The 288358-nt window shown below is 37.3% G+C and overlaps 3 protein-coding genes across 3 annotated transcripts; 2 read left to right on the top strand and 1 right to left on the bottom strand.

Moving 5' to 3' along the window:
* The first annotated feature begins 62612 nt into the window (after positions 1–62612).
* On the top strand, positions 62613–277268 carry olf413 (DBH like monooxygenase olf413). Its single transcript, XM_085484762.1, has 9 exons — positions 62613–63231; positions 170638–170920; positions 217033–217182; positions 258595–258789; positions 263211–263297; positions 265742–265924; positions 267473–267925; positions 268798–268991; positions 269791–277268. The coding sequence occupies exons 2-9, from the start codon at positions 170666–170668 to the stop codon at positions 270263–270265; spliced, it is 1992 nt and encodes a 663-aa protein (XP_085340888.1). The 5' UTR covers positions 62613–63231; positions 170638–170665; the 3' UTR covers positions 270266–277268.
* On the top strand, positions 193488–195347 carry LOC146722485 (uncharacterized). Its single transcript, XM_085484763.1, is given in 2 exon segments — positions 193488–195230; positions 195232–195347. Coding segments are annotated over 2 exon segments (1785 nt in total). The 5' UTR covers positions 193488–193493; the 3' UTR covers positions 195280–195347.
* On the bottom strand, positions 234814–236254 carry LOC146722484 (uncharacterized). Its single transcript, XM_085484764.1, has one exon. The coding sequence runs from the start codon at positions 236072–236074 to the stop codon at positions 235046–235048; it is 1029 nt and encodes a 342-aa protein (XP_085340890.1). The 5' UTR covers positions 236075–236254; the 3' UTR covers positions 234814–235045.
* Positions 277269–288358: the final 11090 nt, after the last annotated feature.

Below are 288358 nucleotides of genomic sequence, written 5' to 3'. Positions count from 1 at the left end.
AAACGCGCAATTTTATACAAGACATTCGCTGCACAGTAAGAAATAACACAGCGTTCTTTTGATCGCATTTCTTTTACTTATAGTGCCTTTCTGTATACGGTGGTTTAAATGACGCAGTTCTTGACTGATGTATAATGCAAGAGACAATCTCTCAGAGACGAGAGATGAATTCAGTGGCGTAGCTAGAATTTTTAGACTTCTATACACAAAATTTATTGATGGACTTTTTTATATATCTTTATCTTTATTTATATCTTTATATTACATATATGTAAGTACATATTGCATATTTTTACATAGAGTTTAATTTTTAGAGATATATCATTGAAAGATTTATCTTACATTATTCTAAATATAAATTTAAATATAATAATTTTTTATGCGATTGAAATAATTATGTATATAATTATATGCATTTATATGTCCATACATATATGCATATATTTACTTCAGTCATATAAAAGAATTATAAAAATAAATGAATATTTTCAGGATACTATATGATAAATAATTATCATATATGATAAAAAATTATCAATATATAATATTATATAAATATATGAATATTTTCAGGATACTATATGATAAATAATTATCATATATGTATGATAAAAAATTATCAGGCACAAATTATTCTCGATCAGAAAGGAAGGAAGATTGACAGTACAGTCGTGCACAGAGATTAGATTTAAAAAAGCCAGAATAGCTGCGAATGAAGCGCGATGATTGAGGGACAATAATGATGGGACTGCCCTGACACGTGGTGGTTAATTTCCTCTATTGTTAGAGATCTCTTTCTTTGCTGTTTCCGTACTCACGAGACTAAGAGAAACCATATTCTTAAATCTTATCGAAAAAGAGAATTATAAAACGGATGAAGGAGACAATTTAATATACGTAAATAAGTTAGCATTTAACAGTCGAAAGAATTAAATTTTAATATTTAATTGCACATTGTTTGCATATGTTTACCGTTTTTGAATTTTTATTTGCACGTAGCTAGAAAAATAATTATTTAAAAATTTAAAGAGAGGCGCTTATTTTCCTCATACTGTAAGGACTTTTTTTTAGACGAACAGTATCAACTTATTTTTATATTAGTACGGTATCAATGACAGTATCAAATGACGGTATCAAATGAAAATTTTTCAAGTCTTTATAAAATAAAGATATATTCAATAGAAATTACAAGAGAACTCGGTAATTATTCGGTGATGTTCACGGTAACGAAATCGAGCGAGGACTGTCTAACTTCTTTTTCTTCTCGACAGCCCATTGCCTGTATTTATATCCCTTCTTGTCGGTTTCTAGACTGTTCTTCAATTTTCAGTTAGTTCCCTAACTGCTGCCCTCGTCAAGGTAATCCTAACTTATTTATAAACAAAGTCATGCGAGCTGACTCACTTTGCCTTGTTCGTGTCCTTATTATTGTAAAGAGTTTGTCTCTCGCAAATAACAAGTGAGACAAATATTATCGTTCGCTTATACACAAAAATCATTCGCTCGATATAATTATATTCTAAAATAATCCCAATCCTACAATACTAGCTTGCCAACTCTTTAAAATTTAATTAAATTAATCGGTAATTTTTATTTGCACATTTAACTAAATTTTTGTCGACACATCTTTAATAATAGGTTAATTACAAGTTAATTAAAAGTGTAAAAAAATATAATATATAATTGTTTACTTGTTCTGCTGTCTTTCATTTTCTTTATTTATTTAAAAAATATAGAAATAACTTGAGATGTGTATTTTGTATGTCATAAATAAATAAATCAGTTACAGCATTTTAGGGACACTAATTTAAAATAAAATTGTATAATAATAGCTTTCTCTATAGCTATATAAAAATATAGCTTTCTCTTAGCTCTCTTTATATCGAGTTTTTATTTTATTTTGTTATTTCCGTCCAATCGTAAACAGTTGCGTCATATATTATATATCTGTAAGAAACAATCTATTAGATATGGATACTTTTTTAGCTGACGCTTTCCTTTCCGTCTACCATATGAGCCACCGAGAAAAAGTTTGTGAAGTTCGACCGTGACCGAAACTGAGTATCCAACACCTACTAATGACGCGTTTCAATGTCGTCTCATATACAGATGTGTGTGCATTAGAGTGTCGTGTTTATTACTACGGTGGTATTTCAGTTAGTCTCTCACGGCAGGACAGAGATAATATAATTCCGAGTTCCGACGGTGCTACGTATCTGCTTTATTGGTGCCGCGGCATAAATAAGTATATCCGTTCCTAATGTTCAAAGCCACTCTCGTCCGTGTCGGTCAATGAGCCTTTGTTTCAAATCTCGCATCAGGTTTGCTGTTATTCATGTAAATAAACATGTGCATCTATAAATTAATACAATTGTCGCTCGTATATTGAAAACAAAGTGATAAATATAAGGCCAACTTATCGAGCTGAATATTCGAGATGTTCAGTCAACTACCATTTATTACATGTATAAATTATAAAACTACAGTCATTATATTAAAACTAACGCAAATTACAATCATTCTATAAACGTTTCGACCGCACGCGGTCTTCTTCAGTATAATTATTGAAATATAAATTCTTACAATTCACATAATATCGAAATTTAATTATAGTTATTCAGAATCAAGAGTTTTTGAGCAATTAACGCGTGTTTCAATCCGTCCTGTCCAACAATGTTCGCCTCGATATGATCCCTGATTTTGTTCAGATCTCGGATAGTTTCATCGTTAATATGCGAGAAATTAACCCGTTCCGTAGGCGCTATCATCGTTCTTCTTGACAATTTTGCTACTTATTAACAGTTATTAAGGATGACACATAACAAACCAACAATACAGAAAGACAGCTCATTTTAAACTCTACTTGATCGGAGAGCGTGCGTGTTTATATATGATCTAATATCTATGTTTTACTCGTTAATGTCCTATTTGTCCTATTATTATTTCTTGTTCGCTAATATATCCAAAATATCAAAATACGACTCGCTAAGTAACTCAGTATCTTTGTTTAAATTTAGTCCATTTTTTTGTTCCTTGATATGTAGCATCTCAGAAATGAGTCTTTTATAATAATTATTTTTGTTGTCCATGATCTTAACATTGTCCCAATTAAAAGTATGATGTTCATTTATTATGTGTTCAGAAATTACTGAATGTTTCGTTGAGTCCAACCTAATATTATTTTTATGTTCTTTTATTCGCGTCTGCAATTGCCTCTTTGTTTGGCCTACATAAGATGCATTACAATTATTGCAACTGATCTTATAAACCACATTCGAATTGCATGGATGTTTAGTTTTATCTTTCTGCGCTTTAATAATATTATCCAGTTTGTTGAGACATCTATACCCTACCATACAATTTTTATTTTTTACCGAGGAAACAATCATTTCTGAGATCCCATCTATATACGGAATGACAAAGAATTTTTTATTGACCGAGTCATTTCTTATACTTTTTGTTCTTTCTATGTTGGCCTGTCTCTCTATAATGCTCCCCTTAGATATGATGTGTTCTATCCGATGATTAATTTTGTTAAAAATCAGATCAAGAGGGTAACCATTGCTTCTGAGTATATTAATAATTAACTCCAAATTTTTATTAAAAAATAGTGGATGTGATAGCAATAGACATCTGTCTACAAGGTTATATATTATTCCAATTTTGTGGCATAATGGGTGGTTTGAATAAAAAGATAACGTCCTTCCTGAGAAGGTTTCTTTTTGATACCAGTCTATATATATTTTGTTATTAATAATTTTAAGTGATAAATCTAAGAAATTCAAGCTATGGTTAACCTCTTGTTCGACCGTGAATTTAAGTCTTTCATGATAGTTGTTAAAATTATTCACAATCTGAGTCATATTGGTCATAGAGGTGGCCACTATTATGTCATCCACATAACGAAAATAAAACAAACATTCCAAATTCAACGTTTTGAGAACTGTATCCTCAAGATCTTGCATAACCAGGTCTGCAATAATTGGTGATAACGGTGACCCCATAGGGGTCCCAAACGTCTGTTTATAAATTATGTCATCAAATGTAAAATATGTAGAAGTCAATATGAATTTTATACCCCCCAAAAATTCGTTTTTCGGTATTTTAGTATTTATTCCAATGTGATCCCATCTATCGTTAATACCGTCAATCGCAAGATCCAGAGGAACGTTCGTAAACAAAGACACCACATCCAAGGAAAACATCCTATCATTCTCATCAATCTTTTTACCAGACAATATGCTGTACAAATCAAAACTATTATTAATATGACTTTTCGCTTTGGGTAGGCTAGTTCGTAAGGTGTTTTGTAAAAACGAAGCCAGCGAGTATAGAGCTGTATCCACCGATGAAACTATGATTCTAACTGGATAGTTTTCCTTATGGATTTTAGGTAATCCATACGCTTTTGGAAGGAGAAAATCACTACAACGTAATTTATAATATTCGTTTTTTGAAATATAATCTTCCTTAAGCCATCTCTTCAACAAATCATTCAAATCGTTCTCTATTTTTTTGCACGGATTTTTTTTAACAATAGTGTAAGTGTTGACATCTTTTAAAACGTTTTCCATTTTGTTAATATAATGAGATCTTTCCATTGCCACCGTAGCATTACCCTTGTCCGCGCGTGTGAATAGAACATTCGGATTGTCTTTACAAAATTTTATTAAATCTCTGTGCATCTATGTATGGTCGCGCAGCCAAGCTCATTTAGGCCACGAATTATTCACGTGGTAATGCGCGAGAAATTTTTCCACGTTGGAGATAATATGAAAACTGAAAACGTTGTTGGACGTACGAAGAGAGATAAGGGAATCTTAATGTGCGTATTCGATCGGGCTTGAAGTAGAAAACGAGCAGAGAGAATGCGTTTTTTTTCCAACATCATAAATAGCTCATATGTAGAGCATCCTGTGGAAGATAATGACCTATTTTGCTCATGCGATATTGAATTTTTTTTAGTTAGTAAAAAATAGATTAATCCAATTTTCAAATATTTAATTGTTATAATGTAACATAGGATGCCAATTAAAAAATTTTTAATTATTCTACATTATATGGCAATATCATTACATCAGCGTAACGTCAAATATTCTTATATGGATTTTAGATGAAGTAATACGCGCTTGACCATCATAGAAACGGACCACTGCTGACATTAAACGTCAAATATTTTGACATTCAATTTCGTTTCATTTGTGGCGTTATTCTGTATATAGTCAATCGTTATTATGCAAATTCATCATCGAGTTTCTTGTTAAAAATTATATAATTCAATTTATACAATATTATATTGAAATCGATTAATTAATCAACGCATCTTGTGAATGCATAATGAAAGTCTTTGAAAAATCTTGCAATATTTATTTTTTTATATTTATATTTATTTTCTATTCTATTCCTAACAATTCTTTTCATATCTTTCTTTCTTTTCATCCAGGATCTGCAGTTATTTTTTTGAGTATGACCCTGGCGTCTGATTTCGTGGAAACTCAAATAATTAAGAGTTTTGGATTTTCAATAATTCTAGAGTTTTTAATAGTTTAAACAATTAAAGCAACGAAAATACTTTGGGACAAATTAAGATGCCAATTTCCCGCAGCGTTTCACTTTCTCCTACGGCATTTTTTATCAGTAATTATCAAGATAAAAGCATTTATAGTATATAAGTTTTAAAAAGAGTTCTTCCTCTTTAAAAGCAAAAAAATATTAATTAAGCTAAAAGAAAGACAATCGGATATCTATATCTATAGATACTGAGATGAGATTTTCGAGAATTATACTTATTCTAAGGCTATATCTTTTCGAACAAATCCTCGATTTTTAATTAGTTTTATAATATACATATATAATAAGTCATGTATGATATTGCACGCGCTATTAGAATAAAATTGCCGATGTACAATAAAATAGCTACGGCCATTACCGAAATAGCACCCTGCTATGATTAATGTAAGCATAATTGTTTCTAATCTTTGTATTATAATATATATCAATTACATATCATAATTTCAACGTTCATATGTAGTCGTAATTGTTTGAAATGTTATTTCGCAAGAAATTCGATGCAAAATGTATACCAATAATTAATGTAACCCAACCTAACTTAGTCTATTCTTGCGCGCGAATGTGCAACTCGTGAATATCCATCGCGTTAATGCTAGCTTACATATTTATCGTGTATTTTCTAAATAATAAAATTATTCTAATATATGTATGTGTATTTTATATGTTACAGGTAGCATTGCGATTCACGCGCCTTGTCGGGAATGTCATGTAAAGTGTCGGGCGATCGTAATTATTCGTGTTTTCAGCGACAGCGGGATAACTGCGGAAGGTATGCAAAATAATAATATTTTTTTTCTAAACTGCATTGTTTATGAGATATTCAACCATTTCCAGCTTTTCAAAACATCCTATATAAACACACACACATATGTGTGTATACATAATTTTAATATTTTGTTTTTGGCTCAATGTGCTGTGTACTACAACTCCGTTATTGCAGGTATCGGTGAGTGAAAAATTATTTATTTTATAACATTTCTATAGTTATTTTTTGCCAATATATTTTAATTCCAATTTTTTAATATTTTAATGTTAAAGGAAAAAATAGAATTTTATTCGGATTAAATTAAAAATTCTAAATAGCGAGAATATGAATTATTAGTATGTATGGGAAATAGTTTGGCAGTACGTTGAACAATAGTGATGACGTGATGCGTTTCATAGTGTGCACTGCCTTTGTATAAAATTTTATACGAGATTTAAACATCGGTGATCCAATTCTGTAACAGTCAATATTTTACTCCATTTGAGACTCTTTGAATATATTATGTTGATGTTACGGTGACGTTTACATATAATGCGAACTTTTATATATAAATTTTTATTATATTAAACTTTTCTCACATTTAATATTTTGTGTTACTTTTTATATGCTTTCTAGCATCGCGCGGGTTTCTCAAATCAAAATTGATTCTATCAACACACTAAATCGAGACCGGTACATATCGATGCGGTTATTTCAGCATGATGAAAAGCACTTTCCGGCACTCGCAAGTGCTTTGTCTCAAATGCGAAGTCAGGAAGTAGCAGCTTCCTACACGTTAATCGTTCTTGCGCGATTCCGCCGCGCGAATTGTGAAACAATGCCGCCGAAGTTGGAGATCTTCGACTAATCGCTAACGTTCAACTCTCGCCCCACGCAGCGCAATTTCGCGAAGATTAGCGAGCAATCAGCTCCTTTCACGACGGATCCCTCGCCTCGACCGTTCGATTCAGCCATTCCTGAAACGGCGCACTTTCTTCCCGGGAACATTCGATTTAATTACCGCGAGAAATGGTGTAAAGCTACGTTCTATCTATCTATCTATATCTATCTCTCTCTCTTTCTCTGTCTCTCTTCTTCCGTTGGTGGGCATAGTCCAACCAGTTCCGGGACAAAAACGGCTTATTTCTGGCCTCCCGCCGCTGCGTCACTTCCTACCAGGGGTTAAAACGATTTTCGAGGACATGGACGGGCCACGATAAGAGCAGAGATTACCGTAATTCCCGTGAAAAAAAAACCCCACGCGTCCCGTTATCAGAGAAGAAAAATTTAGCAACGACCTGGACGTTATTTTCGTTCTCACACAAACGAAGTTAATGCGTTAAATAACATTTTATACAAAGATTTCTTGAACGTAATAAGTGTCATACGATGACAGATATTAAATAATTAGATTCTTATCTTTTTTTATTTAATTTTATTATATTTCGCTCTTTTTCATCATTCTCTCGTTTATTTTAATATTCTGCGAAAATATAACTTTTAATTTTATTATTAATATTTATTTGGAGAAATTTATTTAAATAAACTCTAAAATTATATTTTATTGTGTCTATAATATTAAAACAATCTCTTCATAAATAAAAAAAATATTATTCGATTATTTTGAAAAAGAGGACAAAATAAAAATAACAGAGTTAATTTTTTAATGGTGCACTGTGTTTTTAGCATCAGATAATAACAGGAAAAATAATTATGATGAATATGAAGAGACAATAAAAACTTTTGCAATTTAGATTATAAAATCTAGAATGAGGAAGCATTAAAACAACATGTACGAAAAACATTCTGTGCAAAAATATTATTTGTCATCCTTAATAAAGGAACACTTCAACATCTCGATTCGTTTATTAAAGTTTGATTACACTTAAAGTTTCATTCCTATCGCGAATCGTTTAATGAAACCCATCTTTTCCTTCATCCCAACGCGATTTCTCGCGAGTGCGCCGCAAGGAAAGTAAATGGACCAACCGCGTCCCATATGTCGGATTGAATCCAATTTTACTCGTTACGCGGTCGACGACTAACAGTCAGTCTCGTGGCTTTTCAAAGAGCGTTTCTTCAAAGAAGCTAACGACTCCTCGCGCAATAATAATATCAATGGAAAGTGGGCCGTACGTGCTCGCTTATTCTCGTTCCTCTGCTTTTTATAAAAAGCGCGGTTATGTTATTGATAAATGAAGCAATACATCATTGGAGAAAACGTTAAGCGCTAGTTCAGTTCTTTGTCCCGTTCATTTACCTGTCGGCAGCTGCACTAGTTAGATCGTTTTTCGAACTTTTACACTTGAATATGGTGATTATATAATTCGACAAAATTTTTTCTCAACTTTTATATCGATATTTATTTATGTTTATTGATATAAGAGCATTTGCCGCATCGTAACTTTTCATTTATATAGGTATTATTTTGAAAGGTATTTACTATTTATAATTACATTATTTATATACATGATTATTTCCTCATACGATATATAATATAAAAAATAAAAGAAATATTATATCATTAAGAGAGAATGATGTACAATTAAATTTCGAAAATAATCATCATTTTTTAAATATTGCTTTTGATATAAAAAACAGTGAACACAAGTACTTAATGTTTATTCCAAACAAAAGTTTTGTGATAATTATTAATAGTTGTAACAGTAAATATATACGTTGTATTTGCTAAAGTATCATGTTTACATAGCGTGTCAGAAATTATTTGACTATCGTACAATTTTGCACGGGACGAGGTAATATACGCCGTGGATAAAAGACGGATAAGCGAAATGTTCGTGCCATTTTGATCGGTGGTGATACTTTTATGTGTTCTGTATGCAAAAGGCGTGAGTAATCAAAAGCTCGTTAAGACGATTTATAATTTGCGACTACATTAATCCCTCACCTTGCACGTAGGCGCATTGATATATGCAGTCAATTTTCTTCTCGTTATATGTTCAACTTGAGATTATTTTTATACAGGATGTTCCAGAAGAAAACCATTAAATTTTTTTTCGTAAATACTTAATTAATACCGTAAACAAATTTTCAATATAAGATATAGATATTACTAGGAATTACTTAAATATTAGTGTATTATCAAAGTAAAAGCAATCTTTTTGATCACTAGTTAATAATAACAAAAATTTTTTATTTAAAAAATATTCAAAATTACTTGTATTTATATATACAGCAGAATTTCCTTAAAATTGCTATGGGTATTTTCTTGAATTTATAACCACACTTTATAATAATTAAAATTATTATTATAGAATCAAATATTTGATATTAAATCGAATGTAAAAATTTTTAATCAGAGGTTTTTCCCTCGCTGATAATCCTAGTCGCAGTATTCCGAAACAGACCTTTACACGACCTTTCCCCGGTGAAAATCGCTGACATAATACACTACCAAGGTCTGGCATATTCCTCTTGGGACATCCTGTATCCTTCGCGAACGGCATATAGGGGTGCTCTGCGAATGTTTGTGCCAAGTATAAGAGCGAAATACGGCATAGGCGCCGCTGTGGAGGATCGTTGAGGTAATAAGAACGATATATTGCTCGCCACACGTGCGCGTGCTACATGCAGGAGTTGAATTATAATAATTGAGAATGTGCGAGCATATATAGAACGTTGGCGCCTCTTGCGCGAATTAAGGAGCAAAATGTCGTTTCGCACCGCCTCGCATTAATCTCGCTGAAAACCCGATAATGAAGGTAAGAATTAGGCGCAGATTAAACGGGACTCGGGAGCTTCCGCCGATAATTAGGCGGGTCTCGTTTCGATTAATCGGATCACAACGATATTCGATAACTAACCGCGCCGACGACGGGGACACAAAATTCAGTAAATACGACGGAAACGAGCAAAAACGGAAGAGCGAGCGCGTGTCCGTTTCCAGAGCACGAGGATTTCCAATCAAATGAAGAGCCATTGAAGGCTTTGTATTTTTTTTCTCCCCGAAGTACTCGTAAATTCCGCTGAAATGTCTATCGAAATTATTACACTTCCGTGGCAGAAACGCCATCGCGTTGGCGAAACGAAATCAATAACCGCACGCTCGGTTTCCGCTTTTGCCGAACGTTTGTACGAGGAGAGGGTTAAATGCGTTCTCGACGAACGCTTCAATGATTATGCCCGAGTAAATTTGCAGCGCGAATCGAAATGTTAATTGTACCTTAACGACCAGCAGCGAATACAAGGAGTAATATTCGTCTGCTGGAGTTTGCATTTCGATAGTTTATTACATATCGCATCGCGATATTAAAAGCATAAGAGAAATAATATATAATTTGTATATAATAATTAAACATGTGTTTAGATTACGTGATAGACGATTACACAGACTCTTTGCTGCATTTAATTAATTAAATTAATATGAAGGCAAAAAAGAATGGTATTTGACGCATGGGAAAATATTTTTTTCTTCGAATCGGTATGCAGGAAATTCACGTGTTCCGGCAAAAAAAAGGATCGACACGATACGTGCATTAAAAGTCGATGGCTTTTTTTCGCGCGGCCCCTCTGACCCCAATATCGCGATAGATATATGAAATATGACCGGCTGGCGCGTCTACGGCGAACACGTCAAGCGAGAAGTTGTTCGAAAAGTGCACTTCCTGCGAGAATTCCCAAGCACTTTATCGGGATTTGCCGAGCCCCACGGGAGGGTATATCTTCGATCGAATGCTTGTTAGACTAAGACTACGATTCTCTCTCTCTCTCTGTGCGTATACCGTAAAAAAATGGCTTCCCTTAAATTCGTCGGCGCCTCTTGGGCGAGACTCCGCGTCCGCGAAATTTAACCGCAATAAACATTGTCGCGGGAATGAGATCCATGAAGCGTGACTGACCTCTGAAGGGTCATGTGAAAAAAAATGAGAAAATTGCAACACTATCATACGAATGTAGAGAGCCGCACTAGATCAGAATTGCGCACGCATTTCGACAGATTTCAATATCGTTGACATATCACATTGCTTTATAGCACCAGTTTAATTAAAAGAAATTTATATAAAAAAAATTCCTAAAAAAAAATTAATATAGTGATATAAAAGATATAATATAGAAAATTCTCTTCCTCTTCTTTCTTATTTACCGAATGTAATTGCGACCTCGAATAAACTCGTTAATCTTTACCTTTCGTTCCCACGTCAATTTCTGAAAGATCTTCTTTTGACTTCGAAAAGAAGACTTCCAGAGTAAAGAAATGTCCAGCGATACATTAACACGAAGTGATACACTTGTCAATGCAAAGTGACAGGACAAACATAGGGTTATTTTTTTTTCTCGAAGGCAGAAGGGAACCCCAAACCGCTCTCTTGTCCGTCTTTATTCTCGCGCGAGAGGAAGTCGTCACCGAGTCTGCGGACTCAACAGACCAAGAGAGAATTTCTCTTGTATGCGCGAGCAATAAAAAATGAGCTTGCTTAAATTCAGCGTCAACCCCTCAGCAACCCCTTTCCATCTTTCTCCCTTGCTAGAAGGAGCTTGGCCAACCACCATTGCGGTGATAAATAATGGCGATGGCCAGCCCGGGCGCACCCCACGCGCGGACCAGGAAAGTAATGAGAACTTTGCACCTCCGCCCCGCTGCGTATAATGTCGAATGGTACACGTATCGTCGATTTAATGTACACTCGGGGGAGCGCCAGCGCGCCGGTTTATTATTTATTGCGAGTACATAAATTTAATGAGGATCGTTATCGGAGCGAGCGCGCCTTTAGAGCGCGCTCCGAATGTGTACCGCAGATGGGCTTCGCAAAAGTGAATACTCGTGAGAAAAGCTTGTCTCTACTATATGCGCATACGTATACATATATGCGATATACTTGTGCGTGTGTGAAAACGACGTGACAACCACGCGAGTGCGGAGAAAAAACAGCCCGATTGTCGCGAATTCATTACGTCGAACACGAGAATCGCAATGAATATAACTCGTGAATGCAGTGCAGTACAAAAAGTAATGATCTTTCATTTCACGTTTTTTTTACAGTATATACGATTAGATTGTAATTTATTGTCGTATTGTTTTATGAATATTCTATACATATTTTTATGTTCTACTTCAAAATTGTGAGTTTAACTTTCTCGTCTAACTGTTATATAATATACACATTGTTTTATTTTATATTATTCTCTTTTATATTTAAATATTTAAATCTCGTATTTTTATTTTATCTTACTCGAATCTAAAAAGGAAACATTTTATTTCTAATGTAATATTTCTCTCTCTTTCTCTCTCTCTCTCTCTTACTAAATTACTAGAATATATTAATATTCTCATAATGGTGTCCAGCTATAATAGATATACATATGCACATATGTATATATATAATTTTAATAGCAATTATTATAGGAAGGATATTGTCGTATTTATCTTGAGCTTTGTAAGATAAATGATAGAAAAAATAATTTTCATCAATAAAATTGCTAAATGAAATTAAATTGAAAGCACATGTGCCTCCACGCGCTTGCTAGTTCGTGCGAAGAATATGAATCTGCATGCAATCACATTTGACTGTGTAGTTACAAAACTTTACAATAGCTGCATATTACCATTAGTCATCGCGGTACAGCCATTCATTTGAATTTTAAGTTTCAATAACACCGGGCGAGATTATTTCACCGTTCGTATCATAGGTATTAATACCTCTGATGTTCTTTGCCTGATTATTTCTGTGCAAAAGAGAAATTTCGTAATGAAAATGAAAGCTTTAATAATATCAAACACAAATATATCTATTCTTTTACCATTAATATTTTTATATTATTATCTTCTTAAATTTATAAAAAAAATTTTGAAGAATTAAAAATTACAACAAATTAAAAACGAGTTATTATTTAATAACAACATATCGAATTTCCACAAAATCTTCTATCAATAATTTTAAATGTTAGTTTTACAAAAAATATGTTTTTTCTTCTTTTAGAATACCTATAAATGCGTGGAAATTAATGCGTTAGGGTAATTTCTATTTTATTCGCATAATAATATTTTTTGTCAAAAATGAAAGGAAAATAATGTTCAATCACATATTCATTGTCAGTTTCAAGTCGAGAGCAACTGGTTGCAAGCACCGTATGATGTATTCAACCCTTGCAAAATTGACAGTGGTTCAAGTACCTTCGTCCCTTTTTTACAATTCGATCGAAAATCCTTATTTATTCTCGAACCATCCTCACCCGCTATCCAAACTTCTTTCCAGGAACATTTTCCCTTTGCGCGACTTGCGACGCGCCATCCATCGACGTCTTTTAACGCGTTTTTCCGAAGAAGTCGCAGTCTATCGAGGCGAAAGTTTTTCCGCGCGTCCTTTTATATATATTAGAACCAGCAAAAACACACCCCTCTTAACCGGATCCATAATTCATATATCTTCCAGCGTCCTTAAATGCCATTCGCTCGGTCGTGATTTCCAATGGTATGGCTTTATTATGCCTGCATGTGTGAAACCGACGTCGACAAGTAATGATTGTGATGGTGGTTTCGATACCACTGACGCGGCAACAGTAATTGTGTGTGTCGGTGTGATAGTGCTGGTAGTTTAATATTTCGATACTACTCCAATGCGCGCGCAATGTTTTATCAACCCTCCCAAAATAGGCGGCGAATTAAACTTCGTGCGTCAGCAATTTTCCGCTGACAGTTGTAATAAGTTGTTGGGGCGGACCAATATGATTTCCGCGAGATTATATCAAGAACAATGATGAAGGATGTGCTCCTCCCGGAAAATTTCTTTGCGTGTTTATGCTGTCGGCTCGTAAGCAAGCGTGACTAGTCTCTTTTTTCGAGAGAAAAGTGCCGGCATTCCATCTGTGGCGAAGCAAACCGTCAGTCTGTTCTGTCCTCTAAAATTTTTGGTAACTACAGTGTCATCTGCTTGATTATACGGAAAGATAATAAAATTATTTGTTTCAAATATGAGCTATTAGTATTTTAAGTATTTACTTTAATTAATTTAATCTTTATTTTATGAAATTACTAATATTAATACACGATATAGTATAGTTCATTTTTTCATTGCAAAATCCTTTTAACATTTTTTTACTTATAGAAAGCTAATTACATTATTTCTGATTCTTTTAATAATTTTATGATAAAATATATTATTCATTTTTTTTTTGGAAATCGCAAAATGTATTAAATATATTGTACAAATCAGAGCTTTAAATATGCGCGTAATTTAGTTAAAAACAATTTCAATTTTAAATGTTATTTAATGACGCTCGCGTCATTGCACAACGCATAAAAATTTAGTCAGCTATTCGCTAGACTTGGTTCCCAAATAATGTTCTGAAATTCACGTATGGCTTCTAACCAACGTCATCATTCCATTGAAACGACTTATTTTCCCGAAGAAAGGGCTAAACGAGTCTTTGCAAGTTTATTTTACCAGGCTATTCTATTCCGGAGGTATATAGCATGGACGAATTTCCAAGAGTTTCCTCGGACTTTCAAGTAGCTTTTCTCGTTCCTGCATCTTAGATGCGTCACTCCGCTATTTCAGATGCAGGCGATATTTGGCTTTGCATAAAACCGTACGGACGTTCGTCGGAAAAAAAAATCTACGATCCGAGAAATCCGCGACGTCTGAATTTTTTCGCGAGCAAACGGTCTCCTTACGAGCTGCAGGTCGAAATTTCGCGACTCTCGCGAGATTATATCGCGCATAAAACTCGTCGGAGGGAGATTGCTTCACGTAGCCGTGTCAGCTCGTAACTGTTGCTTTCCCGCGCGAGAACCGGCACTTCTTCGTGTATCTTGCAATTCATGCTCCGAGATTTTCCCCGAGTACTGTCAATATTTTCGGCGGGTTTGGTATTCAAACGGTATAGAAAAAGAAGGGAAGATTTCTCCCCGCCTTTTTTCTCCTTTGGCCCTTCGACGCAGGTAGAAAATCGGGAGGGCAGTGGAGAATGCTCGATCGTACCCAGGAGACCGGAATAGGATCCGAGGAGATCCCGCGCATGTATTTTTCCTCGCGCCTTTGTAATCGCGACGATTGTATTTGTCCACTGAGACCGATGCTGAATATCATTTCTACACGGAAGATATCTTATTTCTGTGTGATGTCTCATTGAAAACGCATCTCGCCTTGCGTTTCAATGATAATATCTTCCGGGACTCTCTCTCTCTTTCCTTATCTCTCTCTCTCTCTCTCTTCCTCTTTTTCCTCTGCTAGTTCACTCCCGACGCTTTCCGGATTTACAAGTTAAATTCGGCACTAGCAGGTAGACGATTTGGGTGGCACGATGATTATCACCCTTGACGTCACACTTGGAGACATTCTCGAGATCGATAAAACTAACGTTCGTGACGTTCAGAGCTGCTACTTGGAAAGGCAATTCATGCCTCAGGCTTTAATAGTAACTTTATTTACTCAACGTCAAAAAAATGTAAAACTAACAAAAGAGACAAAGTATTATTTATATTCCAACTTTATACACAATAAAGAAATTAAATTTTTTTATTTAATAAATGTAGCAATAATTATTCAGTATAATTCATATATTTTTTATACATACGTTTTTCTTTAAAAAGATGATAAAAATTTAACAGAAAATGATGATAAAAATTTAACTTATTACAGGTACAGTGTAATCGTTTGTTGTTTCTTTTACTGATAGTTATCAATCACATCAAACTGTTCACATCTACAGGCTTAAGTTAACAGCAGAATGGCGCACGGAAAACAAACGGTTTGGTGTACCGATCAAAAAACTCTTCGTTATCCTACATTGTGTTTCATCCTCTAAACACGGGCAAACACCAAACGATACTCTTCAAAATAATCCGCGCCCGCAGCATCCACTCTCGATGGATACGAGTGACGAAGAGACATCGAATCAACGCGAGCGCAATCCGGGTGCAATTCGAGATTTGGATTCAGGCTTGTCAGGCTCACATGTCGTTTATATATATTTTTCTTTTATTTAAAACTATCTAAAGAAAAAGTAATAGAGAAATTGAAAAGGTATTATCAGAAATGAAACGGAAAATTAAACCATAAAGAAACGGGAGATTAATTTCAAAGCAGATACCAAGTATGTTAGATACAGCATTCTCATAAAAGTTTTGTTTTCATCTTAAATTAAAGATAATTTGCATCGCCGTTGCACGTATTGCTTTCATATTTTATATGTACATCAAGACATGAAAAGATAAAGGAAATTATACTTATATCAAATTGAAATACGATGGAAGACTGTTTTACACATGTTGTGATAAAACATGAAAGCAATTAATACATGAGAGGCAAAAAACGTATCTTTAATTTAAGATAAAAACCAAACTTTTTTTATGAAAAAATGACATATACATATCTTTCTACTTGCAGTTAATATCTGCTTGTAACATTTATTGCCATTTTTATACAAACTCATCAATAATTACTGTTTAATATCATAATTAAATAAATAAATAAAACTATTAGATGTATATAATTTTCTTGAATGTTGAAAAAAAAAAAATTAATGGAATGTGAAACAACGCGATAAGCTGTTGGACGCTAGAATAGATTAGTCTATCGCTGATAAAGACTGAGAGGGAAGAAGATAAGCGTGATTGTGTTGTATTGTGTGTATACTCCCATTTGGATAATACACACAGATAGTCAGATAATTCACTTGTCTCGCCGAAAACGAAATTACGACGGCCGTGTTGCGGCGACGCTAAAATCCGCTAGTCGGCGAAACGTCGAGGCAGAGACCGCGACGCATCGCATAAAGGAAATACGGCGCGTGTATTATTTTACATCTCCCGGAGGGGTCCATGCTCTTCGTCTCTACCTCGTTCCGGACGCGCGTCCACGGTGCCTTCTGTATAATTTATTGCAGCAATACCCCTCGCGTCTGCTTTAATAATTCCATCGTTCGCGCGCGTTCATTCCGTGCTTAATCCACTATCGCTTTTCTTTTCCCGAGCGTCTCTTTAACTCGCTCGCGATCGTGTGCAGCTTTTTCCTTAAATGAAATAAATTTCCTTCTGTTCTATTGAATGTAGTGCTTTATGAATATCGCATATATGACATCGCTCCCTTCTCCAACAGAGATGTGCGAAAATTTTGTAATGTGCTCTCTCGAGCACAATTAGCGGTTTTCTGTTACTTTGTTCACTTTTCATTCTGTAAACTTTAGTATTTCAACCTTTCTGTACATAATATGTTTGAAATAAATGAAATATATATCTCGATCTAAAGTAGTAATAATGATAGAATATATTAATATAAAATTCATATTTTAATAACCGTATGTGTACAACTGATTGTGAATGTTGCTAATAATCTATTTATATATAAAAAATTTCAAATAAATTGTCATACAAATTTTTCTTCTATCTATAACATGATAATAATAAATCATTCATCTCTGTGAATGTCTTTTATAAAACTATTTCTTTCATTCGAGTCTCTTAAACTTATTATTATTGATTGTCACCTTATGACTTGCACATTCAGCTAATAAAAGCGATTCGGTACTTTGTGTGATGTGCGAAAAAGAAGTCCTTTAGATCTTCCGACTTTTCCCGGTGTGGAGGCGGTTACTGGAATAAATTAGGATATTCCTCGGAGAGAGAGAGAGAGAGCGGACGGGCTCGTTTGCCGTCTGGAGTCTGTGGAGAGACGGGATAGCTTTAAGGAAGGAGTCCGAAGAGGACGAGTTTCTCTACCCCCTGGGGATGCTCAGAGAACAAAGGTCCTCGCGACGTTGCCGAACTCGTTCTTTCGAGGAGTGAAAAAAGAGAAATAAACACGCGAGACAATAAATCACCGACTGCATCGGATCTTGAGGGAAATTCGTGAAGCGGAATGTCATCCATTAGGATTATGGACCGCGTTCGACGGTATTCCGATATTTAAAGAGTATGCACGGCACGTTCTGTAAACAAACGCGTCGCGATGTTTGTTGCTGGGAACATTTTCGAGGCAAATGTCCAAAAGATTTAAGCATTCACGTATACGTTACGAAAATAATACGAGAATGTGTGTGTGTGTGTGTGTGAAAGTGGGAGAGAGAGAGAGAAGGATAGAACCTCTCATCGCAGTCGAAGGGATTTCTCTACAAACGAATGGCCGAATATTTATTTACCCCGGTCGCCGTCACACCTCGCTCCTGTCAGTCTTTTATCGCCGTTCGGACAATCCCGAATAGTAATATGAGTAGTTTTATCTCGCTGTCGAGCCGGATAAATTGAGATTTCCATCGCGCCCGATTAAATGAGGGGAAGCTTGATAAGTCGAGTGCGTCACGTTGCAAAATACACGATTATCTCTCAGTTTTCGAGCTTGAAAATTTGATACAAACCACTTGTTATTAACCATCAATATTCGACAGATTCTAGGATTTTTTAAGTTAACAATGGCTTCAGTGCATTCACTGTTGAAATTAATACTTTTTACATATCTCTTTTTCGATCTTTATCTTTCACATTTACATTTAATCGTTTTAGAATATCTTTCCAAATACGTATCAAGAAACCTGAAATTCTTCATCAAACTTAATTCTATCAATTATATCAAAGTTTTAGTAATGACATGTTAGTTTCACAGAGGTATAATTAAATTCTCCTTAATTTGAGAAGATCGCAAAACGGACTCTCTTCGATTTAATTTGTACTATCTGCACATGAAAGGTACAATTATCGTTGTGTATATACGCGAAATATAACATTTTTTTATACAAATATTTTGAAGTATAAATTAATTACTTATTAGACGATTAATGTATTACGGAATTATTTACTCGATCTAATCTCGTATGTAAATAAAGTGAATTATTGACAATGAGTACGAAAATCCGTTTCGCGATCTTTGCAATAATTAAGGAGAATATATACTTATTTATATCTTATTTTGTGCGTATATATATATATATATATATATATATATATATATACATATATATACGCACAAAATAAGATATGCTGACAAAAAAATCAGAATCAACATAACGTTAATAATATAGCTGGTTGAACAAGAGGAGAGTTGCCTAATGTGTACTGGTCATGGTATCTCATAAATTTCTTGATTAGTATTGAATATAAATGATATTTAATATGGTAAAAATAAGATATAATCTGGAAATATTTTATTTATTTCTTATTAGTCATTTAAATAATAATTAGAAATAATTATTTCATATTTTTACCATATTAAATATCATTTATATTCAATACTAATCAAGAAATTTATGAGATACCATGACACATTAGGCAACTCTCCTCTTGTTCAACCAGCTATATTATTAACGTTATGTTGATTCAGATTTTTTTTGTCAGCAAAAGAAAACATTATCTTTTAAATATGGATAAGGGTAATGTTTTGATTTTTCTATCGAAAACAGATGTAATAATAACATTTTCCTATTTATATTTGCAAATACGAGTGCAGTTATATAAAACTTTCATAATTGAAGAGTGGAAATGCAAGATTTGTACTCCTCAACGTTCTCTTAGACGTGGAGAATACTCAAAGGTAAGTCACGCATGTAGGTATGCCCTCGTTCTTTTTAAAGCAATTGCTTTTATATTAGCGAAAACGTAAACAGGCTTTTACGCGTGTTTGTGTTGCGGTACACTTAATAGCATACATATAATGCGCATATTTGCAAATGTCGGGCTGGATTAATATCATTCAAAGCTCGTAGTGATATTTCGGGATTACGAATACATATTCGCATTTATGAAGAGAAATATTTAATATGCAATGCTTTGCCAACGATGTTACGTTTGCCAATAGCTAAATAAAGATTTTCCTTGTCCTATCGCAAGGTTCACGTTTATTTTTTATATAAATATTCAAATCATATTTACATGTATTGTTATTATATTTTATTATAGTCTAGAAACAGTTATACTTTCAAATATATTTTATTATATGCTTTCTTTAAAAAAACAACATTTAGCAAATCTGGAATATTTTTATCAATTTATGTAAATTTTATTTCTATACATATTTTTTTTCAAAAATAATTAAGATTTATTATATTGCTCTCAAAGTTAAGATATTTTTAACATTCTGCAAATGTGCGTTCTCTCTTTACGTATAGAAATTCCTTTGATAAATTATAAAATTTATATTATACAAAGAGAGAGAGAGAGAGAGAAAAGTTCTTATGAGGCATTTAGAAGGATACTACAGCATATATTAATTTTGACAGTAAAAACACGATTGAAACTTTTCTTCGTCGATTGAATAGCGTAATACTGAAAGAGAATAGCTCTCAAAAAGTGAAAGAATAAGAGATAACACACACACAAGCCTGGACAGTTGAGAGTGCCTTCTCGTCACATTCGCGGAAAGTGTCCAAGCTTTTGTGTCCTGTTGGATGCCTCTTCTGCATAACACAATTCAATTAGCAGTGTAGAACGTTCTGTCCTCCCATTACATTTGTTTCAAGCGCGAGCTAGCGACGGATTAATCTCTCGCACGGCGAAAAAAACTCTCTCGCTGGTGTCCAATCGAAGGCGACGGACACCAGAAAGTGTTTGCCCGTGTCGCGTTGCGTTTCAACAAAGATCCAAATACACAACTCTTTGCTATCCGTACACCCCATCCTCTCGCGATTACCGCCGTCGAGTCGTGGCGCTTATACAACGAGAGCCCGGATGTACCATCGTGTTAACGCGATGCTTCGTCACCCATGGCGCCGAGTTTCGAGTCGAGCCGGTGTTGAAATTTTGTTCGATGAGCGAAGTACACGCCGGTTTAATTTGTAGTACAGTCGAGTGCACGACGCGCGGATATGTAGAAGGCTATAGAAGCCGGGGTGAGTAGGGGGTGTAGAGGATGAAGGGTTGAAAGGATGGGGGTAGGGTAGTGAAATTTATTGAAACGCATGCTGCATCCCGCGGGACCGACCGGATCCTGCACCGCATAACAGTTTGCCTAATACAGTCGAATTGAGCGCGATGGCGAGCGTCGAAGGAACGGTTGCCTTGGTCGCAGTTCCGTATAACTGCGTTTACTCATGTCTGCTCTTGAAATTCTGGCTTAGTTAATTGACCGAGTTTTACATTGAAGGGACCGGGCATTTCCGTGTTAAACTCCGTACGCGCGAGTAACGGTTCGAAATAGATGAATGATAACGTGTCGTTTATAATTTAATTTTTATTAAGCAATCGCAGAATTCTCGATTAATTAATATATATATATATATATATATATTTTTTTTTTGGACGGTAAAATGTATATAATACATTTTTTATTATAAATCAAAGTTCAAAGAAGTAGTAGATGGTTTTTAATGTCGTTTAAATAATACAAGTTGAGTGGATTGGATCAAGCAAATTGGACCAATAAACGGATTTTCCATTAAAGCATGTTTTTCGGCAGCGACGAAACATACAGTATACAGTACACAGCGAGAGGAGATGAAACCCGGGCCGCAATGCACGAATGGATTCCTTTAAAATATGGAAATGGAAAACATCGATGCCGACGAAGGCAAGAATAAACTAATATCGCGGCGCAATTTCGCATATTTTACAGAGGTGGATCACCACCGAAATCGCGTTACGTTGATTCGAGTGATTCGTTTTTAATGGATTTCCCGGGGTTGCAGGTGGTGGCTTGTGGGTGGCTCGCCGGGTGAAATTTATTGAAACGTATGCTATTCTTCACTCGTCCCCGTAGACCGCTACGCTGCGCGTATGGCAGAGCGGTTTATCCGATGAAGTTGAATTGCGCGGATGGTAGACACAAAAGTTTACAACGGAGATAAAAAGAGTTCCCGGATATCGCTCGGACGTGCGCCGTATAGCACGCGCATATGGTTTCGAATCTGTACTTTTCTGCTCCTCCCTCGCGTTCCCTGTATCCTCTTTCCCTTGCCTCTTTTTTCTCTTTCTGTCTCTCGTTGTACTATCGAGATCCGCTTTATATCCAGCACAAGCACTCAATTCTATCTCAATGTGAATTAAAAATATCTATATCGAGACATTCTGAAATTAGATTAGAAATCTTATTCAACATTATCGATATGTCAAGAATAGCAATAGTTATAATATTTTTCATTATTAGTATGATGATAATAAAAATAAGAGACAGTTGATTGAAAATTAACTATATTACTATTAACTATATTATTTAAATATTAAATGCGTTATTATTTTTCGATGGAGGTTAGATCAATCGATATCAACATGCTTTGCCACGCAAACATTTTTAAACAATTGCGTTAAATTTTTATTTGATGAAAGCCGATGAAAGTCACGTTTCTGTGGTTACAGCGGCAGCGGGACGACGAATAGGGAATTGTTAAATTTATGGAAACGCCGCGCTATATATATATAACATTCGCGTACCCCCAAAGGAGTACCGTGGAATTGTTCGCGGTAGCGAAGAGGCACTATATTCAACATAGACTAGTCAGATTCCGCATAAAGGATGACTCTATTGTATACAAATAGCGGGTTGTATCGCATGAACTGTTGCTTAATTAATCGTGTTCTTTTTTTTGGTGCTTGTTTAACGCGGCGCGCGCGTATTTGTTAGGAACAACAATGGCATTACTAATTTTCATTCGTGGATCCACGTTCGTTAAATAGGTTTTCAGGCAATGATATATATGTATATACTGCGCTCGGTATCGCATTCAATTGATTGAAACGTTATTTCCGTATCCCAAGAGATTCCAGTTTGTGTCGCGCAACAATTTATAAGCAAACTGAATTGTACGCAACAACAGAAAGAGAGTTGGAAAACTACGAAAGAATATACTGAGACGATGTTGATTATCATCAATATTTTTCACCCTTATCGCGCTGTTCTGCTTTATTTCGTTCACCATCGCTCTATATTCATCGCAAAATTATTTACGAATTGGATTTATTATCAGATTTCTCCCGCAGGAAACAGATAATTTTATTGCGTAGAACTGTTCATAAATTGCGATAAGAAGCTCTTTTATAAGCATAATAATTTATTTGAATTTTTAGCGAATCAGAGGAATTAATTACGCGACTATTCTAAAATATATAATAAGTATAATTTTTTGATTATTTGCATTATAGTGTATTATCGCTATTTGTTAATAATCTGTGCACATATTAATCTGTGTGTAATTACAACGTTCAAATCTGACGAAATAAATATTAAACTGCTCATATGGCTACAATAAAACTTTATATGGCCAAATAACTAATGTAATTGTATTATACTCAGCTGATATAGCTCTTTCTTGATGGATATTATGCTGTATATTTATGGTGTTATTAAAATTGTAATTTGATATTATATTTAAATCTAAATTTTATTATTATTTATTACTTTGCATAATTATTTTTGACACACGCGTGCGTGCGCGCGAGTAAACATATTGTTTTAATAGAAAAACGAAAACAATTTGATTTAAAGCACAACTCATTAAGAACCACATAAAGTTAGCTTCTCACATTCAAAGAAAATAAATTTTTATGTCATTTGATTGCATATGTTTGTCTTTTTTAAATTTTTATTTGCATATTTCTAAAAAAATAGTTAATCAAAAAATTCACCTCAACTTTATAAAATTATTAATTATCCAATTTTTAATTAACTGATAAATTTTCGTTTACACATTAACGTCCAAGTTGAATTTTCGTTTGTATATCTTTGATAAAAAATTTTATGAAATTAGCTTTTCTCAAATATTTCGAATTATTATTTTTTTTAGTTAAGTATATGCAAATCTAAAATTAAAAGCGGCAAAAATTGTACAATTAAATGATGTATTAAAATTTAATTTTTTTTCGAATTTTGGGGAATAATTACATCTCATATTATTAAAATTAATAACAAATTATTTTAAAATGAAATTGTTGCCGCGATAATAATTAATAATCAATTTGATAAATTAATAAACATAGTGAGTGAATGAGCATACGTGCATATGTGCATACGTGTTAATCAAAATAACATATTAAAATATTTAATATTCAATAAACAAAATTATATTTAATAAAACGATGAAGCTCTTTTTTACATTCTCAAATTAACTACCAAGTTTTCTGCTATTTGCATTAATGTATACGTATATAATATAATAGATTATATTTTTTGCATGAATTCGGTCGCGAATTTATCTTATCATGGTATATAATTTTAATGAAAGCTAAATTCAAAGACAATGGGCGTGGCATTGAATGATAAAGGCTAAATCAATGTCTTTTATCGAGACCGTTATTTCTGCTTGACCCAGATGTCAAGGCATAACTGTGCGTCAGGTTCGATTTAAGAAGGTTGTTAAAGATCTCGTTCTAAATCATAACTAATTGTTTATGAGAAATTACACGTTTTATTTTATTTCTCTTTTTTTATTCAATATTGTACGGTGTAAAATACTTGTACGTGCGAATCAATTTAAATTGCCGGCACGTTGCATCGTTGTAACACTTGGCGAGATCGCAATGCCAGAGAAATAGTGGGCGCATTAAAAAATTACGAAAAATATATTTTTGCTCGTTACATATTGCCGTGCACTTCTGTAATTGATTTTCGAATCTGAAACGGATAAATGATACTCGAATTCATTAAAACGCACAACATTTCCATCGCGGTCTCGACTGGTGCCGATGGCAGAAATTGTTATGAATTGTTTGTTGACGCATACATCGCTGTTTGACGCTTATTTTAAGGATCAAAAAATATTGCGGGTATTATATAAAGTATATCTCTCTAACCATAAACGTTATGTATTGAAGCTATTGTGTGCTCTTGAAAACGTTGGAAGCAATTATTTATTATTATTTGAATCGCAGCCATTTTTAATTTTTGTTTAAAGAGCAAAAATACAGGCAAACGAATAGCGCCCATAAAATTGGTGTTATTGATTGATTATGACAAAGGAATAAAGAAGAAAAATCAATTAACAAAAAATAGTTTTAATCAAGATATTTACGAAATTGTGTAATGCATGATTTTCAAATATATATATATATATATATATATATATATATATATATATATATATATATATATATATTAATTGGAAAATTTATAACGGGATTTAATTCTGTTATTTATTTGTTACTTTACAATTATAAAACAGTATAAACATCATTTTTGTTGTCAACATAGTTACATGCAACTCGAAAAAAGGCATATATTTTGAAACATAGGTTTTGTATTTTCACTTTTTCATAATTTCAATGAATATAACACATTCTGTCCAACCATCAAATGTTTGCAATGATACTTCGCATTTCGCACACGCGTTACCAATTCAGCCGACAGAAATTCCGCGTACGTGTAGATATTTAATTCACCGGGTAGCATGGGAAAATTTATTTTTATTAATTTCCGTCCATTTACATTTTCGAAGTCGTACGCGAGTGTGGTGGCTGTCCGCGATAATCGAATTCGTCGAGCCGCATACTATTAGCCCCGGGAATTTTTATCGAATTACATACAGTGCGTGAATTAACTTGATCGCTAATGGGTGCTAGAAAAGCGATAATGCAGCGGCGAATTAAGGTTAATTAAAGTTTTTTATGTTCACTCTGTTGTAATGGAGGACATCGGTTCATGCGCGAAAAGTTGCATCAGATATATCGAGAAATACTTATTAAAAGCGATTTTTTAGAAGATTTTTTCAGAAAGATATAAAAGCGAATTTTCGACACTACGACTCAATTTTATTATATATATCTCTCCGATTTTTGTGCATGATTTTTACATCGATTTTATTTTACATCGATTTAATTTTAATGAATAATAATAATATAGATATATGTGTATAAAACGTACAAATAAATTAATCAGATAAAATATTAAGTTCGGACGTTTCTGCTTCTAATTTTTGCTGAAAATTGACATTTTGAGAAATGTGTAAAATTGCTCTTATGTTTATATTATCTAATTTGACAAAAATAAAAATATGAAACCGCAAATCTAACCGATCGGTGCATTTTGATCGACATCACTTGCAAATGGCTGACGTTTCGCTTACCGCCCATGTAGAATGAAAAACGACGCGGGCTCTGATCGACTCTACAGCTCGCTGCATCACGAACATATTTCACGAGGGTGACTTTATAAGGCCGCTTTTCCATTCTTCACGATATTTCTTTCCGCTTAATGTTCTTTCCTCACTCGAAGGCTTCGAAGGTCGTTTAACTCGGGGGGAAAAACTCGTACCATCGTCAGAATTGCGGTTTTGAACGAAGGGTTGAATGTACATGTATATATCGTCATTACCAATCATAATTATGGCACTTGCATACCAGAAATTTCATGCATTATATATTTATAATTTCATGAAATTAGAATATACATATTTAAAATTTTAATTTAATCGTGATTTTTTTAAAATTTCTCTTTCCTGAAATATTTTCGTAATTTGTCGTTGCTGTTATATTTTCAATTATTTAAGTATTGTTTCAAGTAATTTATACTGTATTGTCTTTTAATAAAAAGTCTTGCCACAACTTACGCAGTAATTTTTTTCTATATTTGTATATAATTCTGGTATACTTTTATGTAATCAAATCCTGAAATTTTACAATTCTATATTTATTGCAATCAAAATTCAGCTGGTAAAAGTTGGTAAGGCTGATTCTCTACGTGAGACAATCATAACAAGCGGCTCGTCGGGGCGAGAAAGAAAAGAGGGAAGGCGTCGCGTCGTAGGGTTGTATGTTGAATGTAATACCGACGGGTTTAAGTCCAACCGCTTCCCCTAAACTACCCCCTCGGTTTGTACCTCGCTCCTGGCGTCAATGAAAGAAGGCTACACAGGGGATGAATCCACGTGGATACACCGCGACGATGATTACGGAAGGCAGGGCGGAATTCGCTACGGAGCGAGTCGCTTCAGCGAGCGACGCAAATCGCTCCAATAAATTATCGTCGCTAAAACGGTGCTCCGGATTTGCAATTATTTAAATGTACCGGATAACTACGACGAGGCTGTGTCGCGCGGCAAAGGTTTGGGGAAAGACGGAGGGTGGTCGGACGTGGTTGACGAGCCACTATAGTCGGATTGTACAGGCGAAAAGATTTCGAAAATGAGTTCGAGAGAAAATTGCATTTTCACGGGATGATTGTGTCAGCATCGGTTAACGATTATTGATGATTAAATGAATACCTTTTTTCCTCATTTGTATTATGGTTACAATTGTGACAGAAAGAAAGATGAGAGCAGATTCGTATGAATATCGAAAAAGGTTAACGCGAATAAACTGCTCTTTGGATTTTATGGGCACATTAATGTTTAAATTATTCGAGGAATGTTCTATTTTAATGTTAATTTTTTGACGATAATAATGAATTACATATTCATCTTTTTTTTAATTTTTATTTTAAAAATTCCCTATTACTGAGTTATTTTTAAATTGAGAAATTATTATTAAATTATGCAACAAAAATATTATTAAAAGTGTATTTTTAGTTTTGACATGTATGTATAGGTATCTACATATAACTTGATTTTGTATATAATTTAATCATGTTGCAAAATCGCATGTTGCATCTTACGAGTATTATATATAAATCTTATTATTTTATTTTTTTAAATTTAAATATCGCGTTTAACATTGCTGCAACTTTCATTATCGTATTTGAGCATAAAGCCGCAGTGAAAGCATAAAGCCGAATATTAAGCGACTTGACGTGTTCGATCAGTGAATCGCAATGCAAGACGCCCTTCGACGTTCCCAAGCAGGAGTTAAAGTTACTTAAATGTACCGGATAACGGCGGTGGATCTGCAACGGGCAAGGGACGGGATTGAGGGCGAGTCGAGAGACCGGAGGGTTCAACAAAGCACTAAAAGGTTTCGAACTTTGTCGAAGAGGAGAACGCCGAATCTCGCTCGCAGTTTTGGGCGCGAGCGTTGTGTGAAGGCTTTTACTTCGTCGAGTACTATTAAATTACTCTAGCGAAGATCGGTACTTTAGACAGCTGTCGCGAAAGGAATCGGAAGCCCGTTGTTCGCCGTTGAAATGTAAGATGCGATTTTACAAAGACTTGCTAAAAGCTACCTCTTCATTTTCGAATTGTTAGTCGTAATTTAAGTATACAAAGCAAAAAAAAAACGAATATTCCCGTTTTAAATAACTTTTATATAATTATTTTAGGAGCTAACGTGGTTAAAGATCTTTTAAAATTAAAATTTGTATTTTTTTTTTTAAATATCTTAGTCAGGCTGAGTGACTAAAAGTAATCTAAAAAGGTTTTTAAATTATCAGATGTCTTGCAAATTTTTTGTGATGTTACTTTGAATCATTTTCAATTGTTATTAATGCAATATACACCTCAGGGATAAAATACAATTTTATAAAACATTGATGTATCTTATATGTATTATTTTTTAAAATGTTTTAATTGCAGTTTATTTTATGAGACACTGCATTGCAATTAGAAGAGATATAAATGGATTTTATTACATCTGTATCATTACTGTATTGGCATGCAATTTTGTAAGGACTCTAATAAAATTGAAATTAAAAAGTTTGTTATTATTATTGATTTTTCATAAAAAAATTTAAGTGATGGCGCGCGAACGTATGCACACAAAAACAATGTAATCGGGATATATTATTTCTGTTATGTAAAACGGAAGGATTATTGGAATTGGATTAAAATAATGATAGACGTCAGAATTCGAGATATTGCAAATTTAATCGAACTTCGATATGCAATACGGAAACGGTTTTGTGATTAGACGAGCAATTTGTGCAAACTAGTTAAAGTAAAATAGGTTAATGTGAATAATTTATATTTTTCATTAAAGAAAAAAGTGATAGAAATATGAGATGCATCATGTGTTTAATGTCTAGATTTTAATGGAATATTTAATAGAATATTTTTTCTTTTGTTGTAATGGTTTTGCAAATTATAATTCAATAGATATTATCATAAAAAATGCTTTAGAAGAATAATATTAATCTATTTATCGTAAATATTTTTTAAGACATTACGAAAAATTTCTTTAATTTGTTAACTTTCTTGCGTAAAGTTTTTATTTATTCTAAAGAAAATTGTTATATATGTATATGTGTTATTCTTGTATATTAGTAAATGGTTGGGCAACTCTAGAGACCGTCATAAAAAAAATGATTTATCGTTATTAGATTGAGAGATTGAATTTGTGCTGAATACACTCATATATATGCATATCTATTTATGTTTGCATGTCCCCTACTTCTCTTTTTGGCAGCATTTCAATTTCAAATCAGTTTTCGCTCGAGGAACTTCTGACGAAAATTAGTTTGCAAACGTTGTACTACCATAATAGACTTCTAAATAACAGCCTTCCTCGACTGTCAATCTAATTACGACTCTTGATCCGACCATGTTGAATTATGACATCAGACGCAATCAATTATATGTAATATCTTCTTTTCTTCTTAGTATTACATAGGTTGAAATAAATGAACTGTTTTTTGCACGCCATTATTTGCATTGATAGAGACCAGGAAAATGAAGATTCCATTGTATTAATAAATAGCATTAGAATTTCAAGGATCGTTTCTCAAGACGAACATTAATAATTAAAAATTACGACAGTTCATATTTCAAGGATTAATTATATTATATTAGAGATTTCTCTCAATTTATAAATTCTCTCGCTGAAAAATGTCTCTGAATTTCTTAAAGTGAAACACGGCTATTTCTGACTGCCTTGCGTTCCCGAGACGCCTTGTACATAGATTCGCATCTCGGTGTGTTACATAAAAGGGAGAACGGATATAAGATTACGTAACTCGTGTCGCGAGGGAAATAAACGTCTCCGTGGAACCGCTATTCGCCGCTCCGGAAGAGGAGCGATAATTTGAAACGCAGTTTATCCGAATCGCCTTTAACTTGCTTTCGGGCTACTAACTAGTGGCAATAAGCTCTTCCTCTCTCGCTTGTATATACAACATAATTCACCCCCCGTGCACATTGTACATTTACGTCTTTTATATGTCTTTTATAAGAGTTTTCCTCTCTTTACTTGTTCGTATGCGTTTTTTCAAGGTGAGAAGCGGCCGTAAAATCGGTATACGAGCGATGCTCACTGGCCGGAATTATACGTCCTTCTCGCTTTGGTTTTCAAACTTGACTGCAGTATGCCATGTTTTCGATCGTAAATGGTCGCGTGCCGAAGTTGCCATAAAGTTCGTAACGTGAGAAAAAAACAAACAGCAAAGTAATCGCGATATCGTATTCGCAAATGTACTTTAGTTATTTTTTTATAAAGATGTTATTGTATATAGAAATATAAAAAAGAGTGATAACTAAAAAATTATTAAAAATATATGAGATACTTTGAGATAACTTCTATATAAATATGTTCGCATGATTTTCTGTATGCAAAACTTGTACAATGTTTTATAGACAATTTGATACACTATAATATTGCGTTTGGTCGCATACCATACGTAAAAAAATATACAATCTCGATTGCACTTTGGTGCGCTGTTGTAAATTACGGCTTTACAATAAAGCTTGCGCCATTTCTGACACTTGAACATACGCGACATATCGACTGCGCGTCGAGGAACCGCGTTCATTGTAAAAGCCATGGGCGAGAGCTCGGGGCGGCTCATGGATTGATTTCCATTTGGTTTCATAGTGTGTGACGAGGTAACCCCAAAGTACCCCAGGGTGCCCTTCCCTCGCGAGCTCGAAGAACCGGGCTTGAACCAATCCGGACGCTACTCGTCCTGTTAAAACTACCGGAATGGCTTGAACGGTGCTTGGAAATCAGGACTACGGAGAAAGGCAAGAGCACTGCGCTGCTGGTTTGCTACGTAACGTAGGGTTACTCGAGGTAAACTCCGCCCGTGTTACATGAATGCATTACAACACGCTCGCGAAGATGTTGGTTTGGTACGCAGGATAGTAGTAGATACAGTAAGTAGTGTACACAGCAAAGTGTTTGTCTTTCAGGATTTATCGATCCGCGTGCTCCTTCGCTTGCCTGCCGTTTTAATTAAATATCTTTGTCAAGGTGTTATGAGAACTGCTTATTCTAAAAATAAATTCAATAAGAACTCGGCGATTGAAAAGAAAAAGTCAAATAATAGCTAACAATAAGTGCGCTCAGTTATATAACAAAATATTTAATTATAACTTGTATGTTTATATTTTTCTAAGATGTTATTTCAATATAGATAGATTTCAGGCATTAAGTTATATATTTTAACTTCGTAAAATTATATTTAACTGATAAAAAAAAAAAATTTTTACAAAGCAGATTTGTATATAAAAAGAGAAATAAATAATCATCTTCGCTGTTCCATTCAATTTTATAACTCAAAATTTACAATTCGAATATTACGGAGAAAACTCTAAATATAATAAAAATTAATTCTTTATGATTAATTGTAATCTAAAAATGTATAAATTGCAGAAAAATATAACACGAAGTCACTCGAGTGCTTATATATCAGAGAGCCTGAGAGAAGTGAGATCACGCACTATCAGTTTATTTTCACAATTCGAGTATTCAAGTTTCTCGAAATACAATATGATACATCAGTGTTAAATGGCAAAAAGGGAATTATTGCGCGAATGTAAAGAAAAAATAGCTACGCCGATCGAAGGGGGTCAGCTTTCCGACAACTGTAGCGTGAAAACGGACGAGGCCGTGGCGAATCGTCGGCGGGCAGTCACGCCCAGACACTATATTCGCTTTTGTATTCAATCCCTCCGTCGCCCCTCGGCAATTTCGTTTACGTGGCCCAGTGGCTCACAATGGCCGACTCACAAAGGGATGATCGGGTCGCCGCCAATAAACCGGGGGTTACAGGGGAAATCGGACTCGTGCGCCGGATTCTATCGCGAGGATGAGTGGGTCAACCGATAAATGGCACGCCGTCGGCGACGACGTCGTCGTCGTGTCGTCGTCGTCGTCCTGGTCTGTGACGACGACAGTGACGATGACGTGGGTAAAGTCGAATCGAAGTCGATGACACTAAATGTGTTGTTTTCAAGTCAAATGTGATAATTGATGTTTTAGATGTAACGACTTATTTCAAAATTCTGGTAATTTGAATAAGTTTTTTTTTGCACGAACTTAAAACTATTATATACGTTTTTAATCAAGATAAGAAAAAATGTTTTTTATAACTAAATCAATAAAATCAATACTTATACCTATTTTTCTTATATATAACAGTATGCATAAATGTGGCAGCATTCATGAAAATGTTTCTTATAAATGAAATTGCATAAAAAATATGTGTACAAAGAAAGATTAATTCATTTTAATCTCTTAATAATTAGGAGAGTGCCGGCGTCGTGCACATAAAAAGATTTTGCTCTATAGTTAGACTAGCAGCAGCGACCAAATCATGTACGCGTAATCTCATTTTTGCATGGAAAATAGTAAGCGCAAAGGGTTAATCCATCTGAAAATTCGCGGCTTTACGCAGTCGCGTCATACTTAATGTAATAACAAATTAACAGAGCGAAGAACTTCGCATATCCAACGAGACGCATAATACACAGAGCAAATTAACGCGATTCGCGGAATAGCAATACGGTGGAATTAATCTCTCTTAAGAGTCACTGAGTCGTACATAGGTGAATTACTCTTGGGAAGATCTGAAATTTTTATCGGAAAGCGGCCGGAAATCTGAATTTACAAGCGAATTAACTTCGTCAGAAGTGCTTTTAGATGATAACGTATGATAACGCTGAATGATGAGTGAACTGTAAATTTAAAACCGGCTAATCCAACAGGCATATTATAAAGAGCGGTCGGCGAAGTCAAAGAGCGCTAAGCTTATCTTAAATTAATCGTGATTCATAACAACGCGCTGAATACAAAGCTTTTAACTTTGAACTTACTTTTGAAATGTTTGGAATTATATGCACGTGGACTCGGATTTATAGGTGTTTGCATATTTTGACAATTATTGTTCAAAACTGTATATTTGTGACTCGCCTTTTAAATTCTTAAGATATTTATAGATGAACAAATTTAGGAGAAACTAATTTTAAGTAAAGCTCTAATTTATTAAACTTTAAATCATCACTGAATTATAGAAAAGCCTTTTGGGTTTTTTAATTAATTTTAAACTATAAAACAAAATAAAATGATATAAATATGATATAATTTTGTAAAAATTACAAAATATTCGTGATTAGAATCATAGTGAAAATCTATAAATATTTGTTACTCAAAATATTACTGCTTTCAATATCTTAATTACAAACATTTAATCTTGCTTTAATAGTTTCTTTAATATATGTACACTGTTAAACTGTTATTATTTATGTTTACAGTAAATTTCTTTGCATTTATAAAAGCGATTAAAACTTGCAACAAAAAAGCAATATTCTCTCTCTAACAATTTTTCCGGTGTCTGCATCTCGAGTACGTCATCTCTGACATGTACGAAAGGAAAATTATTTCCGTCACCCGAGGGGTTAATCAGCATGACGCACTTCAGACGTCCGTTGCCATAGGGGTGTTCTTAACGATTCCTTATTGTCAAGAGTAATCACGACACGGTATATGGAAGGATCAAGTCTACGACTAAGCTCTCGATCCCAATGAATCAAATTATCCTCGGAATTAATGCACCGAGTCCGGTGTATGTACGTGCCCATGAAATATTATAGTGGTATCTATCGGAAAAGCTCTAAGGGAGCCACAAATCAATGTGGATCAAATATATATACAGTTAATCCTCTATTCGATTTCGTCTGAGAAAGCGTGTAAAATTCGATGTGAGATAACGTCGGAAAAATCAGTTCACGCTTGTAAGAAAAAGAAAATATAAAAATAGAGCAAAATAGTGATTCGACTATTAAAAACCTTTATTTAAATAGAAATTTAGTTAGACAAGACCACAAGAAATTTAAAAAAAAAACGTGATAAATGAATGGGAAGATTAAGCTAAATCTTCGGAATCCTTTCATAACTCGATGGAAATAAGTTGACCGGTACCGCAAACGTATTAACAATTATTTATGTTTACAAATATATATATATATATATATATATATAATATATATCGTTATAAGACGGCGAAGAGGTCTTTACACAGACAGCTTTATAAATACGCCCGCATAAAACTTCCAGCTTCAGCTGCAGCGACGCGAAACTTCCCGAGAAGCATCTCTGACAAACGCAAATTCGCCCGCGGTTCTATCGTGAACGCAAAACTTATTCCTAACCAACAATGAATTACACAGAGCTTTGCTGGCCGTCTTGACACGATCAATAAAAAACTTTCACAACGATTGCGCAACGCTTTCGTTAATAACCCATGATAATTATAACACGCGTATATTACGTGTGTGTGTGTGTGTGTGTGTCTGTGTGTGTGTGTGTGTGTGTGTGTGTAACTGTGCATGTAGTGATGCATAGGAAAAAGTAAACTCATTACATTTTGTGTTATCCCGGAATAAACATTCATTAAAAAACGTAAATTATCGCGGCGGAATATGCATATATTTACGCAACGTATAGTATGTGCGATTTTGCGAGCACTATTTAAATCGTAATTGATGTGCAGAGAAATGCGTCCCGGTTGTATTTAGAGCCGCAGCAGAGCAAGTCTCCAATTAAAACATCGTTCGCGAAATTTTCGACATTTAGGTAGAGTCAGGAAATTTTGCGGCGCCGGCAATGGCAGACGCTTTCATCAGCAAATCCATCGAATTATTTACATTTAAAGATATTTACCGCGTATTGAACGTTTCGTCAACAATATGCCTCTCATTATGTATTTTAAATTTGCCAACAAAAAAGGTCAAAATTTATATAAATTTATATAATTAAAACTTTATTTGTGTATACATGTACAACACACCCACACCCATTTTTCAGCATATGTTTGATATTTGTATATTAATCAATGTATATCAATTTTTTAAAAATGAGCAATAAAAAATGGATTCTAATATTAATTCAAGAATTAGTATTTATTATTCTTTTATTTTTAGAAAATTATTGTTATACAATGATTTATAAAAAAGAAAAAAATATGTATATATTTCCTTATTTCGAGAGAGATATTGTATTCTCATCACATAAATACTTCAGTATAACATAAGTAGTAGTAGTAGTAGTAGTAGTAGTAAATTTTATTGGTCCCCTTGGGGTTTCAATTCCCTTACAATTTAACAATACAGCAGCCGCATATACAAAGGTGCTAATTCAAACAAAAACAAAAAAAAAACAAAAAATATAAAACGCACGCTACCATGACCTCTTCGCTATTAACCTCTTAACCTATCTTATTGCTAACTTAACCTATCTGTCCTAAGGGGTTGGACTTCCGCTTTGGGTCGCCCGTTGTCCAGGCCATCTCCCCTTGGCTTCTGCCCAACCCCATGTACACACACACACGCTTCTTGGACTTCCGTTTCCTCTTGCTCTCTTTTCTTAAACATTCTTCCCCTTTGCCCCCCTCACGTCATTCTCTCCTCCATCATCCTCTTTCCCTCCTATTCTCTCCACACTTCTCTCTCCTCTCCCCTTTCTTATCTCCCTTTCTCTCTCTATCTCTCTCATCCATCCTTCCCCTTCTCCCTTTTCTCCTAGTATCTCCCTCACTACTTCCTGCCAACTCTCTTTCCTCTCCCCCCTCACTTCACACCTTTCCCATACATGCTCCCACGATTCTACCTCCTCTCCACATATCCTGCATTTCCTCTTTTCTGCTTCCTCACAATACCTGCTTTCTAAAATCTCACTTCCTAATCTGAATCTTGCTATCCTCCTCCATCTACTCTCTCCCCAATCCTTTCTTAAGTATTCTGGCACTCCTTCTCCTCTAACCTCCTTGTACCATCTGTTAAATTCCGATCCCTTTATTCTCTCCTCCCTCTCCCTCCTCTGCTCCTCCAGATCCCTCCTTATTAACTCCCCAAACCATCCCTCCTCCATACTTCTTCTCTCCTCCACCTCCTCTATCCTCCTACCTCTTTTCCTGAAATATTCTTCCCTTTCCCTTTCCCACTCCGATCCCACTCTTCCTATTTTCGCCCTTTCTCTCATTTCCTCCCAGCATTTCCTCGCTAGCTCGCTTCCTCTTCCTTCCTCCATTCTCTTCTCGAAATTCCATGCCCTTTTTCCGGCTCTTATCCTCAGCTTCTCTCTTCTCAGTTCCTCCCTCACCATATAACCTGGCGTTCCCCTCTCTACTCCTAATATCCATCTCAGGTATCTTTCTTCCATCCTTTCCATTCCCTCTCTCTCCTTCCACCCCCATATTTCCACCCCGTAGCTCATCACTGTCCACACCAATTTGTCGAAAAGCCATAATCTTCTCCCCCAATCTTTTCCAAACTTTCTCTTTCCTATTCCCCATACTTGCCCCATAATAGCCGCCGCTCTCCTCATCCTATCTTTCACTTGTCCTTCTTGTCCTCCATTCCTCTGTAGTCTATATCCCAGATACGTAAACTCCTTTACTTCCTCCATTTTCTCTCCTTTCTATCTCCACTCCCTCTTCTTCCATCTTCCTCCCTTTCTCCTAAACCTCATTATCTTCGTCTTCTTTGCGTTCAGCTCCAATCTCTTGTTGTCTAGATATTCTTCTAACCTTTCTACCATACTTCTCAGTTCCTCTTCCTCCTCTACCAACAACACCATATCATCCGCGTATGCCAATGTATAAATCCTTTTTTCTCCTATTCTTACTCCTCCTCTTTTCACCTTCCCCATTTTTTCCTCTAAGTCCGCTATTAGGATGTTGAATAGTATTGGACTCAATGGGCACCCCTGTCTTACTCCTTTCTCAATCCAAAAACTCTCTCCAACTTCTTCCCCTATCTTTATCCTGCATGTTGTCTCTCTCATCACCATCTCTACCCTTCTCCTCAATCCTTTCCTTACTCCTCTCTCCTCCATTGCCTCCATTAATTTCTCCCTGTCTACCGAGTCAAATGCTGCTCTCAGATCTATAAACAATGCCGTTAGCCTTCCCTCTTTTTTTTCCAGTTGTCTATTGATTAGATAATTCATCACGTATATGTTGTCTATTGTTCCCATTCCTCTCCTAAACCCCATCTGATTTTCTGGCACTATCCCTTTTTCCTCCACATCCTTCCTCAATCTTTCTGTCAGTATCATCGTGTAAACCTTATACATTGATGGCATCATGGTTACTCCCCTGTAGTCTTCCACCTCCTTTCCATCCCCTTTTTTCTTTATCGGTGTAATCACTCCCTCTATCCATCTCTTCGGCCATCCTTCTCCTCTCCATATTCTATTACAAAAATCCAGCATCCAATCCTCCACGTTCCCTCCTCCATACTTCCATACCTCATTCGGAATCTCATCTATCCCTGTCGCTTTTCCTGCTTTCAGCTTCTTTATTGCCTCTCTCATTTCCTCTCTACTTATTTCCTCCTCCTCCTCCTCCCCCCTCCTCCTCCTCCTCTGTCCTGTTCCCCTCCTCTCTTCTTTCCTTTCTTACCTTTCTCTCCTCTGTTCCTCCTAACAACTTCATAAAATATTCTCTCCACTTTCTCATCTCAATTTCTTCGTTTATTCCTTTCCATCTTCTTCTCTCTCTGTTTATTATCTCCCATACCTCCGATTCTCTTTTCACCTCTGCTGCCTTCTTTTCCCATTTCTCATTTTCTTCCTTTTTCTTCCTCTCACACAATCTCTTGTAATCCCCTCTTCTCTTCCTATATTCCTCCACCTCACCTCCTTCCCTCCACCATCTCCTCAGCTCCCTCCTTACCTTTCTTTTCTCCTCTCTGCACTCCCCATCCCACCATCCTCTTTTCTCCTTCTTTCCTTTCCTCCAGTCCTCCTCTGTTGCTCTTAATACTTCCTTCATCCTCTCCTCTATTCTTTCCCATTCTCCATCTATCTCTTCCTCTCCTCCTCCTATTTCTCCTATCTCCTCCACTTTTCCCTCAAAAATCCTCCGGCCCTCCTCATTCCATACTCCTCTCCTCCCTCCTCACGACTTTCTTCTCTCTCTTCTCTGCCATCCTTCTATCTCCACTTCTATTGGGTGATGATCTGAGTCCACCTTGTCTCTTATTCTTAACCTTCTCACCTTCTCTCCGCTATCCTCATTCCCAATTACGTAATCTATAACCGTGTTCCCTCTTCCTCCTGTAAAAGTCCATTCTCCCTCCTCATCTCCCTTTGTGTTACCGTTCATTATGCTCCAACCTCTTTCTCCCATGAATTCCAGTAGTTTTCTTCCCTCTGCATTGATTAATTTGTCTTTCGACTTTCTTTTCTTTTCCTCTTTCCTCTCCTCTTCCGCATTCTCCTTATCTCTGATTCTACCCCCCTCTTGTCCTGTCCTCGCATTAAAATCTCCTCCTATTATCGTGTAAACCTCCTCCTCTTTCTCCTCCGTCCACTTCTCCATCTCCCTGCACGCCTTCTCTATTCCTTCTCCTACGTATACTCCTATCATCCTCCATTTTTCCTTCCCTATCTTTACTCTTCCTACCACAAAGCCCTCCTTACTCAGCTCCATCATTCCTCCCTTCTCTGCAATCTCCTTTTTTATCCCCATAATCATGCCTCCTTTCGCTCTTCCTCTCTTCTTCTTTCTACTTGCTCCTTGCACTCCCCATACGTATCCTTTCGGTAGGTACCTTCTCATCTTCTTCCATCCTTCCTCTTCCATCCATGTTTCTGATAACACTATTACATCACATTCCTCTAATCCTTTCCAAAAATCTATGTCCTTATTCCCTACTCCCGCTACGTTTCAGAAAACTACCTTCCATCCTTTTCCTCTCTTCTCCTTTTCCCTCTCTCTCTCTATCTCTACTTTAGCCCATCTTCCTTTCTCCTCTCCTCTTCCCCCATTATCATATTCTTTACATTTCCCTTCTCATCTCTCAGCACTTCCTTCTCCTCATCCCATCTCCACCATTTTTCTCCTATTTTTAACTTGCCATTACTTACCCATGTCCTTTCTCCTCTTTTCTCTTCTCTCCTTGCTATCTTTCCCAACTTTCGTCTTATCTCCCTTTCTTTCCATGTTAAATCCGTGTCTATCCTTTCTTTTCTGCCTTTCAGCCTCTTTTTCTTCTCCATCACTTCCCATTTCTGTTCTTCCTTCTCCAATTCCACCACCACCATTTCTCTCCCCATTTCTCTATCCTCCCCTATTTTCCTTATTTTCATTATCCTCGCTCTTGCCTCTATCTCCTCTAACAATTTTTCGGCTCCCTCTCTTCTTTTCCCCTCTTTGACTAATAAGCCTTTTATTACTATATTCTTTCTTTTTTCCTCTTTTTCTAATATCTCCCATTTCCTTTCCATTTCCCCTACTCTCTTCTGTAAACCATTCCCTGTGTGCTCTCTTCTTTCTCTCTCTCCCTCCTCCTTTTCTTCCATCTTCCTCTCCAGTCCCTCTATCCTCCTCTTCATACCTTCCATGTTCTCTATCATTTCTTTCTTCTCTCTTTTCCACCTTTCCATCTGTATCTTGTAATCTCTCCTTATCTCCTCCATCTCTCCTCTTATCCTCTCTCCCTGTTCCTTTATTTCCTCCCTGATCTCCCTCATTTCTTGCCACATATCTTGCAACAATCTTTTGATCTCTTCCTTCTCTCCATCCTCTTCACCACCTTTTTCCGGTGATCTCGTTGTCTTGTTGCTTCTCTTAAAGATCTCACCGCTCCCTTCTCCCGTTTTTTCCTCTAACTCCCTTTTTTTCCTCTTCAGTAGATCTTCTATATTCCCTAGACTTCCACTTCTTTCTTTTCCCTTTTTACCTACCGATCCTATTATTCCTCCTCCCTCTGCTCCCTTGCCTCCCTCTTTCTTCCCGCTCCACATGCTTTCAGATCCTTTTAATCCAAATCCTCTCCGCTTTCCTCTCTATACTCTTCCTTTCCCCTGTCCCTCTCTTTTCCTACTTCTCGCCACTCTACGTTCTTCCTAATCCTTGCTTCTTCTTTCCTAAATTCCCTAGCTATTCCCTAGCACCTTTACTCTATTTTTCTGCACCCCGCTTTCTTTCTTTATACCCTATACTCCCTGCCCACTCTCAGCTGTCACCAGCCTCCTATTTCTCTCTTTCCTACTTTCTCTGTCTAACTATCCTCTCTCACACTACTCTCTCACCCTCTCACTCTTCTCCCTCTTCCTTTTCAAACTATCCTCTCCACTATCTCTGTGCTCTAACCCCTTTAATCGCCCTCAACTCTTCACTATCACACACCACGTGTACTCTAATTCTGCACCGGAAACGGAAGTCCTCAGTATAACATAATATGTCGTATTATCTGTTGACTATCATCGCTATAGAAATGTAAAATAAACAATTTCTCACTCACCGATACGTACAATTGCAGCAAACGATGAGCGGAGTTGTAGCACACAATACATTGATCTGAAAACAAAATATTCAAATTATGTATATATATATATAGGTGTTTTGAAAGTTTGGAAACGACCGAATATCTCATAAATAAGGTAGTTTAGAAAAAATACATTTATTAGAGTAATGTTTCCATGACATCAGACGCTTTAGACACACTTTGTAAGTTAAAAAAATTAATCAAACATATTGCATAAATTTCTCTAGCAATATAATGGAACTTGTATCAAGTAGTATTGTCCAAGATAACTTTTTCATACTATATCAATACTAAACTAGTTCAATGCCACAATCAGACTCAAGTGTTGCGAAAACATTAATAAACCTATCGTTCGATAAAATAAAATCATATTGATAAAATTTCGTCACCTCGAAATTTCTTCTCTCATTGGATAAAAACGAATCGGACGAGCGCGCGAATAAGACAACCCGATGAAGAATGTCATGCTAGAAGAAATTAAAACGATAAGGTCGTCAAGCGAGTCGAGCTTTTGTTCATACGACGGTCGCTTCCTCCACGTGAGTAATACGAAACGGCGGGAGGCATGAATCAGAATCAGGGGAAGCCAGCGAAAATGAATGACAACCCATTTGTATGACGTGCTCTCTCTCTCCCTCTGTTTCTCCCTGCCGTTCGTGTAACCGTCGCGTCTTCTTCCTCGGCCATGTCATAGGCAGGTAAAATATCGCGCGCGCACAAAACACGGTTCTGGTTACCACCCGGTGTTACAGCGATGCGCGCGCGTGGGATAAGAAACCGGAAATCTCCGTTGCGGTGCGACCTATACGGACAGTAAAGCTCGCGGTATGATTGCCGCGGGTTCCAGTTTATGCACTGACAGTGAATTATGAGGCGGACACGAGCCACACGAAGGAAAGCGCGGGCGCCACGTCGACGAGGCGTTAGACTCGTGCCAGGTTACGATCGTAAGGGATTCCCGGGGCTCTATAAACTTGGAACGAGAACAGCCAATGTCGTTCCGCGACTTGGAGACGGAATGAAGTGAATGTTGTCTACATATATATAGCATTCGCCCCTTCAGCCTCCCGCGGCCTTTACAGCAGAATGATACTTGATGATCTCGTTTGATGGGTGCATTAATGTTACTTATGTTATGAATGTTACGACTCACGGTCAATGTGCCTGGAGGTTTAATGATTGCTCTCGAAATATTTAAGATATATTTAAAGTATTATTAAAAATAAATTTACTAATTTGTTTAAAGGTGTATTAAATCGTATTCATTTGAATTTGTATTCAAATTTATCTTATCTCTCTCTCTAGAAATAAAAAATAATTTATATTTTAGAATATTTTTAAATATCTTGATGAACAAGTTGTTTAAAAATATTAAATGCTGTTCTTTTTTCTCTTCCTTACGTTAATGAACAATTAAATAATTAACTTAAAATTTCTTCTTCTGCTACTTTCTAGATTTCAATGTTCTATTTTTGATCAAATCAATGGAAAAGAAAGAATATTGCATTATATTAAATATAAAACAGAACTGAAAGGTTGCTAAAGTGCTTGCTCATGGAAAATGCGGCAAATAAGACACCGCATGACTTGTCACGGTATTGGCTTCGCATAAACCAGGTATTATTGCCAATGCACAATCTGCCCCCTTTCTCACACACACACATACACACATATACACATACATACTCTCTTTCCTTATCTTTCTTTCTAGGGGCGCTTTGTTTTTCCGGCATTAAACTAGAAGCCTCAATTTACGATGCAATATAGATATAATTTTTATCCCAAAGGAAATTGCATGGAATGTCGCAGCACAACGATGACAGCATGTCGGTTCAAGGAGAACACGGCCAGTTAGGAGACCGAAAGCATCCCCAGAAGGAACTGCTTGAAACGTCCCCTTGGGATGGTTGAAATGCACTTTCCCGAGAACTGCACTATATTTCGTTCCTAATTTCAAATATACTATCGCAATTGACTCCCTTGCTCCTATTCCGCGCATTTCTATCAACCTGTACGAGGGACGACTAATTTATAAACTGTCCGCAGATTCATTAATTCTCGTGACGATTTACTGCGCGGCGTGTATCTTGACGAAAATCTTAGCACTTGCCTCAAAAATGGAGCAACAGTAATTTATTAAATAAAGTAACTAGCGTTTTGATGTTTAAATATTGCGTTTGCTTGAAATTTTATAATACAATATTATATACATATATGTACATATATGCGTATGTGATTTCATACCTCATCTAATTTGAAACACTATAATTATGTTATAAAGCTAAACCGTAATAAGAAAAATTCAGAAATATTAAAAAATGAATTTACACATTTCTAATTAAACTAAATAATTTATCGTGCTGAATTGTCGTGGGAACTGTTAGAGTTATTAAAAGATGCATTTTATTTTTTTAATTTATTTGCTATAATCCAATCCAGAGATCAAAACAAACATTATAGAGTTAATAAATTAGAAGAATCTGAATTTACATTAATCGCGCTTGGTTTTTAATAGTTCATTTTCTTGTTAATTAAATAAAAATAATTTATATATATATATATTAAAGAATTTTCTGAATCGATTATTGCATTGAGCATTCAAGAAAAAATATAGATGACAATTATTTATATTATAATATCAAATTAATTTAGAAAAAAATACTGATTTAAAGGTATATTAAAAAAATCGAGAATTTGCTAATACAGATAAAAATGTACATAAGAAACAAAGGCGACTGATAAAGTGCGTATAGAAAAACATCTCTGATTGATTTAATGTTGTACATTTGGTTAGATTTATAGATTCACGTATATAAATACCCGAGTCAGTTTATATGCTCTAAATACTCGACTGTGAATACATATACTCGGAACATATATAAATCTATCTGATCCGCACATTAAATTAATGGATGTTCTCTCATGAAGCATACAAGATAAAATGCGTTCACTGATTTGTGACATATATAGTAAACATTTATATACGGAAAACTTTATGTTCTTCACATGATTAATATTTTCCCGATCGAACACGCACTCTTGGCAATTTATACCTTTTAAATAATGATATTCGATATAAAATCATAGTAATCAAGATAAAGCTTTAATTTTAATGAGGAAGGAAAACAAAATATTTGTTGAGATATTCATTAAATCCATTATCCTACATCATATTTTCACTATATAAACTGAAAATATTGTTAATTTATATATTTAGATAATAAAACTAAAATTAAATAATAAACAAAGCTTATTTACGCTAATTGCATTTGTAACGATAACCGAGAAGCTTTTCTAATTAACATAACGGAATACTGCTAATTAGCAGACGCTTTCATGCGTTTAGATAATATCTACTTACATATACTTCATACAATTTTGTAATTATACTGAAATATATAAAAAAATTATATCCGCTATTATAATTGTATGTGTCTTGTCATCTACGAATACAAAATATGTACAAAAGTTTTTTTTATAAACATAAAATTAGAAAGTGTAGAAATGTGAATACTTTTTTTATTTAATTATAATAATTTCTATTTATTTATAATTTATTTATTTTCCTATTTTTTCTAAAAAATATATATAAATGCAGTACATATATAATATTAATGAATTATGAATCTATGTGCAATATATTTAATTCTTTTTTAAATAATAATTTAAATCATTGATTAAAATTGTCGCTATTAAAATATTGTACGGGGATAATGAGACATCCTGTATACACATACACATCAAACATTATATTATGTTTATTTTGCAAAGCATAAAAATATAAATTTCTTTTTAAAAGAAATACAATTAAATTTGAAAATTGAGATTTTGTGGCATTTGATCAGTTAAAAATACTTTTTTTAATTTATTCATATTTTCTCAAATTTATTATTAACGAAATAATTTCAATTCTAGTATTAAGTCAAATTAAAACACTTATTTCCATTCGCTCGAGCCTCGCGATTGGCTATTGGGATCAGTCTCCCGCTAGATGCGTAGCGTGCGCCGGCGTGCGGGTCACCTTGGAGTTAGTCTCGCGTTGGACGCGCAGTGTGTAGGTTGTTGTTTGTCGAGTTCTCGCTTTCCGCGTACGTCGCAAACGCCGTGTAATGCCCAATTCTGGAATATCGGCGACTTCTGAGTGCGTCGCGGGGAAGTCGCCATTATCGTTTGATGAGGCCCGCAAATAATTGGCCTTGAAAAAAGCGGCGACGCTGAAAACTGAGCGTCGGTTTTATTCGCGTACGAATAAGCATTCGCGATTTTCGTGCGCGAGTAAACGGGAGTGCAATCCGGGAGTGTCGTGTTTCAACGCGATAGTTCGAATAATCTTTTCGAAGAGCATCTGGGTGTCGACGAGCACCCGGGTGTCTCGGAGGATCGTGAATTGACGGGCGGCTTGAAGAAGTAAAGGACGTTCCGCCGTGATTTTCGCGTGTATTTCGGCGCTATTTGCTCGCCAAAGAGCCTCGCAAAAATTCCTTAAAGGGTATCCTGGCGTCGACGGTGTCCAGGAGTTTCGGAACATTGCGAACTCACGGAATTAGCAAGCTTTGGGAGAGGTAAGAGGAGAGGTCGTTGCTTGACATTGTAATACCGAGTGTCGCCGAATGATGCTGCGCAAGTGTCTTCGCCATGACATTTTCCGTTCACTTCGCGATGTCACGAAATGCATTCGCGAGTGATATTATTTTTTTCGTATCGTCCGTTCATTTCGAAGTGCATCTGTGTGTAATGAAGTGCGATAAATAATTATTGCAAATATAAAATGATAAAAGAAACAGTGCAGTGATCAGTGCCAATGCATATGGGATTATAGCAGAGCAGCAGTGGAACATTAAAGGGGATATATTAAAGCAGAGAGGTTTAGTTAATCGACTCAACGCAATGTGAGTTTATTTTTTGTTTATGTTACATTGTTCGGAAAATGATTGACTGTTATTTTTAGGAAAATAATAAAAAATTATATTGCGTTTATACATTTGCAATTTAGAAATATAAAAAAATTGTTTATATATAAACATAAAATTATAAAATATATATTTACTATTAATAACTATTAATATTAATATTAATACTAGAATTGAAATTATTTTGTTATATAGTAATGAATTTAAGAAAATATTGATAAATATTAATAAAGTAAAAAACGTAATTTTAATTGAATGTAGAAAATAAATTAAGTTTGTTCATTATTTTCCGAGCAATGAAGTTCACGTATCACTTTTAATTAAGTTTTGTCTATGTATAAAATTTGATTAATTTGTCTTTTTTTACGTCTCTATCGAATTTATACAGCTATTTATTAAAGAGCGAATGAAAATAAGTGTTTTAATTTGACTCATGTACTTAACAATATTTATGCTACCGGTGCACTTGATGTGGCTATTAAAATGTTCTGTGTCTCTCTCTATAATTATACATCATATATCTCTGATTGAGCTTCCTAAAATAATTTATTGATGCAGATTACACGTAATCAAATAATATTTGAAATATAAAATGTACAGCATTATTGCTATAAGAATATTTTAATTAGAAAATACTATTTATTATTTTATCCGAATTAAATTTTCAAAATTATTTATACATTATAAAATAGAAAAATGATTTATTCTATCTGTTTAAAAAATATGAAATTAAAAAAATAAAAAAAAATTTAGAGAAAATTTTATATTTCAAATATATTGTTCATACTCTGAAAAAAATAGAGAGAGAGAGAGGGGGGGGGAGGCATTTATACAGTTTTGTTGGACTAATTAGCTACGTAATGTAACATTTCTGCCATTCTCATTCGCAACATTTAATTCTTATTTGTTCGATGCACTGTGTATATAGGCATTGAGAAAGAAGATGTTCGTTCTCAAAATAGTAAATGAAAAAAATTGACGTCGCTTGAATTTTTTGATACTCTTTAGTGTCGTTGTTCGAATGCTGCGTTATTAAAAATTAAAAAATTTAATCTATATTTACAGAATAAATACTTAATATATCACAAATTCGAGAGAAATTGAAAAAAGGCAAATTAAAAAAGTTTTGAATTTGATCCTATTCTAATTTTTTGAAATCGCGATTGTTTTGCAATCGCAAACTATATTACATAAATGCAGAGCACTAAAATTTTTTTATTTTCTGGGAGGGAATTACTGTAGTGACTTCCTTTTTTTCAATTAATTAATATTAAAAACTAATAGGAAAAATAAAACTAACCTAAGTAAAAGTAATACTAATATTAGGAAAAATGAGACTAATATTAGGAAAAACAGATTCTAGTTATACAAATTCGCGAATATATGATACAAGTATAATAACGTGAAACTAGTTTTTATAATTTTTTTGTTTTTTTTAAACATTATTAATATATGATTAAGATTAAAAGATTTTCGCGCGATGAATAAAAAGACTGTCGACTTATTTTATAGTGCAATAATTTTGATAAACGTATATTGAATTGCGGTTTTTCAGAGCAAGATTCTTTAATGTTAATGTGTTGCGAGATGTTAAAACTCATTTAATAAACAGAAATCGAAAAAGCAAATAAATCGACTTGCAGCAGGAATCAGTATATTGAAACCATCGCAGAATACAAATGAAAGTGGGCATGCAAATGAAACCCAAATATCTCGTTTGGTTCTAAAATAATAACAGAAGATCGTCTCGCAGTTTGCAAGAAATAAAAGCACATGGAGCGTATTAAGCATGGATGTAGTAATGGAATTGGATAGTCTAACTCTCTCGAGAAAAACTTGTCTAAAGAAAAATATTTGAGATGTTCATCGCTTTCACAATTTTCATCAATTTACGTATATAATTTGAACTTTATTATAAAATAGGTCTATATATTATGGAATAATTAGAATAAAAATATGATCTATAAAATAATTTACAAAAATATGCTGATGCTATTATATCTATTAAAAATATTATATATTATTGCCTACATTCAACATCGATATTAAGTCACCCGTGGTTCTACATTTGTTCCGCTCCGTTTTTTTTACTTTTTATTCGCGAAGAGGGAAACAGGGGGAGAGAAATTCGGGATATCATTGGGGTTATCACGCGATTCATACAAGGGCGAACGAAAAGTAACCCCTACTACTTCTCCCCCAAACGAGCAACAGCGGGACCCTCTCTCGCTATTAGACGTTTTTACAATGAATCCCTATTTACGGGCCTGTCAATGCGATATTTATGTTGGCCGATATTGCGTCGCCGAGCGAGTAATTGGAATTTTCCTAAGCGCGCGATTCAGCGCCGAGTCAGCCGCTCGCTTCAGCTCGACTCTTTGCTCACGATCCGAGACTCCTCAGCCTCTCTTTTCTGCTCTCTCTCTCCTCTTACCGCTTCTGAAATCTGACAAGGGTGACTCGCCTCATTCTAGCGGAGCAGCTTCGCGGTCTGACAAAATTTATACGCGCGCGCCTGTGCATACGTATGTATCTACCTATATCTATGTGTATGTAGATTTGACTCCCGGAAGTTTTGACCTTTTTATCCAGCAGAGCGAAGTCAGGAATATCGATGAAGAGTCACGGGATAAGTACGAGTAACCTTTCGCCGAGTACTTACCTGTACGCATCGAGTAGATTTGCGTGCGAATTTTGTATCAGCTGTCTCATATTTTCATTGTTAGCTCGTGGAAAATCGAAATCTTCTGGGAATTTACGATATAGCGGTTGTATAAGGAATGCTTAAAATATTCGATTGTATTTTTATCAAAATTTTCAATTAACAAATTGGATTAGTTCTCGTAAAATATAGATCTACTAAAAATTTGTTAACAAAAATTTCACGTATTTTAAAATGATAAAAAATATCCTGTCGAAAAAAGTCAACATTAATTTAGTCAGTTGAAGATTGAAGTTTATTTATGTGCGCACAATTTTACATTTGCAAAACATTCTTTTTTCAGTAATTTTATATTTTTTTGAAATATTTTGATGATAATATTTTTAAAATATTTTTATTTCTAATAAATGGAGAGGATTTATGTGTATGATAACTTCCATTAAAAAGGATTTAAATGCTTTTAGAGAGAAAACGACTGAAAAAGAATAATATATTGCATTTTTATTTAAACTTGTTTTTATTATTTTAATTTTGTTATGCTGTTATAAATATAATTTGTTAGCTATTGAATTATATTACGATTTATACGAGCAATTAACAATCATTAGATCGATTTAAAAATAAATATTATAGTCGATTTGCGAAGTAATGAAACCTATTGTCATAAAATGTTAATGAATATAGCGCAATACGTAATCGCAATAATCGTAAACGTTCTTATATTCACTCCCCATAAATTTGTGGTGATAACGTCGCTGCGTCATTTGAAACGGCGATTTTTAGATAAAGATGGCGCCGTTAATATTGCATATTGCCTCGATCATTAAATCACTTATACGACATTTTAAGACAGGATTATATACGAATGTAAATAGGGACTACCGCTATCGCGCGTCATGTAACGCGAGCTATAAATCTGACTTTATACCTGCCTTAATAAAAAAGGAGATATAGCATACTTAAAGAAAGGATTATACGTCGTCTGCCCACACTCGACGTTTACGTCCTCCTTACTGTAGGAATAATTTCGTCCCTACAAACCGTGACACATGACAAATACCGAATTTATTCGCGCATCGTTCGCGTCACAGGAGATTATTAGAAATTCTATCCTAAAATCCTACAGAGCTATCTTCAAAAATTACGAATTCAATTGTCTTCCATCAATATAATTTTGCAGCTACTGTAGAACGTTGAATTAAACTATACATATATTTTTTAGAGTTTATTTAATTTTGTGCGGTATTATTTCTATATACAAAAATTTGTGTTATGACAAATAAATAATATACATATCGCGTATATTTGCAGAACAATCGAAATACGATGATTTATACGTGTGATTTTTTTAATTGGGATTTTTTTACATTAAATTATATGTATTAATTTAATATAAATCCACATATCTGCAGTATAATCTATGCGTTTTTACTTGATTAAGAGAAATTTTCTCTCGAGAATATTATAACTTTGATCGAATTAAATATCAAACGGGTTATATGGGAATGGATGATATTTTTAGCACGACATCAGTTTATTACTCGTATCAGACTATCTATTTAATCACGCGGTGCATTACAGCATAGTAACGATGTATTCTATCGCTGCGTAACGAGCGATTCCATTAATTAAGAGTACGGATCGTCTTTTTGTTTTCGACGCGCTGCGACGCGCTGATCTAAACGGCAACTATTAATCAACGTAAAGACAATTTTTTTTTATTTTTAATTGGTTCTTATATATAAAAATTTAATATTTGTAAAGATGCTTGTCAGTCATAATTTAAATTTGTAAATATAAGATGCGATTGCGAAAGTTATTTTCGCGAGGTTCCACATGAAAAATTTTGCAATTACCATGGCTATTGATGGTTGATCGATAAAAATTAAAATTCATCCATTTTTTTATATCAAATTGATTGCGTGAATTTGTTTGAATTGTTTATGTATTCCTTGAAATATTTTAGATCACTATTGGATTATTTATTTACATTATCGATAAAACGACATTCTATGCGTTGAGTAATCGGGAGAAATAATGTTTAATAATATCTTTATTTAAAATATTTTTATCGGTTTTGCTTTTATGTGGATTATACGTTATCGAATATACCGAAGAATGTGGTTGGTCGATTACTTGAAAAATCAATTATTGGTCGTGCACCGCGGCTTCTGCATTAATATGGATGAAGTTGCCCGTTGCCTCGTTGCAATCAATTGCACGGGGAACCATATGAAGTAATTGTTAAAGAATCGATATGTGACTATCGTGATAAAAGCAAGATTGCAGGTGATCTTGTTACGTCGCGTCGCAGTATTGAGGCTAAACATAACGCAATTAAGCTTTTAGAGATAAACAAGTTTCGGTACTGCTTGGGAGAGTTTATTCTTTCCAACCCTTTCGAATCATAAATCCAATTATATTTATTACTATAATAAAATTTGCAATATGAAAAAAAAATCACAAATAAAAATTGTTGATAAAAATATCGTAATATTGTTAGATATTTACATAAATTACAGAAAATATATATGTATAGATATATTCTTGAATAAAGGCAGGACAATCGTTACAATTAATAATAAATATTGTATCCGTTAAAATTCATTTTTTATTGGCAAATTGAATTTATTCAATCTCGCTTTCATATAAATTTTATGAGTACAATACTTACTTAAATATTTATAATAAATAATTAATCGAAAAAGCTAAGATAAATAAACAATTTCAAATTTAATTATTTTAGACAATATTGTAAATGAAAATACAATGTTTTAGAATTCTAGACAATATTGCGATTTATATCATTGTGATATTGAATAGTAATTTATGAATATCGAAATATATTGAATTTAAGATTAGTTCAATAATAATTTAAAATACACTTTTCTACCTCTCTTTCTCTTTCTTTTCCAAATAAGTCAGCATTATTATTAATTTAATAAATTTTTACATTATCTTTATTCAGTTTCATGAATAAATAAAATAATTGATAGAAATATAAAACTTATTTGAATAAATTACGATATGTTTCAGCTCATATTACAATATTTATGTACAGAATTTATATACGTTGTAAATTAATTTATATCTTTTTTAATTTTTATATTTTGCATTTTAAATTAGAAATTAATTCTTTTATTATTTATATCAATTACCTTTATTTTTGTTAGTTATTCTTAAGGCATAACATGTTATCGCATTTATTTTTTTGTTGCTCGAAAAAACTGTGAAAATCTATTTCCAGTGCACTTTGATATAGAGGTGTTTGAAAACCGGCCAATTGCCACACTGCGTTTCGCGATTTTGCTGAATCTCTCATTCGATTGCCGACCGCGAAAACTGTGGCGGAAAATAGCCGCGATACCGCGGAAAACAATATCGCAGTGTTGTGTTATAAAGTGTAAAACGACGTCGCATATCGCGGATAATACACTGATATATAGCTAGAAGTGAAGGGGACTCTGCGATTTTTATATTAATCTCTTCCCATTCATAAGCTCTTACTGTAGCTCACGATAGGTATACTAGTGGTACTGGGAAATTAGAAATTTATTGACTTCGCTTGTATATCCGGGACGTTGCTTCGAGGTTACGCCTTTAATCCCTTCGTTTACGAGCATCGCCATTTCATAAAGCACGATAGACATATCGATCCCTTCGTAAAGTACGACGTATCGCTCCTGGCAGCTGATCGTAATAGACACGATCGATTATGTCAATTCACAGTTTGGAAATATTAAATTTTCATGTAAATCGGTATACAAATTACTATTGAATTCTTTAAAATATTTGATTATCTGTAAAATTATTATCATCATCATCATCATCATATTATCATTATTATCATTATTATTATTATTATTATTGTTATTATTGTTGTTATTATTATTATTATTATTGTTGTTATTATTATTATTATTATTATTATTATTATTATCTATTTATTATTATTATTATCATCATCTTTGTTCTACATAATAACTTACTTTTGGCATTATGACTGAAAATTTGAATGATTAGATATAATACGTAATTGAAATATATAACGGTCATCGTATGTGCAATATTAAATGACTGAATTTGTATAGACTACATTTAACGATTTTAATTGCGGTAAATAATCTACAACGCAAGCATTAAATTAAACGGTTTCGTATCGTTTGAAATTTAATATGGTCTGCTTGATACGTATATTCGATAACAACGCAATCATGCAATTACGAAGTATTTCGATTTGTTTATGTTTTCGAGCAGATTAAATGTTAACACATAACATGTATAATTAAAAAAATTAAATGATTATTTATATAATATAAAAAATAATCAATATCAGATCATAAAGATATCTAATTGTAAAAATAAAAAAAAAATAAAAAGTCGAATTGTAAAAATAATATTATCTCCTCTTCAAAAGAGAGTAAATGGCATTTTGACTAAAAAAAAAAAAAATACATAAATCTTTTTACGATATATGCGTGCAGTGGGTCCATGATATAATGGACATATAATGAATATAATCTTTAAAAGTGATTATTAATTTTATGGAACAGAAATGCAATTAATATAATTATATATTGAATGAGAGATAAAATGCATTCTTTCTACTGTGCATCAAAAGTTAGGTAATTTAATATATATTGCTTTAATAGTTACGCGATGTGATTAACTTTGACTCGATTTTTTAGTTAATCAAAAAAACATATTTGATAGAGAGAGCTGCGCGATAAACGGGACGATTGAATTGCGCTTTTAATAATTCCAAGCATCGACGCCGATGCATCCGAAAACACAAATATTGGACTTGCCGTTTTATTTTTTCTATCGCATAGCCTGTTTTACGACTGACAGGCCTCTCGTTACCGTCTCCCGCATCACGCGACGAAATTGTTCGGGGTACTCGGTAAACGTGGCTCTTTATTGGAAATTTTCTACCTCCGATTAACGCTCGCTAGCTACGAGTTTCGATGAAACGGGGGTAAAAAGAGGAGGATGGTATATCGCGCGTCGGTTCTCGTTTTATCTCGAAATCGAAACGAACGCTGGAAATTAAAGTAAACGCTCCAAGTATTCGTCCTGTATACTCAAATCATTTCTAGGATAAACACACTGTATCTTGTAACCGCGAAAAAACTACTTGTACGAGAATCCAACATCGGATTGTAGGCCAGTGTACTTATGATACTATATCGCAAAGTATCAATATACCGCGCTATCGCTTATTTTTTTATATTATATTTTCGATATTAGTTACCTACCTATCGAATAAATAAAACATCGATAATTTATTTTTAATTCTGATTAATATACTTGACTTTATTCTCGATATGTTTCGGAAATTCTAAGTTATAATCTATCGTATAAATAGTAACGCTACTTTTTTTTATACGAGTCATCTATGTAAGGTGGTACCTGTTTTCCAAGAATATAACTATATCTGTTACATGTTTCTTCAATTATTACTTTATGAATTATAATTTAAAGAGTTTCAAAGAAAGTTGACATTACTTTTGTGCCTATATGTACTATATATGTATAAAGTCTCTGTATACCACGGTGACATAACTGCAGTTCTTAAAAGGAGGACAAATTAATAATTGCGCAATATTAATAATTCTGCTCTTGCTCCATCTACACTTTTATCTGCGCATTCTTAAGATAAAGATGAAAAGAAATTTGCTTCACGTGCTTTGCGCCTCTGTGTACATTCGCTTATATAAAATCTCTGTGCGCACTTTTATTTAAATTAATATTATACATTTATAAAAGCAAAAGTAAGCAAAACTACTACAATATGCATATTATATATGATTTTCGCCTGATTAAACATTCCATCATATAAACGATAATTTAATTTTTCTCTGTTTTACATTAAATAATTACATCAAAAATTATCTATTAATTGTAAGCAATTTTATTTTTATTTACGTGCTCTTTATTACCATTTCTTTGTACGCGTTTACTCTTTTCCACGATATAGTAGCTCAGATTTACGTATCCATTGAAGTATTGATACGAATTTTCCAACACATGGTACCACCTTATTCTTACGTTTCGTTGCCCTTTAAGAGTTGCTGGAGCGAGAAGACATGGCAGCATAAAATACAATATTCGGGCTTGTTCGAGATTGTGTAATGTAATCTGGGTGTAGATCGCCACGACGTAAGCGGAGCTTGGTGCCGTTTGTTGCTTGCTTGGCGTTGCAGTTCACGTATGTAGAGCAAGTGGCAGCGTTCCAAATCTCGCGAGTACGTGGGATAAACATTTCCGCCACAGGACAACCGTTTTCAGCGACTTCGCGAGAGGGAGAGAAAAGGGAGGGATATATTGGGGGTGTCCCATAAAAGTATCAATCCACTTGCAGGTGTTTCGCGACAGATTTTTGCACGAACATTTAACAGACACATTTCAACTGAACGGAATTTTCATCGGGAGAATTTTTCTTTCCTTAGAGAAATGAAAGAAATTTAACGGGTTTCAATCAAGAGAATATTTTCTCCGATTTTAAATTATTAGAAGTAAAGTGGAACTCTTTTCTTTCTTTGTCGTTTTCCTGTGACTTTTCAAACTTGCAAATAAGTTTGCTGTTAATGCTCTCGTTATTAAATATCGGGAATGTAAGTAAAAAAAAAAAAAATACCAGAGAAAGTCAGCTATCGATAATTTTAGTGACAAAAATTAAGATTTTTTAAATAAAGAAATTTTTGAAATTACATTTAAAAAGAATTTGCGATGAATTCGTTTATGCAATGTTTAATATAATATTGCAATTAATATCGCAATTTAATATAAATCTTTTGTTTTTAATGATTTTACACATTTTAGCATTATAATCAATGAAAGAAACAATTCTCTTCGCGCTGTGAACAAAAATTTCTGATATTCCTTTAAAAGTAATAAATTTTAAGTTTCGTCCGCGTTTATATTCAAGTAGGTTTTCTCATTTTTTCTGGAAAACTTAGTGAAGCTGCAAAATGTTTCTGTAAAGATAACGATATGCGCCGAAAGTTTACAATTTCATTTTTATTTGAGATTTATAATGGCGAAATAGTAATACAGAGAGAGAGAAAAGAAGGAGAAGACGAGCAGAGTAATGTAAATTTCATTGAATAGAATTAGAATGAATCAAATAGCGATGTATTTTCTTTCCTTTTTATTACATTGAGGATATAAAAAATATGCGTATGCGTAAAACATAAAACAATTCTAAAATCTTTTATTCAATTTAATAATTATCTCTCTTTATGCTGGGTAGGTAATTGAGTTCTTGGGTGACATTGACATTTGGAAATTACATCGATTCGACGTTTATCGAGTTAAATGTTACTGAATCGATATCTGAGATTGAAATGTAGAATAGGCTGGATTAATAATCAATGGAGATTTGACACTCGACATCTATTAATTGGTTCTCGTACAAATATGACACATGGTACGATTGTGTGAAAATAAAATTTACATAAATAATTTATCTGATGAATTATTATTATTGTTTGTGAAAACATGAATATCATTATGAATTATCGCTATGGCTTTTCGTATAATTGTCAAAACAAAGTAATCAGAAATCTGTAGATAAACAATTTGAATGATATACAATATTATAATGATATAATTAATAGGCACGGCGTAAAATATGAAGAATAAGATTTTTGGGCATTTTTATATTTTGTTTTTTTAATGGGATCAAGATTTGTTTTTAAAACATTTTATATAAATTAATTGCAATTTTTAAAAATTTTAATATTATATATAATGAAATAGTTTTCCGCTAAATAAAAAAAAGATATATTTTTGATATTTGAATAATTAAATTCGTAATGTATTATATCATTATTTGATTCTACTAGACGAAGAGAGATGCCAAAAAATCGAATAATATTTTTGAAAGATTTTCGAAATTTTTTTCGACGAGACATTGATTGCGGACTCGTGTGAGAATTCACGAGACAAATACACCGAACTACAAGCGAGCTTGAGTACTTCGTGGACGCTAATCGCACAAAGTGGCCGTAATCGGCAAACTTTTTGAACGATTCTCATCCCTTGCCGACCGACCGGCAGATTCGATGAACGTGGGAACGACCGGCTCGCGCGACTAATGGAATTATAGGACGATGGTCCTCTACCGATCTCGTAGCGGGACTTAGGAGCTTACGAAGCGCGCGTCCTACGAATACTATCGGACGAAAACTTTTCGGATCCTCTCCGCCAGTTTTGACATTCCCGATAATGTTGCAACTTTGCGCATCAAGATCGCTACAACTAGAACGAGATTAAAAATTGAACGCTCTCTATCTGAGTGAAGTTGAACAGAGACTTTCGATAATCCAAACTTTTTAATACATTTAAATATTTCGATATACCCAGTATACATCGTATACAAAGAATTTTGAAGTCTTCTTACATTACTTTTGAATGAAAGTAAGAAAACGTTTCTTATCCTATATATAATTGTTTTACTGATTAAAAAAAGATAATTTCTCGGAAGAAAATACGCTTTTAAGAGAACGAAATAAAACTTAATCTGTGTGAAATTTAGACATATGGACATCTTTTGAAATGTATATTTAATAGAACGTCAGATGGGGTCATAGATATCGGAATATCGCTTTCATTCCTAATCAAGGCGTAACGTCCAAGAGGATGCTCAGGTATAACATTTGGTTCTAAAATTCACACCTTTTGTAAGAACCGGGGATCGTTACCGGTTCCACCGGCGTTATCTGGAGCACGCATCTTCCGTGCTAATGCAATACAACGCGCCGGTAGGGCGATATATCGGTCGAGTAAAAATATACGAGCGTTCTAATGGGCGCCACACTGACGTATGGCGGGATTCAGCCATGGGGTGAGAAACCGGAAGGTGTCCACGTGCAGTGTTGAGCAGCCCAACGTCCGGTACTGGCCTGCATTTCTGATCTTTCTCGAAGGGGACGATGATGAGAGGACCAAATGAAAGTCTGGCGAAGTGAAAAGAGGGACAAGGTCTTTTCGAACCCGTACGATGCAATGAAAGAACGTCGTTGTTAAATTATCGTAGCAATTATATGCTTTTCTTATATCGTAAGCGGATCTTTAAAGTATATTAATTTTAAATAAATTTTGTGAATATTTTTGATTTTTTTTAAACAATATTGTTTTATTTTAGGGTCTTAATTTGTATCTTTATTAATTTTTAATGTCAGATAGATGTGCAATTATCTTTATTATTTCAAAAAAATATTGACTTCAAATTTATTAGAAAATATTATTAAAGTTTATTATAATGATTTGGAAACATACTATAAAATAATTCTCAAACATTATACTCTAAGTTAAACATTGCATTTGCGATAAACTTGACTAAATCAAATTGAAACTTCAACCTCCTTTTCCTAGACTGTCTAATGTTAATTAACAATTTAGCAGATTATATATTATATAATTATTTAATTTCTTATATTTTTCATTGAATACAAATTTTAGACTCAATTGAAATCTTAAATTTAAATTCTGTTAAAGTAAGATTTGTACCCATAAATTGAATGAAGATTATCTATTTGCATTTTTGGAGTTTCTGTTTATAACTTGTGTTTCAAATTACTTATAAAATTTCAAAACTATGTATCTATATTTCAAAAATCAACATACACACATGTTTTTGTCGAGGAAAAATTGATTGCATAAAGAATTTACCAATTTGTCGATTATATCGTCGTAACACGTTTACGCAGGGTGGTCTCATTATATATTGTCGTGCTACAGAATTACTATGAACTACAATAAAAAGTAAGTTTTCGTTCCGGGTCGTAACAATCATCCCATTCAACCTCCTCCGCTAATGCAGATGAAAAACACACTGACCTTTCAACAGCCATCCAAAAATTATTGACGCAACTAGAGATTAATGGCTCTCAAACTTTCGAAGCCGAAGTCTCTTTATTCTTACCTGCTGAGTAATGGGGGTCTAACTGGGTTTGTCTCGTGTCATCACGGCAAGAAAAAAAACTAGATGAAACGACTGTTGCAAGGTCAACCGAAAATAGTTGAAAGAGTATGACAAAAAAGTGTATCCTCTCAAGTGCGGAACCCGTGAACATGCTGTCGCTTTCGAAACTCAGTTGTTAAACGCGACATTATGTCTCTATAATTAGTGTATAAGTCGTTAACGTTCTCAACTTTTTTTTTCGAGGCCAGACATGCTGGTTGGTGCGCAAATATGATCGATGGCAGTATGACAGCCCTCTCGGGATTTGCAAAATTTGTTTGTTCCGGGATATAGTATAATGAATTGATAGAGTGCTCACGACGATGCGTATCTATTCAGACTGTGTGGGATATTTGTAAATTAATACACTGCCGCGTGTGAAAATAAACAATCGATATTTTTACGAAGTGCGAATTTTATTAGCGAGAATAAAATGTATTATACCTGTACATATATTAAAGAGATAAAAAAACATATTTTAGAGGCAATATTGACCCGCCAATTAATTTTTAGGGATATTAATTTACGGAGAAGATAATAAATAAAAAAGCGCACACAAATTTAATGTTTTTTTTGATAACGTCATGTATCATAACTTTAGAATTTCTATAATTACCGAATTTTTTATTCTTCTAAATACGATTAAGGCGCGTTACATTGAAAGCTACAATATTAAATATAATTTTGCATTTCTTAAATTAGAGTGGGAACATTCCACGACGTAGAATGCTGCATTAAATTGCTATTTTTACGATGTATATAATCATGGCTCGCGCGGAGAAAGACGATAAAATCTTTAGAATCCTGCAAACACATGTTCGTTTTGTATTGCCGCATTTAAAGCGCGCGCGAGTGCGACCAGTCGTTCCTTAGGTATTTGCACTAATACTTATTTGCGACTTATGAAAATTTTAAGCCTCATAAATTATGAATTATGGAACAGATATAAATTACGATTATTACAGAACGCGTTTATATATGCTCAAGGGTAGCACTTTGGTAATCCTGTGCTGTAAAAGCGAAAGTAGAAAGTTGCAATAAGCTCAAGTTTTATAAACTTTTATGAAAAATATTGAATTTATGTATGTTTTTTTATTTATTATTTTCTTTCTGTAAGTTAATATTATTCAAAATTAATTCGCAATATTAACTCTAATTCTCTAATTTATAAAATGCATTTTATTGTCACTTCAGAATGCCAAGATTAGTACTTTTGTCACCATTTTATTTTATGCATATTTGAAATGTCATTCTCTATTAGACTAATGTAAGACTTGTTAAAGTGACATATTTGTAGCTATATATATATATTTCCGAGAATATGTGTCGTCGCGGTCTGAAAATTTTAGTTATCTGTTAAAAAAAGATGTCTGTATTAAACAACTTTGACACTTTGATGTGTATTCAATTATGCGCGCTTAAAAATTGTATGGTGTCCAATATATCATCATAAATAATTCAACCGTGTTATGGCTATATTAGTATGACAAGTTAAATAATATTTGCAATATTATATTATTAATAATCGCAATGATATATGAGATTAGAATCGGCGATGGCATTATCGTGAAACTTTAAACATAGTCAAGTATGTATAATCGGAATTTATTATATATTTATTATTATATATATAAACGATATTATTGATATTCTATGTTCCATATATTGTATATTACAAATGTCAAAATACTGAGGTTAAATAATTTCTCGCGCGTATATGAAGCATAATTGCAATACGTTTCTAGGAGCCGTTAAAGGCAAGTACCGTTATTGTCTACCGGGAAACTTAATCTTCGGCTGCTGCTGCTTCCAGGCGAATAAGGTTTCATTAAAAAAATCCAATTTTCAAGAGCGAGTGTACTCAAGCCAAGGGGGCAAGAATTAAATTCTGCATGCTTTTTTTTGCTTGCGGCAGCGCGAAATTTGATGGGCTTAGGAGGAGACTTTTCCAATACACGGAAAATCTCTTATAAAATGATATAAGATCTCTTATAAAATTCTTCTTAATATCATATTCGACAATTATCATGATTTTCATAGGATAAATTCTAAGAGAAAATTCTCTCTGTGTAGACGTACAGGTATGATTTCTCTATTTTGCAATAGTTAATATTTTATGTTTTTTTATCGTATTGTTCATTATATTACCGTTGAAAAAAAAAATAAAACGAATTGTTATTGTAAAATAAAAATTACAATTCTGTTCGAACCGAGAGAAATTTTCGCATCATGGAAAATTGATTTAAGCTCAATATATGAAAATTTCAATAAAACTAGATTAATTTGCGAAGCTGCTTATAAATCCCTTTCATTATGATGAAAACTGCAGAGTCCTCCCGGGGATTACTGCATATTTGCGGTGTGAATTTTGGTACGATTTCGTAATTACATCACCACTATTTGCAAGACACTTTTCACATAGCTCTCCCATTCGCTGAATGGCGTCGATGCGAGTGACATTTCCATTTCCACTGCGGGCAACACGCATAAATTCGATACGCGCGACGAGTTCTCATGCTTCACGAGGTTACGCTAATTTCCACCATGGCGATACCATAGTGATACCCGCATTGCGCCGACCACAATTAACCGATAATTAATTGAATATGTAGATCCTTTTACTTTGAGATGCCGCGCGCATGTCATAAGAGTGAGCTGTCATATGAGCAAAAGTATCGCGAAATAGGCGTCATTAGTCATCGCCGGTGCTATCTCATGCTTTCAGTATACATTCTCAGTACCTGTCATATATATTTCAAGCATCTAAAGCATATTCATCTATCTATCTGCATAATTACATTAGCAGCGACATCAGCAAAATTGAAATATCTCGTGTATCGTGCGTTAGTAAATTTATGTCCGGTAAATAGAATCGACTATATTTCATATATGTACATTGATTTAAGTCACGTACTTGAAGGAGAAATCAATATGCATATTTAAAATTCAATGATATTTAAATTTTCAATACATTGTAATCTATTTCTATGAAATAACTCATGAAAAATATATTCGCATGAAGAAAATTCTATTTTGTTTATATTTATAGTTTTTTAAAAACGAAATAAATAGCATATATAAAATTGTTATATGAGATGGTCATCTGTACTATACGATAGTCTATTCGTAAGCAATAACATATTGAATTGTAATTTAGTATATTAATAATTAAAACGTTTCTCATCAATTCGATCACCGTTTCTCTACTACTCGTGCATCTCTTGCCCTTTAATATCAAGGTCTCTTTACGTACTCTAGAATATTTCATATAAGAGATAATTTTATAAGAGATCATTTGTCCGATTAATATTTATCACAAAAAATATTAATATCTATATACAATAAGATATAAGATATGTTTGATTAATTGGAAAATTTATACATATTACTTTATATTTTTTATTATGGTGTAAATATTAACCAAAGAAACTCTTATAAAACGTTTCCAAACCATATTGTCCTACAATGACCATATGATTAGTAAAATTAACATTAGTATTACGAACAAACGCAATATAATAAAGAACAGAAAAATTAGTCATTATAACGTCATTAAATTAATAATTACCTGAGGTCAGAATATTTCTTTTGACACACTTGATTATTTTTAAATAATCCCAGCTTCGCCTGAAAATGTTCATCATTTATTATCGCGCAATCTATGATCGGGCTTTCATTATTCAACCGCGTTTTGCATCGATAAACCGTGAAAATGACTGGGCTTATAGCTTCGTTCGGTGGAAATTTCGATTCTGAGCGTCATACGTTTGAAATCTAATAGTCAAAGGAAAAAGAAAAAAAAAAAAAGAGAGTAACATCATTCTCTTTGAGGACGTAGAGCCCGCTTGCTCGCGAGTATGATAAAGAGATTTCCCCCTTTCTGATCCGAGAAGAATGGCACGAGTGGAAGTGTCGAACATGTGCCCGGGATTGGCCGGCGCGCTTCCTCGGGCCGAGGAAAACTCGACGGAGAGGAGTCAGGTGCAAGGATGTACATGCGCGCGGACGTCGAAATATTTCTGAAAGGAACGGCTGGTTAGGACGCGAACGAGGGATGGGAAAGGAGAGAGAATGTGTGGGAGATCCGGAAAGTCCTTGGCGAAGGGTGCACCTCGCGGCTTCTCGGAGAAGAATGAGAGAGACGGAAAGATGAAAGAGGTTGATCGTGTGCCCTCTGTGTCGGAGAAGAGTCTGGGGGTGGTCGTTCGTACGTGAAGGGTCGGTGTTAGGCAGTCGGAACATGGAATAGGGAAGGACAGGGCAGTCATAGGGAGAGAAACTGACCACGGTTGGAATGCGAGTGGAATAAGGACAAAAATGAGAAAGAGAGGGCGATAAAAAAAAGTTCGTGAAGAAAGAGAGAAAAAGGAGACAGATTCGCGAAGGGGGTAAGAACGAGAAGGATGGGGAAAACATTCTCTCTCTCCCTCTCGAACGGAGTCGCGCGCGCTCGGTGATCTGGTGGGGACGAGAAAGTGGGGAGGCTGAAGGAACCAGTCGGAACCTAGCTGCAGGTCGCGCTGGCGCTTCAGTTCACAGGCTGGTACCGTGGCGCGCGGTTGGCTGGCGTTCGTGCGCGTCTCCTTGTCGAGCGAAAAGCCGGTTGAAATTTCGATCGTTTAGAAAAGTGACGAGAGAAAAGAGGTTCTCGCGAATTAGAATACGATCGTTCTCATTGAGTGGTACTTTCGACGTCTTTGATCATCCGCGCAATCTCTTTCGTCGCGCGGGAGAAACCAAGTTTTTTTTTTTTTCGACATCGACGAAATTTTTTTCATCGATGAATAGTGTGACGTTTGCTTCAAATCGTGACGCAACTTTTGGAGTGTCGTGAACGACGAACAGACTGAAGCGCGGATAAACAGATTGAAAAGAAGCGAGGCGCGAATGCTTGTCAATCATCGACTCGTCGCGGAGAGAGAGTTATCGGCTCCGGTTATATAGAAGGGCGTAATCGAGGAGGTCGTAAAGTGAGTGAGTGACAGTGGCGGAAGTGTGTGATCGCCAGGACGGTGGATAGGAGGGAAGTTCTTAACGACGCGAGTGTATATAACGAGAGAAAGAGAAGGATTGTCGTTTCTCGAGACGACGCGTCGCGACGCTCATCAAAATCGTCGAGGCATCTCGCCGTCGTCTATACTTCCAAGTGGTGAGTCTTTCCTCTCTTCACGGAAATGACAAATCTTTTATCTTGTAGATATCGACGAGACAAGGGTAAACAAAATTCCGAATAATACGTCTGAAAAGGGAAATTAGATAGTCTCGGAGCATTGTTGAAATAGAATGGTGTGATTAGTAATTTTCCGTGACATATTTATCGGAAAATTTGGAATTTTTTTTAATTCATCGCGATTACGAAAATTTAGATTGATATAGGAGTTTAGTTTGATAAATTGATTATTTTGATCGAACAAGAATTGTTTGCCATTTTGCTCGTCTGCTAAAGATTGGTACAATTTTTCGATTCGTCGACACAATAGACCAACTTTTGTCTGACATAAATCGTTGGGATTCTCTGACATTTGTTACATTGTCAATCTGAGTTTCGTAAAACGAGTCACTAGTCTGACACATGATAGCGATAAATAGAGTTTCCAGATAAGTCACCGAAACGACGAAAATTCTAGAAATCGAACGATGTAAATCTGTCGATGTTATTTCACGGTAACTCGAGATAAGACTTTTCTGAAAGAAAAGGAATTCTTAAGAATAATTTAAAGAAATATTTTTTAAGCGTTTCTCTCTATGGATGTTTTTTAACGCAGCGTTGAAAAATTTTTGCTTTGAATAATGTTTTGCTTCTTTATTAAAGTACATCATTAAAAGTTGTTCAAAAATATAGAATTTTATGCGATAATAATTACTTGCGTGATATATATACATATTTAAAGGAATATTTTATACGTAATAAATTATACTATATTTATACATATATTTATATAAAAATACATATCTTTTTTCTTTACATTTTTATTTCGTTTTGTCTAAATGAAACAAATAATTTTTTCATCGTTATAATTTAAATTTTTGAAACGAGATGTTCTTGTCGCAAAATTGATATATTTATTGATTACATTTATAGTTACGGGGTGACCTTTTAGAAACAGAGTTCGAGTTATGTTTATACAAATAATCGAGAACTGTGTTTACACAAACAGAGCGAATTGGTAGCGAAACATTAATGCTTATTAAGAAAATAACACAAAAGTCAAACTGTAAATCTGTTGAATAACATATTGATATATCTTCTTTTTATCAAAAGAATATCAACATTCTTTTTATCAAAAGAGGATATATCAATATTCTTTTTATCAAAAGAAGATATATCGATATATATTATTCCTTTTATTAAAAGAAGATATATCAATACATGTTATTCAACGGAAAATTTTATCTGCTCATATAATACAACTTAAATTTTAGTTATCATGCTTTTTAGCTATATGGTAACTAATATTTTTTAGCTATAGTTTAACGCGAAGAATGCTACAGCTAAAAAATATTAGCTAAAATTTAGGCATGATAACTAAATTTTATGTGTATTAGAGGGACAGCTAAAAAGCTATAGTAGCTAATTTTTTTCCGTGGACAATTCTCCAAAAATCTATACATTTTTATATTCGAAATCTTTTCTATTTTATCGGACAAAATATTGTGCGCAATCGTATCGCGAGGAACGCAAACAGCATGTTAACAGTCCGCCGCCGCTTGCCGATTTGATAGGTAAACGGTTAAAGTTTCTGATTTACCTGGCAACCAAATAGTTTGCCAGACTCGCGAGAGTCATTTCGCGAGTAATGCTTCACCTTCACGGTAATATTCGCAGATCGATGTTTATGCCGTGGCGCCTGTCACGCGCAGTCTGTCGTTCCGCGAGCTCGCTCAACAATACATAGCGAAATACGAAAACGATCTCGCCACGCGCGACAGAAAAAAAATAAAATCGCGCGATCGTAAAACACGAAGGCTCTCGATCATGCGAAACATCCCGGCGCGTATGTCACTGCGCGTATATATATATATAAAATGGTAGAACCGACCTCGGATCCCATTTAAAGTTTGTGCTAAATCGCGGAAATTTAGTGTCATGTGGCACATACTATAGTGTCACACATATACAAGCTGTCACTATCGCTATTTCTGTTCACGACAGGTTCTTTGACGAATACGAAGTCGATTTCTCCATAACAATAATTCAGTATGTGCTTCTCATAATTGCTGCACTGAAAAAAAAATTTGTTAATTTTGACGAAATCTTTTAACTAACAATACTATTTTATTAATTGAACATATGTATATTAGTATTTAAGTCAAATTTATATGATATGATTTAATATTTTATATTTAATTAAAATTTTTTTATATATTCAATTAACAAAATAAGATTTAGTTAAGTTAACAAATTTTATTTCAGTGTGTGTTATTTAAATCTCCAATTTATTTTACTTAATTTAAGTTCAAACAGAACTCTCTAAATGAATGACATTTATTTTTTGGTTAATTTCTTCTAGATTAAAATATAATTATTCGATACAGTGATAAATTTAGATACTGAACAGATTTAGAATCGGGGCATTGTTATGTCGTGCATGTACCTTAAATTTTTATATGCATATGTGAAAAACTTTTTGAATTTTCGATTCGGCGTTACACTGAATTTTTCTGCTTTAATCTCGCAGTGAATGATATTGCGAGAGTTTTTCCGTCAATGCGAGAGACCGCACGAATCTCGGCCAAATGTAACATCCCGATTCGATTTCCGTGAATTTTCAATGAACCGACAATGACCGGCCTAATTTCTACGGGCACGTTCGTAGAATTTTTTCGTGAAAGTTTCTCTGGGTATAATGGCGTTGTCCGCAGTTCAAGACGGTGAATTTAAGAGCATTGTCGTGTCGTGCGACCAAGTCGAAAATAAGAGAAATCCGAACGAAACTCTTTGCGTCGTGCCCACCGCAGAGAATTTTTCTTCCTCTTTTAGAATCTTTTTGTTCTAGGCGTCCGTAAATCTTAATTCATCCAAGTCAACGTTTTCCATTGTTTAAGATTTATAGAAAGTCATATATATAATTTGTTTCTTATATTATTCTTATATAACTTTCTTATATAAATCAGTAATAAATTGTTATAATAAAACAAGAAAGATTATCCAATTTATTTGATCGATTTAATGTCTTTGATAAATATATGTCACTTTCAAAATATGACAGAATTCTACATATTCTATATTTTAATTCTATAGTTTTCTAGCTTTCTACAGTCAAGCGTTTTAACACGGGACTTTTTAACATCGTGAGAATTTTACGAGTAATTTTTCTTATACCTATCTGCTAGGAAAATCGGAAACAGATAGAAAGCATTGTATTTGAAACGGATAATCGCTAAGTAGAATGTTAAACATTCCTTAGGGCAAGCATTAGGATTATGACAAGATTCTTGAAAGGGTTAAGTCGTGGGCATTTCCTAATGCGTAAACAAACTTGACAGTTCTTGACGAGGCTTCTTCTTAAACTGTTGCATGCTTTAGAGGTTTTAGGAGCTAACATATTTCACGACTGTCGATTTTTATTAGTATAAGTTTTATAATATGATGGGTGTCTTTCTTTCTTAGGTGGTTTTATAAATATATATAGTCGAAAAATATGAAGGTAGCAAGAGAATCTGTGATGAGTGCGTAGTAGAAGCTTATGGTAAATTATTATTATATTCTTTACGCTATATGGATAATATTGGGTGAGAAATAAAATATTTCTCGTCTATTGAAACGAAATATCATTTTCTGAATGTCTATGATGAGAAATTGGAATGTAAAAAATGCATAATTAATCTTTGAATTCTCTATATTTTATATCTTTGTATATTTTTCAGTCTTAATATTGTCAGCTACTTACATTGAAAAAAATGTTAACTTGACTAAATCTTTTAATTAAATTATTATTTTATTAATTGAACATACATTAGTATTTGAGTCCAATATACATACGTTTAAATTTTTTTAAATGTATTAATTGTTCGAGTAATCTTTTCTTATTGTTAGAATGAAAAGATTTTAAAAAATTAATGGGGATATTGCATATCGTTCAAATAGTTTAACAATTTCTTACATATAATTCAGGAAAATAATTAATAGCAATAATTAATGTAAACCTACTAAATATATCTAACTGATATTGATCTTGAGTATAAAAGTTTTCAATATTTTATTTCGTGTCTTAAAATTATTCTGTGTCTCATTCATGCTTTATAATCTAATAAAAAAAGGCAATGATTACGAAAAACATTAATGTAACACTCTTGTTTCGAGTAGATTTATATTAGTGTATATCTCTTAGATATTTAATACTCGATTATTTACCATCGTCTTCGATTTCTAGAAAGCAATCTAGTAAAAGATACAAAAAGCAATTGAGTCGTTCTTCCATCGAAGAAAAAGAGAACAAAAGGAATTCGATTCATCCGTTTGGTATCGCGAAAAAACGCTGCACGTGCGCATTTCTGGGAATGGGAGCTCTCTTGGCCAGGTGCGATGTGACAAGATTGCCGCGGACGCGAGACAGCGCGACGGCCGTCGAGCGATGTATCACGCGACGTCCTATGCCGTGAGGATCTTTACCGGCTATCTCCTTTAAGCTCTCTCGCTCGGCTCTCGCTCTCGTAGACGGTCCTCCGCCTCCGCGTTGAGGCCGCGTGTGCGTTTCCACGAACTTCCTGCTCCCTTTCTCCTTCGTCGCTCTCGCATGAAAATTATTCTCCCGTTTAGCGTCCAGCCGTCGGGCGGAAAAAGCAATCTGTTAACGGATCTTGTTCTTTACTGTAATACTATATATTCGTATGACGAAAGTGGATTTTTTTAAATTTGCTTCCTGAAGGATTAGCCAATCTAAGTATCTGCGAAATTGAATGCTCGTAATAATCTCTCTTTTGCTCTGCGAAACTCGTTACTGTTTTACTTACTTACAAGAGAAATTTAATATAGCTCACCGAAATTATCGTGGCTTAAATTGATATCGATATGTCGACATCTATTTTTATCGCACACGATAAACCGATATAGCTTCTTGTATTTTTCAATATATTCCATATAGGTATTTCAACTATATTATATTTATTATTTTTATTAATATTTTGTAAACTAAATATAAATATTATAATATAATATTTTTTTCTGTATGTTCTGTACACTTTTCATGTAAAAAATATAATGGAATATAATGTCTGGCTGTTGATGTAATGCAACAGTATTAAATATTGACTAGAATTTAAAAGCGCGATATGCGCTTTAGGCGATAAATAAGGCTATTATTTCATAAAATTATAGTACATTACACAGTCGATCGTGTATTTTGACAATTTGCGATGAACACGGCGTTTCTAGTACAAAAATTTCTGAAGCTTTTTATTCTGTTACGTGTGATAATAAGGTAGCGTGGCATATTAAATTAGTCACGCAGACTGTAGCGTGCAATTTGCATTGAAATTGTAAAGATATCGGCAAGTAAACGTGTGACGTTTTCAGTTTATACAAGAGTACTAGTGCTTGGAAAATTTGTGTATATAATATTTCGCTTAAAAATTATCTTATTTAAATAGTCATTGTACAATATTATTTTGTTAACGTTCAAAGTTTTTATCGAAACATTATGACATCAGATTTAGCGACGATTAATATTATATTTTTATATTGTATCTATGCGAAATGTTTTATATGATATGCGTCAAATTTTGTTTGAGCTATAAATTATTAGGTCGAATTATAAATGGAAAAACTTTTCAGAACGTTAACTATTTTCAAGTAATTAAGTCTAGAATCTACAAAAAAATGCTGTAACCATTATTTTTAAATAACTTCTAGATTACTTTTTAGAAGGCAGTTATATTAAATTTGTCGCGAAAAATAACTTGGATTAATCCGACGTCAACATACATTTGTGTGATAATAATATTTCTTATTCAATTTCCAAGTATAAATTTGACGAATTTGCTATAGTATAACGTTTCAAAATGGTCTTTTCCTACGAACGAAATAAACACAAGATCTAGCACGATCGATAGACGAACAGACGTGGAAGACTCCCTTAGCATGCATCATTTATCTAATCCCCGGGCGAATCAATGAGAGCATGGAAATCACGGATATTTCCGTTTGCTTAAATTTACGATACATATCCGTCGCAAGTTTATCCGCGTATATGATTTCGCGGATATCTCCCTCGATGGGAATCGTGGGCGACGTCTTAAATAGCCCCGGCAGATAAGACGCGAATACCTTTAAAGGTCGGCATTTGAGTCGGGGTTGTAAGAGATGGGGATGGACGGACGGATTCGCTCACGCGAATTCTCGTTTCGCGAGTCAACGCGATTAGGATCTCACTTACTCTCTCTCTCTTTCTCTCTGGGTTTATGTGTGTGTACTACAATAGTGGATTTCGCGTCTGTACGCGAGTCATATCGATCCCCGGGTTTATTTTATGCCTCTATAAATTAAGCGGCGTTGAAGTACGCCGATAAGTACGACGAGGACTTCCAAGAATACACCATGCTACTTAGCATTTCGCAATTTCATTTCCGCGTATGTGCGCGACTATACGTGCCCGCGCGTCATATCCGGCTTCATAGAGGGGGTTCATTAAAGGGCGAGTGTATACGCTTTATTATATATTCACCCGCGGCTGACGCAAACGAATCGGTAGTCTCCTCCAATGTAATCTCCAACGTAAACTCGTTCTCGAGCCGGTAATTTGTTACATCTAATTTAAATTCAGCGGTTTTCGAGGTTAATTATTTTTACGACGACGAATTCTTTTTTTCTTTTTTTCTGTTTGTTTCATGTGTGTTATACACTGAAAAAATTTAACTTGACTAAAACTTTCAACTAAATATTATTTTGTTAAAATTAAACATAAAAAATATTTAAATTAAATATATTATATAAATCCAACAAAACGTATATTTGACTTAAATACTAATATACGTTCAATTATCAAAATAGTAATTTATTAGTGTATACAAAACTTATTTTTCTACATTAGTCCACTTCGTTTTATGTCGCCCTTTCTGTCGCAACACACGCACGATATCATTCATAAATAATTTATTCGCGTATCGTATATTTACGATTATATAGATGTTTTACACGATTCACGTGTCACTCCTTCAAAACGAACCGCTCATACGTTTTATTCCATTCTGTACTATTTCACTCAAGCGGCACCCACGTGAGCCCCTGACACCCTTTCACTTTACAGTCAAATCACACGTTTGTCACGTATTTCCGCTTGCGCTTATATGCATGCATCGAGTTTTTCTTAACATCCTGTCGTCTTATGCAACGCCTGCCAAGCGTCGGAGATTTGAGAACATGAGATATCGCGTATTGTTCTCCACTTGATCTGATTTTTCGGCGTGCTTTTCTCCGAGAAATCCGACTTTCTCACAAAGTTTTAAAATACCTGAGAACTTTAGAGTTTGTTTTCCAAGAAAACTTCTTTGCGCATTTATAACTATGAAGTAACGATTTAGTTATTTGTAAATGTGCGCAATACTATGAATATTAAACAATTTTACGCAATCTAACAAATATAATATATAAGCGCTTTAATAATAATCCAGTTTCAGCCATTTTATCGAACAACTTGTTTAAAGATTAAACATACAAGGGTGCAAACATTTCTCAATTATTTATCACGTGCAAAGGAACAAATGTAGGCTTTTTCTTCCGGTTAATAAAACCCCCGGTACCTCGGAAAGAGTTGATTCTCGTGACGCGATGACGAGCATCAATTAATATCATTAGTCGCTAAAGCTTGATAATACCAATTAGCGAAATCCGGGCGAGCACGGCGACCCCTGGTGTTTGACACCCTCTGCAAGCCCAATTATCCTAATCCAAAATGAACAACTACGTGCCGTCGTGCTGCCAAACATTCGTTCGCGCTGTAACAATTAACGATCGTCATTCCGACATTACTGCACAGGCCCTCGTTAATTCCGCGCGCGCAACTCTTTATTTAAATTATCTGTCAGCGTCGGGTACAGCATAATAATTATGGGACGGGATAAATCCGACATTGATCAAAGGTCGAATAACTCGCTACGAGAAATCATTGTTCGCTCTTAACGTATGCGCATCTATCGATTAAATGTCAAACTAATCAAAGAGACAAGTGGGCGAGGATGATTATGCCACGTCTTTAGGAGGATTGATTTATACATATATGCTTGAGATAAATTAGGTATTACTTTTCATTATATCATATGCGTTATCGATCTTCGCGAGTAAATATTTAATAAAGCTGGCCTCAGAGAGGCAAATATATTCCTTATAAACTATTATTATCGTCATCTAAATTTTAAAAGTTTCCGGTAATCATATAGAATATTCAATGTAATTAAATTCGATATGTTTCTCTTATCCGCTTGCTCCTTCAATTAATTATATATTCAAGAATGTAGCATTTGTATTCCTCTGTTTTCTATGGCGCCTTCGCCAAGACCATAGCGAAGCTCGTGAATTCCGATTGAATTTGGATTGTTATGGAGTAGTTGGTAATTTGATTTGGCAAAGTTGCTTATCCTCGTCTCTTGCATTTGCACTATCACTTCTGAGAATCCATCCAATTAATAATCCAGCCTCGAATTTCTCAAAACAGCATTGTTCGAGGAATCTGAGCACAGTACACATTGGGTTGACTTAACCGAAGAGATTTTACGCGTAAATGATATTTTATTCTTAAAATATATATAATATAAAATATAATATAAAATACAATATATAATTTTATAAACAAATTTGTATTATAAAATTTATTACAAAAATTATGTCTAAATAATTTATGTAATTTCGAATGTTTTTAAATTAAATTTTTACTATAACAATTTTTTTTTATAATTTTATAAGTATTTGTATTTAAATTTTCTTCTTGTTTTTTTAATTAACTCACGCTTTAATCTTCGGTATTTTTCTATTTTTATTCTCATTTTAAAACACTGCAGAATAGATTTAGTTAGGTAATTCCTTAACAATGTTTCACAATCCAATTACGTTATACTCCCGGTAGTCGCACCGTCGACGATCATCTTCCGTGATCATCGACTCGTGTTCGCGCCTTGCCCGCGTCGTGTCATTGAAACATCGAATTAATCGACCGATCAGAGATCCCGTCCGGCCCGGAATGATCGTTAAAGATAATGATAGCCGCGAGGAATGCTATAACGTGTAAGGGGCATGAGAAGGGTGTGGGAGCTAGAGAGAAAACGAAGCCTGAACTCTCTCGCGTTTTGTCGCTCGATCTGTAATTTCGCCGTGGAAAGTTCAATGAAAGATGACGAAGGAAAGAACGGGAGGGGAGATATGGGGAGGCTGGTGTGTGGGACCAGGCCGAGGCGCATTTACAAATTATGGAGAGAGCGGAGTCGCCACCAGCCGCTATGGGACGACCCGGCAATTTGGGAAGGGTGACGAGATTAAGCTGCTTCACGAAAACCATCATTTCGTCGCGACAAAGGTACGCATTATCCGCGGTAGGACGGCGGGACGATGACAGGCACGTTCGCACACTTTGACTTGCTAATGTCGAATTAGCTTCGCGCGCACGACGATCGCTCGAGCTTCTTTCAGCTGTTTTATTTTTATTTTTTCTATTTTTTTTAGGAGAAGAGAGGATGAATATATGTCGATATCGATTGCGTTACGACTCTAGAAAACGTTTTTTCCAGCTCCGAATTTGGGATGTCGATATCGATTGCGTTACGACTCTAGAAAACGTTTTTTTCAGCTCCGAATTTGGGATATTGAACTGCGCGGCTTTAAATGATACGCTATTATAAGAGGGTTGTGAAATAACAATAAATCTTCAAAATGCGACGTTGTTGAATCTTTTAAGGGGTTCCATACACCTAGAGGACCGAAAAGTTAACCCAACTTTGACATTTTATTCCGGCTAAATGAATAGTGGGAATCAAATAAGACTTTTTATGATTATAAGTTTATTTTTTGACAATATAAAAAAAAAAAATAAATATAATTAAAAAATTGCAACAGAAACAAAATATGGTTGCTGGCGTTGGAAAAAACGTGTTTTGCGGTGGACACTCTCTCGTCTAAACGATCCGTCTGAAACAAAAAAACCATATGGTGTTTTTAAGTTAACAGTAGTATGGTTGGTCGTTGACGTTCGGCGAATTTCGATTTTGTCGTTTGTTAAAAAATGGCGACGTGTTGAAATAAAATTGTCAAAAATTGCGAAAAATTTTCGTCTTTCCCACTATTCATTTAGTCGGAATAAAATGTCAAAGTTGGGTTAATTTTTCGGTCCTCTAGGTGTATGTAACCCCTTAAGCTTTGGATTTAGAGAACGGCGCGAGATTATATTTATTAAACTTCATTAACCTATTCTTTACTGCTGTTATACGTACAAAGATGATAACGAATATTGGAATTATATTAGCTTCGATAATATTAGTTTTATGGTTTGTTTTCTATCAAAACCACTTTTCTTTCTTCAGAGATCGATCTCACTGATCGATGCTGACACAGTTTTCCCTGGAATATCAGAGAAAATGAGCCCTTTGTCTGTCAGGCAGACAAAGGTAGCAGATGTGATCGATATTGCAGTCTGCCCTTTCGACGTTTCGAGACCTACTAAGGCAAGAGTCGTCATTTCGCCACAAGGAAAGTGTATTAGCGGTTCCCTTTGATTTGCTAATTCCCAACTGCCCGCGAGCGGAATGATTCGCCCTTTGATCTTTTGCGCGTATTAATGACGCAACGTGGGCGTTAAGCCGGCGTCGCGACGTTCTTGATTTTCGTCGCTTTGAAGCGAGGTGAAAAAGTGCACGCCGTTTTCTGTCATCGGAAAAGCAGTTCGCTCGAATTAAACAACGATGCTTGAATTTAATTAATATATTTAAATTCGTAGCATACTTATCAAGTATGCAATTTTTCGTCACTATTCATTTTTTTCTACAATATTGATAATGTTTATATAATTCTCGAAAAGAATACGTTAGGAATTTGATATTAAAAATTAATTTTTTTATTATAATTAATTATTAAATTTATTAAATCATTTATATTAAAAAATAATATGAAATGTAGGAATTTATTTAAATTGCTTATACCAGTACCAAAAATATTTTGTCACAATAACTTTATACCATTGACAAATTTTTATTTTATTAATCGTTTTATTCGAAAAATTTTATATAAACGAGATTATCTCGTGCAGATTTTAAAATTGCATCGTGCAAACTTTAGCTATTTCTAGAGCAGGAAGATGAACGACGAGATGCCTGTTAGTTTGCTTTTTAGTTCTGAGATGATCGCATTCGCTTCCTCCGTGATTTTATTCCGAGAGAAGCTGCAAGAATGACTTGCTCTTTACTCGTGATACTGAGTATAAATTTAGGATTTCAGAGCGAAGGGCTTGAGAAAGATGGGAGAGACGGAAAGATGATATAATTAATCGAACTACGATTCCCATCGCCGTTTTGACTTGCTAATTCGCGAATTTGGCGGCGTCGAGGTCGCGGAAAAGCGCGCGTCCCGCTTTTGTCCCGAGAAATTTTCATCGACGCCGTTATATTTCATACGTATTGTCCGTTTCGCGTTCCGTCACGCTTCGCCGGAATCCGGCCATTCAAGCTTTTGTCGCGCGCTAAAACCCCGAGGTATGAACCGAAATGATTAATCGAGTATCGGTATATATCGTTCCACGCCGCGCATCGATCGATGTCGATATTGATGTAGATTTTTTTTCGCTTGGCATTCGCTCTGGTAAGCGGGAAATCAAATAAACGACGCTATTACCGCGCCTATCACGGCCCTCGTGGATAACGAAGTTTGTTTTTTCCGGAAAACTTGGGTTCATCGTGTCGATCGTGCTCTGTTCCATGCACATTTTGGATAAACTAATTTGAACGCCATTACACGAAAAATTATTGACTTACTACAGTTTATTGCGTGCAAAAAAAATAATCTAATGTATTTCGCTTTTATTGATGCGCGCATTTACGTAACACGTATCTAAATGGTTTTGAAAAAAAAAAAAACGTCACTTTATATTCTATCGTAACCTTCCCACTATCATTTCAAGCATAGAATCTCCTCACAAGTGGCAATAAATAATCGACAAAATGAAAAAAAAAACCAATAAAATATAAAGAGCCACGAGATTATCATCATTTCGTTTTTGAAATAATTTTTTTTTATTAAGCTTCAATGAGAAATTTTAATACCTCGTGCTGCGAGTGAAGAAACGATGGGGGAGCCGAAGGGATACAACAGATAGCCCGCGTCATCTGCAACGAATGACAAATGTCGGTCGTTTAGAAATGAACGGGCAACTCTATACATCACGGAGATAATTATATTATATAGCGTTTCTGGCGAGAGTATTTTTAGGCGTCTACATTTCGGTATCACGCGGAACACCGGTTGTCCTCCCCTAGCAGTCGCATCCGCAACTGCACTTTTGTATCACGTGCGAAGATAACAGAAACAGATCCTGTTACGAAGGGGTGAAACATTAAATTGTTCGTCATTTGTCCCCTCTCGACCATATCCGAGAAATGTGCAGCTGCACCTACAGCAAATCTCTCTTGTTTACGCGCAAACGACATTAATCTGCTCGTAAAATACTATTTGAATTGTGTGTCATTTTATGCTGAGATTATTTTATACCGAGATGCCCCGGGATGCCTTTGTAAAAACAGATGAAGAGTGGGAGTTATATAAACTGGAGAAAGAAATATGTTAATATTATTTTAGAGTAATAAAAAGTAGCTATATTTTTACAAGATAATTAGAAACATATTTTTATTAATGGGAAATAATTTTTATTCTTATAGGTGCAAAATATTTTTATTATAAATATATACTATATATGTATATGTACACAATTTCTAATTTTATCAAAATTATCTATCTTGGATGGTCTTTGAGTCTCGTCTGCAACATCGAATTATATGCAACATGGTCCTAATTCGTATATACGTATACTCAGTGAATATGATTAGTACGTTGAACGGACTTCTCTCAAGATAATTAGTTTGCAGAGATGCTATTTTCGAGAGACGAGTATGTACTACATATTCGCTATGCACTACCGTATATACACGTTTGGGAACGCTACACAGTGCGATTTCAAACAAGCTTGCAAAAAGCGAGAATTAGTATCAAACGTCTCTTAACGTGAACAATCTGCGTGCTACGCAGCGAAAAAGAGAGAGAGAGAGAGGCAAAAGGGAGGGAGGTAGGGGGACAGACACATGAAGAGAGAGCTATTATGCAATTTTGTGCCCGCCGGTGCATTCGCATGGTCGCAAGTATAAACGATGTTCCCGCGAGCTCGAATTAATCCGCGGTTTGTGTTATGGCCATCAAAAGAACTCTTTTAACGAAACCGTCAGGAGCACACACAAATCGTTGCTAGCATGACTTTAAGCACCCTCGATGATGGGGCCCCTCGAGCACGTTCGAGCCTTTCCTTTTCGCCAAATGCCCTCCGAGACACATAAGGATCCCGTTGTTGCTCAACGTTAAATATTATTGCTCTGGTACGGCGTGAGAAAGATACTGAATTTTTAATGACGCAAACTCGCGATGTGTATTCAAGTGGAAAAAAGCAATTTGTCCGAAGAATCGCACATTAATAATTCTTCGTATCTTTCTGATACATATATGAGAACAATATTCATTAGAATTATACAAAAATTTAGTAATTATTTCTGAAATTTTTCATGGACAATTTTTAAGTCTCATTTAAATATAAAACATTTTCTAATATTGTAGTATCATAATGTCGCAAGATTAGACATTTAAATTATATATAATTTCTTAGAATATTATAATTATAAATTAATTTTAATCACACCGCGAGATTGTTTAATTTTCTTCATATAGCGAATCATATTTTATTTTACGATATTGGTGGTGCGATATAAACTGCGAGTTGAAAATTATCTTTGACTATTACTTACGAATCGTTATTTAGGATATGATCATTGATCGCGATTTTGGGCTCTCTCATTCTTCGTTGAAAACTTTCCTCTTTCCTCTCGCGAACCTTAATGAGGAAACTTCGAGGTAAAGTTATCGGCGTTTTAGGTGCACGTTCGAGAATAAGCTGATCTTTGGCAACGCTTGTACTTTTCGTAAGAATATATAGTCTTCTTATCGTTCATTTACCGTCACGTCATCGACACAATGCCTCTCAATCTATACAGATATATATATGATAACAATAAAACACATTGTATCGTTTAATTGATCGCAGTGAAAGGAGGGCAAATAATAAAGAATTTGGAAAATTACACGATGCATTTTGCCGCTCTAGTTTTAACGCGTTATTAACTCAATTATTATGCTTGAAATAGTAATGCAGTTTTTTTCCTATAGAGAGAGAGAGAAAAGAGAGAGGGACAGAAAGAGAGAATACAGTTTCTGTATACATTTCTATCTCTCCGTTAATAATGAAAATGCTATCGGTATCGCGCTTCAAAAAGCAACGGCGATAACGCATCTCAAATCGAGTTTCCTTTCATTTTTGTGCTTCAGCCGTGGCTTTTTAATTATCTCGCGCGGCGCGAATGACATCGGTGTACAAATTGAGAGGGAATGGACGACGAGCCGAAAGGGAGAGAGAGGACTCGAGGGGCGTTCGTAGTCAGGTAAATAAATTTGTCGAAGTCCTCGTGTCGCGTCGGCCCGGTTATTTGAAGGCATTCGAAGTATGCGGCGCAAACAAACGAAGGGTGAGCGCTTAAACGTGCAACGTTCCAACAATCGTAATCGTGATTGAGTGGAAGTCCGATCCCAAGCGCAGTTAATTGCCTCTTATTCAAGCTCGTTTTTTTTTAAGGCTGAATTTTGTCAGCATCGAGAATCCTACAAGCAGACATTTGTAAATATACCTGGTTACATAAGCTTGCAATGTGTCAGTGTAAACGGATGAAAATTTTTTTGACTTTTTTTATGATTTTGAATAATAAGTGCAAAAAGTGTTTGTAAAATGATACAGTTCGCATCCGACTCCGTTTCTATCCCAATTAATCTGAACAAGATAATTAAGAGAATGTAACGCGTATTGCAGCAAAACTGTATACTCTCAACTTTCTGTCCTTCATTTTCATTAACATTTAACTCTCCGATCCAAACTCTCGAACTGTCATTTTGTAACTTTGCAACGCTCAGCTTTCAGTTCTCAAATCACAGTTTGCAATTTCTCACTATTACATCTATACTTATTACATATACATGTAATTCATGTTATATATTACATGATACAAATAATTTAAAAAAAAATTAATCTAGACGCAACAACGACTAATTCACTTTTAATATTAGCTACAGCATTGCACGCTATCAAAAAGTTAAATCTAAAAGTTGAGATTATACTCGAGTGTTTACATCAGTTACTTCGAGCAGGTTCCGATTCGAGAGAGTTACGAGAGAATTAATCGACGAGCTAAACCAGCTCGATAATTAGACCGCTTTAATCCACTCTTGCGCGGAAAATACTTAAAATCCAATGGCATGAAAAGAGACGTCGCGCCGGCGAAAAGGGCTTCTCCTTATTCCTTCAGACCGATGGAAGACATTTCTCCTTGAGAGGCGAGCATTACATCTCACCGTAACGCTACCGCGGTCGACGTCTAATGATAGCGTGTGTCCCGGGTTTCTCTCTCGAAGTACGTATGTATGTAACCGACCGACGAGTCGCACATTCGAGCAACCGCGCATAGAGTTTCCGCCTGTTAGTCTCCACGTCGACGATCATCTCCGCGAAAGTCGAGGCAAGCTCGAGCGAACACGTTCGGATTGCGATGTAACGTTCCTCCGCGAAAGGATTTCCGACGCTTTAACGCGTCTGTTAATTCAAAGTTGAAGTTGGCGCGCGAAACGGAATTGTGCTGCAAATTTGCCGAATTGATTCCTTTATTGAACAGAGGAAGAGAATGGCGAATTTACGAAATTGATTTAAACAAAATTACTTTTTTTTATTTTAATTAAGATTATATTGGAATTAAATTTGTTTAATGACATAATAAGAAATCACATCGTCTACATAATATGAATTTATCTCTCGGAAATAGTTAAATAATTTGATCATTTTTTAAAGAAAATTTAATACAGTCTTGGGGAGCTGTATATCTGTGATCGTATTTTTTCTGCCTTTTTGTTTATCGTTTCTCTGTACACAGAGTAATGAGAATTAGTATGAAAAGCAGTTTCAAGCACAAGCGTTTCAATGGAACCGTACTCTCTCTGCAAGTCAAGTATGGGATTTCGCTTAGGTTTCATGATCTTCGTAGGAAGTAATTAGATGTAAGGATCACGACCACGCGCTTGTCTCTTATACGCTACCGTTCTGATCTCTAGTTCTATTGGACGCCAAGTAAATTACAACAAAGCCACGCGAATGTCATTGATCCATTACGTACGCGAGAAGCAATTCGTCTTATTTTGTCGTTCACCCGATCGTGATCTTGCGTAGACTGGTTGCATTGAGATCCTTAGAGAGAGTTTATTTAAAGAACATAGCATCAATATTTGAACAATGAATACTAAGAAGTTTGTATTTAATCGCTTTACTCTGTTTTCGCACAATATTGGTGTCGACGAGCAAATTGTTAGTCAAATTATGTATAGCCATTAAGTAATATCCGGTTGAAGTAATACCTGTTAATCGATCTTATGTATTACATATCCCAACGGTTTATATACCTGGTGTTATGTAAATAACTGTTCACACAGGTAGAATTACATAAGCATTTGTAATTTAAATTTTAAATAACTTTAAATTTAAATGAAGCGACTAAAGAGAGATTTCTTATGATGAGATTTTAATGCGCGAAAAAAATATTAATTTTACTATTTTTCATAAGATATTCGTGTAAAATATAAGAATAAAAATGTCACAAATAAAAAAAAGAGCAACAAAGACAACATGAGAGTGGATTATGAACGTGGCTTGTGCATAATTGTACAAAAAAAGTCTTTAGAGCACGCATTTAGTTTGCAGTTTCAGCTTCCGTAAAATAACTAATGTTGACATTTTTAAAGTAGCCTGGAGACTCGGGTATAATTAACCTTAACTTACAAAATCTCGCTGCACCGGGTGAGCTTTTAAGGCGTAACCGACGCTAAAGGGTTTAAAAGTTTCGCGGACATTTTCGAAGCTCTTATTCCAGCCGTAAAGCGAAAACATAATTTGTATCGAATTTTAGAAGCGATTTAAAATAATTATTCTTCATATATTGATTCGCAGTGTCTATTTAACACGAATTTTAATAAAAATTCGCCTTTTCTTCTTCCAGTTTTATTTTCTGTATCATATATTTTATTATTTATTAGCTAACTAAAGCCACAAATATTAACACATGCAACACTATATAAAATTATATTAAATAGTTAATTGCTTTAAAAAAAAATGGAAAATTATACAAGTAGTAGGTCTATATCACGAGATACGTATCTATAATATTCTGTCATTTTTCAAGAACAAATTGTAAGAAAAAAAAATGTAATATTAGTAGACGATTATTAATAATTCATTCGCGTTCTATCGCGATGTTATTTCGGTGCCTCGCCTAACGAAGGTATTCCCGACGCGAACCTAATCTCTCCACCTCGTCGGCCGCTACGCCATTGACTCGACCGGAAGAGACTGCTATATAGATCGCTTTCATCGTTCCCTTTCGCTTTCCGCTCGCGTGCGCGCACTCGCCATTTCGCCTGCGCCTTCGCTCTCGCGCGCTAAATCCATCTGCACCTCTATCTCACTCTCTGTCTTTCAATCTCTCCCTCTCTCCAATCCGTAATCGTCGCTCGTCTCTTCTCTTTGCTTCCGATCATTCTCATTGTGAAGCACTTCACGCGATAATGCAGTTAAGCGTACCGATTCGCGCGGTTCGTTGCTCCTTCTTCGATTGCATTATATTTAATATGCCGAGGTGCTCTCTCGCTGAACAACGATATCCGCAGAGTTACAAGGATACAAAAGGCATTGCGGAAAGAAATATTATTAGAAACACGAAAATATCGATTTAGATTCACGTTTATGGTCAACTTTTCCATAGTATTTTATTCATACAAAAATGAAGAGAGATGTTTCTTCCACTTTTATTTTAGCCTCTATTTTTCGTATCGATATCGTATATATGGAATATGCGCGAAAGACGGTTCTCTTCCTAAAATATTTCTTCTTCGAGAAGAGAAGAGCGATATTTCCGTTTCCGCTTCGTTCGACTCCGGTCTCTCAGGGATTCCCCTGCGTCTATTGCGAGGTACTCCAATTTTAGGGCTGCGAGAGCGTGCGAATCTCGCGGTCTTGTCTGGCGATTCGTTTCCGGCGGTAACGCGATTTTCTCGTCGTGAAACGCGAGAGCGGCGGTCCCGTTCGCACCGAGTTCGGATGCCATAAATACGCGAACGTGCGCGGGGAACCAACGGGGATGTGTGCCAGGAGATGCCCCGGCCGTTTAACCCCGAGATCGATGCGCTCCGAGCGAAACGCTATGCTAGTCTGCGCGACGCCTCGGCGAGAGAGAACTGACTGATTTTCGCAGCTGTTGTGTGAATTACGAGTAGATGAAGATGTCGCGTGAAATCACCGACTTTATAACGACAAATTCTTTCGTCAATTTCGAGTCGATTTTTTTTAAGGTAAAATATGAATGAAAGTGTCCTCCCAACAATTTTTTTTATCAATCACCGCTTTTATATATGTGATATTTTAATTCGACGTTTAATTGTATATTTAACGAGGAGTTTTGAATAATAAATAATGGATACTGGCTAATGGTCCTCGTAATTGTAAAATTAAGATTGAAATAATTCGGAAATATTTTTCGTTATTAATTTTGATATTAATAAAAAACCGATTTTGTGGAAAATAACTTATTATTAATAATTTACGCGCGATAAAGGCGGGCGATATATAGAAGCGCATGCTAATTATTCCATAATTTTCTTGCTGCACGTTTATACGCAGGATGTTTGGTAATATCCGGTAATAATCGCGTATCATCTTTCGTGTTCAGGTAGATTATTATTACTTGACATCCTGTATAAATTTTATAATAATTTGTGTAAACTTGATCAGTTCACATGCGTAGAAAATAGAACTCGAAATAGTAATTCGATGTGTTAAATCTCTCAAACGGCGTTTCGAGATATTTAGTGCTTGCAGCTTGAAAGTAACTTGGTTTCAGAGGACCTAATAAATCTCTTTCTCTTCTTTCTTTTTTCTTCTCTTTTGCGTGGAGAAATATACCACCGGATGCAACGTGATACGTTTACAAGCTTGCAAAGTATTCGGGATACCGGACACCTATCGTCTATCGGATTCCCGTTCATAAGACATCGCGCGGAGTAAAATCGCGCTTGTTAATTTCACGACGACGTCACCGGCTAAATAATCGGATAGAGGATTCTCTGCGACAGTAGCAACGGTGGATCCCGGAATATCCAGATGATATTCTGCCGTATGATTTTAGTGCGCGAGAGACCACGCGTGGAATAGAGGATCATCCGAAATTAACGGTTCGTTTTACGTGCGCACTCGGATACCCTATCTGGAAATATCTATGTACTTAAGCTACAGCGCTGACATTGGTAGATAGTCCTATCAAAAAGTCACTTTCAACAATAATAGTCGCTTATGACATTTGACAAGAAATAAAAAGGAGCTATTATGCCAAAAGATTAAATGTGTTCGGTGAAATGATGCCGAGAATCTGTATTAAGTGTCTCTAAATTGATAGGTAAAGTTTGCTTCGCGGATTTTTTTCTGGAAGATTAATTTTAAAGCTGATCGAGGAACTTTTTATTAATATTAACCTTTTGCGGTACAGAAATATATTGAGCATTTTGACTGTTGCAAATTCTGAGAACTTTAAAGTCATGCATCAGAAAGAATTTAAATAACGGATGTGAAATGCTAAAAACAAGAATATAATGCTCTCGTATTACATGATGTCGAAACGCGCTCAGTATAAGCGAAAATAGTCTATTGTTAAAAGAATGTTGATGTTTTCGATTTTTTATTTCCACTCAAAAAAAGAGATTGTTTCTTACATAGAGATATCTACGAGTCGCGTTTCGCCAACATTTTTGCATAAACATATATACTGTCCTACTTCGCGAACTTCGCAGTGCCCTAAATTGCTTCGTATTTATTCAGTCTGCAGTAGCATAAGTATATAGATATCTCCCGGTACATCGTGGTTAAAAGGAGGAGAGGGAGGAAAAAGAAGAAGACAGTATCATCCATGCGAGACGACGTAAACCGCTGGCAGGAAAAGTGCCTCCGTTCGCGCCGGGATACCATAAATACGGTGGAAACGATCGACGTGGTATCGGGGTTGAACACCAAGAGCTCTCTTCCACGTGCTATTGCCGGCACGATGGTCTTGGTGGACGCGTGGGCGGATGCCAGCTTGCGCGACACGGCGTAGAACGCGCGGGGGTAGGGGGAGAGGCGAAGGGGATGAAAAGAAGAAGAGTACGGTAAGGAACGCGAGATACAAGACTTGCTCGATGAGCGTGTCTACATGCCTGCCTCGTCTTGTTTCGCCTCGCCTCGTTTCTGGACCCCTCTTGCTTCAAGCGTCGTCCCCGATTTCCTTCGGATATAGCTTCTGTACCCGTTCTTGAAATCTTCCCCCTCGACTTGAAAGATATTTCTCGCTGGGTAATTTCGTGCAAAATTATGGGACCATTTCTGAAATAAAAAATAGATAAATGATGAAGATAAGAAAAATTATTATGTGTGATTGAATTAGATAAGGTGCATCTAAATACAATTGTCAAAAAAAATTTAGGAGATAATTCTTTGTTATTTTTTTAAATATTAATAAATTCTTTCTTTTTAATAGTGAAAAATATCCATCAAGTTTTATTTTTTCAATTTGTCTGAAATTGAAGAAAATTATATGTTTATATAAGAAATCCCCCTTTATTTTTGACAAAGAAGCATCTCCTAGAATTTTTCGCATTTATTTAGATACACCCTGTATACATATCATATTAAAATTTAATATACAATATATGTATATTAAAATAATAATTATTTTCTTTATAATACTATATTTTTAAAAATTGAAATTGAGATTTTTTATTTTAAGCAGTCGTACTGCATCATCGTTTTTCTTCGAATCATTTTTGCGCAATTTTCATAAAAATATCACATAGTAATTAAATACAAGTAAAATCACGAGTTAAATATTTGTTCCAAGTACTATGTAGATATAATCGGAGTGCCCTAAGGACACATTCGTGTTCGTTGTACTTCTCGCACGCCACTAACCCTCAACTTTAATCGCCTCGAAGGGCACACGTGACCGCGTTGCGTGCGGGCTTAATTAATAACGCCAGCTGCGACAGGGCTTGTTTATTTGCGTCTTATCGACGCCGATGACAGAGATACGAGCGCGTCATCGATCACTGTCTGCCGGCGTGAGCGAAACATAATCGGTCCCACTGTGAAAGATATCCGCTCCGCGTGTGTCATTCGCCGGGCTTAGCTTCGCACACCATGCATGTCCAGAATTTCCATCGATGCGCGCGCAACGAAGAAGGATCACCGGACAGTCAGTCGGACGCATTCGTATATTTCGACCGCGACAGACGACCGAGTCTAGATTTCCACTACGTGTCATCTCTACGAATGATCTCCGGAAGGACGGGTTTGCCGCCGGCAGCGACGTGCATGACTTCCACTATCATTAAAGTAATCAATTTCTCCTTATAGCACGAATCGATATATCATTCTCACGTGAGGAAAATAAAAGTATTATTCAATTAACATTATTCTTCGCGTCAACGATCAAACATTTAATTACGAGGAAAACATATTTTTTAACATACATTAATTAGAACAAAATTCTCCTTTTTAAATAGATACTTATATTTGTTAATGATGATAATAAAAAAAAATTTTTTTTTGATTCGTATCATTACGTCTTGTCGTTTTATCAATGAATATCGCTCCTTCTGCCCCTCTGTTCGCGCTTGCATTATCTCCCGACACATAGAGGGTGATGAGCGTATTTCCGAAAGCTCGGCACGGAAATCCGCACGCGGCCGTCCGGTTATCGTTCCTTGCGGCGAAACGCGGAAATTCGAGCTTGCGTCGAAGGGTGAGAGAGAGAATCCGGTTCTATGCGCATGCTTTCCGTTGGCGTGAGAGTACCCGACGGCTATGTGCCAGCTATGTTTATTACTCGTTGTGGGCGCTTTCGATCGCGAGACCCCATTCTTTCCCTGTAATCGCGATGCGCCTTAACTCGACACCTTGGACTGCGCGCATCTTTATCTCTGCGCACTTAGTTAGCTTTGCAAACTCGGCAAAGCGCTGATTAAGATATGTATTATGACATCTTTGCTGAATACAAATGTTCCATTCGATGCGTATGTATTTTTTTAAGCACGAATCAAAATGGATATCCTTAATAAATATTATGGCTTTGTTATCTCGGGCGAAAAATACATTTTTCAAGATAGCTAATTCGAGAGAAAAATGTATTACGCGAGATTAAATTATATCACTGCATAATGTATCATGACATAATATCAGGATATATTGAATTACGAAATTTTATTGTTTCTCAGTCAGAATTTTACCTGTCTTAAATACGAAAATAGTTTTGTCTAATTTTTGTTTTTCCCTGGAAAAATAATTTTTGATTCTGAATATCTCGTATTATATTTTAACTTTATTATACGTTCTACATAGTTCAAAACATGTTATTCCTTAATTATTATTTTTCGATTATGTATTATAAATTGACCGAGAAATAGAAGTGGAAATCAACTTCAAAAATCAAAATTCATATCCGCATATTAATTATAAGTTAATACACTCTCTCGAGCTAAGAAAAATATCAACAACAATAATTGATAAACTTTGGAAGCACAATCCGTATAGCATTCTCATCGTGTTCCATTCATCTGTCCCATGTCGGTTGATACGTGTTTCGTTGCCGAACCGACTTGTTCATATTTGCTTTCGTATATATATGTATATCGTATATATACGTCGCTGCATATCGTCGATTACGTAGAGTATCTATCGGAATATTGCCTGAAGCACTTACGTAAATTGAGTGGTCGCGTGGACAAATAGCGGCGTCGCCATCGTCGCTCGCCAACGGCGTGTGTGAAAGTAACACAACAGCAGATTTTGCACGCTTTCGAAATACCGTCGGGAACACGTTCACCGTGAAAGGTACCTTCCTCCTGCCGTTCCCTCCTTCCCTCGGGCGTGATACGAGGCATAATTGTAAGATTTGCAACTCTAATAGCCTCGTACTCGCCGCCCACCGGACTCGATATTAATTTTAATCACCTTGTACGTAACGCTTACGTGCCCCGGATCGGCATAAACGTTCTCTTCCTGAATACTATTATACCCTCACGTTGCCTCCCTCTGCATGATGCATTGCATCCTCAGATATCTGTCGTATAATTATGATCCTGTAATTATCATGCGGTTTGCCGCGACATTTGTGTTAGGCGAAATGCGGTAATTGAATAAGGGAAGTTTCGCGCAAACGTGTAACCTAGAGCAGGATTTGCCTTTACTTTTTTCACACATATATTTAATATATTTTTCCTTGAACGCGCGCAGGTGAGATTAAAGATACGAAATATATTTGTCATAAAAAAATGTAGTCTTAATTATGTGTGTTCTTAGATATTTATATTTTTAAACGCATAACATAAAATACAAAATACAACATAAATTATTTATCATTTATCTTACAATTAGCTATTTGTCTTTACAAGTAATTATATTAAATATTAACTTGAAAGTAAATAATTAATTTAAAAACGCGAACTGCACCTTTGCCAAGTTAATTTAATAATTTCTTCTTATATTTTTAATTTTCATAAGTGTATATACAATTATTTTATGCTATCTATATAATATCTTCTTGTAATACATATTTCTTTATGATTTTATTCACTTTAATTAATAATATAAATAGTTATATATAACAGTTTCAGTAATCTCATTTCAAACGTTTTGTATTATTTATAGCTTATCAAATATAAAAATACAAAAGTTATCACTTCTTATATATTGAAGAACAAAGATATCGATTTTTCAACAAGAACTCTCTTATCACACAATTCATGTATAATACATATTTCATGCATGTTATGTTAATATATGAATGCCGCATTGCATTTGATATTTTTCCGCACATGAGACATATAAACTACGTTATTATTATCTTCGAGTTTTCGCGCAGAACTGACCCAGTTGCGTCAGAGACACATGAGCGAGCACAAAGATCACATACCATCGAATTATAATAGTAAATCAGACAAAGGATGAATACCGATATCACTGTTGGTAAACTTGACAATATATGGCAAAGGGTATAGAGAAGAATGGAATACGGTAAATTGATGGTTGTGTCACGCTATTAATAAGCTTGAATAGCTCGCTCGGTGCGTGCAATTTCCCATGGCGGAGGTCGTCCGATCTCGTCCCGATCGAGTGCATTATAAGATGGAAAAGGTTTTATGCAAATATATATATTGTATATATCTGCGACGACGTTGGTCGTCCCGCAACATTGTATTGTTTGCTTATAATCGCATCCTGCCACGAGGTCGATCTCTACCACCGATCTTCGGGATGCGATCCTTCTTAGAATAGTAATTATTCGATGAGGACGCACCTTAGAAAATTACCGAGCGGCGAATATTCTGTGTGTTCAACAAAGCGCCGGACCGACACGGTGCATTTTTTTATTCTTCTTTTAATCCCTTAAAAAACCTCATTTAAGATACTCTGCAGATTTTTTGTTGCTTGATGATTTTTTTGAGAATATACATTATTTTTGAAGTTTGGGGATTTTATTAATGAATTAGTGTTTCTTATTTTTGCGCGCATAATGTTTATATATAATATTAATTAATATTACAAATGATAACGATGAAAAAATAGCAAGAAAGAGAGAAAAAAAGACATTGGCAATTAAAATAAAATCTTTTAATCATTGCAAATTAAAAAAAGGAGACATTTCAAATATTTTTTATCGCATATTTTGTCGTGTCTATCTCAAGTTAATTAACGATTTATCATGTATTGCTATTTAAAAAAGAGATAATGAAAAAGTTCAGCCTGTATGAAGTTAGCCCCCCATTTTTCGAATTTAAAAATTTTAAAGGTTGTTCCAGGTTGTTCTAGACTTGTTCTAAATTGTTCCAAAAGATCAAATTTAAAAAATAAAAATTTTCGCGAAAAATGAAAAAAAACGATTTTTTGACCTGGCCCCCCATTTTTCGAAAATCGAACTTTTAAAGGTTGTTCCAGATTGTTCTAGTTGTTCTAAACATTGTTCCAAAGTGATAATTCCCTAAACAAAATATTTCACGAGATATAATAAAAAAATAGTTTCGTGCGCTAAAACAGTATTTTTACGTTTTCGGCTATAGTTATTATCTCTTAAACACCAAACTGTATATTTTAGCTAAAAACGAACAGAACAACCTGGAACAACTCTCAATTTTGCTAGAACATAATTTTAAAGAGTACTTTACTCTTGGAAATAAACATATTTTTGTTGTTTTTTTGTGTTTTTCGACCGATAACGACGTGACAGCGATCCCAAACTATAGAACAATTACGTACTGGCATAGAACAACTTGGAACAACTCTCAGTTTTGCTAGAACATTATTTTAAAGGGTACTTTACTCTTGGAAATAAACACATTTTTTTTGTTTTTTCATCTTTTTTGCCCGCTAAAGTCGCGATAGCGGTCCCAAACTATAGAACAATTACGTACTGGCATAGAACAACTTGGAACAACTCTCAGTTTTGCTGGAACATTATTTTAAAGAGTACTTTACTCTTGGAAATAAACACATTTTTTTTGTTTTTTCATCTTTTTTGCTCGCTAAAGTCGCGATAGCGGTCCCAAACTATAGAACAATTACGTACTGGCATAGAACAACTTGGAACAACTCTCAATTTTGCTAGAACATAATTTTAAAGAGTACTTTACTCTTGGAAATAAACACATTTTTCTTGTTTTTTTGTGTTTTTCGACCGATAACGTCGCGACAGCGGTCCCAAACTATAGAACAATTACGTACTGGCATAGAACAACTTGGAACAACTCTCAGTTTTGCTGGAACATTATTTTGAAGAGTACTTTACTCTTGGAAATAAACACATTTTTTTTGTTTTTTCATCTTTTTTGCCCGCTAAAGTCGCGATAGCGGTCCCAAACTATAGAACAATTACGTACTGGCATAGAACAACTTGGAACAACTCTCAATTTTGCTAGAACATAATTTTAAAGAGTACTTTACTCTTGGAAATAAACACATTTTTCTTGTTTTTTTGTGTTTTTCGACCGATAACGACGTGACAGCGGTCCCAAACTATAGAACAATTACGTACTGGCATAGAACAACTTGGAACAACTCTCAGTTTTGCTAGAACATTATTTTAAAGGGTACTTTACTCTTAGAAATAAACACATTTTTTTTGTTTTTTTATCTTTTTTGCCCGCTAAAGTCGCGATAGCGGTCCCAAACTATAGAACAATTACGTACTGGCATAGAACAACTTGGAACAACTCTCAATTTTGCTAGAACATAATTTTAAAGAGTACTTTACTCTTGGAAATAAACACATTTTTCTTGTTTTTTTTGTGTTTTTCGACCGATAACGACGTGACAGCGATCCCAAACTATAGAACAATTACGTACTGGCATAGAACAACTTGGAACAACTCTCAGTTTTGCTAGAACATTATTTTAAAGAGTACTTTACTCTTGGAAATAAACACATTTTTCTTGTTTTTTTGTGTTTTTCGACCGATAACGACGTGACAGCGATCTCAAACTATAGAACAATTACGTACTGGCATAGAACAACTTGGAACAACTCTCAGTTTTGCTAGAACATAATTTTAAAGGGTACTTTACTCTTGGAAATAAACACATTTTTTTTGTTTTTTCATCTTTTTTGCTCGCTAAAGTCGCGATAGCGGTCCCAAACTATAGAACAATTACGTACTGGCATAGAACAACTTGGAACAACTCTCAATTTTGCTAGAACATAATTTTAAAGAGTACTTTACTCTTGGAAATAAACATGTTCTAGTAAAATTGAGAGTTGTTCCAAGTTGTTCTATGCCAGTACGTAACTGTTCTATAGTTTGGGACCGCTATCGCGACTTTAGCGGGCAAAAAAGATGAAAAAACAAAAAAAAATGTGTTTATTTCCAAGAGTAAAGTACCCTTTAAAATAATGTTCTAGCAAAACTGAGAGTTGTTCCAAGTTGTTCTATGCCAGTACGTAATTGTTCTATAGTTTGGGATCGCTGTCACGTCGTTATCGGTCGAAAAACACGAAAAAACAACAAAAATATGTTTATTTCCAAGAGTAAAGTACTCTTTAAAATTATGTTCTAGCAAAATTGAGAGTTGTTCCAGGTTGTTCTGTTCGTTTTTAGCTAAAATATACAGTTTGGTGTTTAAGAGATAATAACTATAGCCGAAAACGTAAAAATACTGTTTTAGCGCACGAAACTATTTTTTTATTATATCTCGTGAAATATTTTGTTTAGGGAATTATCACTTTGGAACAATGTTTAGAACAACTAGAACAATCTGGAACAACCTTTAAAAGTTCGATTTTCGAAAAATGGGGGGCCAGGTCAAAAAATCGTTTTTTTCCATTTTTCGCGAAAATTTTTATTTTTTAAATTTGATCTTTTGGAACAATTTAGAACAAGTCTAGAACAACCTGGAACAACTTTTAAAATTTTAAAATTCGAAAAATGGGGGGCTAACTTCATACAGGCGAGTTGTTCCAGGTTGTTCTGTTCGTTTTTAGCTAAAATATACAGTTTGGTGTTTAAGAGATAATAACTATAGCCGAAAACGTAAAAATACTGTTTTAGCGCACGAAACTATTTTTTTATTATATCTCGTGAAATATTTTGTTTAGGGAATTATCACTTTGGAACAATGTTTAGAACAACTAGAACAATCTGGAACATCCTTTAAAAGTTCGATTTTCGAAAAATGGGGGGCCAGGTCAAAAAATCGTTTTTTTCCATTTTTCGCGAAAATTTTTATTTTTTAAATTTGATCTTTTGGAACAATTTAGAACAAGTCTAGAACAACCTGGAACAACCTTTAAAATTTTAAAATTCGAAAAATGGGGGGCTAACTTCATACAGGCAAAAGTTCAATGATTTTTCTGTCGCAGTCGGCGATTGCAAAAAACTACCTTGTTTCGAGAATCTTTTTTTATGCTCTCTCGAGTACAGTGATTATTCCGTCAATTCTTGGTCTGGAAATTTCCGAGTAAGAAAAAAGATAACGATATGCTCACGTGCAATTACGGTAGAGAGCAATAGTGCCAGTTGCACGACATTTATTGAAATACTGCCGCGAGGCTAAGAGAGCGAAATCTTACTTTCCGTTTACTTCTGAGCATTCGCAGTCTTTTGCAAGTCTTCTTTGTGGACAGCTTAGTTTATAAATCCTCTTTCCTTCGAATCGGAAATGCGCTGATGGTTTTAACCGCAGTCACCTTTTTCTCTTTTCTTTCTATCGTATGTTTTTTTTTATCTGATATTTGTTGTGTAATTCCAACTTTATAATTACTGCCGCTTTTTGTTAAAGTAAAGCTTTTTTATTTTTGTTTGCGAAGTACTATACTCAACAATTTTAAGACCACGCGTTTTTATATGAATATATAATTAAAATTTTATATACATATAAACATGTCAATAATCTTGAAGTCTATTTAGAATAGTTACTTATTGCGATGTCTAGAATAAAAAATTTAATTTATCATTAAATACATTTTTAATAGCCGGATATTTATATATTTTAGTTTTTGCATTTAATGTAAAAAATTATTCTTGCAATATAAATGATGAAGCAAAAAATTTTATATAAATTTTCATTATACCCGCGAAGCATTCAAGGCAGTTGAGAAAGCGAGACGCGCGGAAGTACACGAAATTCCTGCAAGACATTAGTCAAAAAAGTCGTTGCCGTCACAGTTGTAGCATTCATTCCGCGTATATATAGGGTGCCTCTGATTAATCATACTTGTTTTTTGCAATCGATACTTATTATGAACAATTCGAAAGTGTTGTATTCAAAAAATTGGGGCTTTGCTTTCATGATAGATCATGAATGATAAATTAATGAATGGTGATGAGCCTGATGAGGCTCTATTTTCTTCTGCTCAACAATGTAAAATGTACTGTATAACGCCGTCAATCGGTCATCATTTGTCGCGTATAGTAAGAATATCGTTCCTAGATAGATGGAAACTTTATTCCTAGATAGATGGAAAGTTTATTATTTAACGTTTAATCCAATTGGCTCTATTTCTGAAAAATAATAAATTTTTTAAACAAAAATAAATTTTTATTACGTAAAAGATTTTAAAAAATATCGCATAAGTATAAAAAAGTACACTGTAATAAAACGCATCTTGACATTTTTCTATTGTATTTTTTCAAAGAAACAAAGAATGAAAGAGATAAGATATATTGAATTTAGCGTCTTTTCTCGGCCATTGAAAGAAAGCGTAGTTAGAGACACCCTATACATGAGCGAACATTATATTGTTTTGATTCGCCACCCTCTCTCCGTCGTCTTTTTATTTATCTCTATTCTCTTTTCAAGGAGAAACTCCTTTCTCTTCTTTATTTTTCCTTTCGGTGGTCCATCCGTCGCTTCGGGACGAACTTAATTATGCTTTATCGCAGCCTCGTCACAGTTATTTAAATTTAACTCGTGCGTCTTGTACATCTACCTCTTCCTGATGTGACTGTTTTAACGATTACTCGACTGTGGTCCATGATGATTAACCTTAGTACGCTTTTTTTTTTAAATTTTGCAGCGTGGGATCTTTGTCCTCGCCCAAGTTTTAAAGTCTTTCTAGAACTTATATTTATATATGAAATTTATATTTTTGAGTATATTCACAAGCAAAATGTTTTTGTTTAATTTTCTTTACAGAAAAAATATATTAAGAGTGTATTAATAATTATATATTTCTCTTTATAAAAGAAATAATAATTCTATTTTCTCCTTAATTATTTTTATGATTATAAAGAATTTTACAATTGCATGAAAAAATTAATGAGAATTATTTTTCCGAATTATAAAAAGTGATAATTCTAACAATATTTCAACGTCGGTAATTTCAATCGAATTTTTTCCCGTCGAAATGAAACGCAACGCTGATGAATGATGTACGAATTAACTGTTGCTCCGTCTTAATTAATCGTTGCGTTTTGTCGTTTGCATTATGTCGTGTTAGTGTATGTACGAGAGAGGAAAGAGATAGCCGAGAGGAAGAACCACGGGATATGCTTGGCGAAACGTAGAGACGAAATGATAATAAACGTAGGGTGAGAGAGAGAGAAGGGGAGAAATATCGAGTTACTCGCGTTGCAATGTGAGTCCCTTTAGTGGCCAACAAATGGAAGTGTAATAATATTAGCAACTCGCGAGTAAGAAATGAAAACTGAGAGGGGTTAGAGTCGGCTGACATTGCGAGCGACATTGTTATAACAACGGGACAAATGGACGATACGAAGTGCACTAGGTGAAATTCATTCGCCAATGGTCGGATAGCTCGCAGCAAATGCAGCAAATGAGTACGTAACGAGGTGACTCGGGAATAAACGGCGAAAATAATGTACTGTTTTACTCTGTGACGTGAATATCCGGGTTTGCATAACTCGTTGACAAAGACGGTCTTCGTAGATGGTTCAAGTATTATATCGAGTTATGCATATGCAATGTTGGAAATAATATACGTAGAGATGGTTGAAACTGAATTAATATTCAACGAGTGCATTCTACTTTTGAAGTTATAATCCAAATATCATTGCAATAATTAGTTTTAGATTAATTTTAAATTAAAACCGTCTGTTTCTGTTCGCAACTTTTACAGAGTCAACGTGTCGGAAATATAAGAATACAGTATATAAATTATAAAGTATGTACAAGATTATTTAAATCAAATGCAGAATTGTGAGTAAAATGGAAATTGTCGCAAATATGGGTTCAATGGATTGTAAAAGTTTGACGATAAGTAATTATTTTTGAAAGAAATGTGCAAGCTGTCAGAGAGAATAGAGGACAAGTTTTTTACGGTAAAAAAGTCTCGATTTTAGGTGCCTTCCATGGTATTTTCCAGATAGGGAGAGGTATTGTGCGGATAGAAGCAAAAGAAAGCTAAATGGAAAGAAAGAAACCGAAAGAATAGCGAAAAGGTGCGCATGTGTATTTGTGTGTATATATATATATATATATATATATATATATATATATATATATATATATAAAATGCGTATATTACAACAAGGAAGGGGGGCAGAGAGTATCACGTCGCTACTTAACTTGACGGACTTAATGGCCGGACGTAATGGCGCAGCCGCCAGGAAAAAAAAAGCGTAATTAAGAGCAGCAAGGATGCCGGTTCCCCGGTTGCTGAGTCAGGATTTATGTTACGCTGTAATTTCCACGAAATCCTGGCGATCTGACGAGAGAAATTCACCCTGATACGCTACACATGCGCTTGCAAGAGATCGAGATCGTGTTGAAACTCTTGTCGGCTTTAATAGCGCCCACACGCGGAGAGTATCTTGCAAATTATCTCGCCTTAAACTTCATCTAATTTATGTTTTTTTTTGATCTCATACTGTTCGAAACAATAAAAGTCTCTCTCTGTGCGCAATTTTATTGAGAAAAATAAATGTGTAATTTTAAAATACATATTTTATTCTCAAACATTGAAATTGAAAGGGATACAAGTTTTAATTATGGGTGTTTCTAAAACTTTATGTCGAGGCCGTGAATATGTCCATTGAATACGGCGCGATTTATCACGTTTACAGAAATATCTGTTTTCAGCAACAATAACGGTCCCCCGATATATGTTGGAGTCATACCGTGATTTCCCAGTGTGCATTTCCTTGTTCGAATTGCACTTTACCCCGTTGCAATGTGTCCTCGTGTCGATGCATCTTTTGTCGCAACTTTTCTTTGTGACGTTTGACGTTTGGCATTCTTGAGCTTTTTATTTTTACGTGAATTTAAGGGATGGCTTTACAGTTTTACGATACGTGCCTAAGATTTATCCACCCTTTGTTACGGACGTTCGTATTTCGATGGCAGATAGGCCTTCGGTTATGGCATCTCGTTGCTTTACAACGACGTATTGGATTCGTCCTTCCAACCGCACCAGGACTCAAAGACGAAAGTTTGCGCTGACAGATGTTAAACTCGCGATTTTGACAGACATATATTACTTTATCTTGTCACGATAAACTGGAAAAAGTTGTATGCTCGTAGAATTTATGCGCTCGTAAAAACATAATTTATGTCACTTTTATATATAGAGAGATATGTATAAGTGCAGAGTTACATATGTGTATATCTATGCTTTTTTAAACAGTTAGATGTTTCTTTATCTATCGCACGACACTGACCAATTTAAATGTGATATTAGTATACACGGAAAAAAAAAACGAAAAATAAATCATCAAAATATATATTTATCATACTACTATTTTACATGTTATGAATTTATGATGAAATTTTTGCAAGACGCGCTTGCGTGCGCTCTTCAATAATATTCTGGGAATTCCGACTGGAAAATGCCATGCTAGTACATCGTGTTCGCGCGTACATCGCATCTACATATATCGTTGACATTCTCTTTTGATATTTTAACACCGATACGCGACACGCGCGGATATCCGACGATCGAGGCCGACATTGCGGATGGAAAACGGTATTTCCCATCGTTACTTGATTTATGGAACATTTTTAACTCCCTCGAGGTGACGGCGGATCGAAGCCTGATCCGTTTCAACCGCAGGGTGGTCGATGATGGCATCGCGCCGCACTCTTCCACGCGTGTACGTGCTGGCGTGTATCACGCATCACGTCCCGGGCGACCGATAACTCACCGATACTTCACGCGAGCGGCAAAATTAACCACGCAAAAAAATTTTTTTCAACGCTATTTATTGCACGTAACCGCCTGTCTTTCACCTTGTCGAGAGTGTTACGTTATAATATCATATTTGCCATGCAAGACGCTTGTCGGATGTGTTAATTGGTTAGCGCGTAGGGAACTTCTGGTGTCCCCAGGGAGTTTCTTGACCCCGTAAGTTATCCATCTAAACTGGAATAAATTAACACGACATTATTAATATTTACTTCGAGTCGATAACTTTAATTATCTTTAGACATTGTTAATTTTTTATATTAATTACAAATAATAATAATAGTGAAGAAGAAAGTTTTGAACGATACACTCAGGCGTTACGATTAACCGTTATATGTATTTTAACATTGTGGCACAATTATTTTATCGATATAGTTAGATAAACCTTAGATTAGATGTTTATTCGACGTTGTAACAGGGTTATTATACTTAATCGCTTCGAGTTTGCTCTTTGGCTATTCCGCGCGCATATCGTGACGTGTCCTTAGCAAGTAACGGTTTGTTGTAGCAAGACGCTCTGCGCGGATAAGAAAGGACTAGACACGCAGGGATAGGGATAATTATGCCTGCCGCTATTTCTCATGCGACTAACGACAGTCGACATTAATATCGCCTTAATTCAACTTCTTATATGCATCACAGACACGAAGGAATTGGTTTGTAGCAGAGATTAGTCTAACAATATTCTTCTTTTACTATACACGGAGAGAATTTTCTCTTAGAACTTACCCTGAAAAACATGGTAATCATCATCAACAAATATGATATTGGAAGAATTTTATAAGAATTTCTCTGATTAATATTTATCACAATAAAAAATATTAATATGTACCTACATAAATTTTACATAGTATTAAAATTCATCAAACATATGTTATTGTGGTAGATATTACAATTTTTATCGTTGTAAATATTAATCAGAAATTCTTATAAAAAATTCTTCCAATACCATATTGTCCATGATTACCATGATTTTCAGGGTAAATTCTAAGAGAAAATTCTCTCTGTGCATAAATAGTCACTTATTCTTGCCATTAGATCGAAGATATATTTGCATTGAAAAAGAAAATAGACCAGTGAATTTTTCATACTTGATCAAAATATTTAGTATCAACCGAATGCGGTATTATTTTTATCTGAAATCTGTAATCGTGAAATGTGTGTCAAAAATACGCAAATGTCAGGATACATTCTCAACGCACTAAATATATACCGCGAAACGTCCACTATACTGCGGATTCGCAGGCAGATCGATAAATACCAGGGTACTAAATAGCCGGGTGAGGATCTCGAGACCGGCGGCGGAGAAACACACTGGTGGGATTAATAGAAAAAGTCGCAATAACTCCGTTTCGCTCCGTTAAATAGCCGGGTCGGCGCCTTAATTCATCGATCCCCGCGTACTTATATACGTGGAATAGCAACTATACAATGGTACATGTAGCGGGCGCATAATGCACGTATACCAGACCGTATCTACGCGTTAATTTCGACAACGGGCCGTTCTCTTCTCGTCGTCGCGTTACGGAGGAGCTCATTAGTAATCCGGCGTATTCCCATTACGACGGCGTCTCGTAAAGAACGACCGCGCGTTATTATTCATCTTCTTCGGATGTGCGCAGCTTTATATGCGCGGCCGCGACGCGCGCTTCGACGCCAGAAGGGCCGCGCCGATGAGCAACACCGTGGCTCTCGCAGTTGGCTCGTAAAACATAATCGTAAAAGGGTTGCCCGGAGGGTTCAGGGGTCACCGACGAGCCCGCGAAATTGCGCTTGGCCTTATGCGCGCGTTTTCGGTGAGCGGCGCAAATGGACCGTCTCGTACCGCGAAACCCTCATGTTAAACCTTCTCCTACGTCGTGTATGCACTCGGCCATGCACGAACTTCGATCGTTTTTGCTCTCTCTGTTTTACTTTTTATTTTATTCTATTTTATTTAAAATACATGGGAACAATTGGTTACTATAACTAAATTTTAGTTGCCATAGAATTCTAGTTTAACTATGGCTAAAAAAGTATTAGTTATAGCTAAAATTTAGGCATAATAATTAAATTTCCGGTGTAATATAAGGACAGCTAAAATTTAGCCATATGGTGGTTTTGTTTCTTTTGTGTAGGAGTTGCATCTAGGCCACGGAGAAAAATTTTGTATATTTTGATCTGATCTTTTCTATCGTATGCCATATCGGGAATTGAAATTGATAAGTTTTTCTTCTGTTCCAAAGTGGAAACATTTTGAAAGATTTAAAGAATTGCTCTTTGTATCGGAAGGTCATAAAATCTTCTGGTTATTAATATAAAATGGTTGGAATATGTAAATATTGACCCGATTACGTAGCATTAAGTTTAGCACTAGATTAAAATAAGCGAAACGTTCAATGCAATGCTAAATAAATTCAAGTAAATTATTAACCCAGATTAAAATATCAGAACAAATCTATTTCGTGCGTCACTCATCGACATCAATTATATCTCAAAGTATAAATGCGAAATTCGCGTTGGCTGGGTGGAACATGTGTTTTAATTTTGAATGTCGTATTTTAAATGATTGCTCGGCGAGCGAATAACTGCTACTAGGTACTTAGGATGTAAATGTAGGTCATCGATATGGAACATGGATGTGCCTTTTGCTTTGAGTATGTCTTTTGCAATATTAATTTGCTTCCCGGAAACATATTTTCGCGTTATATTAAAATAAATTTTCTGTAGAAAATTAATTACTCATGACTTGATATATGATTTATTATTATATATGTCACTTTGTCACATTCGGATTGATTAAACTGCTACTTTGATTTCGTTATTATGAATATTAGTGCTTATATTCGCGCATTTTTGTTGTATTTTAATTTTAACTCATTGTCAGCTGATTAGAAGTTTTTTTTTAATGTGAAGATGAAATTCTTGATTTATTATCTTAAGCATAAGCTTAAAATGAATGGAAAAATTAATTATAATTAGCGATTTTTTTGTTGCTTTATGGGTTATAAGTCTCTTCAATCATAATATATAAAAAGAAAATATGAATATAACCGCGACGAAACGATATGAGCGTAGTTGAATCTTTGCAGAATATAAATTACTACATGCATATAGATTGCTGAATAAAAAATATAAAATGACAAAGAACTAAAAATGAAAAGAAATGATTAAATTTTAAGCACATTTTTCTTGTCGAAAATTTTCTTTTTAATTACAACATTTTTTTATTTATTATTACATCAATTTGTCGAATTATCAAGTATATTGTCGTAGTCTCAATCCCTTAATTTAGCCGTATTGAATGTAAATCCTCGATCATCTTTCAAGTTACCGATGTGCAACTTTGTTATCGAAGTTTCGTATCATCGTCGCTCGTTCTTCGCGCTTAAAAATTCTCAGGCACGCTGCGTGGGCGTATTTATAATAAGCGATAAATCGCGCGTTGTACAATAATTCTCTCTCTCTCTCTTTCTCTTTTTCGTACGAGGCGGTTTCTCACCGACGGGCGTAAAATTTCTACCCTGTTGCGAGACGCGCTCGTATATATACATGCGTGTGTGCGTGAGCGCGCATGTGCATATAAAACACATGCAGATGACGCGAGTATCCCGTGCGTAGGCGGTCGCATCTGTAGATGCGTACGCATATCTGCAGATGCGAGCGATAGGTGCAAGCATCCTGTACCGACGATTCTGCGGACTCGGGTCGAAGAAAAGCACGGACGGAAGAATATATCGCTGATGCAACATTTCTCAATTTTTTCGAATAGCTGCGCTTATATTTTATATGTATATATATGTATATGCACAAAGAAAGATAATAGATATATATTTTAATGTGTAAAATTTCTTTTTTTTATTTTAATTTCTAGATATAAAAGATATTAACTTATTTCGATAGATGTAGATTATTTTTCTCAATTATCTTGTAATTAAAAGAAAATGATTAATGTTATTGAGATTTATGTATTTTTGAAAAATATCTAAACGTAATTTTTTATTTACAATTAATTATACAGTAGAATATTTATATACACGATTTATGTCTGTTCTACCAATAATTATTGACGTTATTTGATTGTTACTCAATTATCTAAATATATATATTAAAACTCAATTACTTGATTTTAAATAGCATTAGTAAGTGTTGTTGCACGCTATTATTTTCATATCAATATGAGAATTTCTCTCGGCCCTTATACGAGTCTGCACGAGCACGTGTGGGACGCGTATCTCTCGAGACTGGCTTAATATCCTCCCGCGATTTTCTTCATCGACGCTTCGCGCGAGCAGAATATCTACCGAGATAGTGTGGGCGAGATAGCATAGGCGGTGTTTAGGCGCATCACTGGTAATTACTCTCGAAGTCGCGGAAGACTCTATCGGTCGCGGTGTAGAATTACCGAGCGAGGGTGTCGAGAGGGAAAAGAAGGAGGAGGGCATAGATGGAATTTATAATGACGCATTTGTATGTAGTCGGGACGCCTCATCGTCATCGTTGTCGTCGTGCGATCTCGTCGCCGAGAAAGCTGGGCTGAAATCCATCACGTTTCTCGCGAAGAGAACGTTTTTCTTCCATTTTGCATCTTAAAAAAATTGAACTTTACGGTCGATGTAAGTTTTTACGTACCCGGCGCATTTTTGACGATAAACGCGGTTTTCTCACTTTATACTTGCCTATATTTCATCGGGTATATTCTCTCGCTTTTGAACAGCTGCGTGAAATTTTTTTTAAGTTGGTGTTAGACCTGTCAAGTTTTCATGATTCTTCATTTATTTATCGGTACATTTTTCTGCCATTAAATATTCGTGTAATAAACTTTTTCCTTTCTTCCATATTTTGTCTCTGCTTGATAATTTATTATCCTAGAAATAAACGATAATTTTATATATGTATCTTGTAATTTTGAGAAGCGAGTACACGGAGAGAATTTCCTCTTAGAATTTTCCATGAAAATTATGGTAATCGTGGAACAATATATGGTATTGGAAGAATTTTTTCTCTGATTAATATTTATCACAATAAAAAATATTAAAATATGTGTACATAGTGAAATTAATCAAACATATATTTTATTGTGATAGATATTAATATTTTTTTATTGTGGTAAATATTAATCAGAGAATCTCTTATAAAATTCTTGGATATTGTCCGACGATTACCATGATTTTTTCAGGGTAAATTCTAACAGAAAATTCTCTCTGTATTATCTAAAAATATAAAATTTAAAATCTGATTAAAAAAATTGTCCCGAGGTATCAGAGGACGTTATATTCGAGACGGTTGAGTGTTTTTTTTATCGTTGTTAAGTAATGATATGCAATCGCGTGTCAGCGTTTAATAACTTCCCTCCTTTTTCCTTCTCTCTCTCTCTCTCTCTCTCTCGCTCTTTCTTACTCTGTCTTGTCGAACATGTGAAAATATAATGCAACGCATCGCGAGAACGTCGCGACGACAACGTCCCATCAGATTATCGAGTCGATAGAGAGAGAGAGAGAGAGAGACACTGACTGGGGATGAACTCGATGACGATGAAAGGTATATCTCTCTCTACCGTGCAACCACTTCGAAAGTCGCTGAAGAGCCCCTGAAACTGGGGATCTCTGAAGCGCGGAAAGTGTTCTTGATACCTTCTCTATTCTCTCTTGTTATGCAGGTAGACTCATTATACTCTCGACTGTAGTTCATTAACCTCGAGCGACATTTTGCGCTTTAATTAAATCCACGGGAATCGAAAGCGCGTGCGCAAAAGATATCACGTGTCTCGTAACCCAGTTTTCGAAGATCATTTCCCCGCGCTTTTTGTAACGGTACTATTGGCCGTGGAAAGGTTTAAAACGAAAGAGTATATTTCTCGTTCGCTTTTTCGCGGAGTGTAGAAACGATTTATTTCGTTTTCATTCGTTTCGTGTCCGAATGAGGTATTCCGTTTTCGTTCCCGCTAAATCGCAATGAAAAAAGCGGTTGAAACCGGTTTTCCTTTGAACGAAACAGCCGGGTTATTACGTGCGAGTAAAGTCGCAAAAATGGCATGGAGTATTTCTCTGCATATGTATAAAGAATTCGAAAAGTTATCACTTGCAAGATAAATGTGTGAACTGTAACTTTAAAATTAAATGTCTTCTATATATCTGCTATGTAGATATCTAAATATTGCCTTGTAACAGATACTATATTCGGCGACTATTTTTATATATATAAATATTAAACGCATTTAAAGATTGATATTTGTTGCAGTCACTGCGGTGTGAATTTTATAAATTCAACAAATTTTTTGCACTACATCTTGTTTTTATAACAAACTCCTTTTAAACTCTCGGTATAACAAAATTCCTCGATACACGGTTTCTGCTGGACTTACGACGATGAAGCTCAATCCGGCGCAGCGTGGTAAAACTCATGAACGTAGTGCCTTGGATTAGGTTCTGAGAAGCATCACACCGTAAAAGCTTCCTTTTCACGTAAATTCGCGTTTATAGGATCTCTCCCGTCCTCGTTTCGCTCGAATTATGCAGAATATACTCAACGTTTTTTTTATTTTCATTATAGATATAAGTCAATTAGAGAGAAATGGCAGCTGTTTCGAACGGTATCGATTTTTCTGAATGGCTAATCGCTCAGAATATGAAAGAATTTCACGAGGATTCTCTGAGAGGTGCGTTTACACTTCGGTTAATCTTCCACTGACTTCGCATGCTTAAATAGAGTAGAATTCTAATTTGCTTGGTTAGCAATGTGGGGTAAGGGCAAAGAGAGAAAAAGAGCGCTTTATTGGATACCTTATGTTCTCGCAAAAGCGAAGGACGTTGGTCTGTCGTTGGTTCGTTAACCGTCGCCGAGCGTAACTCGTAATTATAGTACGGTGGACACGCTCGACGACCTACGTTCGCGGTCAATATATGCTAATGCCTGGTATTAATAGGCGCGCGCGAGGGAAGCTTGCAAGATTTACCTAAAGTGGAAAATGGAGAGCAAAGCGTTTGCGAGCTTGACCGTATAGAAAGTTTTAAACGCGCGCAAACATTGACCGCGCCTTATTTTCACAAAATACTTTTCCAATTTTTAACTCTTGATTATGAAAATTTATTTTCATACATTTTTTGGGAAGTTAATGTTTATTTTACAGGAAATTTTAATTCGCAGCAAGTTTTAAACACGCACAAAGGGACGCTTAAAAAATAGGGAAGTTTAAAAAAGTTATTAAAATAAATTTTTATAATCGCGAAAGCTAAACAAATTTTGGAAGAGTATCTTGTGAAAGATTAATTTTAATAAATTTTTTAGACATAATTTTAAAACTTAATTTTTTTTTTGAGAGATAAATTTTTTAATTTAAGATACGAAAATTAAGAAATTGTGCGAAGAGTCTATTTTGCAATAAATTGAAGTGTGTATAATGCAATATCTGCGATACTGTTAATCATCTTATAGGTGCTTGGTTGACACAGTTTTGTGGTGGAGAAGTTAAGAATATTCAATTTGTTGTTAATACGGGATAATGTGGGCGCGTGTCTTTGCATATCTTTACTGGTCGCGCTTACGGGGGATAAACTTGAAATCCATTGTGGATACTTATGCGCATAACTAGATAAGCTGAGGCGTGTTTATCGTTTATCAGTATTAAATTTGTCGATTCTTCAAAATCGCTAAATGAAAATCGATATCAGCTTCTCGATACGGAATCTTGTATGCGGCACAATTTTATAGACCCATCTCTATTTTCCGAATTATTGGAGCATCGTCTCCGTTTTCCGATTTGTATGCCGTCCGAATTATATTCCGCCTATATTGCGACAAAGCGTAATACCTCGAATGGAAATTTTAATCGTCTTATATCCTCTAGCAATTCTGAATATTTGCGATCATCATTGAAGTTTGGCGGAAATTCTTTAAATCCCTTTCGTGTCATTTATATAACGATGTAATTCTTATTATATATCAGTCTGCACACATGATGTCATTTACATTGACAGTTTAATCAACCTCGTAATACGATATGGTTGTTCTCTTATCTTATTTGAATTTAATTGCGACATGATACTAAATACTCTGGGAACATATTGTTATCAGTATCTCGGGTTCCGACGCGACATTTTCTCTTCGGTTCTGCTCCTTCTCGCAAGGATGACCTCGTGCGCATCGTTCAATCCCCTTATTGGACCCATAAGTAATTTGCCGGAGGCCCTATTTATTCGTGGTTTCGTTCCTTACGATTATAGGCGAGCAATAATAATGACAATTATGTCATTTCCGCGGAATTCGACCGCCTGCAGCGATTCAGGACAATGACTTCGTCGTCCGAGCAGGTTTATCGATGAAAACGCGATCGAATTTTCAGCAATTTGTTACATCTATCTTGTTATATTATTAAATTTTTTAATTTAGAACAGTGAAATATGTATATGTATGTATATGTGCAAGTAGAACAATATATTCTATAACAGCATGAATATGGCTATATATAATAAACAATCATTTTTTAATTACAAAAAACTGTACTACTGTTACAAAATATATGCATGTGTATAACTTCAAAGAATTATATAACCATTTTTAATTTAAAAATTAAATTAAAATTTCAAAGTTCAAAAATGTAATCATTCTATGTTTATTCTTTATACATATTGTTTACTATATTTTCTACAGAAAAGAGGCAGGTTAAAATGCAAAAATATAAGTACATATTTTTTTTTCTCGAAACTTTGAAAAACGATAAAAGAATGCTCGGAAAAGGATTAGCACATATGGTTCTTTCGGTGACCCATTTTCAGTTCCATAACAAGCACTCGTGAGACTGTTCGGCCGCGCCCTAAGTGCAACTCGAAATAAAACTCCCTTTTTATCCTGAATCACGTGGCGAACATCGAGAGAATCGCGTACGTTTTTCTCGCGCGTTTTATTTAGGACGCTCACGTCCGTCCCACCTCGACTTTCTTCGATTTTTTTTTCTTTTTTTCATTTCTTTTTTTACCATCTTTCCTCTCGTGATGGCAGTTGTCGAGGGACGACCATGCACGCGGCTAGCCACATCAAACGCACGAGCGTGCCCTTTGAAGATGAAAAGCTCACCGTCGCGCAATTTAATCTTGACGGTAATATCGTGCACACGCGCGCGCGCGCGCGCGCAGTTTACGAAAGCATCCAGAGATTCCACCGTCGTGTAGGATTCTCCGACACGGGGGTAAGCGAGGTGGTGCTGTATATAGTTGTGGAAGACGGAACGCGAACAGATCCGGAGCGAGAGAAAGGGGTAGAGAGAGAGAGAGAGAGAGAGCTTCGAGACCTTCGAAGAGAATACCGTGACCAACGAGCCGGAGGACAAACGAGCAAACGAACACGGCGTATCACGTAATTAGGTACGCTTGCTGCCGCAATAACGAAGTTCGACGAACGGCCGCAAACTTCCCGACCGTGTGTCTCTCCCACCCCGTCTTCTGGCTTCTTGTTCCGGATGCTGCGGCATCGGCTTTCCGTGTTAACGGTTTTCGACGAAATAAATAATCGAGCCTCACGAGCGAGGAATACTTGCTGGCGGGCCGCGAATTGTCACGAAATATACTCGAGGGAGATGCAAAGCTATGCACAGTAGCCCCGAAGCACGCGATACGGTTTCAGGCAAAAACTCGTTACGTGGTTTGTGTGGCTAATTGATTTAATAGACTTTTAAATGGAAAAAAATATGAACGAAGTACTTATTATATAAATACGTTGACCCAGATCTTTTTTTGAGCATGCTGGAACTACTTTGAATTCTAACTGTAACCTTTATATTCTATATACCATAACAGAGAAAATATTTTGCTTACAAGTCAAAAAATGATGGATATAGACCGAAGATGAACTTTAAATAATATAAAAATTTATAAGTATTATTATATCCCAAAAATATGGCAAAAGTCTGCTCTAAAGAATGTTAAATATAATTATAATAAACGAATATAATTGCATTTATTTATTATGATTATAATAAAGTAAACTATAATTGTAATATTTTGAGATAACAAGTTGTAAAATTATTAATCAATAATTATACGTCTGTTGAATTTTCTGACAAGGCAAGAGTTTATTTTAAGTTGTTCTACTTAAGAAATCGGCTTAAATAGCGGCTTTTGTGTCATGCACGAGCGAGTTTGGTCCGTTAACCGAATAAAAAGTCATTTTATTGAGCGATAGCGTCAATTCACAGTGGGTCTTTTGTGCGTCGCACGTTGATTACTTTTATCGAGCCGTGTCAAAAAACAATTTTTTGACCGCTGAAATTACAATCGACGTTTGCGCATAATATGCGCAAACGTCGATTGTAACCAGTACATTAATTTAAGCGCGATTTCTACTGATAATTCGCGAAAAATATCCCAAGCGAATTAACATTTTAGGGAATATTTGGAGTAAATGCATTGAAAAAAAAACGACGCGCATTTTATTGCGAATAAAAATCTTTATCGGGTCGGGATTTAATTATCACACGAGTTTGGTTTAACAATTTTAATATCGAGCGCTCTTATACAGAGATCAAATTAAATCTTGCCCTAAACCGGTTATAATAATTCCGCAAACCGGTCAAACGTAAATTATATACCGAGTGTTATTTTAAGCATTTTCTCGTTTACTGCATCGATATAATTCGATATCATTTTTTTTCGACGCGTAACTAAAGAAGCTAATTCCCTCCTTTACTCACGACCGCGTCGATCTCGATAATATATATTTCCTTAACAGGATCGCGATCTCGTCCTGTTCGTCATTTCGCGATCGTCGTTAACTGTATCGCTCCTTTCCTCCATCGACAAACTGGATAATCCCCGGGGCTGACATCGAGATGGCGGTCAATTTGCGTCCGCGCGAACCGATGATACCGATAAGGCGGTTTTCAGCGCAAGGATATACGGCCTGACCATAATTCAGAGCGGTCGAGGAAGAAGCGTTCAAGCCAAGCCAGGTCGGTGAACGTTCATCGATCAAGCGCGTCCCGAAAAGAGAGAGAGAGAGGAAAGAAAAAAATACTACGTACTTCTAATTCGTCCACTGCCTTTTGGTCCAGCATTTCCCGATATATACAGGGTGTCTGACATAAAGTGTCATACCGAAAATATACAAGTATAGATCTCGATATTTTTGATCTCAGCAAAAATGTCGACCATCATTTTTTTTTGCATGTTCCCAATTTTTGCCATCATGTATCTATAACTGAACCTTAAATTAAAATTGTATTAAAGTAAACTCTACTTGAAATTAATCGGAGAATGTGGTTTTGTTAATATTTTACTTCCACGAGGCTTAGTTTGCGAAAAACTGATCTTTTTGCTAAGGAAAAGTTGTCTCCAAATAACAAGATCTATTTTATATATTTTCGGTGTGACACTTTATGTCAGACACCCTCTATATATACATATGTCTATACAGGTGATATACACAGGCGACTGACATCCTTTCGCGTTCTGTTTTCGCTCGCTCGACGAGAGCGGTCGATTAATTATCGGTCGGTCTTAATTGGTCGTTTAATTAAGAGCGTTACACCGCGCGAATCGGATCTCGCGCGTCACGCGAGATCCGTCGAATATTCGTTAGATCGGCTCGTCCCGATTTCCGCGAGTCGCGCGCGCGACGATAACCCGGGACAAATGTTCGCTCGACACGACGGGGCCTTTATGCGTGGGTCGGTGATCGATTTGAGCTCTCTCCGGTTTCCTTCTCTCGCTCGCGTGAAACTCGGGGAGGGAATTTATCGCACGGATTTATGCTGATTAATACGCTTTTCGCGTATACATTTGAGATCAGAACGAGCGGCGTAACTTGGAAACAAGAGCACGCACCATCTGCGTTCCCTGTTTCCCTCGTAGATTCTCGCACATCTCGTTGTAATACCATGATTATAAATATGTTTTAAATATATTAATATAATTAAAGCAATGATTAAAGGGAATATAAGGTTGGACATTGTGTAAAAGATTCTTTGAATCGATTAATTACAAATTATAGAGGAAGAATGTATATGTTAATGTTTTGTCACAGCTAAATTAATAATTTTCTAATTATACGATATTGTTATAATCATGATTTTGTCAGATTATACAAACTATAATCCAATTAATATAAATAAAATTATAATTACTTGAATATAGAAATTAATTGTTAGAATTAAACAATTATTTTTGGAAACATCACAGTTATTAAATTGTGGTTATACATGATTTAATTAAATTTTATCTTTCATATATTAATATGATCTTTCATATATATATATATATATATATATATATATATATTAAATTCTAAATTTTTATTTAGTTTTTGTTATTAATAATAGAAAAAACATACATGATACATATATTCTATATAAAATATATTTCTGACTATAATATATTTTGAATATATAAAATATACTATACATATATACGATGTGTATGTCACTATTTTGCCAGTGTGTATGTAAATACGTATAATGCAATACGTATAACACAATACATTAGCTGTGCAAACAGTCCGAACTCATTGGCTAATTAAGCTTCTCAATACTCTAATTAGCAGGGCGTTATTCCCGATGGTGGCAGAATTCTGCCCGTTCTAATCGAACGCGGAATGGTTTCTCGTCACCGCTGCATCCATTCGACGATCGATGATCGGGATTAATCCGTCGAAATGTATTTTTGCCGCATCTCTTCTTTCGCGCGCGAGCTTTCATATAGAAACATTGCATCGGTCCGTTTCATCGAGAATAGGCACTCACTTTGTCGAATATCTCATATCGAAGGTTTATCGATTTTCTCTACTGACAGCGCGACATTGTCCTTTTTATACCGTCACGAAAATTGCAACATAGTCCTTTCCATTCGATATTGTGTTCTCGGCCAAGTATTGTCAACCGCTCCCGAAGCATCGCTTTTCTTGATCCTCTCGGTTTATGTAAGGTCCATATTTCTGAGAGATTCGGGAAAACTTAAAAATTTGTAAGATATAGAAGTGACATCTCGAGAATAATATAATATAAAGAATTCAATGTATGAAATGTAATAGCAATAAAAATATTATTATTAAAGCGCGATACAAATTTAATTTAACAATTAATTTTGCATTTAAAATAAACAAAATCGATTGTGTGAGATAAATATAGGTATATCTTTATAAGTATAGCGTGAAAAATATTTATTTTACAAAGGACCAAATTGTGTATTTGTGCGATTTTGTTAATGATTTTTAACTTATTGCTTTATGTTTTCATATTATTAAATTCTACATAGGTATGTAAAAATAAAATAAAATAAAATAAAAGTAAATAAACGTAAATCTTTTAGTAAATTATTAATTTCTTGAATTCCATGCAAAATTTACATTTAATGATTAAGCTTTTTCAAATTTGCATCAAGCAGACTTTTCCATAAGACGAAAGTTTACATGATACACAGCCCAAGCAAATATTCGATCGCTATGAAATGCATTGCGATCGTTCATCTGGATAAGCGTCTTAAGAGAAGAACGATAGGCATCAGGAATGATAAATATGAGAGGGAAATTAAAGCCGGCTTGCCTATATAGAGGCTGCTTCGAATGATTTACATCAGGACGTATTCTCCTACAGGAGAAAATCATTTTTAAATATTTCTTTAAATAATAATCTCTTATTTCACACAGCTCGCATTTTTCAGAGATTTTAACATTAAATGTATATATAATATTAAAATATTTAATGCATTAAATGTGTATAGAATATTAATATATGTTTAATGTTAAAATAGCGAGAATAATGGTTTAAGTTATCGTTTCGTCGTCGAAAAGTTTCCTCCAATTTGATCGAAGGATAAGATTTTGTTGTCTATATATAGTACTTTTGAAAGACTTGACTTCTCGAAAGCTCATTTTAACTTTACGTTGACATACCTATCTATATATACTGTGTATACATTAACATAGACTATCTCGAGGATTACTGTGAAAACTTTGTACCAAACTTTTGCCGGAAGAATCGTCGATCTTCCGATTATTGACGGAGCCTCGAGCTTGCGGAAGGCAACCCAAATCCGGGCGCGAACAAGACAGACTTTTCTCCGAGAGAGACACCGAGCATTCTGTAACTCGCATTCCCTTGACTTAATGACAGCCTGCCATTTACGGGCGCGTCGCTTGTCAAGCTTGTCTCGCTGGTTTTCAGGAACGAACTAAGTTGAGTGTTGCTAAAGGGCTTTTCTTCGCGCGATCTATTTTTCGTAACATCACAATAGGGAAGCACTCTTCTAGTGAAAGACGTCAATCTTTCTACATATTTTAAGAAATGTTCCATTTCCTAGAAATGTACAACATCGCGATTATCCTCCTAAATGAAATGCTTGATAAATCGTAATTTTTTTCTAGAGAAAATAAGAGGAATTTAAAATATTCATATTAATTAATTTTTTGAAAAACTGACATTATTTTTCTGTAGCGCCTCAGTGTCAAAATTTCAAGAATATTTATTTTAACGCGCATTCACGAAAGTTTATAATTTTTTAATATGGGCGGGTGCTCAGATATCAGGATCCAACTCTGATCACCGCGATGCTTCTTTCGTAGTTGCCTCGTGTACTTACTAGTAATTCACCTTGACAGAGATGCTCTTTCGCGCTTTCACCTCGTTTCCACCGTGTGTTCCTTCAGCTCGTTCTCTCTCTCTCTCTCTCTCTCTCTCTCTCTCTCTCTCTCTTCGTCCTCGCTGTCGCTTCCGTTTGCGTGTCCTTATAAAGCCGTCTTTACGACTCCTCCTCCTCGCTCTGCTCGCCGCTGTTAGTCCGCCCCGTTTTTTCTTCGCTTTTCTTCTGCCGGTCTTTATGAGCGTGTGAAGTATCGCGTACATATCGCATACATATAATTACGAGGAGACGCATGTCGAATTACCGAGCGGTCAGCCGTAGCGTTGTGAACAACGCAATGCAAGAAAATACGTCCGTCGTGTTTTGTATCATCGACGAGATGATATTATACTGCAAATAAAAAAATCAGCAACGTAAATCGCGGAAAACATTCGCGTATCAATTATAATTTTTGATTCGCTGTATTTTATTTTCGTTTACGAAGTTCTGCTTTTCCCCGATATATTTTATAAAATATGTATAACTACAGTGGAGTTCATTATCTTTTATATTTTAAAATGTGACAGTGGATCGTGGACGATTCCTCATTTATTTTGACGTAAAGCTATAAAAAAAGAAGACCAGAATTTGTTGCTGTTAAATCACAAATAGCTTTTAAATTTATTATAGAATTTATAATTTTGACAGAAAAAAAGATCGACCTTTCATTTATTATTTTTATTCGTATACAAAAAAAAATGATTAATTAGAAAGCGCGAAATAAAAAGCTCGCGAGCGGATGCAAATAACATTCTGATGACGAGTTTAGAATCTCACGTTTAAAATCGCAGCCTCTTAAATCAATGGCCGCATGCAGGTTTCAAGGATATCGTCGTTGCGAATCGGATATCGCGTCCGATTCCCTCGTAAAGATGGAACATCGACAAAAGCGCGAGCTGCGCTCATAAATTGATGCCTCGTGATCGCGCAACGCGTGCGTACATATTATGTATACAATATATACATACTATATATCCGTACGTGTGTGCATCGCGTTGCGTGTTTCGCCGTATACGGTACCTATATGCGCGGGTCACGTGCGCCGACCTCGCAGGTCAGGAATACTGGTCCCGGTTCCCGTCCTCGTCGGGGCTACACGTTCGCGAATGCCCGTAGCTTTTCCAGGCGACGCGGTCGCTCGCTAAAATAAATTTCACAGCCGTATACGCGGGATCGAGTGGGGTCAAGTAAGGTACGAGAGACCCTCGGGTAAATGGAACACACGATAATTTTCTACGATCAAATTTTAATAAGCGTTATTTTTTTTTTTTATAGCCACAGTCTCTGATTTATCTCGTTCTATTAACTGCGTGAATAGCAAGTTTTTTAAAAATACATTTTTAACGTACGTTGATTTTTAATTTTTTATATTTTACCAGCGATTTACAGTGTGTTGGCCAAGTTGATACTATCTCGAGTAGCTTATATTTGAGCTTAATTAGTTTACAAGAAGGAATCTGACTCTTCTTGTTTTATATTAAAATTAAGCTGTGAAGCTAATTAACGTATATAACGTTATATTAAAATTATTATAAGTAATGTTTCATAAAGATGGTTTAAATTTTGCTTTTCTCTCTACTTGATCAAAAATATAATTATTTGACACGATATAAAAATATCGAGAGGAATCTTTTTAGTATTATACATATAATAACTGATCAAATGTGTTGTGAATACAAATTACGTATTATCAATAATTATACTAATATCAATGTTTAATTAAAACGAAATATGGATATTTACAATATCTCTCTCTATCTCTCTATCTTTCTCTTTTTATTATTGGCGTATGTTACATTACCGTCGAACAATAATGCAAATATATTAATAACAATCATTGTAATAATAATCAGTATTGGGGCATCTAGCTAAGACAATGCTGCAGCACCTGATAACACGCTTTCATTAATTGTTAATTACGTATCATCGATTGTGTATTATGTATATGTTTATGCATCTGATTAATAATTTATTAATGAACATATTACGTTACAAAATGATATTATTAAAAACTAATTAACTGAAATAACTCATCTTCAATAAAAGAAACATTATTTTTATTATTGATTAAAACATTCTACATTGATTCCGCGTCACAAACCTTTATATAAAATGCAACAAGTGTGTACAGCACAAGCACGAATTGCAAAACAAAAAAGAAAAATATTACACGTAGAGAAAGAGTTATACATTTAAAGCATCATTTGGACTTAAATTTTATATACATTACCTTTATCAATATTATACGTCGACATACATATATGCGCGTACATGCGACGCGTGAAAATGAAATAATTTTAGTAAATTTTATTTAGAATGCATCGATATTTCTCTTTAACATTTTACGGAATATGATTAAAAAAATATTGTGTATAATTAGCTCTTTAGAATTAAATATTTTAATTGAATATTTTAATTAAGGTATTTTGAAATTCCTCGTTATTTTTCGTGTTTAATGCAATACTGATAACGTGGACGCGTCCGATGTCGAACGCATTTATCATATCGCCGTTTATATGTCAATTACATTCGTTATATCGCCGTTTATATATATCCGTAACATTTATGAGCCGTTCGGTACTCGATACTGCGTGTGTCGACATTTAATAACCGGCCCTCGCGTCGTTGAATCCGCGGGATCGCGAGCTCATCGAATTCCAATCTCGTCGCGTACACGTCGTCCGAATAAACATTAATCAAGCGCCAACTGTTAGGCGAGATATCGCGGAGCCTTTCCATGCCATATGCGTCCGGGATGCGATTGACAAGTTGCGCGTTCGCGTATATACGGTAACCGCGATTGAAGGCTCGTTCGCGATGGTCACGGATGATTAAACCGCAGATGGAATAAGGTACATACACCAGTATTAATGATTACGGATTATATATTATTAAATATGTAATAACCATAGTTATTAAGCGAATAATTTTTCAATCTATATCTCTCGATAATCACATATAGAATTATAATATCTTCATTATATATTATTTTATTTAAAATCCGTATGTCGGTCGCGACTCTCGAAACATACGGGGTATATAAAGTTTTCACCCGGAGAAAATTAATACCAAAAATTCATCCATTTATATAGTAGTCAGAGTACGCTTGTACATTTCGGAATCAATAATTTCCGCGAATGTGTTGCATATAATAATTACAAATGAACAATGCAGCACATTTGATAAGTGCATGCAATTTATATTTTTCTGCAATTTGTTATTTTGGAAAAGAGATCCTAATCCATTATTCATTCTGCAATGATTGTAATTACAAATTGTTGTAAATATATTCTTTTTCACCGCGATCATCGATTGCGCATTCTTGTTGGGATGTGATACGACTCTCTTATACGGCAAATCGCAATTGCGAAGATGCTGCTCTCAGGCAGGCATGGCAGAGAAGGGCAAAGCTGGTCCTCGTCGAGGTCGTGCATTTACACAGGCGGGGTCATCTACGGTCTCCACGCGGTACCGTTATACCATATATACACATTCCCGAAGCGGTCATCCCGCGCCATCCGGTTCCCTTCGTTTGCCTCTCTCGGTCCTACATCGCCTCTATTTTCTCACTAGTCTCTCTGACGTACACACACATATCCTAAATTGCATATTTTCGTGTGCATCGCGCGGCGGAAGGATACATAAGTCATAGTGTCGCGTGAATGTTACCCAATGTTCCGCTACTTCCTGTTAACTCCATTCGTGTATACACGCGAGCTGTTATATCATTAAGTTACTGTTATGATGCGCTTTCTGCGGATTTCCAACCTTCTAATTTCTATAACAGATATTTGTGCAAACGCAGTTAAGTAGATTTGAAAATCGGAACGATCGAACGCACGCGAATTCGAGTTTGCAACCGCGATGGTCAGCTGGAGTTACGTACTGTTTAAAATTGAATGTGAGGATTAACGCGGATTAAGGGATAAAAATAAATTTCAACTATAGTTTATATATGCACGCGTAACTTATCAAAAACAGGTTCTCTCGCGAGCGCAATAATGGAGCACAAACGGTTATCGCGATTAATAATAATCCTATTAGTTGGAACTCTACCGGGGACAATTAATTGCCGCCATTGTGTCGCGGTACAGATAATGCTTCCCTCCCTGCTGGCAAAATTAATACATATACCGATATAATTGTTCCACGTCTCGTTTCTTGCGATTCATTGCCGCTAGGCAATGATTATTTTGCATCGCGCAGTCAACGAGATGTTAACCCTCAATATGCACAGATGTTTGTATAACCAAACTAAATTTACAACTGTAACGTAATATAGCAATACAAGAAAGTAGAAATTATTTTTTTTTATTTATTTATCGAGAAAAATTTTGGAGAAATTTACTTCATATATACGATATTCAAGAACTGATTAAAAATTCTTTTATTCACTTTTGTAAATGATTTCTTATTTATGATTTTTCTTGCTAATCCTGATAATTTTTATCATATATATTTATTTGTAATATATTATTTTTGTAAGAGTTTGTAGGTATTTTTTTATTTAATATATTTGTAATCTCTGGATTAATTAAATTCGTTCTTAATTACTCCAGTTAAATTACTCGTTCTTACCAAATGGCATTGCAACAATGCATTACCACTTTCATCTCTTTGCTTTGCGTCGATGCACTGACGTTGATTAAACGGTAGGCTAGTACGCAAACCGGAAGCTTATTATCGCGGTACCGACAGTCGGCTTAAAGCCTAATCGGCCGTTACGATCGCGTGCTTCTAATTTCACGCCCGCTATATGCCCATCCAACGTATCCGGGTAATCGAATCTTCGACGTAATCGGCGTTTAAAGACCGAAGACCCCTCCTCGCGCAGGCCGATACCGTCGACCTATATTCCTCGACTCTCGCTTTTTATCGTCACTCGTGATTGGGCATCTTTGAACAAGTGGCGAACATAAATCGACCGCGATAAAAATATGTACATTATCATTTTTTTTTTTTACAATATTTTTTCTGAATATTATTTCGCATATTTGTTTTCAATTTTAAACGTTATTTCTATATTTCATTTTTGACAGCGATAAAATGTGTTAAATTTATTTTCTGATATAATCGGCTTGTTTTTTTTTTTTTTTTTTTTTTTTAACACTTTAAATGTCAGTATTTTTTCTCTCCTCTCTTTCTTTTCGCAATTTAAAATCATAAAGACATATTTATATTAATGTCGGTACTTGATATCGATCCGGGAGATGTGAATTTTCATATCTCATCGTCGCGAATGGCGCCAGATTTGGCAGACTTGCCAAACTATTCATTCTTGCATGAGCTATGCTTAGGAAATTAGACACCGTCTCGCGAGTTGTTCCAACGAGATGTATGTCGCGACGTCTCCCATTCCTCTTGGAGTACGCGCGTGTTCTACTCGGGAATTACCGTCGGAGACGGATGCAGTTCTTGGTCGCGAGTTTTACGACAGTTGCGCAGTAATAACGGTATTATTCAAGTCACCTTCGCGACCGCGGCGCTATCATGGCCCACATTGCTCTTGAAGAAATCACGACAGCGGAAAATAGGAGAAAAACGTAGAAACGTAAAAAAAATGTGTACACTTTAAGTAATATTTTCTGACCCAGTTATTTTACAACGCAGTAGCAAGCTATATAACATACGTCGTTTTTTATAACCAATTAAAAAATGTACACTGTGTCTCTCATGATTGAGTATTGATAATTATTTTAGAAGATAAAAAAGTAAAAAAAAAATATAGAAATAAAATGGAGATAACAATGCCTATATTATTAGTTTCAATTAAAAATTCGAAGTTTGACAAAACAATTTTTAAATTTTCGAGAGATTACCGTTTCAATCAATAATATTGCAAAGCTATTGCTTATAGCCATGATAAAGCTATTGCAATGTTATTGATTGAGCGGTAATTCTTTCGAAAAGTATAAAATTTTTTTTGTCAAACTTTGGATTTTATTAATTGCAGATTAGCAATTAATAATAGGTTACCTCTATTTTTTAATATATATATTACGACATATATAAAGCTGGCTAGCCATTATAAAATTTACTGCAATATTATTCACGCGTGTAAACAGTAAAAAACTTTCGCTCTCCTTGTGAATAAACACTGGAATTTATTTACAATTTTATTTAATGTAAAAATAATAAAATAATAAAAAATCAAATTTCCAAATTAAGAAAAAATAATAAAATAAGAAACAAAAATATTTTAACATACTTCCCTGAAAAAAATTCTGCGGACGCCCACGTGTATAATATATATATATGTACAGTATTTTAATCATTGAGAGCGTGCGGAAGAATATCAGAGTGCGCTCACGCAGCGTTTTACACATAGGGCAACGTCTTGATATCACCGTAAGAGAACCGGGAGCCGGTTGCGGTATATATAAGATCGATAGCAGGAAACGAGATGAGTGGCGCGCCGACCTGTTGTGGTCGATCCGACGTGTTCCGAGACAGTGGACCCGCATGTCGAACATGGTGTTTGCGCGCGTTATTCCGTCGTGAATGCCACTCTACGTGCGAGAAGTGTCCTATCATCTTACACGACGGAAACTTTCCGCGCCGGGGCGGACTCTCGAGAGTTTTAATGCAATTCAACGACTTCTGCAAGCGAGGCACGAACGAAGAAGGGGCGAGCGCACGATTCACAAGCACGCCGATCCCCAAGCTTTCTTATATCGCGATGCTGGGGTATCTCGGAACACGTGAGTGCCGGAGGCGTGGCTGCGACTCGATTAGCGAGTGTGAACATCGCGGGTTTTCTTATCGCCGCGAGCCGGCTATGCTCTTGATGAATTTCCTCCTCTATCCGTATTTTCCGCCGCTATATAATTTTATCGCGAACGTTCGAAATTTCCTTCGCGGGCGGACCTCTAATTTTATTTCAGCCCCGGGAATTAATCCACAGCGCGTTCTCAATTTGTCGGCGACAAATGGTTGCGTTTTTTTTTTTTTTTTTCAAGAAGTTTCTCGTTTTAAAATTACTGTAATACGATTTTTCATCTCTCGCTGTTGTACAAAAATTCATTAGACATTTCACGGAATGCTTAAGCGCTAATGTTTATAATATTGTACGAAAAGGACCGGTTGGGACTACTGGTTTAGCATTATGAACCTCGTAGCTTTATGGGACGAGGGTCAGAAAGAAAGAGATAATAATTTACGCAGGTCGTACAGCGTGGCATGGCATCTTGAAGAAACCGCGCTCCCACGAGGCCCGCGATATGCTGATTGCGTTAAGGACGTCACGCGAAGCTCGCACTTGCAACCGACTCCTTTTGTACTGTGTGTCGGAATTGTACAGCACGCACGAAATCCGGTTGTGCGTGCGTCGAAATTCTCATGTGTGCAGTCGTTGTCTCGGTTATAACATCCGGCGTACACACGCGAGAATGATGATTGGTTGGACGGGTTTGGACGACACGACGATGCAGTGACATTAACACAACACCACGTTGGCCACGTCTGATTGCAGACCTGCTGATCAAATTACACGGACCATCGCTGTTCAAAGCGGGATTATAAAACGAAGCGACCCAGAAGCGCGTTACGTCTTCGCGAAACTCTCTGGAAACTCTGGCGCGAAACTTGGCGGATTTTATTCGAGAGAGATGTAGCGAGCGGAATTGCTCTCGGTTATGTGTATTTTCGTCTTCCTCTGCAGCAGTATTATTAAAATTTTAGATTAATCTTGAGTAAAAACTAAACAATGTGTTTTAAAATTAAATATATAATATCGTATACAATTTAATAAAATACACGTCGAAAAAATTTGTGCGACAGTATTTATAATACGAGAATCTTTATCCTCTCCTGAATCAACAGTCGTGGTTTCGATGCAATCTAGGGATTTAAACCTTCTCCAGGTTTCTCTTGTTGACTTAGATAGAAGTTGTCATGCAGGAATTCCTCTCTTTCTCTCTGCCTTTTACCGCAAGATTTCTGTACAAGATGGTGCTTTCGCAATATATGTAGTGGCAAACATACGGCCGACATTGTCCGCTTCGGGGAACAAGTTTTCGTGACTCACGCGGTGCGACCGCCGTACTTATGACGTTGGCAGCACGCTGAGAATTCTCTTTTAGGCAGGGCGGCCATGGCCGCGCTTTTGTTCGACCACCGGGGCTCGATAGCCCCGACCAATTATGGAAAGTCTTTGGTCCATATTGCCCTATTATGCCCCGTTTCTTCGGCCCTCGCGGAACCACCTGGCTCCCGTCGAGCGAGGATAATTTCGCAAGACGCCATTCGCCACATATCTCCTCTTCTTTGTCTTTTCTTGTTCTATCTCTCAAATAAACGCCGAAGAACGTTATAGTATTATACGAGGTGGTCTCTGTTATATGATTACGAATTAAATCAATTTTATATTTTGATTAATAACATTATTAAAGAAATTTATATATATATATATACTGATAGGTATTCAATTATTTATGCTGCTAATGAAATTGTTATCAGCGGAGCGATATGAGCAATTTCAATTGTATTATATACAATGTATAATATCGTTATTTCACCGAAAGTGATTTATTGCTAACGTAATTCTTCTATTTCTGTTTCAGGTAAGTGGCCCTTTGTCTTGATTGGTTTCTACGTCACGAAAAAAGTCTATCAAGAAGTCTCGTAAGTACTCTCTGAGCTACCATAAGTCCCTGGGTTACTTAATCGATATTGGCGGATATTACGAGCGCGGAGAAATTTTATTGCACGCCGGCATTTCGCTATTGTCGATATATATGCGCCATTATTCAAATCCGGTTTGTATCCGTTCGTGGTATGCGGCTTGCGCAATTAATATTTGAATTTTCACGGGGAATCCCGACGGGATTTTTCGCGTGTTTCGCGCGGATGTTTGGAGTGTTCACGGAAATTACGGCGGATGGCGTGTATTAATGACGTTCCTTGTCGACGTCGTCGCTCAATCTTCCCTCCGTTATACCTCACGATTTTCCAGGGATATTTATTTTACGCAAAAGATATTTACTTGACGATTATTATGCGTATCATCGAACAACCGGCTTATTGACGAACTTGCAAGAATTGCAAATATTATTTCGAATTTTTGAATATTTATAGCACGTAACTATCTGAAATTCTATCGAGTATTAAACCCTATGAAGATGTCTACCAACACCACCTTGTTTTTATTAAATAATATCGACATATTTTGATTGATACAATATAAAATACAACATGGTATATAAAAAAAATCCTTATATTCTATTTTAAAATTATATCGATTTAAATATATTATACGAAAACAAAGTGATAAATATAAGGCCAACTATTATACGAATATACGCACACATATATTTTTCATAAAAAGATTTTACGAAAATATAATGGAACGTATAATGGAATATCCCAAGTGTAACAACTCTTTTCCTTGATATTCCCCCGAGCGATTTCCATGACGCTTTACTCCAAACGGGGGAATTTTTTTTTCTTTATTAATCTAAGCTGGCACAATCTCGCGAAACATATGAGCGCCATCCGAGAGCGAGGTATACACGCTCGGGTTAACCAATTTTATCCGCGGAGATCTAATTTCCCGCCGTCAAGACGCGTTACGCCGAGGACATCCGTCGCGTTCCTCTTTATAATACGGCTCGTTTCTCCGTTGTAAACGCGCCAGCCAGAATTGCGTCGCCATTGTAAATCTCAGTATGCATTCTTACCCGGGATGTCTCCCTCTCGCCGGAACTATCTTCGGTCTTACGGCTTTTCGCTCGCACACCTCGCGCAATTAAATAGCACGCTCCCAAAACTCACTCCATTGGACCGAGATTGGATTCCCCGCGGAAGTTCCATCCCGAAATATGAACGTTTAGCTCGTGGAATATAAAACGAAATTACTCGCTGGGAACTTTAATGCTAATATATATATACTGTAGAAGCGTATTTTAAAATTTCATTTAAGAGTAGAGCGCATAATGCGAACATAATGAAAATTTAGTTAGATCTATTACATTTCAAACTTAATTTTTCTTTCAATATTTCAATCACATTTATTGATTTACAAAAAATCATTTTACTTGATCTTGTAATTTTATATCACATCACATATCAGTAATCATGGGCCAATATTGGAAGAATTTTATAACAATTTCTCTTGATTAATATTTACCACAACAAAAAATATTTAATATCTACCACAATAAGATATAAAATATGTTTGATTAATTTTATTATGTACGTATTAATATTTTTTTTTGTGGTAAATATTTAATCCGAGAAACTCATAAAATTTTTGCAATACCATATACTGTCATGATTTTCAAAATAAATTCTCTGCGTACGTATTGCGCTTACGTATCATTTTTCTTCATATATGTACACATCTATTGAAATATATCCGCGCGATTAGGATAAATTTGGGAGCGAGCGTCCTGTATGTATAACTGTCGTTGCTGGCGCGTTCAGGTCACGTTAATATGTATATGTATTACCACGTCGTATATAATCAATGAAGATACTCTCATAAATGCACAGCTTATTCACCGGCGAATGTAAATCGGCATCATTATGCGAGCCAGCTTGGCGAATACGCGCGACGATAGGAGACACTCGCGCGCGGCTCGAATCGACGCATTCCTGGAGGGTATATATGCTATATACCGCGCATTTACGCGCGCACGGTCATCATTAATGGTAATCGGCGTCGTTTCCTTTGAGAGGTCCCGATGGCGCGTCCGAGGCTTTACTTTGGCGCGAGAGAAGCATCAGGATATAATCGTCGCGCGTCTGTCGGCCGCATGATTAGCATACGCGCGAGAAAGGATACAATTTACATCCTCTCGTTCCCTCGCCTATAACTTTTCTCACGTTGGACGGAGAATTCATTTAAGAAATACTGTCTCCTCGAGAGAAGCGAAAATTTATGCATCGAGCTGTCAGTGTATACGCGCAACGTCAAATTAACATTGAATTTCAATTTGACACAAATTCGATAATAATTTTTGGAAAATATCGAGTTCGATCGATAAGCGATAAAGATTTTGAGTATTTTTTTTTTCTCTTGAGAGTTTTAATATTCTTTACATTCGAGAAATATATACATATGTATGTATATGGGGGGATGAGATATGGACAGTATAAGATTTTATAGTTCCGCGAAAAGTGCAAGAAACAGAAAGTGTGGCTGTCGATGGCCGGACGATATAGTCATTTTGAATTTTACGACGGGGATGACGCTTATGCTCGCGAAATATGCAGATGCACGCATAATGGTCGTTGGTCTGCGTCGTAAAAAGTATTCGCCACGCCCAGTTGCACCTTGCGATAATACGCTGTTATCCCGTCGCCCGTCTCGCTAATGAGCTTAAATTAACATTCGACTCTGGGACTCAGTTTTGCCCAGGATCAGTTAACGCGAGTCATATGCATATGATAAAATCTTGTGTCTTTGTTTGCTGAAAAAATATAAACTCCCGCGAGTTACACACGCGAGTTTGTCAAGGGAGCGTATCTATATTTACTCTTCAAAATATTTAACATATTAATATTAATTTAAATAAAATAATGTTCTTGGTGTTATTCCAAGTGAGTATACGTGAACGGAGAATCGATGTAAGGTCACATCGATAAAACTGGTCTTAAGATTCCGACTAGTTCAGAGATGACAGAGCGGGTTTTTATACACGAGAACATTCAATCGGTGGTTCTTGCTGCACAACGACACGACGCGATAAGAAACGCCATAATTGTAGAGAGAGAGACGCATATATATATATATATAGTTTTAGTATAGTATACCTACATTCAGTATCAACGGTGCGGTTTGCGTTAGCATTTTAATCGCGATCTGTAAATAAAATTCGAAATCAGGATATAGCTGTGTTCAGCTTGAAACGTGACGTTAAACAGAGAACGCTGTGAATAATCGATGGTGCGAAATGCAATGATTAATTAGTGTGAAATGTGACGTAAATGCTCGACGTTAATTTTGCGCGATCTCTTTGAATACAATATTTGAATTGAATTTCGTATGACACTTATATACCGTTGCATATCGCGGTGCAATGGCAATTCCAATTACGCGAATTCCACTTTATGCAGCACCTTGGGTCTTGTGCCCCGCGCGCGCACGCGCGTGTGTGTGTGTGTGTGTGCGCGCACGCCATTAATATCGTGCACTTTCTGTCTACGGGTTATGGACTCTCCGCGTATATTAGGTCGCGATTTCACGCGTCCCTTTGATCATCAACGTCGAAACGCTCGCGCAAAAGTGCGCGTTGAAATGCCGCTGACACTCAAATGTGCCATATTATACGACGCTTTGCTTTGCCGAGGGCCTTCAATTGAGTCCGTAGCTTCTGTTTGCACGGATAAAAGTACGCATTCGAATGTTCACAAGAACGTGGAATATATGCGGTAATAATGCAAAGGACAGATTTAAGCGTAAATGTAAATCAGTTATTTGTGATAAAGCTAATGTCTTTTTTCTGTACGATTGAACGTGTGTAGTAAAATGTTTTTTTTTTTTGCTCGAAAATCGTTTTACGTGAATTTCAATTGCATAATTTATATAATTATACGATTAATTGTATTTTTGGATTAAAATATGCAAATTAGATAATGAAATTAGATAAATATAGCTTCTGTACATTTTTAATGATACAGTTTCAAATTTTAATTGGAAAATTTGATTATAAGAAAATTTCTCAAGATTGAAATATTGTTTGATAAATATTTCATGAAAGATATTGAGAAAGCGGTACAAAATTAAGACTGAATTAGAGTTTGAAACATTGTATCTTAAATATTTAATTAATAGATATCTCTAAATATTAATTATAATTCAATGTTTTTAATAGCATATCTTTTTCACGTTTATTATGTATGCATAATATATATTTAAAAGAGGATTTAGAAACTAACGAAGCTATTTGAAGAATATCACGGTATCATATTGATCATTAAAATTATAAGATTATATCTTGAGATAAGAGCTGACACATTTCACTTTTAAGAAATTTAATAATTTATTACACGAAACAAAAGCCCAAAAAATCAATTATGCGATTCTTCAGTTTTTTTTACATTATTATTTCCGAAATTGATGATAACTTATTTTTCGACAACACTATTCAATTGCTAACGAGATAAAGGTGACAGAGAGGATCGTGTCACGCGGTATTCGAAAGGGACGATTTTCCGTGGCTCATCAGGCTTAATCAGGCATCAGTCTCTTAGTGGCCTTTTTAATTACGACGTTCGCGCCATCGCATCGTCGTGGAATTCGCCGGAATAACAACTCCGGAGCGTTGGTATCCGGAATTCTGTACGGCGAGGTAAATTTTCCGTGCTCGGGCTGTATACACTCTCGCGTTCCGAGACCGACACGTAACACGCTTACTCGCGCGTAATGGCTGCTCCAATTACGCGAATTCCGCGTTATACTTTACGCCGTTGCGACGACGCCCCGGCGTTAACGCGCCGTTAATACATAGCTAGACGTTAGGTAAGAGTTTCCCGCGCAGAGCTGTGTTAATACGCGCGTGTCTGTGTGTCGGGGGCGCGTTTACTATACCGCTTCGAGAGAGCGGCCTTCGTTGCATCGTCATGGTCGAGACGGAGGCCATCGTACCTCGGTGAACGAAGAAAACTGCGCTCTCTCTTCTCGTCTAATTGTTTTAATGACTCGCCTCTCTCGGAGTTCTTCCCCTCTTTTTCCTTTGGCTTTTCTTCCCGAGAGTCGATGGGTACTCTTGTCCATACACAGCCACGTGTAGAGAGAAAAAGATCCGATTGTAGAGTGCGGCTGAGATCGATCGAAGATATAGTTGTATTGTTGATATGGGGTTAGAGCTGAAAAGTATTACTATCTGGATATCTTTATCTCCTATTGTTATTTATTTATACTGTTTGGGTTAATTTGCAAATTTAAACACGAGATTTTAGATCGCGATTACTTCTTATACTTGATCTTATTAAGTTCCGTTATTTGTTTAACAGATTTGATTATTTATCCGATAATGGTAGAAATATCCTGTGTAATTGAATTATCTCGTATTTTGATCTTCGTATATTGCTCTCGTAGAGGTTCCTTGCAAGATCCTCTCCTCGTATTCGTTTAATCGATGAATCGACGTGTCTATTGGCAAGATACCTCTCGATGCGCCACTTTCCACGGCGTTAATTAAAATTGCATCGTACGATGCGCCGCTCAGGGTGCAAAGTGCACATCGTGCCAGGCCACTGATGGCACTTGACATCGGGTTCGTCATGCGTGGGAAGTAAATTAACTGAACCGAGCGGTTTGCCGCGTTCAAGATGTCTTTTTCGCTATTTAAGGTTGAAAAAAGTCATAGAAAAAAGGTAAAGATAGAAATTTATCATTTATAAATTTATAGATTTTTTTATTCTTTTGTTCCGTGTAATAAATTGTTAAATTTCTTAACGAAAAGTGAAATGTGTCCGCTCTTATTTCAAGATATAATTTTATAATTTTAATCATCAATATGATACCATGATAAATATATAAATATTTTAAAGTAGGATAAAACACTTTTTAGAATACGAGAAATAATTTAGTGTAAAATAAATTTTTCTTTACATTACAAAATTTTTTAATGAATCCATTTTTTCAAAATGGATCAAAAATTTACAATACCTACATAAATACACAGCATAAATGTATATATTTATTAAAATCGTATAACTTTCCCACATGCTGAGTGATGTAAAGATCCCATGTGGAATATCTTGTATTTTATTTAATTTTTAATTCTCGTTATTTTTATAAATTTTTTATTTATAATAATTTATTTTATACGTATAAAATAGATCATATACACATTTAGCAAAAGCTTATAGACGAAAAATCTAATAAGAAATTACATACGTGTCTTGCTATTAAAATTCTTTAATCTCCCGCGTTTCTCGTTCCCATGTCTAAGCTTAATAAGAAAATAAAAAGCTATAGCCGGTGAAAAGAGAGAAGACGCGCTCGCGCGGATTCAATATCTACTCCTGAAATATATCCCATGCCCTTCACGAAGGTACAGTATATGTATCCGCCGTAGAAAGAGAGAGAATCTCGATGACATTCCGCGCGATAATCTCGCCGCGTATCCGCAAGACTGACACGACGAACGAGCGATTCTCCGTGCGGATAAATCGAGAGCGGTTTCCATCGCGCGCTTCCTCCGACCGTGTTGCTATCCTCTCTTTCTCTTCCTGACGCACAAAAAGCGGAGCCATCGACGCGAGGTTACCTATGGGATCGCCTATTATACCATACCGGCATAATCCCCGCGGGGCCTATCCGGGATTTCTCTCTGCCTCTGTATATGATCGCTTCTCTCCTCTTCTCGCTGATCTTTCTCTCCCGTACGTCAGTCGAGACTCACGCGCGTATACATGTACACATACGCACTCACACGCGCGCTTATGAGAAATTCGACCGAAATCTTTTTCTCCACGGCGCGTTCCCGCTTTTGGTCCCGAGGGCCCGACGCGACGTGGCGGAGGAAGGCGAGGATTAGAGCCACGATGTCCGCGGTGTCGGGCTTAAGCCCCCATTCACGATACGGGATTATATGCACGGGTGAAATATCGCGCGTAAGCTATCCATTTCAGACTTCTCCTCGTTGCCGCGCTCCACGTTTCGCCTTTAAATTTATCGAACGCGATGATAGTTTTCGTGATATATATTTATGATAATGACGTTAAGATCTGTAATAACATTATCTATGAAATGGCTGGATATGTTGATGGTAATCCAAGAATATCTGAAATTCTATCTTCTCCCAGAGCAGATAAATTTGAAGAATTATAAGGAAAATAATCTTCGGGGTTTTTTTAGTTTAAGAATATTAATGGTTTATCCCAGAATGTATAATAATATTCAATGTTTTATTTTTATAATTATTTTTAATAATGTAATGTACACGGAGAAAACTTTTTTTTTTTTTTTTTTTTTAGAATTTACTCTTCGAAATTATTTAGGTAAGAATTTTATAAAAGTTTCTCTGATTAAATATTTACCACGATAAAAAATATGAATCTGTAAAATTATAATCGAACTTATTTTATATCTTATTGTGATAGATATTCATATTCTTCCAACATCATATTATTTCATGATTATCATGATTTTCAGGGTAAACTTTAAGAGAAAATTCTCTCTATGTATACCATTAAATATATTAATAAATTAAAATATAAAATATAAATATATAACAAACTAACATGAATAAAAAATATAAAAATAATGTAAAATAATACATTGAATAACATAATATATATATATTATATATGTGCATCTATGTATACCTATAGCCTAGTTTGTAAAGGTATATGACCTGAAAGGAAAAAAATTCCCTTAGAAACACACAGACTACTTAATAAGGTGTAATATCGATCCCCTTCGAAAACAGAAATTATGCATCCGTCAGCTATCGTTACACTTCTCAGGTATATCGAGGTTGTCGGGATCAAAGGCTGCGGCCGTCAGTTATGCTCTCCGGTGTGCATTTCGCAGCTTGGCGTTCGAGTCGCGTGTGTTCAATATCAACGTTGCATTGTGCGGACGCAACGGGATTTTCCTCGCTCTCTATTTTTCTCACTCCCAGTGTGTGTACACAGAATGGTCCTGCATCTCCCATTCCTATATAATAGACGTATAAGGATGTTTCTCATATCTTTGTTAAGAAAAGAAAATTAAAATTATCGCAAAATAAGTTTCAAAACAAATAACTGATAACTTTCGATAAATATTGAGCGGGAATTACTTAACGCGCATTTTATTTTTTCAAATTAAATATTAGAAAATTATAAGAATCGTGTTGAATAAAATTTCCTTGAAGGAAAAATTAATAAAAAAATTCAGTTTTACTGTACGTGGGATATAAATATGAATTTGAGAGACACCTTGTATAACACGTCTGCGAGCATCCGAGGCGAGATGTGTTTACACAAGAACGACGTCTTCTGGACAACGTCGGTATTGTGTCGGTGACTGGCGGCTTATACTTATGTAATGTGAGCTCTATACCGACAGCAATGGCCCCGTCGCTATTCTGTGATTCGCTTCTATCGGGGGATACCAGCTGCCATTGAATAACGCGATTCGACATCATCACGGAGAGAGAAACCTCGGACGTATTACACATCCGAGGGTTCTCGGTTGACGTAATCCAGTTGCCGAAGACGAGCGAGAAGCGATGCGCGATGCGATCCAATCTCTCTTTCTCTCTCCCTCTAACCGATTTGTAAACCTTACTCTGATCTATGATATCCGGTATGATGTGATATGTGCTTGGCCACATTGTAATAACACGTACAAAATCGAAAGGCAAGCAGAAGAGTCACGTCGGCGAGCAGATATAAATGACTGCCGGTCGAGATAGAGCTCCCCCGAAGTCAATATTCGTATTCCACAAGATTACTCTACGACTCATACGATTCTTCTCAATCACAGATACGATCAAATTGAGGAGTTGGATAATTGTCTCATTGTAATAATATTTGCCGATGAATTATCACGAATGACAAATTAATAAAAATGTAATTTTTTATTTGTAATAACATATTAAAAAAAATAATAGATTTAATTTTAAATAAAAAGGCTAGATTTAATATCATGCATAAAAACTAATTCTTGATGTCTAAGAGACTTTGATTTTATTTATCAGCTTTGATAACTCTCATTAATTAGATTTAGCTATAATTTTTTTACAAAGAAAACTATGGCGAGAGAGAAATGAGCAGAGTTTCAATAGTAGCTGCTTGATTAGAGACGGCAGCTCTAATCTAAAGTGCAATTGGTATCAGAAATAAAAAAAAAATCTCGTGCAACGCGTAATAGAATTTTTACGTACTCTAACAGAAATTACGCTTCGAGTATATTAGCGACTATTCAAGCGCGGGTCATTTCGCGTCTCATCTCTCCGGAGAGTCGCCTCGCGTCCATTAGAAACCCGACAGGAGTCGCTAATACCCTGTAAAATTCTGATATTATACGATCCTTGAGTGCTCTCTTTCCCGGGCGCAACGAGTTTACGTTATTACCCGGCGAAAGTTTTCACGACGCGTAAAAACTCGGCACTTTTAGGATTTGCAAACGAATTTAAGTATATATGAGCGCGCTCGATCGACTCGACTAATGCGACTCGAAATTAAAAATGTTAATGAGTTCTTACAATAGATAGACTTCTTTTCGTAGGAACATAAAAAAAGTAACTAGTCGTGAATAGCTCCCCTAGATTGCAAATGGCGGTGCTGTTGCTTCCTCGTCTTTTCTTCTTCTTTCGTCACAGCTCCGGTTTTTTTTACTGACCCGTATACCTACTTTTTTCGGTCGCTCTTTTATACGATCCCGTAAAATCGCAAGACGGAACTCGTCCACCCGTGAATATCGGTTCGTATTCTCACCTCCATTTATAGCGTTACATTTTACGCAGAATGTGATCTCGATTTAGAATTTTATTAATTTAATATTTAATATTTCCGTATTTAACTTTTACACGGGATAAAAATTGATACGTCGCATCGCGTTTAATGTTAAAGATGTATGCGGTGGGAAAAGTAGGTCGTTTGATCGAAAATTGAAGATTGACGGAGAGACGAGCAAATTTATATTGCAGAGAAATGAATTCAAAGATAAAATAAAATGTATAAGCGCGCGTCGAGAATGATTGCTAGGCGCAACACTCCTAATTAAATTTCATTAATCAACGTTCCATTGCCTAGCAATTGCATAACATTGGGCTGTTTTTTCTTTTGTAATTTATTTCTCATTAATTATTATCAACACTTTTATTCTGTACACGTATCAACTGCACTTTGAATCCAGAAATTACATTGTATTTGCACCCTACACATTCTAACCGTCGAACAAATAAATTCTGCCGCATTTTTTTCCGAATCTCCGATCGAAAACGCGATGTTGCCTTGAGATGCATTTTGAAGCGAGACAACAGTGGGCGGAAGTCGCATATCGCATGGATGTCTAATGTGAGAACTTTCGCATCTTATTTTGAATCGGGAATGCAGATCCAGCTTTTAATTAGTTCCGTCATTTTGACGTTGGTAATTATAGCGGGAGGCGCGCAATTAAAAAAAGTATCAAATGCGATTTCGTATCACGATAAGTCCGATACATTTCTCCTTCGTCACTTCTCTCTATTATTCCTCTATTATAAATCACTGCTGTCAGCGGAGGATTTCAGTTTTAAAGAATATATTAATAGCATATGACGAAAAGAGATATATATTACAGTATTTCTTTGTGCATAATTGTTTAATAATCATTATAAAATCGCTTAGAATATATAACATTAATTCCATTAATAAACAATATTCGCGATTGGAATTATTCCGATATTATCGATATTATATTCCCTCTTCAATCGTCGAAATTTCATCATTGTTACGGGATTATGCGGAAATAGCTTTTGCAGCAAAAACTTACTTTGCAAGACCCTATTAGTGGTCGAAATTCGATTCTTCATATTCCACAATCAATTAAAGCCATTAAATTAAGCCTTTTGTAATAGGGGGTGAGAGAGAGAAAGAAGGTGCGGAAAGAATTATGTTTCTTTCAATCTCTAATTATTATCGTGCATTACGAGAAGATGTGCACGCGCGATTCGGGCGCCATTAATTGGCTGCAGTAGACTCATTCACGGCGAGCTAATTCGAAATAATAATTTGCCCATTGTACAAACGGGCCGCAGCAGCGGTTTCTGGCTTGCATTATGCAGTTGTGCATTTCTTTTTATTTTCTCCCTCTCTCTCTATATCTAAACATTCGCGCTCGCGTCGCGCGCAACCGGTAATTCGGTTTTTATCGTGAGTCTACCATCGGAAAAAGTTTTCGTCGCCGGCGGACCGTGTTCATGAATTTTATTAAGATTATCGCCGATAAGAACACCGTATCCGCTTCAGCTGCGCGGACACGTTAGGGATGCAACATCCGGGGGATAGATATAGACGTAGGCGGAATCTACTTTATTGCATATATTTTGGGATATTAGGATAAAATTAGAATAAGTAGATGAGGAGAGAGAGAGAGAGAGAGAGAGAGAGAGAGAGAGAGAGAGAGAGAGAGAGAGAGAGAGAGAGAGTTCATATGAGACGTGTGAAACGCGTGGCGATACTTGAGGAAACAACGAAGAAATTTAAATTTATATGAGAGATGGGGGAATACAAATAAGATGAGGTACTTAGGGGAAAAAATGGAAGATGAAACTAGTTGAATTTATAATAAGTAATAATATATCATATTATATTATTTTTATATATATATTTAATCGATTATATTACTGTAAGAAAAATAATTAATTTCGTATCGTGCACTTGTAGTGATTTATTAATATTTTTAACGTCACAAAGCATATACAACAATTTTAAATATTTAGATATAATTGATAGTTAATTATTACGTAACGTAATCATTGTGAATAATTTTAGTACAAAATTTCTGCTTCGAATTTTCTTCGGCTCATCGTTAGAAACAATGATACTCCTATGCTAAATTAATAATACCTAATCAAAACATCACATACCAATGCTCAAGCTCGTATGACAATAAAAACAATGATAAATTATTAAATTAAGGCCATGTGTAACGAGCAATACGATATTATTTTATTATTGAGAAGAAAATTCTTAATTTGAAATAATAATTATACAAACGTTTCGAGCTCTACTTGCTCCTCTTCAGTGCGCAAAAAAATAGTGATAATAAATAACGATAATAAATAAATACATAAAATTCTAATAAAAAATCCGCAATACATAGTCAATATAAGTTATATAGTTGAGTCATAGTTAAAACGCAAAATATATTTACAATGAATTGAGACCATTAAAATAGTTCAACAAAGTAAGAACCCAATTAGAAGCAGAATGATTCGTCCGGTTATTCATAAAATATATTAGAATTATTAATAAAAACTTGGAGTGACACTTATACATTACTCCAAATGAACCACTTATCGTTATTTGACGAAAGTCCCTCGATCTGGCAATGATTATGTTCATCTTCTCCAAATTATTTGATATTTGTTAACTGAATTTAAAGAATTTATTCAATTGTAAAATAGGATTCCACTAATGTGTATGTGAAAAAAAGATTAAAAATTATCAATTAAACTAACTACTAAAATATTGAACCTTTATGCTTACAAATTGTTCCGAATAACTTGAGATGACGATGCTTCTAATTGTTGTTGGTCTTATTGTTAGTACTTGACTGTTGTCTAGTCTTTTAAAAAGTCGAATAAATAGGTGTCAGATCTCACAAAATAAACATTTACATAAGTCTAAAAATTCGATATTTCTTCTAAAATGTCGAAATACGCGTTGTTAAGCAATTCGGTGTCTGTGTTATTATTTATACCATGCCTTTGTTCCTTGATGTGTATCATTTCCGAGATAAGTCTTTTATAATAATTAGATTCAATATCAAGTATTTTAACGTTATCCCAATCAAAAGCATGTTTTTTATCCATAATATGTTCAGAGACCACAGAATGCTTGGAGGAATCAAATTTAATATTATTCATATGCTCTTTTAGTCTAGTGCGTAATTTTCTTTTGGTTTGCCCAATGAGATAATAACACAATAGGGCATTGTTATTATCTCATCCCATATATCATAAGAAAAATTTAGAATTGTGTATTAAAATATTATTGGACAACGGTTACCCTATTCATTTAATCTTTAAAGAAATAAATAAGAGAATAAGAGTTTTAAACAATGGTCAGTTTAACAACAATAGAAAAAAAGAAATTGCAGAAGATAATAGCAAGAAAAAATTTTTCGTTATTCCATACATTAATAACATTTCTGAGACAATAGCATCGACAATAAAAAAATCAGATTTCAGAGTAGGATACCGTTGTCTAAATAATCTTAACAAATTAATTAAAGTCCACAAGGACAAAAACGTGCATAACAATAATAATAATGTTGTCTACAAAATTAATTGTAAGAATTGTGAAGCTTCGTATGTTGGGCAAACCAAAAGAAAATTACGCACTAGACTAAAAGAGCATATGAATAATATTAAATTTGATTCCTCCAAGCATTCTGTGGTCTCTGAACATATTATGGATAAAAAACATGCTTTTGATTGGGATAACGTTAAAATACTTGATATTGAATCTAATTATTATAAAAGACTTATCTCGGAAATGATACACATCAAGGAACAAAGGCATGGTATAAATAATAACACAGACACCGAATTGCTTAACAACGCGTATTTCGACATTCTAGAAGAAATATCGAATTTTTAGACTTATGTAAATGTTTATTTTGTGAGATCTGACACTTATTTATTCGACTTTTTAAAAGACTAGACAACAGTCAAGTACTAACAATAAGACCAACAACAATTAGAAGCATCGTCATCTCAAGTTATTCGGAACAATTTGTAAGCATAAAGGTTCAATATTTTAGTAGTTAGTTTAATTTATAATTTTTAATCTTTTTTTCACATACACATTAGTGGAATCCTATTTTACAATTGAATAAATTCTTTAAATTCAGTTAACAAATATCAAATAATTTGGAGAAGATGAACATAATCATTGCCAGATCGAGGGACTTTCGTCAAATAACGATAAGTGGTGTTCATTTGGAGTAATGTATAAGTGTCACTCCAAGTTTTTATTAATAATTCTAATATATTTTATGAATAACCGGACGAATCATTCTGCTTCTAATTGGGTTCTTACTTTGTTGAACTATTTTAATGGTCTCAATTCATTGTAAATATATTTTGCGTTTTAACTATGACTCAACTATATAACTTATATTGACTATGTATTGCGGATTTTTTATTAGAATTTTATGTATTTATTTATTATCGTTATTTATTATCACTATTTTTTTGCGCACTGAAGAGGAGCAAGTAGAGCTCGAAACGTCTGTATAATTATTATTTCAAATTAAGAATTTTCTTCTCAATAATAAAATAATATCGTATTGCTCGTTACACATGGCCTTAATTTAATAATTTATCATTGTTTTTAATGATACTCCTAGTTTCTAAAGAGATTCCCACGCCATGGAAGAGTGTAGCAACATTCTTCAACGCTCTCCTCAAGCATTTTTTCGAGCTGTATCACGTCGAAAACGAAATAACGTTCAGTTTCGCACGCGGTGACCGCGCTGCTGCGTCGCTGCGCTTTTTAATCGAATTCGATCTCGGTTACATGCTTTTTCCGCATCAAACGTATCGCCTTCGGCGTTTTCCCAGAATGAAAGCCACATTCCTACGCGCCGGGATCCATTCCTTTGGAGCGGCCGCACACATTTTTGCAATTATTCCTCGCGGCCCGTTCGTTCCGCTGAAACGAGTTTTTCCGGGACAGAAATAGGAAGGTAAGAGAGAGAGAGAAAGAGCATTTTTCTCGCTCGATCTCTCATCGGGCTGCGATAATTAATAATTCGTGTTCGGCGTTCGAGTGAACGTCGCTTCGCGAGAGAACGATGCCTTCGGACGGGGATAACGCGAGATAGGCCAGAATCATTTATTAACTTCGGAGCACGAATATATATAGCCTCGAGGCGCGAGGGAATATATATGCGGCATGTCTCGGAGAAGACGTTACACTTTTCCTCATCAATATTTCCTGATTAATTTAAAGACGATAATATCTTAACAAGAACACCGAGACAAGTAATTTGATATTTCCGAATTAGCTCTTTCGATTAATCTTCAAGTGAAGAAGAATTTGTCTGAGGTATAATAAAGTTGCAAAAGGTAGACACAATAACATTTCGAGAAATCCGTTTATCTCATTGCTATTATCGTAAATAAAGTGTATAATATTTGCCGAGCTTTTTAACTTTGCCTTTTAGCGAGTTTGCAGAAAGCTTGAAAAGGTGCTTGAGAATTCCTGAAGCATCGCGAGAATTCTCTCTCTCCCGAATACGTTTAATGCAAATACCGCGAGAGATTTGAAGGAAATGTCGGATACGAATATATCGATGCCCCCTGCTCGCGCGACACTTGCATTCCTCCCGCGATGCACATGCGCCCGCGTATGCATGTATAGGGACGAGAAAGGACAGCAGGCGGAGCAGTCGCGTATTCGCGCAGATTTATAACCCGCCGAGCGAGAGCGAGCGAGCAGAGAAGGTGTCGTCTGGGAATGAGTAATGATACATTCGCCCGCATATACGAGGCGTTTCGAGATCGCCGGATATGCCGCGATCCCGAAACCGCAGAGAGAGAGAGAGAGCCGGTAGTTCTGAACGGTAACACAACGTCCCAACGTCGCGCGTATCTTCCATCGAGTCCTTCTCCTCGAGTTCTTAGCGAGTTGATGCAGATGCGGGTCGTCGTGTGCACTTTGTCTCGTCCCTCGTTGTTTCATTGAATTATCTATGACTCTTTGCGGCTATCCGACTGCTTGATTTAACGAACGGCCGATCGTATCCTTTTAATAAAGAGCGCTCGACCGACTTGTCCGGAATAAATTAAAAATAAAAGTTTCTTCTCTTTCTTTTCTTTTTTCTCTTCGTCGAATAATATTTTAATGGCATATCGAGGAAATTCAGAATATCGCTTCTACCTCGATGATTCTGGAAAATGTATAAATTTGTTCAAGGAGTCTTTATTATAAGCTTTATGAATTATTTGTCGCTTTAAAGTCGTGGAATATTTTTTGCTTCTCGAGGCGTTAATAGAATTTATAGCAACTTTGGAGATGTCGGCAGATAGACTTTGCGAGAGTCTTTTCATAGTAGCCGACAGTCGACTTGAATGTTGATGCGCGAGTCACGATCGGAACGAGATTCGTGCAAGCGGAGAACTACTCTGAAAGAGGAATGGTGCCGATGAAAGGGTGGCAAAGGCCGTGGAGGTGAAACTGCGCGCGAACCGGCGTTACTACGAGAGTAGCGTTAGCAAGACGCGGAAGGAAGCGCTTTATTTCACTAACAAAAACTTCAAATGCGCTCGAGGAACGAAACTTTTTCTCTTTGGGACTACTTTGTATTGTCCACCGGACGCGCAAAAGACGTTTCCAGCAGCGATGCGAATTCCTTTACGGCGAATTCACAGTTTGACAAAAGAATTATTTGTTACAAGCGTCAAACTGGAGAACATTGCTTTAATTGACACGCCAGAGAGAGAACAGTTTCCTGCCCTTTCTCAAAATAACCTGCTTTTATTGGTAAAGAGTTCATAATCTGTATCATCTTTGATTTATTAGTAATTTTATTTTCACTGCTCTGCCAATAATGGTACTTACAACATTTTATTTTAATATTTTATTCATTATATACAGGGTGTATCTAAATAAGTACGAAAAATTTTAGATGATTTTTTGTCGAAAATTAAGGGGGTTTCTTCTCCCTGATAAGAAGTTACATTTTTCTAAAAAGGAAGGTAAAAATTAAGTTTTTATTTTTTTTACAAAAATATTAATAAATATTCTCTTTCTTGGTGGAAAATATCCACCAAGTTTCAATTTTTTTCAATTTGTCTGAAACTTGAGAAAAAAAATAAAACTCCTTAGATACACCTTGTATATATAATACATAATAATTTTGTAATAAAAAAAAAATAAATTCTATATGATAAGTACCATTATTGGCAAAGCAATGAAAATAAAATGAATAATCAATAAACGAGGAGATAATGAAATTTATTCATCCGAGACATGCATATCTATTCTATTCTACGTTGCCGTATATTTACCCACGTTCGACTAAGAGCTCTAGCTTGTAACAACAATATCGTTAGCAGTCTCCCGAGAATCGCAGCAACAATGCGCTCAATTTTTCGGACGCCTCTTCGAGGGTGCGATTCGATTTCGGGCAAACTCAGAACTCATAGCTACGCGCGCCCTTCGTGCAAAGACTCAGGACGAGCGCCTAAGGGCTCCCTCGCCAGATGTCTGGGTGTACGCTTCGGCGAATTTTCCGGCGAAACCCCGTGGAAACGAAGTTGCACCGAGGTAAATACACACATATATATATATACATATGTATACGCGCGCGCGCGCGCGCATCGACGTGTGGCGGACAAAAGCGAGACAATTTCGAGCGACTGCGAGCGTGAAAAGGTTCGGGTAAATACCGAGGATTGTTCCCTCGTCAAACCGCATGAATAAATAATAATGCGCCCGCGCGCGGAGGGATGATGCGCCCTCCGTCGTCGGTCTCTCTATATATCGTCTCCTGCGGCGGAAGAGAAAATATAAATATTTCTATTAAATCCTCCTTAAAACGATCCGTGGTCCCATTCAGGCCGTACGTGAATAGTCCTCGAGAAGCGCACCTATTCTCCTCCCTCAACCCGTTAGCGCTTACAATGCTGGTGTGTCATACACGATGTTCCAGGTTTCATGTACATTTCCATTTATTCGCGAATCCTTTGATGAATGTGGACTATATTTCCTTTAACAACAATATTGAAGCACACCAGTAATCTTTCAGTTAAATGCCATTAAATATTTTATTTGCAGAAATTAAAACTTTTCGGAGAATAAAAGTTTTAATAGAAAGCTTAAGCTTAAGCTTTGCTTTAATAAAATTTATTTCAAAAGGGTAAAGAAAGAGAAAGAGGTTGGAAAGGAGAGAAAAAGAAATATGAGTTTATTAAAATGTATATACACATATATATTATATCTTAACGTACATTTTAATTTAAAGATTACTCATAAAGATTTATTTTAAAATTATATGAAAGAGACGGTGTTTAATCGAATTTTGAATGAAAACATGTTTCTTTTAAAAAAATAATGAATCACATATCGCCTTACTATCTCTCTATAAATTTTTTTAAGAATTCCGTGGTCTAAGATATACCGACGGAATGAATGTTTCCCTTTTTTAAATCGCGCTAACATTAGCATATAATGCCACGGCGAGACGCATAATAAACGTATCAGATGAGTAATTAAAAGAATTTCGAACAATGTCCGTAAAAATTTTCGCACACGCCGGGTCGGCTTCAACTCATGCAAATTTAAGTCGCGTTTAAATTTTAAATCAAGTCATTAATAAATTATCCGCGCCGTACGCGTCGGTGTTCGCGTAATTGTGTGGACAAATTGCACCATGGAAAAAAAAAGATCTTAACAGCACTCCCAACAGTCTGTTATATTTGCAGGAGATAAAACCTACAATACACACAAAGTCGTAAAGGTCTGCGTGTGAGCAAACTCATCCACGCTGACGTTAATTCTTTAGAACGGGATATTTTTCGACGATCAATCTCACGCCTTAAGAATAATTTCTAAAAATACAATAATTTTTTTTATATATTTATATATCTAATTTTTTTTTATTACACATATATTTTATATAATTTTATATTTTTTTATACGATAAATATTTTTATATATCGAGTTATATTATAACTATGGTTTCTAGGAAAATTAATCTTCGTATAACTGTAATCTTTTTTCGATTGTAAGAAATATTCTTCACATGATTGTGGTTCATTGAAAATTTATCTTGTACCTAAGAAGTCAAAATCGTTGCTCTTTTACCTTGCGGTATCAGAGGCGATGCATAGAACGGTAGCAAGGATATCAAGGTCGTCATGGCGGTTAAATGGCTTGTGTCCGTGTCAGCGTTGAAAGGGTTGAGCCTCAACCTGTCCGAAGAATAGAGAGAGAAGGAGAGAGAGATAGGAGAGACATAGAGAGGAGCTAGCCGAGACGTGCCGGGCACAATAAACGACTCGTCGAGCAGGTTCACCTATTACGCCAGATAGCTAACCTTCGTTTAATGCACTTCCGCCGAGCGCGAAGTTCTCCGGCTGGTTATTTGTATGCACCATGCAGTCGTTCCCTCTGATCCTCTGATCCTGCTCTCTTCGCCGCGTCTTCTTTGACGGAAGAGGTCCGTCTCTTCGAATTGCGCCGTTGACTTCCTCGCTCAAACGTTTTCAAGATGCCCCTTTGAGCGTCGTAAGCCGTCTTCCGATTCGCCAATATAATCGTGTCGAGTCGCAGAATGCGGTGAAACGTCGGTTGAGTAATTTTCGCGATATGAGATCCACTAACACGTTCGCGCTGACAAGCTATTTTTAATATTAAGTACCTACTGCGTTCCGCACTTTTATATATTATATCTTTGATGATTATACATCTTCACTGAAATGATCATACAATTTTCTATGTTTAAGTCTAAAAACTCGATTAAAAAAATAGACTATAAATTATATTAAAATATTATTTCTCTCGTGATTTTGTCCGCAAAATAAATACCAATAATTGAATGATTGAGAAAATACTTCTCTTATTTAAACCAGATAAATAGATAAAATCTTTATCTTCTTTTATCAATCTTTCGTGTTATAGACGAATTAATATCACGCAATTCGCACTTATTGAACGACTAGCAGCCACGATAAGGTTTCAAACTGAGGGGACGAATCGCGCGAATAAATGCAGTCTAACGTCATATATAGGAGGAAGCAGTTCTCGTTCGTAGCCATTTTAACATTCTTTCGCCAACAGCGATAGCATTTCCTTCCCTTGTTGTTCGCTCGATTTCATCATCTAACCGGGCGTCCAGGTCCTTTGACAGAGAATTTCTCTGCCAGTAGCTCTGCTCTCGTCCTCTCTTTCTCTTGTGCAAGCTTCCGCTATCTACCTTCTTCTCCTTCTCTAGCTCTACGTTTGCGCGCGCGTCCGAGGATCGCCGTTTTCTTTAAGAGTTCCTTCGCTACTCTCCGCTGTTCCGTAAGAAGATTTATATTTCAAGGACTCTCCTTACGCTCTGAGGAATCGCTTTTTAACAGATTGTCCAACGGGCCAGATCGTATTTCGAAGGAGAGCGAAGCTTCTGGGACGTTGCTCGTCTCGCTGCGATTAGCGATACGCTATCGAATCCTTCTTCGTTATATTCTGAAATGCATTGTTAAAGGGCGCTTTTCACCCTTCGCGATCCAACCCTCTCGTTATGTCTCTTTTGAAACGATGCCTTTGCTTTCTTTCGTTATTTTCTTTTTCACGTTTGTAGAGAAGTCTAGTGCACTTTGAGCGGAGATGACGATGTAACTTTTGATTGAAATCACGAACCGCAGTTGTGATATTGCATGCTATTATTGCGCTATTGCATAAAATAATAAGGTAGTCATACATGTTCAATTAAAAGCACAGCGTTTATATATAATATATTTTAATGCACGAGGGATCATATGTGAAAAGGGTCATTCCCTGAGGAAATTGACCTTTATATTATCATATTTATAAGAAAATGACTGAGTATTTTTCGCTACATTACAACCGATATGGTGCATTTTCCATCGAGGTAATATCGTAATCTTACACAGATACGCGATCATGTAAAAATATTTGACCGCGTGTAGCATAGAAATTACCCGCCCGAGAAAATAGCTCGACTTCGATTTTTATATACTTGCTTGCTAGCAATATATAACTTTAAAACGGAAATCGGCTATATACGCGAAAGATTTTATATAGTTTCCTCTATATATATATATGTATATAAAGTATGATCGCTCTTGTAACGTAAATTACAAATTCTCTAGCGGACACGATTTCCCATAAAATTTCTTTTGTTCCTTTTCTTTTTTCATATATAAAAGTTATCACGTATTCTGTTAAATTAAAATATAGTGAATTCTCTTAAATTAAAATAGAGTTCTATCTATTAAATAATTAGGAAAATCATATTTTGTTTTCTATATAGCAGCTTAAAATTTAATTTTTAAGTCGAAATCTTTTTATTTTCCAAATTTAGTTGTAATTTTATATTTCAATATTTTCTTTACAAAGATATACGCATTCAGTTTTTGTTTGAGGATGATTCGTTTAGAAGTTCAAGGATTAATTCAACGGTGCATACTCAGCGATTGTCTCAGCAATCGCAATTATTTACGTCGTGCCTAAAACCCGGGAGTTTGCTTTTCATAAAATTTATACACACAGAAGTCGGAAGTTTGTCGCCTCGGGTTCGTAAACGCGGCCCAGTTTAAACACTTCTTCGGAGAGAGCCTGCCATTGACTGTCAAAGCGCCGCGAGGAAACTTACGAAGATTTCACGAGGATAAATTAGTTAATTTAAAAGTTATCGTCACTTTCACGCCACGTGTAACATCGAGGAGAGATTCGCATCTTATACCGATGAAATCATTATTTATGTAAAATGTCTAACGGTAGAGAAGATGGGCTGTATAATTTTTTACTTGCATGCTGCTACGTGTGCAACATATATTTTTAAATCTCAGTCGTTTTTGTAAGAAAGAAAGAAGTTACATTGTACATAAAGTGCGCGAAGAAGAATTACGGAAATCCTCGGAGAAGTATCCCGTCTTTTTTATTACGTGTATTTTTCACGTAATTTTTAAAAAGATATTAGAGAGAAATCATGCATCTCTACACTCGCAAATTAGAAAAATGCGAAGTTTCCATTTGTGAGATATTTTTTTTCTTCTTTCGAATGTGATATTTTAATTTTCTGGTAGTGAAGAAAAATATATATTTGTATTTTATTAAAATAATAATTTTTATAAATAAAAATATGCAGCGGCAATGTTTTTCTTATGCGTGCAGGTTTTTTATAAATATCGGAGATTTAATATCGTTTACAAACCGATTAAATTATATTGAAAATTTACTGTTTTACAATAATGTTGCGTTTTAATGCATTTAAAAATATATTTTTATACTATATACACATTTCCATGATTTTGATATCGATTTTGTATAACAACGTTTATTTGTCATCGATTCGGTGATTTTAATGTCTGATCCATCCGTGGCGACATTTCTTTAAAAGAGCTTTTGTGTCAGCAGCTTCAATTTCTAGAATCTTGTTAAATCTCTTTTGGTTCTTTATGGGGACCTTTCATATGTCATGGGTCAGCCTTTTTATTCCTTGTCTGTCCGTTGGTTCGTGCTCCTAATTTAACTTCACTTCTATATAACGATCTCCCTTTCTCGCGTCGTTTGCAGAAACAATGGCTGTCAAGTTAATACTATTGTTATTATTAATATTATAACATGAATATTAATATGAATATTAACGTTACAATATCACTATCGTTAGTCTATTATCATTTTGTTACATTAATATTATAACTTTGAGCACAATTCGTGTTATTTTCTCATTATTTTCACAATGCAATATTTTTAAGCCATTTTTAAGTCATTTTCGAACTGAAAGTAATGTTCCAAAAAAATTAATTCATCAATAAGTACTAAAAATAATTTACTTTTTCTTTTCTAAAATTATTTTTTAAGTCTATAAAATAGTCACCTTTAATAATTAATTTTTAATATTTCTCAAAATATGAAAACAATTGAAATAGGAACGTAACAAATCGAATTTCTGAGCCGAGAGTTTAATATTTAAATTTTCTTTTTTTCTCGTTCTTTCTCTCTGCACCTATCAATTCCTGTTAGCATCGTAAGTCGATTATTTTTCGTACCGCAGCTTGTTGCACGATCATGATTCGATCACCGATCGCGATATCTCGCCCGCTACTTCGGCGATCCTGGAATTATGGGCCGAAGATTAACGCGAATGATGTTAGCGCACCTGCTCTCCCCCAATCCTGGTACATTGGTTGATGTTTGCGGAACCCGTATGTACGTATGTATACATACCTACATGCGCGCAAGTACTTATTGTACATCACGGAAGTACGCACCTATACGGAATTGTATCTGATATCGAAAGATTCGCAACAGATCTTATCATTCAAGTATGTACTCGTGTTTTATTGTTCTAAGGCAAGTGCTACATTTTTTTGTGCACATAAAATTTTTTTCATAGAAATATATTAAACTAAATAATTACAAAATATGTATGTTAATGAATGAATGATATATTTTTTTATGAATGTTTTTTTAATTACTTATTCACGAGTATAATATTTATGATTTCCATTTATTTTTTATTTTTAATGAATGACGATGTTCGCGGGTTTTGCGAATGTTTAAAACACACAATAGATGGAAGGAAACTAGAAAAGCAGTTAAATATCGAGGTCGTGCGACTTTAGTCTCGAATTTCGTGCCATTTTAACGTCGCGATAATAGGGAATATACAAAGAGAAAGGAAGAGAGAGAGAGAGGAAAAGCTTCGATTAAAATTTCCGCGCTAGCTGCTGCATAATTCGCGGAGAAGCGACGGCGCGTTCCAAAGTGCATACTCCGTACGTACACGCTGCAACGACTTACATCGTCAATTTACACGAGCCCGGGTTCCTGCGCGCAAGCGCGCTGCGCCTTTAAAATAATATTTTACCGGGATTATTGTCGATGGGGGAAATGGTAAAACAGCTTACGTCTCGCACTTGAGCGGGCAGAGGCATTATGCAAACCGAGTTCACCCCTTGTCTTCCATCAGCCTCCTTCCATCCGTCGTGCGTATCACCAGGAGGCGATTCTAGTCATTCTCGCTTGCGCGTTTCACCCTTCATCCTCTCTCTCTCTCTCTCTTCCTACGTGCTCCACTTTCCCCGTTTGTGTTCTAGACCCTTCGCACTCCCGTAAATCCTACCGCTCATGTCTTTTGCCCGATGAGGTTCCTCGTTAGCCGAGGGAATTCACCCCAGGAGTAAAACTCCACGAAAACAGTACGCTTGCGATTTTGTATGGGCGCTTTCCTGTACACCGTGACAAGTCGGTGTTAAGGTTCTTATGGAGCAACCATATTGGGTCGCTACGGGGTGGGAACGTAAAAGAAATATATACGATATTTTTCTTGCTTCGAAGAAAATGGATTTTTTGTTGTATGAAACCTGAGACTCGATTTAACTTTATACAATTTACGAATCTCTCTTCGAGAGATGATATTGATCATTTTGCGAAGCATCGCACGGTGATTTACAAAGAAAGCTTTAGTCTCGACGCGTCTAACAAATAGCTGTCTAGAGATTTTTCAAGAGCGCATAAAATCCGTTCTTCATTGAGCTCTCGCGAGCTCTCGATTCGCAGAATCACTCATGCCAATCTCAGGATTTCGCTCGTATTCCCGCGACAGCTAGAGGTAACGGTGTGCTCGTTAGAAAAGAAGTTAACCGTCATGGCGTTCGCTGAGAACGAGGTGCCGTCGTCATGGTTACCGGAAGCCCTTGACGTAGGGAGCAGGTGCTTCCAAGTTATATGATTCGACGTGTCGACGACGCGAAACATATAGGCCAGGACAAGATTCTTCGACTCGACTTTTGGGACAACTTTTCCGGACGGATATTTCATTGCGAAGGCGCTATATAAATAAATATTAAAACCTGGGGATTTTAAACTTGACGTAAATAGCGAATTTTACATTTTAATTAGTCCGCAGCTTTAGTTTTCCTTAGAGCTTCTTTTTCGATAGAAATTTTATTTTGAAGCCTACAGTCGAATGAAAAACGCTTTTCAGCCCTTTCTTATATGCTTAGAATAAAGTTTAAAGTAAAAGTAGAGCTTAAAAATTAGTCTAACATTAACCTTTGCCTTAAACTTCATGCTCAACCTAAGGAAAGAAGTTAAAAGTTGAGAGGTAGAAGAAGGTACTTAAATTCTCTCTTAAGACTGCTCAGTTTTCTTCTGGTTTTCTCACTGGGGGTAAAGAGTAGGATATCATTAAAGGTAATCGATTTATCTGTTTAAGCATGAATTTTGAACTTGATTCCGGCGAATAAGATATACCGGAGAATGAAATAGTTGCGGAGAAGGGGATGAAAACTTTTTATTTAAGTAGAGAGAAGGATGGACGATCCGTTTAAGTTTATCTTGATAAAAAATACATAATCAAGATCAGGATATATTAAAGCGCATTATAGAATCATTGATTGAATTTTCTCAAACGCAATTATGTGATATTTAAACAATTTAGATCTTAATTTTTTATCAGTTGTATCTTATTAAAAACACGTTTATCATTAATATCTGCGAATGATTGCACTCACCATCAGATAAAATATTTCCTTTCTATATATTTCTATATAAAATTATTTAAATAATTTTATTATATTATTTCTCGTTGTATCTATAAATAATTATTTGAAGGAACAAATATATTAAATTAAATAATTCAATTTTGACGAAAAATTTAAACATGCTATACGAAAATAAGAGGTTACATCTCATATATTGATATACAGCTTTGCCATGTCCTTGAAGTATGTATTTATCCTGGCGGTGACAATCCATCGACGAACCCGCCGCAGGTGTCAGTCGTAAAAGTGAATTCGCAAGCGCGGATCAAAACGGACGACTTTTCGATTCGTTCGGAGGGGGATCGAGAATAGCGACGGTTTTTCTGCAAACAAGTTTTCCCGTTTTCTTCGCGTCCGTTCCTTTACGACATTGTCACGTATATTTTTGTGATATTGACGTCCCGCACAATTTACGCGGATTTCATGCCGCTCTGAAGAGTTTTCGAGATCGAGGTTTGTTCTTCTGCCTTGATCTCGCGATTGGTTTCGTACGATTTACGCATTTTTTTTTTACGGTGAAATGAGATTGCATGGAAATACTAAATTTATTGTTAGAACGTAGAAAGGATTTGGACATGTGGAGATCTAAAGCGTTTGAGAAAAACAAAGCTTTTAACATAAGAAGCGGTTTTAAAATAATGCTTTCGAATCTTTTATCGCAATCTGAGATTGTCTTCTAAACTATTATGTAAATGTTTGTTGAACAGTATATATAAGATCGATTCGATTTAATTCTCGGAATTTATATAGATAGAAATTTTCTTCCGCACTCATTGTCAGTAGAAGAGCTTTCGTAGAGTTGAGGTATCTAATCCCTCTTTACACTCGCACAATTCTAGTTCAAACATTAGATACGAGTATATACAGTGTGAGAGGTAATAGAATTTACAAAACTTTCTCTCACCTGGAGATTTACAGGGTATACTTTTGCGATCTTTTATTCACGCGACGGAGAGAGGTGCGTAACAGAACTAGAATCGGCAAGTCCAGACGCTACACTATTCTATCGCTTATTTCACGGTTCCATTTGCACTCGCGCGAGACTCTTCGTGTCGAGCGGGGAACACCCGTGGGAACACGCGTATGAACTCGTCGTAAGCCGCGGGAATTAAGCTCGACGGGATCGCTCGTCCCTATGTACATACCATCAGTCGACGGCAAATATTGATTTTACTTCGCGGATATGACAACGATTTGTCACCAAGCGCCGTTTCCCTTTGTATGCACACACACACACATATATATGAACACACGTATACGCGAGGTGAGTCCGGGGCCTCACGTGAGGTTGAGTGAAACGCATATTTTATGGTCAACCCCGAAGAGAGGCTCAGTCAGTCTCGCGTGAGGTCGTGTGGGTTCGCTCGTGTTTGCACGACGGTACCGGCTGTCTATCGCCAAGTGTTTTATTAAGAAACACCGCGCGGAACGAAAGCAAAGAGATACCGTTCCTCTCGCGTGCAGGTAAAAATCTCGGTGTTTAAAATATCTGGTAATATTATTTTATCGCTATTTTTTAATCATTATTATTATATTTCGTTTCTAACGCAAGTGCGCCCGTTCTGATTAATTTTGTTATTAATTACGTAGAGTGTATATATTATACTTTATTAATCGCTTTTTCGACTCGACGAATTTTTCAGACAAAGATTTGCAACGTAATATTTTTTTACATTACATATTATTCACGCAATGTTTTCATTTAACCCGTCCTGGTCGCCTTTTATTATTTCGTTTTATCCTCGTGCGCGCCGCGGTTTCCTGAATTTTTGATTTAGCGCAACTAATAACAGGACACGCCACACTGTGGCGATGTCTTAATGTCCAATCACGAAAAGGTTCGTGCATCGCGGCGACTGATCTCTGGTAGCCATGAGCCACTTTCGTGAGAGCAACGCGCGCATTACAAAGCGAATCGCCATTCATCACTGTCCACGTTCCGGAGATACGTGTAGTTTGCACCATGGAAACCATTTTCTAAAGTGCGTCGGCGGTGAAGCGTTAAACCGTTCGTGTAAAACATTTCGGCGAGCTATCCGTAGTGGATTTTGCATGTCTTCTCTCGAAAAGCTTTTGCGCTGCGGGTGTGCATCGAAAAGCCTCTTAAAGGTATTGGGGCGATTAAGATTTATTCTGATGACAACAGTATTTGAATCCGTTTACAGAAATACGAGCGCGTATTTTAAGGAAAGATATTTTTACGTACAAATTAAAAATAAAATGCGAAAAAGATTTTTCGATAATGAATTGCGGTGAATTTTTAGCTTAGGAAATATATTAATCTCGTCGGTGATGAATTATACGAAATTACTTTATCGAAACTTCATTTGGACGAGACCGTCAGCTCTTGGAATAATTTCTAGGATAGTATCAATTGTATAGTATAGCTCGCTGATACTGTGGTTAATTAGATAGGACTATACAAAAGAGAAGAGAGAGAGAGAGAGAGAGAGAGAGGTTGTACTGGGAATGACGTGTCGTGATACTAAAGCGAAATTCTAAGGAGTTGCATGCTATTCCGCGTATGAGCACTATAGTGCTTTTAGAGCATAATGGCATACTCTCTAATAACCTTGCAGTTGAGGAAATATTTCATTATCCATATTTCTAGCTAAAAATATTTTTTAATTTTATAATAAAGTAAGCGTGGAAAAAGAAAGAAATTAGATTTAAAAAGCGAGACTCTTTGAAAAGAAAGTTTACTATATGTCTTAACAAAGTTACCTTTCTAGAAAAGTATGCAAAAGCAAATATTTTATTTTAAATAACTAATAATTACGCAAAAAGTGACGGATGTATGTGTTGTAACACACATCGATTAAATATTTATATAAATATTAAAATATTCCCGAATACATTTTCTGCAGCTAGTCTCCGAGAAATAAAACATTCGGTCGCGGAAGGCGACAAGAGTGCGGAAACGAAGCGTTACTGCGGGATTTTGGCTCTTTGGGGGGATCACATTAACTTGGACCTGCGACCAAAACGCGATCAATTAGCCCGCTTTGATCGAGCTAAGCGGATAATCTTGGTCGACGATTCCGTCGTCGACAATTCCTTTCCGCCGTTCATGTAACGCGATTTCGCTCGGGATTGGCTCGGAGATACCGAGGGACGAAAATGAATTAGGAAGGTTCTTCGGGGTTGCTGGGCACTTTGCCGCAGTTGAAGGGCTCGTTCGAGGAATCTCTTTTTGGTGAAATAAAAGGTACTTTAATGTGGGCAACGAATTAAAGAGTTATCTTGGAAAGAATAAGGGACATCCTCTTTACTTGACTTGAGAAAAGAAGGCGGAGAGAGAAGTAATATATCGAATTATGATGCGTTTAATTATCTAAGGTCGTCGAAAATTGTCCAAGTCGACAATTTAATTTTACGATATTTTAATTAAGTAATGAATCGCAGAGAATTAAATTTCTTACAATAATTATTTTCTCTATCAAGAATGTTTGTAACAAAATAATGTCGCTTTAATAAGAAAGAGTAGAGAAAATATTAATTTCAAACTTATGAAATATCGAAGGAATATAAGCGAATGTAAATATCGATCGCGAGAATATAGGCGCGATCCTTCACAAACATTTTTTTTCGCAAATATTTGCTAAAAAAGAAGCACTTTTTTCTTTTTATCGCAACGAAACGCGGAACTTTATCGTTATAGCTGGATTATCGACTAGCTGTGATTGCATACAGGCATTAGCTATCGGTTTTTAATCCAGGTACCTGAACATTTTCCTAAATACCATGCAACCATATACAAAAAATATCGAACAAATTTTTTTTGAAGATAAATTTTTAAATTATTTAGTTCGGTAGCATTTTTACTATTTTACTGAATATCATTGTAAATAATTCTTATTGTTAATTAATTTGTATGATCAAGAATTTTCGTAAAATTGAAATAAAATAGCATGTCAATGATTTATATAATTATACTTTAATTATACATGGAATAGTAATAATGATAATTAATATTGCGTCATTGTTAACTGTCCAAGAATAACAAATACAAGTGAATTTATAGATATAAAAAAGAGCACGCGTACACACAATATTCTGAAACTGAAATACGATACACGTCATAATATAACTTAATTACAAATTTAATAATGTTAACATCGCTTCTTATACTTTATAAAGAAATCATACTTTTCTCAGTTTTAATCCGAGCAAATTGGCGTTGTGTATATTTCAACTCTGCTTGCACATTTATTTGCAGAAGAACCGGGCGTTTTTAAATATTCCATCTCGCGAGAGAAAATGAGTTTCAATTCTTATGTGTGTAAACATGAGGATATTTTAACTTTTCTCGGGATACGATTACAATCCGCTTGCGGTATTTTCACGTAATCATAGTCGTTACATATAATAATATGAAAAAACGTCACATTATACAATAGCTGATCGAGATGTAAAGCTTGTGCTACAAGTTGATTTATTCTTTTCATATTGAAAAAATCGAGGAAAAAGAGAAGACTTTGAATAACTAAATATAAATGTAATACGAAAATGCGAGTATAAAATTATACATATTTTCTATCGCGAATTTTAAATACGATTAAACGCAGTGTCGGCGAATGGATGGAAGAGAGATGCCTCGACAAAATTGCATTATCAAAATCCCGAAAGAGAGAGGAAATGTTTTCAGTCACGGAGCAGAGAGTCACTCGGCCAAACTCATCTACCTCGTTATTTTCGGTGTCGTCATGAAAAGCTGCCTCTCTTTGTAATACAATTTTTGCAACGCGCGGAGGCCGAACGAAATTGTCGCTGCGGGTTATAGCATCTCGATGCTCCTCCTCTCTCTCTCTTTTTTTCTTTCTTCTTTTATCTTTGGAATACTCCACGAACGCGAGATATCGCGGGCGGTAGCTCGCAATTTTCGTAGCAACCATCGCCCGAGGGGGTCGCGATCAGGATAGTCTCTTCGCGATCGACACCCTGTCGATGATAGCCAGACTGATTTCGAATGTAAATCGTGCGTTCATGCGACCGGGAGAATATTCTCGCCGAAGGGACGGGCGTCAAAATTACGGAGAACCGCGATTCGCGATATTCGATAGGCGATACCGACAACTTTATTGCAGCTTCTCTCGAAATAGGAAGGCACGAATATACAATATAAGAATGGCGGTTCCCGCATGAGACGTATTTATTTCATTTCCTTTCTTTTTGATCATCGAATTTTGCGAAAGAGTATTTTTAAGTCAAAAATTTACAATTAAATTCGATTGAACAAAGATCTTGCATTATTTCGAATTTTTTTGAGAAAAGTAACTATTACAAAGATATTGATAACAAAAGAAATAAAATGTGAAGAAAAATTGTACAACTCTCTAAGAGCCGATTATGTTAATAGCCTGTTAAAAGCTTACTGAAGTTGAAACACATTGTGCCAAATAACATCTGCATCTCATTGAAATTCGGTATGTTTTCGTAAAATTCTGCTTAAGCATTCAAAATAAGTAGTTTTTGCAGTCATGTACGAAGTAGTTAGAGAATGCGAGGGTATAGCTACTATATACGAAGAAGGCTACGATGGGATCGCGGGGAAAGCTGCCTTTGACCTCCACTTGTTGTTAAGTAGATCCTCCTCGGCTTTGCATGAATTTTTCATCGGGTGACTCTTTAGCGCGGCAAATTGCTCTTTGCAGATTCGCAGGAAGACGCATCGATGACCGGCACGCAAGAAATTTTGCAATTATGAACTGCCTCTTCCGGCAGCGAAACAAGATCGTAAACAAAAAGAAATAAAAAAAAAAAAAATGCGTTCATGAATTTTCATTGTACTCCCGTGTCGAGGCATCTTGGCGTGCACCTTATTTATCATACATCGCTGTCCCGGGACTGCATTATATTATACGATGTCGTTATCAGTTTCGAACGCAAAAAAGGCGGGATATTCTTTATTAATTTGACAATGTGAGAAAAACCATCTTCGCAATCTTTCTTGGATACAAGAATGATATGTCTTGTAACAAGTATGAAAGATAAGAATATCATTAAATTAAAATATCAAATTAAATCATAGTATAAATATGATATATTTCTTCTGTGCTATTTGTGCTTTATTAAAACTCGTTTATTTTTTCTCTTTGCCCGAAACTTAGAACGAATTATTTAATTTGAGCCATTTTAAATTTTTACATGTCTTTTGTATTATTTTGTCTCCGATGAATAAAAAAAAATTGAGTGTAAAAAATTAATCGAGTGGAATCTAACATCGATTAAGTCGTCGAGATGTCTTATAATAACGCGCAGCAATAAGGAAGCATTTCGATACCTTGTTTGTATATAGAGAGGCGTTTGTAGAGATTCCATAAAAAAAAAAAAATTGAAATCTTCACGCAAGATAGAAACCAGATGTGTAACGGGTTCGCATACTGTTTATTTCTTTTTTTCGTTATCGTCTTTAAATGACACGCGTCGCGTAAACTCCAAGTTTTCATATGGTACATTTAACATAAAATTGCTTGTTCGCCGGGTATATATTTTCTAATGCGACGATAGCATGCGATAAGATGGCGGACAATCAAGGACGATCATCGCGGATGCAGAAGTGCGTAAAGATCCGTGCTCGAACCACTCAGACATTTAACGATAGATCGTCCCGGATCGTCTGATTTCCAAGTTTTATCTATTTAATGCGAAGATAGCATGCGATGCGAATTGAGAGAATACGCGTTTTATACAGAGCGCGAAGATCCGCGTGTCATATTTAACGCTGAACGCGTTCAAACTTGGAGCTTTTATTCGCTTCTATGCGAATAAAATATCGCGAGAACGAGGGACGAGGGAGATTTATATTCGCGTTTTACATTCAACGTTAATCACTCTTGTCCCGCATTATGTCCTGCATGCAATATTAACTATTATCACACGCGCCTGATTCTCGAGTTTTACCTACTAAAGCTTTAGTGCAGTTTCACTCTCGACTACAAATGTTTGATAAAACCGAACGTGTCGCATTTAGATGACGAATTTCATATGCACTGTCATATACAATCGCGTGCATTTTACTGCATGCAACCGCGTCGATTCGAATTACATACCTCGCCTGTATATGCTGAAGGCTGAACGTTGTGTATCGGCTTGGCATCGTTTTAAACCGGCCTAATATGAAAATCGCATGCATCGACTTGAGAATTATGCGGTCGCATAATATTCATCGCGTATAAAAATTATGCGGCGTATCTTGTAATGTGTTTAACGTCGAATATACATATATGCCGAAATATTGTATTATAGTATCTGAAGAAAATTTCGAAGAGGAGAGTCGGGGCATAAAATTGTGCGACAGCAACGAAATAAATTAAATCGATATATATATAACTTTTTCTATTAGAGTCTAAACCTGCACCAAGGCGTTTTGCTTGCCGACCGGAAATTGATTTCCCATGCACGTCGCGAGAGTTGACAGGTCTCTTTCTTTCTTTTTTCTCTGTAGAAAAAAAACCTCTATCGATTAAATTTCTCCGATTTCGCGTTACAGCTTTATCTAATTTATCAGGAATCTAATATCAAATTTTGAATTTTGAGCGAGCTCGATCTTAGTACAAACATTTTAAAATAAAATGCAATTATAAAATTTCCCCACCGTCGATTGTAAATAAAATAATGTATCTGGAAACTCGGATATCGGGCTTTTTTCGTATTACTCACTCTAATAAGATCCACCGTGCGAATGTAAAAAAAAAAATAAATAAAGCCTCATAAACATACATCCCGAGACGGTTTATTTAATACCTGCGGATAAAACGAGTCCTCTCCTCTCCGAAAGAGGATTAAAGCGCAACAGCGAGCGCGCGGGATACGGCGATCTTTTCGCTCATAAAAGCGACTGTTTGAGCGGGGGCTGTCCGAGCACACCAGTGTCGCGTGCGCTTGGTCGTTTGTCACGCTCGCGGTGATTTATACAATTACCCAGCGCGAGTACTGTTTGCTAACAGCATGTAGAACCGCGAGCCTCGACGTCGTCGTCGTCGTCTTCGCTGTCCCCGAGAATCGTATATATATGTATATATAGATCCACCTACATATCGTGCTCGCCGTTGCGTTTTGTCAGCCGACCAAATTCGCATTTAGCGGACACGTCGTAAGCAAGAGACGTGGTTGCTCTCGGTTCTCCAACGTAGCGGCAATTAAGCTAATGTCGCCTTCGGCGAGCAAGCGAGCGATTCGCCTCTCTCTCTCTTTGAGATTGGGCTATCTCCACCGAGTGCGTGTATTACGCAATGTGTTTACCCGCAAATAGCGACCGGTGTGTGGTACCGGAGTTGGCCCCGCGGCTGAATTTCGATACTAATTGAAATAATTGCGCGAATCATCCTTTTATGTGTATCGACGAAGAGAGCAGAAAGGGGAACGATAATCGTAGCCCGTGCTGCTCTCGTTCGAATTCTTAATTGCGGCGCGCATTGAGCGCGATGCAGATAAATCAAAGAGGAACTCGTTTTAAGTATAGAGAGAAAATATTGTTTTTTTATTTTATATATTTTATATTTTTTTTTATTGTGAAAAAATATTTTAGGAATTGTATAAACTAAAAAAAGATCTTTAAATCTATGTAGGATCTCCTTTTTTCTCTGTTTTTTTTTCTCAGCGAACGATAATATAGATAATCCATTTCTGTGAAGATGAAGATGTCCCTCATAAAGTTGATGACATATCTTTAAAGGGGTGATACTCAAGCGAAAGCTATCTTGAAAGTTTCTTATAAAATTTCCCACACCACAGCTTTAACACAAAATAAAAGTTTCGTATGCCAGAGACGTGCTTAATAAATATTTTATTAGTATACAAATATATATGTATATATATGTATGAATATACATATATATATATACACATATATTGTATATATTTAATATATAATATATGAATATATATGTATATATTTGTATACTTTCGCTATTTTTGTAATTCTAAATTTCGTACACAAATTTATTGCGTTACGAATATGTATCAGTACAACATGAGTAGAAAAAGAGTGACGGCGAAAGAGCTTTGTCGATGAAAAAGTCTTGCACTTGTCATAATCAAGTTACACATTTCATTCACGTGCGCGAATTAAATTGCAATTAGCGAGCGTTCAGTCCTCCATTCTTTCGTCATTTTCCATTCGGCTTTTTTTACGCAGTAAGTACATAAGTGTCGGAAATATTTCTTTTTAAAGGAGCGCAATATTTTCCGCACTTTTGCACATTGTAAAAGTTTCTATTAATGCAAAACGCATTTATCATACAAAATATTAAAATTAAGCAGCGTGTTTTTTTTTTTTACAAATGGGCAAAGTTTAGTTCATATTATCTAAATAATATTGTATTATTTAGAATCATCAGGATTTTTTGGTCGTAGCACTCAAATTAATTAAACGATGGAAATTTGCGGAAGTCTGATCATTGTTTGGAAATAATCTCTTTGAAGATACCGCCTGTATGTGTATATTCTGGCGTTCGTTCAGGTGTTGTTGAACGGTTCGGAACACGGAAGCGCACAGTATAGCTCTATGGGATCATAAGCCGCTTGAATTCAATTAGGGCTCCATAAGATAGATTACTCCGTAGCTCTGGGAAGTTCAGTGAAAGTGTGTTACGCGCCCGTACTCTAATACATTATATATATATATAAAATTATCCGAAATTATTCGATTAAAATATAAAATCAATAACTTAAATATACTCAAGATGGTGTAATTAATTTATATGGATCCATCGTGCTTTATTATTTATTTAATCTAATCTTGTTTTAAACAATTGCTTGCAATTGTTTTATATTTAATTATTTAATACATTAAATTATTCTTTCAATACACTTATATAATTATTTACTATTCTTTTACTTATATTGTTTTGCACATGTGTTTAGAACAAATAATACATCACATTAAAGGGGTAATAATTAATAAATTAAAATTATATTGAAATTATATATAACAGATAGAGTAAAGATTTTATATTTTCAATTGCTGTCATACTTACAAATAAACTTTTTTAGATAGTTTTTTTTATACAGTTACCATTTTCTGCGCGCGCATTTATATATATTATACTCTTTCACAAGTACGTGTCTCTTTAAGTATGAAAATTGTGTACTGGAATAACGCAACTCCCGCGCGAACATTTTGTAACATATGTTATTACATTGCCACGCACTTCCGCATATGCTGCCGCGTTCAGCATCGGTAATCGGATGTATCTCGCCGCAACGATTCGATCATCGATCGCGAAACACCGTGTTCATATATGTTCCTCGAAGTGCCTCGAGAATCTCAGATAGATTCACGTTGCACGAATCTTGTACATAACGAACCACCTCCGGCCTTGATACATCTATTCAGGACCGATGTAATGATAATGCAGTTGCGGAGGCTGCGTTGCTCTCGGGGATTCGAACTTTTCTCACGAAGAAAGTATGTTTGGAACGAAATATCTTTTAAAATTTTATTTTCCAAATTTATATAATTTTAGTTTAATTTTTACATACGTAATTAAATATTTTACATCTTGTATTTACTTGCAAAATCTTGAATATGCATTAAGAATTATCACATTTTATCCAGAGTTTTTATTAATTTCACAATCACATTTCAGGATCTCAATGTTTCATTCTATCTCTTATATCTTCTTTCTTTAATTGTAATTTTTTTTTAGAGATATAATGAGTGAACATCGTTATTTCTTTTTGCTTAAGGATTAAAATTTCCGAATCTCCACCGAGAGCTTTAAACTATCCCGAACCGGTCTATCCATATCTGCGAGAGAGAGAGAGAAAGAGCGGTCTGCGGTTTTATCCCTCATTATGCGGTAGAAACGCGTTCACATAGCGCGATTTTCTGCCAGCTGATTTCGCGGGCCCCTTCACGGCTTCTTCATCGCGGTCCATCGTCGCAGTTATTTGTCGATTTGCAACTCGCCCCGAAGCACGTGATAACGAGGCTCGCGGTGAGCGAAGAGAAAATCGTCGGCAAACCCAGCCTTAGCCGGCTCTGCTGCTGATCGCCTCGGGGCCTTGCACTTTGCATGAATCTTTACCGGCGCGATGCAGTTCTCGTATATATGGGAGTGGCGTAAAAATAGATCATCGGTTCGATTATGGATCTAACTTGGTTCTTACAATTTTTTCATATGGCGGGTCAGAAGAGAATAACGAGACTTTCAAACACAAATATACATTTTTAACTATATTACTTTGAAATATATATTTCGATGAAAAAAAACATTCGTTTTATATAATGGATGAAAAATTAATTTATTTGTGGAATTTCAACAAAATTAAATTTTTACACTGCGGTATTATTTTATCGCGATTTAATTCGATCGTTCAAGTTACTTTACCCGCAAAAATCACTATATACGCGCGCGTTTATCTCTCCTGCCATTTTACATCGTTAAGGAAATCGACAGTCGGAGATAATCTCGGAGACAACCGCAGATGTAGAGTCGCTTTAATGATTCCGCGACTGCGCAATTGAAGGCCGATGATGGGGATTGAATGGACCTCGGTGAGGACGAATGGGTAGGAAGGAGTCGTCCTTCGAAACGAATCGCCACAATTAAGCGCGCAATTATTCGCCCCCGAAGACGCCCTGAAGGCCGCCGTTAATTTAATTTGCCTCGCGGGGGACGTTGCCGGGAGAAAAACGATCGGGCGAGATTGCAAGTCGCGGGAAAGCAGGGAGGGAAAATCGCTTTTAGCTGTATTTTTCGAATGCGAATCGAAAGTTACGCGCCGTTCACAATTCCGATAATGAAACCGCGCGCTCGAATCTCCCGTTTTCCGTGCTGTTTATTTTTCCATAGTAATTGCGGCTGCCCGGCCAGACTTTTTAGATCAGGCCAAGTCGCTTTGGGTCTTGTATGAATTACCTCGACCGTTCGAAAGAAAAGGTTTTCGTGAATTGATGGGCAAAGTCGATCCACTTAAATTAAGTGGATTTGAACGTATTTATATAGAATAGGACCGGAAAGGCAACTGTATAAAATGTCGGCGAAAAATCTTTCTAGCTGCAAATCGGAATTATATTAAATATATTAGATATAAATCTATATAATATGTAATATATGTATAATACATTATAATAATATATATATATATAATATAATTATTAATAATGTAATAATTATGTAATATATGTACAATAATTTTTTTCGGCGTGATAAATTGATCCATATTTTACGTAGGTCGAAAAATAAATTCTCCACGTTTTGCGTGAATTTCCGAAAGCTATTCGCTTCTGCTCGACAGCATGTATCAAAATTTAAGCAAACAAATATTTGCAATGGATGTGTATACCTTCGAAACGAAAACTGGGAACGTAAAAAGAAAAAGTAAAGTAAGATTTTTCTTCGGATGTGTGTGCGTGTACAACGTCGTACAGATTGGAAATGTCTGATACATAACCGCGATATTCCTGGCGAAATGTTGATTGAAGATACAACAGTTTTCGCTCTGTACCGCACGCTATCGTATAACGCCGCGAGAGAATATCAATGTCATGTTATGTGAAAGCAATTGAATAAAAGTCGGGAGTAAACGAGAAAAATTTTAAACCGAACACACAAAAGCCGCATAAAAAGACGAAATTAACGCAAGCACGAACGAGTTAACTCCATAGCCTTCCTATGTGTATGCCTTTTGTTCTCTCGCACATTCTGGCACAATGCGACCGTAATTAGACGTCGGTCTAGCACGGTAAACGCAAACGCTTTGCGCATTGTGCGACGGGCACAACATTTAATGCCTTGCATTCAGAGACAAACTCTTTGCCGCGCGCTTAGATGTAAAAGAAAAAAAAAGAATAGAATTCCTGTGTTCCTCGCAACAAGTGCCGCGGACGGAACCGTTCCGAGACTATATCTCAATCAGCGGAACCTATTTGTGCCTCGCGCACAATGATGATGAATGCGATCATAAGTAGAAGGATTGTCCCGCAGTTTCTCGTTACCGATATCCCATGTCGACCGCGAAGGATAGGATCGGCCCTTTTTGCTCTTTGTCTCGCAACCGCTCGCGTATCTACGTGTCTATCGTCGAGAGGTATCGATAAATCGTCCGCGGTCTCGTTACATCGTCGCGATGAGGGAGAGAGAGCGAGAGATAAAGCGTGACTTTGCGCTCCGTTCCCGCAGGTGCGTACCGTATACGTCTTGCAGCAGCCATCATTGCGGCATAGCTTGGACAAAGGTGCCTGAAATGTGTATCTGAGACGTCACGCACCGGGCCGCTTCGTCCAATCGCGGTCCCTTCGTTCGTGCGACGCCATTTTTTCGCCGGACGTTGCAGCCGGCGATCTGAATTAATTGAAATCTTTGCGATTATATCTCGATATTTTGAGATTCATGCAATTAATTTGCTTGAAATATTGACTAATTTTTCTTTCCAGAGTATCATAGGAATTTATGTGTCATAGATACTTTTAAGAAAATTTATTTCCTTCTAATGTAGACTGTTTAATCTCTGATGCAATCGTATGTTGACGTACGATTTGATGATTTTACATTGTAAAAACGAAAGATTTATTTGACAAAATTATTTGAGCTACATTGAATCAGATGTAGGATTAAAATGCATTTAGAATGTGAATATCTGAGGCAAGGATATTGCACTGTTCTATTCTGTTCTTGATGAGATCCATTACACGTATTGATTGTGCATAATCGAAATGCAGGCTTTCAGAGACATCGTCAACTACTATAAATATTATAGATATATGACGTCACACAGACCGCTTACCATAGTGACGTCATATATCTATAATATTTAACCCATAAAACCCATTAAAACACATTGAAACCCATTCGCATAGCATAATGATAATTTAAGCGATTGAATAAATTTTTGTATGAACATAAAAAATTCTTAAGAAAAATTAATAAAATGTTACAATTTATCTCTTGTCAAATCTTGCTATTTGCACGGAAAAAAAGAATTAGTTATCCTAGCTAAATTTTAGCTGTTCATATATTACAACCTGAAATTTTGTTACCGTGCCTAAATTTTAGCTATGGTAACTAATATTTTTTAGCCATAGTTTAACAGAGAATGTTATAGCTAAAAAATATTAGTTGTCATAGCTAAAATTCAAGCATGAACTAAATTTTATGTGTAATATATGGACAGCTAAAATTTAGCTATGGTAGCTAATTTTTTTTCCGTGTACAAATCTGTTAAAAAAAAATATGATATTACTTTGCAAAATCGTCTCGAAAAAGTAGCATTTTGTGATTTCACTATATCGCATAAAGCACGAATGGATCGAATCATCGTGCAAAGTTCAACTCGTAAGATGTTTCACCAGAGAGAAAGGGGAGAAATATTTGTTGAAGTTCCATCCACATCAGCATCAGCCGGTAGTATCGTCATCATCGACTATTCCATTGGTCCTAGGTGTAGTGCTTTCGCGACCTCACTTTAAAGGGCTAACGTGTTTGGAGACTTATCTCATAATATATTTATAGCGAAAGACGTTACGATGGCTATATATTATCCTTCCATTGCCGCCACGCTGTGTCCCTCCTTCGATGTATTATGCATTCCAAAGATGACGCCATTCTCGCATGCGCGAGCGCGCACGTTATCCTCCGCCTTATACATTTTTGACCTGGATCTATCAGCTTCATTCTACGGCTCTGCGTATTGTTAAATCCGCTTTCAGCAACGAATCTCTATTTATTGATTGGAAAAACCAAATCCATCGGGGATTGTTGTTTTTCGACGTGACTGCGAATGCTTTCGGGAATTCTCGAAGAACATTTGAATAATCATTCGACGCGTAACGGCCGCTTAATAACTCGTTAGTTTACAGCAACGAACGTGAGTCTTTAGTTATACTAGAAGAATTACAATAGATATTTATGTTTTCCTAGCTGTCGACTGATTCATAAATATAGATAATTATGACCGGTAGTGTAAAGGCGGCTTGTCCGGAGCGCTAATATATAAATGGAAATCTGTCTTCGTCTCTCCTTCCTTTCATCTTCTTTTCTTCTCTTTACGTGGGTTAAAAGAAGTTAGATTACCTTTACGGTCTTCTGCGAGCTAAATAACCAATTATGAATACCAAGCGTGTCTGCAAGACCCGAGTCGAGGCTTCTCGAGGCCTGAAGACTCCTCGCTCATTATTCCCTCATTTGCCCTGGGTCCATAGAAATGTAATTAAATCCTCCGAGCGGACGCGAAGCGAATTGTGGGAAAGTCGAGAACGCGCGAGGAAGAAGGAAGTGAATCACGAAGGTCTTCTCTCTCTCTCGCCATACTTTTGACAAGCTCGCGTTAATCGGCATCACCGAGATCGAGATTCTCTCGTCATTTTTCTGGGAGCTAATTGGCTAAGTGTCATAATTAACGTCTTTATCGCGAATAAGCGTGACAAAGGGCACTTGAACGATCGTGCATTTTTCTTAGTAATTTCGATTTGCTTTTTAATATAGTGACAAGCGATTTATGGAATGACAAGTAGAATGTGTGATGCCTTATTATATTGATTGGATAAGTGAAAAAATGACAAGAGTTCTTGTAATATTTTTTAAAGCACACTTGTATAAATTGCGATAATCGCTAAAGATAGTTAATATAATTGCAATTGAATTACTTATATAGAAACTAAATATTCTAACACATGATATTAAAAAATTATATGATTATATTTTATTAATTTTTGTCTTTTATTTAAAGTAAATTTAAAGCTTCACAGTAAATTTACATTAATATTGCAAATCACTAATCATGAACAAGAAATTATAGTATAGTTATATATTATTTAGTTAATGTACTCATGAATTTTTCTGATAATCTGTTTAATAATCATGTTTCTTTCTATATCTAATTTCTTCATTATATTTTTATTCATTCTAAATGAGTCTCCATCCAGATACGATAAATTTCTCTCTTCCTCCTGTAAGCGGTATATTCCTTTTTTTGTTCCCAGTTTTCCTTCCACGTTCCATCTCCCTTTCTTTCTCAAAGTTACTTTTAACTTTTGGAAGTTTATCTTTCCGCGCACTGCTCTCACGGAGTCGTTCGCCTCGCGCGGCTTCGATACAAACTTTACACTTACAATTAGTGCATTATGAATATCACGATTTCGCCAACTTGTTCGGTATGGACATTTTTAAAATGTGAAACCGCAAATAGCACGAACCATATGAGAAAGGTCTTGGTCGTTTATTATTTCTGTGTTTTCGCCAAAACAAACATCCATTGAATTGGCGGATATATAAGTGGTCAAGAAAAGAGAAAAATTTATACGAAAAAAGATTACAAAATTTATTAGAAATAAATATTACAAATGAACCAAGAGAATAAGTATATTTTTTTCTCAAAAGATTTCTATTAATATTTTTTTTTTTTTTTAATATTGAATGTGATTTTTTTAATATTGAATGTAACGATATGAAAAATATACAAAGACATATTAAAATTTTACGGAATGATCACTGATAAATTAAATATGATTTTGTATCCTAATATAAGTTAACGAAGGTTCCTAATTGCAAACGAGAAAATAGACTCACAATAATAGAAAAATTACTTGATCAAATATACATCAAGTATACATTGAATAAAATCGATATTTTAACACATTAAGCGAGAATTAAATCAGAAAGGCGGTGATTAAATCTCGGTTAATGAATACAAACGCGCGACATTTTTAACATTTTTATTTGATATACCGTCGATGTGTTTATATATATCTCAATGCGACTAAAATATTTCACGATGATATAATCGTCTGCCAGCTGCTTTTTTCATCACACTTTTCGCTCGATAACGTTACGTGTTTGGTCACCATTAGCGACACAATGTTTTGCAACGACAGCACACTAACTTGTCACAATAATCGTAAAATGATACATATTTTCTTCGCAGATACAGTCAAATTATTTCGTTCTTAAATCTTACAACATTTCGTGTTAACGATATTTTAATCGTAAGCTATCGTAATTTTATTATAACGTAATAAATTATATTAGCATAGAAATTTAATTTTCTCTTATCGAAAATTTTGATATTATATCCAAAAAAATTTTAATTTATCTCAGAATTATAAGTTACAATTTTCTTACACATTATCAAATTAAATAAATAAAAGATTTTGTCTTAATGCATTTTTAAATTTTATAATAAAATTTATTGTAATAATTTTTCTTCATTTATTGTTATATAGCTTTAGTTAGAAAAATATTTTCTTACTTATTATACCGAACTTTGACTTTTATAACAGAGTATTATTTTAAAAAATAATGCAGCACAATTTATGTTATGTACTCTATACAAAGATCAACAAAAAATCAATTACTGCTGGATATTAAAGGAAAAAATTACGATTTGCAACATATTAGATTTTATATTAATCGATGGATATAAAAACCTTAGAATGTTAAGCTTCTGATATTGTTTACGTTGTTTGCCATGCCTCGTTGGTTATATGTATAATAATATAATTGTGTTCAATGGCAATTAACAAATCATTATATCAACCAAGCCACTAAATTACTGCGACGATTATACATGGAATACATTCTCATTTGCAATTAGTATAAGCTAGGTAGATTATTTCATTGTATGCAAGGACGATCGACATCGTATTAATATCGATTAATGTAGAATCATTAATGTATTTGCTTTAGCTTCATTAGTCTCTTAAACAATTATAGCGATTAACTGGATATTACCATACCGTAATGATTTATGATTAATTAGAAAATTGACATGATTATTTCTTGTGTATTATAGATGATGTAGTATTTGACCACGAAACTTTTGTTTTCTTATCAGCTTATTTTCTTTAAAAACATAAAAGATTTAAGTATGCAATTTGAAATACTATTTTTGGACATTATGTTATATTTTATGTAGAATAACATAGGGCACATATTACGAAAACTTGTTCAATTTTATAAATTTATTTTATAAATGTAGTATAAAAAATACACATGAAAAAATCGGGAAAAATTGACATAATATATAATGTAGTTTTATACGATTTTTTTTTACAAAATCAAAACCAGGCTTTGTAAAAATTTTGCATTATACAATCTTATTATTCTATTGGTGTGTATGATATCTGTTCTGTATTTTAATTTACTGATTTTTAACTTTTTCTTTTTTCCCGTATATGTATAGAGCTATGAATCTTGATGCATAATGTAAAAGCAACGATAATGTTAAAAATGCTTTTTTTAAATCGATACAGTGACCCATTCTTGCTCTTCTCTGATTTATATAAGATAAAAAGCAAAGTTAATTATAAACAGGAGAAATCAAAATGCTTCTTCTGTACATATTTATATCGAAATACTTTAATGCTATTTAAATTAATTGACTGTTCACTTTTTCATGATAGTCTCAGTTATATATGCAAGTATGTATTAAAATTTAAGATTGCTCCATATACACAGAAAATATAATTATTGAAATTTCCAATTCAAATTTTGATAACTACGTAATTTAATTAACGCGTATATTTTTGTCGTATAAATAATTTTTATTGAATCTCGATTAAAATTATAGAATAATAGAGGTCATAAGATAAAAATATAAAGAGAAAGCTCGGTTGGCGCGTTCATTTCAATATGTCAGGTGCAGCAGGGACTTATTAATAAGTTTCGGTCACGTTGAAAATCGATTAAATATGAAAAGAAACTGCCGCCTCATGCCGCTTGCGGGCAGGTTTTCGTGCGTTTGGTCGGTAAAGCTCATTTCATTAATGCGTTCGGCGGTTCGTCGCGCGCTCCCGCGATATCGCTCACGTGACTCTTCCCGTCATCGCGCGCGCATTCCCGCGATATACCGGCTCACGTGACTCCTTCCGTGCGTCGCGTCATCGGGAATCACATGCACCGTCGCGATTAGCGAGAGCACGTTGTATTAAACGGCGCGCCGAGTTCCAGCACAATCCTATGCAACGTCACGTACGTACGTACCCTCATTTGTATAGCTGTCGCATCGGATAAGGCTGCTTATTTTTTCTTTCTTCCTTTCTTTCTTTCTTTTTAATTTAAGGACATTGTCGGATTTTTTTTTAATCTAATGAAACGAGAAAAGAGGTGTGTCTTGCGTGTATCATGGCACCCTAGGAATTAATCCTTCATTCTCATATATCCGAGATGTGTATCCGAGGAAAAATAGAATATATATTGCTATAACAACGTATGTTCTCGTCAGCTTGACGTTGCGGAAATTTGAATTGGTAATTTTGAAACGGATATATCTTTCCGCGCGCGAAAAACAATTCTCCCGAAGCAACGGTGTATATATGTATGTCGTCGGCAATATTTTAAAAGTCGAGTACAATATATTCTTTTTAAGTTTTAAAATTTAGATATTATTTCGCGAATACAGATCGTAATTGAAGCTAAAAACTTGCTAGACTCGCATATTTAGAATGATAATAATTTGTCGCGTGTAAAACGCAACGATTGGGGAAAAAAAAACGAGAATTATACGAAAAGCCACTAGGATATTAACACAGATGTCAATCCGTTATTTCCACGCGCGAATGACTCGCTCGTTCTATTAATCCGCCATCTCCGCTTGTCGTTCAGCCCGATCATCATCTGTAAACGCATTTCAGACCTCTCCGGATGCCTGATCGCGATAATAACGCAATTTGGATCGCGTCCCAGACATCTTCACACCACATCGAACGATTTTACGGGCGTTAATTGGTACGTTCGGTGTGCCCGCAATGTCGGCTTGTATATACCGATCCTTCAATTTTTTTTTCTTTTGACACCCGAAGAGGTCCGATGTCAGTCTGATGGATGGGATGCAGTCGTGTGCATACTCGAGGATGCAATGCGCGCTCGATATTAGTTCGTCGACCTTGCGTCGGCCGCTTAGGATAGCGGCTTGAAAAATTCAATAGCCCTTCGACAGTCATCCGATATAAAATTTCGCAGGTATATATCGATGCTTCCCGGCATTTAAGTGCGCGTTGTTGTCAAAGACAAAAATAAGCGAGCTTACAACTACCTCGCTTTATTTATTGCAATAAATTTGCCAAAAATAATTGTCATTTTATTGTCTTGCAAGAATCAGGACGATATATATATATACATATATATATGTATACGTATAGATACAATGTATGAAGACACTTATTGATCGCGTAAATACGTCGAACGAGGCGATATTTCCAATACTAGTAGACTGGGCGAGAGGTTCGGGCGCGTTAAAATTTATGTGAAATTCCGAGCGCGCGAAGCGGCCCCTTCATCCACCCACATGCACACACATAAACACATATACACGCATATACAGGGGCGCGCGAGCGACTAAATCCAAGTTTTGCTTTTGACATTTGTCGGCGATATCGTGCTTTATTTGTTCCCCGGTGCCGCCGCATATACATCGCGGCCGCCGTTTTTGCATACAACGACGACTTCGGAAACGACGCGATGCGCTTTCTTTCGGATAAATCAATATACCGGCGCGCCAGTAAACAAGTAAATCAACGCGGGGTAACGACGCGCGACACGGAATCGCACCAATCGACGATTGTCTCGCATGTCTGGATCTATTTTGTGAGAGAATACGATTTGGCTTAACATATGTGTGCGAATCGCTCTTCGACGCGCTAAGGCGAAAAACAAAATTCTGCTAAATCTAGACATCTTCAAACTTAAAGTATGTACTAGATGTAAAATATATGATCTGATGTTTTATGCAACAGCAGAAATATTCCGATATCAATTTCTCAATTTTATATATTTTTTGAATTTTTAGCGAGTCACAGAGTTAATCTTATATAGTATCTTTTTCAAAGCTACATTCAAAGTTAATATGTCACATAGATTTTTATTTAGAAATTTATGAACACATGCGTTAGAGATGCAATTAATGTTTTTGCTAAAGAATCGAATTTAAAGAAAAATAATTATAAATAAATTAATTTAATTATAACAGGAACCACGAAATTCGATAATTAATAATATAGGGAAATTTAGATAATTGCATTTTCGTGATCAGAGACCGAAGGAATGTAATATGAAGCGAGCGAAACCGATCGATGTTATTATACTTGCGCACCGATATAGACGCAAAATGTTGCACTATGTATGTATACATGTGTGAATTTGTACACGCGTGAGACCCTTGATCCCAATGGGTCCCTCGCACCTGATCGGACGCTCATTATTTGCCAACTCGCCCATTCACGCCTCCAAACATGCGACACGTCGATTTACCGGGCTACCAACATTTCGATTTGCGTCGTTTTCGCGAGAGCGGTTCTCGATTTATTTATCTTGGAGAGAAGTTCGCACCAGCCGAGGGGATGGTTTATCATCCTCGTACAGCGGCTCTCCACGGCATCGTATCTCGTTGCTCTGGCATCGGTAAATATATACGAGGTGTTTCGCAAGTCAACATCAAACTCACATCATATATTTTCCCAACATTTAGAAAATACAAATAATTTTCTAAAGATTATTTTCCATTTGAATTGTAATTCCCACGAAATATTTGACGCGACGAGAGAAAATTAATTCTCTTTGCACATTTTTTTTTTTCATTTTATTTCCGAGAAAGCTATTGATTTATATTGCTCAACTTTTAAAAATCATTTTTTATATACAATAAAAAATATTTATCTCTCTTTCTCAATTTCACAAAAGTGCGAGCTCGGACATTAACCGGATCTCATGCAATGCAGTTGTGCGTTTAATACGTACAAGATTAGAAAGTTAGGGACAATCTTGCGCGAATTTATCGCAGTACCTCCACTTTCCAAGTTTGATGCGAATCTTAGCGGCGCACCCCGTATAAGGGAAAACCGTGCCAGGTTGATGCCGCTGGTGCCTGGGCGCAATTGGAGAGCAATCGACTGAACGACACGCCGCAAATCAAACCGTACCCGCGTGTGCGACTCCACCCTCTTCGGGGTTGCGCCCGAGCGTCATTCTCACCCCCGTCCGCTTCATCCCCCTTTGCGTTTTGGTGTTCGCCATCCTTTCGGATGCATCTCTCCTCCGCCGCTCGGTGTCCTCTCAATTCGAGTCGACGCTCCGAGTTCGTTACGCTCGAGCGATTTCGGCAGCTGCTGCTGCGACCGATGCATCACGTCGGCGGGACGTTTCCTCGCGTTGCACGCGCTGCTACTGTTAATTGCGCCGATTGTTTTCGGGCCGGCGATCGTTTGGCGGCGACGAATAGTCATTGGATAAGCCAAAGAGGATTAAACGGAGGAGAAGTTACGCGAGAGTGACAATGCGCCGTGCGCATATATACGACGTGGATTTACGGTTATCCGCGGAAAGAGAAACCGCTCTGCGCAGGAGCGTCTTTTTTTTTTTTTTTTTAACTGACAGTTCCCGGAACAATAGCGGAACTTTTACCGGAAGGTAATTTTTTGCCACATAGTTTCAGTTATTTTAGTAAAAATAAGTTTTAGTTATGTTTTTAAGCTAGTGAAATGTTTGGGGTGACGTTTTATGTGATATATAAAAAAACGTATATAATTTTAAACAATTTTAAAATATTTAAATTTTTAATTTTCTAGCCACATTATTGTTATTTAAATTTTATTTTATGACCCGAGTAAATATAATTACATAAAAGATTTTAAGTAAAAAAACAATTATTTAATGTGTATAATAATATATAATTATGCGATTTCCATTATAAAAATATACAATTTAAGAATGCTAAATATCTGTTAAAAAATTAGGATAGTTCTTTCTTTCACCGGACAATGAAACAATTGGCTTTTGAATCTTTGGTAGAAGCTGCATATCAATCTTTTTCGTCAAGATTTTTCTTCTCGAAAATGATGAACGTAATTTCCGACAAAATGGTTAATATCAATTTGTACCTACCCTGTTGTAATTCGCCTTTAAAATTAGCGCATTACAATAACGGTTCGATCATATGTTTAATTCATGTCGGTTAGTTGGAATTCGCGTTTATGCCTGTGTTACGCATCCAATTGCCGATACATCGGTTTTGTTAATCGGCGGGATTAGCCGGCGCTTCTCTCCTTTGTATGCAAGTACGACGCGTTCAATTATTTCCGCGTATAACGTCGCGCTCTCTCTCTCTCTCTCTCTCCTGTGATGCGCGCATTGCATATCCCGTTATTGCTTGATTGAATCGATCGGTTTTAATTTTGCAATTACCGGTACCGTAAATCAAGCTGTCGACATTGCCCCCTATCTTGACCTCTGTTACATCACACGATTCTCCTTAATCTGAACGCCGTATCTCACATGGTTCTTTAAAGATTATAAGGATGATGAATAGCATTTTGTTCTCATTATTATTAATTTTTAAGTCTCTCACATTTTATGTAAATTAAAATTTCAATCCACGCGAATAATATTTATCGATAGATTTGCTTTTCAAGAAAAATAATTATTCAAGATATATATTACAAGTTTATTATATACGATATTAAATGTCGCGATATTATATTAATCATCCGGAATAAAAAAAAAAAAAAAAAAAATACATTATGTTATTATCGGACAATTAAATTGTTTAAAGCGCGCAGATTCGCTCGCGTCAAGTGCATCTTGTTAATCTCATTGTACAATTACTCGTAAATGCTATTCGCCACGACAAACATGAAGCTCGGACCGCGCGTTCGCGAGAGATTAAATCGGCACGGTCGATGTTTGGTGCCGAACTCGTCGATGATTTCCGCGCGTATACACGCCGGATTGACTTACTATTTGCGGCGATGCGCGTTGCGTCATTGTCGCCGTTAATTGAAACGATCGTTTGCAGATCCGCGGTCGATCCCTCTCTGCTCCGGTGACTAAAGCTTCACTCTCCCCCAGGCAGCACACACGTGCGACACGCAGGTGCACGCGATCGGCATTTCGTATTTCCGTCACCGCACTTCGGTTGATCTATGATCTCGCTGAAGCGCGTTTTCGCTCGCTGCTAGCTCGCTCGTCTCTGCTCTCGACGCGAAAAATCACCGAAAAAGTGGCTGTGCCGAACAAATTACAAAGCTGCGCAACAAATATTGATAGAACATTCGCGACGGAAAAGTGGATTTCGAATTTCTTCTTCTTTTTTTTTTTTTTTTTTGTAGAACAGTACCAATTCTATTTTTTTATACGATAATTTTGATAATTTTTTGTAAGAATTATGAGCGCATTATGAAATGCATATTATTGTCATATTAAAATAATGTGAGATATTCTTATAAGTATTAAATTCAACTGTGACAGAATCGTCGATATTTAATTATAATCCATGTAAGAATATTCGACATTATTTACGTTGACGTAAAATGTGCATCCAACTTGTTCAGTCAACGATAATAGGAAACGCTTGAAAATTTTCGCCGAGTTTCTTCTCCCATTTTCCGATTCGAAGTTTATCAAGGAATTCGATACGTTTCGAATATCGTCATTAAAATATGTTTCAACAATTCTGAAGTAGGGATACTATAGTCGTCGAACACGGGGACACACACACACACACACACACACACTGCATCCTGGCCATTCGCGCAAACTGCGCGCACCGATATTTCCCATTTTTGCCAATTTATTGAAACGTCCGAATAGCGCGTATCCGATATTTTCAATCGAATAAATTTCGTCGGAAAAAAATTCTCGGCGTGCGCGTTTATTTTAGCCGCACCTGCGATCTCGAGGAGAGTTACTCGCAGTTGCTGCCTCTCCGCTCCAGCGGCAATCTCGTCCTTAACTCGGTCGTGCTCGGCGCGCGAAGCGCTTACTCCGCAAGTACAAATTGACTCTTTTTTTTCTTCTCTCGCGGGACGTGCCTGATTGCTGAAAATGCAAAATAAACGGTAGCGCGGCTGGTTATCCCGCCGACCTCAATCCGGCCCATCTTTTTTTTTTTCTCTCTCTCTCTCTTTTCTCGAGACACGTGCGCGATGAAACGACGATTTCTCTTTGTTTGCGGATTTATCCTGCCGGAAACTTAATTTCTTCCCTTCCTTTCCTCTTCTCGAAGTCACCTCGCGCCTTATTCGTAATGCCCGATGGAAATAAAGCGCGCTATCGCCGATAAAGAGGCCAGTACCGATAATGTCTTCGAATGTCGATCTATTAAAGCTCTCGCCTCGTTCGAATTCTTGAAAATGCACCGCGAGGCGGGAGGATAAATTAACCGTGACGTTGATCGTTATTGATGAGTATTGCTGTTTAGAAAAATGATGGCGATCGAGTTTACTCAACAGATACGTTTCCGTGCTATAAATATAAGCTTACGCTCTGTTGACGGGCGAAACGAATCTAAACTTGAAATATTTATTATTTATTTGTTGCATTTAGTATACATGTACTTTTAATACTCTTCGCTTATATAAAAGTTTTTCATAAATTTACGAAATTTGTGTTATTTAATCCTGTATATTTGAGTTGTTATACAAATGTCATCTCAAGGGTATATATCGGATGAGGATGGTAAAATATTAATGCGCAAGTTGCGAGAGGCGATGTAGAGGAAGCCGTACACGTATGCACACCTGTACCATCATTTGCGCTTTAAACACAGTGGATAGCTTCGAAACCACTCGTTCCGCCAATAATGGACAACAATAGTGACACAAAACACATACGCGACCGTCGACCATATCGGAAGAAAATACCGGGGTATAGCATGTTCAATATTGCTCGAGCGCGTCTGAAAATTCAACGGTTTTGTTGCCTTTGAAAATGCAACCAACTGCACCGCGCGTCGTAGATATTGTTTTTCCTTCATTTGGCATTATATTATTGCGCTCCATTTTCAAAGAGTCCGATGTTACGAAAGAATATTTACTGTAGAAGATATTTATTAAACATTTTTATTGTTGACGCAAAAAATTTTAAACGTCCGATAATTATTTTTCTCTCTCTTTGTCGAAGAATAAATTAAAATATTTCATCCCCTTTTATATAACGCTCGCATAAGTTCTCGTTTAATTTCTACGAATTTGCAGAAGCTCAGAGAGTATCTTATCTCGTAATGCAAGATACATTATACGAACAAACATTATTTCTCCTGCCCTAATCCATTAGGCGGATTACATCTCTAAGTAGCATAAATTACCTCAGCAAATAAGACAGTCGCCTCAGGTATGCGTCGCTCCTGTTTCAGATGTTTTGAAGCGGTACCACGCGGAAAGATGAAGACTGCGGTCGGTTCACTCCTTCTTCTCCACCTTCTCATCAGCGGTGTCGTCTCAGTCGAATGGAAGCACAGCGCTGTTCTGGACAACAATTTCTTGGTGCTATGGACGCCCGGCGAGAGGGACGTCACATTCGAGATCCAAGTGAAGACCCTCGGTTACGTCGGACTCGGTTTCACGAAGGACGACGGTCGCGTCGGGGCTGACATGGTCATCGGTTGGGTCGATAACAACGGCCAGGTCCACCTTCAGGTGAGTGTCTTTTTTTTTTTTTTTTTTTTTTACAGAACATCGAGTAATATCTGGTTTCCTCTCTGCGGTCGACAGTGAACCTTCCTTTCGTTCATTTTGTCTCCGACCGCGTTAAAATATAATACAGATACGCACGAATCTCTCTCGCAGGTTGTAATTATGAGCAAGTATAACGTTTATGATCCGTATAGAATTGCGCTCGAGAGAAGATAGTAATCATTATTCTTCGACGTTTTTGTAACGACGATTGTGTAAAAGTCGCAGCGCCTGAAAAGTTTTTTTTTTTAAATCTAAAAATAAAGATAAGCTTTCTCTGACAAATGTTAACTTTTGCCATTTCTCATTTCTTAAATAATGTCAAAGTTTCATTTATCACGTTTGACAAGGAAACGTTGATACATATCTCTGTTGATTCTGATTATATCGAACGCATTCCATACAGAGAAAGAGAGTGAGAGGTACAAATGGAAATAGTTAGCGTGTAAAGTATTTGCATTAAAGCTCACTGATATTTAAATCAACCGCATCAGCCAGCGTTCCGCTTGTGTACGCAAAGTACCCGGAGGGGGCGAGAGTAATCGAGAATAATTATTTCCGTGCTACTGATCGAGTGGAGTTCCCCTCTTTGAATATTGTAAAGTCCGCCCTGGCACGCCAGCATCGGCGATGGAACGCGCTTAATGGTAGTCATTCGGGAGATAAGTAATGGCTCTCCCGTTTCGATCGGCGCATCGGATAGTTATCAATCATGCCCACTAAAGCCGGCAGCCTGTCATTATGCGTTCTCCTCATTTTGCACGACACTCGGTGAACATCGAGGACTTGATCGCCCGCGGAGGCGATTGCCTTACGTAATTTTTCCGCGAAAATACGGTTCCCGTAACTTGCTCATTATCCTGATGCCGCCCCATCCTCATCGCGACCAAGAATTTCTGCGCGACTATAAAATAAATGCGCTCGCCATTCGTACTACCTGCAGCTAATTACATTGTGTCCATGTGTGTCTCTTTTTTTCTCGTAAAAGAAAGGTGAATATATTACTCCATATATTTAATCTTTAATCTAGCCTTTTGAGATAAAACGGTGTTCATTATTTTTTAATTATTGTATGACGTGAGTTTCTCTGCCCGAGATAAGTTCATATACTATATAAGCTCTACGATTGCGTCATCGTAAAAGGAATGTTATGTTTCGCGTTAATGATCACGTAACTTCGCTATTTAATTTCGCGCCTGCAAAATCCGCAAACTTCCCTCGGATATATCATAAACTGTCCGCACCGCGGTTAAATCCAACACCAGCATAATAGTTCGACTTAATACCGTGTGTATGCGTTGGGGGTGGCTCTTTGAATAGCAAGACGTCATTCGGTGAGGGAGAGAGAGTAGAGAGAGAGATTGACGCGACACGGTTAAAGAGAGAGAAAGAGGCGTCGTAATCTAATTTGCGCGATTTCCGCGGGAATTTTCGTGGCGGAGCCACGCGGATTATTCTCGGGCGTTTTTAAATTTAAAACATCGTTAGTCGCGCATCCGGGAACGCCGCAGACCCTCTTCGGGGACCGGACGCGAAAGGGATTACACGCTATCCACCCTTTCATCAGCGCGTTACGTGGCCGTTGACAGTTTCTGGCCCGGTTCTTTACAACATGGCGGGTACGTCGGTTCTTCTTCATCTTTTTCTGTCTTTTTTTTTATCCCGTTTCTTTTTTCTTTTTTTTTTTCCTTTCGCCGTATCTCTTTCGCGAAGCGAGCGAACTGAATCAACGAGAAAAGGGAAGGGCGCCCGTTCGTCGTATCGCAAGCTTTTTACCGCATTTTTACCGACCACGAGACGCGAAACATTCATTTCGCTTCGCCCATTATTCTCCAGTTATCCCGCATAGATTTATCAGCCGGCTGCTACTTTGCGCCGAGCTTTTCGTCGCATATTAGGACGTCAAAGGAACACCTCGCGAGAATGTGCTTCCTCTGTCCATTTTTATTTCGGCGCGCCAGCCGCACAATGCCATCGTGTTATGAATTTTCATAGCGAGATTATATAATACGGTATATCGCATAGATTTTTCTAAAGACCGAAGGGAAGTTATTCAAGCAAAAATATAAAAGAAGTAAGTTGATGTTTTCTCTCATACTATTATTTTGATAATATATTATGATATATGTTATGAGATGCCGTTTTATTTTCTGTTTTATTATCGGTTAAACATTCCCCTGATTATAAAATATGTTGCTAATGGGAAAGGTATGTATATGTAATTATAATTATATGACTAGTATGTAAACTTTGAAATATATAAATTTCATTATATTTTATATTTAATTTATAAAATATTATGAGTCATTATTATGATTATTATAAAAAAATATTTGGCTAATTAAATATGGGCGTAATTAATATTTAATATAAATTTTATAATATGCAAATTTAATTTTCATACGATATTTTACGTATATGAAATATTTTGTCATCTACGAGATTTATAATAATACGATAAAAAAAAAAAGTATAACTCGTTCTCATCTGATCTCATTGTTAAAATAGGAAGTCTCATTTTCAGCGAAAACGAATTGCTTATGTTTATGCGATTGCGATTGGACGGTGTCGAGTTTGCCGCATCTACATTATAGAGATTTCTCTCTCGTTTCTTGTAAAGTGGAAAGCAGTCGTAACCGGGAAGATGGGATATAGAAAAGCAATCTTCCACGACGAGTACCGCGAGGATTGACCGAAAGTGGTCAGGCTGATAATGCGTAGATTGGTTCGTACATGTCTCTATGTCAGTGTTTCCCAAATGATGCGATCCAGGCTATTCTGGAATCCTTCATGGAACGAAAACGAGGAAAATAGCTTTTCTTCTTATTCGCTTATTCAAGATTTTATATATTCAGTCTTGATTAATTATTGCAATGCAATTTTTTTCTTATAAAAATAAACCGTCTGGTCAAGATAAAAAAGTAGGTGATAAAAAATTTTTAAAAATCCAATTTTAAAACATCAAAAAAATCTCAATATAATATCACGGTGTTAATTAAAATGTACATTTAGCGAACTGTCAAAATTGTAAAAATATACTCTGGTATCGTTTTTCCACAACCGACATCTAATACGTGATTCGATGTATGAATCGATAAAGCGGAATATACGCGCAAGAGGCAGAAAACAGGAAAATAGAGAAATACTCGGGTTTCTTTCCTCGATGTCGCGTAATTACGGGCTCTATGACGTTCCAAAGGATTCCGTCGTATATATAATAAATTGGGAAACACTGCTTCGCCGTAAATGGAATGGATGGATGAAGAGAGAGAGAGAGAGAGAAGTAGTCGTTTTGCAGATCGCGTCCGTCTCTCGCGTGTCCGCAATTTTTCCGGCAGAGTCGTTGCTCGCTCATGTTCCATAATGCATGCCGCGCAATACTCTCTATGCGATGCAGCCGCGTCGCCGGACGTTCTCATACGTCGTGAAAGAGTCGTGGAGAGCAGCCGATAGAGAAGGCGGACGAGTCTCGAATCGGAAGAAAAAGAGAGAGGCGAAAGAAGCAGAAGAGGGCATCTCTCCAATGGGAGCGAGAAGAGCTTTTTCGTTATGATCGTAATCTTAGAACCAGACTAGCCGCGAGCATCCGGACGACTGTTGCTCTGCTCGATTTCTCACTCTCTGTCCAGCAGCAGCAGCAGCTCGTCCCTCCGGTCGATACGCGACTTTAATTCATCATGCACTCGCGTGGGCGATGGGGAACGACGTCCCGCTGGAATCCGATATGCATTCTCGAGTGTTTGTCCACGTGGTGGACTGGCGTGTAACGAGCAAAGTCGCTCTGATTGCGTATATCATATGCATTACACGCGGGTGTAAAAACAAACGGATTCTATTATAGTTTGCCGAGAAATTTTTCTAGACGAATGCTCGTTGTTGCTTTTTTCTTCCCTGTAAGAGAATCATTTTTTTATTTTCTATATTGTGATTGTAAAAAAATATATATAAGGAAAAACAGTTCGATCAGACGCAGTCGAGATCTCATCTCGAATGAACGCAGGTCTTATTCGACTCGATTATTTTGCATGGCGAATCTCGCCGCAGACCTCGACGATGCGCGTCCAGCGTCTGGCTGTTTGCTGAATAAATGATGCGGCCGGTAATACCGCTACTCGTGAAATTCGTGCTCGTAACCGGAATAACGGACGAGAGGGACAGAGAGAGAGAGAGAGAGAAAGAGAGAGAGAGAGGACACGGGGAAGAATGAAGAGAGGGATAGGAGAATATGGCAAATAACTGGTTGAATTAATAAAGTCGGCAACAGGGAGATATCGCTAAATCATAGAAGACTCGCGGGATTAACCGTGCGTGTATGTATCTGCGTAAGTGCGTGCGAGCACGAGGGCGAAATAAAGTGCGCGAATTGCGCATTCGGCGTTTTGCACGCGCGCTCGCTCGCTCGCTCGCTTTCGCATAATCCCTCGTTAATGCCCCCGGTAGATTGCATTTTCAACGAGGCCAAATAATTGCATCCAATTGCCGGCGAGATGTTTAATTCGTTACGTTCCTCGCGTATCGTTTTGCGGCCTGTCGAGGATGACGACGCGCAATAATATTCGCGGATATGGCTTTATTAAAATATTTTTGCGCGCGCGCGCAAATTTCCTCCTTCCGTCATTCGCGGGGTGGTCTTTTATCGTCGATTTGTATCTCGTCGCAGCTCTTTCGCTATTTTAATAACGCGGCCTGATGAGACGACGAGAGAGAGAGAGTTAGAGGGAGCGACGGATTAACGCATTCTTCCGCTGTTCTCTTCCGCGAAATGCCGCACGTTATCGCACGAACTTTTCGCGCTCAATTTACCCCAGGCCAGGAGGGTGAGACCTTTTAATATTTTGCATTGTCTCGAAGAGAGCGCGATATCTTATTAAAATAACTGCTGCGCGAAACTTTGCGTTTGTACTCTGTACTTTTGTAGCGAAAGAGGATAAATGCTCGCGTATATATAGTTTTGTACGACGTAATCTACGAATAATTGATGCGGGTAAAGTCGGACACGTGTCTTCTTAGATATTAAACGCGAGTTATACTTGGTCAATGTGCAGTTGCAGTTATCAACTTTGTAGATCGCATCTATATCGTCGCAATACTTGTTAAACACTCTTTATAAGGGATATCTGCTGTGAGAATAAATTCTAGTTAGTTACTCCTTTTCTAGATCACAACTATAGAAAACAAATCCAAAGCGCACATCTCTCTCTCTCTCCATATGTCATAACTATGTGAAAAAATCGGTGCTCGCAGAACTACCGCGGTTTAGATCATAATTCCGCTAACAAACTTTACAACCAAAGCCTAAACCTTTCACAATTTCCATTAAGTTACTCGTATTTGCAATTTTCTTCTTCTTCACGATTATACAACCGGCAGACAAAACAGGTTTGACAAATTTCTCGCAACTCCAAAGGCGGCGAAACCTTCCGAGTCTTCGCAACAAAATATTATTATCCGCGTATATATAGAGTCACCGGGGACGCGCGAAGGGGTTAAATCACCTTTCACTGGCGCACGCGACAGGGGGTTGGTTGGAGACAGGGGAAAAAACGAGGAAATGATAAAAGCCCGCCGGCGCGACGTCCTTGCGTAAAAATGCTAACGATGCATCTGCATACGGTGATGCACCGTTGCGGAGAGCCATGGAAGAGGCAGGATGGAATTGAGAGGTAGAGATGGGAAGAGAGGGAGAAAACGCAGCGGGGTGGAAGCTATTGCGCGCGCGGAGGCTATTCCCAAGGCACTCCTGCCACGGGATTCCCCCCGATGCGATTTTAGCCGAGGCAAATAGGATTCAGCGTAAACGCAGTCACGTGCATACGCGATGTACATGTATATGCATGCGGGTACGTCCATGTGTGCCTGTGTGCGCGCGTTCATACTCGCGAGTGCTGTCGCGGCACTGTTTGAGCCCTTCCCGCTTTGCAGAGAGAGAGAGAGAGAGAGTTGCAATAGAAATCCCTGGCAGAGCGAGTGCGCGAAATTGCGGCGGCTGAGGATCGCCGTCCCGACGATGAGCCTCCGGCCAAGTTGATTCCATCCTCGCGTTCTCGCGCCGGTACTTACCGGGTCAGAACCTAGGTGTAACGGCACTCGGAATAAACTCTGGAGTTCGCCTCGCGTTTCGTATGGCCGGAAGGAATCCCGGAACAACGTCCGGAGTTCGTCTTTCTCCCTCTAGATATTTCTCCTGTATTCTCCTTTTGTTGGATGTAACATTGCCGAGAGATTGCTCAACGTGTCGATTACTCGTACACGCGCATGCCAGCTCATACATACGTTTCTTTATTTTGTTAGACAAAAACCTCTTCCATTATGCTGATTCATATTGCGCACTCCTCGTGACACTGTAGCTATATCATATACGAAGGAGATATGAGTCTCCCAACCGCTATTAAGATTCTTTGATGAGAGGTGCATGCGTTTCTCCATAAAATAACATATATTGATTATCTCAAATTGTTCAATCGTATCTTCATCGTGCAGCTAGTGGTACAAGTCGATATTTCCAAGTAATGTTAGTGCTTTATTTGGAATCTTAATAGCGGATGATCATCACGTAATGATTGTATCTAATCAGAGAAATAATATCTCCTATTATACCTTACCTACAAAGACGGTGTATAGTTATGATATCTATAGCGACGCTATAGCCACTGTACAGCGCGGTTAACATAAGCCAGCGGACAATTGAAGGGATTAAATGCGACAATTGTCTATTCTGAGAAGACAGAGAAAGAGAGTGAAGGAGAGATAAATTAATTATATACGATATTTTATATCATATAATTGTATATAATCTTTTTTTTAATTTTTTCAAAAGACGATTAATATATTGTTTCAATTTTTTAACCGCGACAATTAATAAATATTGTATATCATCGATCATTCATGTATGTATTCAGATCTTAAAGAAAAGGAACGAGCCGAAGGATGTTGGTTGGAACTGCGTTTGCAGGTGATAAATCGGCAGTTAACGCACATCTTGATCAGTCGAATGACTAGAGAGCTACTTTCTCGGTAGATTAAGCCTCGTTGCGATCGGCGGATCGATACTGTCAAAATTCTCGTACGCAGAGCATGAACGAGCGTTCTGTCTTAGAGGAACTACTGGTATTATTATCTCTTCTTCAAGAAGGAGGCGAGGATTTTTTAAGGAGATACTCTTTTTCTTCTTCGCGGTCAATCGATTTTTCCGTGTCGGACGTGTTATTTTTAAAAGACAGACGTAAGAACAAAGTTTAAATAATCCATAATAAAAACTTGCCTTTAATCATCTTCTTCTGGAGATAGAAAGTAATTAATTTTTTAGCCATTGATCGATCGGTAATCTTTTCACATTTTCGCAAGCGTGATGGATATTGAATAATCTTTTTTTAGCGAGGTTAAATACGTGTTTCCAATTTTGAAAGTGTCAGTGCTCTCGAAGGAGTGGCTGTAAATATATAACTCGCATTGATCGCAAATGGCTTATTTTTTTCAGACATTGTTAGCTTTTAGCTTAACGACTTCGTCTAACGTTGGTTGTTTTTATATGATTCTCGTTTTATTTAGTTTTGTTAATGTTGTTCCGTCAACGATACACATCTAAAAACGTCAAATGTTAGATGTGCTGTTATTGTGCATGAAAACAGATAATCTCGATTGAGCTTTGAATGATTGTTTTTTCGACTAAAAAAAAACTAATGCAAATGCATCGGAAACACTGTTTCGCGATTTCCTTCAGGAATAGCAGATGGCAATTTTATATCGACGTCATCTCTACCAGATGTTTTCAACTCCTTTTTTAAATTCACTTAGAGAATTATACCTTCTTTAGTGCCTTCGCGACTAATGGATTGCATATGTGCGCAAAGAAAAAAGATAAAGCTCGACAAATAATCTACAAAGCGTCCTACGATAATATTCGATCGTTATTATTGTGACTTACACACGAGAAACAATTTATTCTATCAACAATTTTCGCAAGCATTAATTGAGAAATCGATCTTTATTTTAAGGAAAATTAATTGGTGTTACAAAATAATATTATATCCCCATGACGCGTAGTAATAAAACAATAACACACTTATTTTATATATTGTTACCCATTTCGCGACGTTGACGAGTTTCGTTGATTATTGTCATTTCGAAACAACATTATTTTCCCGTTTACAAAATAGCTGAAATATTTATATGCGCGCGAGAGGACTTTATTTCATGCGTATTTGATACAAAATTATCCGGACGAAAGGGCCCGGTATGCGCGATCGGCGAAACACGATTAAAAATTTACCCGCGAGTATATACTCGCGCATTATCGACCAATCATAATCCAATGCGCCGGCAAATAATACCGGCTATACATAATTTAGCTCAATTATCGCAATTATTTTACAGAGGAGCATACATCCGAGGCGAGTCAAATCCATATTGCGATGCCCGCATAAAATAATAATTAAACCGAGGTGGGAGGAAGAAGATCGATTCGTTAGGGAGATTAATATCGCGAGAGGCGTCGCGTCGCGTTGCGCGCGAAAATCGCGAACTCCCGCGTCAAATATGCCGCTCCCGTTATCGGGGGCTGATATGTCCGTGACAAGCGATCCGATACGCATGCAAATTCGCGGTCGTGTGTAACACGGGGTGTGTAGCGCGCGGTTATTGAGCCGTAAAATACGATCTATCGATAAATAACGCCGGCTATGCCGAGCGATTATGCCAAACCGGAGAGAGCGATCCGACGCGACGGTCCCGCACGTCGGAGATACGTAACTACTGTAATTGATTGTCGCTTTCGCAATTTAAAGCGAGACGAAGCGCCGGAAACGATACCGATAAATCGACGAACGGTTGACGGCGAATGCAAATATAAAATACGCTTTCGCGAAGTTTCGCGAGAATTCCGATATACACGCGTATTTTCGAATTATTCGTTGCTTTGAGTGCGAGCTTAATTAAAATACTTTGAGTGTCAGGGATATAAAGATCATTTTCCACAGTTGCAAAAGTTTGCTTGCTCCAAGAGAGAGAGAGAGAGAATAAGGGATAAAGTTTAGATTGCAGAGATGATTCCGGACAATTGACAGGCGGTTAGCTAAATGGCGGGAGCGAATCAAGACTATCGGCGTAACGATATTTTACTTTCGAGGCGGCGGCCGTTGCCATTAATTCGCAATTAGTCGGAATTAGACGCAACGGGGAATAAGTTCCCGCGAGCGAGAAACGGGGATTTCCCGAAACGCGGGGTTGCGAGGGAAAGTTACCGAGATTCGCCAAATTGGGTTCAACTTCTATTGGTTCCGTACGACGACGACGACGACGGTGCGATTCATCGATCGTGTTGCGGCTAAGCCAATTACCGATACACCGGCTTTGTCTTTCGGCTCTATTCGCGTCGGAGTGTCCTTTTTATAGCCGGCGCGATAAATTAAGAGGCGACCGCCCTTTAATATTTAACGCGGTCGCTTACCCTTCAGCTTGTGTCATCCACTCGGTGGATACATTTGAGAAAATGTCTGTCTGTTTCCAAATTAACTTGCAAATTTAATAACTATTTTTTTCTCTTCTACATTTATTTGTCACAAATGTATTAATATACTTACTTAGATGGTACATTTAATATTTTATGTTAACACAAAAAAAGGATCGAGTCGATTGCAGGACATAAAACACAAATACATTCGACTTTTTCTATTTATTTTCCAAGATTAAAAGCAGCAGAGATCATAAAGATTTATGAGAAACGGAAGAAAACATCCTTTTTAAAGCGCATCCGCGATGTCTCTCGATGTACGGGCAATCATTATTTATCGTTTATATACGATCTATTTTAATTAATCCAGCCATCCAGCTATTCAAGTTTGGAGGAAAAAGTGCTACACGAATATATACTCAATATGCAATTCCGAGCTCATCTCCCGGCGCACTTAACCACCGGTGGAGCGATCATAGTGCGTGTTCCGAATGCGAATACTACATTGTAATTGGTTCACCATGATGAGCTTAACCGCCATATAAATTGACTAGAAGAGCCCACAACCGGTCTTTAATGTATGCCTTTCTACGCCGCGACGTAACGTGAGGGATATAACTATATACTGCAAGAAAGCGATTTTTTGCCGATAATCGCGCGTCAGCAATAATCCACTTCGCATTCGTGTTCCGTCGTCGTCGTCGTCGTCGTCACTTTATTTCGCGATTTGATTTACCTCGTGTTACACCACACTATATCCGCACAAGTTCCATTTGATTGATTTTTCGTCGTGCATGCTAAATTTCGCGATCGTCTCAGACGATCGGCTCTGTACATATAATTCTCCTGGCGTCTCGAAGAGAAATGAGATAATGACAGGGACGATGATTTTTTTTACACGGAATAATAATATATCCAGAAACAAAACATACACACAATTTTACCGGTTTCGAGATCCCTCCCGATGCAATAATCTTCGTGCGAGGATCTCCGTTTCTAATAATTATTACGGTATATATCTTCCGTTACGGGACTTCACGTGTGTGGCGAATATCGCGTAACGCGAAAACGCGCGCGTGAAGGAACCCCGTGAGAAAGCGGAAATTCTCTACGGAGGCCGTATGCGAGAGACGGCAGAGGCAACTGCTCTCTCCCTCGTCGATAATCGAAGGAAACCCCCGATGCCGGTGCACTTGTCGATGCGAGGCACTTTAAATACCGTCAGCGGGCTGTCCGTCGCTTTCACGCTAGCGTGTGGGAAGCCACGCGAGTGTCGACATCGCTCAAGTGGCCCGGGACTGACGTTTATCGTGCCGCGGCCGATCCTCCTCCCTCTATTATCGCGCCGAGTTATTTGGATCGTCATTGATAGACTCGTTTACGAGGCGGCCGAATCCGGCGAAAGCGTCTCCAAGCAATTTGACGAGGGTGATGAGAGGAGACTCTCTCACGATGTTCTATGTATTTATCGATATATCTCGATTGATGGTTTTTTATTTTCAGAGGGAGCTGAAAACACGGTTAAAGAGACTTTATTATTTAATTAGCTTGATAAAAGTGAAGGGGAATTGCGGTTTGTAATTACATTTATTAGTAGGTATAAATGGGAATGTGCAAAAATAAAACTACAAAAAATATGCGCGCGTTGATTAATTATAATCACACGCTTTGAGAATTATTATTGTGTTATATATATTACATAACTGTAATTTAAATCAAATTAGAGATTCTTTTTACACGTACACACAATTTTCTCTTTTAGTTTAAAGAACAAACAATTTCGTTTTTCCGTTTAACCGCAAAGCTATTACGCAATATTATTGTATATATATATATTTAATATCTGTTAGTGTCAGAGGTTTTATCAAAACACGACGGATGGGAAATTAATTGTGGTTGTACGGTTCTCTACGAAAAAAGAATGGAACGGGAAGGATGTTTTACCCGGGCCCTTGAGGAAAATCTTGTTGGCGCTCGTGGTACCTCGTTCATGTTCGTGACGAGGCTCCTCCAGACACTTCGAAGGCCACGATGCTGCTGCACACGACAAAAAGAAATTAATCGCAGCTATCGTAGCGCCGTGCTATTACATGGTGGCAAGGAGAGTTCACGCAAGAAACGTCGGGGTTGAGAAGCGCGTTCGCCGCGATTAATCCGCTTTTTTATGGCATCGTCCTTCTCCCTCGCGCGATCCATAACCGTCTCTGGACTTAATCCAGCGCGATGAGAGGACACACATTTGTTTTTCCTCTTCTCTCTCTCTCTTTCTTTTTCTTCATCGCGACGCTTCTCTCGCGCCCGGATAACGATGGCGCGGGAAAGCCTTAATAATTGTTTCCGTTATTTCCCGCGTTATCCGTAAGACCGAGCGAGAGTCCAGGAAGAAGCGGGAACCTGATGGCCTTAGAGCACGTTGCTGCAGGGACGATACAAAGGATCAAATCTGCTAGCTCTTAACGAGTCCCGGCTTAGGACGCGAATCCTCGGGGCGAAACTGGCTTTACAGGCACCGCCAGCGAAAGAGGGATGTTTCGGGAAAGGAGGAGGAGGAAAATGTCGTTGCAGAGGAAACAGATAGAGAAGGATTGCGGAGAACCCGGTCTCTCTCCCTCTTATCCTTGCTCGTCCTCCGTATCTCCGGTTGTAACAAGCGCCAGTGTAAAGTCGACTTCGGAGCTGACTCAGCCTTGGTGCAGTCGTGTAGTTTTACCTCTTCTAGTACGGCTTCGTGCAACCCTTTCCCGCCAGTTTCTCCGCCCTCGCACCCTCCCTTCGAGTTTCCTCTGTTCTTCGGCTTCAAGCCGTCCCATATCCAACGCGACTCTGCCGTTGTATCGAAATTCCCGAGAGCCTTGCACGCTCTCGAGACCAGACAAAAATGGTTGGTCGTTCTTCAAAGACGATGCAACCTTTCTCTCCCACTTTCTTCCCAAGAAGGGGGTCTTCAATCGGTAGCGAACAATTGATTCGTCTTTAAGAACTCGGAGGAGTCGATGATCGATCGATTGTTGCCGGTAATAATCGAAACTCGTGTGATCTCGGGACAAAAAAATGTTTTCCAGGTCTAGTTTGATGTTAATTAGCGTTAAATAAGAGTAGGAAAATTTTCGTACGGTTACATTTAATTCCTCTAAAGTAATATAAATTGAAAAGAAACTTGGCGAAATTCATTTCAACGTAACTAGCAATTTTATTCAATACTTTCGCGACGTTTCGACCATTTGGTTGTGGTCCTTATCGAGTGAGAATTCTATTACACAATAGTTTTTAACAATGTTGAAACATACAAGAACATATTCAAATGTTAAATTATGACGCAACATAAAACCACGTTAATCTCATTTTAATTGATGGGTATGTTTGTGGTCATAACTTAACATTTGAATATGTTCTTGTATGCTCACTTGATAAGGATCATAACCAAATGGTCGAAACGTCGTGAAAGTATTGAATAAAATTGCTAGTTACGTCGAAATCAATTTTGCCAAGTTTATTTTCATCACTAGCGTTCAATATTAATTTTGATTGATAAATTGAAAAGACTCTGAGATATATAAATAAAAAATCAGGTATGAAGACGAAGTATCAGATGATATTGAGCGTAACAAAATTTCCCTTTAATTTGAACGAGGGATGCTCCGAAGAATCGAAGGATCGAAGTAATCAAAATAATTAAAGAGGAATTTCAAAACAACCTGGCTTCTTATTAGGTCTTTTTCACGCCTGATTTTGTATTTAATTGTCTTGCAACCGCATCATAGATTTGATCTAATAATCTGCGATGTAGAACGATTGAAGGGAATTAGAGTGTAATATATGGATACTGCCGAGGTTTAATGCACGTATATTATAATCTTGGTGCAAGTTGCAACTTCGTGTAAGTCGAATAGATACTTCGCGCACAGCTAAGTTCGCATGTGGGAGCACGGTTACACCGTGTAGATACATTGCCGTTTGAAGTTTCAACGATCCCATTATTTTCATCTCGAACGAACTTCCGCCCGGAAGCCTTCGTTCGCGCGCGCGCGGCAAATTCCATTAATTAATACCTTAATGAGCGATGCTCGTTAAATTCGCGACGAGATTAAATAATATTTCTCAGTTGCGTTCCGGAGACTAGGTGGAACCGGTCGAGTCGTCTCGTTCCCTTATTAAAGTCACGTACGGCTCATTATATTTCTCTCGCGGTGTATTCTTTTAGTTAATTTTTTTCTTCCCCCGTTTCTTTCTTATTTTTCTCTCGGACGTTACAACGCGCGGCTGTAACGTTAACGTCGTCGAGGTTAACGCTTGGCGAACGAAACGAGATCGCCGCGACGAGATTTCAGAAACCGGCTGCTACCTTCTTCTTGCCTTCCCTCATGCGTGAAGCGTGCGTGACACGTTTTTACGCCTCCGGCGATCCGATGAGATTCCTCATTTTGCGAGACTCACGCCGTCCCGTCGATCTGACTCGCGCGATAGCGTTATACCTGATTGAATTGCATACAGCTGATTGAATTGATGTCATCGTTAGGTTCATTTGTTTATTAACAATGCACATTATTTAATAATATTTTAGATTAATTTTATTTTAATTTTGAATTAGTTTTCAAATTTTTGCACTATTATCTTTTCTGAAGGAAATGTTTATAAGTTTATATAATGGTATAATATAATACGAATAGGATGTTCGTAAAAGTATATAAATGTGTTATTTAATGGATCGCTAACATAAATAATGATTATATCATGTTTCTCCTCTCTCTACCTTTTCTTCTATCTACCAATTATCCCAATCATGATCCTTGTAACTGTTGGGGATACACCTAAACGGATATGCTCACAATGATTACTAGAATATAACTCTAACAACTATATAGATATTTTTGGATAAATATAAGTGGAACGAAAAAGTGGATAATTGATTCGAAAGCGTAAACACTTTATTTTCTGAGTTATGAAAATGAAGCGTACCGTCATATTTATACAACAATTAGAGATAAAGATTTTAGAACTGATGGATAATTTATTGAGCTTCGAATTGAAATGCGAAAATATTACATTTAAATTTAAAGATCATATATACATATACATATATATTAAAATGTAATAAAGTAACAAAAGATGTATTCTGATAAAATAATAGAAAGTGGAACAAAATAACAGATAGTACAATAAAATTAGTAACGATATTAGGGAAAATAAAAATGTCAATTAAGCGTATTAAGAATATTAGAATTTGGCGAGAAAGAAGCGAGAGAGAATTGTAAATATAAATGAAACAGTCGATGCTTGTGAAACAAAAAGATTATGTACGATATAAGCTGGAATAAAATAAATGACAAAAGAAAACTATGCAAAATATAAAACCGGTGCAAAGTTTAATGTAGTTTGGCAAAAAGAGTGATATTTATATAGAAGAGATTAAAGTTCTTAATTCAACGTATTGTTCGCGAAGAATGAAATTCGCGGTAGATGTGCACAAGAGTTAGGCGGAATGTGCACGCTGTCTGCATCGCGACTCTCATCGTCCCAACTCTTCTCTTTTCTGCCGCCCTCCGGGCTCTGTCTCATCTTATAAGGTACGTCCATATCTCGAAGTACAGCTGTAGCTGCCGTTGTTGCGGTTGCAGCCAACAAACGCCGGCAATCTCGCGTGAATCTTTTCGCCCGGTCAGTTTTCTCAGCTCGTTCTCGTCTGTCAAAATATTCGCTTCACGGACCAATTCCGTCACAATACGAATAATAGGAGACTGAAATAGAATAAGACTGTCACTTTAAGGCACATTCAATCTCAAAGTTAAATTTGAAACAACTGTTCTCCGTATTTTTTATAATTTGTGTCGTGCACGAAATAAGCCGCGTTCCAAAAATATTTTATTCCGCACGAAAAAAATGTTGCCTCTTTTTTTTTTTTTTTTTAAGGGAACGTAAATTATGTTTTCCATGTCTCCTTGTGTGTCAAAATCGAAAACGTAACAACGATATGTGACATAGTAATAAAATTGCAAATCATGATATAAGAGGGTCACCATTTATCTTTGTTCGTCGCATAATTTGGAACAAACATTTATGAAACGAGGCTGAAAGTCCGAGAGAAGAAACGGCAGGAGAGAAGCATGGCGGACGACGATGAATTCTCATTCATATAGATAAGACCCCGCCTCGGTAAATTTATATATTCACTGCGGTTTTCGCTGGAAACACGTATATCACGATTTGCGAATTTGGCGATTTATCGCAACGAACAAATAAATACACGTAGTGCGCGCGAGTTTGTATACTCTATAAATGTACACAATCTTCATCCCGATTTAAATAAAAATTAACAGCTGTGCGTACACATGTATAGGTACATACGTATACGTGTGTCGCAGTTCGAGAGTTTCATACACGTGCAAATTTAAGTATTTATTTCTCGATATTGTTCGCATGTAGATTTTACAAACAAAAAAAAAACTAAGTTTACACTGTACAACGGTTTCCATAATTTCTCGTAATAAGTTTCTATCATCTTACACGCTGATTGCGGCGCGTTATCTGTGTTTAGAGACAAGTCGAGCAACGGCGACGTCTCGCAATAACGATTTGCGGCGAAAGCACGATGCGCATAAACCATCCTCTACCTAGCCTGGTCCCGCTCGCTCGTTCAAATTCTGTCTCATCTTATAAGGCGAACGTCCATATCTCTGGACCGTTGCTGCCGCAGTTGGCCTTCCGAAGAACTTTCTCAATCCCTCGGATATCCCTCTCTTTCTTTCTCTCCTTATCCCTCTTTTTCTATTCCGTCTAGCTCTCTTTCTCCCCCAAAGCACTTGGAGAGAACCGTGTGCGTAAATGTGTATCAGGAATGATGCATGGAGACCGAGATCAGAAGAAGGGAGACAGTGGGGGAAGAAGCGGAGGTGGAGGGCACGTCGGGGACGAAGAGGAGGAACTAGTTATGGTAATGAGGAGATGCAATGATAGCTCAGCCGTTCGCTTCGAGTTCGTTCCCTCTCTCTCTCTCTCTTTTTTCTCCCTCCATCCTACTTGCTTCGCTTGACTCTTTACCTTCGCTCTGCCTTCGTATGGCGATGATCCCTGGGACCGCTTACGCACCTTTTTACGCCTTATTGTTCACCATGCTGTTATCCGCGCGACTTGCAATCTCTACTGCTGCATAAGCTGTATGCGTGAGGGACCGCGCGCATACGTCGCATAATGGGACGGCTGCTCACTTTAAACACGGTAAATAAGTCGCGCAGTGGCGCCGCATTATCTGTAACGTGAAATCATCGTTCAGACTGGCTGGTTTGCTTCTAGCACGTTCATGGATGGATTTTCAGAATTTCAAATTTTCTTCATTTTATGATGTTTTTTAAATTGGCCAACAGAGCCAAAGCACGAAAAATTAATTAGGCCGATTTAAAAAACATCATATTTATATTCTTAATATTGAAAGCCGATAAAAATATTTCTTTCTGATTTCTTAATTTTCTCTGCCTAAGTGCGCTTAAACTTACTATTTTCGATGGTTCGCTTAATGATAGCATGCGTGAGAAAAAATCCTACTAATTTACATTTTTTATTTCTCACGTAAATAAAATCGTTCAGACTGGTTGGTTTGTTTCTAGCACGTTCATAGATGGATTTTAAGAATTTCAAAATTATTTAAAGTACGCTTAAATATACTATTTTCAACGATATTCAACTTAGTGACAGCGTGTGAAAAATAAAAAAAAAACCGATTACTAATTTACATTCTTTATTTTTCACGTAGATAAGCTAACTTTTTAAACTGGGCAAAATTGATTTCGACGTAACTAGCAATTTTATTCAATACTTTCACGACGTTTCGACCATTTGGTTGTGGTCCTTATCAAGTGAGAATTCCATCAATTAAAATGAGATTAACGCAATATAAAACCGATCTTATTCAAAATTAATAATTAAAATTCTCACTTGATAAGGACCACAACCAAATGGTTGAAACGTCGTGAAAGTATTGGAATAAAATTGCTAGTTACGTCGAAATCAATTTTGCCAAGTTTATTTTCACCACTAGCGTCCAATATTAATTTTGATTGATCTAACTTCATCATTTGTTACGTCGTCATTATCGAGTTACACTTTGGAGTCCTATATACGAATGAATCGTTCCAAGTCTGACCCACCTATCTCTTGGTCAGCCCGACGAAAGGGATTCCGGTGGGGAATTCCGAGCGCGATAGCATCTTAAGAATCTTGGAATTTCTGAACCGCGGCGCGAACGAATTATCCGTGAATTCGACAAATTGTCGAGCCGTGTCGTTCGCGCCATTCTAGCAGCTTTTTCGTGTGCGAGACACAAAACGCGCCTGACACCAAACATATCCGCGCTTGTCCGCTCGCGTTCGCTCGTCTTGTTAAGATTATCAGCCAGTAGGAAGCCGCAGACCGGCGGTTTTCGTCGCCCCGGGATAAATTCCGGCTATTCGGCTACTTAACCCGTATTACGGCTAATTGGCGTAACGGCCACGTCCGTTTAATGGCTCGCTTTAACGGCGCTTTCATTTCTAACTCCGTGGAACTCTCTCCGCTCGTAATTCAGCGTCCGGTCCCCCGCGTTCAATTAACGCATGAAATTAGACCGCGGGGAACACCCCGAATTCTTAAGGCACGAATTAATCGTTCGTGCGATTTATCACACGATTCGGGGAAGGGAGATGCGATTACAATGATACAAAAGTACCGTCTATCTCGTCCAATTTCCGAGCGCGCGACCTAATCAATGTTTTCTCGTCTCATCTTTTTGCTTTCCCCAATTTATTAATACAATTTCAATTTTCTATTAAAAGTATATATTTTTTTTATCGTTCCCGACCTAATCAATGATTTCTCGTCTCATCCTTTTGCTTTCCCCAATTTATTAATACAATTTCAATTTTCTATTAAAAGCCTATATTTTTCTTATCGTTCCCGACACGTTTCGAAGACGTTAATCAATTTATTTCGAAGATTGCTTCGTTTCTCGCGCGATTATAATCATCCAGCGAGTAATAATAATAATCGCGGTTGACGACGCAGACTACGGAATGAATTACTGCTTGTCGTTCTCGACGGTTCTCGAGATTATTCCCCTCTGCGTGTTCCACAGCTGTGCCATTCGGCAAGAAGCCCGCCGAAAAGAGCGGCGTCGCAGCTATACGCAGCCTAGAAGGAAACGTAGCGTGATACCGGCGGTACTTTGTCACTTTCTCTCTCTTTCTCTCATTCTCCATCCCCGAATTCTTCTCCCTCGTCGTTTCGCGACGCCTAGTATTTCTCTGAGTCGGTAAAGACGCAGTGTTTTTTCTCCCCGGTGTCGCTGACACTTCTGGTACTCCAACGTCGACGTAGCTTTCTCCCATTGGCCGCGGTCTGACATACGCGGTAACAGTACCCGGCTCGAGATAAAGCGCAAAGAAGAGTGGAAATGACAAGACGCTCTGAGAAGACGACAATCGCGTGTGCGAAAAGCGGGATGTCGCTTTCTGAGAAGAGACCCTCGACGAATTCCGCGTTTCGAGATCCGATTCGTCTCTCCGGATGGAAGCCGAGAATACGAGAGAGTTTCTGGAACTGTTTCTAATATGAACTGGTTCTCTTTCTTATCGAGCAAACGCCGTTAAAACGTGCGAGAATGCAGTCAATAGAGGTATACGTTTTTTCGTAGAGCGATTAAAGGGTTCGATAAAATTAATTAATGATTCGATTAAAACTGATGACAATTAAGAGTCCGAATCGAGATTACAACATCGAAAAAATTGTATTTTTATCTTAAATACTTACCACTTCTTATATCTTTTTCTAAATAAGCGCCAGAAGGATCTTAATTTATTAGAGGAAGAGTTTCTAAATAGAGATATATTCTTTAATTAGATATTCGTAACATGCACAAGAATATACTTAATGGGATATTTTTTATGCATTGACATAGTTAACTGCACTTTAATATTAATTGATAGACTTATAAATTTGTTATAAATTTAAATAATTTAAATAATTGAAGTTTGTTATTAATTTATTATATATTATTTATTGCGAAACTAAAGTTGCCAAAAGAATATATTCTTAATTTACGAGGATATTCCAGAAAGAATATTTATTAAGAGAACTTATATAAAGTATGCATTTTAGGAAAATCATTTTTTCGGCGAAGTCTTATGACGCGCGAAACTTCGAACGTGAACATCCGCTCCGAAATAATTATACGAACAGCTGATTGCCGGTTGTCTAACGGGGGAATGTCTGGCGCGAAACTTCAACACCGCAGGCATCCAGCCGCAATCCATTGATCTTCGACGCTAACGTTATCTCCTTAAACGACGAACAATGGACGACGGCTCGACGCGAATCGCGTTTGACGTACGACTGTGAATTACGCGCTCGCGTGTACATTTTCCTATAGAGGAAAATTGCATTCGAGCGGATAATACGTCGCTTCTTCGGTTTAATACGAACGGAGGAATAATGGCAGCTAACATGTAGGTAACATCGTGCTTTCAATACAGTCTCGGGAACGAGCTTCGACTAAGCTTGCTAAAATGTACTCCGTCTAATTTTCTACAGACAAGCTTCTTCGATTAAATAGAAAATTCCCAAGAGAATTTTCCGCGATGAGCAAAAAAAATTTTTTTTTATCGATCAAGTGAAGTAACATCCATCATAATTGACAAACGTCATCATGACGAAGCCAAGCTGTTTAGCATATTCTTATATATTTCTTGAAAAAAATCGAGGTTCCGGGTTTATTTTATTGCTCATTTAAAATGAAAGGAAAACTCTTACACTTTTTATATCTCAATAAGTTTTATAGAGACATTGCCGATACATTTATCTCACTTACATTCACATTTTATCTTTCCCTCACTTTGGACCACTCGTTCGTTTGGTTTACATCTAAAGTGAACCGTGCAAATTCGCCTTAATACATTTAGACAAGATTCCGTCGTGGGGGAATTCACTTCCGCGCGATCCTACGGTTTTCGAGCGCGGCAGAAATTGGTGGGAGCGACGTCGAGCTGACTGGAAGAACGGCATTTCCCCTGAGACAGATGGAAAAAGAGACGCGGCTGATGGAGAAGAAGGTGATAGGGAGAGAGAGAGAGAGAGTGAGTGAGTGAGTGAGTGAGTGAGTGAGATGAGGATGGGAAGGCTAAATGAACGTCATCTGTCCAACCGCTAGGCAGCTCGGGTAAATAAGTTATCAAGAAACCCTTTCAGACATTCGACGAGGAATTAACGGAACGGAGCTCGATTTATCACGCGTCTTTGTATTGAAATTATCTTATCTCGGAATCGGACGAAACAATTTCTTGGACGACTACTTTCAAGATGAAATTAATTTGCTAACTTGATTGTTGCCTTTAATTGCCGTGGCAGAATTGTCGCGTGATTTTATTACTGTGTTTTCAATTTTTTCAAGTTGTATCTTCAGCTCAGACGAGAACTGACTTGAGAAAGAAGCATAATTATAACTCTTGATAATTTCATATTTCTAATAACTAATGAAACACATACAAAAATGAGAAGAATTCTTAAATACTATAAAAAAATAAGTATATATGTACACGAAATATTTACACATAATTGCAATGGTATAAAAAACACAATTAATTTCACATTTGTCGCAATATATCTCAATCCTCTCATCGTGTCCCGTATTCGAAATGTCGCAAAATTTAAATTTAAATATCGGATCGACATTTGCCGTGTAAAAATCGTCGGTCGTAAATATCGCGCCGCGAAAAACTGCAATATTCTCATTTAATTTCGTGGAAATCATTTTACGACACGCTCGTGCGCTCGTTGCGTCTGACAGACAGAGTCGCAACATGTTTTCGGTTCTCTCTGCGGATCGAACCCCAGGTATCCCGTCGATCCCGATCGCTCGCTGCGCTTTAACGGTGACAGATATATCGTATCGGACGACAAACCGCATGCGTAGCATGAGAGCGCGATTCTCGTGGACAGGGGGCAACTTTACGATGCTTCGAGAGAAGCAACGTCGGGGCCAGTTGCCGCTAATTTTATCGGCTCGCATGAGAGAGACCCTCAAACGCGCAGGACTCGTTTTACCAGTTCGAAGATCCGAAAGAATGTTATTTTTTTATAAGTATCTATTATCATAATTTTTTTAACTCTTTTCCGATTTATTTCGCTCTCTATATATAATTCTTAATTTTTGGTTTTTAATTACGCACTCGACGATAAAGAGCTTAACAGAGTACAATTTCACGATTGTGAAATAATATAATACTTATTCGCCTGTGCACTACTGTCAGATTAAAATTTATTATTTATACAAAATGTGATTGTATAGTGAAAGTTGAAATAAATTATTGATGATAATAATTAAAAAGTATTTTATAGTGTAGGCATTTTTTTATAAAGACGTTAACCGACGATGAGATTAGCTGATTTACGTGTTTTGTTTGTCGACCTCGTGCCGGGTACTTATTTATTTGTAATATTTATTATTGAAAGCGTTCTGAGCGATCCTTTGTTTGTCGAGAAAACCGAAAACACATCTCTGCGCGATGAACGAAGGTAATTCTGATTGGTCCGATGTTTCGGGTAGGGAAGGTTTTAACACCGGGTATAAATATGCCGACTTTTTGGGAATCGACAGATAATAGAGAACCGAACAGAACAGATCATATCTCTCTTCTTCGAAACATCGAACGACGGCGAAAACGGCAAGATACGGCTCTGAAGAACTGTCGACGTGAAGACGTGTAATATTCACAATTGCACATTATACATACATATACATACTATCATTTTGCGTTGGAATAAATTAAACCTTTGGCCTATCCATTGAAACACGATATCCTAATCGAAACGGTAAGAGAAACATTCTATTTCTCTCTCTCACGCCCATCAGACGCCTACAGTAAATCAGAAGTGGGATCGCGGCGTTGCACCCGGTTTCGCGAATTCGGCCTGGGAGAGGCGATTCGGGAGTTCGCGATACGCGTCGAGTGTGGGACGCGCGGGTGGAGACGATCAACGCATAGTGATCTTTGGGTTGCGCGAGTGTCGGGACATCGCGGAGTGCCCGAGGAACCGATCGAGCAGATCTGAGGGACGGTGGCGGAGTCGATGCAGCCGAGTGATTTCACCATCGCTGAGATGAAGGAGGCTCTTCGCGAGAGGGGACTGACCTTGGGAGGGTCGAAAGCCGAGCTCATCCAGCGCCTGAATGCCAACGATTCAGGCGTATGGGCGAGATTAAGCGAGCAACGGAGGCAGGAGAGATATTCGGATGGCATCCCGGCTTCAGGAGGTGTGCGTTCACCCAGTGAACAGGGTGACGCCATGGAGATGGAGACCGTGGACGATACGCCGAGACGAGGAGACCGAGTGAGGATGACGACGCCGGAACGGAGAGAGCATGACGACGCGACGCAGGCAGAACTCTTATTACTGCGTCGAGAGCGAGAAATTTTGGAGAAAGAGCGACAGTTGCTCCAAAGAGAAATAGAAATGATGAGGAGTGCAGCCTCGACACCGACGATGACGAACGGCAGCGTTATTTCTGCGTTCGGCGGTGTGAGAGGAATTAAGGAGCTGCTGCCTGAGTTTGACGCGACGGACAGCACCTTTTGGAGATGGAGGCAGCAGTTGGAGCTGCTGAGACGCACGTATCAGCTGGACGAGAATTCGACGAGAGTGTTGATTAGCTCTCGGTTGAAAGGCCGTGCGTTGACCTGGTTTTACTCAAAGGCCGAGTATGTGACGCTGGACCTGGAGGACCTTCTGCGAGAGATGGAGTCGATGTTCGACCTGCGGCCAGGAAAGCTGACACTGAGGAGAGAATTCGAGGTTCGTGTGTGGAAAGGAGACGAGCAGTTTTGCGATTATTACCACGAAAAGGTGATTCTCGCAAATCGCGTACCAATCGCGGAAGACGAACTCCTCGATTACATCATCGAAGGAGTGACGGATCCTCGGCTGCAGAGTCAGGCGCGCCTGATGAACTTCCAATCTGGAAGAGAGCTATTGAAGGCGTTCGAGAAGGTGGTTCGAGGGAATCCAAAGAGACCAGACGTCCGGCCAGGGAGAGACGGAGCGAGGACGACCAGCGGAGGAAGAGCAGAGACGGCGACGCGGGGAGACTCGACGGGGTGCTATAAGTGTCGCGAAACGGGACATACCGCGGCTCAGTGTGTGCGACCGCAAGCGAAGCGGGTGTGTTATGTGTGTGAATCTCCGAATCATTTCGCCAGAGAATGTCCAAAGCGAAATCGGTCCGCGGCGTCGGAAACGCCGAACAGCGTTGCGCAAACTACGTCGATGAACGTCGTGCAACCGGTTGCATTATTAAAGCCATATACAATCACTGTAAAAATTATAACTGAAAACGAGAATAAAGGTTTTGACAATTACGTGGTGGACGCAATCATAGATTCGGGTTCTCCGATCAGTTTAGTTAAAAGCGAGATAATTCAGGGCGATTCACGTCTGCTCGAGAACGAGAGCATCGATCAATTTTGCGGAATCAACGGCTCGCGGTTAAATATCGACGGCATCGCTCACGCTGACTTAGAGGTGAGAGGCGTGCGTTTGGAAATGAAATTTTACACGGTGCCCCATAGTACGATGGCGTATAGCGTATTACTCGGTCGGGATTTCCTGAATTGTCCGTCGCTGCGTGTAACATTAGGGCGAGATTTTGAAATTACAAACGCGGAAGAAGCGCGCGTTAGTCAAATGATGCATATTGAATGCGACGACAATGTGGTATGTTCGAGCGAAAAAGTGAAAATTAATCCGGCGGTTGATGAAGATACCACCGAAAAGATCTGCGAGGTCTACGAATCTCATGGTTTGAGTAGTTTTCGAGCGGAGAAGTGCGTGCCGGATCTCGAGAGGGTTATCGCATTAAAACACGAACGACCGAGCGATGAGAGTATAGAGTCTGCGTTGAATGATCCGGTGCCATGTAACATCAGGGACGTACATAGGTTCGTCGGACTCGCGAGTCATTTTCATCGATCTATGCCGAGATTTTTATTGGTGGTGTGGCGATAATATCGTCACATATTCCCCGGGTATAAGTAGAGACATACAAAAGGACGAAAACAAAAACGAGACAAAATAAACCAGTAAAGAGAAAACATAACAGACGAGACGTTTGACAACTAGCATCGAGACAGAAAAAAGAATAATAACACGAGTGAAAAAGATTAGGTGAGAAGATTCTCGAATGTCAAGAAGATAGGCGACAAGAGGAAATGTAACGCGCGATCAGGAGATTCGGTTTCCGACTGCTGTCGCGTGCGGATGTATACCGCGAATATTCTGTAGCGAACTCAAACGCAGCAATTATAACAGTTCTCATATTAAACCGATTTTGATTATTTACCCACTGACACACACAGATCCTCGCCTGCACCGGTGCATAAGAACACGGGACATAAACGATTATTAAAGTGGCAAAATCATTGTACGATTTTATTCGAAAAAACTCTGTTTTCAAGTTTGGGCGTCACCTGTTTGTCGTCATCGACGTGTTCGCTAAATTTATCCGGCTCTACCCGCGTAAGTCAACAGCATCGGAGGAATCGGTAGAGTATCTCTTTAAATATTTCTGCGCGTATGGTAAATCGAGACGTTCAATTTCGAACAGAGGAACTTGTGTCAAATCTGACATATTTGAGAGATATTTGGGATCCGGTGCTATAGAGCACGTATCAATTGCTGTGGGCACGCCGAGGGCAAACGGACAGGTGGAAAATATAATAAAATGATAATTCCGAATGTGAAAAAATTGAGCAGCGAGGTGATGCGAGCGATCTATTACGCGATCCAATTAAGGTGAGCGATTATCCGTAGCGCGACCTCGACGCGAGATAAACCTCAGACAAATATTGACGAAGCGCACAAGAAAAAAAACGAGATGTGATATAATTTGCGACGGATCAAATGCACCCGTATATTCGAGCATGATTATATATTATTTGGTAAAGGAATTTTATTTATTGCGTATTGTAATTTTGGTAATAACGTTGACTGGGACGGTCAAAAAGTCAGGATGGCCGAGCTGTAGGCATTTTTTTATAAAGACGTTAACCGACGATGAGATTAGCTGATTTACGTGTTTTGTTTGTCGACCTCGTGCCGGGTACTTATTTATTTGTAATATTTATTATTGAAAGCGTTCTGAGCGATCCTTTGTTTGTCGAGAAAACCGAAAACACATCTCTGCGCGATGAACGAAGGTAATTCTGATTGGTCCGATGTTTCGGGTAGGGAAGGTTTTAACACCGGGTATAAATATGCCGACTTTTTGGGAATCGACAGATAATAGAGAACCGAACAGAACAGATCATATCTCTCTTCTTCGAAACATCGAACGACGGCGAAAACGGCAAGATACGGCTCTGAAGAACTGTCGACGTGAAGACGTGTAATATTCACAATTGCACATTATACATACATATACATACTATCATTTTGCGTTGGAATAAATTAAACCTTTGGCCTATCCATTGAAACACGATATCCTAATCGAAACGGTGAGAGAAACATTCTATTTCTCTCTCTCACGCCCATCAGACGCCTACAATAGCAAAATAATTTTGTTACAAGTTTTGCTATTAATATTATTACAATTAAAATTATTTTCTTCAATCCACGTTATATTTAATACAAGATTGTGTGTGCAATATGAATGGCAAATTATAAAAAAATAAAATGTCAATAAAATATTTCGCCCTGGACAATTAATTAAGGATGATCAGCTTCGGAAAACGAGTAAACTACCGTCATTCGTTTTTATGCTTGGTAACGAGAGTCAGTCGAATAGTTTCATCATTTTTTTTTTTTTTTTTTTTTTTAAATACGCTAACGCGCACACAAAACGCCAGCAGTCCGAAATATATTAGCAATGAGAAAAAAAAGATGTCAATTCCAGCGCGGTCTCTCGTTTTACGATCGTCATGGACAGTGCGATCTCGCGGCGGTCGATTTCGTCAGGTACGAAAAGCTCGAAGCTCGTATATATGTATATACATATATCGTCGATACCGGAATTGCGAAATATTCCGCGGTCCGGCAAATCGTTTTTCAATAATTGCTCGCCACCGCGTACCGCCAAGTACTATCGTGAAGGCGATAGAGAGAAAAATGCTCGGTTCGCCTCTGGAAATTCGTGACGTCGACTCATCAGTTCGCCAGCCCGCTTAATTATAAGATAAAAATATCATTCCGCGATCGCATTGGATGTCGATATTGTGAGCGCGCGATATACCTATTATAATAATAAAAAGAGCAGGAATCAATGCACACTTTATTGATCTTGTACTTATTTTAAGATTCTCTCCGCAAGCACGAGATTTCAAAGAAGAATAATAAATCTTCTATATCAGGTTACTTAAGTATGCAATACTTTTCTACGCGCAAGAGATTATTTTATAGCGAAGAATCTTTTCTTCCGTATTTTTGTCAAAATTGTTAATAAATATTACTGTGATATGAGAAATCAGAATTTTATTAAATTTTAGTTGCATCTATATTTATATTTAGAAAAAATGTATTACATAATTATATTCATAAATTTGCAGGAATTTATTTTTTTATGATTAGAATTATTTCACAAATTATAATTTTTATTATTGAAATAAATAATTGATTATTTTTAATCGAGTTACAGTTTTCAGATTTGTCAAATCTGTCGTGTCATATCACTTCGATCAAGTTTGCATTCTGTAAAAATTTACAACGTATAATACATCGCATTTTAAATATTTATGAATATAAATCCATTTTAATAGAAAAGCGAAAGTACTCAAAGGGCATAAAAAAACGACGCGTTTTTCGCGCATTTTCGAAGAATAAACGCTATATGCTATACGAACTCGGTCAGATTGCGAGGCGGAATAAGTGGGGATATAAAGGTAGGGGAACAGATCGTTAAACGGCAGTTTGCACAGGGAGCAACGGCACGCGTGAGGATTACCGGAAGAAATTTTCGTCGCACGGCCCACCGAGGGCTCGTAATTCGCGATCGCATGTTGATTAAAGCGAAGTTAAGATCGCTGCAGCGGGCTTATGCAGCAGCAGTGCGCGCACTTTACACGTCTATATATATGTGTGCATGTCCCTCCCGCGGGATTGGCGCGCGAAGGCATCGAGTTTCCCGAAAACGGCGCATATACCCGGTCGACAAGTTGTAGCCGTGCGCTTCCCGTGGGAGCTGCTCGCGAATTAGGCTAAATAGTATGCGAGGAGTTTATTATCATGTTGCGAGAGATAGGGATAACTGCAATTATCGGCTGCAATTATTTCCGTAACGTTCTGCATACAATTTGCTTATTGCTCCAATTTAGAGAACAAAAAAGGGATCGTTATTAATTGGATTGATTTTTAAGACCCGCTTGAGATGTTTAATTAAAGAAGAAAATGGCCTAGAAAATGCGAAAATATATGAAATGCATTTTACTCCGATTTTATTTTAATTTTAATTGCGATACTATTTTTGAAAGGGGAATGATCGATAACTACGATTTTGTATTTTATAATTGCCGCAGGTAATCAATTTAAATTTTCACCCTTAAATTTCGTTAGTTTTTTATCCTGTTTTGCATAACTATAATTAATCACGAAAGCATACATATTTTGACACTTTTTCAAATATGCATAGTTGATGAGCAAAAATGACAACACAAAAATCCCGGAAATGAATCTTTTATATAATGGCACAATTTGCATTGTTGTATTGTAAAACGTTGGATTTAGAATTTAAAATATTTTATTGAAAAAAAAATATTTTTTTTGGTCATTTTTGTAGACATACACAAACGTTTGTCGTGACGTTTTATTACAATCCCTTCGAGCCATGCAGAGAGATGAGTCACATGGTATTATACTGTTTATCCTATTCAATGCGGCATCCCTCCGCCCTGTCGTGGAAACGATTTCGCTCGAAAAGAGAAACAAAAATAAAATAAAAAAACAAAAATAGAGAAAAGAGATCGCACGAATCGTTTGTCTCGCGCATCGCGGACCGTTGATCTTCGCGGCGCAGGAAGTGATAAGTCAGCGACTGCAGAAACAGCAGTGACGTCACTGAAAGATAGAGGAAGAGAAGCGAACCAACGAACGAGAGAGAGAGAGAGAGAAAGAAAGAAATGGGGAAAACGAGAAGCGCGTCGCTATGCGGTTGCACACGATTTATCCTGACTCTCGCGCTTTTTCATCCGTCGGCTTTGTCTCGCAAGTTATTAGGGATCGTATCGCCGTGTCTCTCCCCTTTCTTTGCCTGCGTCGCAAAAGTTTTTCGGTGACGCGAGACGGCGTCGAATTCCCTTCCGGGGTCACAGGACCTCATCCTCGATTCGAGCAATTTGCGCCTGCAACGAAAGCAAGCTATTGGAAGCGAAAAATTGGGGTTCGACCTTAGTAGGATTTTTTAATATTAAATATTTGGAACTGTAAATCAAACTTTTCTATTCATTTTAAACAACTATATATAAGTTTATTCTTACTATTATTATTGTAATTTTTTTTTTTGACACATTTTCTCTTGGTACGAACGGTTCATTTTTTTAATGGTATCTATAACACATTACTAGTTGTTGCGTTACGTATCTCTTGTTCTAATTTAGCTGTTTGGGAAGAATTTCACCCTAGAGCGTAATAAACATTCTCTCTTTCTCTCTATCTTGCCACATTTATTACGTAGATTTATTGCACACGTGCAATTTTCGCTTCGGCATTTCCGCGTCCTCAATTTACAACAACGGGCATCAATTATGGTGAAATACGATGAATAATTGAGCTCCTCGCTTCGCTCGCCGATTTTTTCGCGTGGCTCTCATCGTCGTTTTCTAATCGCGAACCAGCGACGCCTGGCGCGCGAGTAATTAGGAATTGTAATCCTTCTCTCTCTCTCTCTTTCTCTCTCTCTCTCTCTCTCTCTCTCTCTCTCTCTCTTCCGGATGCCTGTCTGTGCGCGGAGGCTGCGCCGGTAATTAACGTCCCGGGTGTATAGTAATTTATTAATAACGTACGGGGCTTGCTTAAGCAACGTCCCGCGATGGGACCTCCGGCACAGGCTGCCGCTGCTTCTGGATATGGTATACGCGGCGGATCCTTGCGGTAACCTCACGCAGCGGGTATTAATTAGTACGGGATCAAGTTGTAATTAAAATAAATCCAAACTATTAAAATGGGATTATTATGAAAATTTACGATAAGGAAGCACGCAAGCACTTGTTTGTTGAACACTTGATAAAATTCTATTAATCATGTCTCACGAATTTTTCATTCGTTGATTAATTTTTCATAGGAGAGATGAAAAAATTAAGGTACCTATACAAAAAAAAAAAAAAAAAATAAAAATTAATAAATATATAAAAAATATATTTAAAAATTTTTTAAATTAAGGATCGAGTAAAATTATTACTTTTTTATTACCGTTATTAACGTAAGCTTGTAAAGTATGAGATTAAGGCAACTGTGTAAGTATTTGCTGCATGCTAATGCAATTCCAGAAATTATGGAATAATTTGCGATATGAGAAGTAATTATATTTATGAAAATAAACATGATAAAATGAAAAATATATATGCACATACATATGAATTCATGAAACGTGATTCACTGAATCACCGACTACACTATAAAGCAATGGATAAAATAAGTGCTAGCATGAATAATCATTTCCGGAATGACGCGATAAGCCTACCGCTCGACGAATAAAAAATATTCAACCTGCTCTATATACGAATTATATTGCATTAGAGGGAACAGTTGTCACAGTAAACCACATCGCCGCGAGCTACTTAAACCGCTGGGAGGAGGGGGGATTAATCTTATTTCTGGTCTGCCACGGCGAGCAAGTCCTTTAATCCGACGAATGCACCACCGGCGTCAGCAAGGGGTAGAAAAGAGAAGACGCGTGTGAGGGAACCAACGAGATCTCCCTCGTTTTCCCTGCTTTTATGTTTCCCGGGATATACATGTATATATATACATATATATACACGTCCTGTTGCACGAAGGCGTCGACGCACGTTGCTGCGACCTCGCGAGTGTCAAAAGAGCGGATGTGTCGTAAAAAAGCGGAGAAATCCAAGAACTTGCTTGAGGATTACGACCAACCCGGAGATCACACCGTATGATAGCTCGCGACGATACTATCGCGTCCAGCGACGAGTAAGATTGAAACATTTGTCGCGATCGTCCGAACGCCTCTGGGACTCTGAGGACCACCGTCCACGAGTCGATTAACCCTCGACCCGCGGAGCTGGTCCTTTTTTCCCAACAAAAATCGAGAGAGCGATCAGAGCGCGGGAAAAAGATTCGAGGTGTTACCCAGGTAAAAGGAAAAATATAAACTACATCGTGAGAGATCTCTGTTAAGCTTCATAAAACTCTTGCTGATATCATTCTATCTGTATTTAATCAATGGATTTATCTAACATTTTTTTTTTTTAATCGTATTTAGTTATTTTTTATATCGCAAAATATTTTAGAAAATTACGATAATAATACAATCTTCAAAATACTTAAGGGATACAAAAAATTGTTCACGAAATATTTAAACTTTAAATAGCTGTAATTTTTTTTCCAAAAATGATAATCTGAATTTTAAAAAAGGGTTTTAAAGCTTGAAATCTCTACTTTCGAAAGATTATAGTTTTTTTTATCTTATTTAATTCTGATATCTTTTACATATAAAAACGACGAACATAACGAAATGGAAAAATTTTTTCTCACTTTGTAGACATGTCGCATACACAAGCAGAGTTGGAAAAGTTTTTTGATATTTTCACGTTAAAGCCTAAAGTTTTTCCTGTAAAATCGTTTTTTTTAATTTAAATTTTGATCTTTCCTTATCAAGTTATCGCAAATTGAAGAGAAAATGTCATTTTCACTTTTATTGTACATAACTCCGTTAAAAATCATCGTACACTAATTTTAAGAATGAATTCTTAAAGCTGAATCTTTGTTCTATAGTATTATATAGAGACTGCATTTTTTTTAACTCGTAAACTTTTTGCAAATAGATGAAAATAGCGAAGAAATTCACGAGTTTTCTCTTTTTTGTTTAAACTTTGAAAAGAAGTTACTTAAAGTGATTAAAAAAATTTTATCGACTGAAATTTTTGTGCCTCCTAGTATCTCAAACTTGGCAAAAAATCACAGCTGCAATAATTTCTTTATAGTGATCCGTTTGTTTAAAATGATCGATGTGTACAATATGTTGATTTGCTTTGATAAAAAATTAAAAAAAGTAAAATCCGTGGCAGAACAATCTTTCTCCACTTTCACATCGATCATTTTAATACGGATTACTATAAAGAAATTTTTACGTGAAAATGTCCAAAAATTTTTTCATATCTTCTCGTGTACCTATGTACGACATGTTTACAACGTGAAAAGAATATTTTCCATTGCGTTACGTTCGTCGTTTTCGTATGTAAAAATATCAGAATTGAAAAAAATGAAAAGAGCTTATAATCTTTCAAAAGTTAAGATTTCAAGCTTTAAATCCTTTTTTAAATTTAAATTATCATTTTCGCAATAAAGTTACAGTTATTCAAAATTTGCTTATTTTTTAAACAGTTTTTTTACCCCTTAATTGTTTTGAGAAGTGTAGAATAAAAAATAATATTATTTAATTCTTAATTTAAAATATTTTGTAATAATACAAAAAATAAAAATTGACAAAATATTTTAAATACAAATCATAGAAGAGGTAAAAGAAGAAACATAAATATAAATCGTATATACGTATATTGTGAACAGCATTTCAGAAAAAGGAATAAGAACGAATGCAATGGTAGGCTCGTTCTTTGCCGCTTTGATTTATCCTTTCCGGTAATTTATTCCCGATCATTCACTTTTGTCCGTACATCATCTCATGATACGTTTGTTTTTGCACGAAATGATCTCCCGATGATGACAGGTCCGAGCGCGCAAGAAAAAGCAGAAAGCGCAGATTTACTTTTCGATGAGTTATGCGAAGAGAGGGCTCTTTTTCTCGGCAACGAGGTCGCTTGTATTTTATTTAGCTGCCTCGAGTCGCTGCATCCGTCGAAGCAATTTGAGGCCGGACGAGCCCGCGGCCACCCTGGGACACGACCTCGCGTCGCGACAGGAAAATAAAAGTGTCCTGTCGAAGGACGCGTTCTCCGGTGTCACTTGGAGGATAAATATTAGTAGTGGCGGCCCGGTCACGCGCGCGCGTGCACACATAAACACACACGTACACAAAACACGCGGGATCCGGCTCAGTGGCCGTGAAAACGTAAACGACAGCGCGAGGAAGACTGATACGATACGGTGTCGCGAGATCCTCGTGAGAGTAATTCGAGGGAAATATAGCGACGGAAAATACGCGAAGAGTTTTCCCTCCGGATAGAGCGTGCCGCAATAATTTAGATGATATAATAGAAAATTTACGTACACTTGTATAAAGCAAGTTTTACGAAGATAGAAAAGTAAGATACGCGACGTTTAATGGGCTCGTAATTTTTATTCAGGCTCCAAGTGATTTACAACCTATTTCAGTTCTCCTTTGTAAATCTCTCGCATAAGCGACTTCGAATCGAAAGGATTAATATCTGCTGCACGTTTAACATGCAGTCGCGCACGTACAATGAGGAGGTCCTCCTCGCGTATCTCTTCGGATTTAAGCCGCACGGCTCGAAGAGAAAACAATCGGGACGATCGAGTCTTGGATCCACAAAGAGCAACGCGATCACATTCGAGCGGTAGCTCGAGAGATTTCGAGCTGGAAGGGCGAGTTGGTTTTAAGGCACGTCTCTCGATGGCGATGAAGGGAGAATACAAGGGCAGTGGGCAGGGCAGAAGCAGGCCTGGGTGGGAGCAGATGAGAGACCCGTTATGGAGATGAGAGGGCCACCAGACAATGCCTCTCGGGCCGGGCCCCTTGAATTCATAATCTCGGTTGCACGACCGCGCACAATGATCCAAATATGTTTTCTGTGTTACAAAACGCTCCCGTAAATGTTTATCATCAATTACAATATTATCTGATGCGGGTGGTTCGCCTCGCGGGAGCATCAGAGTTCCTCGTGACGGCTCCCGGATTTTTCACCGCCCACTGTAGACCCGTTTTCTTCATGAGCACGCTACTTAATTTGTAAGATCCCGCTCATGTCGTTATGATGTTGCTGCGCGATACCGGTTTCGAATAAAATCGTATCTACCCGGCATCGGCCCGGTTGAATGACGAATGATACCCTGGACTTTTTTTTTCTTGCCTACCGCAGACCAAGGTTGTTTTAATTTAAAGGGGTATCGTCGACATTTCTATTGCTTCCATATCGAATACCATATAAGCGAGAGCGATACGATTCCGTAATTGCTTTAACACATGATACTTATTTCAAAAAATCGATAGTTTGTAGTGATATTTGTAAAATAATAAACGAGGAAAACAGCGTTCTCTCAAAATTGTATTGATCAAAATTATTGTTAATAATGAATACAATCTGTATAATATATATATAATTATTATCCTAATAAATAGGCAAACTCTCTTTTATGAAAGAATTTTGATTCTATATTTGCATTTTATTTATACTAAAATTGCATGAAAAGTAATCGCTTCGTGCTAGCAGTAGATGTAATATATTAAACGCCTTTTTTCCTGTAATCCTTTTTGCCATTCTCGCATTTTTTGTTATTACGGATACGACGAGAGCATGTCACCTGCGTGTTATATCCAATATCGATAGAGACTGCGGATTAAAACGAGAGAAAGTAGAGAGAGAGCTGGCGCAGTAGGAAAAAGTGACGCTTGCTCGTCGGAATTGAAAAGTCGAAGGGGCCGATTCGCTCTAATTCATTCGTAACTTCTCCATCCGACAGAATAAACGGGGAAACTCGTCGTCGATGCTATCGAATGAAGTTTCAGAGAGTGACAGGTAAACGAATTTATTACGTTCTCGACTGATACGCATCGGAGCAGTACAGATGCATGCAAAATTATGAAACTGGTAGCTTTGCGTAAGCATAGAAATTTTTTCTCTGAAAGTGATATATTAAATATTTTTTTATATATATTGTCAATACTTAAAAAAAATTAATATTGAATAATATTAATTCTTACACAAAGAAATTATTCATTTTTAATTGCAATTATTTAAAAAACAAATAAAAATATTATAATTGCGACGAACAATAATTTCTAAAAAAAAAATCTAAATATTTACGAATTATAAATTAATTTCAATAAGACCGGAGAATGTGGAGATTTTTGTTAAAGTACATCGAGTGCATGCGACGTCCGTAACAGCACACATGCATACACACACTTCTGTTCGATATATTGTGTTGATAACCTTTGTGTAAGTACCCCCGACACAAAGCGACACAGGAAAGCGATTTACGATTGAAAAGGGGGTCTCCCAAATTTCTCTTCCATCGCTAGATACGAAGCGTGAGATATCGCCGCGTGCCCGAACAATTTGTGGGGGACAGAGAAAGTAATAAGATCTTGCCGATCGGCTGTTTTGCACGATAGGACTTTGGTTTATCTCGCGAATACATGTTCTGCAAATTTCAATAAAGTAGATAAGAAATGACATGTACTATATATATGGTTAATACTCCCTTTGATGATTCGAGATACATTTTTTTAATATGTTATATCGAACACTTCGCACGGATCAACTTTACTATGCAGCTGAGTACTAAATCATTTTTTAGAATTTACTTTCTCAAAGAGGATCGTTGGAAAATATAGCGCACGTTTTAAAGTTTTAATTGAACAAACAAAATCTGCGCATCAGTATACATTTACATAAAAATCTCTTGCATAGATATTTTATATTATGACATATTCCATCTGCATTTTAGCTCGCACTAGGATTTCACTTATGAAATATGGATTATACGAGAGCACGTAATCTAATTGAAGGAAATATTATTTGTATTATTTCATTTGATTTATTGAAGACGCGTACGCAATAATCGATTCATTCACTTTGCGCTATAAATGGAACTCCGATGTTAATAAATCTCCAACTCGCAGTGATGTTAATAAATCTACCGAGACAGGTCCAATACGTTTGAAACTGTGTGATTTATGGTGATTTTATTATCCTAAGTTCTCTAAGAAGGATTTGCTAAATGCGTCGCGCGTTCATGTGTCTCCGCTATATAAGCTACACCAACTGATGGCGGTCGTTAACGCGGTGGAGCACGTGGTGGGCTACGTGCAAAAAGAATAAAGTCGCGAGAGAGAGGAGCGAGAAAGCAACGCGCATTACGGTTCGGAGCGCTCTCAGAATAGCGTACGCAGGGTGAAAAGGGGGCGGAAAAAAAGGATACGGGAATGACGGACGTTTCGCATTGCCGCGATAATATCCCCGGTGTCTCGTGATTAATGCAGCCGCGCGCGGGTGGTGTTGCATGCCGCGGGATCGACTCGCGCGATCCAGAAAAAGCGGCTGCACGGAGCGGGAAGAATAATGGCATCGCGCGCTGATGACTTCTTTCGAGGCGAGTCGCGGCACGGCGTCGCGACGACCTGGGAGACGCTCTTTCTCTCCCTTCATTCTTCCCTCGCGGGAGGGTCGAGCGCGACGCGAACAATACGCGACGTGGAAAACATAAAGGCCATGTTATATTGGACGTCCGGGATTGGGCGCAGATTGGAAGGTCGAAGGTCGGAAACTCTGAGCATCGGCGGCACCCTCGGTGTCGTTTTTCCGATACCGCGTTTCCATTTCTTCGCGAAACTGAGGTTACGATACGCTCGAAAAATATGTATACAGTTCTAATATTTTTTACAGATTTTTTAATATTCTTTTTATTATTTATAGTAATTATAATTTTATATTACTATTTTTATCATTATATATATATACTTATTATATAAGAGTCATAAAGTTTGTATCTTTAAATGAAAAGCTTCTAAGAAAAAAATCAAATGGTTGAAACTGTACATTTTTATTAATTTTTTCTATACATGAATTCTGCAAAGTTACACATTTTCTATCGGATACAATTATTTTAAAAATCGACACATTGGCTTTTAAAAGAATGATAATAAAATTTGATTAAACATTAACAAAAATAAAAAAGTTTATTAATTTGTACAATTAATTTTTATAAATTGATTCTTAATGAAATTTTAAAAGACAATGTGCCAATTTTGACAATGATTATATTTGACAGATCTTTCATCGCTGGAAAAATGTCAAAGGAACAAATTTTATAAACGCCCCACGTATACATACAATAAATTTGTCAATCGATCACAGCTTTTAATCATCACAACTGCAGGGATGATTTTTATAGGAAGTAGAGTAGTCGCATTTTTTCTTTTATTAAGGATATATATTTCTCGCGTGTGGAATTGATGGCAAAGGTTGAATGAATCGATCCGAAATCATTTTACGCTCGTATTCTTGAATCGTTACACGCGTTTCGATGGCTTTAGTGGCAGCAGGGTTCGCGTGCATGCGTTCGGTCGAATGTGCACTTCGCGTCCGCGAAGCGTGACGCGGTTTGCCGAGCGCGGTATCGATGAGCGGTTGTGTTGCCGGGAATCAACTGTAGCGCGGAAGATAAAAACGACGTATACGTTGGCTCATCCGCATGGTTTCATCCTTTATATATTTTTTTTATACCTCGGCACGGAACCTTGCAAAGAGTCACACGCATCTCGATTTTGCGGGATTCTAAAAACGCACCACGTGCAAAATACGAGGCTGGTTTCGTAGTCACGTGCCGTTCGCGATCGTGTGTTTTGTCACGTTATCTCGGTGTAACAACGTACAATTTCTACGATGGGATATGTATAACTACATCTGTTGAGAAATGCGCTCTTTTTAAAGTTGATTCACAAGCTTTTTTTTTCGACATTGTGGGAGAGACGTTTACGACATTCATATTTATTTTACACGATGATTAATCGTCCATCCAAATATATGATATACCATTTAAATCAATTATCCTAAAAATGATTATGAATTATTTGCACTTTTTATATTTTTATTAAAATTTATATTTTATATATCTCGATTTTATGAAATGTTATAACAAAATACCGAGACGAGAAGTTGATCGAGTATTCCAATAAATAGCGCGTTACATTTTTATGCGCGAATGTATCCGAATGAAATTCGCAGCCACGCGCTTTTTGATATTCATGAAATTTTCTGCTTATCTCGCGTATCGGTAATTGTTTTTCTTCGCCGGAATGGTCTAAAGTCGCTCTGCTTGAAATTTCGAAGTATAATATGGCACTTCTTGAATAAAATATTTATTCTAAATATATCTCGTCGATTCTTTCGACCGTGCGCCTTTCGACTACATCTCCTTCGTCCTAAGATTTACTGCAGGAATATGCGTGAGAAAAGATCTTTTCTCCCAGCGCATTATAATTTAATACATTATATATACGTTAAAAATTCAATTTACCCGCGAAGGGCATAAATAAAAAGGGTTCGACAATCTCAAATGTTTTCATCTCGTTCTCGATTGTTGTATCGTCAACACGTTGAAATAGCTCACATATAACGGCAACTCCGAGTTATCTCTCGAAGAGAACCGGGTACTCGAACCAGGATTATCTCCTTGTGGGAGCCGCAATCATTGATGCCAAGTCCGCGCGAAGGGCGAGAGAAAAAGAGGGAAGGACGCGTGGAAGAGTGGGAGACTATTTGCACATCACTCAAAGGAGTCGGCGGCGCCGGATCTTCCGATCCTTCGCCGTCCGCAGCCTCACGCCGTGAAAAGCAATTTACACTGCCCTCCGGACTTCGAATTACTTTTGAATGCTGAAGAGGTACGCGAGCGCGCGTTCGCTCTTTCCCGCCGTCAACTGCCACGATAATGAAATCCTGGGTGATTTTCGAGCGCGATTGTTTGCGCTAACAAAGCGCGATCAATTTCCTTTCGGCGCGGCGAAAGAATTTTTTTTCTTTTTCATCGAGCACTACTTATCGAACTTGCGTATTTGCCGAATGAAGTAGTTCGCTGAAAACAAATTTGTTGACTTGACTAAACATTTCAACGAAATATTATTTTGTTAATTGAACATATAAACGTATTTCAATTAAATATAATATATTAAATCTAACAAAACGTATATTTGACTTACTTAAATTATATTAATATGTTTAATCGACGAAATAGGAATTTAGTTGAAGGTTTCAGTGGCTAATGGGAAAGAAAAAAATATTAAAGTGAATTACATCTTTAATTAATCACAGATGCTATCAATATAATTGAAATAAATAGATATACGTATAATATATTAATAATGTTTGAAATTATATAAAAGACGAAAAATTACACACATGCGTAATATACTACTTTAAGACACGAAAGCCCGATCAGTCGGAGTAAAAGCGATTTAAAAGTCGAGTTTTCGAAAAATTGATATCCTCGAGACGGAAGACCATTTTATGTACCGTGGTCGATTTTCTGCCGCGGTATTCGCGGTTTAATTATGGTCGTTATGTTACTGGAAGAATAGAATCGTGTCCGTCCTTCGCGTGTGCGATCGACATCGACGACGATCGGGGCGGTTTTACTTACTGATCCGCGCAATTTTCAGGAAAATTTATTTTACCCCCGGACCGTCATTATTCGTTATTAGAAGCTGTCACTAGACGGCGAATTGGAGCGCCCGTAATTGGCATAATTCCTTAACATGCACAGAATCTCGGGGTAGTCACACAGGGAGTAACCATGGGAAGGTAGCACGAAGGTTTGGAGGTCGTGATTGTGTGACCCGGGCTCGTGTGCTCTCTCGTGCTATGCGTTTCGTGCTTTCCTGTTATATACGGCCTTGCCGCTCTGCATTTTAAGCTGCACTTAAGCTCGTTTTAACAGTCTTCCGCTTCGAGTAACTTTAATTGTCGAGACAATAAACGTGCGAATTGTTACGAACAATGTCTTGCTTTGATTGAGCAGATTTTCCACGACGATATAGCTTCTTTTAACTACACGGTTTAGTTATTACTTAATCACTAATTGTGGAACAGAGTTGCGCTTAAAAAATTATACAGTTGTCGAATTGACAGATTATATATGTCTAATTACACCAATTATATGTGCCGCTTTTAGACGCACAGATGAAAAAGAATTCTTCAAGCAATATTGATTAGTGTGATTTGTTTTTCTTTCATCGCGCGCTCGACGTGAGACGAGAGTCAGCTGTGGGTTCGTGTATAGTTGGCTCGCAAGCTCGTGTGCGATTCTGCGCGAGGAATCGTTTGATCGGCGCAGCGGGACGCTTCGATATATCGGCGACATCACGGCGGTGTATTAATGCGCGTGGTGAATTGGATCGGCATAATTGCTATAATTGTCCGGTATGCGGAATCGGTTACTGAATACGTACGTGCGCGCCAGCGTGGGTCTATGTGGGATAGAATATGGTCACTGCCTCTCTCAGTCTAGCTATCTATCTATCCACCTATGTATATCCCTCTGTCTCTCTTTCTCCCTATGATGCAATTGATCGCACGCTTGCATGATGTGCTTGATAGAACGGAAAGACGGACATTCGCGGAAACAAAGCTCGCAGTATGCACAAAGCGACGTAATTGGATGCCGATAATGCCTGTTGATGTCACTGATGTTTGACGATTACAGACTAATCCGGTTGTATATGAATATCAATAGCCGATATCATAAAGCATAGCTAGCCGGCGTATCTTTGTTATTATCATTATATTATCTCATCATTTTATTATTATTATTATTATTTTATTATCATACATATATTATTATTATTTTTATTTCATGTAATTATATGTTGTATTAATGTTCTGAGCGATACTGTATATGAAAAGCATGAAGGCAAAATTAATCATTCGAATATTGTATGTGACTTTGAATGTTACTGGGGCTTATTAAAAATTTTTTTAAGCGCGACACTATTTTTTATTAAAAAAATATAATTTTTAGAAATCTAAATATGATTTAGAATATTCTTCCTCGTCCAAATTCCTTTAATCTTATAGGCAACCTTAGGCCATAAGATGCATTGAAGTTGAATACGTTCCTTTTCCGGAAAAACTATCACGCGAGAGAGAGAGAGAAAGAGAAACACCATCGTTGTCACCACTTCGCTGTTACGGCTGAAAATTCGCATCCCCGGTGCACGTCCAATGTGAAATGGAGAACCGTACATTGCGCGAGTTTACTGCCGTACGTGTCCCGATCCGATTTCCTTTTATCGGTCGTCGACCACGGATTCGCGTCGTGACGAACGTACGAGGACCAATCGCAAATAACAAGCAATTTCGGGCAACGTAACTAGCTCGAGAGAGTTCATCCCGATTGCGTGGTGTGTTTTCGCGAAGGCAGCGTATAAACGCGTAATAATAAAAGAAAAATAAATCCTCGAGATCGAGGACATTCTTTACGGATCTGCTCCATCATCGAAGAAAAATTGACAGAACAAATGTCAAAAATAAATATTAATTTTCTTTTCGTAAACGCGATTAATTTTCGGAATGTATGAATTTTTAATATTTTTTCAATACTTAATACAAGATTGTGCTGAAACTAAAAAAATAATGTTCAGGATCTTCGCGCTCTCGCAAAATTGATGAAGCGTGTTGATCGCGCGATATTCGATGGAAAAAGAGAAGGGTTGAACGCTTCGACAGTGTTGAAGGAGAGTTGACGGAAATCGGGAGGAAGATAGTAGAATATATCGGAGGAGAAGTGCAGCAGAGACTCGCAGGTGGAAGGTCTGACTTTTCGATCGCTCATGTCTTGGAAAAGCGATCGCGGGCGGAAAGAGTCTTCGTGGGAGGAGGAGGTGGAAAAAATATGTTCTCCGCTTCTGACGTCGGAGACGGAAATTGAAGAAGTTACGCGGCTGCGAAAGAGAGAGAGAGACGGGTCCGCAAATTATTTATTACTCCATCGTTTCGCGCGAATTCGCGCGTGTTGCGACGTCTAAGAGAAGGCGTCGTTCGCTGTAATTTTTCACAGCGCAGTCGATGATAATGCGATCCGCGGTTCTGGCGAGACGATGTCGCAAGGAATTTTTCCCTCGCGAGGAAATTCCGCCACGGCGAGTCTCGGAATTTCGCAATAATAAGAAGTGAGACGAAATTTAAGACGAACGTTATTGAATTAATATCGAACTCGCGTAATATTTTTTTAATAAGAAAGGACCAATGTCGAGAATGTTTCAAATAAAATGCAACGGTATTATTTTAACATATTTCGAACAGAAATGCATAAATAATGCATTCCGTCGTCAGCTGTAAGAGCTCCAAACCGTGTCACGGCTGCTCTCGATTCGTGAATTTTCCAGAGATAAAGTATATACTACAGTACTTTCTCGTTATATATTTGTCGCGATAAAGTGTGGTTCGATAACTTGGTTACGAGATACGACGAGAGGCATCTAACTACGGATGCATACGCCTCTCTTTTCATTTTTCATCAGAACGTCGAATTTGAGAGGAGCAGGGGGCAATACCATCTCGTCTAAGGTTCAAAGCCTTGTCGTCGCCGGTGGTAAAGCCCTTTCTCGTGCAAGAATTCGAATCCTTCGTCAGAGAGACGGTCCTCTTACCTTTGAGTAACCGCATACCGTCCGCAGGCAGTCGCACCACGAAAAGAACTCGGACTGCACGAAACACTTCGGCCACGAGCGAGCCGAAAATATGAATGAATTACTCCCGGTCGTAAAAATGCAGTCGCATAAAATTAATGATGAAGCAAAAATTACTTAACTACCAGAGACTAATAATTAATTTCGTTTTTTATTTTTGTAAAGATCAAAAATATGTACATCCAGTTTTTGTTTGCGAAATATACTATCAATAGTAATTGTATTTTATTTCAATATGATCAATTCTCTGTTGATTTCATATAGTAAAAATTACTTACCTACCAGAGACTAATAATTAATTTCGTTTTTTATTTTTGTAAAGATCAAAAATAGACATATATGTACATCCAGTTTTTGTTTGCGAGATATACTATCAATAGTAATTGTATTTTATTTCAATATAATCAATTCTCTGTTTATCTCGTATTAAATTAATCCTATTCTCAAATATAAATTTTGATTCATTATTCAAACGTGTCACAATTGATATAATTTCTGTGTGACGAATCATTTTAATTACTTAATAATAATCGATTTAGTTCATCATAGACGCACGTGTTTTAATTTCATCTCAGCACTCAGTCTTCCTTCTTTCTCTACTCTCTCTCTCTCTCTCTCTCGTTTCGCGCAATTTGACGGCCTCAAAGACGACGCTTTGGCCCCAGGTGAGAACGTCAGTCGGAGGAAAAAGAAACAGAGCGAGGAGGTGTGGGACAAGGATGCATGTGTGGAGATGGAAAGGGGTGTACACCGGGTAGAGGAGCGACATAACACGCGTGACTCGTCGGGAATCACGCAGCACGCGCAGGTACGCGGCTAAATGAAATTTTAATAAAGCCACACTGGAAAGCCGCGCAAGGCCGAGTGATCCTCACAATGGAACAATGGCTTCGAAAGTCGTCCCGAAAGGCGTCGGCGCGCTTCTTCTTCTTCTTTCCGAAGTAACAGCCGCGCCGCGATAATTATATATCGAGGCGACGGCACGGAATCTCGCCAGAAAAACTTGTCTTTCGCCCTTTTAAGGGGGACCCGAGAGAGAAATCCCCAGAACGCGCTCGCTCGCAATCGCCTAACTAAAGGCGAATTTACACGCTTCGCTCCCGATGATTACCACGGATGAATCATCCAAAATAAATTGGACGAACGCGTTTGATTTTTTTGCGACCGAATGTGTATCCGCGCCAAAAGTGGGCTACCCGATTCCGCGGCTGATCCGACGCGGGTATTCGCTACTGAAAAAAAAAAAAAATAAAGGGTTTAATGCGCGAGAGAGAAAGAACGCGGCGCATACAGATTTTTTCCTGTATACACACAATTTGTATAATAATTCAATTATACGTATTACACTTATATCATAACAGTACATGAATGTAGATATGTCGAGAGAGTTTGTACACATCTAAAACGTCAACTATAAACTCTCAATTCTCGACTGAGTAAACTGTCGGTTCCCTAAACTCTGTCTCATTCTCTCAGAGAGCTCCGAGTTCCCAACTTCCAACTTTCAGTTCTCTCATCTCGCGTTTCATAACTCTGTAATTTCTCACTTCGAATGCGAAACTTGCAATTTGTATTGTTATTGCGTGTGATATCAGTTCAATAAAGAAGCTCGATCGAGAAAATCGCACAGCATTCCCATGCAAATAATAGTCTACAGTTCCAGTTTGGAAATAAAATCCTGCAGCTCACTTTATTTATTTTTTTTTTTTTTGCACGATTTATTCCGATACCGTCCAAAGCGAATGATAACGATGGAGAACGACGTTGTTTAGTTTATCGTCCAACAACGGACGGAATAATGTTTCGTAAACAATCGAATTCACGCGATTTATTTCAATTTTCGAATCTCTACGTCGTCGAGAGTCTACCGTGTAAATTTGCCTTAACTTTTGCATTCAGTCTCGCCCTTTGTGCCGCATAGTCGTCTCGGTTCGACGATCTTCGTAGCGAACGAGAAACTCGATCGGCGAAGGGAAAAGGCGAAGCAGGCGCGACGCTCGTTTTTGCTTCAACGACGGCCGTTTCTTTGTAAGACGATAGAATGGCATTCTAATATCGGTATCGTGCAAGAAATTGATGCGCCTCGCGATAAAAAGGGAACCGATGGTATTCGGAACAAAGCGACCGAGCGTTAGGAAATTAGCAAAAATTTAAAGTCACCGCTGTATCCGATTATTCAGCGCGCGCCGATTATTATTCAGCATTTTCGGATTATTCAGCAGTTTGCTCCTTCTTTACTAGTAGGAGTGCGGAAGAAGGTAAATACTTAAAGCGTAAGGCGCTTTAGCGGCTTATTTTTCACTCTGTTCTTTAAACGATAATAACAATCGACATTTTACGAGGCTTATCCATTCAATTTTATAATGTCCAAATTTATGGCGCAATGGAAGCGAGAGGTTCTTTATCGTATCTTCTTGCCGGCACTTTTTAAGAGGCATTCCGAGACTTCTTGTAGTCGATCATGTCAAGAGCATAGTACGCCGTCTCGTAAAATTCTGATTTAAAATAATAATCTGGTGGAATATTTTTATAATGCACGTTGTATCGATAATTCTGCCTTCTTTGACTGGCGCTTTTTCTCGACGACGGCGTTTCGTTTTGTTCAATCTCGCGAGATAATATATCCGTATAAAATTTTGCAGTAAACGTTAAAGTATACTTGTACTTCATATATCGGCTTAGAAAGGTTTCTCCCTCTTAAGTGCGCGCGAAATATCAAGACCAAGAATGTTCGCGTCATTAAATCTCGAGAAAAATAAATTTCAAAGTCGACGATCAAGATAAACTCACATTGCATCGTTAAATTAGAAAAAATTGCTACTATGAGTAGAAGCGAAAAACTTAGGCCGCACTTTTTATTCTGGTAAAGAAGGTGGGAAAAAAATAAAAGAAAAAAACTGTTGGCACTGTAATTCCAGTGGTGATACTAACTCGGTATATAAATCACGAAAAAAAACGAACTTGGCGATTTAAATGCCAAGTTAGCCGGGCCGAAGCTTAGAGTGTTAATCGTATAGCGGGTGAAAAGTGGAGCGAATTAGCAGGAAAGAGAGGGGAAGAAAAAGAAAGAGAAAATGCAGCTCTATGTGTTTGCCGGCGGGCATCATGCCTGGGATAATAAATTAATATTTTCACGCGAGAGATCGCAGGACCCAGTCCTCGACGTCGCCTAACTGTAAATGCGAATAGTCACGCATGGGAAGGCGCGAACGCCTGGTCCCACGATCGTCGTTCGCGAGAGGAGATCGATTATTATTATTGCAAGAGAGGTGTATCCAATTTCGCGTCATTCGCGCGCGAGAACAGAATGAAGCTGGTTGTAAACACGACGCTTTCGAACTATCGGTCGTGAGCAAATTGCCTCTATTCATTTACGTACGGCCAATCAGCTGGTTAACTGCTTAACGGTAACGAGTCGGAGTAAATTTAATACAGGATGAAATAATCATGCCGGTTATCATGACGCGTTTCCGCCTGTCAGTCGGCACCGAGGAGGAGGAGCTTTGCTCGTTGAAGACGTAGCAAGTCGTCGTCTATTAGAATTGAAAGGAAAAAAAATTCACACCGGCTGCGAGTGTCAATGAACTGCAGCATTCGCGATTCGTTAAGTAAAGTGTAATGTTCCACGTATATATGTAGTATATACGTGCATCGGATGACACGTCATCCGATATTAAAATTTTCGACGAATATTCGTCGAATATATGTCAAGCAATATTAATCCATTTGTTATGAAGCTTCAATATTGGAATATCCGATATTGTCGATATTACTTCCTCATAATAAAAACTCGAGAATTATTGGCAGTGCATTTTTGTATCTTCTCATTTTGCGCTCACGTCAAAAATCGTGTGTGCTGAAAAATTTATTCAATGATAAAAAGATATTCCGAACGCGAAACATTTTTTTTTTTTTTTTCTATTCTAACGAATCTCTCTTTTCGAGAAAATGTCTCTCTATCGCAACGATCGATCTGACTTTTCGGATTTCGCGACGATGCATTATACTTTACAGCGCCGCTGGCACGGATTCTAACGTCAAGTCGTTGTCGCTTGTTTTCAGGATCGGCACGTGAAGGACACCAGCAGGGATCCGCAGATGGATTCGAGTCAGGATTACCGGCTGTTACTGGGTTACGAGAACAAGACGCACACGGTGCTCCGTTTCAGCAGGCGATACGACACATGCGACCCGCGGGACTTGAAGATCACGGTAGGTGAATGCGATTTATTCAGCCCGAAAGGCGCAGGACAATCTCCGCGGCACAAAGCACGCGAGATTTACTTGTCGCGCTTATCTCGCGCTATTTCTTTCTTTTTTTTTTTTTTTTTTTTTTTTTTTTGTCGTGATAAATGCACCCCGTGTTATTCCTCGGAGGAAGATTAATACGAGATTCACTCTGAGATGGAATAATATAAGGAAATTTATTTTTCTATATGAGAATGAACTTTATATCAATCTTTTCGTTGGAGCAAATAGACTTTGCGATATGAACATGTGTTTCGATATTTGGGAAAACTAAGAACGAGTCCTTTTATATGTATTGAAAAAGAAAAAAAAATAAGTTTTTATTCCCGAAATTGAAACGGAAAAACCTCCATTCCATTAAAGCGAACCTGTATATACGTAGGTATTTTTTTCTGTGTAAATATATGTTATATATTCGAAATTAGTGGAAAAAAGTTGTGCGCACCCAGTTTCTCGAACCGCGCATGCAAAAATGTTGAATACAAAGGTACAGTTAATTACTGCATTTAATTATTACGCCCGCGATCGTAAAAAAAAATGTTGCGAATGTTTGCGTTCCCGAGTCGGACTCGAATTAAATTCGGCGGCTCGTTATCGCAATTTTCCCGCGCGCCGGTATTCCGTTACCCCATTGTAGGACAATCCGACCTACTTCTTTATTTCGCCGGTAATTAACTCGGAAATAGATTGCGCGATAGAGCCGCCGTCCCCGGTACGGGCTTAACCCGAAGAAAAGAGATTACGGGAGTGTGTTGCGATCTGCTTTTAAGCGCAACATGAAATTTATGGCAACCGACGAGGTCGCGAAGATCTAAACTCCAAATTCCTCCTCATCCCTGTTATTGAGGCGTTTTTGCTTTCGTTAATAGTCATTGATACGCGCAGTTATGTTTCTCGATAATCTGCGAAAATAAAGCCTTCCGAAGCTCTAGATGGGTGAAAACTACTACTGGAGTACAAACTTGCCACCGGAATTTTTCGCTCTGTTCATGTCTGAACTCGCCGAGAGCGTTTTAAGTTCCTAGAGGGAATAAAGGGAAGCAATAACGCAGTATTTGTTCGACGCGGTTATGAAGATAGAAGTATGCTGGTTGCTGTAAAAAAAAAAAAAAAAAGTATAGTGACATCCTTAACTCTGGAACTTGAAAATCGTCCGCCTTTAATCCTTTAAGCAGCAGATCTTCAAAGAAAGAAATTTCATCGCACTATTCCTCAGAGTTTTGCGTGAATTTGTTTCAGTATGCATTTCCTTTGCATGAGTGTAAAAGAAATATTGGTTTCGTAACATATTTTGTTTGTTTTCAATATAAGAGAAATATACACAGCAACTCTTACAAAATGCATTTTGATATAATGTGAGATTTTTGAAACATTGAATTTGCGCATGTAATTTTTCTCGAAAAAGGAAGTATTATTAAATATTTATAAGTATACAATTTTTTAGTTAAAAATATAGACTGTCAAGATTGCCTTTGAAGAATCTTTTCTCGCCGTCAGAGTTGCAAATTGACGAGCATTCTCATATCTCCAAATCCTTATTGTCAATTTTCTTTTTTTTTATTTTATTAATTCATCGAGGATGTAATTTCATAAATAAAAAATGTTTAGTTTTTTATTTAAATGTCAAACGAGATTTGGCAAACCATATTTTTAACCAAAAAAACTTTTTTTTGTTTATAAATATTTAATAACAAATTTTAGAATGATCAATGCAATTTTTATAAAAAAAAAAAAAATCTAAAAAATACCTTACTTTCTAAAGCAGGCGTTCTCCTTAAATGAAAACTTTTAAACACATTTTTACAATTTATTTATCACATGCATTTGTTTAAAGGATGATAAGTGGAAATGCTTTCACTCGGAATCGGCGTTCCTCGATTATACGTGCTTGATTAACCCCTATTATTGTCATCGCTTCTTCGAAATCTCGCGGTGCGCGTTATCGACAATCAGCGGTTAACACACAATCGTCGGGGTTCGATTTTCCACCTGATCGTATTATTATCGTGCATCAGTTTCGGGCGGCGGGCTCTCTCGTTGCGATGCGATCTCATCGTCTGCCCGCGCGTGCATAATTCGCTGCGGCCACTTCTCTCGCCTATCGAGGCTATTGCTCGATGCCACGTGGATAAACGGCATACGTGTTCGTAAATATTCGCTCGCGGTAAATCGAATTCCCTCTCCCGCGTTACGTAACGCCGAATTAAGCGCTATTTTCGGCTAACGGATTATCAGTTAATTTTTTTTTACCCAGAGAGAGAAGCATTCCCCTTTTTTTTCAATGTACCGATTTGTTTTCATATTACGCAACGGAATAAACGAATAATTAATCCATCAGCGCCATTTGAAGCTCGCAGTCGGATTATGTGTATTAGAACTTTTATTACTTTCACTTTGAAGATATTTGACGTATAAACATATAATGTCTCGAATTATTATTGTCCAGTGTAATAAAATAAAAAGCATTCTCCTTTTTTTTTCAATGTACCGATTTGTTTTTATATTACGCAACGGAATAAACGAATAATTAATCCATCAGCGCCATTTGAAGCTCGCAGTCGGATTATATGTATTAGAACTTTTATTACTTTCACTTTGAAGATATATTATTATTGTCCAGTGGAATAAAATAAATTACGAAGAGTGGACGTAATTTTGATAAAAATGTATTTCGATAGTAGTCCGAGATAACTAAAATTTTTCGAAGCTGATCGATCGCGCTGTCAAAGTCGCCGATCTGTGCCAAAGACGATCTTACTTCCTCACTCCGGGAATGCCCGAGGAATTCTTCGCGATCATCTCGAGTGTCGCTTCTCTGCAAAGAGGGACGAAGACAAGAGAGAATGCCGCATCCCCTCCGAGAGGAGCCGCGAAAATAAAGGCAGACCGCGATTCCATCGCTACAGAAAAACGACCGAGTCAGCGGGTCCCCTTATCTGATCGCGCGACATATCGGTATCGGATATAATATTTTTGCGCCATGTCGTGTCTCTCTCTCTTTCCACCGAATGCAACCGTGAGTGTAGCGGAATTGCAAGGTTGCTTTCCGACGAAATCTCGAGAGAGGAAGGAGGAGGCTGACGAGAGAACTCGCGTAAAATGATACGAAATCGCTTGTTGAAAAATAGAATAATTACATCTCGCTCGAGAGTAGCCAGTCGCAATAAAATCAATACATCGCGTCCGATTAAATAGCGCAGTGTTTGAAAAAATTGGATTTATAGTTCAGACTTTCCAATGTAAACGGCTTGTAAATCGAGTCGCATTATCCGGAATAGAATTGCTCGGCTGTATATATAATATCGTACAAGCATACGGATATTTTTGTGCTCACTCTCTCTCATCCTCGAACCCTTCAATTAGAATACCGTATTTTTCCGCGCCGATGTTTTCCTGCGATTTTCATCGATGAAACAGGATACGAAGATGGATGCTTACTTTTTCGATCGAGATATATACGGCGTGTTTGTTCCAGAAATACGTCGGCGGATGTGTCGTGGTGCCCCTGTATTATCAAGGATATCCCGTCGCGGATCGCGATCATCGACAGAAATCAAATATTGAGATCGCCTCAGGTAGTTATTACTTCGCGATGAGTTTCGTCTTTCCGCTCGTACTTGATCCTGCCGCTTATCTCGGGTTTCTCGTTTCGAATTTAGGAGCCGGGGATTTTTCCGACGATCGTAGGTCGGCAATTTTTCCGGATTTCCAATTGCTTTTCCAAATACGAACGCTGAATTTTTCACGTCGTTCGTTCGTTCGTTCGCCGAATCACGCTATCATGATCGTATCGCTCAATCGAAAAAAAAAAAAACTTAGTTCCTTTTTTCTTTTAAAGCAATGTTTAATACGTCGTTACGCAAAAACCTATATAACAATATTATTCGAATAGAGAGCATCGGAGAGAGATTTGTAGCTTCTCATAAAATCAATTTTACGCGTGTTTGCTGAGAGATTGCAATATATTAATTATTATTTATACTCTCGTAGAGTCTCGTCCTTAATACTCCAGAAGCTCCTTAAAACAACGCAATATGACGTTTCTACGAGCCGCGTGATACTACATCGAAAATAAGGACAATGCCAGCGTGCAACTGCGAAGTTGGAATGGCCTTATAAAGAGTTAACTCGCCGTTACACTCGTAACCCAATTCCTTGCGTCTTTCTACCGACGCAGACGTAATCGTACAAAACTCGCAACAAAAGTTCCTGAATGCGCGAAATTCTCGATCAATTTTTCCTATCCCCCGGCAACACTCCTTCATTTCTACGCCAGATTTTCGTGGCAGAGCATTTCGGATATATCTATTATTCTTATTGTTGGAGAAAGATATAAATCTCGGAACGAATCCGTTTTTTTCTGATGTGACAGAAATATATGAGTTCGCTCGACACAATGCCTTTGCATAGTTTTTGTATATTTATACTGCATATCAATCTTGAATTTTTTATACTCTGTACATTTATGAAAACAAGCGAATTTATTTCCAACTAATGCATACTTTTCCGATTAATTTTTTATTGATGCTGATTGGATGACGGTACGTTTGCGAAAGCACGGCCGCTTGAGAATGAATTAATTAGAGATATTGGCGAATATCTATGGCGGAAACAATGGTAGGTTGTTATTGGTCTCGGGAAGCAACAATGAACGGATGTGTTAAACTGCACCCATTTGTGATCTCGGCATCGTTTGCTCCAGTTTACTGATTGTGAGCGAAAACGATGTGATGCGCATCGCGAGATATCGATATATCAATATCCTTCGTGATTTTTGTATTGAATTTTAGAAATTGTTTTCTGAAATTGATCTGGAAGTAATATTTTCTCATCGAAAATTTCGTCGCACATGCAATTTTTTAAGTTTTTATTATTAATGACTATTTAAAATTACGTCGACGTAAAAAATTCATGGATGAATTTATCTGAACAATTGATTAACAGTTCTAAAAGCACTGAATAACTGTAAAAAAAAATGTATAAAAAGAATAATCAAATTATACATACATAAAATTTTTATAAGAGAAATTATGTTGTAGGATCATTTATCTGAAAAATTAAATGCAGATTAAAATTTTTAACGTTATTTTTCTACATGAGTTCCATATTTTTATATCATAGCACATGCGTAATTAGCATAGTTAATTAAAGTATATTTGTTCCATTCATGCGTATACTTCAGAAACTTCGAGCTTTTTAATGTTCAATAACTCTCGGTCATTTTAAATTTTTGTGAAGGAAAAGTTTATTTCAGATTCGTCTAGAAATACGTGTTTGAAGTTTTGACGCAAAGCTCAGAATATGCTTCTACACGATATATGTATACGTACTGTACCACGTGTATACATATATATATATATATATATATATATATATATATATATATCATGTAAAAAAATATATAGAGCCCCGATCCGGGGTAGTAATTCAAACTTTCTCTCTCGCGAACGGAATTAATCAATTTTTTTCAATTTTACGGAGCTCGTACGTATTCGACTCGGTTATCGCGGCGACTTGTAACGGTATGGGGTTACTGCTTGTATGCCTAGCTACTCCACTTACGTTGGGTATCGCGACGGTGGATCTGTCTGGTAGATTTATGGCGACGCGGGCACCCCGTTTCGACGGAATTTCGCGAACAGTATACCGTCGCTTCGCGCGATTGCCGCACTCGGTTACTTTTATTGCCGCGTCAATTCGCGAAATAGCCTTTCGTCACACGATTGTTGCTCGTGGCGTGGCGCGACTTTCGGCTTGATGGCAGTAGAATGATACATACGACAGTATTACGACCGTGAAATACGTGACAGTATATTGCATTTTGCGTTAGTAACTATGATAAAGAGATAGAGAGAGAGAGAGAGAGAAAGATATTTTACTCCTTTTCTCTCTGCATGGAAGATGACATGTCAGTGAGATTTTGTGCGAGAAAAATATGTCTTTTTATATATGTACTTCTCCATCTGGTCTCAATTTTCAGTTTAAATGATTAATTATTCATTCTCCGGCAGCAAATTGGATCTTTCAAGATCACAAACCTCATATATTATAAATATAAATTTAACATATATAAGATAGGCAATAAGAGCCAAATCGCGGATGACAGTGCGTTATTCTAAACGAAACTAAATTTTTTCGTTAGAATTAAATACCTGTGCACAAGGCACCAAATTTTTACTTGGACACGGCCAAGATATAAAATTGGAATAATCTCTACAAGAGATTTTTAATTCCATGTATCCCCTATTCCCCCTAAAGAAATAAAGTGCGAGAGAAAAATATAGATCCGAAAGTCGCAGAATCTATATTTTTCTCTCGCACTTTATTTCTTTAGGGGGAATAGGGGATACATGGAATTAAAAATCTCTTGTAGAGATTATTCCAATTTTATATCTTGGCCGTGTCCAAGTAAAAATTTGGTGCCTTGTGCACAGGTATTTAATTCTAACGAAAAAATTTAGTTTCGTTTAGAATAACGCACTGTCATCCGCGATTTGGCTCTTATTGCCTATCTTATATATGTTAAATTTATATTTATATATTACAGAGCCTAGTTAAACTCTTAACTCATATATTATCTTTATGTTTCAGACTTTAAAAAAATCCCAAAAAATTCTTATTTGTTAATATTTCTATTACAATATCCAACAGGTTTTAAAAACCAAATATTAAATCTTTGTTCATACGAAGCAAAATTTGAATAGAAATTTGCTTGTGGCTTAAAAGATCCAGATTGACGAAAGGTTAATCATTTTTCTACATTATTTCATTTCGAGAGAAATAAAAGTAATTATTTATACACTTGAAGAAATCGCGTGGTCAATTTTGCGCGTCATTGAACAAATGATCGAACTTTCAAGTTTTGACGAGTTGCGTTATTTCTGCATATAACCGTTCTATTAATCATAAATCGAACACAATCGTTGCACGGTTTCGTCGCAACAGAAAAATTTACCGTCGAATACGTGAATGGTGTTCCCGTCAAGTCACAATGGCAAACGAAAAGAGTATTCCTCGCGCAGCCGTATACGGCACTCAACATTGTTTCACCATGCAAACTAACGTGAATGCGCAGGGATGCATTCTTCGGTCAGCCACGCAACCACGCGAATTCGGATTGACGTTGCATCGAAAATAGCGGCCGCGAGAACCGTGGAATTCTAGTCGCCGATAAATCGCGTACTGATAGTGTTGTAACTGCAGATTCGTAATTTTTCGAAATCACAGCAAGAAGACATTCGTGTGTCTTTTAACTATCATTTTTAATTTCACATCTTTTCATTTTCCCTCTTTCGGATACATATGTATATACAGAGTGTGTCTAAATAAGTGCAAAAAATTTTAGGAGATGATTCTTTTCCCGAGGAGTTACACTTTTCTAAATAGGGAGGTAAAAATTAAGTTTTAATTTTTTTCCTCAAAAAATGAAGCTTGGTGAATATTTTCCGTTTCATTTCTTAATCAAGGAAGGATATTCGACAAAGAATTATTTCCTTTTTTGCACTTATTTAAATAAAATAATTGATCGATAAAAAAGAATCAGGAATATTTATCAAAATTCGTCTTCTCGTGCATATTATCTTTCTGTATATATTATATCATATTTCTTTCTTTCTCTCCACTTTTATTTGAAAATATTTCGTAACTGGGAGGACGTCGAAAAACATTGCTCCGTGCTATATCTGAGCACATAGTTCGGCGATCCGACCAGTTCCGGTGTTCGGAGCAGTTTGAAACTACGAGCCGAGAGAGCGTTGGAAACCGAACAAGTTCCGCGGCGGGGCTTTTCCTTTGAGAAGCGGAAGCGCGAGCGATGCAGGGCGGGGATTTCGCGCGACGACGCAGCATTATGCAGCCCCCGGATCGACATCACTGAGAATTTCCACTTTGCGAAACACTCCCAGTGCCGCGCCCTACGAGTTTCTTAGGGGGACTCATTCGCGTGCAATTCTCTCGAGGAAGATACATCGCGAAAATGGGCGAGAATGCTCGAAGAAGGAACAAATATATTCCTCGAAGCGAGAGAGTGTATATAATATTCGAGGGGGTAACCACTTAATGTAATCGTGGGTCAGTGTTCCCGAAATCATTATGAAATCCTTATGAAATCCCGTGTAATCGTTTGCAATCAGATGTACAGGTAAAGTCAAATGAAATCATGCGGAATCATTAGAAATCATAATGAAATCATATGTAGTCAGCAGAAATCATTTTGAATTTTCGTGTAATCATTATGAAATCTGTGATGAAATCATGTGTGGCACGAGCACTTTCCGTAGTAAATTGCGATCAAATTCAAGATAAAATGTTATTTATAATTTTATGTGTCACATAAAATCCTAAATGATTACATGTGCAATCACGAAAATGCATTGTGTAATCAGATGAAATCATTACTTTTATGAAATGATTTCATATGTAATGAAAAAAATCCATTTGCAATCAGATGAAATCATTTGTAATCAGATGAAATCGTTTGTAATTAGATGAAATCATGAAATCAAATGAAATCATGAAATTAAATGAAATCATGTAATCTGTGGGACAACATTTTAGCTAGTGATTACCCCCTCGATAATATTTAATTCTGAAATTCATATCGATTTGTAATCAAATTCTAATTATATATACATACACATTTTCTGAAGTTAATCCGAGGAAATTTTCCACGTCGGAAGAATCATGATAAATAACAATCCACATAAGTAGGAAATGAGATGCGCAAGGTAAGCAAGAATAATGATGAACAAACGTTATAAAACTCCGAGTATTATGTATAGAAATTGCGAAGATGATGTATGAAGCGTGAGAAATTCGCGAATTAATCACGAATTTCGCGTACGAGGGAAATGAGAGAGGGAAAAAAAATCGTCCGTGGAAGAGATGAAGAGCGAAACTCTCGCGTGCAATGTGCTCGCGTGTATATGTGCGACCGGGTGCGTACGTGTGACTAGTGGCTAGATTGGCGATGCCTTACAGAGGGGATTGGCTAGCTGTGTGACCTGGTTCTGCCTCTATTCCGCTCCTATCCGTAGCCCTATCTAGTTTACCACTTCGCTCTCTCGAATAGCCCGCTATCTATGAAGAGAACATACGGGAGAGGAGCAGAGATAGAAGGAGGAGAGAAAGGGATGAATATAAGGCATGACGTGACGTGTCGGAAGAAGAGAGAGAGACAGTCCGAGAGTATGTCCTTCCTCGTCGATGGAACTGATCGCTATTCCGAAATAGCTTGGCTGGATGTAAAAGGAAAATCGAATTTGACCGATGCCGTTGGGAGAGAGAAAAGGCGAAGAAAGGAACGAGAGAGGAAAGCACGTGGTCGCCCAGGTGTGGCATGACGGGCTTATTGGGCGCGCCCTGTTCGTAGGTAGAAAAGAGAGCAAAGGGATGGGAATTCTCACCGGAAGGAAGGAAGGAAGGAAGCAGAGCTATTCGCGACGGGAAATCGAATCAACTAGGCAAGGACCGGGATATATCGTGTTGAAAGAGAGAGAGAGATGGGCAGGGTGAGATTACGTACGTTTGGAGACAATTATCGTCGAGCCGATTCGATTCCCCATTACGTTTCCACAGGAAAGCGCATAGCCTTGTCGATCAAAGCCTCTCTCTTCAAGGGCCGAGATTTCAGCGATTTTCGCGCCGGTGGAGCTGTGCAATAAGAAGAACGCTGTAAAAATCTCGTAATCGGCGCGGAAATGACTTGTAGCGGAATAAAATCACATTTTTCTCTTCTCTTTTTTTCCAAGCACATATTTTAAAACGCTTTGATCTTGACCTGGTAATGATATTAGAGCGTTTAAATTGTACTTTGCGAGTCTTTTTGCGACAACAAAACTAAACGTTAAGTGCATTTTCAGAATTAAACTCTGTATATTATTCGATGGCTCCTCTCTCGCGTAATTCTTATTTTCTTCAATTTAGAAATATTAAATGTTAAAAAACGCAAACGAAGTTAAGTATTATATTTGCCAAATTTTATCGAATTTCGTGATTACACTTTCGCGATTCGACAAGATAAAAAATAATTTTCAAACACGCGAGACATTTAAATTAATATCTTAATTAGATAATATTGCTTTCAAATATTTCTCGATCATCAATCTTTATTCGTATCTTGCATTTTCCTTTCGAATCTTTCCTTTACCGATTATTATCCTTTACTCCAAATATTAAATACTTATATTCGATTGCATTCTCCTTCTCCGCTAATGCACATATATAGGGATATGTCGATCGAGAGGGTGCGGTAACGAGAGCTCTCGCTCGTGAAATTTACCCGGAAGTTCACACAAAGAGAAAACTAACCGCGCGCAGTAACGACCACAACTGCGTTATAAGAGACAGAGAGAGAGAGAGAGAAGGAGTGAATGAGTTACCTTTTCCCTGCTTTTTCCGCGCGAGTAATCTACCCCTTGTCAACATGTTTGTTAAAGAGAGAGTTCGTGGAAACAAAGAGAGAAGTAGGAGAGATCGGAGAGGTAAAAGACCACTGGGGAAGGTCGGAATACGCTCTTCGGTAACTAATGACAGTTCGTGGAAGTTTGCTCTTGCGCCCGCGCATTGCGCTCCCAAGTTTTCCAATCGGCCAAAAACTCTCGGAAACTGACATTTACCTAGAAGGATTTACTTTGCGATATACTAGAGAAAACCGTCTCTCTCTCTCTCTCACAGCTTCTGTTATCGGCTGCTCTTTCTTCTGGCGCGACCATCGACGTCTCGGGGAGCGCTTTCCAATCATCCCGGAGGCGTTCGACTTCCTCGTGTTCTCTCTCCCGTCGCTGTCTTATCGAATCTTTCTTTAAGCTAAGGCGACGCGATAAAGTTCGCGAAGTGCTCGGCCTCGTTCGTAATAATCGGAAAGATGTGGGCAGGCAGCCGATCGAAATTGTTTTCGTGCGCGCACCGTCTTGGAATCGCTCGAATGTTATCTTGAAGGATGTCGATATTGGCTGGCTTGCGCGTGCAAGTCAATCGAAAGCGCCTATTTCGTGAAATATGTTTTTTTATTTTTATTTTATTTTTTTTTATTGGAACGCGTTTGAAGTATTCGAAGATTATAGCGCAATTCCGAGGGAAAAGGAATATTTTTGTATGCTGGTGAACAATTGAGCACGATTCGCAATTATGCGAGTCGATAAATTCCGAAATTCCTCATTTATATATATATATATATATATATATATATATATATATATATGTTCGAAAATATTTTTTTTTCTTCTAAAACTATCGTTCTCAAATAGAATGTTGATGAATTGTATATTGCAATTGCAGGGGAGAATGGATTTTTCTAGGAATAGATATTTTTATTCTAGATATCACATGTTTGTTACAACTCGTATTTTTATAGCAGCTGAAAGCATCGAATTCTGATTTTATATCCATTTACTGGAAATCCGTTTGTTAATTTTTTTCTAAGGTTACTGTTCGTATAAATATTCGAAACGTATTGAATATACATATAAAATCTTTGAAAAAAATATTTTGCGGTGGTTATATGTCGAGGAATAAATACTTGCTAAAAGCATGACGGCACTCCACTATGTTCCTGGATTACAAATATTGTCGATATGTATGTGCATAGTGACTTTACATTTATCGAGAAATATTTACTTGGTGGCTGCAACAATTTTTTCCCATCCTAACACGTGTGTGATTGAGTATGTATGTAGTTTTCTGCTATACAGATGCATATGCGCGAGATGCAATAAATGCATGGCAAAAATGCTTGCCGATATAACAATCTATCTCTCGATGCCCTAACTAGGAAATTTTCCCTTTTATTTTTTTTTTCTTTAATTGTCAATTCATTTCGCAAGTACAGATATGCTTCAAAATTGACTTTCAGTATATGAATATAAATTCAGTAGGAGTATGAGAATTAGATTGAAAACATAATTTGTATTAAAATTATGATTATTTTAAGCTCAGGTTTTTTTTAGTCAGTGTTTCTTTAAATTCGCTATTGTATTGAATTGATTAATTTTTAATAAATTAAAGTAATAATATCCGTTTGAATGTCGGGTTTTAATAAATAAAATTACGCGGAGTATAATATGAAGAATTAATGAAATTTATTTAGTTGAAATAGTTTTTATTAATAGCAGCATTAGAATACGTTTTGGATGTGGTAAAATCTTTCGCGCGAGGAAGAAAATAATTGATCAAATATTGAAATAATCGATTCTATTCGACGTGAGATTTAACCACAATTTCACGAACTGCAGTTTACTTCTATACGGATGGGACGCAACGTCAGTGATAAGATTATATGTTGCATTCGCAATTTCGTATTCACTTCTGCAATCGTGTGAAACTCGGACTCACTGAACACTCGGAAGTGCCGACGAGACGTTTCCGTACTACTCGAATGCCTATATCCTGTTAAACGAGCAGTCACTCATTTTCGCAAGTTTTTCTTTCCCTTCCCAGAACGTCATTTAACTTCAAAACGATAGAGATAGATAAATATCTATAAGTTTGTCATTACCAACTATATTTTAAGATAATTTATTTTTGATTTAAAATGCAAGTTTAATAATACTTTAAATTATTAATAAATTTAAAGTATTATCAAACTTGCATCTTAAATTTTGCTTTCTATTTGCGCAGAACGTAATCATTAATTGCAGATTTTATTAATTTTGTTTTGCACTAATAAAATATATGTTACACATTATATTGCTATTTTATTTTATTTTTTTATTTCTTCAATATTTAGCATATGTATTATTAAACGGAATGAGGATCTTCTGTCAAGAGTAATTCTGTCGAGAGATCGAGTCAACGGTATGCGAAGCTTACGCGATTACTCTTGTCTTACGGTGAGGAAGCGTGCTTTTGTAGCGAGGAGAGGCTTTCTCGAGGTCGAACCCATGGGCAGTAACGTAACGTGTCCAACAGCTTAATCTTTAACTAATCCGGACTCCCTCCGCGCGACGCCCGCGAGGAATTAGGGGTAATCCGAAACACGAGTTTAATGACCAACTGCTCTCCCTTCATATAGCCGGGCGCCGAATCCAAGGTAGCCGCGCGTTTACATAGCCCTAAGTAGCGATCTTAAGGCTTAGAACGAGATTGCTCAAGTTGTAAGTAAGGGAATTACAGAGGCAGATTTTAGCATAGGGGGAAATTTCATTAATCTATCAAGCAACGACAAGAATTATGTATGCGTGTATATACGTATATCTGTATATCTGATGGCAGCTGTTTGCAATTTTCAAAAATATATTGAGTTAGATTAATTTAATATTTCCAGTCTGTTTATAAAAATATTCATGCTATGGATAAAAATCATAAAGGATTGGTATAATTATTTCTGAATTTAAATATTGAATTATTAATTCATACTTCATATTATTTCAATTTTATAAAATTGTTAAAACTCTCCGATGTTTCAGCGAATTAATCAATTATATAAAAAATTTTCAAATACAGCGAACATGACCAAGATTGCTTCACTTTACTTTATCACATGCCATGGTGCTGGTAGACTGTCATTTGAGACGCCAATCGTGAATTTTTTTTTAAATTGAGTAAAGTATCGGATTCACATGACGAGGCTGGGCTGGTCTACAACTCGCATGCAACAAAGTGCAATTAATCTCTCCCAAGTCGACAAGTATGCCGTAGCCTTGTCGATCGCGATCAAGAGGATCCATTAATAAAGTAGATCCGACAAACGATTCGAGGCGAGCGATGGAGAAGCGCCCCGTGCTTCGCGGAATTACATCGAGGCCGTGCACGATAGTTTACAGTTATTTATAACGAGATTTATACGCGTCCACGTGCGGAATAAGGACGTGATTTATGGCGCGGCGAGAGCAAGGTGATACTCAAAAATCGCTTCCTTCTTTTACAGCTGCGCAAACAGCAATTTATAGCGCGTAATCGTTTACCTGTCATATGTCCGCATCGCCAAGAGATTTTGGATCTATCGCATCGCAATAATGGCAATTGGCCCTTTAATAATCGTTTATGTCCCGGGTTCTTATGCACCGGTGCAGGCGAGGATCTGTGTGTGTCAGTGGGTAAATGATCAAAAATCGGTTTGATATGAGAACTGTTATAATTGCTGCGTTTGAGTTCGCTACAGAATATTCGCGGTATACATCCGCACGCGACAGCAGTCGGAAACCGAATCTCCTGATCGCGCGTTACATTTCCTCTTGTCGCCTATCTTCTTGACATTCGAGAATCTTCTCACCTAATCTTTTTCACTCGTGTTATTATTCTTTTTTCTGTCTCGATGCTAGTTGTCAAACGTCTCGTCTGTTATGTTTTCTCTTTACTGGTTTATTTTGTCTCGTTTTTGTTTTCGTCCTTTTGTATGTCTCTACTTATACCCGGGGAATATGTGACGATATTATCGCCACAGGACTCCCCCGCCAGTGCTATACCGATAGCACGATATTCTGATGCGTGGACGCTGCGAGTTACATTTTTTATTTATTTTTTTTTCTCTCGACGTAACACTGCACCTGTCTACCACAACACCATAAAGAAATTCGCTAGTATGTGATCATAATACGGTCGTTCGTGCTCGCCTATGCGTACGCGTGTCAATTCCTTGGGAACAAAAAAAAACTAAATGGAATACAATGGAACAGCGATATAAATACAGAAACATTAATAGGTCAAGGGAAATAGTCGCTCTCTCGGAACCTCGCGACCCGAAATAATTGTTCTCGCCTCCGCGTCACAGGCCCGCCTGGAAGTGGTCCGGAAACCGAACCTTTCTTCCTGCTCTCGTCGTCGTCTCGCCCCGTCGGCGAGGCGGCCTCGCGCCCTTGCGCATATCTCGATCGACCTCTGCATCCCGGCCTTGCGCCGTCGCCTCCGTCGGGCCCCTATCTTCCGTCTCGTACTCTGTAACCAGATAAGCGGGTTTTATGCGATCTATGGAGATCGCTTTTTCTTTGCCGTGCATACGCACGACAAAGACTTTGTCGCTGCGGCTGACAACCTCGTACGGTCCCTCGTATGGCGCCTGCAGCATCTTCCTCGGTCCGTCGCGTCGCACGAACACCTGCCCGGCCGTCGCTAGGTCTTTGTAAACGAACGGCCGTCGCTCCCCGTGTCGGGTTCCGTCCACCGGCCGCAGTCTCTCGAACTGCTAACGTAGCGTCCTGACGAGGTCGACGGCGCTGTCCTCGTTGTCCGTCGGCAGCCGGCTTAGGAATTGTCCCGGGATCCTTAACGTCTGTCCGTACACCAATTCGGCTGTGGTCGCCTGTAGGTCGTCCTTCCACGCTGCTCTAATCCCCAGCAGGACCGTCGGCAGCGTCTCCGTCCAGCGGTCGCTCTGCTGGCACTTGATCGCCGCTTTGAGCTGGCGATGAAACCGCTCGACCATTCCGTTCGCCTGCGGGTGGTATGCCGTCGTCCTCAGTCTTTCCGCTCCCGTCATCTCGCTCAGTCGTCGAAACAGACTGGACTCAAATTGAGTCCCCTGGTCTGTCGTGATTCGGAGGGGTGCCCCAAACCGGCAGATCCATCCCTCGTAAAAAAACCCTTGCGATCGTCTTCGCCTCCTGGTCTCGTACGGGGAACGCCTCCGGCCACCTCGTGAAACGGTCCACGCACGTGAGGCAATATTGCTTGCCCTCCGAGACCGGCATCTTGATGATGTCCAGGTGGACGTGCTCGAACCTGTTGGATGGTACGGTGAATTTTCCCAAGGGCGCCGACACGTGTCGAGACACCTTGGATCGCTGGCAGGGCACACAAGAACGAGCCCAATTGCGGCAGTCCACTCTCATCGACGGCCAGACGTAGCGTTGCGCCACGAGTCTGCCCGTCGACTTGATCCCTGGGTGTGCCAGGCCGTGCACCAGGTCGAATGCGGTCCGACGGAAAGACCTTGTCAAATATGGCCTTGGTGTCGGCGTCGCTGTGTCGCAGTAGATCGCGATTCCGGTTCCGGGGATCTCCACCTTGCTCAGCTTTAGTCCCGTCTCCCGTCGCAAATACTTCTCGAGCTCCTCATCGGTCCTCTGTGATTCCGCCAGTGCGGCGTAATTCATAGGAGCTTGGAGCTCCTCGATTCTCGATAGCGCGTCCGCCACGACATTCTCCTCGCCCGTCACGTGCCGGATGTCCGTCGTAAACTGTCCGATGTAGTCTAAGTGGCGGAACTGGCGCGGCGTGCTTTTCTCCGGTTTCTGTCGGAAGGCAAAGGTGATTGGCTTATGGTCGGTATATACCGCGAACGCGCGCGCTTCCAACATGTGCCGAAAATTCTTGACCGCCAAGTATATCGCCAGTAGCTCTCTATCAAAGGCGCTATACTTCGATTCGGCTGGGCTTAGCTTCTTCGAGAAGAAAGCTAACGGCTCCCAGCCGTCGCTGCCCCGCTGTTGTAATGCCGCGCCGACGCTTTGTTCGGACGCGTCAGTAAACAACGCGAGCTCCGCGTTCGTCCTCGGGTGCCTCAGAAGCGCGGCCTCGGCCAAGCCTTCCCTCGATGTTTCGAATGCTCGTTGAGTCTGCTGCGTCCACGATATCGGCGTCTTGCCCTTAATGTTCTCTCGAAGAAGATCATTGAGCGGTGCCAAAATCTCGGCAGCTTTAGGCATGAATCTTCGGTAAAAATTTACCATGCCCAAGTACCTCCTCAATTCCTTCGCGGTCCTCGGCATCTGACACGCGAGGATTGCCTCCACTCGCGCCGGCAGCGGTCGTGTTCCTTCGTCGGACACCTCGTATCCGAGGAATTCCACCCTTCGTTGTCCGAATACGCACTTCGTGGGGTTGATCACTACCCCGTATACTCGCAAACGCTCAAACACCGTCCGTAGGTGCTCGTGGTGTTCTTCCTCTGACGATGACGTGACGAGGATGTCATCGATGTATGCGTAGCAGAATTCAAGGTCGCGCAAAACCTCATCGATGAACCGCTGAAACGTCTGTGCCGCGTTGCGTAATCCGAACGACATGTATGGAAATTCATACATGCCGAACGGCGTGGTGATCGCCGTCTTCGGGATGTCCTCCTCCGCTACCGGTATCTGGTGGTATACCCGCACTAGGTCCAGCGTGGTAAAAACTTTCCTACCGCCGAGGGCCTGCGCGAAATCCTGTATATGTCGCACCGGGTAGCGATCCGGGACCGTTCGCGCGTTCAGCGCCCTGTAGTCTCCACAGGGTCGCCACTCTTCGTCCTTTTTTGGCACCATATGTAGGGGCGCCGACCAACTACTCCTTGAAGGTCGCGCGATTCCAGCTTCCACCATCCTTCTGAATTCGTTCTTCGCGGCCGCCAATCGGTCCGGAGCGAGCCTCCGCGGCCTACACGCGACAGGCGGTCCCGGTGTCGTTTCTATATGATGTCGCGTTGTGTGGATCGCTTCTCTTGGGCGCCCGTTTGGCCTCGCGATGTCCGCGTATCGCTCCAACAACCGGTGATACGGCGTCTCTCCCGTGACCGCTTTGACGCAGGGTGCATCGCATCGGATGCATCGTCCGCGCGCGGTCAAGCTCGTCACCTGGTCGACGAGACGAGAATTTCGCAGATCGACGAGGAGTCCGTAATGCGCCAGAAAATCGGCGCCGATTATAGGTCGCGAAACGTCCGCGATCACGAATCGCCACAAAAATGCACGCCGTAATCCAAAATTTAAAACTAATGTTTCTGTCCCGTATGTATATATTGGTGTGCCGTTCGCGGCCGAAAGTTCGTAGGTCGATCTCTGTCGCGGTCCTCGAACCATTTTCCGAGGATACACGCAGAGATCCGCGCCCGTGTCAATTAAAAAACTCACTTTAGTGTTCGCGTCGGTTACGAACAGGCGACGCGCCTCGTGGCCCGAGTCACTCGCCGCCACTAGCGACCGGCCCCCGCGTTTCCCGACTGCATTGTGCAGGGCGGCCTGCATTGTCGAGCACTCGGTCCAAATTGCCAGTGATACCAGCAGATTCCACTGGCCGGCGGATCACGGCTTCCTGATCGCTCTCGCGGGCGCGAATGCGAACGCTGGCGTGGACGCGAACGCGAACGACGTCGGTCGTCATCGCGGTCCTCTCCGAAACGACCGCTCCCGATCGCCTCGATCGACCGCCGGATGGCTGTCAGCTGCTCCGCCATCTCTTGTTGCATGGCCAGCCGCATCTGCGCGAGTCGTACTTCCATCCTCGCTTCCCAGGACGCGGGGTCAACCGCACTCTGACCCTGGGGCGTCACAAATTTCGTCGCCTCCGCCACTTGAAATATCGGCGCACGGGTCGCCTCGACTATCGCATCCGCGATGTCCGCCAATTGTTCGGGCGTATCGGCCGCGCGCGTCACTAAATGCGGCTGAAGATGAGCCGGCAACCGACTCAACCAGATGGTCCGCAACACCTGGTCGCCAACCACGTTCCCGGCAAGACCGCGAAGGTGGCGTAAAAATTGCGATGGCTTTCGATCGCCAATCTCCTCGTGTTCAAGGAGCCTCCGAGTCTTGTGCTCCTGCGACAGACTTAGTCGCTTAACAAGCTCGGTTTTCAAAGTCTCGTACGCGCGCTCCGGGGGCGGATTCATAATTATATCGCGCACTTCGGTGGTATAACGCGGTCCGAGGGCAGTCAACGCGTACCCGAACTTCGTCGCGTCGACCGTAATTCCGGCGGCCTGGAAACCCCGGTCGACGATGTTAAACCAGAGCTCCGGATCCGTCGGCGTGAACTCTGGCATTCGCATGCCCACTCGACTCACCTCGGGGGCAGGTAAATAATACCCCGGTGGCTGCTCCGCCCGGGCCGATTGCATCGCACTCAGGTGCGAATTCGGCGCCTGAATCCCCGGCCGCTCGAGCGCCCGCGCCTCCGGCTCCACGCGTGGAATAGCGCCTTCGCCGTCTCGCATCACCGGCATGTCACTCCTTTTCCGTCCTCACACACTAGACACTCGATCGCGAAACTATCCCTGCACTTCGCGTATTCACGATCACGTCGGGGTCACCACTTTAATAATCGTTTATGTCCCGGGTTCTTATGCACCGGTGCAGGCGAGGATCTGTGTGTGTCAGTGGGTAAATGATCAAAAATCGGTTTGATATGAGAACTGTTATAATTGCTGCGTTTGAGTTCGCTACAGAATATTCGCGGTATACATCCGCACGCGACAGCAGTCGGAAACCGAATCTCCTGATCGCGCGTTACATTTCCTCTTGTCGCCTATCTTCTTGACATTCGAGAATCTTCTCACCTAATCTTTTTCACTCGTGTTATTATTCTTTTTTCTGTCTCGATGCTAGTTGTCAAACGTCTCGTCTGTTATGTTTTCTCTTTACTGGTTTATTTTGTCTCGTTTTTGTTTTCGTCTTTTTGTATGTCTCTACTTATACCCGGGGAATATGTGACGATATTATCGCCACAGCCCTATAAAATTGTTTATCGAACTTGACGTTAACGTAAGAGCGAAAAGGAGACGGCAAAAAAATTCCAGAAATTATTTTCTTAAATATTTATATATTGTATATATATATATATTATTTTTTCAAAGAATGTTGCACAGAAATTTCAACTCTATTCTCGCGTTGAATAGTTAAACGCAATGCACGTCGATCGACGTTCCGCTTGTATCTGCTCGATCGAGAAATTCGTGCGAAATTATCCCTGTTGCATCCTAATTTTATTCACATTTGCAATGATAAACGCTTTGCCTTAATGGCAAGATTATACACTATGCACGAAAGCTTTGACACGTGAGGCCCTTGCCTTGTCGCTGGGTTGTGAAATGCTAAACGAAACTCATGCTTGATACCGCTCCGAATACGGCTTTGATAAGCTTCTCGCGCGCGTATATATCGATCCGGTCACGGCCCGGGCGTTTAAACTGTCTGATCGTCTCGGCCCTAAATGCCAACGGCGAAATGCCCGGTGGAAGCGATAATGCAACTATTATGTCCGCGGTTATCCTTCGAATCGGAACTGCTGCGATTAGCAGGTACGTGAAGTTGACGAGTTAATCCCACGTGCACGTGCCGAAGTTCGTTGAAAATGCATCTAGAAGTGTTCCATCTATTTCTACAAGTTCTTACCGAACGATCGAATTTTAAACTATTCTTAAAATTGTCTCAATTTGAGAATTTTACGACAAAAAGATCCTTCTAACAATTCACGATAATTTGCGATACCAAGTTTAACATGGAATAGTAAATGAGATTCTTATTAAAATAATAATATATAATTAATACAAATTAAATATTGATAAAAAGAAGCTTAATTTAATTATTACTATTGTATACATCACACAATAGGCGAGATATAAATTCGCATTTATTATTATTTGACGAAGCTCGTGGTTAGTAGTCTAAATACGGGACGTTCGCTCTTGCTAAACGATCTATATCCGGTTATTAATAGTGCCGTACAGTGGAGATTGTATTTACATTATTAGTCGGTTATTGCCGGTGTTTGCATGTTGGACTGTCTTTTATTGCCGTCGAGAGGGGATTTATTGAATCACGATTTTCATCCCCGGTGGGATCCCGGCCGCGTTTATCGCATAATACGGCTGCGAAGCGATGCGAAAATTGTCTGGCCACATGCGACTCTCTCTCTCTCTCTCTCTCTCTCTCTCTCTCGCGATGCATCGAATCTCGAGGGGATTTCTCTCTTTCGGCCGGTGCGTGCTCGTCCTCCGTTAAATTCATACCGCGCGACAGATATAGTACTTTTTAAGAAGTTTGTCTAAGCGATCGACCAACAAACTCGAACGAAGCTCCTGAAGATTTACGCTTAAATCGAAGACGCCAAAGAAGTTTGTCTCTAACAGTTTTCGAGTTCCTCGATTCTCTTCTCTGATGACCCAAGATTACCGCTTTTATCACGAATTTATTTTCATCGTGTCGAGCGAGTCGCGATTGAATCGGTGTAAACAAATCGCGAATTTATCTTCGCGACAGAAACACGATTATTTTTTTCCTTTTTAAACCAGATATGTGCAGATATCTGTAGCTCTCTTTCATTTATTAAATCGGACACCTTGTATAAATATCGGGAGTGTTCCAGCTTCGCCTAACGTCGCTCGACAATCGATTGGGGTCACGATCGGGACGACAGTTTCGAGTTTCTGCTTCTGGAATTTAGTTCCATTAACGAATTCGCACGTTATATCGCCGGCGTACAACCACGCGGCTATATGAGTTCTGGTCAGGTAGTAGCCCCGTGTCCCCAGGGGAGTTTCCGAAAGAGAGAGAGAGAGAAAGGGTGAGTCTGGTCCGCGCGCTCGCGCACCAGGTAACAGATGGCAATGTGTTGCTTTTTAATTGGATTGAATTCTGCGGATCGGAAACTCCGCTAGACCTATAACCTCGACATGTTCGGCGTAGCTGTATTAAAATCGACCGTCTCACCCTGGGACTTCGATTATATTTAACGAATGACGTCAGTCGCTAGAAAACTAAGTGGTATATCCCGCTCTCGCGTGACGACGCTCCTCCGCGTTCATCGCGTTTTTAGATAGTGTATATATATATATATATATATATATATATATATATATATATATATACATCTAGCGGACTTATTATCGAAAGTTCATCGCTTTTCCCGTCCGCATTATCAAGCGTAATTTTTCAGATGCTTATCGGCACCGACTTTTATGTTAATTGAAGCGAAAAGGATGCAGCATGCGCACGCGCGCTAATTTAGATCGCATTAAGCTTCAATCTCGTCCTTCGCCTGTCTAAAAATATTTTCTACGAATGTCTTTGAGTTTAATATACGTCAAGGATAATTAAGAATTTTTTAAACTTAATATAAAATATTGGGTATCTATTAGTTATATAGAATTGGATCGCGTTTGAAGATGATTGTAAAATTGATAGATGGATATTGTTACAGTCGGAAAAAAGTGATCCTTTTATTATATCTGTTAAATAACTAATTATTCCTCGTTACATATACAAAGCATTTTAGTTCTGAATAGAGTTGAATAAAATTCCATCTGGAAATGTGTATTTTACAATATGCGGCATTGAATTTTTTCTAACTCATTTTTAAAATTAAAACAATACTGTTGGAATAAAACGTTAATATTTTAATAACATGTTTTTCTTATTTATTTTAATCTCAAAATTTAATTCACGTACATACATAAGTCTTCGATTTCAAAGTGATTATTTAAAAAGCCACAGCCCTTAATAATTTGACTTGTTCCAATCGCAAAATGCTGGAACACTTTCGTGCATTTTCAAGATACGTGTCGCTGTAAATGTGAAACGTAGCGATCGACATGTGCAAGGACTCAAAGCTCGCGGAGACGTTGCCGGAATCATTCGATCCATTATAATCGGGCGTCACTCGATTCCGGGATCGACGACGCGAGCAGAACTGTAACCAGTGTTTGAGTTCCGGTCAGGTAACACACGTACCCCAGGAGAGATACCTGACCGGAGAGCAGACTGCGAGAGTTATCGTGTGCTTGATCCTCCTCTCGCGTTCCAAAACGGCGGCACTTCACTCACTCGGAGAGAGTTTGCGTTAAAGTTTCGCTACTTCTCAATTCTCGATACTCTTCTTCCTCATCTTCCCGCTGCTCTCCCTTCCATCTGATCTTCTGAGGCCTCTGATGTGTACGCTCCGTTCATTCGGGCGCTTCTTGCAGAAGACGACGTCGTTACTCGAACGAGACCGTTTGTTCTTCTTCATTCGTCTCTTCGTTCAATTTCATCGTCTATTGATCTTTCTCCATGTGTAGTCCGTGTTAAAGGACGTTTACTGTACTAAAATAGTCCACCTTCTTTATCGAGGTTTCTCGATTGATTTTAAATTTTAAATACCCAGTTAACTGTTTCCTTAAATAAACTTGAAATGCATGTATTTATTTTTGGCATTGTTTTTCATTTATAATATTTAACGAATTCGATAAAAGTATGAGACAAAATCCTTTTACGATTTTTTTTACCTATCTTGTATTTGTCAGAAGCGCAGGCATACATTTTAAGTTTTAAATTGGAACGAGTGTTCCTATCTACGCACATAGTTTCTTGTCGCTTTGTCTCGTCTCTTCTCTCATCGCGGTGAACCGCGTATCCCCTCGTTCCTTCGCGGCTCTGCTCGGAAGTTAAACGAAGAGGTAATTTCGTGCAAATATCTCGGAATCAGCGATAGTCTCTCTAACTTACGGACGAACAACTCTTTCCCCGTTTCCGCGCTCGGGTTATCGCGCATAATATATTGTCCGCCGAGTGGAATATCATGTCGCGGCTAGCGTCGACGCGCCACAAACTGGGAACGGGTAAAGCCGAAAATTTTCCTGTCCTCAATTTGATATACCTTCATTCGCGAGGTGTGAACTCTCTACGTTTGATCCCGAGCGTATTAAATAAATCAGTCGCGATGTAACGCAATTAAAATTACGTAAATCATATATTATAAAATTATTGCATTTTTAATGTATGAACATAAACGGAACATATTAAAATATATATAACTCTTATATTTAATTCTGGCATGGATAAATAATTTTTGAAAATAAAGTTAATTACACAAAAAAGATATATATAATTAGCGATTTTGCCATATAAAGTTACAGGCTTGAAAAAAAATGGAAAAAGATGTACATATTTGAAAAAGCCATAGATTTTTGAATTTTTTTTTACGAGCACACGAGAGTGCTTGTTTAAGGTAAATATAAATTCAAAGCCCATAGTCCTCGTGCAGTCGATACGCTGACCTAAACTCACCGTTCTCTCTCTCTCTCTCTCTCTCTCTCTCTCTCTCTCTCTCTCTCCCATTTCTGCGAAATATTTATGTACCCGAGAGCACGGTATATAGAGAAACCGCAGAAATAACGTTGAGCGGACGCACTTTGTGAAGGAAAACGTCATTGGTACCTATGCACAGAAAACGGGAGTTTGTCCGGAATGAAATTCTCGCAAACACTGCTCGCCCGATGGGTTTTTCTCGCCCATCTACGAACTCGTATTCAACGGACGATGGGGAATTATATATAGCGTGATTCACAATGAAATGGCGGAAATTTTGGATTTGATTGTGCAGGTTATATTTAATAAAAAGCTCTATAACAATACTTATAAGTCTTCGTACAAGCTATTATTTTGCTAATTATTTTTGTTTTATATATCGCATAAGGTGCTTCGTTTCTTTCTTGTAATATTTAAACAACCGTATAGATTCGCGTAATATATTATGTAATTTTCATGAATAATTGTTTGTTTGAAATAACTATTTTTCGATTGGATCAATTTTTCCCTGTAAGTCATATTTTCGTGAATCGCTCTGTAGGTATATTTCGGACGCGATTCGGTGACGAATATCGTTGAGAGAAATCTAGGCCACCGGATTTCGCGCGAAAAGAGGCGGCAGAACCAAGTTGCATATCGTAGCAGCCGTGTCCGCATCTTTCCGCGTACATGCACGTGCGCTTCTGCGACTTGCATCTGCAGCCGACGTATCTTCCTTATGTGCAATTTCGCATCGTTCGACGGAAACGAGTAGCGAGAAATCCATCTCGCGCTATGATCTGAAATTACTTCGGATCGTGCGGCGGATATCGAGAGAACTTGGGAGACTGATCGTTATCGTTAGAGTATAATTAATCCATTGGCCTAATTCTTCGATTTGTAATGTCGCTTGTAGGTCGTTAACAGTTGGAGAAATGAAGGACTCCGCAAATACATTTTTCATTTTTTACTTAACGGAAGAAAATATTTTTTATTCCATAAACCAACTTAATAAAATTGCTAATTAGATACAATTTAATTGATGATGTATAATTAATTATTTATTTTGATATTAGATTTTTCCAACATTTACTTCTGTAAATAATATCTTATCTCCTGCTGATAATAATAATTTATTAGTTGCATGATAGATTATATTCTATTAGTTTTAATTTATAAATTAAATTCGACATTTCTGTTATAATTTATTTAATTAGACTATTCATTAAATATAAATCTATTTAAAATTTTTAACGAGTATTTAATATTTACTTCTTCTCTTTTATTAAACAGAATTGTCTTTCATAATTAAAATGTCATGCCAATTAATATGCAGTAAAATTCAAATTATTAGATTTATATTGGATATTTAGATTGAATGTAATTTTTATTATTTATTGATGCACTAAAATTCAGAATTTGATATCAAGGACTTATATTTAACAAATGTGTGACGAAAATACGAATAACAATTTCTCGAAATTTAAGAAAAAACTTATTTTTATACAAAGGTGATTAGAGTTTCGATCAAAGTTTTTCAAAGGGCCAACATATAATCTTCGTCGTTATTAAAATCTTTAATCAAGCGCACGAAACTAAAAGTGAAATAACGAACTTCGAAATTTTTAATTTAACAAGTATCCATATTTCAGAAAAAAGCTCTTACAAATAGTCGTAAAAAAATTTAAGGTAATCATTCAAACTGTATTATTTGCGCATCTACGTCTGCAACGTAATTAATTATATAAAATTTTCATTTTCATGTCTTTCTAGATTTTTCTCCAATTTATTTGTTACTGGAGAGTATTTTGCATGTACGTATAAAACGATAGGCCTGTTTCATTTTAAAAAAGATAAAGATACTAAAAAAAAAGAGATAAACAATGATCCGTTTCCGCGCGATGGCTTTTCAACATTATTCGCTGCTTATACATTCACAACGCATCGTTGAAGTTAACTTTCCTGACTGCGCGAAAAGCGCTCGCTCTAAACTCGTTCGTGCTGTGACGGCTTAATAGCGCACGAATGATATTACCAGAAATTCCGAATGCAGTTTTACAGTGCAGGCGGCGGCAGTTCAAACTGCAGATACGTGGAAGTCGTATCTGGACCGGGCCGTCACGCCACGTTACGTTAATATGCGTCGTCGCTCTTTTGCAGATAAACTGTATAAGCGCTGCTAGTTATCGCTCGCGTCTCTCAGTTAGCTGTGCGATGACACATCAATGTGACGAGCTAGTTTGTATGTCTTTTGCACGTTTCGCGGATAGATAATAACGTAAAATTGAGCTATGGAAAAAAATGATTACGGTAAAATCGCGGCATTTCACTTAAATGATTGAAGCAGTAAAAAAAATTGTCAATATAAATTATGTAATTTTGCTCGATATGACGTTGTTCGATATCAAAATAATATTCGGCATAAGTTATCGTTATTGATTATGTACGTAGATTATGCGCGCACATTGATCACGGGAAAATATTCGCGCCGAATATTCGCATCTATCTATTTTTCTATAACCAGATGTTCAATGGGACCTCATTTTTAGCGATCGCACGATCTTGAAAGAAGATCGCCTAAGACATTTTGCACCTATTTTCCTTCATTTTCGCGACAAATTCGCTGTCCGTGCTTGCGAACTCGAATGAGAAGTGCGCGAAGAAGAATCTTACTCTCGTAGATTTTTCAACCTTCCGTATTTTAAGTTTTCTGTGTGAAAAATTTTCATTCTTTTTATTCTTTATGCTTACATAGTATTTGGCGGAGTATGAATCAGAATTATTTGACATATCGCACATACATATTTTCTTCTTTCCAAAAAGGTAGGTGATAATAATTCTATCCGTCTAAGGACATTGATTTAATTTGCGTTTGAGTAGAGGATTCGGAAAAATTTATGCATTTTTACGGTGGATCATTTGTCGATATTTATAAATCTGTATGAGAAGAAATTAAAAAGAAAAATATCTCTTCGATTATTCTTTTGATCCTCATAATGACAACTTTCATTTCTCGTGACTATTCTTGTCAATATAAATTATGTAATTTTGCTCGATATGACGTAAAAATCTGACGTATCTTTTAATTTGAAAATGAAAACGAACTTGTACCTTTTTGTGAGAGAACTTCTGGTTTCCTTCTCACAATAGTGGAAATTGACATCTTTTCAACCTACAATCCTACTTTTCAATGTTTATTCTCTTTTCCTGATATTTACTTCATTTGCCTTTGAAAAAACGAGGGTGACTTCGTCGCCTTACGATCTTCGGCTCGACATCTCTCTTTTCAACCTTATATTCTCTCCAAGCTACCAACGTAGAGTCGAACACGAGTCCATTCTTCGAGGTGTTGATATTTATTTAATCCTCGTGAAAATGCAGAGAGCAAGAGAAAAAGAGTTTGCGTCGGCTTATGACTTCCGAATCGACGATCGAAAGTCGATGATCCTTTTATCGGATCGACTCTCGCGCACTCTCTGTACCGCCCAGACTCCAATGACTGAAATATATACGAATCTCAAACCAGATGCGAATCCCACGGCCGAGAACGACTATATATACGACGATGTCGGGGGACTTTATATCGCGCGGCTTATTTCGCGTCGGGCCAATCTTCCGGGGTCTCACTCTCGCCCTCTTTGTGCGTATGCGAGTGCGTTTTTCCATTTTCCACCTTGTGCCCGATAGAATAGTCCCGTTCGCGTCGCCGAGTGGCGCAGCCACTCTTTCGACGTTCGCCACTCGATCTCCAATTTCGCCGTCGCAATCCGCGTTATTCCACGCTCCTTTTACCACCGAGAGGTCGCGTATACCATCCCCCTTGCGCAAAACCACTCCCGTCTTTCGAATATATAAGGCGGAATGTAAGGCCAAGTCTCGCCTCTCTTGTGCACCTCTTTGCACTTCGGCGTCATCTCTCTTACCCGCAGATTCGCGCTTTTTCGTATTCAGCGTGCACGCGTCATTTGCTTCCCGACGAACTTCTTTCGAGAGGATCGAAAATACGGGAGAAGAAGATATACGAGGCATCGCCACCACGCGAGAAGTCGCGTGTATTTCTCGCGGACTGATTCCTAAATCTGTAACCGATATATCGTTGCGCCGCGCGCTTGGAGAATTTCCTGATTGATAAAAAATATTGGTTTTCTTGGTAAAAACTGTTCTCGTTAAAATTTTTGTGTTAAATATTTAACATATTGCTGTTACGTTAATTGGAATTAAATGTTAAATTTTATTAACCAACTGAAATTTAAAAATAACACAAAATAACATGTGAAAATAATACAATGTGTATTTATTTTTAATTTTACACAATAAATATGTTCTGTTTTATTTTTGTGATAAGATTTATCTGTCAAAATTTACAGAAAAAATATTATTTTTTTATTATATAATATAATTGGAGGTGGTTATTAAAAAAACTATGTTAATTTTACACAAAATTTGTTTTAAATTACTTGAACACAGTTGTGTCTCCATTTAACATATTACGTTAAATTAACACAAAAACTTCCGTTTGGGACATGTGATTATTTGTCGAATTTAACACAAATTTTTCAATTGTGCGCGAAAAAAATGAGGGAACGTAATTCTTAATCTTTACACGTCCAATTTAATAATACCGAGAGATCATTTTCCGTCATATTTCCGGCCGAGCGGAAAGGAATGAAGGAAGAGAGAACGAAAGCTCTCTCTTTCGCCGGAGGAAGAACCCGCGGTAGCATCGATTTCATCCAATCAGCAGTGCCTTTAATACCAATCAGAATCGGCCCCTTGGCTCTCGGTGAACGATCGGACTAATTACTGATCGGGATAAGACGCGCACGAGTGGTACATCGCGGCGATATGTGTGCGTGAATATATACTCGCGTAGAGGCGCACTTTCTTTTCTCCTCCTTATTTCAATACTTTTTTTTCGAGATCACGAACCATACCATTATTCCGCACGAGATAAAGAGTGTAAATACGCGATATTCCCGGAAGAATCGAAACGAAATTGACGTAAAAAACCCTATAGAGTGTATATAGATTTTTTTGTCAAAGCTGTTTTAAAGGAGAATCATCGAAGGAAAAATGTACTTTTCTGCTGAATCTTTGAATTTCTGCAGCACGTATAAAAGCGATATTTTATTTATATTCTTGCCCGAGAAGACTTCTTCCAAATCCATAGTAAAAAAAAAAAAAAAATAAGAAGATAAAATTTTGAATTCGCAACACAGGAAATTAGAATACATGAATAGATTATATAACGTCCCATATATTATACAAAGTTTAATGTGTTTGGAAGGGATTTTTTTTTGAAATAGAAATGAGTTTAAAATGCCGCGTTTTAGCTCGCGACGGAAGGATTCAGAATGGATTCATTTTTGAAGAGCCAACACTCGGACACCTCCGAATGAAGAGAGCTTTATTACGCTTATCTGAATCGCGAATGGGCTGATCCCTCGCGCGTCGACCGAGATTGGATTTGGAAAAAGTAAGGACGTCCGTATAAGTTTCCAAAAATAGCGCCGTAATAAAACGGAATCCTCCATTATTGTGAAGGAAGAAGGTTCATGCGAGGGTTATCTAAGCCTCCCCACCATCGGTTATCTTAATAGCACTTATTGTCCATAGTACGTTTCTTCTCACCCTTGCTTCTCTTGCTCGTTCCTCTTTCGGTCTTCCACCTTTTCTACTTCCGTGCACATTAAACTTGCGAGAATTGTGAGAAGACAAATCGTTGTTATCACGAGAATTGAATATTCACCCCTTCTGTGTTTCACACCATCGAGACATATGTATATGAACTCGACGTTTCTGTTTTTAGAATTATGTAAAATTGAAACGTCAAAGCTAGGCGGACCTGAACAAGTGCATTTACATATATAATTTACAAAAAGTTTAATTATACACATATGTGTATCATGATGATTAAATTTTACATCATATCTCGATTCTATTCGAGTAAATGTAAAAGCTAAAAATGATTAAAATTAATTCACGAAAAAAATATATATGTCATCTGTATTTGCATTCCTCTGTAAATTAATACATTTTACGAAAATAATGAATACTGTAAATGCGAAGCACATATAAATGTTATATTTGTCGCGATATTATCATTTTTATAATTGATGATACAGTCGATGTTGCGGATCTTATATTCTGCTGAAAGTATAAGAATGTTTATCGAAACATCAAAACGAAGTAATATACGAGGAGCGTATTTAGTAGCGTTCTAACAGGAAATTGCGAGGCGGATGTTGCCCGATATACTTCTCGACGTACTCATCGATTGTATCGGATAAGATTTGGACGACTCACAAAGTGGTTCGACTCTCGCAACGTTTGCTTTCGGCAAACATAAGTCCTTCTCTCCTTCATTTCTCATCTTCATACCTTCTTTTCCGGGCTCGTAATTCCGCGCGCGTTTACAAGAGGATATGATCGCTCATTGTTTCCGATTTTCCCCGAATGTATCCGCGTTCCCGGGCATTTTGCCGACGACAACAACGACGACAATGATTAATATTGACGCGGCTATATAGCGGAGATAGAGTCTACGCCGTACCTAAATTACGCGAACTTTAGTGCCCTCCTGTCTGCCCTGTCGACAACGGGGTCCCTAAGGATTCCCCCGGTTCGTTGACACGACAGTCAACGTCATAGGCTAGGACGTCGTCTCGTCCCGTCGTTCGCTAAGCAACGTCGAGATATCCTTGCCGAGCGCGCACTATGCTTCAGATTAAATTAGAACTCCATTCGCTACGCTTGCATTTCACGTAGCGAATGGAGAACGACTCATCGACGGTCACTTCTCTCTCTCTCTCTCGACATCTGTTAATACACTGTGAGTTGCTAAACTCTATAATCGTGAGTCAGCAGACAGTTTACTCGTCATTCGAATATCTCGAAGTTGATTCGGAGACCAATCGATTTTTATCCTTGCATTTACATCATGTAGGTTTGGGTACACTGAAAAAATATTCGTGTAAAATTACGTGATCATGCTGGGTTTTTTTCCGATCCAGCATAATCATGCAATATTGCTATTCATATGGAAGATTATAGATATTGTAATTTTATATGAAATATATTGTTAAGAATATTCCATGCATTGAAAATGGAATTACACATAGGAAATGCTAGTAGTGTATAAATGCTATAAAATAATGGATGAATCCTAAGATAAAGTTCTAATAAAGTAAAAATACTTATAAATAATAAAATTTAAAATTATGTATGATTTTTGCATAAAAGTAGTAATTTTACATATATTTTTACATTAATATGTATTTTTTCACCTTAAAAAATATGAAAAAAATTACAGTGATAATTAAGTAGTATTTCCAGTTTTGCAACGTAAGTTTCATGTAATAGTACATGTATTTCTTTAAAAGAGAACGCATATACATACAATAGTGGTATTAAATTATTCCTGCGCTATACGCGCGATTTTTCAGGTGTACCTTCTCTCACAATTCTCACACTTACGCCCGCTGTACATTTATTTATATCGTTATGTTTCCTATTGGTAAAAAAAAACAGAAGGAAAAATAAGGGAAGATTCACACGTTCTCCGCGGAAAAAGTTAGCGCGTATGAAAAGCCACGAGACTTATTCTCGGTGTTTTCACGACGATTTCCATATTGGATGACAGGGAGCCAGCGCGGCGCGAACGCGAACACCGATGCTCGGTCATTTAGCGTGGTAAACGGTGCCTTCCGCGTTGGATAAAATAAGGAAAAATGAGAGAAAGAGGGAGAAAACGGAGATACACATCGCGAAGAGAGAGTCGGCGTGTAACGCGGAATCGATAGCTGAAGAATTACGAGAGACCGGGGATAGCCGCGCGTGTGCGCGGCTGCGGAATAATTCAGTATTCTCGGCATAAGTGGCGCGCGCCGCGGAACGAACACATGCGATTCCGCCGGAGGAGGGTTGAACCCGCTAGTACCTGGCCGGAAGAGAGAGAGGTCCCTTCCCGCCCGTCTCCTCGTCCTCTTCCACCCTCCCCTCTCAGTACCGCAAAGCTCGTTAATTATACAAACGCCGTTCGTGCTCGCCCCGACACGCCGCGGCTTGCTGACGCGAATACTCCCGCTTTGTTGCGCGTCGATAAGCGATAAGGGTGATGGTGGTTTCCACCTTCCGATTCCGACTTAACTGTCTCGATCAGCTATTTTTATCGCCGGGTCCATTGCGGCCCGCGCGCGTTTGTTGACCTCGGATAAGCGGGAAATAATAGATAGTCCTGGGGGATTCACGATTCGGTATTGCATAATTTAATTTTCTTATTTTGGATTTTTTTTAAATATTTTTGTTAAAAAAACATTTTTTTTTTCTCTAAGTAAAGACTTGATATAAATAGGAGATAAATAAAGATTCGATATAAATGGAATAAGTACTCTTGTTATAACGTGTTAATAAATTAGCTTGAAAGAGATCGTCTTCATTTTCATTTTTTAATTCTTTTCAACGTATATAAAATTGATATATATTTTATATAGCAATGTATAAATGATCAATATTTTAATCACGAGTTGATGTTCATATTTTAACGCAGTCTGAGCATGTAAATTACAAATACTGCAATTGCGAAACGAAGCGCATATTTTATTCAATCATCATTTCATTAAACAATCGTAACATTAATTAATGACCAATAATCCGTTAGTGAAAATAACAGTTAATTGTCTCGTGAAATAAACATACGTTACAGATAGATTTACATATATGTAGGCACAAACGTGTCTTCGACACGCATTTAAAATCGATCACACACGTTCTAACTGATTGAGAGAAAGAGAGAGAGAGAGAGAGCGTGCGCGTAATTGGAATTTTGACAAATACATTTTAGGCTCGTCCGGCGAATAAATCGATGTGTCATTAATTCGGAAGTTACTTGAAACGATCGCCATTAATCTTCGCATATCGAGCGCCGAAGTTCGGGCATCGGTGGGCGAATTCGGCGCGCACTTAGTTACGTTGCAACAACGCTCGTGAGTATTGCTCGGGGTCCTTGACAGGATCCACCGGGAAGTTTAGACTGAGTTTACCCGTTAATGACTGGGTACATACCAGAGGATGTGCTCAGGTACGCCGGTGGCCACGTATTCGCCGATGTTGGCTCATCGGCTTCACGTTGATGAAGAGAGCACCAACGATACACCAAGCAAAGCGATAGAATCTTGTTAGCGGAGCCCTCCCTTTTTCAACGCGGCGTACACAGGCGTATCCAATCAATGCTTCTCAACGTAGTAGTCCGCCGGTATACGTGATGATTAAGTTCCGATATTCGTCTCGTGAGTTAAAAAAAAAAAGAAAAAGATAAAAATAAAAGCACCTCGCTAAATCTTTGCGCGGTAATAAATAAAATATCCGTGAATACATTTCTGCAGAATAGATAATTAGAGGAAATATTGTCACGTTTTTAAGTCGCTTGTGTTTTTATATATGCAGTTAAAAAAGCAGATTGAGATTATTAAGAGCTAATAATAAAAAGTTTTTCCGATAAATTTTGTTATATTTTTACGTCCTTTTTGCAAATAAAATTAAAAATTCTTACCGAAGAATCATTATACATTGAACAAAATCCATGTACTTTTACATGGATATTACTTGTTCAAAACTGGAAAAATTTTATTAGAACTTTATTTTATAAACATTTATGCATTTTCATTCGAACATTATTTTATATAGATTATTTAAGCATTACTAATAGCATTTTCAATATGTAATTCCATGTTCAGCGAAATATTTTTAAATTAAAAAATATATAACTGTTTATACCGAGTCGAGAAAACCCAGCATAATCATGTAATTTCACACAGATATTTTTTTCAGTGTTGATTCGAATAGACTCATCTCACCTTCTTTGAGGTATCGCGGACTTTAATTTCAGGCTTCATTAAACATATAGGGCGAAACACGCGTGTACATATTGTATGTACATCTGACAATGAGCGGGAATCGTGCCGTCTTATCTGTTGGATATCCGTGCGAGATCAGGCTTGTTTTATCGTCGGCTGTGCAGTAGCCCGAGTATGGGAAACTAACACAACAAACGCGGCCGACAGCTTGTGTATCTTCTTCGTCGATGTGCGTGCATTTTCGCGTCATTATTCAAACGGAGCGAGAGAACTTTAATCGCGAGAACTTTAATCACGCGATTCCAAAATTATCTAGTCGACGTAGGGAGGAGGAGGAGTAACTTTCGCAGAGTAGAAACGAGGAAAAGGAATTGCTCTCGCGTCGCCATGATAAAGCGATTTTACTCGCACTTGACACTTGGGCGACGGCGGGTTCTATTTGGGATTCTTCGAAGTTCTTAGGTCGAGACGCGAAGTGAGAGATATCACCGAGATTCCTGAATATCGCATCTGTCTAATTAAAGGAAATGTTATACGCGACCTTTATCACGTGAAAAGGCGCATGGCTGCAGTGACTTAATTTCATCGTATCTTTAGCGATATTATGCGAAGGAGGATGTTTGTTCTATTCTTCGTTATATGATTTAATCATTAAAAAATCAGTGAAGGATGTGATTAAAAACTTATCGTACGAATATTTTTTTTTTTTTTTTTAGAAGATGTCGAAATAAGATAGTCAAGCGATCTTTAATTATTTCACTATAGTGTAATTTTTCAGACTTAGGCAGTTTAATCGCGACCGTCTTGATCTAACACGGCGATAATATAATCAGTTATTTAAATTTAGATTAATTCTGATTTTTAATCCTGAGGATGTATACGAAAGAGAGAATCGCGTTTCTTATCAACCCACGACGAGGATCAGACAAGCGCATTTAGCGGCAGTTTAAACACGGGTAGGGAGCTCAGTTTGCACGCGCCGCGCGAAGAAAATCGATGCGGCGTAAAGTATTCTTCTCGCGTAGTACGCGAAACACTGATACCTATTTGAATCTAATCGGCATAGGTGTGCCTGGCTACAGTAACCGGGCTCGCGCGACACTTTCAATGGCGCGTTACGAATGACTGCATCCACGTACGGTGTGCATGCATATCGTATTCCAGCCGAGGCGAACACACACGCCACCCTGTACGCAGGGTGCCCTTCACGTCGCCATTCTCTCCGATCGTTTAATTCTCAACAAATTCAGCGATCTTTAGTGAAAGTTTGATCGCAATTTTGCAATCTTTTGACTTGTAATATTAAAAACATATATATATACTATATATATTTAATAATTTTAATATTAATATATTTTTATATATAATTATACATGATTTTATAAATATATATATATATATATATATATATATTTTTTTTTTTAAATATGTTTAACAGTACCTATATAGAAAAAAAAAATATATATATATATATTGCTTTATTTATATTGCTATAAATAGCTGTTTAAAATAAATTTGGAAGGAGCTTATCTCATATCCTAAAATTAACAAGAGTGAAATTCGATAAAAGAATCATCGATATCTTAACATTCCTAAATGTTCGCCACTTTTCTTATCGATTTCCGCAAAAGCAACCCGTAAAGAGATTGCGGTAAAGATCCGGGCGAGATTTACGTGCGTTTTCGTTACGGCGCATCGACTGTACGAGTTCGACTTGTGTCGGTCGTCGGTGAACCGATCCCGCAATTCGGATCGGTACTCCGGCGCAATTATCGATTTCTCCTTACGTTTCACGGTGATAAATATGTAGAAGCCCGTGTATTGCTTTATTGCAAATTGCGCTCACGCTCGCGGGAGTACTTGAATTCGAGAGAGATACCCCAGGCTAGATCTCGTGAGACTGAGATTATCGATTCGGCACCTCCGTCGTTCCCAGGTGGCGAGTATGCGAGCAAGTTCCTATCTACTTTATGGCAAACTATGCTTATTTATGATATACAGGTTTTAAATATTTGTAACCAGCCGACGAAATTCAACGATCAATTTTCAATATTTTCCTTGGCTTATATGTATGTGTGTATTTTCGACTCTTAATTTTAATGACAGATTTCTTTATTCTTAATAACTTACAAAGTAAATTATTTTAAATGTCTAAATTATATCAGTTGGACTCTCATCAAACATTTTTAGCGTTTTATCGCGCTCTTGTTTCACATTTAAAGATGATCTTTAAACTACCACCACTGTGGTTAATCGAGGATGGGATCGTGTTTATCGAGAAACACCCCTTTGAAAAAAATATTAGCTCTTTTAAAAGTAACGAAATAATTCAATTTTGATAGCGACGAGTCCGCCATCGAATGTCTACTGCAAATGATGAGGGGACGAAGCGAGAAAGATATATATATATATATAAAAGGGGTTGAACGGGGTTGTAGGCAGACGAGAAGCGAATGTGTCGGGAGTTTGAGTCCTTAATTGCTTTTTAAAACTTTCAAGTTCGAGTTCGCCACCCTCCGAGTCGCACCCTTTGCATTCTACTTAGGAATGTTCAATATTAGTTTTCCCTATCGGAGTTGTGTGCGAACGCGCGCGCGTTCGGCTAAGACGACAGGCGGACAAGACGGATGTCGAGACGGAGGGAAAAACCGGAGACGCGGCGTCGATAACCGGCCGTCGGGTTTTTGTACTTCAGGCAATTAACGTTGCCCTCGGCAAGAGCTAGTCACGAGTATCGGTTTGTCTATCCCACGGGCGTTCGGACTCGTCTCGCTTCTTTCGGCGAAAAGCAAACTGCTCGCGCCCGTCGAAGTTTCGCGATGCTCTCTCTTATCTTTCCGGTCCCTCTTTATTTCTTTCTTTTTTTTTTATATAGAAAGGAAGATACTTTCGACACACTCGAAAATTATCCCGAAGAAAGTGATGTTACTCTTCGCGTCAGAGTGGAACGATTGTCGTCGGTATTGACTTCCGAGAATTGTTTTTATGAAAGAGGAGACGGCGATTGTTTACGTTTGCAATTAGCCGAAATCTGTTTCGATAAAACAGTAGGTACACAAATTATTTAAAAAAAATTAATTAACAAATTCGGATACTAGAAAAATAATTCTTATTCGAACGATCTTTACATTTAAACATCATTAATTTTTTGATATATAAATGTGAAAAAAATATATGTCATTATTTTTAAATTTGGGACATTCAATCTCGAAATCTATTTCTCGAATATGTTCATTACAAAAAGACCATCTTTCACACAAGTCGTGCTTTCGCGAAGCCCTTTTTCCTTCGACTTACCGCTCGTAGTAAAGATTTGAAAGCGGGTGCTATCGAGCTTCCAAAACGGGATTTTCCCAGGAAGGAAGAGCGCGTCATTTGCTCACATAGCAAGTGATATCTCTTAACCCAGAAATTGGGATACGCCCCTTAAATTCAACGACTGCCGCGCGACGTTAGCCGTGAGATACGATTTTTGGTGTAATACCGAAGAAGCGGAAGAACAGAGTGTGGTGGTGGGAAAGTTCGAAGAGGGAAAAAGAGAGAAGTGGCTTTTCAATTTCGAAGGATAGACCAGAGTTCACGTGCTCGACCAGGGTACTGAATGATTCCCATTCGTTATCCCTTTATTGCAGCCCTTTTAGTAACGTCAATATCACATTGACCTTTGGATTTTCAGATGGAGAACATTAACCTTTAATTCCGACAAGTCTATCGCTAAAATGGAAGAAGAACGTCGTATTTAGCTGCCGGAGGAAAGGCTTTCGAACAATTGTTAAATACTTTGAGATTGTATTTTATTTATAAAGCGTATAACACCGCTCTTCTCTTTGTCGCAAATTATTTTACTCATTCGAGAAATGATTTTAAACGACGTAACGTCAAGATCGGAATTTATTTCGTGAAGTTTAAAGATGAAAGTCTAAAGATGAAAGCAACAACAATAATCTTGCTCGCTTCGCGTAATAGAGAGCGAACTCTATTAAGCACCATTATAGAACCAACGCTCACCCTTCGATCAACCCTCTTCCCGCTTCTTCCATCCCTTCTCTTTCCTTTCGCACTCAACTTTGGGATTCTACGGAGCACGTGGCCCAGATCTTTTATGCCAGGGTTTCTAAGGGAACTTGCGCGCCATTTGCTCACATCGCGACTGACATCCTTAACTTGCGAAATGGGATCCTCTGCCTCTCCTTTCCCTTCTCCTATTCGACCCAACGACTATTGGAACGGATAATTGCGAGCTACGACTGCTCCTAAACGTAGATACTCGCGGGTGGGAAGGAAAAGGGACATCGGTGTGCAAAACGAACAAGCGGAAGAGATTTACGGCTCGTGAGAACAACGAACAACAAAGTTGCTCCGCGAAAGAAACGCTGCTTGAGTTTAGCAAGGGATGTCTTCGAATCTCAAATCCGTTCCGTTTGTCTTCTTGCTTACATCTTGTCCTGCAAAGTTACCTAGCCTATCTTTTTCAAACAAGATTCGTCGTTTTCTATCTCATCCATATATCTTGCCGAGAATACTTTTTATGGAAATATATATATATCTGAGTTAAAATCTTTAGCAAACGATCACAATTCTCCTCCGAGGTAAAATTTAAATTTTTTTATCGTAAAAAATAGTAGGAAACTTTCCGAGTATTATTCACATAAATTAATGAGAATGCTAATTGATAACGACTGAAGACTTTGTAATTCTGTTATAGCATTATCTGAAACTTCTTTAAGTTCTTATAAATCATTTCTTCTCGTTTTACATAACTTGTTATGATTTTATTACAACGTACACATATGAACACGCAACATTCTCTTTATTAAGTCGTAACTTCTTGCCTCTAATGGAATATCTATAATAAACATTCTCGTGCTAATTAACGCACCCTTATATTTTCCAAGGATTATACATATATTAGCTTAATGATCTCTACAAGCGTCGACATCGTTTCCCATTTCCGGGAAAACTTTTTTCTTCAAACTCGTTCTTCTCTTGTCGACCTACTTAAGGATGCAGCAAGTTAGGCGGATCTTTTAAATCGGGATTTCTGAGATCGAACGCATGGCTTACTCTCGAATTGAGAATGGTAGACTCGTATCTTTTGCAATAGCACCGCGCATCCTTTGAACTCGACGATCAAGAATATTCACGAACTAATATTTTTTCCCGAAACCCTTGCATAGGAATGTATCGGAATCGATAGAAGGAGGGATATTTGTTACAAGAGATAAAATTCTTATCGAATCGTTTATCGATAAAACGTAATGCAGCTAGATTAATGGCAATGATTCACAAATAATTACAAAATAAATTAAAAAGTTGTTGGGCTTGAAATTAGAAATTTAATTAAAGCTCGCTAATAAAGAGATTTCGAAAAAATCAGAAAAATTAAATTATACTGTATTTGCACAGTTAAAAATTATGATATTTAATATTGTGGAAGATAAATTATGAAATTATGTCAGAATCGTCAAGATGAAATATGAAATATCAGAACTTGCTGAATTAATTACAAACTTTGTATGCGAAGAAAACATAGACACAGAAAGAGAGAGTAGAAGAGATGCATTTATTATCATCCTGGCAGGCTCAGGAATAAAATATAGCGATAAGAGTTTTTAATGGTTTAATAAAAATTTAATTTAATTACTTGTTTAAAAGTACTAAGCGAATGTTATAACCAGAATTTTATAGTAGCTTTTTTCATTTAATTTTCTAAATTGTTCGACATTCCAAATAAAATTTATGTGAATATATTCATTTTAACAGTTTTGTTAAATTGTTATCTTTAACATTAAAGTTGATTAGTTTCGACATATACCTACGTAAAAGACGCTTGAGAAGAGAATCTGCATCTGCATTTTGATCGAAGAGAGGACAACGAAAATGTATAATGCAGTCAAACGACAGAATCTCTCTCTAGAATCGATCGAAAATGAATCGCGCGATTCTCGCCTCGTTCCTTCCAAAGCGATGCCCATTTCCTCTAATCGATTTTACATTTTGGCCCCGAAAGAATCTTTCGAATCTTCCTTTTCTACGGAATCTAGGTCGCTACGTCGCATTTATTTCCTTGATTCAAACGAGAGCCTAAGTTCAAACGGGTGCCCAAAAGCGTCTCAAAAGTCAAGACTCTGAAATAATCGTAGGTGCACCGATGATTGCACGGATGGTGAAATTAACGAACAACGTGGAGGTTTTCTCCCTTCTCTCTCGAGGAGAGGAACCCTCGGCGATTATCGAAGAACGCGAACGGGTAACACGTGAGCGGCTTGCAAATTCGCATGCCGATTGCGCGAGACTTCTGTGATTCCGCCGACGATTTTTTTTCTTCACGCCGAGACGTGTCCGGAGTGGCGAAGCGCGCTCTTAATCTGGATCCCCGATATGTTTTAGCGGCGGTAAAGACAGGAATCGATAACGATCGAGAGAACATGATGAATGCGAATTATCTCTCACGGTATTAATATTCTCGAAGTAATATGTTGTAATGTGCGATTTAAGCAAATCGCTCGTCGTAAATATCTTAATATGTATTTTAATATGCAAAGTGGATATGTATATGTTTATTTTGGCAATTAATAATTTTTTTTATTTTGTACTTATATACTTAAAAAATATGCATCCTTCGATCTTCAATGCTAGAATCAAACAATTTGTATATGTGTTAAATTTCACCTTTTTATTTAATTATTTCATTCATTTATTTTCACTTCCTCTTTTTCTATATATATATATATTTCAAATTTAATTATTTTCCACTTTCCATATACTTTGCCTCATATTTCATTCTGTTAATAAAGCGAAATCGATCTATGAGAGACTAAAAGCAGAGTGGAGAATCCTTCATTACTTGCGCACATTAATACTGGATTCATTTATATTAACATAAATACAAAAACAACTCAGATTACGAGCTCGTAAATCCGGTTGTATTTACATCACTTTATTTATTTCTATTCACGCCGTTCCGTAGGCTCGATGAGGGACATTTTTATAGAATGAATCAGTTAAAACGAAACCCATGTGCGCGAGCTAGTTTGAAAATCAGATGCAATTGTTCCGAGATGTGTAAGTGGCTCGTTCGCGTGCAAAAGCGACCCCAAGTTTCGCGCGGTTGGACACGTGTATACGCTTCGCGGCCAACCGCGACAAGCGGACACACCAAGAGAAGAGAGGGACATTGTCGCTTGTGTATTCGGTATATCGCGCGGCCACCCTCGGCGGTCGCTTTTCTTTTCGGGGGTGAATCGTAGCCCGCAGCAAGGCCGCAGATCATTGACGCGTCACACTGGGATCCCCTGCGTGCGAATATAAGAGAGCCTAAATTATCCTGCATTTATAATAATTATTTTTAAAAAATATATTTTTTTATAACAATTTTATTGATATTTTTTTTGTTTCATACAATACGATCTTTAATAAATGTTTGCAATTAACAAACATCTAGACACTTGTCTATGTTTCACATAATCCAGGATATCATCAATAAAATAATATTTTTTAATAAAACCAATTTTATCGATGAGCGAGAGAAGTCTCGATAAACGTATTTATATTTTTCCGAAATAATTTAAAAAAAAAATGTATCTGAGCGTGCAATTTTCGATCGTAAATTTTAAAGGTTTGATTAAAAGACGCAGCCGAGCGCGCAATCTTCGGCAGAGGAGCCCGTTTATTCGCTTCGTCTGCGTCTCTTTTTCCAGAGCTAGGCAACGATTTTTATGGGGATGTATAAAGGCGCAAGCTCCTCTTTGTATCCCTGTTTTTCTCTATCAATATTTTTCGACAGCAAAAAGCGCAGAACAACAAGAAAACCCGTTCTTGACTTTGGGCCATCCTTTGTGTTTCAGAACGACACGATGCAAGTGGTTTGGCAATATCACGTCGAGGAGCCGGTATCAGCGGCCGGGGTCTTGCCCGATCATGGCGCGGTACGAGGCTCGAGGCCATTGTATCTAGTGCAGAGGGACACGCAGCCCAGACGAAGCTCGCGTAATCAGGACGCGGAGCCACCCTTGAAGATCTGGGACATTTTGAACAAACAGGTGGGTCGCGAACGTTTAATCTTCTTTGGCTTTTCATTTTTCGCATATTTATAAAAAGCATGTAAGACGAGCGCATATTGGAGATAAAAGATGTATCGTGAGATAAAAATTAACATTCCATGCGATAAATGCAATAAAGAGGTTCCGTCGAGATAAATACGTAACGAACTAGCTGTAGAAGGAAATATTTCGTTTCGTTCTTGACATAATTAAAAAAAAAGAGAAATGAAAAAGGAAAAAAGAAAAAGAGACAGAGAGCAGTTGGTGCACATTGCATTTATTACGATTCGCGTTATTACGACGGCACGTGACAAGAAACAAGAACAAAGTTAATATTCATCCCGACCGCGGAGAAATTCGCGAGCGCGAACAAAGACGATTAAAGAGTTTTAATTAGAGTTCACGAAAGTGGATCTGCCATTGGCGTTGTGATATTGGACTCGATTTGCACCGGGAAAGGGGAAGGGGTTAAGGGGAGTTTCAAGCTAAGGGTTTCATCAAAGTATTTAAGATAACCAAAGTTACTTTATTCAGCCTTTGCCGAGGAATCATCAACGCTAATCATTAACGCTAGTTATTATAACCCGGCATTAATTTTAACTCGGGAATATGTAATTTTATACTAAAGACTTGCGCAAAAATTGCAAAAAGAAAGAAAACGCAACATCTTCAACTAAAAAAAAAAATTAAAGTTAATCGATATAAAATTATATAGCATTTTTTTTTAATTAGCCGGTTAATTGAAAGTTACCTCGTTTCGAAAGTTAAAGTCGAGAATATGTCGAGAATTTTCAAAGGGTTGATTTGCGCTATCGACGTTATTTTTTTTTTACGCCGCCAGGGACGCGGCGGATATTATTCGTTTATCCGGAATTTTTTCCAAAATTCTCATCGCACGGTTCTGTTTTCGTCATTCGCGTAGACACGCGTGTAGGTCGCGTGCGCGAGATGAATGTTCAAACACATTTAGCGTGTTCGGCGTGTTGGATTTTTATCGGACGTGAGAGGATGGGGAGAGGGAGAGAGAGAAGAGGCGAGAGAGAGAAGAGAGAGAGATAGAGAGAGAGAGAGATAGAGAGAGAGAGATGGAGAGAGAGAGCGAGAGCGATTAGACGACGAGCAGATAGCGTCGCGCGAGAAGCGATCTACGCGAGAGAGATCGCGCGCTGAGACTCTCTCTCTCTAGCTTCTATCTCCTGCTATGAGAGAGAGAGAGAGGACGGCATTGTGCGCCGAATTTATGGCGACATAAATCTTAACCGGGTCACATCCGGCAAAAACTATTCGTTCATTAGCGTCGCCGGGTCGTAGATTACGAGGTCGGCCGCTATCGCTGGGAATCGGACAATGCTAATTCCACCGTCTGCCGCCCCGGCCCTGTTTATAGTTTATATCGAGACCGGAATCGGGCCACGCTCTCTCGTATTCCGCTCGTTGGCCCGCGAAAAAGTGCAAGATCACACTCGCACCGAACGTGCTGATAAACGACCCGGAAATGTCAGCCATGTAAAATCGTTTGAGACAAGCGTGCGCTTTCGAGGAGCTCTCTGGAATGTATTTGTTCCAAACTTGGATATATATATATATATATATATATTTTCAGTTTGCCAAATTTTACCATTTTTCGCGGGGTTCTTGCGACGGTTCGCATTACGAGAAATTTGTTACGATCGCTGTAGCAGAATAATCGAGATAGCAAGTCTGTTCTTTCTAGTCGTACTTTTCGCGATTTTTTCTCTCTCCATCTTTCCTCAAAATAACAGCATACGTTTGTTTTACTTTATTTAAATACACGGAGCGTAAAGAGGTGGGAGAATTATTTAGCATTTTAAATATATACAAGGATATCGAAATATCGTGAAAAAATATCGGTACGGTTTTTCTAAAGTATCGTTGTCCATCGTTTTATATATTTCCGTATTTCGACCTGCACCACACGAAAGAGGAAGTTCTTTCTTAACTTGGTGCACGAAAGTTGCCGAGCGTTCGAATAACTTTTGTATCGCGCCGCGATGAATATGAATAGAATAGTCACAAAGAAGAAGACGAGGCTGGGGTGAGAGTAACGGGGTTTACGTTGCGCCGTTCTCTTTAGATTTTGCGATACTCTGCCATTTGTTAGAAATTGCTGCCAGTTTCGTTAGTTTTTACATTCTCGCCGTATACATCACAATAAATTCCACCACGCTTCTTCTATGCGTTTCGTTTAAAAATATGTCTTTAAATTCAGTCGAGCTTAGAAATAAAAAAAACTCACTTAATCGTCACGATTAATTTAATATTGAAAATGATCTCGCAATCTTTTTACGCGTGCGTTACATACTTTGCACAGTTTCAATTAATCGGAAGAAATTGTCTCGGAGAGAAGTCGGAAATGCGTTCGTGGCAAACCTGAAATAGTATATTGTGTATCAAGTGCGGAAAGTTGACAATTGGTCATGAGTGAACAATTGTCAATCCGCACGTGATACACATACTATTTTGTATTACAAGTGCAGGCAAAGTGGCTTTGTGCGCGTTTTCTGTGCGCGAGGTGGCCGATCATGCGGCGGCACGGTGCGGGAATAGCCGTGTTCGGCTGAAGCCGTGGGCAATGACTTTGAATGCGGCTTATTCACTCACCGCGTCGCCGCTAAATGGCGGCGTGGGAAATCGGCCGCTTTCCGCACAGAAAACATGCACCGAAAGTGCCATATTGCCTGCACGTGTAATACAAAAAAAATTCCTTTGTCGCCCGGGGCCGTCAATCAACCAGGCTCGACCGCAAAACAATAAACGCGCTCGTCCTCTTCCCGGTAATCTTGACATCGATAATTTCGCGTAAGGGCGTGGGAGAATCCGACGGCATGGCTCGAGCGCTTAGGGCAGCAGGAGTCGATCGTAGGAGGGATGCGCGAAAAAGAGAATCGTAATTTTCTCGAACACTATATACGGGTCGCCCTTTGCACCCCGCGGCGAGCAGTTTGAAACGACCCATCATCCGTCGTCCCCTCTCTTTCGCTTTCCCTTCTTCGTATATTTGCCGAGATACGTACATTGCAGCAGCACACGAAGCTGGTTCCATTGATGCACAAAAGTCCGTGAATAATTCGGCAGACTATGAATCTGACTTGTAGATGGGAGATATACACGTGGGACAAGTACTAACGCGACTAATGCATGTAATTCTGTCTCAGAACAAGAAGCATAATTAAGCAAAGTTGCACGAGTTTCAAACTCTTGAAAAAAAATTTTTGTATAACGTGATTACGTTTATTAATGAATGAAAAGCTTTGTGAGATATTTAATATGACGCGTTGAATATTTTTGGAGTTTGTACGGCGAAACGTTTGAGATGCATTGTATGATACAGCAGCTGCATAAGAGGTGTTTGGAATATAGTAAAGGACTTTGAGCAAAATAAATTCGCACGTATAATACGTCTTGTGTATCGAGCGAACAAGTAACGCAACTAACGCCGGTAGATGCACACACAGTTCTTATTCTGTTATACGTGCCGAAAAACTAGCAACGCGTTCGTGCACACAATGCAGCCGGCCGTGCATGAGAACTGACGCAAAATAGTCGCGTGGCGTGGAAAGTGCTGCTTTGAGACAGAGCGAAATGGGCTCGTATATCATAAAAGCAACTTGCAACCTTGTTACGTAAGTCGCACGCGGCGTCGGAAAATATGGTAATGAATTTCTCGTATATATTTGTGTTTAACTGTTCTTAGCTTGTTGTAACAAACCATTAAACCTGGTGTGTATGCGTTAAGTAGCCAAGTTTCTCGAATTTTCCTCTCTACTTCTTGCGCCACTCGTTTCAGTAAAAGAAACTTTTTTGTACTTATAAAGTAAGCAATTATTTTCAAGACACGGTGTATAATGCACGGTCTCAAAAGAAAATTCTGGCGATACGATATCGCGGCGATTCGTGAGATAAAAATATTGAACGAGTCGTCTAATATTTAATGTATGATATCGATAGTAATGTAAGATATCGCGATTAAAAATATTGTAGCACAGAATTATATTTCAGTTTATATTTTTTTTTCCATTTTATGCATTATATTTTGTACTTTGTCAAGAAAGCCATTTTTAATTTCAAATTTATATAATGAATAGTTCAACTTTTTATAATAAAAAATAATATCGATATGCAAAACGTAAAACATATATGTATATAATAAATATTTTCATGCTTTCATAATTTCGCTCGTATTAATATTATCAGTTTTTTGCAGCTTTTTTCACATATTTAAAAATACATGTATTTTCGCTCATATAATTTTTTTTTCAAATACACGGAATGTCGTATTGATCTTCCTGATATCAGTGTCGATACATGAAGTATCGATTGTTTCAATGCAGTAGCTCTAGCCGTTAGTTTCGCGTGGAATTATACTCTCTTAACGAAGTACCATTCGAATTGCTGTGCAGGTTCGTTTACCCATGGGGCAAGACATGCTGCTCTGGTGCCGTGTCCTGAGGATGCCGAGCATTAATCACAAACACCACGTCGTGAAGGTGAGTTCTCTCCTCCAGGTATATAACCCGTTTACGGTAGCTCGCGCGCGCCCGCCGCTCTCCGACTTGATTAAAGCGAAGGTGGATGCTCTTGTAATGCCGAAGAAACTGCACGTCGAGTTTGCCGACTCGCCCCTCCCATCTCATCCCTCTCTCTCCTTCCCTCTCATACGGGAGATATTCTTCTGCCTCGCGTGTTTTCGCGTCTCGAGATGCCTCGTCAAGTAGCCGTCCGATAAATATGCCGCGCAAAATGATAATCTGGAGGTTATACGATATTTTACATCAGATGATTAATCATAGTTGGAACGGTGGTTTCCTTTTTTTTTTTTTTTAAACGTTCCGACGTATCTAGGAGGAAGACTTATTTCAATTTACAATTTCGCGTTTTCTCTTTCCCGAGAATTCTTAAACGATACTTTGATCGCAAATGACATTTTAAAAACGTTAATATGATTTTCTTAGATACTTGTTATATATTTTCTAATATCATAAAAGTGTAGTGTTGTAATTAACTAGAACAATTCTTAAAACATTCGTATACACGTGTTTTTTTATTGCAAGAAAAAAATATAAAAGAATCATACGCTTCATTACCGGTTCTGATGTAGAAAAAATCTTCGATTCGCGAGTGCGATATTATCGAGCACGATCGATTAATTCGACTATGAAATTTCGTCGTAAATGTACGACTGGGCGGATCTGTAGGATGGTAGGATCAATGTGGTAAGTGAGATCGTTTCGCTGTTCCGGCTGCCGGTTTTGCCATCAGCGCGATGACAGATCGATGCACAAGATGTCATCGATAAATGCGACAGTGATAAAGCAGTCGGTCGTAAACCTCGTATTACTATTGCGTATCGGTTCACGTCAGTGGTAATACGTTCCATTTCGACGCAGATTCTCTGCGCGATTCGCCAAATTGAGTGTTAAAAATCAAAGTCGAGTCGCGGCGATATAATAAGAGGTGCAAAAGCGGTAAAAAACGCATTCGCTGAATTCGCGAATTTAAATACGGAATATTTTATTCCGTATTTATTCGTCGACAGACTCGAATGTATTTTATATTTATGCTAATGTTTTTTCACGCTGCTTTTTCAACGAAAATTAAGCTGAATAAAACGCCGTTATGATATATTATCAACTTTTATTAGACGTTTATAATAAAAGGAATTGAAAATGTCATAAAATAATTGATCCAATGGATTATGTATATGTATAAACGTCACTTTGCTTTGCTCTAATTTTATTTTTAATTTTATTTGGGTCTTTGTCCATTTTTACCGTTCGACACGAATTACGTCAGCAATTAATTTGGTTAAGAGATGTATTTTGGAACAATTCATATTTTATATATCTCGAGTTATGTTCTCAGAGAGAACACATGCCAGTTATAATCTATTCGCACTTTATCTGTCTATTAATTAATTTCTGCGATATAAAATTTGACAGTTGCAGGAAATCTGGAGCAAGTTAATAATTATAATTGTCATTAACATATTAATTTGATTAAGACGACTTTTTTGAGAGATGCTTAGACATTTTCTTGTCTGGATTAGAAAAAAATTATATATGTTATAAATATAAAATTTTATTACTTTTTTCTTTATTTTCTCCTTTCTTTTTATTTCATCGTATCTCAGTCTTTAACATATTCACATCCACACTCGGGGAGTTTCCGAACAGAATGTTGGAACGACTGGCTGATATACTTGCTCTATCTATCGCCGGTCGAACGACCGACACCTGAATCTCGAACTCGATCGGACGTGACTCAACTACACGATGCGATTGCAAAGTCTGTGTTCCTATCTCGGGGTCTTCCTTAGCATCCGACGAAGAAGGAGAACCGATTAGCGCTCCGTTCGCCATAATTCAAACGCTTAAAACGAGCGGACCACCTTTTATTCCTACGGAATTTTTTATTCGCCAATGCATTCTTAGATCAATTAGCGCGAATGATCATAATATCGGCGAGCCGTTAATTTGTTGAAAAGCAATTAAAATGCGGCACGTTCTACCGAGCGAGATCGAATGTCGTAGCCCCGATTTTTCCCAATTTTGCGCTTCGACAACTTTTTCTTAAACTGCGAGAAATGAAGTCTGAACTGCGAAGCGTCTTTCTCTTTCTATCGATATCAATATTCCATAGAATATCGATAGTTCGTAACCGATTAATCTATTGATGTTCGCCTTGCTTGAAATATTGAAATGGCGACTAATTCATTCCAAAATTAGATAAAATAGAGAAAATTATATATAAAATATTTTCTCTTCTCTGTTCTTACATTTGTGACTTCTTCGATCAATTAATTTCTTGTGTAATAAGCAAAATGAAAAAATGCGCCTTGTTCCCGAATTATGAAGACGTCGCAAAAACAAAAGCGACATGCCGCTCGACATTAATCCTCGTTACGAACTTGTGCGCCTGTTCTGTATTTCAGTATGAACCAGTTATTCAGCCGGGAAGCCACGAATACCTGCACCACATGACCCTGTACGAGTGCCGTGGAGATCAAGCCGAATTGGAATCCGCGGCCGAAACGACCGGGAGTGTCTGTTATGCTCCTGATAAACCCGCATTCCAGTGCAACACGATCGCAGCCACTTGGAGTCTCGGTTCTGAGGTACGTCGAAAACTTCATTTACCCTCGCACTCGAGAGAGAGAGAGAGAGAGAGAGAAAGAGAGAGAACCTCGAGTGCTTCCATTGTTGGCAAATTTTGCGCGAGTACAGGGCGTACGTTCGTTTGCATTTGCGATTCCGCGAAAATATGGAAAGCGCAAGGTAATAAAGTGCAAATGTTTAAAAATTCATTTTCGATGGTTATACGTTTCATAATTAAAATTTCAATTATCTATGATTGTGTCGATAATGAAACGATCTAATTATTGCATCGCGAGATCAGTCGTTATGTATAGTAAAATAATTGATCAGAGTCGACTATCGATTAGCCTTGTCTCTTTAAAAGATGTGTATCGCCGAAGGATATAATAATAAGGTAAACGAATTTTTTTTTCTCAAGATTGGCGTCATTTTTTGGTGATTTTTTTGATTATCGCAAAAAAATTCATTATTCTTCGACACATAAATTCTTATATATGTATATGTCGACTCTGATACGTTATCAAATATTATGCATAAGTGTACAAGACACGTTCGGAGTTTCGTGATAATTCCAAGTCCGGTGTAATGCATACCAATGCGAGAACAGGAATACCACAAACTTGTTTCTTCGCGGTTATCGGTAATACGAATACCGTGCGAAGTTGCAACCGATCATGAGACGCGTCGAGATCTCGTGTATACATATAACGAGTATATAATTCTGTGATCTAGTATAACACAATAAGTAATATTATAACATTAACTGAGATAACACACGTGGTTAAATATTTGTAAGAATACGCGCATGATTGCTGCGTCTATTTTTTTATTTTGTATTTTTTTAAATACAAAATTATATTTCTATAAATATTATATTTTCCAAAATCACTACGCCGGTATTTAAAATTCAGCAGTATTATTTTATATTATTTTTTTTTGCATCAGACAATAAATATTGAAAATATACCGTCGGGAAAATAAATATTAAACGAAATCTCCATGGTAGGTAGAGGGTGTACTATTATCGTAAATTATAAAAAATATCGAGACGAGAAAATTTCACCGGATCACCTCAATTTGAACGTTCGAAAGTTACAAAACAAATCTCATTAATAGGGCAAACAACTCTGCGCTGCGGATGATCGAAATTATCCGGGTTGCATTAATAATAAATTTAGAAGCGTTTATTAAAAGCGGACCGATTATCCCGCACGATTCCTCGAAGCGGTCAAATTGTTATCTCGCTCATCATCAATATCGGAAAATTAAAATTAAGCCGAGGCGTAATTCGCGGTATGCCGCGCCGCAGCGTCTCTCCAATAAGGAAACGAATTTCGCGAGCGACAATTTCTGCATCGGGGGGCCCGCGCTGATGGATCGAGGCGTATACCGATTATAGGGTCCGGCAGGGAGTCTGTACACGTCGTCAGACCGGATCAGATCGGGGCAAGAGAGTGCGAGCGCGATACGGAGAAAACCGGACGGTGCCTCTCTCTCGCGCTGTCGCGGTTCTGTTTTTATTTACCAGCCGGCTTCTGCATAATCCATCGTCTCTCTTCTTTCGCCAGGGCTTTAATTATCCACCGGAGGCCGGATACGCGCTCAATCCGCACACGGGGCCTCGCTACTACATGCTGGAGACCCACTACATGAACCCGCAGTTGGACGCCTTCATCAGCGACAGCAGCGGTCTGCGTCTTCTCTATACAGATCGGTTGCGCGGTCACGACGCTGGCATCCTCAGCGTCGGCATCGACCCGAACTGGCGGCACATAATACCCCCGGGCCAGCCCGAGGTGATCTCCGAAGGCCACTGCATCGCCGATTGCACCGCCCAAACGATACCGAACAGCGGCATCAACATGTTCGCCGTGATCATGCACACCCACCAACTCGGCAGAAAGGTTCGCCTGCGGCAAATCCGCAGCGGCGAGGAACTACCGCCGATTGCCGCCGATACCAACTACGATCCGAATTATCAGGAGTATCGGAGGCTCCAGAGACCGATCAAGGTGTACCCGGTGAGTACAACTTATTTCTACAATTTATGGCGGATTCTATATCTAATATTGTGCACTCTTTTTTTTTTTTTTTTTTTACACACGTAGGTTGTTTGAAGAAAAAGATATCGAAGTTCATTTTAATCGTTGTGTTCGAGATCCAATTTATTGGCAATTTATTGAATCTCGTCTTTTTATCTACGGGGTGATATAGGACTGGTGCAATTATAAAATTTCTCTCCGATTAACGGAAGAGAATCGCGAAGAATCGGAGGAAGAATCTGAAACTCCATCCGCCGAGATTTTTCCTTCGAAAATAATCCGAGATTATGTCCTTAAGCGCTTCGCGAGGTAACTTACGTTCTTCACACACAGCAGTCTTTTAATATATTCTTATTTCTCTGTTCTTCTGTTTTTCCGCTACATTGCACGTCTTTCGCTTACATTGCCGCGAACGTACTTTTGCGCTGCATTATAAACCCGTAGCACGTATCAGAAAGTTTATAAGCTTGTTACAAAGTTTATTAACGTGCAATAAGTATAAGCTTTGATCACGTAAAGTGCCGACATGCTACAGACGCAGGGCATGAACCTGAATTTAATTGTTTGAACGGACTCGAACGGCAGGGTTTAAAACGCGATTACATGTTAACATAGAATAAAAATGTGATTGTAACAAAATTTAATTAAAAAGCAACAAAATTGAATTTATGATTTATAATAAAACACACATGTTATATTTAAAATTTTACATGCAAATGTAAAAATTGCAATTTATCCGCGTTATTAATATTTTGATGCGTAAAATTGTTTATTGTCGAATTTTCGAAACTGTCAAGATGCTCTTGGATTTGCGCTCACGTCGAGCGATTTTGCTTGTTTTATTTTTACAGGGTGATCACTTGGTCGCCGAATGCACATACTCGTCGGAATCGCGGGCGGCCATCACTCTCGGCGGCTTGACAACGAGAGAAGAGACCTGTCTGGTGTCCGCTCTCTATTATCCTCGCATTGAGTTATCTCTTTGCTATTCTTTACCCTCGTTACCGACAGTACTGCATAGCTTAGGAATCCAGAAATTAATACAGTAAGTTTGACATTGATTTATAACTATTAATAAAAAATTGTGTCTAGACGCGCGGATTGGGATAATTATATTTCATCAGAATTAAGAAGACAAAAAGATTTATATTATTTTTACAACTTTGCTGAAACTACATATATTTTTAATAGTATTTCAATTGAACTAATTAATTAAAGTTTATTTAGAATTTATTTCACAGACAGTCTCAAATCTGATTTTGAAATATTTATATCACTTTTAACTAAAGTCATTAATTTTCATTATCTCTTAAAATGTTATAATTTCGATCGATAAACCGTTTGTGCGAAAAAGGAACATTTTATAAATTCATCAAAATAGATCACACATTGCTATCAGTTTATATGCCTTTATGTAAGCGGTGATTATGCGACTGACTCTTTGATCGCTCTAAATTGGTTATTAAGGACAACTCGTACGTCACGAAAGCACCGGTTGTCATTAACTTAACGAGCGATAGTTACATCAGATTGCATCAAATGCGCTGTCCATTGTTATATAACATCTTCTATCAGATACATCATGAATAATTAGTATTCTAAAACTTCTAAAAATTTATCTCTCCATTTTCAATATTAAAAGGACTCAGTTTTTAAAATAATTATTTCTTAAATTAATTAAAATAAGATCATTCATTCTCTTATCGACTATATATCTAAAAATACCGAAAGATGAGCCACGTGATAAAATATAAAATAATAAATACGAGATAAGATAAATTTTGCTGGGTGAAACGTAAGAGGCAACAGCGACTTGACGGGACGATTCGTATATTTTTGCGCAGGGGTTCTAGCCCGGTAATGATCCAGGAGCCTCAGAAGCTGGCCGGCATGACGTTGGAGGAGCGACTAGTTACTTACGACTGGGTGTCGAACTTCCAGAGTTTCCAGGAAGCCACTCGCAGTGGCACGTTTAAGCCGCTATGCGGCGGCAGCAAGGGAGCCTTGCCCAATACAGAAAACCTCGAGGTTCATTATCCGCGTATCCTCAGGCCTTACGAGGAAGCGAGCGTGCCCTGCGCGAAGAAGCCGCTACGAAACAAACTGTCGATGCTGCTAAGTGAGGACGATGACATCGGCGCGCCTGTCGATCCCGATAGCGACGAGTCGAACGCGGTCGAGCGAGGTCAGCTGGTCCGTAGCAAAGTGTCACGCAGCAGCGATGCCGGCCCCACGGCCGGAAGTTCCTGTGGACGCACTGTTTCGGTGGCGGTGATCCTGGCTGCTATCACCGTGGTTGTTGGCGCCGCGTTCAGGTGAACATCGCCGCCGGTCGATCGGTTGTTCGAGTTCACTCGAATCCAGGATCGTCCTGATGATCAGTGATCTGTCATCGCGATCGGAGTCGCAGCGGAGTGCGTAAGTACATTGCCAATCTCAGCGACGTGTAACTTAGACATTAGATAGGTGTTATCGTTCGGGATTCGTCGTGAGACTCGATCGATGGTTTTCTTTTTTATTTTTTCCCTTTTTTTTCGGGCGCGGTGAAATGATTTCTCCGGCTGGCGGAATCTTCGCGCGATGGAAACTGATTGAGATTTGCATGATGTGTTTATTTTGAAAGCGTGTAAGTTTATATATTGTTGAAAACTTTGCTGACGATATCGCGTCAATTTACATTTTTGCGCGTTAGTGATCGTAATTTTTCAAGATTAAAGTTACGTAACTTTCAAAGCAAACACACACGCGAAGATTTCGTTAACCTTCAATCGAGAATGTTGAATTTCCGCGAGTGGGAAAGGACAATTGCAATCACCATTTCGGTGTAAATGAAACTTATATACAAACATATATCATAGAAGATGTAGTGGAAATTACCGGATCCACATTATCTCGACATATAGGTGTTGAAGTAAAATTATGGTAATTTTGTATGGTGGCGTCATCAAAAATATCTCGTTCACCATACACGGTGCTCGGTTTTACCAGCCAGAAACGTTAACTCTTTCTTTCTTCGGTATGATTATGTGTCGAGGAGAAAATGTTTAAAATAAGAAATAAATCTAATCTGTGTGTAATAATTAAAAATATTTCACTTTCCGCTCGGAACAGTTAATTTGATCGAATCGGATATTTCTCTACAGAGATTTGTGATATTTCAAGATTTGACTTAAACTAAAAAAGACTGCATCGTCATATTTTTCCCATATGTCAAATAATTCTATAAAATTCGTAGATATTTTTTAAGAGACCAGAAGAGAGAGTATTTTTGCATATTTAGAAAGGATTCTTTCCTGCATTTTTCTTTTTGCAAGTCTCTTCGAATCTTTAATTTCCCTCTGTAATATATTTTTGAATACGACGCGAGATCCTTTGGAACCAAGTCAATCAAATATTCATCTCGTCGGAAAATCGCTCGAGAGAGGAACGAGAGAGTTAATGACGCTGTGCTGGACGGAAACGGATGTGGATGCGCGGCGCGTTAATTTTGCCCACGGTGAAACCGAGCGCGGGAGATCGGATCTATCGCGCGTCCCCGTTTCGCGATCGGCTTTTCTCTTTCGCGATTTCCGCTCGCGCGGCGTATATACTGCCGCGTTATACAATGGAGGATTTTTTGCGATACACGCCACGGTATTTCGAAATACCCGAAGTATAAAACGCGGAAAATACATATACATATATACCGATCCTATACCGATCGATGCGAAATACCCATAAATTGCCGCGTGGAAATTTTCTCACCTGAAACTCTCATTATTATTTATATTCGGGACATTTGCCTACACCGCCACCGTATTTCGAAATGCACGCGCTATCGCAGAGAATCTGTAATATCCCCCGTACTCCGGCAGCACGATCGTAACACAGGATATCTCTCGGATACGAGCGCCGCGTCTCTCTCTCGGCTGTGTCATACGTTGGATTCAAAAGTGTAAGTTGCACCTCGACGAAAAAGAATATACGCGCCGGATAATAATGGATAATACGTAACGCGTGGGAATTTTTTTCCATTCTCTCTATGTAAAAGAGTGCATTCGCCGTATCAATAATCAAAAGTTCAAAAAAATTTGTCAAAAAAAGTTGTAGAAGAATCTCTCTTTCACACGAATCGTTCTTTTATGCGAAATTTTTTTTTTAAATATTAATTTTTGCAAAAAAGAAATAAATCATTATATACATATAGAATCTATATTACATGCTTTTTATACAAGTTGTAATTTTAATCATGAATTGTTAAGGACCATTGCCATTTATTTTTGGCATTTTTTTATATTTTGCATTTGTATATAATTATTGTGTTAAATATTAATCTGTAGAATTCTTAATACGTCATGTCAGAGAGAGAATTGATAACGATCTCGTTCTATACGAATGCAGTTGAATACAAAAAGAGACATAACTATATTTATACTTAAGTTAATTAGTTCGTCCAGTGATCACACTGCCTGATAAAACTGCCATTCATTGTCGTCATCTAGCGTGAGTTACATTCCATAATTATCGATTTCGAGATCACTGCCTCCATACCGCGACCATACGATAATGCCTGTGAAACTCCTTTTATATAAACCGCATTATTAAATCTATATCTGTCTCGATGGTTGAAAGAGGAATATTTAATAACGAAATTGCATTGAAAATCCTATTTGTCTTTGTATTATACGAGATTTGCCGGCCGAACGAGAGATATCTTTGCAAATTTTCGCGGTTCTGTCGACAGAGCGGAATTATTTCAAATGCTTCTTTCGATGTACTCGCGAGAGTTTTTAATTGTTGGCTGTTTATTTGCTGATCCGGGAACTGGACGAGGTAGCGTTGCAATTCTCGCGAAAGAACCGCTTTCGCGGATTCTATTTTTCAGGGTACGACGCGGAGCCGAAGTTTTCAGCGCGCTATTTCCCGATTTAATTTAAACACACCACAAATTCATTCGGAATACGACGACAAAAAATCGAAGCTCTCCCATGGGAGGAAAAATGTAGAATCAAATCTCGAGCAAAGGAGAATAAGTAAACAAAACAAAATGAATATTTTTCATGGCAACATTTTAATTTAAAATCTCATTAATTCTCTTTTTTTGTATATCAAAACTAAAAAAAAAAAAAAAAAGAATTCACTAAGGTAAGGTCATTATTTTTTTGTACGCGAGGAAATGTATTTTTCAATTATGGTTCAATTATAAAAAAATTATATTCGCGAAATTTTTTCCTTTATTCTTCGTCCATTCCGCGGGGATTTGAAGATTACAGTTGTGTGGGAAATAATGTTCTGACAACTCTGGCGAGTCACACAATTCATTACTTCGCACGGTTCCCGCCGAAGTCTGTATATTTTGTTAATTAGATCGTAGGCGATAGGAGATATGCGTTTTTTTTTTAATATAAAGATTGTATAAGCATTGGTTGATTTGCACGCGATAGCAATTTTGTGCGAGAATCTAAGTCTTGTTACAAGATCTCGCACTCGTAATCTCTTTCGTTGAAGCGTTTCCACGCGAGGGTGTTATATATATAACCAACGTTTATATATATAAATATAAATATATATACATAAATATATAAATAGACACACTATATATATATATAAATATTATAAATATTTGACGACTCTTTGTAACATTCTGTACAGTTTATTACGTATAACATTATTCACGCGCTTGTCAACGCTCGTTATCGTACGCGGGTGGTTATTTATTCCTTATTTAATGTATAAAGAGATTACTTGCGCGAACTCTTTCACCATTACGTACACACATATACACAACACAATATACATACACATACTTTCTATCTATCTCTCTCGCACTTTCGAGATTTTCAACGAGTCTGACACATAGGGACACTCGATTCTCCGACATATATTGTGCGTGTGTGACTTTATATGTTAACGATATCGATATGCACTTGATAATTTGCAATTGCTCAATAAGTTAAGTTGTCAATTATAGTTTTGCGAAATCAATGATTCAGCGATTCTTAACTTTGTAGCGAAGCCTTCGAATGAAACTATTTAATTTTACCAAAGTTCTGTTTATATATATTTTCGGTTTATATCGATTAATATTATATTATTATTATCGTAATTTCTGTTATTATTAACTACGTACTTCAATTAGTTGCACAATGCAAATAAATATAGATATATGACGTGCCTAATAAACTTGTAAACGTTCTCAAGGGCTAAATGAACGTATTGATCGATACAATCTGCATGGCGATTTGCATTCGATTCGAAAGCTTTTCTCGATAATTTCCATTTAAATGACTCTCGACTCCCGGATTTGTTCCGTTACTCTATCTCATTTCGAAATCAAACGAAACGAAGTGTCCCTAAAACACGCGCCGTTACCGGCTTCAATTTTGCACCGACATTAACAGAGAGAAAAAAAGAAACGAGGAGCTTTGTTATAGCCAAAAATCACTTTCGCTTTTTTCTTTTCGCATCGAAAATTCGCAAATTTTCGGCAAAATATTTTTCGGTGTGTTAAGGATCGGGAGGAATTTCTACCTTCCTTCTCTCCCTCCTTAAGCTCTCTCTCCTTCCTAGTATAGCGAAATCTCAAAGGCGTAGACGCGACTAATTGGTAACTCGCGGACACGTGTAGTACGTTTTACAATTTAATATTAACTGGTAATTCGTAAATGTGTCATAGAGAAATCTGTATGTGTAGAGAAGATCTTATTGTTAGGGCAATCGAATGTGGCCGTATCTTAACCCTTAAGCAGTCGCGACAAAAATCTCCCGAGTGTGTCTGACAATATTAATTTGGTTGCAACGTAGTCTAGCGAAAATTTATCACGAGTAAATAAATATTTATTAACTTAAGAGTCAGAGAGAGAGAGAGAGAGAGAGTTAAAAAAAAAAATTATCACGACAAATATTACCGTCGTGTAATTTTACAAAATTTCTCCTTTCATATTATTTTTTTTCTATACATCTCGTGATCCTATATAGGAAAAAAATTATTCGCGGAGTTGTGAGAGAAACGTGGATTTCTCCGAGTGCCATCGACTACTTAAGGGTCAACGAGCAGGAGATTATTCGTTCGTAACCACGCTGTACTTGTCGAATCGAAATCGCTGAGAATTGCCAGTATATATATTGCTTTACAAATATTGTGTTCCGATTGAACCCGGATTCAACTCATGGCGAGGCTATATCCTGGCGATGGAATGCGATCGGTGCGTTGCCGGACAATAAATTCGCGTATGACGTCGTCTCCCAACGGTACTCGACGGTACATATATATGTATGTACGTGGTTGTTCGGCCAACTATTTTCGATATATAACTCACAACGCAACGCCGGACAATTATAACGCAAAAGAGACGAGCACCGCAGCGTTTATTTTTTTTTCTCCTCCTCGATAATCCGTTATATTCGCGAACGGTGCGAGTTTCCGCTGCGAAGTTGCTCGATATTTCCCGAGAAAATTGATGGTTTGAAATGGAGCACTTGTATCGACGATTGATTTAATAATAGTACAAGGTAGGTCACGTTTTTTTTTTAGAACATTTATATCACATTTATCTGAAAAATGCAACATTTTTCCAATCATCCGAGGTTTCTTCTTTATCAGATATTTATTAATAGTCAAATTATTTATACACATATACACGAAATTAATATTGCATCGATTACCGATGGGATTCAACAGCGTCGCCCTATTATTCGGCAGATCGATATAATTTTCTCGGAGAGATCGCACGCAAAATAGTAAGTACTCTTACGTAATCCCGCATAAAGCACATGCATAGTCAAAAGTTCCGGCTAATCGATTCGACCGAGATTCCGCACTATAATAGTTTCTTTCTCTCCTCGAGTCTATCTTTTTCTCCATCTTGCGTGGACCTAGAATCCGCTGAATATATTTCGGACGATTTCGTCGAACGGACTCGTAATAATCGTTGTGCGACGAGCGAGGAAATATTTATGTCGTCCTCGCTTCGAGAAGTCGACATACGTCGTCGACGATGCGCCGACGTCGAGGATCCCGGCGAGATCCTCCGTCGGGGATTGTCGACGATGTTTGGGTGGGTGCTAAGGAACCGCCGGTGATATGAACAGAACAATCAAGCAAAGCGTCACGAGTTAAATGTCCTTTAATAAACTCAGATATAATTATTACGTTAGGTAAACGATAGAGCGACGTGTTATTATACGCTATTTATACTCGATGATCCGATATCGTAGATATGTTTAGGCGATCTTTTTTTCCTGTAACGATTCGCTGGCCTTCACCGTCTCTTCGATAACGTCCGAGGCGACTTTAAGAAAAAAGGTCTTCAAGATCTTCTTTTTTCTTCTTATATATAACGCGATGTTATTTATATATTCTTCTATTTTCTTGTCTATCGAGAATATTTTTTTTTTTTTTTATAATAATTTTGCATTTCAGAATTAATTTTATTTACATTTTTATAGCAGGAATTATTAATTTGTAATTATTAATATATTGCCTTGATGATCGGTTAAAGAGCGAGGCTTAACTCAGAGGTAATCTTATATGACGTTTAAGTGAAACTTAATTATTATGCTGTTTTCTTCGATAACGAGAAGCACATAAATAGTAATTATTACGTAAATTACATAAATTATGTATGAATTTTGTTTAAAGGCAACACGTCTTCATCGCGATGTCGGAAAATTGAATTCCGCGTCTCGATGTGTCGAAGCCTTTTCCACCTTTTCCAACCGAAATGTTTATACCATCGAGAGTATGTATCGAACCGAATTTTCAAGTGGATACGATTTCCGTTTTGAAATGCGCGAAAAATCGGTCGATGTCAACACGTCATCGGAGAAAGGGCTGAAGGCGATGAAGGCCAGGAAATCGAAAATGTATGTACTGTACGTAGAGGATTAGCGGTCGCTGGCTCGAATTTTGCGCTCTTTGTTAAAATAAGGACGAAAATGTGTGTGCGGCGATCGGAGCGAACATAAAATGCACAAGCGAGAGTGCATTTAAGGAAAATCGAGCGAGAAAATAGCGTGTGCGTGTACATATAGAATGTGTCCTGTATATAGTTTTAGATTTTAAACGACGTCCGGAGAACCTCAATAGGCACTTTACTACACACTCGATACCTACTTCGGATAGGGATGTGGCTGAAGAAAAAAAACAGCGTCTTATATCTTTATAATATACACACACACACACACACATACATACACCGAGCGCCCTATCCTTCCATAATGCTCTTAGATTTATACCTACCCGATTTACACTCGATATTAACATCTAAACGCTACATTATCATCTACACTGTAACAAATTGTATTATATTTTATATATATAAATATGTAAATGTTTTTTTAACACACGTGTCTTTTATTGATCGATTGATCATTTCCCTTATCCTCTAATTGATCGATATTCGTAAAGAATGTTTCAAATTCTGAACGATTTATTTTATATTTCAGGTATGCCGAATTAGAATAAATATAAATTATTTTAATTTTTAAAGTATTTTTCCTTTTCTTTTAATTTATTAATTATTACGCACAAATAGCATTTTTCTGAACAGAAATTAATTTGGAACTATAAGAAAAAACAGAACTCCAATATTAAATTTTATTGTGCATCGACTGTCCGTGGGTTAATGTTGCGTAGTTTAATCTATATTCTATATAATTTTATGTCGTTAAAATAACCAACACAATGGAGAAATAAATAGGTGTGACATTGAGAGGTAAGTAAATTTTACTCTTTCAACTTATACACAATCTTTTCAATTAATTTTTCATATTTTCCTAAAAATTATTAATTTTCTGACTCAAAATTTTACTTTACACTTAATGGCTCTACATATTTTAATTAGTTTTGATCATGTCTTGTGTATATTTAGCTTATATGTCTATTTGTTTCTTGACAGTAGACCTATTTTTTGTTTCTGGTCACATATGCATTTTGGCTAGTATTTTAATCAGAAGAAAATCTTTTATTGTCAATTAATATTATTATCAATGTCGATAGATAAAGCCTAACAGATTCGCTTGTGATCGTAAGATATTAATTCTTTATTAAATGCTCACGTCATCTACGTCGTGAAAAAAATGATTATATCGATTATAAGCGTGATGCGAAATAATCGTGCGACGAATAAATTGTGCGACATATTTATTTTGGTAAATAATTATCATCGTTTACGAATTTTTAATAATGGAATTAATCGCTGATATCGTTAAAAGTTCATTATTTATAGTTAAAAGCGAGATTAAATAGAGATCTCTTTGCTGACTTTAAGATACACGACACAAGCATAATTTAGCTTTAATTTCTCAATTTTTTAAATTATTATTTCTATTATATACATGTGCTGCATAGAAGCGAAGACCGATGATGTATCATTCAAAAATGAAACAAGTTCGCAAACTTAAATGGTCGATAACCGCGTGAATGGGCAATAACAGTTGGGTTTACCTTAATATTTTTATCAAGCGCACCTGCTTCTCGCTTTACTTCGAGTCACTAATTTCCGGACGGCAAAGTTCTCGCTCTTCTATCATCATCAATTTCCGCCGTCTTCGAGCCATCGACCGGCCGTATATTTCGGACGTGGCGCTCTTGCGAGCTAACTATTTTAACGATACCATTGAAATATCGATACTTTTCTTTCGTTCCGCTATTTTCCGTTTAATTCTTCAGAAAAATATATCACTTCTTTAATATATATTCTACAACAGTACATTCTATATATAGAAATACATTTATTTTTCATCGTTTCTCAATAAAGAAAATTAATTATTTGCGCGCTACCAATTATGCGCAATAATCAAATTATCTTTTAACTTTCTCTTGACATTTCGCCAAGAATTTATTTTTAATCGAATATAATAGCTACTTTTTCTCTCATTCGACGAAAAAGAAATTCCTCTGTCAATATTTTCAGAAACTTGAGAGAGAAGCTTAATATCTCCTCTCGGATATACTGTACATAATGCCGTAGGATTCAATTCGTAAAATTCAATGACAAAATGCGCGCAATCACGAATAAAGTATGGGAGAAAATATAAAATATGGGACATTACGGCGCGCAGACACCGAAGACCCGAGGCAAGATATCGATACTCCGATGATACTGAGTTATAGCGAAGCGTTCCTCTTCTAGAACGCGAATCCTAATGTATCCCTCCGTTCTCGCGAGACGGAAACACGTCGCGCCAGAGACGATAAAATAACCGTGTCCAACAAATCACCCCTACGGGTGCCCGCTATCGAGTGCGCGACGCAACTAATTATATGCGCGTATATTACTTGCGGACGACCCGGGAAGGCAGTTCGGCTGCCGCTGGCAGTTTCAATTGCCGTCGGACGAGCTCGCCCCGTCGGATTACAACGTGGATTTACCCAAGAAGAGAGAGAGAGAGAACTCTCCCGATCCATTAATGAACAAGTTCTCGGGCAAGTTCGCTAATACCTGGCCTCCGCGTCTAACGTCCGCCACTTAATCAAACTTGAACGCGTCCGATTTTTCCCGTCCACCTGGATAGGATCTTCGTCGTCGCGAATACGATATTATTAAAACAGTGTGATATTTTTTTTAATATCATTGGCATAATTGATACCAACTGTAAAGTGTACGTACTGTATAAACGTATATTATTACACTGAAAAAAATCCATGTAGGTACTTTTACACGGAAATTACTTGCTCAAAAACTGGAAAAATTACTTGATTAACACTGTAATTTTTTCCATATTTTTTAAAGTGGAATTATATATTATTGTAAAAATATATGTAAAATGTATAGGTAAAATTATTACTTTTATGCAAAAATTGCATGTAATATTGAATTTAGTATTTTTTTATTTTATTATAACTTTATTTTATAACCATTTGTTCATTTCATTTGTAACATTATTTTATACCATTTATACATTAACATTTCCTATGAGTAATTTCATATTTAGTAGAATATTTTTAATTTGAAAAATCTACAAATATATTTTATATGAAATTACATATAATCTGTACTTTCTCATATGAGTAGCAATATTCCATGATTATGCTGGATTTTTTTCGATCCACAATTTACACAAATATTTTTGTCAGTGTGACAGAGTACCTATATCTTTCTCCTGTCTCTGTAAACGAAATCTGTTCTACGACAAATCGGAAAGGGACATTCGATAGTCATTATTGTATCCAATGCATAGAGATCAGCGAATATATCCGATCGGCGAATGAGAGGAAAGATAAAACAGGAACGATCGCGCGCGAGTTTCGTTTTACGAATTCGGTCGGGATGAACCTTCTTAAAACTTGAAGGCGTTGCATGCAATCGGCGAGATAGAGGAAACGCCGAGGGAGTATTAATATACATTCGATACATTCTCGTCGCAATATAGAATTCGAGCGATTGTTTCGCGTTTATATCGCAGAACTCTGCGCTTCATTATCCCACCTAGGAACGACGAGGCAATAACGAGGCTTTTCACCAACGAATCGAACGCGAATGAATGTCCCGGGGTTGACACTTCTCGGTCCTCGTCCCCGCCGCCATGTAAAATGAGCCATTATTACTTTTCTCGAGAGCAAAGTTAATTAAATTTCGTTACTAAAAGCTACGGGTAATTTAAAGCCGGCATCGCCGATTGAAAACGAGAACTGCAAACTGCTGCGATCTTCGTCGTTGATTGTTTTCCCGGATCGATTCGCGATATACTCATTTACCACTGAGAAGCACCAAGGGAGGAAATAAATCGGGGAAAAAAAAAGATACTGAAATTACATGAGGAATTATTATTGTGTAATATGCGAATTTCGAATTAATTATATTTTCGGTTCATTAATTAATCATGTTTTCTTAAAAATAAAAATTCGAGAATATATATTCATTAAGTTAATGACGTTCATTATGTAAATATAATATATTCATGTATTCAAGTGTCTATGAAACATAAAATATTCATTTTTTATCCTTTCGGCATGTATATTTTTATTTCTGAAAGCTCTACATATAAAATTCGATATGAAGAGGAATGTAAAAAATTAAATTTCGATACCTTTTTAAATAACCCAATTGTCAATTATTTTTAAAAGTTTTGCATCGCGCGGAGCATCATATATGTCTGTATATTTTTTTTTCCCGAAATATACGGCGATCTATAACTCTGCACGATAAGCATCGTCCTCTCGTATTCTCATATCCTTTACAACTTCATCGTCCGACGACGAGCACGTCGTTTCATTGAAATAACGGACTATCCCACTTTGCATGTGGCGAGGCAACTGAGATTGCATAAGTTATGCGAGTTATCGCGCGTATCCATAAGGGGCGATATGTCCCCTCGAATGCGAGAGGTCGCAGACTCGAATGCGCCACTCGCATGTAAATCTGCTCCTTCCTCGTCGCGCTTCCGCGACCGAGCCATGTCCGACTTTTAGCTGATAAAGTGCCCGGTTGCTGATCTACCGCCTGGATTCTACGCGGTCCTATATACGTTTCTGCAGTGGAACTTCGATCTTGAGAACTTTCCGCCGCACGACCGACTTACAAATTTATAGCTTCTGGACAAATTTGTCTTCCCGTAATAAGCGTCCGATCAATTCGATCGTCCTTTGAGACTACTCTATTATTAGAAGCTATCTCCGAGGCGAAATGAACGATTCGAGTCGTTCAATAACGATATTTGACAATTTTTCTTTTTATTGTATTTCAATTACACACGCGATATTTTAAATAGAGAAAATAGTTTCTCTATTATTTGTTTTCAACTTCATTCGAGAATTCCAAATAAAAGAATCAAATAGTTTTTCTCGGCAACCTGAATTTTAAAAATTCTCTCGAAAATCGATATTATTCACAATATCTCTTATTGATATTGTTTCTTAACCAACGATCGCCTCTATAAATTTTGATGCTTCGAATCTCTGACTGGAAAAAATGATTTTTTTCGGTACAGAAAAAGAGACCAACTCGCGTCAGTCTTTTTATAGAAACAAATGTGTGCTTGCACAAATTGAGAGCTGAATAGAAGCGGCATGCGTATTTGGCGAGTAGTCGCAAACAAAAACACCACGATAGTTTTCGAAAACTGGAAGCAATGTCTATATGTTGCTTCACGACGTAGAGTGAAATACGAGTCGTATTGAAGTGAAACCGGCATTCGCAATTCTGACGTGTTCGCCTGTTTTCTGCTTTACATTTTGCGCATAGAGTAACGTATACAAAATAAACAAAAATATAAAAGTTACGCACAACATCCCTATATATGAAGGTGATATTTCATATATCATTCTGTTTTCACTACTATTCTGAAATAAATATATATATATATATATATATATATATATATGGATAGAGAAAATTTATATCTTCTTTTTTAGAAAAAAGAAACGTGCTTTAATTTTTGAGAGAAAGAAATTTATAAATTGGTATATTTTTCGAGTGTAATATATTAAAATGTGAAATACATGTGGTTAGAAAATATATATTCAAGAAAGAAATGCATTAGTATTCCGACTAAAAAGATGCTTTAAAAATTAAGGTGCAATTTTCCATAAATAATTTCAAATTGATAAAAAACTAGAATTGACAACAATTCCAACTTTGAAAATGTCGTATTGTTTAATCACTTACATTGAAATTTCAATTACTGTAGAAAGAAAATACTGTGTTATAAAAAAATTGTATATCATTACATTAATTGCTATTTCTAAATAAAGTTATCATGCATATTTTTTTCCAAAATTTTAGAGAAATGGCCTAATTTTTTTCACATTTATTGGTATTAAAGAAATGTATATTTTATATATTGCGAGATCAGTCTTATTAGACAATTAGTTTAGTTCCTTCGTGTACACTCGCATATATCTCTGTTCTAAGAGAAAGACTTTGAAAATGTCGTATTGTTTAATCACTTACATTGAAATTTCAATTACTGTAGAAAGAAAATACTGTGTTATAAAAAAATTGTATATCATTACATTGATTGCTATTTCTAAATAAAGTTATCATGCATATTTTTTTTCAAAAATTTTAGAGAAATGGCCTAATTTTTTTCACATTTATTAGTATTAAAGAAATGTATATTTTATATATTGCGAGATCAGTCTTATTAGACAATTAGTTTAGTTCCTTCGTGTACACTCGCATATATCTCTGTTCTAAGAGAAAGAAGAAATACTTGTTTTCCTTATTTTCTTTTCAGTTCGTCTCGTTGCTCCGCAGTGGGATGGCTCAAGTAAAGTTCCCCGCATTTCTTTATTTTGCCTCGAAGTATGATCTCTCGGGAGTTTTGAAACTGCAGCAGGAACGGCAAACTTGCGCCTGCCATTGGCAGAAATTAATGAGATATTTGAAAGCGGTTAAACTTCCACGCAAAATCGTCGACTGCTCCTTTTTCGTGTAAATTTAAACATGGTCGAGCACTCTTAAACCGACGATAAAGCTAAATGAGGCTCTTTACAACTGCGTCAAGTAACTAGGGTTTAATTGCGTTTTAAAGGTGTATACAGCTCGCTCAGGGCAATAAATTTTTATTAAATAAGTGAGATATTTCTCTCTCTCGCTCTCTTTCGTTTTACACACAATAAAAGATAAGGATCTGGATTAATTTATCCTCGGATTCGAGGAAACTTTAATACACGTAACAAATTCCATCCAAAATTTGTTGCAACTTTTTATCGTATTCAAGAAACATTTCCAAAGATATTTTATTTTTGACACATTTTATTTTTTAGTGTCGAACTTTATAATTGTTTTAAAACATTGTATAGAGAGAAAAAGCTATAACGCATTTCGAAATGTCTGGAGCATATATATAATATATGTATATACACGCACACACGCAAATACACACAAGCGGACCTGAAATTCGGGAAACGCGTCGATCGTCATAAATCTCTGTCGCGCAAAAATACTGACTGCTAGTACAATTTGCTCGCAACGCCATTTCTCATGCTGCTTTGCCTTGTATATCGATGAAAATTTACAGTCGCTGGCACCCCTTCACTTTGTTTGTCGGCCTTTTTACCACTTTTCCTTCTCGAGCTCTGATACATTACGACGACTTTATATCATCACGATACACATTACGATCCGAGAAAATACACCAGAAACGATAGATTTCGTTCGTGATTTAGCGAAACGCGAAGTTGCACATATGTTAAGTATATGGAGTCATATTACAGGAGACAATTTCATATAATCTCGCGATAGCAGATTGCAATAAAGTCGCGAATGCAACAAGTACTTTACTAGACATTTCACGCGTGTCGGGGTAATCGTCAAATTGAATCTTGTTTTTCTCGGTTTTTTCTTTTTTAGAAATTGCACGGAAGTCCTATAAATTCTCCAGGAGAGTTTTAGAAAGAGTGATTTCTCTCGCGCAAGTTATCATCCACTTTTGAGAAAATATAGGTTGCATTATCTTACGTCACCCTACGAAAATTGTAGCAATAACGGAGAAAGTTACTTTATCCCGATAATAATGATGCAGTTTTAGAGACTCGTTAAAACCGAATAAAGAAAGTAAGTAGAAAAATTAGAAAGTAGAAAAAAAGCAGAAAATGAGTTTGAAGTGAGGATAGCGCTTTAGCAACGAGAGAACTCTAGAAACTTATAATTATCCGAGGCGTTTCCAGCTCCAGTTGCAGCAAAGCTCGCAAAGCGCTCATTCTCTCTTTACTTTCTAATCATTTATTTACATAAAATTATTAATCCCCCGTTCTCCTAACAAATTCTATTGAATTTTATCTCCGTATATAGTTCACGTTTACGAATTCGAGATTCGTTAAACATGATAAGGGTATAGAAAATTACTACGTAAATTTTTTCTATATAAAAAATTCCAAAACATAAATAGATAAAGAAATCTCTGAATACTTCCTTAGATTTTAGTTCTCGATATATAATTATAAAAAATTGACAAAGTTTTTTTTCATCGCGACAGCCATCTATAATTATCCAAGGTGTTTTCAGCTTCAGTTTCATCAAAGTTCGCAAAGTGCTCGCTTTACTTTCTAATCATTCATTTATATAAAACTATTAATCCCCCGTTATCCTAGATTCTTTTTAATTTTATCTCTGTATATAACTCCACGTTTACGGATTCGAGATTCGTTAAACATGTTAAGAGTGTAGAAAATTCCTATGTAAATTTTTTAATCGTACAAAAAAAAAATCTTCGTTCATTTGAACACATTTTAATACTTTTTCTAAATAGAAGTCCCCGAATATTTTCTAAAAATTTGGAATAATTAAAAAATTGATTATACAACAAGCTACCTCCCAGATGGATAAATCAGAAGCCTCGCGTTTTCGCAATTAGTTCATTCGAATGCAATCGACGCGCTCCGGTGGTGCGTCGCGATTAAAACGAAATTCCGTAATGTGCAAACAATAATGATTACAATTTGATCAAGTACACAAAATCCCGGCGTGCGGTCGCGCGTCACGTTTACAGGCCGCTTTTTCCGAAGCGAGATCCGCTACAGCATATCGGAGCGAAGCGACGCGGCGCCGATGGGGCTGTTCGATGCGGCCGGAATATCTCGTCGCTGCGGTGGATCGCGAAAAGGGAGGGAAAAGTGCCGCGGAGGGACGGCACGACACGACCGGGGGAAAAAGTGCGGCGACGGGAGGGTGTCGAGTTGCCAGGGTGGCTCTAGAAATTTATTAGCGCCGGACGCACTCAGCCGCGGCGCGTCACTGTAAATTAACAGCAAACAGAGAAACGAGATGACCCGCCCTCGCACTTTTCCCTCTCGTTCATCCCGGTCCCATATATATATATATATATATATATATATATATATCTGTCCCTTTCCGTCTTCCCGGTTCTCTCGTTCTCCCTCTCGGTCCATCGTCGACGAGCCGCTGCGCGCGCTTGCGTTCTGTGTTTGCCATTCCCGCCTATTCGGCTATGAATTAAAACATAAATTTCAATCAACCGGGCGAAGGCATTTACGTGCCTCCTCCCGTCCGGAATACACGAGTACGGAGTGTCCCGGAACCCGACACACGTTCGTTGTCTGTAGTTCGGTACGTAAAGTCAATTTCTTAGCCGCGGGACATGAAATAATTAAATCCCTAATTTTTCATTTTCGATTAAATGTCCCCCAGCATTTCCATTAAATAAGATGCAATTTAATTCGACCAAAAACTGGGTATTTATTTATTGAAAATAAGTACACATTACTTGCCAAATTATGTATTTTTGTATTCTAGCACACTTGAAAAGGACCGCAATGTGGGTCGAAACGTAGTTATTTTCAATAAATGAATAGCCAGTTTTTGGTCGAATTAAATTGCATCTTATTATTTGTTAAAATTTAACACTGGCGATCAACTTATTAATTGCGAAGATTCCCATTAAAATGAACACAGAGAATTTTTATTTTATATATTTACATTATTTTTGAAATTCTGTTAGCCAATATTTTTAACTTCGATAAAAAGTGCATAAATGTTCTCGAGCAATCAGATATGATACGTCTCGTTTTCGCGTTACATCTTCGTTAAATATTATCTAATTAACGAATATCTTTAAAGCGTAGCTAATGACTGCACGCGCGATCAGCTGTAATTTTATTTACTTTACTGATGGTTAACGTATAATCGTATTTATAGCGCCGAATATGCGGCACGCGATTTATTGATGCGTTAAGTATAAACTTTGCGCTTGGAATAATAATTATAACAGAGTCCGACAATACTTTGCGCTTGGCAGAGAGTTTAACTGCACGCTACATGCATGCTACCTTTGATTCGCATTTTTAAAGCCAATTATAAGCCAATTATTTCGCGAATTATATACCGTCCGAATTCGTCCGCAGCAATAGCGGACTTTAATCAATGCGCGATCGCTTGTAATGAGTTAATTATTCTCTCACTCGCGATAGAAAACCATTAGCAAGTAAGCGCACGCGGTATATTATTATCGACCCTCCCTGTCGCTCTATTAAAGCTTCGCCGCTTTTCCATTAATTTAATGCGCGCGGCACGCATACTGATCGCTGAATTTTGTCATAATTTAACCCGGCTGATGGAGGAGTCACGTGTGCGAATAAATCCCTCACAAAGTGATCACTTATCTAAATTATTAACCACGATCCTTATTGTCATCGCTTGATAATTAGATGGTTCGTTAATGCGGTTGGAGAATTTCAATTCGTACGTGTATTATTCTTCTCAATTTGTGGAAGCAAAGTTACATTAGTGTTTTATCAATTTTTTTTCGCCGGTGTCCTCTAAAGCGTCCGCTTCGCAAATTGCGACGCGGAAAAACTGGCTCGTGGAAATTAATACCCTCAAATAAGGCGTTTTGCTGCGAAATACATTTCTCCGGCTCCCTAAACTCAGTTTATAACGAGCGCCCGCTGTATTTTCTACTTCCTGCGCTTTTTCCGGTTGTTATATTTTTTTTATTTTACGACGGGCTAATTTAACATCCTTATAAGAACAGCTCTCCTCCGCGTAAAGCTATCCGAAGAAATGTTACGAATTCGCGTTTTCACGTCGCTTCCGTGTGCACGGCCGCCGTTAATGCGGTGCAAGTTCAAAGTGTTTCGGAAGAAACATGCAAGAGAGAAGAAAGGGATGTTGCACAGTACTAGGTTACTGAAGAGAGAGCTTTTAAGAGCCGCAGTTTGTACCTGTTCCATTTTCTCCCGGTATGTCTTTCTTACGGTACTTCAGTTCCGAGATTGCATTAACACTTAACGTTGCGTTACTGCAGAAATAGTATGATAACGTTTTCAGAACCGCTTTTGTGCGAGAAAAACAAGAATATGTCGCACGAATGCGTGAGATCACACTCATCTTGCTTACTTTGTTATCTTTTAATTACTAGCGCATTATTTTAAAAATATTGTTACTTATAGTAGTCATTTCTTATGTCAAAATCATCACATCGTACGGCCGTCATTTAATTATTTTAAATAGTATTAATAGATTAACAACAGTACATAAGACTCAAAAATATCAAATATATACTTGTCTCTCTCATTATTAGGTAATCGAATCATTTATAATAATTAATAAAATTTGTAACGGCTCTTTAAAAATTAATATACATATAAAAGGCAATAAGAGCTAATTAAGTTCTGTTATTAATATTTATTTGTGGAAAAAAATTTTAACATAAAATATTAGACAAAAAAGTTCGAACGTTCCGGTTGCCTTTTTCAACCGTTCATGCGTTGATTTCGTTTTTTATAAAAATAATATCTTGACGTAGTTTTATGCAAATAACTCTGTTTCCGTATAGTATTTTAGTATATTGACAGTTATGAATAATTTATTGTTAATTTCTATTAATCTTTAATTTTAAATGATGCGCTGAAGAAGGTTGAAAAAAAAGGCAACCGAAACGTTCCAACTTTTTTGTCTAATATTTTATGTTAAAATTTTTTTCCACAAATAAATATTAATAACAGAACTTAATTAGCTCTTATTGCCT

The sequence above is a fragment of the Nylanderia fulva genome, unplaced genomic scaffold (assembly GCF_048542155.1).
Source record: "Nylanderia fulva isolate GAGA-0341 unplaced genomic scaffold, ASM4854215v1 Scaffold31, whole genome shotgun sequence".
NCBI classification, from domain to species: domain Eukaryota; kingdom Metazoa; phylum Arthropoda; class Insecta; order Hymenoptera; family Formicidae; genus Nylanderia; species Nylanderia fulva.
This window is presented reverse-complemented; position numbering and strand designations above follow the sequence as displayed.

Coding starts and splice junctions, on each gene's coding strand:
- olf413 (XM_085484762.1), top strand. CDS start 170,666: ATGAAGACTGCGGTCGGTTCACTCCTTCTTCTCCACCTTCTCATCAGC. Junction 170,921..217,032: donor ACGGCCAGGTCCACCTTCAG/GTGAGTGTCTTT, acceptor GCTTGTTTTCAG/GATCGGCACGTGAAGGACAC. Junction 217,183..258,594: donor CGCGGGACTTGAAGATCACG/GTAGGTGAATGC, acceptor TTTGTGTTTCAG/AACGACACGATGCAAGTGGT.
- LOC146722484 (XM_085484764.1), bottom strand. CDS start 236,074: ATGCCGGTGATGCGAGACGGCGAAGGCGCTATTCCACGCGTGGAGCCG.